Raw genomic sequence first — 255,903 nt, forward strand, 5'->3', positions numbered from 1 at the left:
AAATCTTTACATTTGTGTCCATTGAGTTTTTGACAAGCATGCCAAGATAAATCAGCAGTAAAAGAATGGTCTTTCAACAAATCGTATTGGGACAACTGGATACCTACACACAGAAGAATGGAGTTGGAATCTGGACACCATACACAGAAATCAATTCAAAATGAATCACAGACCTAAATCTAAGAGCTAAAATGATAACACTCTTAGAAGAAAGCAGATAAGTGATTCTCTATGACCTTGGTTAAGACAATAGTCTCTTAGATATGATATTAAAAGCAAAAGCAACAAAAGAAAATACAGATAAATTGGACTTCATCAAAAAACTTTGTGCTTCAAAGGACAGCATCAAGAATGTGACAAGACAATCCACAGAATGGGAGAAAATATTTTCAAATCATATATCTGATACAGGAATTTATCCATCATCCATAAAGAACTCTTGAAACTCACTAGTAAAATTATCAATAATCTAATTTTCAAAATCAGTTAAAGATCTGAAAGGACATTTCCCCAAATAAGATACACAAATGGCCAATAATCACTTAGAAAACTGCTCAATATCACTAGTCATTAGAGAAACAAATAAAAAATCCTGATCAGATACCACTTCATACCCACTAATGGCTATAATAAAAAAGATCGACAAGAACAAGTGTTGATGAGGCTGTGGAGAAATTAGAACCCTTATACACTGCTGGTAGGAATGTATAATCGCATAGTCACTTTGGGAAAAAGTCTGACAGCCTCTCAAAATGTCAAACATATAGTTACCAAATGATCCACTCCTAAGTAGAGAAATGAAAACATAAATCCACACAAAAATTTGTGTGTGACTGTTGATGGAAACATTATTCACAATAGCCAAGAAGTAGAAGCAGCTCTGGGTCCATTAGTTGTTGAATGGATAAATAAAATATTGTATATCCACACAAGGGACTATTATTTGGAATATAAAAAGGAATGAAGTTCTGGTATGTACTGGGACATACATAAATCTGAAAAACATTATGCTAGGGGAATGACATCACTCAAAAAAAACCACATATCATATTATTTCATTAGTATAAAATGGCCAGAAAAAGCAAATATGTAAAAGACAGAAAGTAGACTAGTTCTTGCTGAAGGTTGAGAGTAAGGGTAACTGGAAATGACTGCTAATAGGCACAGGGTTTCTTCTGACAAAAATTTTGTAAAATCAGATCGCAGTGATAGATGCACAACTCCATGAATTGAATTGTGTACCTTAAATGGGCAACCCCATTTAAGATTTTATTTTTTTATTAGTTAGATAGAGAGAGAGCACGAGCAGGGGGAGTGGCAGGCAGAGGGAGAAGCAGGCTCCCTGCTGAGCAGGGAGCCTGCTGCAGAACTCGATCCCAGGACCCTGGGATCATGACCTGAGCCGAAGGCAAGTGCTTAACAAACTGGGCCACCCAGGTGCCCCAAAGGCAAGTACATTTAAAAATGATTGCAATGTATACTTAAATGGGCAAATTTTATAATATGTGAATTGTATCTCAATAAAGCTGGTTTATGAGGTGCCTCGCTGGCTCAGCTGGAAGAGCATAGTCTCTGGATCTTGGGGTTGTGAGTTCAGGTCCCACATCGGGTGTAGAGAATACTAAAATAATAATAACAATAATTAAAATAAAATAAAGCTATTTAAAAAAATAACAGGGGCTCCTGGGTGGTGCACTGGGTTAAGGATCCAACTCTTGGTTTTGGCTCAGGTTCGTGATCTCGGGGTCATGAGATTGAGCCCCACAATGGGCTCCACTCTTGGCACAGAGTCTGCTTAAGACTCACTCTCCCTCTCCTGGCTCTCTCACTTTCTCTCTTTCTCTAAAATAAGTAAATAATTTTTGGGGGGGGGGGGAAAGCAGTTGGAGCAGTTCATTCTACTTCTCCATGAGCTCTTAATTTCCAATCCTACACAATCAGAAGCTTGCTGCTACCAACAAGGCACTGTCTGCCTCTTGTCATACGCATGAAGACGTTCTCGAGGCAGCTTGTGCAGCCATGTGGTAATGCACAAAGTACTTGGAGATCCCACAGAACTGAGTGCATAAGAGCTTTTCAAATGTTCCCAGGTGTTCATTTTGATGATAAAATAGAAGGCTTCTGAAAGGTAAGACAAAACCCACTCCAGGAGCACTCCACGCAGAAGATATTCTGAATTTAGCTGTCATATAAAGCTAATTTGTTGAACAAAAGCTACTGGGCTGGTGTCTTTGGCTTTTACTGCAATTCTCTTTAAACAGACAGGTTTGGTCTCCTAACTACGAATTTCCTTTTGCTCGTACATTATTCATAAGTTTTAAATGGCACCTTCTGTCACAGTTTTCCCCCAGACACTGAAAACTTCCTTCAAGCTCTATTATAATTTGAATCTACAATTGCCTCCTCATAAGCAAACCACTAAAATAACTGAAGTTGCCATGAGATCGTTCCTCTTCCTCCCTGTCCTGCCAATGCAGGCACGTCTGGCTACTCAGCAGCCCAGGTAATGGGGAAGTAGAAGGACCCAAGGCTGGCACAAGAACAACTTCTGGCACTGCGGTCACGAGGGACGATCTTGACTCCATTAGGCTATGGTCCCCTGAATTTCTCTTGGGGGCTGGGAAGGGAGGCAGTGGAGAAGATTCTGGTTATTATTGGATTGTGACGTGGAAGCACAGTAGGGATAAAGGAAGGAAATGAGAATTTACAGAGCAATGTGCATTCACATGGGATACAGAAGTTAATCCAGAGAGGTATTGGTAAACTCAGATTTCTAGAAGAACCAAATCCCAGCAAAGCTGGGAAGTACATGTCTGAGACTTTAATGACTAAATAAAAAAGACACAGCCTGATGATTTTAAGTACACTAGACACTTATCAGCAGGTAAAGTCTTTGGGGAATAATTTTAAATATTTATTCATTCTGATTATTCAAATAGTCGTCCTTCTCTTCAAATGCATGTTGGGAATTTTCAGTGCCTATAAGGACAGTATTATAGGCAGATGCAAGTGAGCAAAACTTCCCATTATGAAAAAGAGACAAAGAAGAAACTTGGATATAATCCAAAAGGAGAATGGCGAACTTTTTGCCCAAACTAGAACAGCAATACATACTTTTAAAGTAGCAGTAAATTAACTCCCCATGTTGGAATACCAAAAACAGCCCCTGGTCATTGGTCAACACTGAGGATCCGCAGGAGGTGGGTACAAGGCTGGGGCCTAGGGCTGGGTTTTTTGCTCTCCATTCTCATTGAACGGTGGGGAAAATGATCAAAGGATGCGGAGAAACTGAGTCAGGGCCTGGCCTTTTCTATCAGCTGCCTGGTCCTGTACAAAAGCAGTTTGATGTATTTTATACAAGAGGCCCTATTTCCGCTTCTCACCACAAGATCTGGAAATTCAGAACATGCTAACATATTCAACAATTTGACTTGCAGATCAAGGTTTACCCATTCCAGATCATCTTTAATTGGGGGTGGCAGGCCATCTTCCTGGAGAAGCATCAACAGTGGGACCTGTTCACCCTATGCCAGCATTTCCTACACTGAATGCTGCAGCCCTCTTACAAAGCAGCAATATTCTCAGGACCGTGGTCAGAAAATACTGAAAAAAGTTTGGGGGTAAATGCGATGGCAGGCCTGAATGAATAGATCCTGGGAAAAGCCAGCCCAGTGACTGGCAGATTTCATGAGCAAGTGAAAGAAATGTTAACCAAAAACCAGTTTTCAGGAAACAGGCCTGGCCTGTAGTAGGGGCTCAATAAAAACCAGCTGAACGTCAAAGAGCAGTTCTGAGAGATGAGTCTGGGCCCGGAAGAAGTGCTTTCTGGGACACAAGTCTGAAATAACAATGCATTCAGTTTTTCTGCAAGGGGAAAACCAGTTGGGGGCTGAAACACAGCATGCAGAAGGATCTTGGGGGAAAGTTCAGGCTGGTGGGGGAAGAGCCCTGTGATACACAGTAATGGCCATACCTGCTCAATACTGCCAATCAATTGTTAAAAATACTAAACTAGAGTTTAATATTAAAGTATTATATGCACAGGGTTTAAAATTTGGTATAAAAAAGGCCTCCTCCTTCTCCATCCCTCCTCAAACCCTATAAATAACTACTGGTGACAATCTCTGATATATCTGATTAGATTGTGTGTGTGTGTGTGTGTGTGTGTGTGTGTGTCTCCATCCTTTTCTTTTCACAAACAGGATCACATAGTACCTCCCATTCTGTAACTTGCTTTCTTCACTTCATAAAGTATCTTTTTTTTTTTTTTAATATTTTATTTATTTGTCAGAGAGAGAGAGAGGGAGAGAGAGCGAGCGAGCACAGGCAGACAGAGTGGCAGGCAGAGGCAGAGGGAGAAGCAGGCTCCCCGCTGAGCAAGGAGCCCGATGTGGGACTCGATCCCAGGACGCTGGGATCATGACCTGAGCCGAAGGCAGCCGCTTAACCAACTGAGCCACCCAGGCGTCCCTTCATAATGTATCTTTGAGTTCTTTTCATATCAGTGCATATTACCATGCCACCTCATTCTTCATTCTTTGTAACAATCACACAGTATTTCATTACATGGATTAGCACTTTTTGTTTATCAATGTCCCTGGATAGATATTTAGGTGTTTTCAGTACGTTTCTATGACAAACAATGTTATTCCTTGATATACATTTTTGCTCTTCTACAAAGGATACGGAATCTTCATGTACATTTTGGAGGAGAAATTTCTGCTACAGAAATTAACGTTCTTTCAACTCCCTAAGAGAGTCCTAGTGCATATTTAACACCACCTTATGCTCTGAGAATGGCTCTGAGAAGTACTGCAGTAAGGAAACCTGCTTAACCAAGAGTTTTCTTAAGTTACTTGAGCATCTAAACCAATTTTGCAGAGCATATTTGTAGCATCCTGGGACATACCTTTTGGAAATGCCAGGTTGGATGATGCCTAAGATGACTTTTCTCCCAATCCTATATGTACAGCCAGTGGAACTCAAAGGGGCTGCCTTGAACAAGGCCTTGCATTTTTGGCAGGTGCAAGCAGAGATTGTGAACCTGCTTAAAAGTGGTTCCAGACTTTGAGGGATCTACCTCATTCCCTCAGAAGAACCAAAGTTGGGCAATTCTCCTACCCTTTCTTGAACACAGAGGGGGACACCAGAGAAGACTTCAGTCGGCTGAGGTAGCCTCTGAGAGTCTGAATGCTAACTGAATATTACTGAAATTGAAAGTTTTTATAGCAAGAAGTTCATGGGAATCTTGACCTGTTCAAGACCACACCAGAGTGCTGCTAAGGATAAAGCAGGCCAGAGTTGGTGTGTGACCTCCTTCCTCTGTTTGAGAGAACACCACCAAAGCTCCAGCTACAGAAAGTGGGGAGGGGGGAGGGGTCCTGCAGAGGTGGGAAGTGTTCTTTCCAAAGAAATAAAAAGACAGAGGTCCATTAGCAGGGAAACTTTTTGACGGAATTGAGACATAAAACTTTTATGCATATCTCTCCATCTTTTGCCTCATTTGGAGAAAAGAAGTAGCTTTACCATTTCATCATTACATCATTTACTCCACCAGTAAGTTTTTATCAAGAAGCTTCTATCTGCCTGGTACTTCTTTTGCTGAGGATACAGCAGTAAGCAAATCATCTCTGCCCTCAAGAAGCTTGCAGTCTGTGGGAGGGAGCAAGAATATGCATGGAACAGGGACGCCTGGGTGGCTCAGTTGGTTAAGCAGCTGCCTTCGGCTCGGGTCATGATCCCGGAGTCCTGGGATCGAGTCCCACATCGGGCTCCTTGCTCAGCAGGAAGCCTGCTTCTCCCTCTGCTTCTGCCTGCCTCTCTGTCTGCCTGTGCTCACTCTCTCTGACAAATAAATAAAATCTTTAAAAAAAAAAAAAAAAGAATATGCATGGAACAAACAAAGAATAAATAATGGGGGTATTCTTCTGGCTTGAATGGTTGCTAAGAAGGCTCTTTTCAATCCATTTGAGGGTCCATCACCCCTCCAGCAGCCTGTTCTCCAGCTCAGTACAGTAGGATTGGATGCAGATTTCTTTTTATTTATTCTCTTTGGGTTTGGGACTTCTGACTCAGAATTTGTGTCTTTCATCAATTCTGGCACATTCTTAACCAATGTTTCTTTTAATATTTCCTCCCCCACTTCTCTGTATTTACTGTTTCCAGAATATCAACGAAATATGTGTGAAAACTTCTCACTCTTTCCTACACATGTCCTAACCCCTCTTGTATATTTTCCATTTCTTTGTCTCCTTGTAATGTATGATGCATAATTTCTTCAGATAAAACTTCTCATATACTAATTTTCTCTTTGGTTGTATTTAATTTATTTAACCAATCTTTGCAATTTCCATTTCTGATTATTATCTTTTTCATTTCTAAAAGTTCTACTTGTTTATTCTTAATATTCTTGGTCATTTCTGATAGCTTCTTATTCCTTGATTATTGTTTTGATAACTTTTGTTCATTTACATATATTAAACATACTTCATTTTCTATATCTGGTAATATCTGCAGCCTCCACAGACCTGATACTATTATTTATTATTTCCGCTGATCCACTAGAAGTGTGAAATGACCAGAGCTCATTGCCTCATGTGCTATGTGAGTTTAGATGGTGAGCCCATGTGCTTTTGAACATTATCTCCTGAAATCTGGGTTTGATGTGTTTTCTCCACAAAGGATCTTAGATTGGTTTCCAGGCCCTGGGGGTATTCTCAAACCAGGGTGATCTTAAACTAAATCAAGAGGACAGATATCTATCCCCAGACTCCATTTGGGTTTTCTGGCTCCTCCATCAGATCCAAGGTCAAGACAGGAAATATCCCTATCAGTCCCATTTTTTATTCTAGTTCTGCTTTTCATTGACAACATCATTCTGCCAGGTCTCAGCTTTATGCACAATGTTCAGCCTGCCTCCCAATCTTGTGTTGGCCCTTGGTTTTGTATCCCATTCCACAAGCACAGGTCCTGGTAAAACTGGGATTAGTAGATAAGCCCAGGGCACCATTAGCTTCAGTTTATAGTTCCTTTCCTGGAGTGATGTTTCCTTACCAATACACTTCACTTTATCTGGCACCTTAGTAAAGCATTAAAAAATGCTTTTTACATTTTATCCAGCATTTTTAGGTGTCCCCTACTTTCTGGGAGGGCTGTTTGAAGTCACCTTGTTTGCTATTCAGCCAAATGGAATTTGTTTTCAAAGGACAACACACAACCAAGAAAGAGAGTATTTAGCTCTGGGCACATATAGGTCCTGATATTAGTTCTCCTTTGGCCATCAACTAGGGTAAAATTGGCAAGTCAGTTACCTGTTTATATAAATATTGTTTTATTGAAGTCAGCCATGTTCATTTATTGCTGTATTATCTCTGGCTAATGTTGAGCAATAACAGCAGGTGTAAGTAGTTATGACAGAGACCACAAACCTTCAAAATCTACAATACATTACAGAAAATGTATTTTTCTGGCCCATTACAGAAAAAGTTTACCAACCTCTAGACTAGAAAATGCCTGGAAAGAAAACACTTCCTCTGTTGCGTATTTATTTTCCCAATCTGTGAAGTGGGTATGTTGATCCTTTCTGCTGCTCTTTTCTCTCTTAGCCATGAAGGATAATTATGAAGAAGGCATTGGTAAAGGTTTTCTTTTTTTAAATACAAGCTGAAACTATGTAAAAACTAGGTTTTTAAACTTTTGTTTGAAGCAGAAACTCAGGGAAAAAATCTCAATTTTCAGAAAGCAAGACGACTGTTTTAAATTTTGACATAAGAGATTGATGACCTATGTGAAATGAGTTTTTGTTTAACACTTTGTCTGAGAAATAATCCAAATAATCCAAAAAGTTATCCTGCCTGGCTAGCTTCCTGGTTTTGCCACACCCAACATTTTAGTACCTGGGGGAGAACTTGGAACGTGTGCCCCTCAGATCAAGAGCATGGAGCACATGCTTTAAAAGAAGCATCACTTCACAGCTGTGGGAGATAGGGTTCTCCCCAGAAGGGCATCACCAGGCCGAGAAGCAAAGTGTTCACCACCGGTGGGTAAAACACCTGCTAGCACCCCTCCCATCCTGTCTTCACCATCTCAGTGGCCAATCTTGTGCCAGGGGGACTTTCTGGCCTCCAGTGTTTTATCAAAGGAATGTGTAGTATCAATGTCAGTAGAGGGCCCGACCTTTGAAAAGACAAGATAACCTGGTAACATTTACTCTCTGTGGTGACCCAAGTGGTGTGGGAGTGTATAGGAAAAGGAAATCCTGTGTGCTTGTGAGCTGTATCTACTTAGTGGTTATGTTCAAAGGGTTAAGTTCTGTTTTCAGCTAGAGGTGCAGTGTTTGAAAAAACAACAATCAAACAACAACCCATTTGTGCAGCTCCACTAGAAGTGTGATTTCTTATTAGATCAACATAAAAATGGACAGAAGTTACAGATCTTTCTACAAATATCTAGAAAGCCAGCATGTGGACCCCAGCAGAAGCCTGAGCTGACAGCAGTGATCTCAGAGTTACTGAAGAGTCAAGGGCAGCCTGCATTAGATGATACCACTACTGGGTATTTACCCAAAGAATACAAGAACATTAATTCAAAGGGATACGTATACACCCCAATGTTTATGGCAGCATGATCTACAATAGCCAAATTACAGAAACAGTCCAAGTGTCCATCTATAGATAAAGAAGGTATGGTGTATATACAATGGAATGATGTGAGATAGATATATCTATGTATCTAGATCTATATCTAGATCTAGATATAGATACATAGATATCTAGATCTAGATATAGATCTAGATACATAGATATATCTATCTCACATCATTCCATTGTATATACACCATACCTTCTTTATCTATAGATATTATATTTTATATAATTTATATATATTATATATATATTCCTATATATATACATATATATATAGGAATATTATTCAGCCATTAAAAAAGAATGAAATCTTGCCATTTGCAATGACATGGGTGGAACTAGAGAGTATAATGTTAAGCACAATAAGTCAGTCAGAGAAAAACAAATACCATTTGGCCTCATTCATATGTGGAATTTAAGAAACGAAACAAAGAAGCAAAGGAAAAAATAAGAGACAGACAAACCAAGAAACAGACTCGTAACTATAGAGAATAAACTTATGGTTACCAGGTGGGAGGAGGGTGGGGGGATGGGTTCAATAGGTGATGGGGATGAAGGAGGGCACTTGTGATGAGCCCTGGGGAGTGTATGGAAGTCTGAATCACTCTATTGCACACCTGAAATTATGTTAACTAACTGGAATTAAAATAATATCTTTAAAATTTCTTTAATTAAAAAAAAAAGGGGGGCACCTGGGTGGCTCAGTGGGTTAATGCCTCTGCCTTCGGCTCAGGTCATGATCTCAGGGTCCTGGGATCGAGCCCCGCATCGGGCTCTCTGCTCAGCAGGGAGTCTGCTTCCTCCTCTCTCTCTCTGCCTGCCTCTCTGCCTACTTGTGATCTCTCTCTCTGTGTCAAATAAATAAATAAAATCTTAAAAAAAAAAAAAAAAGATGTAGAGATGCCCTGCCCCCCCTCAAGCAGAGCACAGGCAAAAGCCAGGCCCGGACTGAGGAGGCCATGAGGAGGAGGCCTGGAAGAAGTTCCTACACAGCCGGCTTTGTCCTCTGTGTGCTTGGCCACTGTATCACCTTGTAGAGGCAGGACCAGCGAGGCAGACATGGCTGTGGCTGCTGCCCCCCCCACCCCCGCCCCGGGAAGGCAGGAGGGTCCTTCTGCAGCGAACAACTGAACTCTCCTGATCATTCTTTCCTTCACTCACTTAACTGGCCCCTAAAGAGCACACCTCGAGGCCCTGTGATGTGGGAGACCACAGAAGCACTGGCAGGCACAGCCTGAGGTGGTCACTCCCCTCAGGGGAAAGCGAGCCGGGTGTCATAGTCCCACCAAGAAGGGAGCCGTGGAGAGAACGAAGCTGAGAGCCTCCAGATGACTCCTGCCTCCCACTGGCAGTTTAAATGCCACTATATACAATTCATAAGTTACTTATCTCATTTTTGGTTTGCTGTGTTAGAGTCCCAGCTCCAGAAGGCAGGCGTTTCCCTCTGAGCTTGTTCACCACTGAGTCCCCGGGTGCCTAGAATAAGGCCTGGCGCCCAGTAGGCCCTCAACACAGATTGCTGAGAGAATAGATGAATGGACTGAAAAATACTTCCAGAGCCTTGTCCTTCACTCTACCTTGTGGTGCCACTGTGTTAAATGTGTCAGCATGCTGTCACACAAATCACCCCACATCCAGCCACCAGGGCTGAGGGCCCCGTCAGGCTCAGCCCAAACACCGAGGTGCAGAGGCTCCCACGGTCTGCTGGAAAGCCCCCAGCAGCCCACAAACGACAGAGGGCAGGGGATCCACACAGTGCAACTCCCCTGAACCTGAAAGAGGCAGGCTCCCAGCCCGAGCCTGCCCGCCACTGCCCAGCAGGCTCTCTCCCTCCCAGAGGATCCTCTCCCTTGGTAGGAAGCAGCTCAGTCCTTTCTGCCCCAATCTGCAGGCCCACTACCTCAGCTTCCCACAAATACTCCCTTCACAGGTAGCCTCTCTCCACCCCAGAGGATGGGTCCAGCCCTTAGGACTGTGTGAGGGACATTTTTTAAAGCACCCTGAAATCCAAAGCAAGAAGCATGGATACTACGAAGAGGCCCGTCTCCCTGAAAGCAGAGGCAGTTGGGGTGCACCTACTTTTTCTTCAAGGATGTAAGCTGACTCCTCACGAAATGTAGCCGAGTGGGTTCATGCAGGCTCTGGGGTTGGAAGGCCTAGAAAGAGTTCTGCCATTTCTTCCCTGTGAGTCCTCAAGCCAGCAACTTTCCTGCTCTGTGCCCTAATCTAGTCAACTTTTGTAGAGAATAAGAATGCCTTTTATAGGCCTTTTTTAGGTACGAATGAGGTGGAGTTTACTATCCACATTTCACAAAGGAGGAACCTGAGGCTCAGAGAGGCTAGACAACCTGCCCTAAATCACACAGCACTAGGGTCATAGGGAACCTGGCCCACTCCAAACCCTGACTGAGGGGGGCCATGAGGGCTGACAGAGGTGGGCCCATGCAGGATGCAATTCTCCCTGGGCTGCTAGAAAAAGCAGTTTACCGCTTGGAAGGATAAGGATGAGGTGGGAGAGAAGGGGGTCCTCCCAGAGGAGAGAAGCTAGAAAATGCAGCCAGAAACCACACTTGTACACCCATGCACTGGGACCACACACACACACACACACACACACTCTCACACACACACATGTTCCCCACATCCACACCACCTGCAGCTCAGGGACTCCAAGCCCCAAGCCCCTCCCCTCTCCTGCGTCTGTAAGTGTCTTGCGTGTCAGAGGTGTAAAGAGGAGGATTGTCATAATCTTGTGGCTTGTGGTGACCCGGTTTTCAAAGTTACATTCTTCTCTCCCCAAAACTATATGTAATTTTAAAAAGTAGAAGTGTGTCCTCACTCACAGAGACCTGAAATCATGCTCACTGTGGGCCTCCCCACGTAGAGAGTCAAGGAAAATTCTCTAAAGGGTGACACTGTCACCTCGTTCACTTCCTCATGGGTAGCCATCCTCTGTCCCTATATGAAGCCAAGCTTACACTCCAGCCTAAGTGCCCATGAAGGAAGCAGACCCAGCTTTCAAACTCCCGAGCCTCGTCAGCCTGGGGGCTGACATGATCCAACTCGGGCCATTTGGCAGGCCGGTAGCTGAACTTGAGTTTAGAGCCATGATTACATCGTGTATGAAATAATGAGGAGTGTGTTCCTCCTGGGAAAATGTGAGCAGCAGGAGGGGAGCCGGTGAGAGAACACAGAAGAGACCTCAGCCATCTCCCAGCTCAGGCTGTGGGACTGGAAGCACCTGTTTCATAAAAGGCAGATTCCCAGGTCCCACCCCCAGAGAGGCTGATTAGGGTGGGGGGGTCCCCTAATGCAAATTACAAAACCTATAATTCTATAATAACAGCACCTTTGGCCTTCACCATGCACTGAGCCCTGCTGACAACATCCCTGGAATGCGGGAATTATAATTTATTAGCACGTGCCTTCTCATTATTTTCACGACCCCTCCCCTCCCTGCCCTGCGTGGCCCCAGGTGATCCACAGAGGTTCTTTCAGAAAGGCCATCAAGTCCACTCCTTCACTTTGTAACAAGGACTATGATGGATCTGCGAAAGGTCACTGTCTCTGAGTGGCAGAGATGGGCCCTTGAGGTCTCCCCACTCCCAATTTCTTTGTTCACTCAGCCTCTCAGAGACATCCTCATCTCAGTCTTGCTGCCTGGTTGCGCCCTCCAGCGTCTCAGCCCAGCCCTGCCTGTGAGCAGCAGGGGTGGGAGAGATGGGTTTTGCAGCAAGCATGAAACCAACCACAGAACGAAACGATCTCGTCTTGCGGATGCCTACCAACGTGCAGCAGGCAAATGTCATGCCCATGTCCCCTGCCCCCTCACCGCCCCCCCCCTGAACTTTCTGCTGCTTCCACTGCCTCCTGCTGGCCTTCAGTCTGGCAGGTGGTCCTGGGGGGAGCCTCCCCCTGGCAATCCTCTCTCCCAAGGCAAGCAGCGTCCATCTGCTCACATAGGTACCCCTTAACCCTCCTACTCTGGGGTGGGTTTTGTTTTTTTTCCTCCCAGCCTCAGAGCCTCTCTCCCACCCAGAAGCACAGTACTTTGGGCATCAGGCTGCCCACCCAGTGCAATGAGGGCATGGAAAGGGCCCTGGGGATGACTGGTGCCCACATGGTGGATGCCAAGACCACAGAACTATCTTGTGCCCTGTCCTCAGCCTCAAACACTGGTTTCCAGAAACTGGGGGGAAGGGTCTGTTTCCTGTATATAAATCTGACCTCTTGGACTGAAGCAGACAATGCTATGCTCCTCCCCTCCTACCCCACCCCAGCAGAGGCCCCCCTTACCTCCTCCCACTGCAGGAGCTAGGCCTGAGCAGAGGAGCTCAGAGCCTCCTCTGGCCCCAATGGCCTGCTCTGGAGAGAGGCAGTGGGATCCGTGTTTGAGCGGCACCTTGGTCAAATCTTGTCCTCCCCATCACCAATCATGTGCCTTAAACAGAGATGGGGATAATTCCAGAACTTCTGCATAGGGTTGCTAAGAGGCGTAAATAAGATAATACTTGGTGAAGCTTGTAGGAACAGTCTCAGTAAATGCCCTGCTACATGGGGCTCGAGGCATCCTGAAGACCCCAACCTATGACACTGCTCCCCCCAGAGCCAGGTTTGAGCCCATGCTCAGGGTCCCAGCCATGGCCAGACCAGGTACCCACTGCCTCGGGGCCAGCCCCAGGCCTGCCCCCAGACTCCCTGGCAACAAACCTGGGTCCTCACAGCCCCTCGCCAATTGAGGGGTGTCCTACAAGCCACAGACAGGGCGCTGGGAGAAGGCCACCTCCAGTGGGCCTGATGTGGACAAAAACAGTCTCACAACAAGGGCTTCCCGAGCTTTGTCACTCTCCACCGAGATGCGAGGCCGCGGTGGGGTGAGAGGGCAGTGACTGAGAAACAGTGCCTCTATCTAGAGTACCAGTCTGACTCAGTGGCAATCAACTTAAAACATTTGTTTTATGTTCTACCAAACGCAGGCAGAAAGAGCAAAACAGGGGCACCTGGGTGGCTCAGTGGGTTAAAGCCTCTGCCTTCGGCTCGGGTCATGATCCCAGGGTCCTGGGATCGAGCCCCGCATCGGGCTCTCTGCTCAGCAGGGAGCCTGCTTCTCTCTCGGCCTCTCTACCTGCTTGTGATCTCTGTCTGTCAAATAAATAAATAAAATCTTTAAAAAAAAAAAAAAAAAAAAAAAAAAAAAAGAGCAAAACAGAAATGCTTCATGAATGTTCACTACGAAAGTAAAATACAATTTTGACAGTGATTTGGGCAAACTTGTGCTTTCCCCCCAAGCTCTGTGGAGCATCCCCCTGTCCTCTCCTTGGAGACGAACAAGGAACACGGTCTCGCTGTTCAGAAGCTCACAGTTTCTCTGAGAAACTTTCCCCTCCTTCCATTCCCCTCTAGAGCATCTACATGCCAAGGGTTTCTAAAAGCCAGGATAAAAGAAATGCCACATCGCTCATTCCGAAGAACTCAGACTCAGGCCTCTGACTCGGTCTTAAGGCAGACAGAGCTAGGGCAGCCCTCAGCCTCCGGGAGCCCGGGGCAGGTGGACGAGGACACCCGGCTCTCCTAGAGGCCTGCCCATCTACAGGGCCTACCCTCCCTTCATCTGCCCATGAGAGCAGGAGCTAGGCACCTTGCCCCTGCCCGTTCGAAGCTGGGGCAGGCCCAACTGCACCTAGGTGACAAATTAAAGAGAGCCACACGCTCTTGGTTCTCCACCACCCATCAAGAGATGGCCTTGATTTCCCCTCCTCTTGATCGGAGCAGGCCTCAGGCTTGCTTTGACAGAAAGAATGCAGAGAACGCTGTGCCGTGCCCATTCCAAGTCGGGTGGTTGTTATCTGAAAAGCCATAGAGATGAGGTTCCTTTGGGGAGTTACTGGGTAGACCTGGAAGAGCTTTGGCGTCAAAGGAAACCTGATGGCTGGCTTCTTTCCCCAGAGGGAGAAGGGGCATCAATCAATCCTCAACAGGATTCAGAGGCCCCAGCTCCAGAGAAAAAAGCACCAGGCCCACAGATGGCAGGCGCTGGAGGAATTAGGGGAAATGACAAAGCCAGATAAAGCAACCATAAAAATTCATGCTTTTAAAATAAGTTTAATTTAGAAACTATCTTGATCGTGTTGTTGTCACTTTATGTTTGAAACAATTCTGCAGCTTAACTACCTTTTCTCCATTGCCTCCATGAAATTCTTTACAAACACAGTTAGTTAAGAGAAACTACATATAAGTATAAAAAAATCGCTTGCATGGCATTTATATGGGGGATAGAACTTTTAAGTTACTTTTTTATGTTGGCTTTTTGCTACATAGTAAACGGTACTTTGTATTTCTCCTCCACTTTCTAAATTGCAAAGAATCTTTTGACCCTGGAATCCAAAAGAAATCCTTGTCTGTCCTGCCCCCTACCCAAAACTGCTCACCTTCCCATTTCCTGTCTACTCCTGGTAAGGCAGTTCCTCCCCTCCTCCCTCCCTCCTGTCTCTCTTAGTCACAAATTCTGCCAGTCCTCCTCCTCCTGGTTGGCCCCATTGACTGGCCTCATGCCTCTTTTACCTGCCATAGTTTAGAGCTTCATTTCCTCTCAGACCACTGACTCATCGATCATCAAAGACAAATGGGTACCTATTTGGGGCAAGACGCTGATCAGGGACCACATCTTATTAAGTCACTGACTTCCCACAGTCTGACACAGAAGGAGTCCTCTGGAAATGCTAAGAGTGAACTGACGGACATACAGAAGGATGCACAGAGAAGCACATGCCGATCAGTCTCCCAGCCTCCACCTGTCCTCCATCCAGCGCCTCCGCTAGCATGCCCAGCACCTCTTCCTGCAGGAGCAAGTCACGTGCTGGCGCTCCCCCTTGTCACTGACATCTGCTGAAGGCAGAATCGCAGCTCTGTGTTCTTAAGGCCCTTCCTGCTTTGTCTCCTGCCCATTTCCCTTGCTTCCTCATCTGTCCTTGTCTGGGCCTCCTTGTTCGACCACACTAGTTTCCCCCATCCCAGGACATGATGGCCATGTCAGCACAGCAGTACCGTCCCTTCCTGTCTCCACTCGGCAAAGCCCCGTCCGTCCTTCCAGGCCAGACAGATGTCGAGGGGTCTTCCTCCCCCGACACCTTGGGCAGCCATTCGGGTACCAATCTGTACTCAGCTTTCTCCCGGACCAGATGGGAGGCTGTCAAGGATAGAATCTGAATTTCCAGTACCACAGCTTCCCCACTTGGGACAGTTTATGCTGAGTGAGTGAGTGAATGAAGAGACCAGCAAACAGACAATGGTCACCTCAAGTTTCTGCCTCCTCAATTCAGAGACTTTCACCTCAGTTTGAGCCACCCTGGCAAGTCCCAACTCTGCCTCCTGATGCTGAACTGATCCTCCTTGCTGCCCCTCCATGTCTGGCTCGGCCCTCCACCATGCTGACCCTGCCGCCATGGGGCCCCATGCCCTCTGACCACAACTCAGGCACCACGCCTCAGCCCTGGACCCTCTCAGACAAGGGACAAGCCTGTTGCTTCTCTCCTGGTGAATCAATTTTTCTTTAGTTTTTCCTTTCTTAAAAAAAAAAAAAAATAGTGCCTACCACTCTGGAGAGGGAAAAAGAAAGTTGATTTAATTTTGTCATTGAAACAGAACTTCACTTAGATACACTGAGAAATAGAATCATTTTCTATCTATCAAGAGGGGATGGGTTAAATAAATCTACCATAGAAATGTGTCAGCAGGTAAAAATAAGGCAGATTTTTTTTTAATGATATGGAATACTGTCTAAAATAGATTGTTCTGTGGGAAAAACAAGTTACAGAACAATGTATAGATAACACTATCAATTATATGCAAAATAACACACACATAAATAAAACTGTATTTCTCTTCACACACAAACGTATAAAGGCATACCAATCATCTAGAAAGATACACATTAAAATGTTAATATGATGACCTCAGGGAAGGGGTCCAGAATAGGGAGAGGTGTAAGGAAGAATGTGCTCCAAGAAGCACATTAAAATCAATATTTAAAAATAGATATAATCATCTTGAAATATAACAAACGCTCATTCTGTTAACGCCTCTTAGATTGGATTCTTCTCAATGGGCTCAGAATAAAAGGTGAGTCATCATTCCTCTGAAACAGCCTTTGCTTCACAGAACTGAGACACATGCTTAGTTTCAGAATGTGAAATCAGGCCATAATTCAACAATCTAGAAATGCAAAGTTAAGGTAAAGTAAAAACGAAAAGGTTTGGAGGCAGCTCTGAAAAGACAGCCCCACCCTGCACACACTGCTATCCTGCTCTGACCCCACACCAGCCACTAGCACAGGGACCTGTGGCAAAGGTGCCCCTTCCTTCATCATTTACAAATGGAAACATACAATTCCATTTTTCAACAGAGAAATTTTGTTTCGGGATCTTGATTCTCATAGTTCTACACTGTATTAATTTCCCCAGTAACCATAAATTCTCCCAAAGGCCCTGATTTTAGAAGTGCGTTCAGAAGCAAAGAGAAATCATCTGCCAGGCAGAAATAGGTAAGAAATAGAACCATTGGTCAGCAAAGCAGGGAGGCCTGCCTCGACACCTCGCGTGCACTACTGCTCCTGGGTCCCCAACTCCACGTCCACCCATTTGTTAGAAAACCTGACCAGCAGGTGCCTAATCAGAGCCAGATTTGTTGACCACGAGGTCACAGTGAGACACCAGCCCCGACAACCTGGGTATAAAGCCACTTAGGACGAAACTGGCAATTTCTACCCAACCTCGGATCTCCAGTCAGACGAGCTGGCTTGTTCTCCAGGTGCAGGGCTAAGAATGACCATGTATTATAGTCGCCGAAAGCCTGATTAACTCTAGAGGGATGTGTTGCAAGGGGAAGATATTCAGCCAGGAAAACACAGTAGGTGCTGAATCACAGAGGCAACCAGCAGCACTCTCTCTCCTTGGGGGAGACAGTCACCACTAAGGCGAGCAAACATTTGATCTTCCTAAAAAAAGACTATTCCCACGTGGGTAGGAAAGCTTCATATGCCCTTGATGGAGAGGCACTTCTGAAGATCTGGTAACTCAGCCAGACTGAAAAAGAATTTGACCTCCCACGGACATACCTACAGGGATGGAATGTTCTGGTGGGTCTGCCTTAGCTTTCTGGATCACCGGACTACTCAATTTCTTGCTAACAGGAATGAAAAGCTTTGGGTCCCTGTGAGCTTAGTTAAACAGGAGTCCACCCTCGAGAGGTGGAGATCCTCTTGTGTTCAATTCTGGGGACTCCTCCTTAGGAACCTTGAAAATCTTTACTGAGTGTCCCATCAGACATTTCTTCCACACCTTAGAGAAAGTTGTTCAACAGAAAATATTCTCCTTCCCATTTCACTTTGTTGGAGATGCTCTGAGAAAGGACAGATTTGCCCAGGCTCACCAAAGCAGTAAGTGACAGGAGTCAGGAAGGGGACTCGGGTTTTTGGATCTCAAGGTGCTTGCTGAAACTGCTACCCTTCTGGTGCACAGTCAATGGGTATACTCAGGCGTTTTTCACGGCATCACTTCCCTACCTCAGTGAAGGGTCTGAGCTGCTTTAACTTGTCCTCCCTAATGGAAAAGAATCAGACAAAGAGGGAAAAAGAAATTGGAGAAGATCTAGCCTAGGTGTGTCCCCAAGGAAATTCACCCACCGGTCACACAGTTGTGAAGATTGCTCAGTGTGGAGTTACATCTAAATGAGGTCTAGTGGGGCGCCTGGGTGGCTCAGTGGGTTAAAGCCTCTGCCTTCGGCTCAGGTCATGATCCCAGGGTCCTGGGATCGAGCCCCGCATCGGGCTCTCTGCTCAGCAGGGAGCCTGCTTCCTCCTCTCTCTCTGTCTGCCTCTCTGCCTACTTGTGATCTCTGTCTCTGTCGAATAAATAAATAAATAAAATCTTTTTTAAAAAAATGAGGTCTAGTATCTACTGAAGGGGATTCTTAAATATTGTTCATTACAGTGAAATCAAAGGCAAAACAAAGGACCTACAATTCTACATGCTCCCCCTTGAGACAAGCACACCCAAATCAAGTACATGGGTCCTGGCTCAGATCTTGGGCCCTAAATCTGAGGTGCACAGCTGTACGCAGCCTGACCCTCAGGAGTGGGGCAGGGCCCTATCCATATCAGGATAGGGAAACAGGTTCAGGTCCCGCCTTTGCACCCCCGGCTGGAGACTCAGGGAAAAATCCCCCAATCTTCTGTTTCTGCTTTTCCTTTATTTGTTAATGGTTTCTCCTGAATATAAGAGCTATGCGCATTCACCGTAGAAGATGTGGAAAGCCAAGAATAAAATCAAGATGAAATAATCATTGATAATTTCATTGCGAAGAAGCAACCCCTGTTAATATTTTGTCAAATTTCCTTCTGGTGTTAGTTTATGCGTATTGGTAATGGCTATCACATTTTGGGAGGTAGGTGGGATGTGTACTGAAAAAACAACTTGATGTTGTTGTTGTTGTTGTTTTTAACCCAACATTACATCATTAGCGCCCTTGTGTGTTGTTAAGAACTCTGAGTACATATCGCTTTCACAGCCATGTAATATTCCACTAGAGGAATGCACCATAATTCGGTTAACTGCTCCCACTGATATGTTGTTTCCTGTTTTGTATATCATGAGAAACAGAGAGAGACATCTTCGGAGCATGAAATGTTTTCTGCATCCTGGATTGTTTTATTAGAATAGATTCTAAAGGTTCTTGCTATGTATTTACATTTCAGTTTCTCTGAAAATATTGTAACGATTGAATGTTTGCAAACTCAAATGCTTCCAGGGGTTAGTTGGGGAAAAGAGTTCAGTTGGCTGGATGTAAAAAGAAAAAAAAAACGAGTGAGTGTGAGCCATTGGAGGCAGCCACGGGGCTCCGGCAGGTGGGACGGGGGCAGGGTGCTGCTGGGGTGCCCAGGGTTCCAAAGAAGCCAGAGATCCAGAATTTCTGCTCATGTGAAAATAGTGGCAACAGAGGGCTATTTGCCCCTTCAGGCTGGCCAGAAGCTAGCCACAGCCTCTCCACAGTGGGCGACTCTTTTCTGAGAGCCTGTGGGGTTTCCCTGGGCCACAAGGGGCACCTCGTCCCCATCAGGGTGCTGGTGTGAGGCTCCAACTCAGGCCTGGGGGGTGATCCGGAGGACCACACACAGGGTTTTGCACCTTGCACCAATTTTAAAACTCCATTATTCCCTCCTTTTGTACCCCTCTGGGCTTCTCCCTACACATGGAAGCTTCCTTAGTACTAACCTCTAAGTCTCAGCCAGAGCCTGGAAAGCAGGTAGTTACAGATGCCCGTTTCATAAGCAGAATCACAAAGGCCCCCTTTTCACTCTCCCTCTTGATAACTCTGGCTTTCTCATCTCCAGAAAGCAGGTGAAATTCCTGTCACACAAAACTCCTAAGGTTCCAGGGTGCTAAGCTTCCCAGGAAGAACCTGCTTTTCCAACTGGGCAAGTGGCCGAGAGCTTCAGACCTGCCGAGGCTTGCTTGTGCGGGACACGTGTGTCCGGGAGCAGGTGTGTGCAGACACGCGAGCGTTCTCGGTCTCCGGGGCCCGGTGATTCTAAACGGGCCCCATCGCAGCTCTGACAGCCATCCCAGTGGTGCCTCCAGAACTGAGAGAGGAAAAAAAGATTCTGAGAACCCAAATCCCCTTTCACAAAGCCCGTGGAGGTGCCTTTTATGCCTCTGCCATCTGTCATCACAAAATTCACAACAGCTCCCAAGTCTCACGACACGGACATTTCTGTGGGGGTCACCCGGGGCAGCGTGGACGTCCTGACAGCGAAACAATGTGCAGCAAGGTGAAGACCGGTGAGAAAATCCTGCTAAACAAACAAGAGGGGTCAACGGCTCAGAGAGCAAGATCCACTTAAACCCACTAATTGGAAATAAGTCCAAGTTTTTCAGACATTACGTAGTGACAATAAGGTGCAAACACCGGATTAGTGACCTCCGCAAGACAGAGAGCTTTTGTTCCATCTTTGTAAGAGCAGAATTTCACCCTGTGTTTTGAAATTCCCATCAACTACCCTGGGTGAATTTGAAAGTTTACAATTTAACAACGTGGCCAGGGTTACATTTTGAGTTTCCCGTTCCAGGTCAAGAAGCAGAATGTATGCAAGGAAGGATGTGGGGGGAAGGGAATCAACGAAGCACCAAAAGTGGCCGGGAAGCCATTTTCATTCTGGTTGTCCTCAGAGGTCAGCAAACCAAATGGGCACCTTAAACTGCCATCCCAATGGGAAAGGCCATGTGCATTTTCAGGCTTTGGGTTTTGGTTGTTCTTATTTGTTAAGTCAGTCTTGTCAAGCTGTATTTGTCAAGGACGCTAGTCCTAGACCAGAGTTTTTTTGTTGTTGTTTCTTCCTTTTGTTTTATTGTTTTAATAGGCTTTTAAAATCTCATTGAGCTTTATAAACAACCCAAAAGAAAAGAAAAGAAAAGGTTTCTGAAAATGCCTTATGAGCCTGGAGCCTGGTTTCGCTTGGGAATTATGAACATTTTGCAAAAATCAATATTGAAACGAAGCCATTAAAAAAGAAACATCTTGTTACTCATAGAGGCCCTTGTAGAATTTACTGTGGGCTCTGATTCAACAGAGTGACATTCACTCCCAGGGTCTCCCCCACCTCAGAGAACACGGGAGCCCCCGAGCAAAAGAGGGACATTCTCATCATCTAGTTCCGTGTGCGGCCCCCAAGATGGAGAGGGGGCCAGCGGCCACTTCCTTGGTGTTCTTTGCCTCGGTCTCTGTGAAGCCCCGGGCTTACACAGAATCACCCAGCTACAGAGTGGAAGATCTACTGTCTGTCTGTGTCTCTCTAAAGCTCCTGGTCTCTGCGGTGCAGACCTGTGTGGGGTTCTGGTCCAGGAGGAAGGCTCTTAGGTACCCCCAGCATTCTATCTTCACACCAAGATCCATGACCATGAGTTAAGGATCTGGTGATGCACTCCAAAGACGTGTGAGCAAGCTGGGGACACCGAGCCATGTCTCAGCCTGGGCCAGACTCAGAGTGGCCCTCCTGAAAAGGCCTGGGTAACTAAGGTGATACATAGACATGTCGGCTGCCGCAGAGGCGGTGAGGGAACTTCCCCTAGGAAAGCCTTTAGACAAAAATACAAAGTGGCTGTTCTGGTGACCACAGAAAGGAAAGCTGGTGGCAATGGACAAAAGAGCAAAGTGTGAAACCAATGCTGCAGAATCACAAATAGGATGTCGGAAGGGGAAGATGGGGTTGGGGGACAGGCAGGTTGTATGAACTGGGATTGAGGTCATTGGAACATCCCGTGGCCAAAGCAAGATTTCCCCAGGATTCCAGAAGCTGCTTCTTCTCCTCCTTCCTTGGGGAGACAGACGGGTGCCTGGGGAGACCTAGCATGTACTGACAGGTCAGGAACCTTGGATGCCACCCTCAGATGCAAGGTGAGCTTCACAAATGCCCTTGCCTGGGGTGCCGCTGAGCACCAAGACCGGGTAAGCATATACCTATTGACGAATAAGACCTAGTCCAGCCATGCAAGCCTCCTGTTTGCAGAGCACCCTAAAATCAGATTCCACAGGTTGGAAATGGAATCAGGTTTCACCTTCGGCCAAGCCCCTGCCATGTGCAGCATCAGAGGTCAACGGCAGCTGGGTTTCCTCCTCCCTGCTCCCTGGGCGCCCAGTTGGTTTTCCTCCTTCTCCTTCCTCCAGGTGCGTTCCTGCCACAGCCTGCCCAGAAAGTCTTCCTTTCACAGCGTTCTGATGAATAGATTGTCTGTGTTTTCTTTTGCATTCTTTTTAATGGCCTGGACTGTGCTCCAGCGACCCAGCTGTGCATGTCAAATAAAATGTATTGGGGTCGGATAGATTCTCACATAGCCCTGAAATGCACAGCGCATGAAACAAAGGGCACCCGACCACAACATGCACATTCTAGAAAGCTCCGCTAAGAACTGTAACTGCTACAAAAGCCACCGAACTACACAAGTACCAACTCAAATGGCATCATTTCATATCATTACTCCATTCTCTTTTTTTTTTCTTTTTAAGATTTTTTTCAGATCTAGTTATGCAAAAGACTTCTGCTTTTAATCACTGTGCAAAAACTAACATTTTACAAAGCCCGGGCAGATAAAATCAGCTCAGGTTGGCTATCTACTGCACACGGCGCTATAACTGATTCAGCTTTGCAATCTGACCTTTAGCTGTCGGGTAGAAATGGAGAAGCGTATTTAGAGAAATGGTGAATTTATTTTTATGTTATATACAAAGGTACCGCCCCTCGTGAAGCATGTGAACTCTCGTCAAAGGAGTAAAGGTTTAAAAACTGAAGGAAAATAAGAAGGCAGGCTTCCTGTTTCATACACATGGAGGAAGGGGGTCTTTCAAACCTGTCATAAAACAGGTGGGCTCGAGAAATGCAGAAAAGGGTGCGTGGAAATATACTTACTGCCACTGTGATATTTTAAGGAAATAACATTTGTATTTTGTTCCATAACTAAATGAAATCAGCTGAAGCCGTAGGGAAAGTACATGTGTTTACACCCCAGCCCAGTGTCAGCTTGTTGCATCTGACTTTCTGTTCTGGTTAAAAACATCTCTTTCTTCAGCCTGCTGTTGAATATACCCTCACAGCTGAGGACAGATGTGGCTAGCAATGCTTGTGAAACAAATGCCAAGCAGCAGACCGCTACCACAGGCTCACGCACCTGCAGGTGACATCACCAGGCTCTATCTTACCCCAGAAATCTATTAACATGCAGAAACAGGTGTCATCAAACCAAAACCCACTCTTAGAAAGCATTCACCTCCTCCGCCTGAGAGTGGAAATGACAAACGAGATGCCAAACTTCCATTCACCTTCCATGTGTGACTAAGAGGGCAGGGAGCAGCTCCCCCCCAAACCCCCACCCGAACCTCGCAGAACACCTGTTCTCAGACATCCCAAGGATTCCAGATGCAGCCAGAACAAAAGCGCTGGAGGAAACCCTGCTCCCTGAATGGTGCATTTTCCTTTGTTTCAGGGAGTTTAGTCTTTTTCTTTAGCAAAAAGTAGTTGACACCAGGTTGGGTCTTTGCTGATATCTTATCCCTGAAATGGAGTTTCTCTTTGGACCTGCAACCAGGCATAGAGAAGGTACTAAATATATGTATGGAGACATTAAAAAAATGATATACCTGGGATATTTTTAAATTACTTCGACAGGAGGTGAACAGCAATATAAAAATAAACTAAAATTGTCAAACTGTTGATAATTGTAGAAACCAGGAGATGAGTAACTGGGAATCCACTATGCTATTTCTCCTTGTGCTTGAAATTTTCCATAATCAATACAATTTTTAAACATGTAGTAGCATTTCCAGTTGCTGGGCCAACTCCTCCTCCCTTCTCCTTAGTAACAGAATCCCAATTTTGTTCATGTAATTCACCCTCTCCTCTGGAGCCACTGTGCTTCACTGAGCCAGTCACAGTCACCCCATCCTCCTCGCCACAGAAGGATGAACACGTGGCCAATAAAAGAAGAGGGGAAGTCTCTTGAAAGGTTTCTGGAAAAAAAGTTCCCATGCTGCTACAAAGTGGCATATAGAAAGAGATGAGTCTTCTTCTTTTGCTAAAATTTGTTGCATCTGCATGTGACAGCAAGAACTTCAGCAGCCATTTTGTGACCATGAGGGATTCAGCCAAAGACAAAACCAATTTGCTGATGGTTGCAGAGAAGAAAGATCAAAGCAACCCTGGTTTTTGAGGATGTCACTAAGTTACTGAAATAACCACCCTGAAACTGCCTCACTTCAGGAATCATTAAGTGAGAAAACAACCCACTTACTGTTTAAAACAGTTGAGCCAGGGTTTCCTGTTACTCATAGCTAAAGGCATCCAACCTGATACAAAATAACAATTCAATGAATGAAGGAAAGAATGGATGAAGACAGATGTACGGGGAGAATTACAAGCCTTAGTGGCATCATTTGAGTCTAAGTAAAGTCAGTGTTGTAATCCCAAATAAGAGTTGAGATTTACATTCCATTTCCCCTTAGTATACAGGATCTTCTCTCTTATTTCACAGCACACATTGTGTATTTCATTTCTCTGGCAACTAATCAGATAATTCTTGGTATCTTCTCCTGTAAAGTTGCTCTTTGATTTGTTTGGAGCGTTTCCTTAAATGTCACCTGATACTCATAACTGTGCCTAGGTCAGTGGAGGCTCCCAGTATACTGGAAAGAACATGGTCTTCATTAAGTGGCTCTGGGGTCTTGGACAAATCCCTCAACCTCCTGAGCATTAATGTCCTTATCTATGAGACACAATTAGCAATGCCCGAAGCATGCAGTGAATCATCTAAAGCATGGCACAATGCCATTTCACCCACATCAAGACTGGTTTTAAGGTCAAGGGTAACTGTCGGTAACTGGCAGAATCCCTGTTTTATTCTTCTACCCTTGTTTTCACATATAAAAAAAAATTTCCCTCTTTATGAGCAGTTTCACTTCCAACATCTAACATGTTTTTCATCACAGAGGACAGGTGATTAAAAAGAAGATTGAGAGACACCTGGGTAGCTCAGTTGGTTGAGTGTCCAACTCTCGACTTCGGCTCAGGTCGTGATCTCAGGGTCCTGGGATCGAGCTCTGAGTCAGGCTCTACACTCAGTGGGGAGTCTGCTTGAGATTCTCTCTCTCCTTCTGCCCCCCTCCACCATTAAAAATGAATAAATAAATCTTAAAAATAATAAACAAATAAATAAAAGATTGAATCACTATGATATACATCTGAAATTCATAAATTATTGTGTGTCAATTAACTTCAACAAAAAAATGTTCTGGAAATAAATAGTGGTGATGGTGGCATGACATTGTGAATGTACTAAACAACACTGAATTTTACACTTTAACGTAGTTAAAATAGTAAATTTCATGTGCTTCTTACCATTATAAAATATAATTTAAAATTTTTATTTTAAAAAGAAAAGATCCCTCGTGGTTTCCTTTTAAACAGTAAGGGCTCCTTGGGGTCAGTCAACTATCTCAAATGGGAGAGAATTTCTTGGAACACATTGGTAGCTCTCCCCCCTACCTCACCGAGGTGTGGCCATCAGGTGTGAAGGACTAGGGGTGGGGGCAGGCTGAACAGAGAGCAGTGGGACAAGGACCACTGCCTCCTTCCCCTTTCTCAAGCAAAGGTATGAAAACTCAGAAAATTCTGGTCCCTCCTGGATTACCACTTGAGATGGGCCCCCTCTCCCCTGGGGTTGAGTGGGCACTTTCCGGGGTTGTGTTTCTGGGCTCATGACTGAGCCACCCAGGCATCCCTTAAGTAAATGTATTTTAAACAGAAGTTTTCCATCAGTATTAATTGTCCCTTCCAGCCCAAATATCATTTAATTGCTCTCCCACCAGGCCCTAGCCCCTGTGAGCGACCAGAAAACAAGCACTCCTCCCTGGGGCTGAGTCTGTATCAGAGCTGTAAGCCATGTGAAATCATCCCTGGGACTCCCAGTGGGGTTGGTGATGAGTTTTAGGAAACATGTCTTCTGTTGGGTGTCAGAGGTGTGACTTTAAACCCCCACACCTACTAGGTGTAAAACCATCACCTCCTGCCTCCTTCATGAAGATACAATTAGTCTCTGCCTAGACAATCACAAACAGCCACAGACGGGAAGGGGTCTGGAATCTGTACTGGCAATGCTAAGCCTATCCTCCACCTGCCCTCTGCCTGCCAGTCTCCTCTTCCTCCTCCAGGAGTTGCCTCTAGCCTATTCCATGGAGCCTGGCACGGCCGACGACACACACCCCCAAACACACACACACATTCATACGTTCATGCCTCACTACATCAAACACTTCCTTTATCACCCTTATCAACCAAGATTCCCACCAGAGTCACCAGAGGCAGACATGGTGGGCTTTCACCTTTATCTACTCATGGTAGATACTCAATAAATGCTAGTTAGATGAACAAATGAATTTACATTCAACTGGAATTTTTTTTAATGTCCTGGATCGTCTTTCTTTTTCATTTTAAGATTGTATAAAGAAGAAGAGGTGAGAAGACTGGAAATAGGACAGTCAAGATAAAATAATCAATTGCCTTCCAATTAGCTGTCACACCTTGTGGCTTATCAACAGGGCAGAGCCCTCCCATGTGTCTTCAATGACAGCCAAACTAGAGGTGGAAGAGGGCTGGCTCCAGAGAGTGACAAATGAGTCTAATTGTTGATTTGTACTTCTCTACCGTTGCATGGACAACGGTAAGTGCATTCTGGGTGATAGACCATTTAAGAGAGGCTACCGTTCTCTCCCGCCCATTAGCATGATTAATTGAAAGCTGATTTGATTTCTATGCTTAAGCAAAGAGACAAACGAAAGAGGACAAAGAGGTTTTCAGGGGAGTATTTTGTCAACACAAAAGCTAACATAGCATGTGAGCCTCTTAATAACGGATTTGATTCAATCTCTGCTGACTGAACACATGGTACCTGCCAGGCCCTGAAGATCGAAAGAGGAATAAACACCATGCTGACCTTGAGAAGCTCAGTTAAGGGCATGGTTTCTCTGCCCTGGGATGAGTAACATTTGGGGCAGGATCATTCTTGTGGCGGTGAGGGGCTCTGCTATATGCATTACACAGCATCCCTGGCTTCCCCCACGCTGGGTGCCAGGAGTACCCCCCCTCCAAGTTGGGACAACCAAATACATCATCAAATGTTCCCAAGGGGACAAAATTCCCCACTTGAGAGCTCCTGGTCTAGGAGGAGTGTAAATCAATAACCCCACGATATACCACCACGTAAGAGGCCAACGCGGTTGGGAGTGTGGACAGAGGAGCAATTCGCTCTGAGGAGGACTGCTGTGGCCATCCGTGGAAGCCTACACGTGAGGATATAAACAGGGCTCCTTCTGGGCCGCTGACAGCCCCACCACCTCCACCCACCACAAACTCTGAGGAGGAAGCTATCTTGTAGAACCAAATGGGCCACTGCGATAAGCAGTCACATGTATGTTCAAAAAGACTCAGGAGTGTAAATTTACATATTTCCTTCTCTACTTGGCACTTGAGGCTCTACCAACCTCAGCAGGAAACCAAATCTAAGTGATAAGGTACCTCAGGAAAAAGAAAAAAGAGCTACCTTGCTCGATTCCTTTCCCATTGGGCCCACAGTGGAGGGCATACACGCCACCCCCTTCCGGAGACCCCTCAGGTCCTCCACAGGCCCAGTCCTCTGTGTACAGAATGTTCCCGACACATAGATAGTTTGAGCCACATTAGAGGCCAAAATGCCTTTTGTACAGGAAAAAATGACCTATAAATGAGGCACCCTGGTGACTGGAAGGAAGCAGATCTAGAATTTTCTGTGGCTAGTTTAACAGAGCCTCAGGAATACATCTTGCCAACATAACTGTACATTAAAATTTGAGAAACATTCTTCAGGAAGAGGGGTTGTAGAACCTTAAGCCAAGCTTGCAGGTAAAGCCATAGAAAATCAGCCCGTGAACCAGTCCCCCCAACACATCAGGCTGATCAAAGGACCCCTCTGTCATCTCCCGCTTAACAGATACATGACCAGGGCCTGAGTAAACTCTCTTCCAAAATGGGTGATGACCGACTGCTTGGTCACTATAGGTGATCTGCTGGACCAGGGCATTATAGTACCAGTCAAGGGAATACAGCAAAGGAGCCTGCGCTTCCCCCCACCCAGCCTGGCTGTCATAAACACCAGCCTAGACAGCAGTCTGCGAACTGCCTCCCCTGGGCCCTGGGAGAATGGCAGCTCCTTTCAGCACAGTGAGGAGTGTGCTGCTGGAAGAATCTTCCTCCAGGCTGCTTTCCCTGTCTGTCCTTAGCCCCGGGGCTCTGGACTACAGCCCATTCACTGGGTGCCTGGGGCCCTGCCCCCCTGTCCAGTGCTCAGCAGCAATCAACCAAGTGGGAGTTGGGGTGACACCTGCCGCATTCGCCTCAGCAGCCAGGGCGGAGGGGCAGGCGGCAGTGGGGTGGAAGGCAGAGCTGCTTTCTCACTACTTTCTCACTGGTGAGATCTGGAAACAGCTGCACCCCATTCCCTGGGTCTCCAGGGAGAGACCAGCCAGTCGATGTGTTTTCCAGATGGATGAGATGAGCAGTGCCTCCTGGAACGTGACCTCCAGCACCAGCACTGGGGACCTCGGCTCCACGGAGGGGGGCAGGCCAAGCCCAACATGTCATCCCAGTGCCCCCTGCGGGTTCAGTGAAACACAGAACGGGGGGCTGGCTCTGGCAACCCCCTGAAGCCCCTCCAATGCCCCCCAGCAGCAACACAGTGAGTAAAGAATAAGGTCAAACCCAACACCTCAGGCTGAACTACCCCCACCAAAGCCCCTCGCCTGAGCGCCGTTCAATCTGACAAGTCCACGGCTGACCAAAGTCCTGACTGCACCTGTGAACTCGTTCACGTGGAAAGCCTTAGAAAGACCAGCGAATTAACCTGCACGCCGTTACACACCTAACAGCTCACGGTCACTGAAAACAATCAAGTGAGCAAAACTATGAAACCTTCGCCTCACCCTGAGCATACCAAACACAAGGTAATTCCATACTCAGAAGCACTTGGACATGGGACCATTAACGTCGCCTCAGACAGGGTGGTCTCGCACAAGAGTGGCCCAGGCTGTCTCCAACCTTAGCTCTCTTTCATTCAAGTTCACTGAGATTTAATTCACTTACAGTAAAATTCACCTGCTTCAGGTGTTACAGTTCTACAAGTCTGGAAAAAATATAGTCATGGAACCCTCACAATCAAGATTCAGAATATGTCTGTCACTGCCCCCTCCCCTCGAATTCCTCATGCCACTTTCTAGTTAGTCCCTCCCCTCCCCACCTTTCTTCCCATAGTTTTCCCTTTCCCAGAATGCCACGTAAATGGAATCTTAGAGCGTATGCACGTTGGAGTCTGGCTTCCTCCACTCAACATGATGCATTTTTATTGCCGAATAATATTTCACTGTGCAAACGGGCCACGGTTTGTTTATCCACTTCCCAGGCGAAGGGCACTGGAGATCGTTTTCACTTTTGGGCTGTTGTGGACAGAGCCGCTATGTACATTTACATAAAGACTTTGCATGGGCACATGTTTCCATTTGTGTCAGTGCTACCGGGGAGTGGAGTCACTGGGTCCCATAGTAAGATGATGTTTAACATTGTAAGAAATTATCAAAGTGGCCACACCATTTTACTTTTCCACCAACAGTGCAGGAGAGCTGGAATTACTCTGTATCTTCATCAATACCTCATACTGTATTGTCAGGATTTTGTGGTTTTGTGTTTTGTTGTTTGGGGGGATTTTTTTTACTTTTTTTTTTTTTGGTGTGTGTGTGTTTAAGCCATTCTGATTCATGTGTTATAGAATCTCATTGTGGTCTTAATTTGCATTTCCTTAATGACTAATGATGCTGAGTATCTCTTCATGTGCTTATTTGCCGTCTCTCCTACCTCTTCTGCCATCTCATTTGTGTCTCTTCTTTGGTAAAGTGTCAGTTCAAGAGGTTTTTGTTTTTTTTTTTGCCCAGGTATTAAATTGCTTTCTTGTTAAACGTCTGTAAGAGTTCTACAAATATTCTGGATACAAGTCCTTTATCAGATATGTGTTTTGGAAATATTTTCTCCTGGTTTGTGGCTTGTAGTTTCTAGGCAGTGGTTTTCACAGAGCAGATGTTTTTAATTTTGAAAAAATCCATTTTACCAACTTTTTCTTTCATAGTTTATGCTCTTTGTGTTCAAAGCTATCTTTGTCTTGCCCAAGGTCATGAAGATCTGCAGCTATGTTTTCTTCTATAAAGTTTTCAGTTTTAGATTTTATTGTGGGCACCTGATCCATTTCTGTTCATAGCTATACCTGCTGTAAAGGTAAGGGTTGAGGGTTTGGGGTATTTTTCTTTAAAGGGTGTTCAGTTGTTCCAGTACCATTTATATCCTGTCTCCCTTGAATTACCTTGGTGCTTCTGTTGAAAATCAACTGATCATGAATGTGTGGGTCTGCTTCTAGACTCTTTATTCTGTTCAACCGGCCTATCTGTCCTTTCACCAGCACCAGAATGTCTTGATTCCTATAACTCTATAGTAAGTCTTGAAGTCGGGTAGTATAAGGCTTTCAACTCTCCCAATTGCTTTGGCTAATCCGGGTCTTTTGCCTTTACATATACATTTTTTCATTAGCTTGTCATTCTTTGAATTAGCTTATCATTAGGCAAAATATTTACATGTATGTTTCTTCGTTTGAAATGGGGTTTTGTCAAATCTCTGGAACAATTTTAAGTTGGGTGCCTTATCCTTTTGAAAGTAAGGGAGTGGTTATTCTTCAAAGATACCATAAAAGAAAGACTAACCAGTTCCTTCTAAACTCACTCACACAGAATGGCTTTGCCAAATGGCCTTAGTTCTAAGTGCTGGGTTGTGGGATCCACGTGTTCTGATGTACGAGGGGAATAAGAATGCAGTCTGCCTTTCCAACCTGCTCCCTTTCCCTGATATAGAAAGGAAAAGACAGGGGCACCTGGGTGGCTCAGTGGGTTAAAACCTCTGCCTTCAGCTCAGGTTGTGATCCCAGGCTCCTGGGATCAAGCCCCACATCAGGCTCTCTGCTCAGCGGGGAGCCTGCTTCCCCCCCACCCCTCTCTGCCTGCCTCTCTGCCTACTTGTGATCTCTGTCTGTCAAATAAATAAATAAATCTTTAAAAAAAAAAAAGAAAGAAAGGAAAAGACACAAAGTTGAGGTCAGCTCTGAGCCCTAACAACAGAAAGGAGCATGGTTCCTTGACCAATTTTTGAAAATGAGGCGACCTCTTTTCCACCCAAGGGGCCACTGGAGGAGTAGGAGTTCATTAATGCAGAAGAGAAGGGGGAAGTTAATTCTTCAGAGGAAATAGCAAGAGCAAGGGGTAGAGCAGGCAAGAAGCTCAGGGCTGCAAAATTGGAGGAGACAGGGTTGGAGATAAAGTCTAGGATCAGAATTCGGCTCCCTGAGCACGGAAGCCATGGAAGCTTTTGAGTGGGAGGGACATGATCAGATCTGTATTTGAGAAAGGTCTTCTTACTGGCAGGCAAAATATCCTCCCAGAAGTCATCCTGTGGGCGTGGCATCAGACATGTGATAAGCAGGTTTGACTGGGGAAATGGCAGAAAGCCTGGACTGCAATGTCTTTGGAGAATAAGGCCACCGAATTAAAATCAGACAAGGGATTAAAGGGGATGGGAGAGGCACAGGAAGGCGCATTCACATACGCCTTACTCCCCTGGACGCTGAACAGCACCCACCACTCTCCAGGCATATCCACAGCCCCAGGCAGAGCCATGCTGTAAGAGGCCAACAAGATATATTCAGGGTTGGAGGACCTCACCAAGTCTGGTCATATAATTCAGACACCCTGTGACTATTCATATTCTGTTCCTCAGGGGTAATATTTTGTGTTAAGGTTATCTTAAAAATGCAACCTTCCAAAAGATGGCTTTGCTTTTAAGATTATGCCACTGGGGTTGAATAAATTTCTTGGCAACCTGTGTATAAATCTGGTCAGGGCCTCATTGTGAAGTCTGAAACAGAGACAGATGGAACAATCGGCCAGAAAGCCCCAGTGACAGAAATAACTATTCCCTGGAAGGGGCTGTGGGGTGGGGGTGGGGGGGCAGAAAGGCATCTTTGTTTATTTTTACAAAACTTGGAGAACAACAGTGTCCCCCAGCTGTCTCCACAAGATCAAACCTGCTCCAAATGGGAGTTGCTAGGTATTTGCCAACACTTGAAATCAAAGTCTAATAGGCCTGATGGCCCTGTTTCTTGTCTTTCCCTCCCTTTGTATTTCAAGATGACAATTTCATTTGTTCATTGATGCAACCTGTCCATTCAATAAGCATTCTGATTCATCTATGAACTTCAAACTCCACTTCTAATCTAAATCAGAACACAAAAGTACATGAACCCTTCATTTCTTGCTAGGCCCTGTGGCTCATTCAAAGCAAACACCCGAAGGCAGTCTCAGAATGACATTTAATCATGGGGTCTGCATTTTCTGTGTAAGGCCATGCCCTCCGAAGTCCAACTTAGGGATCGTCAAACTGTCAACTCGCCCACTTCTCTGGGACCGATCACACACAAGCTCCCCAATCCTCCCTTCCCCTCATCAGCCCTCAGGGAATACCAAAGCCTGTTAGGGGGTTGGTACCTATAACTCCAAAATTAGGGTTAGGGCACAGGCCTGGGGCAGGGTACCAAATTTGACCTTTGTTAGGGCTTATACGAAATAGAAAACGTCAGTTGTGGAAAAGACATATCTTTAGTCTTCATCTAAAAGTCAAACCTCTGTGAACTTCCATTTTTAACTGTAACAGAGCCAAGTGGAAAATTTGCTTCCCTCCTTATTTATTAAAGAAGGACGAGGAACAGAAACAAAAAAGAAAAGAATTCTGTTGGGGGCTAGTTCGCCACTCTCCCACCCGGTTTCCATGGGCTGTTCTTTAGAAACATGGACACAGGGGCCGTGTGCAAAACTGCCACGCTCTTGGCTCACGTGGCCTCTCCGCTGTGCCAGAGACGCAAGGGCCAAAGGTAAGATGACCACTTCTGAGCCACTTCGTCTCTGCCTGGGAGCTCCCACCAGGAGGGAGCAGGCTTCTCCAGGCTGCTGCACAGTGACAGACAGGAAGAACGTCTAAACACTCTTTCAGACTTATAGAAAAAGAAAAAAACAAAACACCCACACAGTGGGGAACAATTTCCCCACTGTGTGGGTGGTGGGGCCCCGAGAGCTGTTATCTGCAAAGGGCACTTCTGGGGGTTACCCAGCTGTCACCACTGTGTGGATTCCACTCAAAAACCTCAAGCCAACCCAGGGGGGAATGAACATCAAGAGACGATTTTTCCACTCTGTGAAAATGACTTGACTGTACAGACATAAATTAAGACTCCATGATAATAAATGAAGTGTGTGCAGGACCTGTCATAAGATGCACGGTCGGTCACAGCTGATGCTCCTGCTTGCCTGGCACAACTACAGCATCAGAGTATGACTTTGTCATTCTCCACTTCCTGACCCTTGAGCACCTGACCCCACATGACGTCTTTCTCTCCCTCCATCTCTCTCTCTCTCTCTCTCTCTCTCTCACACACACACACACACACACACACACACTCCTATACCACACAACCAGGTCTGGCATTACTGGTCTAGCAGGAGTAGAAGCTGAACCAGCAAGTCTGAGGGCAGAGGTGGGAGTCATTGGGGTGAACCTGTGTTAGTACAGGAATGGAGAGGAGGGATGTTCTAGCTCTGTTCATCGTAACGAGGGAGATTTGATGGCTGGAGCAAAAATGCAGGTGTATAAAAACAAAACCAGGCATCCTTTGGGCCTCAAGTCCCTCTTTTGCCACATAAAGTTTCCCCTGTTCCAAGCTGCTCTGCCCCATATGTCTAGGGCAGCCTAAGAGGTACCGCCTACCCACCAAGTTTGTAGGATTTAGTGATTCCTCTCCTCCTCTGCATAAGTCCCTCCAACCCACCCCTAAGTGAACCCATCTTCCCAATGCTGCCATCTGGAGCCACGTTCACTTCCTCCTTTCCCTTCATCCCACTTCCATCTACTACAAGAATCTTGCACCATTGTTTTGGGCCTCGGCCCTTCTGTTACAATCTGGGAAATGGAGCTGGTGATTAGAACCTCAAGTCCCAAACCCTGCTTCCAAAAGTATCCTCACCCACATGAAGAGGACCTTGGAAACCCTCAATTCCAGCATCTGTGTTCTGGGTAGACATGACAATAGAAATGGAAACCATTTTTCAATAGCAACTGTGAGCCTTTCAAGGGAAGCCAGAACTACATACATGTAGGACACAACTCCATCTTGAAAAGTAATCAACGGAAAAACAGTATGGCGATCGCTCAAAACCCCAAAAATACAATTACCATATGATGCAGCAGTTCCACTTCTGGGTATATACCCAAAAGAACTGAAAGCAAGGTTTCAAAGAGATTTTTCTTTTTCTCTTTATTTTCAGATTATTTACTTACTTATTTATTTGAGCAAAAGAGAGAGAGAGAGCCCAGAAGGAGAGTGAGAGGCAGAAGCAGACTCCCACTGAGCAGTGAGACCAACATGGGACTCGATCCCAGGATCCTGGGATCATGACCTGAGCCGAAGGCAGATGCTTAACCAGCTGAGCCACCCAGGCACCCTTCAAAGAGATTTTTACATGTTCATGTTTATAGCAGCATTGTTAACAATAGCCAAAGGCAGGAGCAACCCAAATGTCTATTGACAGACGAAAGGATAAGCAAAAAGTGATATATATATTTATATATCTATATAGATATACACACACAAAACGCACACACAATGGGGTATTATTCAGCCTTAAAAAGGAGGGAAATCTGACAACCGCTACAATATGGATGAATCCAGAGGACATTACGCTAAGTGAAAGAAGCCAGCCACAAAAAGACAAATACTATATGATTCCACTTATCTGAGGATCCTATAGTAATCAAATTCAGAGACAGAAAGTAGAATGGGGGTTACCAAGGGCTGGAGGCAGGGGCAGGGCAGGGATGGGGAATTAGTGTTCAGTGAGTACTGAGTTTCATTTTGGGAAGATGAAATGTTCTAGAGATAGATGTGGTGATAGTTGTACAAGAATGCGAATACACTTAGTATCACTGAACTGAATACATTTTAAACCTTTTTTAAGGGTTAAAATAATAAATTTTATGTTAGGTATATTTTACTAAAAAAAAAGTAATCAACAGAAATACTGAAGTTTCAATTAATCTAAACAAACTAGCAGGATTTTTTTTTAAGGATTTTATTTATTTATTTGACAGAGATCACAAGTAGGCAGAGAGGCAGGCAGAGAGAGAGGGGGGTAAGCAGGCTCCCTGCTGAGCAGAAAGCCCAATGCAGGGCTCGATCCCAGGACCCTGGGATCATGACCTGAGCCGAAGGCAGAGGCGTTAACCCTCTGAGCCACCCAGGCACCCCAGGATTTTTTTTTTAAAGAAGAGACACAACCAGGGGCAGCTGGGTGGCTCAGTCGGTTGGGCATCTACCTTTGGCTTGGGTCATGATCCCAGGGTCCTGGACTCCTTGCTCAGCAGGGAGCCTGTTTCTCCCTCTGCCCGAAGCTCCCCCTGCTTGTGTTCTCTCCCTTTCTATCTCTGTCAAATAAATAAATAAATCTAAAAAGGAAGGAGGAGGAGGAGGAGGAGGAGGAAGAGGAGGAGGAGGGAGAGGAGGAGAAGAAGGACGAGGAGGAGGAGGAAGAGGGAGAGGAGGAGGACGACGACGAGGAGGAGGAGGAGGGGGAGGTGGAGGAGGATGAGGAGGAGGAGGAGGAGGAGGACGAAAAGATACAACCAGAAACACACACCCTTCATCTTTCTTCTCTCTGAGGACAGAGATGGGTGACAGGGCAGCAGGAGGGACAGAAGGGTCTCCACCAACCCAGTGAGGTGTCAGTAACCTCACATTGTGATGCCAGGTGCCTGCCCTGGCTGAGGGAGGGGCGAGCAGGCATCTTCTCCACAACACAGGCCTGAACCCCATATAAGCACAGGGGCAAAGGCACCACCCAGCCTTCCATCAGGTCTACCTTGCTCTGCTATCTTACCTGATTCCCTGACTCGAAAAGACTAATGGTTGGCAAATGTCCCTTAGCCTCCCCAAGTATTAAAAAGAAAACTCTCTTCTCAAGCTCCATATAGACTCTGAGTTTCTGCACCAGTTAGAGCTCTCCCTGGAGTCACAGAGTAACCCTCACCATTGTGTGAATAAGCCATGATTGTTCTGAACCAGAGCAAGACCTTAGCTTTCTTAGGGAAGAGGCATCTTCAGCTCTCATGCAGAAACAGCCAGCTGCTTTTCTTGAGAAGGGGGACTCAGATATGAGGAAAGTTCCACCCAAAAGGAAAAGAATGGAAAGGGCACAATCTGCCCTCCCCTCCCCATACCCCCACCCAATATGCAGCGCACATGAGGGTCCAGGACCCGCTGTCCACATCAGGCTTCCCAAGGGCAGAGCCACTGTAGAGCCCGTCAGTCCAGGAGCCCGGCCGGGCTGACAAGGGAACAGGTGCGTCTGCAGGACACTCTGCCTGGCCGTGCCTCACACCTGGTACACTTGCAATCTTGAAACATCAAAGAAGTCTGGGCTTCTCCAGAGCAGCGTTCTCCCAAGAGTAGCCAGGAGTGTCCAGCATGAGCACTTTTCTTCCCAGACACTCATTCCCAGTTCTGAGTGCTTCTCACCCCGTCCTGCCTTCTTCCTGCTCTACCCCACACAGGGCACCGATAGCTCTTTGAGGTCTCTCTGATTGCCCACTCCATGGCTCGCATCACAGCTGAATGTAAATGAGTACATGCAACCTGTTGCAAGTATTTTTGGAAGGCAACCTCCTTTGAGTAACTATGGGTTGTTTGTGGAGAACTGGCCAGATGTCTCAAGCTGACCAGTGGGTGGCACTTTGGGGAGGCTGAACAGGTTGTGTAAGGACAGGAGGGACATAGCTTGTAGCCCATCCATGGAGATGGGATCTTTAACTAATTCAACATTTTAATCGATTTTGATGAATATTAGTACAAGAAACCAACATTTTTCATAAACATGGTGCACTTGAGAAAAAGGCAGGAGTCATGGAGCAAGACAAAAAAATAGAGCTTTCAGCCATTCTCAGATGAACGTAAGACAAGAAGGGGGCCCCCATGGGGGGGCCTGGGGCTTCACTAACAAGCCTTCCTCCAGCTTTCTGTTTGCCTGGTGTCCGCCTCTCACGCACAACACCTCTGATTCTGTTCTTATCCCTACATGGAATACATTACCCAGGAATCACTTGTGTTCCTGCCCTACAGGAGTACATTTTTCGTTTAAAAGAAATGCACTACCTACCACCACTTTTACGTAAAAACCTTCTTCCTCCAAATAGCCAGTAATGCTCACAAATCAAGCAACTAGAACAATTCTAATTCTGTGAACTGATACCATGGGTCCAATAGCCACCAAAATTAAGCTCAAAAACCCACAGACTTGAGCAAACTAAAAGCTATAAACCAGTAAGGTTGTGCCTTAAGAGAAAAAAAATTAACTTTACCTGTGGCTGTAGCGAATGGCTATCGTCAACCCAAGCTGTAATTAAAAAGAGGGGAAAAATAGATATTAAATAGATATTAAATAATATTAAGAGTATGCTGAATTCACTGAATTCACTTGAATTCACTGAATTCAAGAAAATTCACTTATTATGATCCATTATTTTTTAAACATTTTAAACATTTTTGTTAAACATTATTTTTTAAACATTTTTTAAACATTTTTTAAACATTTTTAAACATTTTAAACATTTAAACAATTCAAACATTTCCTAAAATCTCCTACTGCTTCTGCATCATAAATAACACATTTTAATGATAGATCTTTGGTTTCAGCATAGTTCTTAAAGGATAGTCATATTTTGAAAGGGTCTTAGAGACACCTAAAATATTTCATTGCATCTCTCAAATTAAATGGGTGTCTCTCATCTGGCAGATCTTCCACAACAGAGCTTTTCTTTTTTCTTTCTTTTTTTTTTTTGTTTTTGTTTTTTAACCCCTTTTTTCTTTTTTCTTTACATTTTTTAAACTTAATTTTTTAATTTTTTATTGAGATCTAATTGACAAGTAAATTGTATGTATTTAATGTATACAATGTGATGCTTTGATTTACATATGCAGGGTGAAATTATTACCATATGTTATGACATTAATTAACACATCCATCACTTCACAAAGTCACCTTTTTTTTTCTTTTTTGGTGAGACCCCTTAAGATGTACTTACTGTCTTTGCAAATTTCAAGTATACAATACAGTATTGTTAACTATAGCCACCGTGCTGGGCATTAAATCTCCAGAGTGTATTCATCTTACGACTCAAAGTTTATACCCTCTGACCAACACCTCCCCTCTTCCCTCACCCCCAGGCCCTGGCAACCACCATTCTACTCCCTGTTTGTATGAGCAAAACAGGGCTCTTTCAGCTCTGAGACAAAGCTGTGAAAGGAAGGATTCAGTGTGTGGCTGATTCTGAGCTTTGCCATACCCGGGTCCGGGGAGGAGTTCTTTCCCTCACCCCCTGCCCCAGGAGTGCTGAGTGGAGCCCAGGCCATGGGGTGGGGGGAGACTGACCACCTGAGCCAGAGTCTTGTAAGAGGGATCTGCACAGCCTTCACACTGATTCCATGAGCTCAAGGCCAACAAATTGGACTTCTGAGGACAGCAAAGATATTGAGCCTTCAGTGCATGTGTGACATCAAGAGAAAGTGTATACCATCGCTGGACACAGTGACAAGTGGAGACCATGGTGACACCTTGATTTCCTTTTTACTCTGTGGGGGTGGCATGGAGACCTCTCAAGCATAAGCTGGGATCAAATCGTATGACACGGACCTCAGCTAGTTCGTGCAAGGTCATAGCCTATTCTGGAAGAGCCAGGTCACAAGAGTTCAAGTGCTAACCATACAGGCATCAGTTATTTAAATTCTCAGAGCTTCAGTATTTACAACTATATAATGAGAAAAGATTTTCTCATGTAGGGATTAAGCAATTTTTCTGTTTTTGTGTTTATACCTGTGTGTGCACACACATGTGTGCATACTGCCTATAGAAAGGAAAAATTCTATGAATAATAACTACCACTACTACAACTATATTTGGGCAATACCTCATTTATGAAAATGTTTTCATTATCCAAAAATTTTTTAAAAGATTTTATTTATTTACTACTTTTAAGAGAGAGAGAGACAGAGCACTGGGTGTAGTGCATAAACAATGAATCTTGGAACACTGAAAAAAAATTAAATTAAATTTAAAAAAAGAGAGAGAGAGAGAGAGACAGAGAGTGAACACAAGTCAGAGGGGGAGTGGGGGAGAACAGAGGGAGAGGGAGAGAGAGAATCCCAAGCAGACTCCCTGCTGAGCACAGAGTCCAATGCAGGGCTCGATCCCACAACCCCAAGATCATGACCTGAGCTGAAATCAAGAGTTGGATGCTTAACACACTGAGCCACCCAGGCAGCCCTTCATTTTCCAAAATTTAATTTTTAAGTTAGTTCTTGGAACTGAGAAAGTATTTTGTCATGTAAAAATGATGATCAGCTTCAACCATGCCTATGTAAGTCTCATCAACCCACTTGTGGCTGATCTAAGGCCCTGATAGTTTAAGGAACTCATGGCAGTTAAAAATCCAAGCATCATCTGGTTCAAAGTCTACCTAAGTTGAACCTTCAGGTCACTAGCAGTTCCCCTGATGTTGGCCCCAATGGCAGTGGGGGTGGGGGTGAGGTTGGTCACTTCCATGGGGTTGTCCTGGACCCTGGATGACACAAGGGTCCCTGGGCAGTGGAAGGGTGGAGGGGGTAATGAAGAAGCAAGGAGAGGGAGAGTTAAGAGAAGTAAAATCATTGGGATGAATATATTATATGTCAACTATATTTTAATTATTTATTTTTTTTAAATAAAGGAAGTCCGGGGTGCCTGGGTGGCTCAGTGGGTGAAGCCTCTGCCTTCCGCTCAGGTCATGATCCCAGGGTCCTGGGATCAAGCCCCGCATCGGGCTCTCTGCTCACCAACACACCCCCCCCCCCGCCTCTCTGCCTACTTGTGATCTCTGTCTGTCAAATAAATAAATAAAATCTTGAAAAAAAAAAAAAAGAAAGAAAGTCTAACACCTCAGTCCAGCTTGACACACTGCAGAACCCCCCAGCTACTACTTGAACAGTTCAGTTCTAGAATAATTCAGCTGGGTGTTACCACCATGCACACCCCAAATGCAGAACCGACAGGACTCAGGGAGGACAGGCTTGAATTTTACCAATAGATTATCTAGAAGTGAAGGCATGAAATCTACGACATCAAGGTGATTTCATACCACACTCACCTGAGTGTATTCAATTATCTGTCAGCTGAACCAGGGGTACATTTTTTTGAGATTTAAGCAAAAGGAAAGGGAAGATGCCTCAGGGACAATCAAGAATTTAAAGAACAGGGGCACCTGGGTGGCTCAGTGGGTTAAGCCTCTGCCTTCGGCTCAGGTCGTGATCCCAGGGTCCTGGGATCGAGCCCCACATCGGGCTCTCTGCTCAGCAGGGAGCCTGCTTCTCCCTTCCTATCTGCCTGCCTCTCTGCCTACTTGTGATTTCTCTCTCTGTCAAATAAAAAATTAAATAATTTGAAAAAAAAAAAAAAAGAATTTAAAGAACAAGGAGGAAATTACTTAGGGAAGGAAATAAAAACAGAAACTGTAGCCAAAAGGTCAGGATGAGCAATTTACGATTTCACATGCCATGTAACTTTACATTTCCTGGAGTTAAAAAGTTCTGGCTTCCACTGAGGCTAATTATAAGATAATTTTACCAACCGAATATTTTGATAAGCTTTAGAGTACTGCTTAATTGGTGGCTTTTCCGCAGTTGAAAGATACGCCTTTGCTGGAGTAGGGAGAGAAAATGGGCGTGGGAGGGCCAAAACTAAGAAAAAAGCAGAGGAAGTCTTTCAGTGGTAGCTGTGCCGGTTAAAAGAGGCTGGGTGATGAATCCTTCACAGAGACGAATTTCAATGAAGCCCTTGCATTTGCCTTCTCCTGGCTTCTGAATCAAGTATGTTTTATTGTCATTTTTAAAAGGACATCTCTGTGAAGGAAGAAAGCACAAACCAGGGAATCACACAGACCTGCCGCAGCATTCCAGGGGCCTCTGCACGAACAGGCCGGGTAATGACATGCTAGGGAACTAGGTGATTCGAACCCAGGCAAAGGGCCCGGAGCTACATGGGACCTGACTCACGTGGTGGATGGGAACAGGGCACCCCACTGTCATGCTGGAAACTGGACTTAAACTCCACACAGAACGCCCCGGATCCAGTTTGGCAGCCCTGACAAGACCCCTGAACGGTGGAGAAGAGCCCTCATGGGTCTTGCCCTGAAATCCCAGGTTGGAACATGCGTAAGGAGACTATGTCTCTTCTGCCTCCTCCTGCATATTATCTGACCCCAGAGAAGGCAGGGGCGGTAGAAAATCTCTGAGGTTTCTGTAGCATAGCAGATATAAGACAAAGGCCACTGTGTAATCTGCTGAGAGATGGGCCAGAGATAACCTTCTGCCCTGGCATTAGGAACCTAGCTAGTCAGGCCCCTCTGAGCACTTGCCGCGCTAAGAAGCACCAGCAACCCGGAAATGCTTTGAACCAGTCTTGCTCCTGCCTGTGTCGGCACAGACATGCATGCAACCATGCGCCTGTACACAAATTATAACCACTTTACACGTGCGTGGGCACACAGATGCACACACGTTGTGTGCCCTGAGACCCAACTCACCCATGTGTGCACACATACATTTGCACGCATGCATACCCACACTCATGCGTACATGCACATGTACACCTCACGTGTGCACACGTCACAACAAGCATGTGTTCATATGTGCTCAGTCCATGCACATGATCACACAGTACTCAGATGCAGACATACGCAGGCACCAGCACATACGCGCACACACACTCATATAGATGTGCACACATGCACCGACCCACATGCAGAGAGAAGCTTCAGCATTCAGAGAGGCCCCCAGAGCCCCCCAAGACAAAGGGAGGCCTCAGACAATTGACCCTTTTGTTGCTGGTCTCAGCAGGAACCCAGAGGAGCGGGAGGAGGGAGGCCGAAGGGTTGGCCCCCTGACCCCAGCCCAGCCAGGGCTGAGGCCCGGGGACATGGAGGTCAGCTGGAGTTTTGTACGGCTGCCCTCCCTGGAGAACAACCCCCCGGGACATACTGTAAGTCTTGCCAGAATGCACTCCACAAACTCCCATTCAGAGTCCTTTTTTTTTTTTTTAGATTTACACAATTTGTTAATAACAAAATTAAATCACATTTTAATGGCAAGGAAAGAATAATTGAACATTTTTCAAAATCTCCACCAGCTACAAAAACCTTTTTTCCTGCTGCTTCGGCCTAAAAATGCTCCTTTTTTGGAACAGCTGACTGAGGCAGCTGTTTTGTATCAAGTCTGAGAGTTTTCTATATGACCCAGGGAGCTCAGACAACAGGCAGACCTTGCTGCATTAAAGAGTAATCCGAGAATAATTTGCCATAAAACCCCCCAAAGTGCACCAGCTGTAGCCGGATACGCCCTATAAAGCACCACGAAGACTGCACGGACCTTGTAAAATAATCATAATAATTTTAGAAAACACATTTTTAAAACACCTTTAAAAAAAAGTTTTTAAGGAAAGAAATGGGTGACACTGTCATAGGACACTTCCCTTACATGGGCTCTCTTCCCTGTCCACAGGCTGTCACTAAGCATCTCTTTCTAATGCCCACTTAACCGGGGGTGCCTGCGTTGTTGGGAACCCCCTCCTTACAGGTCCACTGTGCTGCGTGTTTATGACGTGCTGTCACACTCACAGGGCAGCTGGGGGCTGGCGAGAGGAAGAGCCCATTAAATGCTAGCCCCAAAGTGGCCCCACTGGTGAGTGGTGATGCTCCAAGTCTGGGTCCAGAACCTTCTAGACTGGGGTGATGTGCTGGCGGGGGCTACAGCCAAGAGCCATGCCCTTTCACAGGGTCAGCTACCAAACACACACAACCCGATGCTAGCACTCCCTATTCCTCAAGAAAATCTGGAAACCAAGGGCTTTATTACAAAAACTCCCACGTTTTAAATGGATTTGAGTACTTTTCAAATAATGCAAGCCAAACAAAACATATCAGTGGGATGCGGCCGGGGCGGGGGGGGGGGGGCATCAGTTTGCAACCTCACTTTTCACCCTTCCATACTGCCAAGCCTCTCCTTGCATTCTTGGATCTACAAATCTGAATTAATTAGCTCGTGACAAATCTCAAAAGAGCTTTCATGTTATTCATGAGTCTTCTTTCCTTTTCCTATAATTATGTGAAGCTTTTTCTTTAGTTTACTTCAAGTTTCATGGGTCCAAAGGGTCCATCACAAAATAAACTCAAACAGAAAAGCTTGTTGCTTATATCCCTCCTGCAGTTTTCAACTATTCCTTCCCCTTTTATGGGAAATACGGAAAAGGAGTCTGAAGGGGAGCAGAAGCATGAGTGTGGACATAATCTCACACAAACGGAGCCACGGTGTGCTGACACCAGGAAGCCGGCACAGGGAGAAAGTAATCCACCAAATGGTTCCTTAACCCCTTCCCTGGCTATCTTTCCGCACTGTTCTCTCCCAGTAATAACCAGGAACCCCTTGCTCCCCACACAAGCACCCTCCAGGACTGCTCTTTCCATAGGCATCATCCTAGATCTTTCTGGCCTCCCATGCCTGTGGGACACAGGCCACAACTCACTAGTCCTTAACCTTGTCATCTGTCTAGGGCTTTTTTAGGCACTTGCTACCTTCTCTGAAAAATTACCTGCGCTGAGCAGATGCTTATGGTCAGTGACAATGAGCTTTTGGTCAAGTTCTCTGACTTTTCCTTGAGGTAAAATGGCATTGTTTTAGACAGATTCACTTAGACCTCAGAGATGAGGACCAGCGGGGATTCTCGTCTCCCAAAAACTTGTGAGAAATGCAGATTCTTCAGCCCTAATTCTACTGAATCAGAAACTCTGGGGTGGGGTGCCTGGGTGGCTCAGTGGGTTAAAGCCTCTGCCTTCGGCTCAGGTCATGATCCCAGGGTCCTGGGATTGAGGCCCGCATCGGGCTCTCTGCTCAGCAGGGAGCCTGCTTCCTCCTCTCTCTCTGCCTGCCTCTCTGCCTACTTGTGATCTCTGTCTGTCAAATAAATAAATAAAATCTTTAAAAAAAAAAAAAAAGAAAGAAACTCTGGGGTGGTTTAGCCATTCCTCCAGGGGTAGGGGTTAGAAGCACTGAATGAGATGATGTATGGAAAGAACATAGCAATATGCTTGGCATAGATGACTCTTATTACCTGCTACGATGGTGATGATGTTCCAGCACGTAGTAAAGCTATTTTCACTTTACATTCTCTGCATGTCCTTTCAGTGGCCTGCACTCAACTTCAGGGATTGCCATCACTGTGAGTTCAGGCAGGCTCATGGGCTGGGCTGAGGTGGTATTTTGGGAAATGAGGCCTCCTGGTACTCCTGGGTGATCACCCACTCATCACGGAGAGGTGTGTGCACCCTGCTGAGACCCACTGTTTGCTGTTGACCTGCAAAGACACGGCCAGCTTCCTGGTGGCCAAGAATGAGCCTCGACAGGCTGCGGCCCTCCCCTTCCTTTGCCATTTCTCTCAAAAGAGGGAGAGAATGGCAAGAAAGGCAGGAGGAAGAAATGCAGCGACATATTTTTATTACCAAGTTTATTTTGTGAGGTTATCCTTCATGGGTGCCTTAAAATTAAAAAAAAAAAAAACCCTCAAAAAATCAAGAAGAAGACACACTAACGTTTAGGAAAAGCAAGGGATATGAATAATGCGTAGGATCTTCTCAGATTTGTCAGAAACCTAGCAATTCAGATCTGAAACTTTCAAAACCTGTTGTAAAAGATAAGTTGCTACATCAATGGAAATTAACATCGAACGAACATTGAAATGTAGGCAGTGGTTGTTTAACCAACCTAAGAAAACAGGTTGTTTTTAAGACTCTAAGCCCCAAATGACTAAAAAGGTAAGACCAATGATGTTGCTGTTCCTCACTGCTGTCCCCAAGAACCTGAGCCAGACACTAGCTTTTTGGACTAAACCTCTTGCTTAAAAAACAAGTAGACAGGTTTTCACAAGGACTTGCGTCCGCCCCCAGTTCACCCAAAATGAAAACATTTGTCAATCGTGAGTTGCTGCCCCACAGTTAGAGCACTGTGGACCCGTTCTGCTTAGCATTTTCCAGGGACTGAGCCCCGTGAGCTGTGGGGCTCTGGCAGGTGGAGGAGTCCCCTGCTCTCTGCCTCAGTGCTGTCCTCTGCAGAGGTGACAGTAACTGTAGTTCCCAGCAGACATGGGGGAGAAGGCTCTCAGGGCCTGGCAATGGTAAGGGCTTCAGGAGGCTGGCTGTTGTCTTTGTCATTGTCATCAAGTGGCCATGGTCTATGTCATAGCACCGTGAGTGCGCAGCAGGGCCTCGCTCCTCTTTGTGTGCCTCGTACCCAGAGCTGGACAAACAGGGCTGCCAAACAACCAGCTTCATGAACTACTGAATTCACCCCAGGTAGTTCCTCTGATGCTTACAGTTTGTTCACAAATGCATTTTTTAGGTTTTAGGTTTCAAACAAAATAATTGTGGATTTTGGTTTCTTTGCTTCTCTTGATAGGAACAGTTGGGTATTCGATAATATCATAAACTACACCCTCTTGTCCTAGAAAGCCTAACTTCAATGTAAAAGAAATCAGCATGACAATGAACTTGGATTCTGGGCACAGCCTACATCACAGAATACGTAACCCAGAAACCTCTGGAACTTTCAGTGGCAAATACTACTTAAGTGAAAACTTGATTACTAAGTCAAAGAGTCAGCCAGGAAAGGAGGAGGAGGCTGAAGAGAAGAAAAGGAAATGTACAAAAGGGAAAAAATAGGTGACACCCTGAAATGCAGACAATAACAAAAATATTTGAGGACACTTCTTTTTTTTTTTCAAGATTTTATTTATTTATTTGACAGACAAAGACCACAAGTAGGCAGAGAGGCAGGCAGAGAGAGGAAGGGAAGCAGGATCCCTGCTGAGCAGAGAGCCCGATGCGGGGCTCCATCCCAGGACCCTGGGATCATGACCTGAGCTGAAGGCAGAGGCTTTAACCCACTGAGCCACCCAGGCGCCCCTGAGGACACTTCTAAGGTGGATTTGGTGTTGTTAAATACAATAAAATGAAAGGCTGTCCACAGCCTGTCACAACAGCTTAGAGACCCCTTCACAACTTACGGACCCACTCTCACCCCCACTTTCCTCCTTCTAGTTTTTACCTACTTTCTCCTCTAATCTTGGCAAAAAAAAAAAAAAAATTACACAAAACACATAAACAGAAAAACAAAAATCCCTCTTCCCAGGCTTACAAGATATAGGCTAAAATAAGGCATTCCATGAAATATGTCAGCAGCTATTAAAAACAGTATGGTAGATCCATTATTGAAGAAACAATATAGTTTTTAAATTAAACTTTTTAGTATAATTATAGAGTTCCATGCAGGTATTAGAAATTATATAAAGAAATAGTATAGAGAGGTCCCATGTATCCCCAGTTTTCTCCATTGGTAACACCTCACACAACTACACTACAATATCACAATATGTATATTGTCATCAATACAGTCCAGTTACAGAACATCTCTGTCCCCATAATGATCTCTTATCTTGCCCTTATAAATGCACCCACTTCACTCCCACTATCCCTCACTGATTAGCCCCTGGCAATCATCAATCTGTTCTCCATTCCTGTAATTTGTCATTTCAAGAATGGAATCATACAGTATGTAACTCTTTGGGATTAGATATTTTCATTCAGCATAATTCTGTGAAGATTCATCCAGGTGGATACACGCACCAATAGCTCATTGCTTTTGATTGTTGAGTGAAATTCCACGGTATGGATATACCACAGTTTATGAATCTACTGAAGGACATATGGGTTATTTGCATTTGGTGGCTATTATAAATAAAGCTGCTATAGACATTTGCATGAATGTAAGTTTTCATATCTGTAAGATAAATGCCATATAGTTTCTATATATATTTTGTTAGATTTATTCCTAAGCATTTCTTTTTTTAAAAACAATTATAAATGGTATTTTTTCAATGTTCACATATTTATTGTTAATATATAGAAATGCAATAGATTTTTGCACATTTCTCTTGTATCCTGCAACACTGTTAAATTTGTTTATTAGTTCCAGGCATTCGTTGTGTGTGTGTGTGTGCGTGTGTGTGTGTGTGTGTTTAATAGGCTCCCTGGTCTTTCTATGTAGTTCCAGGCATTGTGTGTGGGGTGTGTGTGTGTGTGTGTGTGTGTGTGTGTGTGTGTGTTTAATATCCTCCCTGGTCTTTCTATGCAGACCATCATGTCATCTGCAAATAGAGTCAGTTTTACTTCTTCCATTCTTATCTATACACCTTTTTCTCCCTTTGTAGTGAAAGCAGACATCCTTGCCTTGTTCCCAAGTTTATGGGGAAAGCATTTAGTTTTGGACATTAAGTATACTGGTAGTGACAGTTTCTATTATAGATGATTTTTATCATTGAAGAAGTTCCTTTCTAGTCTTATTTTTCTGAGAGTTTTTATCATGAATGGGTGTTGAATTTTGCCAAATACTCCTTTAAAAATACTTCTCTTCCTTTAACTACTCTGTACCTTCTTCTCTGTCTTGTTTTTACAAAAAAAAAAAAAAATACACAAAATAAAGTGGAAAAAAAAATAAGTCCTCTAAGTACACAGAATACAGGTTAAGATGAGGCTTTCCATAAAACATGAGTACAGCTGTTAAAAAGAATAGAGTAGATTCACTGCAAAAAGGAATATAACATATTTTTAAGCAGAAAGACAAAACAAAAACAAATCTGCTGCAGACACAATGTAGATGTGTATAATATGTGTTGAGGTGATATTTGATATTAGGTGATTATTTATATAATTATAGGGAAAGAAGTCTGGAAGACTACCAAATTATTCGGTGGGAAAGGATGGGGTAGAAAAGGACCTTCACTCTTTTATACCCTTGTTTAGTGTGTAATTTGAATGTTTTAATATAAGCTGGTAGTGAATGGTGAGTTTCAAAAAATATCTAATAATGAAAAAACATGGGAAAAAATCACATTGCAAAATACTATGAACCACATACATTTCTGCATACCCAAATGCAATTTTAATCTTAAGATGCTGTCTTTGTCAGCCTAAAACATGAATGCCTTTTCAGAGAGATATATTCACACTGGATAAAAAGGACAAAAATTCAAAACAAAGACTCAGGAAAGGAGGTAAAAGAGGGGTGCCTGGTGGCTCATTCTGTTAAGCATCCAATTCTTGATTTCGGCTCAGGTCATGATCTCAGGGTTGTGAGATTGAGCCCTGCATCTGGGTCCACGCTGGACATGGAGTCTGCTTGAGATTCTCTCTCTGCCCCTTTGAGATTCTCTCTCTCCCCATCTCTAAAAGAAAGAGAGAGAGAGAGAAAGGAAGGAAGGAAGTAGGTAAAAGAGCAAGGCTATAATGTCTTAGAAATCAGCCTGTCACCCCCTCCCCAAACAAATTCTCGTTTGGGTTCCACGTCATGATTTCAATTTTTAGGTCAGTATAATCTAAAGATGGTAACTTCAGACTTTGATGTCAGAACAGTGAATTTGTCTAAAATGATGGATGTGAGAGAAGCAATGACTAATGTTCCTGCACACACACACACCAAGCAGAGTGGGATAAAGACATCTTTCTTCTTCTTCCCCTGCCTCAGACCAGGTTTATGGAAGGACACAACCAGACAAAGAGAGCCCTGCTGAAGTGTGATCATTTGGTCATAGAGAAGAAATGAAGCAGAAGACACAAGAGCAAAAACACCTTCAGTAGTTTATAGACAGTGCTATGACCCATCATTGCCTCACCAGGAGACAGAAGAAACATTCTCAGTATTTCTAGGACAATTCTCCAGGGTGTCTTCTCTTCCTCTGAAAAGAAGGAAAAAACTTCCCAAGGAGTAACCAGGTCCAAGTGACACCGCTAGTGGGAGACCAGCACATCCCATAGCTATCAGTGAAGTGTGAGACCAGTGCTAACTGCCACCTTGACCCAACAAAGACCCCAAAACACAAATCCATCACTTGAAGTGGGTGCTACTGTAATGCACTAGCACTCCAAATTGGGATGGAGGTGGAGTGTGAAGAGCTTAGTAAGTAAAAAACTCTGATGGACATAAAGGGAAAGTCACTAAATAATGTAACAAACACCAAACATATAGAAAAATATTCAACCTCATCAGAAACCCCCCAAATAGAAATTCAAACAGTGAGACAGTACAAGTTGGTGATTACCCATGGTAAGGTCTCCCCCCAAAGACCCTATCTGTATTCCAAGCACAGCTCCGGGCATTTCTGAACCATATGACCTTGGGCAAATGACTCAATTTCTCTGTGCCTCAGTTTCCTTGCTCTAACCTGAGGGTATCAATTGTTACTCACTCCCAGCCTTGTTGACAAGATTGTATCAGAAAATGCACTCAAAGCACTCCACAGTGTTAGCACAAAATGAGCATTCAGTATCTGCTAGTCATTATTGATAGTTACAGGAATTAGATCTAGAAAAAAAACAGTCTGGTAATAACAAAGGCCAGAATGGAAGGAGCACATTCACACCTGTTGGCAGAGCCCATTTGTAAAACAACATAAAATGTATCAAGGAGTCATGACACTTAATACCTTCAGATTGTCCCTAATGAAATACTGTAACAGAGAAAATCCAAGGATGAACACTAAAGTTCCATATACAAAGGTAAAAAAAAAAAAATTGAAATAATGTAAATGTTATCAACAACTACAAGAATAATTAAGTCAATACAACAATTTAACTCAACATTTTGCTGCCACTGAAACTTACAATTAAGAAAAACATTTAGCAACAAAGAATATAAGCCCAGGATGTAATAGAAAAAAGTCAGAACATAAGCAATAAGCATTTCAACATTGAGGTTATAACCACATAAAAAAGTAAAACATGTGACTCCCTCTCATCCTCAGTTCACCCACCCAACCACTCCTTCGCCCCAGTCAATATCTCCAGATTAAAAAACAAAACAAAACAAAACACACACACACACACACACACACAAAACCAAAAAAAAAAAAAAGCCTCTCCAGATAAGTTGCTCTAAGCCCTGCCCCTTCCCATTAGCCCCATTGCCACCTCCTTGAGGATGTCACTTTGCCTCACAGGAAGTACAGCAAGAGCTTTTTAAGGGGTTGCCTTTCTTTGGATGAAAAATCAGAGCCGATCACACCATTGAATCTTGCGGAAGACCCGGGTGGGACTCCCAGTGGCCATGTGCTAAAACCAAGACCCTAAGGTTACCTCACCTGCCTCTTTGCCCCTTTTTCAACCATTCCATCTCTTTCATACCTACCCAGGATGTCAAATCGCCCCAGACTCCCAAACACAATGTACTGTTTCAATTTTTTTCGTATCCCATCCCATCTCCCTCAAAGCTCTTCTCTCCTCATTCACCTTGGAAAACTCCCATTCATCCTAAACGCTCCTTCAGTTATCATGACGCCTGTATGGCCTCTATGCCCCACTCTGGCTTTCATCAGGTCCTCATCTGCCTCCTTCTGCATGCCATATGCGAATGCTACTGTCTATACTCAGCTCTCCCCACCATCCTGCAAGCTCCTGGAGAGTGGGTATTTATCTTCCATCCCATGCCTCGTCCAGTATCAGATGCACAGCAGGAGTTCAATAAGCATGCGCTGGAAGTACGGGTTTTATATTTGTTTTGTTTCCTTTCTTTAATGTATTTATGCAGTTGTCTGTGTTTCTAACTCACATCAAGTCTGTATGTTCCCCCCCAACCTGGACAGTCGACAGAACAGCCAACCCCGTGGCCTCCCTGTTCTGCTACAGCCACACAGCAGCCAAGAATATTCTGCATCCTCACCATGGTGAGGGAGACATGTCTGTATAAGGCACCCAACTGAATTATTTTTCCAAGAACCTAAGAAAAGATTACAGGATGAACTGTACACCAAAGATCCTAATTGCTATCTTAAAAAAGTCAAGAGGGAAAGGAACAAAACAACATCCCCAAAACTCAGAAGACTGTTTGGATGTCTTGAAACTTTAATCTGACATGTTTGTAACACCACCATGACCACTGCATTGTTTTGGTTCAATGGCCACCAATGACAAAGTTGTATTCTGTTTCTCTATGTGTGGAACTGCCCATTTAATGCATGTGAAATACAGGGTTTCAAACCCATCATCAATGTTTATAAAAAGCCTATTGTGTACAAGACACTGAAGGAGGGCATAAAGAGATACACGGCATTGCCCCTGAGCTCAGAAAGCACAACATAAGCCAAGAAAATAGCTACTCTACCCACTGCGTGAAGTGACAGACTGCAGGAGTCCATACAATGGTGATCTTGCTGTGCGAGAGCTTGATCAAGAAACCTTCACAAAGGAGCTGGGACGAGCTGGGTCTCAAGGGTTTGGCAGGATTCAGATGGCTATGGAGAACAGGGGAAGGCATCATGTGGGGACCTCAGCATCAACAATAACTTAGCAGTATGGAATTTGACATTTGAGCAAAACTACTACACCTCTGGGTGGCATTCACTGAGCACTTTCTACAAGTCAAGTATGGGGCCAAGTGCTGCAGAAACATCACTTAATCTAACCTATCAATAACTCTGAGAAGAAAGCATGACTACTCCTATCTTTGGATGGGGAGAGGAAGATCCCAGGAGTATGCTACTTTGCCTAAAGTCACACAGTTCCACGGTGAATGAATGCCTGGGGATATCTGGGACCGGAGTATGGTGGGTCTTGAGCTCAGTGCTAGACTGTGAGAATGTGATCCTGGAGACAATCAAGAGATGCTGAACGAGCTAGGGACAGACTCTGTGATGATTCTGAAAGATTCATCCTGACCTTTGCATAAGAGGAATTGGAAGAGAAAGAGGCAGAGTGAAAGCTTTGCTTTAATGTGCTATATTTTTATCCAAAGATGCCTTTTATCCTTTGTTGATGAAAGACCAATTCAGAAACGGCAAATTAAATAAAGCACCCAGTTCTGTGGGAATGGGCTAGGGCTGGCACGGTCTTTTTTCATCAGACTTCTCTAACTCTTCTCAGCTGAGTGCTGCGGAGTAATCTCTAAGACTTCTGGAATACTTGGCATTCCTCATTATCTCTCCTCTCCTCCACTGGATATGCCCAGAAACATAACCCAAGCTTCAGTCAACCGTAGGAGGAAACAGAAATCATGCTGCTACCAAGGAAATGAAGTTTTTCAAGATTCCAAGAAAAAGCTTAGCTGAGGGCCCAAGATATTTCTCCCCCAGGACCTCAGAGCAATGTAGAGGGACACAAGGACATTTGAAACTTTGGAAATAATACAAATGTCCACCAGGAGAGGTCTGGTTACAGTGGACTGTTAGGCACTATTGAAAACATTGAGGAAGCTGTCTATATGCTCATTTGGAAAGATCTCCAGGAAATAAAGTTAGGTGGAAAAAGCAGGCAGAAATTCACTTCTAATACGGCAGAGGAAACCCCCTCCAGATCAACCCTCCCACAGATCATAGCTATAAACTTTGGGCAAAATACAAAAAACAACTACTGAGAATTCTGGAGAGTAAAAATAGACAGATTATAGAGTAACAACTGGCACAGGGTGAATGTCCCAAATTTTTTTCCTGTTTTGTTTTTTTAGTTGTTCCCCCCGAAAGCAGGCCACAGGTAAGGAGTAGTACAGCACGGGTGGCTAAAACTGAGAGAAAACCTGTTGTCTTTCTGGTTAGACAACCTAGGAAAATAAGTAAAGGCAACTGTTGTTACAAAAGTATGAGAAGGAATCCTAGAGAGGCAGGAGTAGAAGAATGGGATCTCCTGATTCTGTGCATGGACTCTGGATGAATCTCAGACTGACCACTATTGAAGAGAGTGGTCAAAGCAGTGCAGCAAAGGCTTAAAGAATTAAACTGGGACAAACCCACAGAAGATAAGACAAAGCTCAAGGTTAGGCCTTGAATCTAACCAGTTAACTGTCTGCTCAAATAAACCACTAATTTTCTTCAGAAGAATCTAATGTAATTCAGAGTCCCCAGGATACACTATTCACAATGTCCAGGATATAGTCCAAACTTACTAATTTTATGAAAAATGAAGAAAATGTGACTATCAGTAAATGTCTACCCTAAAATAATACAGATGTTGAAATGATCAGATAAGGGCTTTCAAGAAAATATTACAGTTGATTCTTGAGTAATGCAACAATTAGGGGCACCAATCCCCTGCAAAGTTGAAAATCCACATATAAATTTTGACTCCCCAAAGACTTAGCTGCTAATAGATTACTGTTGACTGAAAGCTTTATCAGTAACATAGTCAATTAACACATATTTTATATATGTATTATATATCGTATTCTTACAATGAAGTAATTTAGAGGGCAAGTTGGTTAAGCGTCTGCCTTCGGCTCAGGTCAAGATCCCAGAGTCCTGGGATCAACCCCCTCATCATGCTCCCTGCTCAGCAGGGAGCCTGCTTCTCTCTCTCTCCCTCTGCCTGCCACTCCCCCTGCTTGTTCATTCTCTCTCTCTCTCTCTCTGTCAAATAAATAAAGAAAATCTTTTAAAAAATAAAGTAAGCTAGAGAAAAAAAAAGTTACAAAAATCATAAGGAAGAGAAAATACATTTACAGTTCTGTACTGCACTTTTAAAAAAATCCATGTATAAGTAGATCCCTACCATTCAAATCCATGTTGCTCAAGGTCAACTCTATAACCATACTCTAATGAGGTCAAGAAAAATATGCTCTTATTAATGAAAATATAGGAAATCCCAGCAGAGAAACAGAAGATAAAGATAAGAAACAAATGAAAACTTTAGTATGGAATAACAATATCTGAAAATAAAATAGGCTTATCATTAGGTTTAACAGCAGAAAGGAAATGCCCAAAGAGTCTGTGAACTTGAAGATAGATCAATATAAATTATCCAAAAGAAAAAGAAAAAATATTTTAAAAAATGAACATCAAAGAAGATATAAACAAATGGAGAGATATTCTATGTTCATATATTTAAGACTCACTCTTGTTAACATGTCAATTCTTAAGATCCTAACACAATCACAATCAAGTTTCCAAGAAGTTATTTTATAGATGTTGGCAAGTTAAGAGATATTGACAAATTAATTCTAAAAATTATATTAAGGGGTGCCTGGGTGGCTCAGTGGGTTAAAGCCTCTGCCTTTGGCTAGGGTCATAATCCCAGGGTCCTAGGATCAAGCCCTGCATCGGGTTCTCTGCTCAGTGGGAAGCCTGCTTCCTCCTCTCTCTCTCTCTGCCTACTTGTGATCTCTGTCTGTCAAATAAATAAACAAAATCTTTAAAAAAATAAATAAAATAAAAAATAAAAATCATATTAAAAGGCACAGGATTTATAAGAGCCAAAAAACAATGAAGAACAACAAAACTGAAGAACTCATACTATCCAATTTCAAGACTACAATAATTAAGACAGCATAGTACTGGAGAAGAAGTAGACACACAGGTCAATGAAACTGAATAGAGAGCCCATAAATAGTCCCACAGAAATATAGTCAACTGAATTTTGATAAAGCCGTAAAGGCAATTCAACTGAGAAAGGATCATCTTTTTGATAAATGGGGCTGGAACTGTTAGATAACCATATGCAAAAGTAAAACAAAATAAAGTTAAAAAAAAATCAGGACACAGACCTTACATATTAAACAAAATTAACTTAAAATGGGTCACAAACCTAAATGTAAAATGTAAAGCCATGAAATTATTGGAAGAAAACACAGGAGAAAATCTACATGACCTTGGGTTTGTAATGAGTTTTACACACATGAGCAAAAACACAATCCATAAAAGAAAAATAAATCAACTGAACTTTATTAAAATTTGAAACTTCTCCTCTGCCAAAGATACTTTCTTAAGAGAACAAAAACCTAAGTTAGGGTAAAATCTTTGCAAAACACATACCTGATAATAGACTGGTATCCAAAATATCCAAAGAACTCTGAAACTCAATAATAAAACAAACAATTCCATTTAAAAATGGGCAAAATACCTGAAGAGACACTTCACCAGATAAACTATTCAGAGAGCAACTAAGCATATGGAAAGATGCTCAACTTATGTCATCAGGGAAATACAAATTAAAACAATTAGATACAACTACACACCTGTTAGAATGGCTAAAACCCAAACACTGACAATAGCTGGCAAAAATTCATAACAACAGGAACTTTCTCATGCCCTGCTGGTGGGAATACAAATTGATAGAGCCACTTAGGAAGACAGTTTGGCAGTTTCGTACAAAGCTGAACATAGTTTCACCATGTAATTCAGCAATAGCCCTCCTAGGTATTTACCCAAATTATTTGAAAATTTATGTCCCCCAAAATCTGTATGTAAACGTTCATAGCAGCTTTATTTATAACTACCAAAAATTGGAGGCAACGAAGATGTCCTTCAGTTAGTGAATAGATAAACAAACTTGTTGGTACATTTATAGAGTAGAATGTATTCAGCCGTAAAAGCCATGCAAACACATGGATGAATCGTACATGCAAATTGCCAAGTGAGAGAAACCCGTCTGAAAAAGCTATACACTATGTGATTATATTTACATGACATTCTGGAAAAGGTAAAACTATGGCTGGTAGTCAGGTGAGTGAATGCCAGGTTAGGGGAGGGAAGGGAACTAACCAGAGAAGCACAGGGTATTATTTGGGGGTGGTGAAACTGTTCTATATCATATGGGAATGGTGGGTACATGAGACTATACATTTGTCAAAACCCACAGACATTTACAGCACAAGGAATAAAACTGAATGTATGCAATTTGTTTATTCGTGTAAAAGTAAAAGGGATTACAGGATGGAATTCAGACTGACCAAAGAATCTATCCCCCATGTATAAAACGACCTCTCTGAAGGGGGTGAGAGAGAAAGGTATTGAAATAAGTAACTTTGGAGTTGAGTATAGACTGTAAAACTAAAGGCAAAACTGGGGTGCCTGAGTGGCTCAGTCGGTTAAAGCCTCTGCCTTCAGCTCAGGTCATGATCCCAGGGTCCTGGGATTGAGCCCCACATCGGGATCTCTGCTCAGCAGGGAGCCTGCTTCCCCCCCAACCCGCCTGCCTGTCTCTCTGCCTACTTGTGATCTCTGTCTGTATAATAAATAAATAAAATCTTTTTTAAAAAAAAACTAAAGTCAAAATAAACTGAACACAAGCACCGTACTCCGGATGATGAAACTGTTTCCCACAGGGGCATGAGTTAGCAATTCGGAAACCACCACACACATATATTGGAACTGAACAATGGCAAATGGCTGGAGCAAGGTTTCTCACTATTGGAGCAGGAGGTTACAGACAAGGTAGGGAAAAAGTTTAGAATGATCTGTGTGGTAATAGATGGGAGCTGAGACATCAGCACGAACTCAGTTCTAGCTTAATATAGATATAAATGGATACATATTGAGATATCTGTATACACACAGGTTAGTATAAACATTTATATTTCCATCATGCAACTGATGAATTACTGAACTCTACATCTGAAACTAATGATACATTATATGCCAAATAATTGAATTGAAATAAAATATTTAAAAAAAAGAAGAAAACCCATGTATATTTCCTTGCTCTATCAACTGAGAAGACCTAGAAGTAACAACACTCCAGTAGCAACAAAAACACCCGGCACCCAAATCTTGGTATCTAAAACCATTCTGCAACAAAAAGAACGAGGGATCCTTGAAACAATGACTGATCCTTGGACTAGGCTACGTGACCATGACACCAGGGATTTTGAGAGCCCAGCTTTAATGGATTGCACTTGAGGTAGCAATCTGAGTAAAATCCGGCTTAGGAGGTATGGAATTCTTGCCATAACATTTTGCATACAGATGCCTCGTATTTTTTGGAAAAGGAGATCTGAAAGTGAGTCATATAGATTATTCATCAGAAGCTCCTAATCATACATTGGGTATGATTTTGTCCTATTCCCACTCCCCCTCCCCTCCTGGGCTCCTTTGATTCACACTCTCCCAGCAGCCGTCATCTCACTGTGACACTCTGTCCTTCTGCAACCCAATTTCCAAATCTCGGCCAACCCAACCATCCCATTTCCCTATCATTGCCCCAAGTATTAACTACATCGTCACACTACCTGACCACAGCTGTACATTACACCACATCAAGCCACCCAAGGCCGGGTCTTCCATGATCTCCACAAGCCCTCTTCTTTGCCTCTCTTCTCCCCACCCTATCACCATCTGTGGCTGTAAACACTGAACATCCTCTTCCAAAGTTTCTACCCCACCTCTGCTCCTTTTCCTCATACCTTGATCTCACTCTGTATTCCTGAGAGAATAGAAATCATCTGTTGGAGTGTTCCCAATTTTCTTGTCCCTGCTTGAAAATTCTTTGTTTCCTCCTCTCTTCAGACTTTCTGTCCCTCCTGCCTCTGAAGGAGAAACCTCTACTTTGTTTTCAGGGTCATCCCTCCATCTGTGTTTTAGTGGCTTGTCATATGTCTCCCTGTGACCTTCCTACCAGGCAATGCTTCTCTCTCTGGTAGCGTTAATCTCTTCCTGCCTACTACCTCCTTCCCTTCTGGGCCCAGACATGCTCAAGTGACTCCTTCCCCTAAAATACCATTACTCTATCCCATGGGCATTTAAAGTCTGGCCCTACATCACCTCTCTCGGTCAAAGGCATGGCACAGGATATGGTCCCACAAAGATCAGAGTTCAAATTCAGCTCCACCACTTACCAGCTAGGTAACTCTGGGGAATAACCAAGACCATGCTAAAGTCTATGGAAGGATCCCTGCCTGTTGGGCACATGTGAAGGATTTCACTTAAAATAAGACAATAGCTCACAGAATCCCATCAGTATCCTCAGGAGACCAAGCCATTATATTTCATTTAGAGAAGAAAAACCAAGTAATCTGTATAAGTATGCACAGCTAATAAAAGCAGAGGTGGAACTCAAACTCAGCTTGTCTCACACTAAAGTCCACATGCTGTCTTCCAAGGAGCCTAACATCCTGGTCCTCAATCCCTTACCTACAGAATGTGAACATGAGTGTCACCCTTGTCAAACTCCTCTAAGAATTAAAGGAAGTGATGTATGGAGAACACTTAGCAAAATGGCTGGCACTGGGTGAATGAGCATCGTTCAGCAAATGGTGATGATTACTGTGGGATCACTAACTATACATTCCTTCTTCAAATTCTCTCCTTTTGGCTTCCATGAAGCTTTAATCTTCTGGTTCTCCTTCCACTTCCCTGACTGATCCCTTGCATACCCAGATCATGCCCTTTAGCTTATCCTTTAAATGTAGGATAAGCTACATGTAGGATAAGCTAAATGTAGGCTTTGCCCAGAGTTCCTCAGGCACAATGTCACCTACTCCCCGCAGGTTCAGCTGATGCATCCCAGAGCTTCCAAACTCCTGCCTGAGGCTTCTGCAAACTTATGCTTTCCTCCCCAAACCTGCTCCTCTGTGTTCTCCATTCCAGATCTGGGTTTCTACTTACAGATGAAGCCCAGAAAGCAACAATACTCCAGGCACTGAGTGGAACTATCCCCTCTAGTGTTCTGAAAATTATGCTTCTTATAATACATTGTGTCCTCTTCATGCATGCCTTCAGGCTGGCTTCTAACTGCAGCATGGAAGCCACGTCAACCTGTGCTCCTTAAAGCTTCCTCATGCTCCCAGGACATCAATGTTGATGTAAGATCCTTTTAGGTCTACATTCTGCTTTTCCAACAGGACCGAAAGCCCCTTAAGTACAGGGACTTATATCTATGTTCTATGCTCCAAAACTTACAATACTCCCTGCCTTTAGTCCATGTAGTAGACTACAGTGAATAAATCAGAGGATTTGTGAGGTCATACTTAAAAGAGGGGTTATGTCAGAGGAAAGGCCATAATTAAACTAACTTCCTCACTTTTAAAATCCCACTTACTTTAAAAACAGTCTAGAGGCACAGAGCATACTGTTGTAGTAAACATCTCCTGTGATCTGATGCTCAGAGTCATGCTGCAACTATGACCAAGTGTCCTCTAATTTAGGAGATATCTCATGGCAGTAGAAGGTATTATTTGGCTGACAAGAGTAGTTCTTTTAAAAGAAATGTCTGGAGTGTGCACTGAAACAAAGCTTAGATGAGATGCCAAACACGAGAGAGGGAACGTGCAGCAGCGAACCAGCCCCTTAGCGCCTTACACCATGACAGTTATTTATTCAAGCATGAAAACTGGGACATTGTTCTTACGATGCTAATTAGACAAAGAAATGAGATATGCAAATATTTTTTAAAAGTCTACTCACTATAACATTCTCATCAGATGAAATTTAACAAAGAAAACATAGCCCAATAGGGTCACCTTCATGCTAAAACCCATCACTCGAACTACCTGGCCTATGTTGTCCCAGTGAACAAAAATCAAGTTGAGTCTAAGGTCGCCCCCACAAACCCAGAGATGGATAGGATCTACTCCTCAGAATAGCACATGGGCCAAGAGGGCTCAGAGGTCAGAATTTACCCAAGCAAGGGGCATGGAAGTTTCCAGAAATCTAAGATGTTGCACTTTGGGGCCCCATGTCCAGCACTCCTTCACCAGTGCAGCTTCAAAATGGAGAGTCTTTTAAGTAGTGACTGAATGGATAGAAAAAAAAAAAAAAGACCTATCTGTAGGCTGCTTACTCCAAACCTAAAGAAACATGCATATTGAAGGTAAAGGGATGGAAAATATATTCCATGTAAATGTAAGCAAAAAAATAAAAAGCTCGGGTAGCAATACATATTAGACACAACAGACTTTAAAACAAAGACTGGAAAAAGAGGCAAAGAAGGGAATCATAATGATAAAGGGTCACCCCTACAAAAGGATATAACAATTGTAAATATCTATGCACCCAAATAGGAGTACCTAAATATATAAAGTGAGTATTAACAGACATCAAGGGAAAAGCTGACAGCAATACAATAATAGTAAGGACTTTAACACCCCACTTAAATCAATGGATAGATCGTCCAGACAGAAAAATCAATAAGAAAACAGGAGCTTTGAACAACACATTAGATTAGAGGGACTTAACAAATATATACAGAACATTCTATCCAAAAACAGAAGAATACACATTCTTTTCAAATGCAGATGTAACTTCCTCAGCATAGATCATATGTTAGGCCACAAGACAAGTCCTAATAAATTTAAGAAAACTGAAATCATATCATCTTTTCCTGACCACAGTAGTATAGAACTAGAAAGAAATTACAAGAAATAAACTGGAAAAGACACACAAAAAATCTTTTAAAAAACAAAGTGGGCATAGAAGGAATATACTTCAACATACTAAATGCCATATATGACAAACCCACAGCTAACACCATATTCAATGGTAAAAGGCTGAAAACTTTTCCTCTAAGACCAGGAACAAGACAAGGTTGTCTATTCTCATTACTTTTATTCAACATAGTACTGGAAGTTCTAGACTCAGCAATAAGGCAAGAAAAAAGAAATTAGAAGACACCTGTACTGGTAAGGGAGAAGAAAAATTGTCACTACTTGCAGATGACATGATACCACGCACAGAAAACCCTAAAGACTTCACCAAAAACTTCACGTATTAGAACTAATACATGAACTCAGTAAAGTTAAAGGATACAAAATTAGTGTATGAAATTTCTATATGTTAATTGTGTTTCTCTACACTAATAAAAAACTAGCAGAAAGAGAAATTAAGAAAATAATCCCATTCACAACTGCATCAAAAAGAATAAAATATCTAGGAATAAACTTAATTTAAAAAATAAATTAAAGGAGGTGAATGACTTGTGCTCTGAAAACTATAAGACATTAATGAAAGAAATTGAAGATGATACAAAATAAATGGAACAATATACCAAGCTCATAGATTGAAAGAATTGACATTGTTAAATCATCCATACTACACAGAGCAATCTACAGATTCAACGTAATCTGCAATAATATTTTTTGTAAGACTAGAACCAATAATCCTAAAATTCATATGGGACCATGAAAGACCCCAAATAGCCAAAGCGATCTCAAAAAAGAAGAACAAAGCTGAGATATCATAATCCCAGATTTCAAACAATACTACAAAGCGATAGTAATCAAAATAATATGGTACTGACGAAGAAATAAAACAGATACATTGATAATAGAACAGAATAGAAAGCCCAGAAATAAACTCACAATTTGATGGCCAACTGACCTACAACAAAGGAGGCAAAAATATACAATGGGGAAAAGATAGTTCTTCAATAATAGTGTTGGGAAAACTGGACAGCTACATGCAAAAAAATGAAACTGGACCCCTTTCTTATACCATACACAAAAAGCAAACTCAAAATGGATTAGAGGCCTAAATGTGAGACCTAAACTATAAATTTCCCAAAAGGAAACACAGGCAGTAAACTGTTGGACATTGGTCTTAGCAATATTTTTTGGATCTGTCTCCTCAGACAAGGGCAACAAAAGCAAAAATAAACAATTGGGACTACATCAAACTAAAAAGCTTTTGCACAGCAAAGGAAACCATCAATGAAAGAAAAAGACAACCTAATGAATGGGGCTAGACATTTACAAAGGATGTTTCTGATAAAGGGTTAATATTCAGAATACATAAAGAACTTCTACAACTCAACACCAAAGAAAACAAACAATCTGCCTTGAAAATGGGCAGAAGACAGGAATCCATCAAAATCCTTGAGGAGAACACAGGCAGCAACCTCTTCAACCTCAGCCGCAGCAACTTCTTCCTAGAAACATCGCCAAAGGCAAGGGAAGCAAGGGCAAAAATGAACTATTAGGACTTCATCAAAATAAAAAGCTTTTGCACAACAAAGGAAACAGTCAACAAAACCAAAGATAACTGACAGAATAGGAGAAAATATTTGCAAATGACATATTAGATAAAGGGCTAGTATCCAAAATCTATAAAGAACTTAAACTCAACACCCAAAGAACAAATAATCCAATCAAGAAATGGGCGGAAGACATGAACAGACACTTCTGCAAAGAAGACATCTAAATGGCCAACAGACACATGAAAAAGTGCCCCATATCACTTGGCATCAGGGAAATACAAATCAAAACCACAGTGAGATACCGCCTCACACCAGTCAGAATGGCTAAAATTAACAAGTCAGGAAACGACAGATGTTTGTGAGGATGTGGAGAAAGGGGAACCCTCCTACACTGGTGGTTGAAATGCAAGCTGGTGCAGCGACCCTGGAAAACAGTATGGAGGTTCCTCAAAAAGTTGAAAATAGAGCTACTCCATGACCCAGCAATCACATTACTGGGTATTTACCCTAAAGATACAAATGCAGTGATCTGAAGGGGCAATGTGCACCTGGATGTTTATAGCAGCAATGTCCACAATAGCCAAACTATGGAAGAATACTATGCAGCCATAAAAAATGAAATCTTGCCATTTGCAATAATGTGGATGGAACTGTAGAGTATTATGCTAAGCAAAATAAGTCAATCAGAGAAAGACAATTATCACATGATCTCTCTGATATGAGGAATTTGAGAGGCAGGGCAGGGGGTTGTAGGGGCTAAGGAGAGAAAAAATGAAACAAGATGGGACCATGGAGGGAGACAAACCATGAGAGACTCTTAATCTCAGGAAACAAATTGAGGGTTGCTGGAGTGGAGGGGGGTGGGAGGGATGGGTGGCTGGGTTATGGACATTGGGGAGGGTATGTGCTACGGTGAGTGCTGTGAATTGTGTAAGACTGATGATTCACAGACCTGTACCCCTGAAGCAAATAATACAGTATATGTCAATTTAAAAAAAATGGGCAGAAGACCTAAATAGACATTTCTCCAAAGAAGATATCCAGATGGCCAACAGACATAAGAACAGATGCTCAACATCACTCACCACCAGGGAAATGCAAATCAAAACCACAATGAGATATCATCTCCCACCATCGCTAATGGCTAATATCAAAAAACCAAGAAATAACAAGTATTGACAAGGATGTGGAGAAAAGGGAACCCTTGTGCATTGTTGGTGGGAATGCAAATTGGTGCAGCCACTATGGAAAACAGTATGGTGATATCTCAAAAAAAATTAATTAAAATTGGGTTATGGACATTGGGGAGGGTATTGCCATGGTGAGTGCTGTGAAATGTGTAAACCTGGTGATTCGCAGACCTATACCCCTGGGGCTAATAATACATTATATGTTAATAAAAAATAAAAAAAATTAATCAAAAATAGAAATATGTACAACCCAGTAATTCCACTTCTGAGTATTTACTGAAGAAAACAAAAATACTAATTCAAAAAGATATAAGCTATTATTACAGCCTTATTTATAATACATATGGAAGCAACCTAAGTGACCATTGATAGATGAATGGATAAAGAAGATGTGTAATATATCCATACATATCACAATTAAGTATTACTCAGCCTTAAAAAAGGATGAAATCTTGCCATTCATGATGTGGGTGGACCAAGATGCTATTATGCTGAGTGAAATAAATGAGATACAGAAAGACAAACAGCATATTATTTCACTTATATGTGGAATCTAAAAAGCAAAACAAATGAACAAACAACAAACAAAAAGACTCATAAATACAGAGAACAAACTGGTGGCTGCCAGAGGGGAGGAGCACAGTGGGAAAGTGAAATAGGTGAAGGGGATTAAGGGGTACAAAATTCCAGTTATAAAATAAATAAGTCTCGGGGATGAAAAGTACAGCATGGGGAATACAGTCAGTGATATTATAATAACCATGTAAAGCGACAGATGGTAGCCACTTATCATGGTCATTGAGTAATATATATAAATACCAAATCACATTATACACCTGAAACTAATTTAGTAATGTATATCAACTACATCTTGAGTTAAAAAGGAAAAGGTGAAAAAGTGGTCTTTGACAAGAGCTCTTCAGGGGGGACCCTAAAACCATTCCGGGGTGGGGTGGGGTGGGCAAAACACTGCATTGGCCCGCGTGAGTTGTTTGCCCTTGCCAAGCTACCTTACCTCATGGAGCTCTGTCTTCTCATCTGTGAAATGAGGATCGTGTTAGAGCTGTTGTGAGCCCAGGCGAGCAAAGGCACATAGAGCATCGCACGTCTGGCCCGTCCGTGAGCGGTCAGCACATGGCCGCTGCCTTTCCCTTCTCCTGGACCTCCTTAGAGCGAAGATGCTGGTAATGGGCTGGGGAGTCCCTGGGGCTGAATCAGTTCACAGATATTTATTGCGGGCGTCCTCTGCACCTGGCGCTGCGTGACACCCCCGTCCTAGTCTAACGGTCGGACCGAGAAGCAGACCACAGTTAACAGCTGGGGCCGGACCAGCGAGGTGCCATGAGAGCTCCACGCAGGAAGGGCAGTCGCAAGAGTGGGGACGCTCTCTGAGGAAAGAACAGCTACCCTGAGACAGAATGGGTGAATGGGAAAGGAAAGAGGGAGGTCATGGGCAGAGCCCGAAGTGGCAAGGTGTGGCCTGTTTGAGGAAATGCAATCAGATCTGTACCGCTGAGTATGAGCTCATTTCTGTCGCCCAGCAAGAATCCTCCTTCACCCAGCTCCTCCACAGTCTGGGACCAGGGCTGCTCGCTGAAGCTTTAATCCTGTTACACGGCCTTCTCTAGAGAATGAGAGACCATCCCCAGACCTGTGCGTCATCCGCCCAGAATAGCACTCCAGTCACACTGACAATGTCGTCAGACCCATGAGGCTCACCCGTGAGCAATCCGCCAGCGTGAGCCAGGGAGCAAGTGAGCTCGGCAGGAAAGAAAACACAGAATCGTCTCTGCCTATATAGACCCCTGCAGGGACTGAAAACACCCTGATGTGGGCAAGCTCTGAAGTCATAAAATGAAGGTCTGAATACACACAGAAGAAATGGAGAATGCTTGCTTTTAATTGTTTAAAGATTCAGATCAGGGTTCACTGCCCTTAATTCATTGAAAATGCCACCAAATGACATACATCTGACCTCCAGGGAGCTGTGATGTGGACTGACTTATTCTCCACCAAAGAAGCCTTCCCATCATCATCCACCCATTCACTCACTCACTAAGTGCTTACTAAGTGTCAGGCCCTGTGCTGGGTCCAGAGGGGACAACAGTGACTAAGAAGACACATGGCCTGCTCCCTTGAAGCTGACGTTCCCAGTGACTGGCCTCCCAGGGCAGGCATCCCAGGCAAGACCTACTTGCTCCGTGGTCTTCTGAGCAGGAAATTAAGGTGGTTCCACAGAAGTCTTCAGGCACTCTGCCCAGGGCCACCCTTGCAGGCAGGGAGTGCCCATCCCTCAGTTTACCTCCTCCTGCTCCAGCCACAAGCTCTCCAAACTCTGCTCAAGTCTGATCCAGAGGGGATTTCCTCCAGTGTAGGCAGGATTCCTCCCACTCCCCAATCTGTGTAATAAACGTAGTAAGGCCACATATCCTCACCAGAACGGGGCACTGTGTTTTCATCAGGCACACACATTTTAAATATGAATATCCCCTCCTTTTATGGTCCCTACATTGGGGTTGACAAGGCACCCCCCCCCATTCTGGCTTTATACAAATTGAGAAACAAGCCAAGGAACAGTAGACACAGGCCAACATGTCGTCTTTCTTATTGATTCAAGCCAGGCTAGAGAAGTAGCTGAGGGAAGTAGCGGAAGGACTTGTAATACCACAGTCCAGCCTTCCGCACACTTGCCCATGCCGTCCCAGCAGGGCTGGATAGGGAGGCCTCCCATGAGGAGGAGCCTTCCCAGGAGCTAGCCCTCAACACCTGCTCCTTGAAGAAGGGGAAAGCGGGAGAGCAGGTCTCCAAAAGCCCAGGGTCTCGATCTAGAGCTTCCCCAAGAGGGAGGTCACCCCATAGGCCCTGCGGTAGTGTAAGTTAGGGGTAGAGTCGAACCAGTTGTATACTTAAAGGAAAATTTCTATTGGTGAAAGCATAAGAAGCGACCCTTTCTTAACTCCCTTAATGAGTTAAAGGTCACAGTCCCCAAGGCCAGAACTAAGGTCATCCTTGGTCTCTCACATCCAATCAGCCCCAATATCCTCTCCCTTCTGTCCTTCACATTTACACCATATTCTTTCCCGACCTCTTCCACACATCATGTCTTACTTGGACCATGATCATAGTCCCAATTGCCAACTATTCACCCCCTCTATCTTCCACCCATCTGCCATGACACTCTATCTAAAATCCATTTCCGGTCACGTCCTATCGTACATGTAATCTTTCCTTCGCAGGTTCTCCACGGCTCCTGAGTCCTCTTCCATGATGGCCATCGCTCACCTGCCAGCTTGGTCAGTGTGGTAGATAACCACCACAACTTCTCAAGCAAGCCATGGATGCTCTGGCTACAGAAAGGCTTCTGTTCATCCACCGTGGGTTTCATTGCTTTATACTCCCTCCATGACTTCATGCGTGGTCTCCCCTCTGCCTGGAATGTTCTTCCCCCTCTTTTTTTCACAAGCAATTTCTACTTATCCTTCAAGAGTCAGTGTAAAGTCTTTGGGGGAACTCTCCCCCAATGGCTTAAGCTAATCCTGGTGGCACTTGGCCTGGTCTGGCTAGTAACTCCATTATAGCACTAACCTCACATTGATCGTAATTGGTGGTTTCCCATCTCTCTGTCCCCTAACCCTCTCTTTCTCTAATTGACCCCGACAGACCCTATAGGGGGGAAGAAAAAGATAATTTAGAGACTAAAACTCTGAAAAAATCTCCAGTTGATCTATATTACAGAAGCAACTGCATCTAAAAAACAAAAACATCTCCCTATAGAAAAGGAACAGATATGAGAAAGAGCTCTTGAAAATGAGAAGTAATTATACAAATAAACATGAGGAAAATTCCAGAACATAGAGCAAATCCTATTGAGAACTCTGAGGGGAAAAAGAGAGAGGCAATCAAGATAAAAATTCCAACCTTCAGGGGCACCTGGGTGGCTCAGTGGGTTAAAGCCTCTGCCTTCAGCTCAGGTCATGATCCCAGGGTCCTGGGATCGAGCCCCGCATCGGGATCCCTGCTCAGCACGGAGCCTGCTTCCCTTCCTCTCTCTCTCTGCCTGCCTCTCTGCCTACTTGTGATCTCTGTCTGTCAAATAAGTAAATAAAAAATCTTTAAAAAAAAAAAAATTCCAACCTTCAAACAATTCGAGTTCTGAGAAAACAGAAAAATGGGGGGAAAAGAATTACCAGAGAACTATTAGAAGAAAGTTCTCCAGAACGAAAAGAATTTTCAAATTTAAAGAGCCTACCAAGTGCCATGCAGGGTAAAATGAAAGACCAGATCTAGACACATTACTGAGACATTTCCATATACCTAAGCCAAACCGCTTCCAGAGCTAATGCGGAGGTCTCCTACGCGGGAATATACAACCTTTCACCCACAAACCTGATGCGAGCAAGCAGAGGTATTCAAAAACCATCCCCTTGGACTGAGCTCAGAGTTGTACCCACTCAACAAATGTTCATTATATATGGACGTTTTCCCCATAAAAGGACATTCTATGTAAAGGCTGGACCTGACTGTTTCCCCTCGCCCCTCAGGCCCCCTGCGCACTGATGCTCAGGACCACAGTGACACACAGCGGTCACGCAAAGTCCGTGGTGTCACTAAAGAACAAATCATGTCCCAGGCCACAGTGGAGAAGGAAGCCGGGATTCTGGCCCAGCCGCTAACCAGCCAGCATCTGCCAAATCCCAGTTTGAGTGGAATTGCCACAATTTTAAACGTAGACAAAAGATTCTTTTTAATTTCTGGTTTGGTTTGGTTAACCAAAGCAAATACAACCGTGTGTCCGAGTGGTCCAGGAATGCCAGTGAGCAGGGTCTGTGATGGACTCATAGAACTCCTCGCTTGAGGATGACAAAAGCCATCCCAGTGTGGGTAAGGCAGGGCCCCAGCACCAGGCTGCCACATTTTTCTATCTCTCGGTTTTCTCATCTGGAAAATGGGGATCACGACAGCACCCACCTCACAGAGCCGCTGTGATGACTAAAGGAGTAATTATCTATAAAATGCTCAGGGAAGCACTCGGGACAAGGAGTCATTACTTGGTGACGGGCTGAACTACTGTCACCTTTCTCTGAGAAACAACCAACAGATGGATCCATGGCAGAGGAAGAAGAATGGAGTCCATGAAATGTGGAGTCAGGAAAAGGTACAGTGACCTGTACAAGCCCTTGTGCTACATGAAATATCAAGTTTCAGGTGGAAAAGCTCCTAAGGACAGCAGGCCCGCCATGAATCATCCATACTTGACCTCTCGGGTGGCACAGGTGGCGCTCCCCAGGGGCAGGCAACAGGACAGATGACGCTCCTCACAGCTGCAGCCTGGGCACCATTTCTCCATGTCCTGGGTGAGCAGGCTGCTAGAAGCCAGCCCCCTTCCAAGTGGCACCCAGGTGCAGAGCAGCTTGGAAGCAGTCTACACTGGCAGCAGCAGCGCTACTGCTCTCATAACTGCTACGGCCACACTGCAGGGTTTGAGGAGACTGGGGTTTCCTACGAGGCTTGCTCAGCCTCTGATGACTTAGTTCAAGGGAGCTCTGTTCCTTGAAACGTTATCTTAGTCACAAACATCTCACATTCCTGGGCCACATCAAAAGGGGAGGGATGCCCAAGACTTTCCTCTCCTCCAGCACAGAAAAACTCCATACGCCGCCATGTTCTCTTGGGTTGTCCATCTGCAGATGGGACCTGGAGACTTTGCCCAGGGTGGAAGGGCTGGAGGTCAACTTCTAGGTCTTTGGTGCCTGTGAGACTCAGAGCCTCGTTCAGAAATGTCTCCGTAAAACACAGGCACCAGACTCTTATCTCTGAGGTCTTTTCCAACCACAAAAATCTCTGGATGCTCTTTTTATGAAGCCCACCACCACCACCTTACAGGATCTCGGTTACCAGGATGCACTGTGAGCTTCCAGAGGGCACACACTTCTCCAGGTTCTCTCTGCTTACTGCCCACAGGTACTCATCCCACATGTGTTCACAGAATTGAAGTAAATTCAGAATGGCAATACTTTAAAATTACCATTTCAAAAACTCATGTCAGGTGCTACTTATCTACAGTTGTACCAGCTCTTTAACTTTTTGCTCTTTGAGGGAAAAGGCAGCAGATGTACCTTTTAAAAAATAAATGTTCAAATTTCAGTTGTTAAAAATGTAAACTGCCATGGAAACACCACAAAAAAATATTTTTTTGGTTTTTTTTTTAAGATTTTATTTATTTATTTGACAGACAGAGATCACAAGTAGGCAGGGAGGTAGGCAGAGAGAGAGGGGGAAGCAGGCTCCCCGCTGAGCAGAGAGCCCGATGCTGGCCTCAATCCCAGGACCCAAGATCATGACCTGAGCCAAAGGCAGAGGCTTTTTAACCCACTGAGCCACCCAGGTGCTCCACAAAAAAAAAAAAAAAAAAAAAATTTTAACCATTTGCACACCCACCCAAAATGCTGCAAACTTATTTTTTAAACCGTTTGTGAGCCAAATTATACCCTGAAGAGTCATCCAGATAACTCTGCCTCCTATGTATAGTCTTGGTCTTGGGCCAGACAATTACTCAGGTGATGCACCCACCCCCCCTTTCCTTATACTGACCATTTTGTAGTAATCAACACTCATAGCTGACAAGATGCTAAACTGATGAAAACAACAAAATTCCAGGCTTTTCTTACGTACAACCCCAAATAAATAGAAAGGAAAAAATAATCTGCAAGTCATTATTGGTATTTGCTACCCTCTGGTGGTCAACCTTGGGAAGTTTCTACCCCCAGAAAACTGGAAACAGTACCTCTTTCACAGATGGCCCCTCTGAGGGTCATCCAGACCAAACCCTTTATCCCATGGGACTTCCCCAGCATCTGAGCAAGTCCTCTGCTCCTTACACCTGTGTACACATTGTGAGGACACTAAAATAAGAATAATGTCAACCTGAGTAGAACAAGATGAGCAATGTGAAAATGCTTCCTCAAAGCATACATACACAATGTATCTAAAAAAGACAAGCATACAACTGACACAGAATGAGCCCCATTTTCAACTCTCCAACTCCCTGTGGTAAGGGATGACTGGCCACATTACAAAAGTATCAACAGAATAAACATCAATCAACTCTGCCTCATCAATTTCAATGATATACACACACTTGCAAGTACCATACATTTTCAAGACATTGTTCTAGGGACCCCATACTCTACCTTACTCTGCCCTCTGTTACACCACACCATTTGACAAGGCAGAGGTCTCACTGTGCTCACTGTCAGAGTTCTTCCATTTCTATCCAATCCCATTCAGTTCAGTCTGCACACCAAGCCCTCATGTGTACAAGGTCCTATAGAGATGCTTCTTATTCAGTCCTTAATGCTGGCTGAGGGCCAGGCTCTGGAGGATAGAATATGCCTCTGACTTCTCCTTATATACTCTTGCCTAGGGCGTTTTTCTACAATATGTTGTCCATCAGAAAAGTGACTGCCTTTCTTTAAAACATTACATAGCTCCCCATTAACTACTAAATCGTACATGAATGGATCACCCTTGTGTTCAGAGTCTTTGTAGTGGGATGGGTGGGAAGGTATGTGGGTGGATGGATGGATGGATGAATGGGAGGAGGGGGTAGGTAGGTAGATAGACGGATGAATGGGCAGGTGGGTACATGAGTGTGTAGACTGATAGGAAGATGTATGAGTAGATAGATGGCTGGATAGATAGAAGGAAGGAAGGGAGAGAGGAAGGAAGGAAAGGGAAGGGAAGGCAAGGAAGAGTAGAAAGACTGCATGACATTTAGTGTTTTACTAGGCCCTACATGGAGAACAAGTAAAAAGGCAAGATCTTTGTCCACCAAATGTTCTATTAATAATCATAAAAATGAAATCAAACTAAGTGACAAGAAGGAGAGATAAACGTAAAATGATTCCAAAAGGAAACTAAAGTAGGTGACCTCCTTAGCAAGAATTAAACAGACAAAAACTTGATAGTTTTATAGTAGGAGCTACAGGAATTGGGGTCATTCATTTAAAGGGACTGGTTCATGGTTGTCAGGGTGGGCAGGCTGTCATACTCTGATGCCAGCTGCCCAGCTCCAGTCCCAGCTGGTGACTGAAGTACCCAGGCCTGGCATTGCAGAGCTAAATGCAGGAGCCAGACACCAGGGTGAGAACACACATCTGGGACATCTCTGGGGATGTGTCAAAGCCTGTGTGAAGGAGAAGCCCCAGGGCAAGGCCGGAAAAAAGGACACGCAGCCAGCTCTGCTCTGTGTTCTTCCAACACAGCCCAGGCCCGAATGATTTTGCACCATCACACCCCTGTGGTTTGAAGAACCATCTTTGACTCAGAAGACTCAGATACCCCTCACCTCCTCTTCTTTTTATTCTAATTTTCCACGAAACCACACAGTCAGAAGGTCTCGAAAAAGTTATTCAAGGCCACAATATCCCCAAAGCCCCATCAATAGGAGAGAGAGACTCTCTTGAAAAAGTGGACTCTTCCACCTTCCTCAGGCCCTTTCTTCATGTCCAACAAGACTCACTGTCAGAAAAGGTCACGTTCCCATCACAAGCCCCAAGTGTCCCATGTGAAACCAATTTCTTCCCTTTGCTCTCCCTTCAGCCCCAGGAAATGGGAAAAGCTATCCACCATCATACATACCACAACTTTTTATGACTCAAAGATGGTCATTCACTCCCTCCACTCTTCTCTCAACACCATGTGTCTTTTAACGATCCCCAGGAAGACAGCCAGATGGCACGGACCTCACCGCTCCCCATCCCCATAGCCACAGCCAACCGTGACCACAGACATCTCCCAGCCACATCCAGGCTCAGCCTCATGCATCCCCGCTGTCAGCTCAAGCACAGCGGGCTGAGCATGTGTTATCAACCCAGTGTGGTATCCTCACAGCCTCAGATGTCATTTTCATGACTGATAGCCCTGAACCTGATTATATAAGCTCACACATCACACCTACATATAATGGTATCTAATAATAATACCAGCTTTCCTGTATGGACGGTGTAGTGTTTGTGGGCACTGTAGAAGCCCCTTCTAGGTAGTGACCTACCCAAGCCTTAGCACATCTCTGTGAGGTGCTGTCATTGTATTTAGAGGTGTGGAGAAGCTTAGTAACTTGCTGAGCTCAAATAGAGGCAGGCTGCAAATCCAAGAAGCTCATTCCAGAGCCCATGCTGTTCATAGCCTCGCTGTGGCCTACGGTAAGCACAGCACTCCAGAAGTCTCCATACATGTCAATCCCACACACCTCACCCGAACAACTTTATGTGGGCCATCTTCTCTCTGCCTGCCTCAGCACCGGCACGAGCATTAGGTGATGAGGAGAGGCATGGCTCCCACCAGATGCAGTCCGGCTTAAGGGCTGTGGTGAGGGTCTTCCTAACCCAAAGATTCACAGGCCAGCTCGTGGCCTTCTACAACCCAAAGTGGTAACTCAGCTAATTCAGCAGCTCATGAACATACCCAAGCATCCTCCATCTTCTTAGTCCTGCATTGGCCTGCCCCTGTGCTCACCGAATCCAACTTTATCTTTCCATAATATCTCCATGTCAATCTTCTCCACACAACATGCTATGACCATCCTTCCAAATATGGGGCCACCTCCCTTAACAAGGACCAGCAGAGTCAACCTGTATATACTCAGTGCTCACCTTGGACAAATTTCTTTGATCTCTTCAGGCCTCAGTTTCCCCACATACCAATGGAACCTCCTCAGAACTGTTATGAGGAGAAATAAGTTAACACGTATAAAGCACATATTATGTGCAAAGTCAGAAGGCGGAGTTAGCAACATCCTTCTTCCCTGCCAGCCTGGAATGAACTGAGGGGTTGGGGTGTGGGGCACAAGATAAACAGGTACTGAACACTTACTTCTACTAAGAACTCTGTTAGGTGCTCAATTTGTGAATTCCAATTTATTCCTTTGTTTTTTCTTTAAAGATTTTATTTATTTATTTGAGACAGAGAAGGAGAGCACAAGGAAGGACAGAGGGAGAAGGAGACTCCCCGCTGAGCAGGGAGCCCGACAAGCGGCTCAATCCCAGGACCCTGAGATCATGACCTGAGCCAAAGGCAGACACTTAACCGAATGAGCCACCCAGGCGTCCCTGATTCATTCTTCATTCATTCTGCCAACTCCCATTTGCTGTGCTCCTACTTCGTGCCATGCCACGTGGGAAGTTGAAGACCCAGCAGTGAAGGTGGCCGGCAGGGCCCTGGCTGTGGAGCCTTTAGGCTGGAAGGACACAGAAATGGCCTATCACACCATTAGCTGGTCAAAACCATAGCAAATGCCGCAAGGGGAAGTACAGGGCCTTGAAAACACGAGAGAGGGACCACACGTAGGCTGTGACCTTTCTGAAGAAGGGACACTTGTCTGACCACTAACATGTACATGAACACTAACCATGTGAAAAGTGGGGGAGGGCACGCTAGGCAGCACAGTGCACATGTACAGAGGCTAAGTGAGAGGTCATGCAAGGCACTGGAGACGGGAAGAGAACTTGGGCCATGATCTTGGAGGCACTGGGAGGCCAGGACGGGGGCAAAGTGGCTGGGATGGGGCCAGGAATCTATAACCCTATGCATCTGCTCTGTGCAGGGGTTTTCCAAATGTGGTTCCCAACCAGCAATGTCAACATCAGTGGGGGAACTTGCTAGAAATGCAGCTTCACGGGCCCCGGCCCCACCCAGAGGTGCTCAGAACTCTGGGGGAGGGCCCCCGCTACCATGTAGTACCTACTTTAAAAGACTAGAGAGACTCTTTGGAGAGTGGGGAACCAGCATGTCTTATGCTGAAATATTTACTTCCATGCAAGATCAACCCAAAATGATGGGCTAGAACTCTTTCACATTTCACACTCCCTCTATTTCTGTCTCCGAACTCACCATGACTTTCCCCAGCTTTCTTCCTCCTTCTGAAAAGGCTTCCCAGCCTCCCCACTTCAGCTGCCCAGCTCTCCCGAGGCCCCACCTCCCACCTAAGCCAAATGTCTTGGTTTCCTTTTCCTTTTGTTCCTGCTAATCATTTAATCTGGCACAGCACTTTGGACACAAATTGGAGGAAGGCTATTAAGGCAAGCCTTTAAGAGAAAACCTGAAAGTACTGAGAAACTATGGAAATGAGAGATAACCATGAAAAATAAGACATCTGGGCAAAGTTTAAAAGGCCCGGGCATGCTCAGCCTTGAGCAAATGTCACCATGGGGAGCCACGGTGACAGTTTTCTAATACATAAGGAATGCACATAGGAGAAAAGGATCCATTTTTCCACTCATCAGCGAGAACAGAACAAGCAGGACCGTCTTAGGTTTCAGCCGAGAAAACATCTGTCATGTGTTTGAGCCATAGGAGAGGAGGAGCTGCCAAGAGGACTGGTGAGATCATCCTTGCCCGAGACGCTCGCGATGAGATCACAGTGGCCAGGGTCGCTGTCCATCAGGGCTGAGCGCATCGGCGGTGCCCACACCACATCATGCCGGGGGCTCACAGGCTCCACAAGGGGATCTCCCTGTCACCGGGCAAATGTGCCTCCTGGCCAGGGCAGGTGCTGACTCACAGCCACTCTGTTTGGCTTCAGAGACACAGAAATCCAAAGAAAACTGCATGCTTCTGCAAAACCTTTCAGACCGCCTTGCCACCTGGAGGCCAGGATGGCATGTGTTCCAATAAAAGCCCACTCATTCCTGTCACACAGCTTACTCCTATCTTCCCAGTGACAGCAGAAGTGGCAACGGACATCACATCAGTGACAGCTCTGAGCTACCGAACATTTGCTCTGTGCCAGCGCCACACACACCTTTACTCGCTCCTGCCTCACCATTATCATAAAGTCCATTTTACAGATGAAGAAGCTGAGGTTTAAAGAGGCCTCCTGATTCATCCATGGCCCCACTGCCAGTCATGTACTGGCTGAGATTTGAGCCCTTGGTTCCCTATTCTATGATCAAGACAGGGCCTCTACATTGCCAATATCTGATAGAACAGAGAACGAGGACCTTTTAAAAATCAGCCACAGGGGAGCTTGGGTGGCTCAGTGGGTTAAAGCCTCTGCCTTCGGCTCAGGTCATGATCCCAGGGTCCTGGGATCGAGCCCCACATCGGGCTCTCTGCTGAGCAGGGAGACTGCTTCCCCCTCTCTCTCTGCCTGCCTCTCTACCTACTTGTGATCTCCGTCTGTCAAATAAATAAATAAAATCTTTAAAAATCAGCCACGGTCTTGTCTCTCCCACCCTCCCTGCTCCAGACCTGATGACACTGAAAATCAAGTCTCTTCCAGAAGGCCCTGCCACTTCCCTGGCTCTGCTACCCTGTGCCTGCCCCTCGGGCCTCGGCCACCAGCCCGGATGAGCTAATGGGGCTGCTGGCAGCGTGGACGTCCTTCATACACGGCCGCCCCTTCAGAAACATGAAGCACAGGCTTTCTGCACCGCCTGTACAGGCCAGGGGCCAGCAGGTGCTTTCGTGTTCCTCAAGCACTCTCCTCAGAGGGACCCAAGGCCACTGCCAGCAGAGGGACTCTGGTGCAGAGACTGCCACTGAGGGAACAGATAATCCTGGCTCTGACTTTTGACCCAGCTTCTCTACAATGTAATGCTCAGCTCACCGACTTCTCCCCTTTTGCCTCTTTCTGGAGCCCCGAAATGGCTGAAATGGTTTCTATTACAGACTTAAAGAAGAAGTGTTCTTAGCACTCTGAAGCTGTGCTTCAGCGCACAGCCTTGACTTCAGGCTTCCCTGGGGCCTCCTTCATTTGTCAGACGATTCAGCCAAGGGGACCAACTGGCTGGGCCACTCCTGATGCAGGACTTCAGAACCCAACACCCCTTCAGAACCACAGGAACACAAGCACAGGAAGCAGTGCCTACGGGCGTGAGGTCGCTGGCCGAGCACCGAGCCTGGGTATTTACAGCATCTCAGTTGTTCCTACCAGCAGGAATTCAAAACACAGGGCAGGTCCTATCAGGCCGGCTTCCTGGGAAGTAGGACCAAACCAATGGAAGAGAGTAAAGAAGAATTCTCCTGCCAGTCAGCCGACTGTGTGCTGATGTCAGGCCTCGAGTCAGGCAAATGAAATTTATTCCTTCTTGATGGAAAAGTTGGATTCAAGCCACAATGTATATTCACGGGTTTCCTAATTTTTCTTTCAGCTTCACCAAGCTCCGTGGAGCTCAGAGCAGGTTTTTCCCTCATGCAAAAGGATGGAAAGGGCCCAGAGAACAGGCAATGCTGAGCCTTGAGGAGGAGGAAGAGGAGAAAGAGAAGACCCTTCCAGAACTTGCCTCTACTGGCTGCTCTTTCCAAATTAGTATTTGGGAGGGTGGGAGAGGAGGGGAGGTAGAGATGCCTTCTAGGGGTCTGGCTTCATGGACTCCAACTGTGATGCTGAATGCCATGCCCCAAACAGCCACGTGACCATCAAATTTCCCCAGTGAACTGAGCTGAGACATGCCAGCCTCCCCTCACTTGTCAGCTCTTGGCTGCTTTTCCAGCAGATGCATTTGTTCTGAATGACCCAGGCCCCCCCAAGGGCATCTTTTGTGGCTCTTTTACCACAATGCCTATGTCGTACCCACCATAATCAGCAGCCCATCTGAGATGTAGATGGATAGGATTCCATGATAAGAAGAGTGCAGAAATGTTCTCTGTATACGACCAACTGGCCCTTCTTAGTATCTAACCATTAACCCTAGCCACATTACACCAACTGTGGCTCGGGAAGCTCAGCTCCTAAAATTGTTACCCACCCCCGGAACACGCAGAGAATAAACTGTGACGTAAATTAAAATCAGAGTCAACTACCTTCATGGCACCCAGAGCTTGGAAAGTCACAGCTAATCTCGAAGGGGTCAGCGCTGCCAGCATCGCATTGAATCTTGCACTCTTGTTCTTAATAGGGGAGTGGTACTGCCCGTCTGGAGCCACAGAACCAAACCTATGATAGGAGAGAGGTAGGTGGAAAAGAGGAACAGGGTTAACAAAGAAGAAGTACACGGCACCACTAGAAATGATGTCATATGCACACACAAGGCTTCCGGGTCCAGGAACTATGCTCATGAGACCTCAGAGTCGGAGGCAGGGGAAGAGTCTCCCCAGGAGATTCTGAACAAGACTTGACTCACAGAAAGTAAAAGCAGGTTTCGTGCCAAAAAGAAGCATGGGGACTGCCATCATTAAACCCACACTGGAGCCTGAATGTGAAGACCACCCATCAATCCACTCTTTTGTTGCTGATATATAATTCACATGCCATAAAATCCTCCCCTTTGAAGGTGTGCAATTCAGTGCTTTTTAGGACATTCAGAAACTCATACAACCATTACCACTGTCCAGTTCCAAAACATTTCATCACCCCCCCCAAAAAATCCTCATGCTGTGAGCAGTCACTCCCCATACTCATCATATTCCAGGCCCTGGCAACCATTAAACTACTATCTATCTCACGGAGTTGTCCATTCTGGATGTTTCCCATTGGTGGAATCATACAATATGTGGCTTTTATGTTGCCTTGTTTTACTCAGTTTGTTGTTCTCATGGTCCCTGCATGTTGTGGTGTGTGTCTATACTTCATTCCTGTTTACAGCCCCATGATAAGCCCCCACATGGATACACCATATCTTGTTCCTCCGCTCATCAGTTCATGGATATTTGGGTTGTCTCCCCTTTTATGGCTATTATGAATAATTATGCTATGAACAATTGAACAATTTGAATAATTGTGGACATGTTTTGGTGCAGGCATGTTTTCAATTCTCCTGTGAACGATGTCTTCACCCATACCTAGGAACAGAATGGGCTCATATGAAAAACTTAAACTTTTGGAGAAATGCCAAACTCTTTTCCAAATTGGCAACACCATTTTCATCCCCACCAACAAGGTATAAGGGTTTCAATTTCTCCACATCCTCGCCAACCATTACAGCATGTTTCTTTTTTTATACCCATCTGAGCAGGTGCAAAGTGGTATCTCATTGTGGTTTTGATTGGCATTTCCTGAATGACAATGACGTTGAGCATCTTTTCGTGTGCTCTCTAGCCATTTGCATATCTTCTTCGAAGAAATGTCTATTCAGGCTTTTGCCCATTTTTCAACTGGGTTATTTGTCTTTTAATTGTTGAGCTGTAATGGTTCCTTTTATATTCTGGATGCCATATAGATAGATAGATAGATATAGATATAGATGATATATGTGATTTCCAAATATGTTCTTCCATTCTGTGCACTGTCTTTTCACGTCCTTCATAGTGTCCTTTGAGGTGCAAATTTTTTAAATTTTGATGAAAATTAAAAATTTGTTTAATTTTAATTTCTCTTTTTCTTTGGTTGCTTATGCTTTTGGTGTTTAAATCAAGGTCACAAAGATACACATCTATCTTTTCTTCTAAGAATTTTAAGTTTGGGCCTCTACATTTATATCTGTGATCCATTTTGAGTTAATTTTTGTGTACAGGAGGAGTGAAGAGTCCAACTTCATGCTGTTGCATGTGGGTGTCCAGTTGCCCCAGCACCATTTGTTGAAAGGACTATTCTTTCCCCCCATTAAAATGTCTTATGGTCCTTGTTGAATATTAATTTACCATAAATGTAAGAATTTATTCCTAGACTCTCTGTTCTATTTCATTGCCTATCTATTTATCCTTATGCTAATACCACAGTAAATTTTTTCCTTTTTTTTTTTTTCATTTTTTACTTCCCACCTGCTTTCAGGGGATCCACTATAATATCACACCGTCTCGATTACCATAGATTTGTAATAAATTTTCAGATCAGAAGTGTCAGTCTCCTACTTCTTCAGCAAGATTGTTTTGGCTATTCTGACTCTTGTATTGACACATAAAGTTTAGGAGCAGTTTCTCAGTTTCTGCAAAAAACAAAACAAAAAAACAAAAGGGCAACTGGGATTTTGACAGGGATTGCAATGAATGTAAACATCTACTTCCTGATCCATTTTTTATCAACACCCCAAAATGGGGCTCCTCCTCCAAAATGCCTGTGTTTCCACTGCGGTTCTCTGGCATATTGAAGGCAGTTTAAAGGGCAATAGAATGGTTTAGAATCAAATCCTTCTTATCAAAAAGAAAAATCTATATATTCTCAGATCTTCTACAGACCATGTAGCTCACTGTCACTTTTCTTACTGGCTAGATCTAACTTTCTAATCTCTAGTGCATTGGATGAAGGATGAGCCAATGGATCCAGCTTCTGGCAGACTGGCCAGGCCACTGAGATCTCATGAGGGTGGATGACACATGGGAGCTCTACATCTACAGCTTTCCTTCCCTCTTGCCCATCCCCCAGAGCACAGTGCTGCTGCTTGAGCGACTGGAAAATGTGCTGGCATCTCTGGGGAAGGTTGGTGGCACTCAGACCTGCTGTCATGGGCACTGGTGGCTCCTGAGGGGGCCTCAAGGCTTCCCCACACACCAGGATAACTGCAAAGATGCTTTTGTTGTTTCCATTTTATCTCCTACCAATTCCCCGGGGGCTTGGGCAGGTGGGGGGGGGGGTTACCAGAATTTGGTTCTTTTAAACTTTGTTTCTCACACATTTTTCTTAAACTTTTGGCATCTATGACATTGACCTGCTGGCAAGAGTTTGCAGGCAAAGCAAAGGAATGAGGTGTTATAAAGGAAATTCTAGACTCAAGCTGATTATCCAGACCTTGATTGCTAGCTTTTCCACAGATTGCCATAAGCCGGTAGGTTAGGATTGTTACCGGATACTGGAAATGCTGTTGAGAAAAGTAACCGTGATTGGTGTTTCTTGGCCTCTGCAAAGTGTAATGTGAACTCCTAGAGCTCCACCCCTGAAAATGCACCAGAAGAAGCAGCCTTCACCTCATCGTTTAACCCACCCTGATGCCAGTGGGATGCTGGGAAATGACACTGAGCATCTCTGACATTACCCATCCCTCCAAGCAGCACTGGTTATAACAGCCTCCTGGGCTGAATGGTGGTACCTTACCTCCTGCCACCCCCGAAGGAGGCAATAACATTACCCAGTGTGTAATAGCAACAACAGCAACAAATTTTAAGGAAACAACCTAAATTGCCCAACAGTAAGGACAGATTACATAAACTGTAGATCACTTATTTAATGGTCTATTACAATAATATTGAAAATGATAACGTACATATGTATTTCCTGTTGCATAAAAACATTTGACATAATGTTAAGCAGAAATTACAAGTTATAAAAGATAGAATTTGTGGGGCGCCTGGGTGGCTCAGTCGGTTAAGCCTCTGCCTTCAGCTCAAGTCATGATCCCAGGTCCTGGGATAGAGCCCCACATGAGGCTCTCTGCTCAGCAGGGAGCCTGCTTCCCCCCTCCCCCTGCTTCTCTGCCCACTTGTGATCTCTCTCTCTCTCTGTCGAATAAATAAATAAAATCTTAAAAAAAAAATAGAATTTGTGAGTGGATCTCATTCAGTAAAAATCAAACATCCCTCTCTCTATGGATACACCAGCATGGAAAGAAGTCTAGAGAGTTATACATTAAGGTGTGCATAACAATCACTGTGTCTGGGGAATAGCATTTTGGATGACTTCAATTTTTTTCTGTTTTCTTATCTACATTTTCCAATGGAAGATCAATAAACTTGTAGGAGTGGCTGGCAGACAGCCTGGACGTGCAGCCCATGAGACCCAGGCGCCAGGCCCAGCTTGGGAGAGCAATGACATCATACACACAGCCAATCTGAGTTAAAGTGAAAAGTACTCACTTATCCAGCAGGTTCTCCCTTGGTATCCGAACCTTTTGAAATATTAAAATCCCATTATCCACACCATGCAGACCTAGAAAGAGCAGAAAACAGCTGCAGGGGGCAAATCCATGCCAGCCTCAGACCTACCATTCCTGCTATTTCCCAGGCCTGTCTCTGCTAAAATCCCGCACCCTTTCTTTTTCTCCCAGGATGCCTGATGCTGTTCTAGTTGGGGTGGGGGTGGGGACGCTGTCTGTTTGTTTTCTTGAAGAGCTGTGCCTTCTGTGCTTCTGGGCTCATGTGGAGGGTCTGGGTACTATGACTTGGGGAGGAGGAGCTCCAGGCATCAGAAGGAAATGTCAGTTTTGCTCTGAGTTTGCTCTGAGAAGGCAGGAAAGCAAGAAGTCTCATTTCTCCTCCCTCCCAGCACTTCCGTCCCAGAACAAGGGGTAAGTTCAGATGCCTAAAAAGACAAGAGAAAATGGCCATGAGGACAGCTGTGAGTGACTGGGGTGACCCAACTTTCAGAAGCTTCCTGAAAGCCGCCGGTCCTGTTTCCTAATGACACCTGTCAGAGTCTGGGGTCTACTTTTTGTTTATCACACACTTAGGAAGATTTCATCTGCGGGGGAAAAAAAAATCTTTAGTAAACGTCTTTATTTAGAACATCATCCCTTGACAAGGACACAGTTGCATTTAGGAGCCTACAAGGAAACCAAAGCAGACTTTTTGAAGTTGCCAGTGTTTTAAATGTCTGGCACCACTTCACAAGAGCTCAGCCCTCTGCTCTCAGCAACATTGGACTTGAGAGGTGACTTCAAGGGACAAGGCCAGTGAGGGCCTCTGTCACCCCTGAGAGGTACAGTCAGAGCACTCACAACCCTACCTGTAGCCCATTCCTGCAGCCATGGCAGTGGTCAGTAAACACTGAGGGCCAAGACAAGACTATCCCCTCCACCGAAGAATCATCTTCTTCCCCCTTTTCTCTTTTTGTTTATTTTTCCTTCTCTTCCCACCTGTTTCTTTGGCTTGGTTTGGCCTTGGTTGTGGACAACCAGTGGGGCCCACAGGCATGGCCTGCTCTCAGTAATTGCTGGTTGAATTACACCCCCTCCCAACCCCACCCCCAAAATTCACACATTCGAATTCTAACCCCCAGTACCTATGAATGTGACCTTATTTGTAGACATGGTCTTTGCAGAGATAATCAAGTTAAAAGAGGTCATTAGGGTGGCCCTAATCCAAGGGACTGGACTATAGAAAGGGGAAATTTGGACACAGACATCACACGAGGAGAGAGAACGCCAAGAGAGCAGGAAGACACCAGCTAGAAGCCAAGGAGAGAGGCGTGGCACAGATTCTCCCTCACAACCCTCAGAAGGAACCAATCCTGCCAGCGCCTTGATCTTGAACTTGTAACCTCCAGCACTATGAGCCAATACATTTCTGTTGTTTGAGCCGCTCAGCCTGGGATATGACAGCAAACTCGTCCCGTGAGTCAGTCCTCGGGATTCATCAAGGGCCTCCGAGGCACCAACACCAGGCTGAGGCTCAGAGGCAGGAAGAAGAGAGAGCCTCGACTGGCCCTCTGAGAGCCCACAAGTCCAAGAAGAGGAAAAGAGGCAAAATTACGCAGGGCAAAGCTGCCTCACGACTGGAAAATACAAGAGGCTGGGAGAAAACAAGATGAATGCATATTCATAAACGGCAATCTTCAACATTCCCCAACAGTTGTGATATTAAAGACTTTCATCAGGCTTCAAAATCGAAGAGTCTTCTCTGCCTTTTCTGTTTTGCTATTTTGGTGAGTTAGGATCGACCCTCCTTGGGTAGGGCAGGAGTGTGCAGGAAGTGCAAATGAGGGGAGAAGAGGTGTCACTTGGGGACTCACCTTCCTTGTACATCATATCAATAGCTGTCACTCCGGGGTACAAGCTTCCATTCTCATCACGGACAGGAACAATGAAACAGTGGGGCCCTGAGAAAGCAGAGAGACAGTTGCTAAACTCTCTTTTCCAAAGCTACGATTAAAGCTTTATTCATTTCCTGGAACAACCTATAAATTGTGTTGATCCTGAAATTCAGTCAGTTCTAGGACCGTGCCCTGCATATGGTAGTGTATACAGTAGACCCCCTTGTCCACAGGGGATATGTTCCAAGACCCCAGTGAAGGTCTGAAACCGTAGAAAATACCAAATCCTATGTATGCCAAGTGTTTTCCTGCCTACGTGATGAGATGAAGTGAGGGAATGACGTAGGCCCTGTGACAGAGTGTGACACTACTATGGACCCTCTGACCTCAGAAGGAAGGTCATCTGCTTCCAAACTGCAGCTAACAGCAGGTAACAGTAATCGGGGAAGGCAAAACTGCACGTAAGGGTGGGGGAGGGGAACTACTGTAATGTCAAAATGTAAGAATAAATTCAGTCACCGTGTATATTTAAGAAATAAAGTTGGTACCGAGTTTATACAAGACAAAACCAGTGCTGTGAAGTACACTTTCAAGGTAAAGTACTTGCTGGAAAGTAGTAAGGGTAAAGAGAATTATTCTAGCTTTCTTCTCCAGCACAAACCTTGCGATCTTCCATTTATGATGAGCTGAGCAAAGACAGCGGCATAATTCCCATACATCGCATTTCCAATGTACATCTTCTCAGCATTTTCACATGGCGTGTCAATCACAAACTCCTACATAGAAAAAGAGCGACAGAGTTTTCCTTTCCTAGGCTCATCTCAACTCCTTGGCTCAGTGCAATGATTACTGTGAAATAGATCCACATCCTCTAGCAGGACACCCTCAGGTGATTGATTTCACAGCAGAAGAGAAGACAAAACCCCCAAGTCCCTGGTGATATATACTCAGCTCTCCCAAACACCCCACTGGCAAGGTTCACAAGACAGGATGGCACGTCTAATGATCTGGGGCCCCTAGGTGGATGAGTCCACGTCTGCATGTTTTATCTTGTCTGCTGGGCATTGCATCTTGTGGACAAATCACTTGGTTCCTCATGTCCTCCACTCTTGCCCTGGCCTTGAAAATCTCTACCTTATTGATAGGATTTTGTTGTTTAAACAGCATCTAATTGAAGGCCAAAACCGTATGCTAGAAATGCAAGCAAGATTAGTAGGCAAACATGACCTAGACCCACCATTGCTTAGAATCTTAGCCCACACAATCCTGATTTTTATAAAAGGGGGAAAAAAACCTCATTTGAGCCTTTGGATGATTGTTTCAGATCCTGCCTCTCCAATTTCTTGATCAATGGATATAATAATTAAAAGTTCCCCCAAAATGCATAAACCCTTAAATTGAAGCATTTGTAGATAATTATCTATCTTATAAGGGAAAGAATCTTTGAATATGCCACCCAGTTTGTCTCCATCATATGACCAAAGATTCTTCCAGCTCCAAACAGTCTGAAATTAACATTGTTCAAGAAAACGATGCAGGGTTTTTATTTTCAGGCTCTGCTCAACCTGGGTCTTCTCTCTCCTCCTCTTGGGAAGCCAGGGCAATATCACAATGGAAATGCCCCCGCTTCACTTCTGATTCTGCTCGCCACCTGGGTTACCCAGGAACCTCTCATCAAGGAGGCACTGACGGTAACGGGCAGCTCTGAATACAGGGTCTCTGGGGCAGGTCAGGGAATCCAGGGGAAATGGCAAAAGAGCAGAACTGCACATCTAATTGGAGCTGACAATATCGAAAAGGTGGCTGAACTAAAGCAACAAGCGATTGATCATGTAAAGATTATCTCGGAGTCCAGATTTTAAAGTCTATAGACTACCCTCGCCTGCTGGCCAAGACATACATTCTCGAAGCCCAAGAAAACATTCTCTGACATGTGTTTGCACAAGGAAACTTCTAGCATGTGCAAGTGCTTTTCAGAAACATAAATGGACAAGCTGAATCCTTTTAAGGGAAGTCTCTGGAGACTGCCCTGGTCTTATCAGGCGAGCCAGGATTTCTCAAAGAAAGGAACTATTTGAGGCTGAGTGCAGTAACAACCACAACAACAAAAAGAAATCCGTGTGGTGAAGGGACACTTACCCCTCAAGGGTAGGAAGGGAAGTAGCAGAGTAACAGTGACCTGGCAGCAAAGATCTGACGGGGTGGGGAAGAGAAGGGAGGCCATCCATCCCCGTAAACATCTGATACACTCTGGGAAAGGAGGTTTGTCACTTCTGGCAAAAACATTGATTTGGGAAAGTCTGCACAAGCCAAAATGCTGGCATTAAAGCTAGGATCTAAATAATGCACACCATGTGTGTCGGTTCCTACCATAATTAGTTGTTGAAGGCCAACAAAATGGTCAGTACTGTAAACACTAAAAAAAAAAAAAAAAAGAAGAAGAAGAAGAAAGAAAGAAAAGAAGAAAAAAAAGGCTTTGCCCAAAAAGCTCGTAGCTGCATTTATTTTTGTTATTTAGCATAAAATATAAAACTAAATTCTCTCTTACCTCTTAATTACCCCACCACTACCCGAGCCTCTGTCCAAAAATAAAAATAAAACAGCCAACCCACAGAAATGAATAACCAGCAAATGTAAGTGATTGAAAGAGTCCTTGAGGGAGAGAGGGCTCATTGGATGTGCTCTCACGTTTTAAAAGGGAAATGAAGGGGGAAACACGGAAAGCAATGAAGGAGAAATCCATTCCCTGCTATGTCAATCCTCAGTGGCCCGAGTTTATGATGGGCTTATTCTCTCTCTCACTCCCACCGGAGTGTTCACCAGAGTCTCCTCATCATTACAATTTCAACTCTGCAACTCCCCTGCAGAAGGCGGCAGCTGCCAAAGCACACCAGGTAGCTAAATCATTTATGCTGTTTGGGGAAAATGGGACCCACCCTGGGAAATGATTTTGGTGGGAAAAAATAATGACTGTAAGAAGAAACAAATAAGTAAGAATTCTGGGTGGGGATTCTTTTTTCCTCTCTAATGACAGCAAGGTGACCTCAGGACTGTGGTTTAGGGAAAGAAAAAACTGATCAACCAAAAACTGAAAAGGTGTTTGGTTAGCACGCCACCCCTGTCTGGAAAGCTAAGCTGTGAGGGGCAGCCCCACCTGAGGCAGACTCGCTCATTAATTGCAGATTCATTCATAGTTTCCTAACCTCTGTGAGCCTCAGTTTCTCCACCTATCAAATAGGGACAATAATATCTTCCTAGAAAACTATAGGGTCTTTAATACAATGTCACATGTAGAGTGCTCAGCCTAACGTCTAGCACACATGGGCTAGATTACAAGAAGTGGCTTACCGTCATGTTGTGGGATGTTATTGCAAGGGAATACAGTGAAGTATACAGAAGGTGTTCAACACATGTAAAGCATTCAATACATGTCAGTCCTTACTCTTGCTAGGACCTTGGACATCACTGACTATCGTAGAGAACTAGCATCAGGGCAGGAGGACAGGATGAACATATTCCAATAGAACCTTGGCTTGAATCCGTCATTCTAACCCCTGATCGCCTCTAACTAGCGTTTGTGGGTTGGGAAAACCCACTAGCAAAAATGCAGATTCTAAAGGACAAACTCAGCAAAAACAAAGGACAGCTAGACTGAGTAGCCGCACCTACACCCACGCCCCATGCCTGTACACATGTATTTTTACCCCCATGTGTCTAGAAAGAACTTCAGAATTTACGTATTCCTTCGCAGTTCTTAGGAAAACCCAATATCAAGCAAGAAACTATGAAGGAGAGTGAAATAAGCAAAGAGTTTCTTATTCGGAGGGAGTAGGAGCTAAAGAAATGGAGACTTCTTTAGATAGAGCAGGGTTTTAACCCTGCAGGGTATGACGCATTTATGGAGAGGGTCAGTTTAGAGTCTTGACGAACTGGTTTTTATTTATGAGGACAGAAGGGAAACTAACGAAGTTTCCCAAGTATACTAAAGATCATAGAAGCAAGATTGTTTTGTGAAATTCTATTTGGGAGGCCATGGGAGTTTTCGTATAAGTCACAGTTAAAAACACTGCTTCGTGCCAGTAACGAGGGCTTGGTTCCTGTTAAGGAGACATCAGCACACACAGCGCCCTCCTGCCACACGGTGCAAAGGGGAGTGCAAACAAAACATCTCTTCCAGCCATTTACCTGCGGCAGTTGGGAAGGATGACAAAATGGCACCTGTACTGTTCTCATAGGGGTGTCACCAGACATCCAATTAACAAGAACACATAAAGTGTGTGAAGCAGTGCCTGCACATGGTAGGTGCTGAGAAAGTGTTGGCTTATATGAGACACATGAAGGCTGAGCATGTGTCCCCCTCCACTAAAGCACTTAGGCAATTGTTTGAAATCTGAGCTTCTCTGGCCAGAGAGCGCACATGGAAGATGTGAGGCTGACCTCAGGAAGAAGGAGAGTCTGAACAGGTTTCCCGCCACCCCAAACTGCAGGACGAGGGGCAGAATCCTCACCTGCGCCGAGAGGTCAAAGGTGGCTTCAGTCTGGATCCCTCTCACGTTGCTCCCATGGCCCCTCTCGGTCATTGCAAACATCCCAGTGTATTTCTGCTCCTGGAGTTTACCAGATATTAGAAGGGAATTAGCTAGTCTGATGCTCGCTCCAACTGCAGACCTCTGATCATCAAGGATGTGGGTGAGAGAAGGAGCGTAAGTTGGAGATATTTACAAGCATTGAGCCTGGGGGCAGCTACTGTGACAACAACATGACAGTTCTTTTAAAAAACAATCTGGAAACTCTCATTCAGAACAAGATTCTCGCTGATGTTAATTCTCTGGTTTACTTTCTTTCTCTGCAAACATGCGCTCACGCACACATCTAGTTACTATGAATTTTTAAGGCTCTCTGTGGAAGAAAACACGCCATACCTGGAGGGGCTGAAGCCACTTAGTGACATGTCCTGGGCTTCCAAGGTTCCTGACTGCACCACCAAACAGCCAATAAATTATTCCACACTGAAAGCAAGGACAACATAGACCGTTGTTAGAGAGAGTCAACAATTGAATGATGAATAAAGCCCTGGCCAAACTCCATTCAAGGAGCATGTGTTCAGCTCGTCCAGCTTTACAAAAGCCCCACAAGTGGTCCAGTTTCATTCTTTTGCATGTGACTGTCTAGTTTTCCCAACACCATTTGCTGAAGAGACTGTCTTTTTTCCACTGGATATTCATTCCTCCTTTGTCAAAGATGAACTGACCACCTAATTGTGGGTTTACTTCTGGATTTTCTGTTCTAGTCCACTGCTCCACATCTCTATTTTTATGCCAGTACCATACAGTTTTAATTCCTACTGCTTTGTAATATGACTCGAAATCTGGAATCGTGATACCTCCAGTTTTGTTTTTCTCTCAAATGACACTTCGGAACGTTCAGTCTGCCTTATCTGCTCAGGGGCTAGCTTAGTGCCTGGTGTGTAGAAGATGTGTAACGAAGTATTTATGCACTGATCCCAGATACTAGCCCAGACTGCAGAGGTGAGCCCTACCATGAGAAACTGCCAGCAAGCAGGAAAGCTGATGGAAAATGGAATGCAAATCCAATAACGAGCAAGCACTCAGCCCGCGATGAGACAGCCTGGGCTCCAAGCCCAGCTCAGCTACCCACTGGCTGGGAGACCTTGGACAAATGGCAATCCTCAGTCTCCACATCTGACAAATGCAGTGAGTGATGAGTGCTCCCACTTACTGAGCACTTACTCTTCTAAGCATTGAGCTTCATACACACAAGCCCACTGATTCTCACAACCACCCCGGGAAAAACACGTCATCACCCCCACTTGACAGACAGGGACACTGAGGTTCAGTGAGAGGAGTGACCTGCCGAAGGCTGCGCTCCGAGATGGTGAGCAGGGCTGGGGTCCAAAGCCAAGCTGCTTAATGCCTAATAGCACTTCATAAGGTTGCAGCGAGAATTCAGTGACGGTCAACTGCCAAGGACTCTGGTCTTTTATAAACCCTGGAAAAGTGTTGCTGGCAAGGAGGAAGTGGAGGAGGAGAAGGATGAGGAGGAAGATGAGAAGGAAGGGTAGCTGGAGCAGAGCCATTTGAAGGGAGTGGAGGACTGATGACAAAGACAGAAGAGTTCAAGTGTATAGACACTGGCTGTGTTTGCAGGCTAACATGCCTTCCTCTGTCCCAGCCACCCAGGGCCGGCTTTCCTCTGGGGAGTCTTCCTCTCCCACAGTCAGTCCAAGTGGTCTGTGGCTGATGTTGACCTCACTCTCAGCTTTAGGATGAGCCTAGGACCCAGGACAGGTCAATCTGCAATAACATCTATAATATCCTGGCCATAGGGGATGGATGGCATCAGCATAGACCCATGGTCTGGGTGGGTCCAACCTCAGCATCCTCTGGGACACATGGGTGAGCTAGTAGGCAAAAGATGCTCTCTTTTTCTCATTGCAGTGGAATCTGGAAGCATGCAGGCCTAGAGCTGCTGGCTGCTCTTGCCATCACGAGAGCTGGTATAGGAAACCAACACATGAGGTCAAGGTGGGGAGAAGGAGACAAAGCAGACACATGGGACAGACCAGGTCCCCACATCCACACCTGTTGTACTCTGGACTCTTCATTTATAACAGCCTATAGGTACACTTTTTCCCTGGGGTCATCACAGTTGAATGAGTTTGAGTAGACACAGTAACCCCAAGGAAGACCTTGTAGGAAGGGAAATGGCAGGAATGGAATCTTAGGATCTCCCATCCAAGACTGTCACCAGCCTCTGGCAAGAACTAGTCCCACACTCCCCGTATGTGATCGGCTTGACCCTAACCATCTGAAAGGGCACTTTACCAACTTCAACAACTCTGACATCGTGACAGACAAATTTCATTGATCACCTCTGACATATGAAGTGCTTTCATTTGGAGACTCATAAAGAATCCTCGGAATCCTCATGAACCTGCCGATCACATTGCTAATTCCAGCCCGGGAAGATGCAGTCAATCCAAATAGTGGGGATTTTTCCCCCCATAAATCATCTTGGAAATCAAGTTTTAAAAAAGCCTTTTTCTAGGGCACCTGGGTGGCTCAGTGGGTTAAAGCCTCTGCCTTCGGCTCGGGTCATGATCCCAGGGTCCTGGGATCGAGCCCCGCATCGGGCTCTCTGCTCGGCAGGGGGCCTGCTTCCCCCCTCTCTCTCTGCCTGCCTCTCTGCCTACTTGTGATCTCTCTCTGTCAGATAAATAAATAAAAAATCTTTAAAAAAAAAAAAAAAAAAAAAAAAAGCCTTTTTCTAAAACTAAAACAGGTTGAATTCTCCACCCCCAAATCTCTCTAGCTGTGACTAATGCATTCTTTACAAATACATTCCTTTCCTAGATTTTAAATCCATTCCTCCTCATTAGAGAGGGGAGTGGGGAGAATATTTTATCCACATTTTGAAAACTCCCGTTCATTAAGTGTCACCAGTAGAAGCACTGGGCGGGTGAATGAAACTTGTTGGTTTGCAGAAACCACAGCAGTTAACAGACGTGGTGTCTGTGTGACCCGCCCCCCCCCCCCCAATCCACAGAGCCACTTAAAATGTGAGGATTTTCCCCCAAGTGCTGGGCAGTGTGTTGCCAAAGGCACATTCTCTGAAAGGCAGATAATCGGACCCAATGGGGCTGATGCAGGGGGAGCAACTGAAACTTCCAAGCAGATGACTCTCTGGCCTGATACAAGCTTTCAGCACATGCGTCCTGTGAGGAGGATGGACCCCAGCCCAGCCAGCAGAAAGGAGATGCCCCCTGAGCAACCACTGAGGTAAGTCAGTGAGCAGTGGTCCGATCGGGGTGGTGAGAAGCAGGGGCGTTCAAGGTAGATTCTGGAGACAGAGCCGATGGGTTGGATTTGGAAGAAGAAAGCAAGGGAGGACTCTAGGTGCCACCTGAGTTTGGGCCTGAACCTCCAAATGGATGAAGGCCCATTAACTATTTAGTGGGGGCTAGGTGGGGGGTTGATTGCCAGAGGAGCCGGCGGGGGGTGGAATGAATTCCCTGACAGGGAGGCAGAAACTGAACGAAGAAGGGCACTAACCCATCACAAGGGAGCAGAGCAAAGTGTCCTCCTCAGAGAGCACTGTGTCCATTGCTGCCTTCGCTGCCCAGTGGGCATCCTGGCCTCTAGTCCACCTCAGCAGACAGGACCCAGAGAAGTCTATTTGTTCTGAGCAAAACCAAAGAAAGCAGTGGCAAGGAAATTAGACAAAGGGAAGGACACAACAAAATCTCTAAATCTATGTGCACCTTGCATTGTTTGTTTGGGAAAGCTCCTTCTCTCCTTTCTCACTCAGCTGGAGGACAGGAAGGACAGCTACCTCATGTACATGAGGTCATGAGCACAACATGCTCAATGACAGCTGGCAGTAGCCTCTGGAGGCCACAGTCAGAGCTACCTGGGGACTGGGAACTGCTGTCAGGACAGGCTGAAAATGTTCAAGGATGGTGCCTCTTAACTTCCAAATGGTGACTAGCAAGAAAGATGTCCCATCATGGCAGGGAAAGAAAGGGGGCTGGAGCTGGAACACAGGTCAATTTCACCTCAATCCACTGACTGAGCCACTACCTAGGAGACTGCCAGGAAAGGGTCTGGGCCACATCTTAGGGGGTACCATCCCAGCCACTTACCAAGTTCCTGCTACATGCTAGCCATAACATGCAGCTGCTCATAGGCATCATCAATTTAAATCTGACCATAGCCCATGAATGGACATTAGCAGCACCATCTTCACAGAAGAGAAAACAAAGGTCACCCATTATGAGCTTAGATGTAAAAGGAATGTGCATGAACTTTGACTGTGAAGTCCTAGAGACAGGACGTAAACCCACATCATTCGGACTGTCTCCATGACACCATGTACCAGGCAGGTCTGTCATGCATGCCAGGAAGTCTGCCATGGCTGTGATGGGCCAGGCCCTTCCTACTCCATAGTCTAACAGTGGGTCCCCTGAAGAATCTTCAAGTGCATTCAGACTCTTTTCTCTTTTCATTCCAAGAGCAAATGGAACACACTGAGGCACTGCTGGTTTCTGAGACAATGGTGGCCCCAGAAAGGATAGTGCTATGGACTGCATTGGGTTCCCCCCAAAAATGCATATGCTGAAGCCTTAACCCTCAGTGTGTTGGTGTTAGGATATGGGGTCTTTGGGAACTAATTAAATTTAAATGAGGTCAGGCGTGGAACATTCATGATGGGATTAGTGCCCTTATAAGAGATACCAGAGAGTGCCCCCCCTTTTCTGTCTGTCTCTCTCTGCCCAGTCCCAGTGTGGGGACACAGCAAGAAGGCAACCATCTACAGGAAGAGAGTCCTCACCAGGAATTCCATCAGCTGGACCTTGATCTCACCAGCCTCCAGAACTGTGAGAAAATGAATTTCTGTTATTTAAGCCATGTGAACTATAGTATTTTATCATGGCAGCAAGTAAACTAAGACAGATAATAGGGTGGTTCAGATAGAGAAAAAGGGGAACAGTCATGGGGAAGAAGAAAAGGAAGCACGTCACATTTCTTTGGGTCCTAGAGTCCTTCCAGAATGCATCAGCGTGTCTGGTAGAAGACCTCGGGTAGGCTTCCAAGCTAAAGCAGGGATTCAAAGCCCTTAGTAAAGGAAGCCTTTCCCTGGCACCTCTCACTTTCCCACCCCACCCCCCACCCCCAACCTCATCGTGAGTCATTCTCAGAGCCAGATCCTGGTCCTGACACCACTTGGCTGTGTTAGTCCAACTATGTTTGTCTAAAGCGCTCAGGGACACCCAGAGCTTTTGAAGAACACAGATGTGGAGGGAAAGAGCAAAGGAGCCCAGGACTGTGGGGCACAGATGACTTAGACAAACTGCCGATACTTCCTCACGTGCAGGTATAAAAGGAAAGCTCCTGTGCAGGTGTAAAAGGAAAGTAGGTAGAGGCGACCAGAACCCTGTGGGCTGGCAGTGAGGTCTGGGGATGCCCTGACCAACCCGGGGCTCACAGGAACTGTTCTGATCACACCACATCTCCTTCCACTGCCCACAGAAAGACAGACATGGCCCCTCTGGGCTGGACTCAGGAGGACCATCCACACATTCCTCTAACTGTCTGGGCTATTCAAGCACAAGATAAACAAGTCCTCTGCAATGAATGATGTGTGGGAAAGCAAACAGCATTCATGATAACTTGTGTTAAATTTTTTTGAAAATTTTTTTTTATTGCGGAACAATACGTTTAACATAAAGTTTGCATTTTAGCCATTATTAAGTACAATTCAATGGTATGAATGAGATTCATACTATTGTGCAACCATCACCACTATCTATCTCCAAAACCTTTCATCACCCCTAAAGAGGAACTCTGTGCCCTGCCCCCCCCCATCCTCCTGCTCCTCCAGCCTCTTGCAACCCATCATCTGCTTTCTGTCTCTTTGAATTTGCCTCTTCGGGAAATTTCATGAAAGTGGAATCATACAATATCTGTCCTGTTGTGTCTGGCTTATTTCATTTAGTGTCATGCTTTCAAAGTTCATCCATGTTGTAACATGTATCAAAACATCATTCCTGGGGCGCGTGGGTGGCTCAATGGGTTAAGCCTCTGCCTTTGGCTTGGGCCCTGGTCTCAGGGTCCTGGGATCGAGCCCCACATCGGGCTCTCTGCCCAGCGGGGAGCCTGCTTCCCCCTCTCTCTCTGCCTGCTTCTCTGCCTACTTGTGATCTCTCTCTTAAAAAAAAAAAAAATCATTCCTTTTGATGGCTGGATGATACTCCATCATATGTATACGTATTTTGTTTAACCATTCATCTGTTGACACACACTTGGTTTGTTTCCACCCTTTAGCTATTGTGAATAATGATGCAATGAACAGTGGCACACAAGTATCTGTTTGAGTCCCTGTTTTCCATTTTGGGGGGAATGTACCTAGGAATGGATTTCCTGAGTCATACGGTAATTCTACATTTAACCTTTATAGTAAGGCCTGTTTAGACTCTATGTATTCATTTAATTCTCCTGTATTGATACTATACAAGAGGTTGATAGTCTTCAAGAGGTTTGCCCTCTAGTGGTGCTAAGAGACACAGAGCAATTAGACACATGAATAAATTCAAAAGATCAAAGTAGGTACATACTTGTGACAGACAACTGAAAGGTACAAAGACAAATGACAAGTGGATAGGATTTCAACTGCAGGCTTGAGGGAGGCCTCCCTGTGGGGAGGACACTTGGGCTGGGACTTGAAGAATGAGCAGGTGTCAGGCAGGTGAAGGAGGGGGGAAATATCCATTCCAGGGTGATGGCAAGAGTGGCCCAAAGGTGGATGAGAAGAATGAAAGAAGGCCAGTATGTCAGGTCTCCTAGGGAGGAGGACAAAGTGAGACAGAAGGTATCTGGGGAAGTGAGTAGGGCCAAACCACACGAGAACACATGGGCCATATAAAAAAATAGGAGGGCTTCTCTAAAGCATAAAGAGAAGTTTTAAGCAGAAGAGTGATATGATCAGAGAAGCAATTTTAAAGACCTTACTTCTTTCCTTGTTTTTTAAAAAAGATTTATTTATTTGAGAGAGAGAACATGGAGCAGGGGGAGAGGGAAAGGGAGAGAGAGAATCTCCAGCAGACCCCTGCTGAGCACAGAGCCTGAGGCAGGGCTCGATCCCATGACCCTGAGCTTGACAATCTGAACCAAAATCAAGAGTCAGACTTGAGACTGAACCACCCAGGTGCCCCAAGACCTATTTCTTTATATCTATTCATATCTTCTTCTAGGATACTCAGGAGCAAAACTTTTTTGAGAGCTTTTATGTCAGACACAAATAATGAATCATGGAACACTACATCAAAAACTAATGATGTCCTGTATGGTGACTAATATAACATAATTTTTTAAAAAAATCCTTTTATTTTGGAAAATTTCAACCAAAATACAAGAATATAATGAACTCAACACTGACCAGCTCATGGTCCATTTTGCTTTTTCCCCCAATCCACTTTCCCATTCTAAACCCCAAGTTCATCCTAGACATCCTGTCATTTCATCCCTAAATATGTCCCATACACCCATAAAAGATAATGAGTCTTTCTAAAAATGTAACCCTAAAACCATTACCCTACCTAAAAATATAATAATTTTTAATATCACCAAATAGTCAATGTTTCCCCCACTGACACATAATTTTTCTTTAAAGTTTGTTTGAACCAGAATCTTAATAATGTCCACACACTACAAGTGGTTGAAATGTTTCTTAAGTCTGCTTTAAACCGCAAGCTGCTCCTCGCTTATTCATTCAAACATTCCCTGTGCAATTCTAGGCACTAGGGTCAGCGCAAGACCCTAAAGATGCTGAGGGGAAGGCTCCCCACCTAGAATTCTGGAACACCCTGTAGGGATTTCTGCATGGTCACAGCCCACCACAGGCTTGCTGAAAAGAAGGAGGTAGAGAGTGATATGGAAAAAACACAAACTGAGGATCATGAGTCTAGTCCAGGGACTTCTAGTACTTCTGAGAGGGGAATCTATTTGTTGCATCTCAGCTGAATTTCTTCTGTCTGGAAGCCACAACCAACCCAACTACGAGGGAAGAGACCTTGCCTGACTGAAATCACAGGGAAGCCAGTCTCCCCCAGAGGACCTACCAGTGGGTGCCTTTACCACCGATGAACTCACAGTCTTCTTTGTTTTTAATCCCTACCCATGTCTACAAGGCAAAAACTAAAATAACTGCCATTTTGGACTCACCAACGATTGACGTGGCTTTTCTGTCTGATCATTCTCTCTTCATATTCTAGTTATTTCTCTCTTTTGGGGGCATCAGGACTGAATGTTTGGGTGCAGGGCCTTATTTTGAGGCACAGCGGTGTCCAGGGAGAGAAAGGAGAGCATATGCAGCCCCACAAAAATGGCCCTCCCCTGGGGACTTAGGGTACCATGAGGAACCATGGCCATCACACCTGTTCGACTATTCTGTTCACCATTCTTGGTGAGCTGGGACACACAAAGCGAGTCCACGATGCCATGCCATTTTACACCCATATGAACAGCAAAAATGGAGAAGGCTAAGAAGTCCCAGTGCTGTCACATATTCACACAAAGGAATATGAGAAATGAATGAACTTCCATCCATGTATCATTCTCAAAATGGTGACACTATAGAGAATAGATTATTGGTGGCCAAAGAACAGGAACAGGGTGGGGACTGGGTGCAACTGCAAATGGGTAGCCCCGTAAGTTTCTTTGCGGTGATGAAACAGTTCTCCATCTTGATTGTGATGGGGGTCGCAGGGATCCATATATGGGACCAACTGCATAGAACTAAACACACACACACACACACACTGGGGTATATGTACAAGCTAGTGAAATCTGAAGAAGGCCTGTAGTCTAGTACTGTCCTGGAACAGTACGGTAGCAGTAGTGATTTCCTGCTTTTACACTGGTTTACAGCAGAGGGAAACTGGAAGAAGAGTTCATATAACTCTATGTACTATTCTTGTAACTTCCTGTGAGCATTATTATCTCAAAATTAAAAAATTTTTAAAAAGTACAGAGGCAGTGGCATGCCACAATACAGACTGATCTTTTTTTTTTTTTAAGATTTTATTTATTTACTTAGAGAGAGAGAGAGAAGGAGCGAGAGGGAGAGAGAAAGTGCACGAGCCAGGGGAGGGGCAGAAAAGCAGGCTCCCCACTGAGCAGGGTGCCCGATGTGGGACTCAATCTCGGGACTCTGGGATCATAACCTGAGCTGAAGGCAGACGCTTAACCACCTGAGTCATCCAGGCGCCCAACACAGACTGATCTTAGTGATCATATTTAAGGGAAGAAAATAAATCATGAATGATTATGAGGCTTTTTCTAAAATTAAAACAAATGAAAATAATTGTTTGACAGTGCAGTACAACTACACAAAAAGAAAAGCCAAGAACAAACAAGCACAAGGCTGAATATCATGGTTAAAAAGGAAGTCAGGGGCATGGGCTGTCAGGTGTACCATTTTACACACATCTATTCCAGTAAACAGATGGATACCTGTTGGGTTCTACTTTGTGTTCCTTGCCATTCAAAACTAAGTAGCAGCTCATGAAGGGCAGGGTGCCCAGAGCCTCTCACCTTTACTCCTGTGGCCATGTCTGCTATGGAGAGGACTTCTCCTATGACCAGGCTTCGACTGACAAAATTCTTTGTTTTCTCTGCCTGCAAACATGACAGAACCAATGTCAAGGTTTCCTTAGGGTTTTAAAATTAAATTAACATTTTAATTTAACTTAACATCTTTAGAACAAACACAAGTAACTTTTATAATAAAGATTCACCGCAATAAAAACCATTTTGAGATTATAAATTCTCCCACAACCCTACTGAAATAAACATTTTCATCCAGGCAATTTTAACGTGGTCTTCTGGTCTCTGACCACCTAGGAGGAGAATCAACTGCATCCCCACAGAGGGCAGGCTGCTGACAGACTCCCTCATGTATTTTGCTTCCTTAACCAAGTTTGTCCCTCGTGGGTCCCTGGAGCCTGACATCCTCCACGCTTTTCCCTAGCAATGACAGTTCTGCCTAGTAATGTGGGTCTGCGATGTCTCCACTTGGGGTGGCCCAAAGCTCCCACCAACAGGGGACACATGGCTCCGGTTCCCGCGACAACCTTGGTGGGAAGATAGAGGATCTGGAAGGTTTGGGATCATTGTGGATGCAGGAAAAGCAGTATTCTTCACTTTCCTTTCCAACCATAGATCATCTGGGGGCTTGGATATATTAAACACTATGAGGTCCCGGTCCCCCTTCACTGCCCTCCTCTCTGTCACCGTGCACAACGGCCACAAATCCCAAAGCAACGTGAGCATAGGCTTCACCAGCGAGAAATGAGGCTATTTTATTTGTAAAATTCAGAGGCAGGCGGCATTTCCTTAGAAGGTGGTGGGCCCTGGAGTGCACAGATTGCAATTATCCGCTGTTGGAATTAATGCTAGTCTTCCTTACTCTCCAGTCTCTTCTGAGACTCATGCAACAAAGCTGGTGCTTGTTGCCCTTTTGTACATGCGTGTATAAGTGTGTGGTGTGTGCACACGTGTGTGTGTGTGTGTGTGTGTGCACGCATGCGCAATTGTGTGGACCTGTGCCTGAAAACTGTCCCACTTGGCATCAGGACAGTAACCATCGTTCCTAAGGTGACTCTCAGTTTCCACAATGACTTAAGCTCTTTCTCCCAAACGCACTAGGTTTTCCCCTCTTGTAGGTTTTTACAATGTTTCTTTCAAGCATTATTAATTTTATCAAACAGCACACTGTCAAGATTTATGACTCTTACAGTGGCTCCAACCCAATGCATCTTGTATTGATTATTTCTTAAAATAACTTCAGCTTGAGCATGAACTATTGCATGGCTCCCGCTTCAGCTCACACTAGAGAGTTAGTTACCAGCAAATAATTAAAAAAAAAAAAACAAAAAAACCCTGTAGTGGTTATTTACAGACATTTTCAGAGAGCCCATGTATCCTTTATCCTGTCGATCCTCACAACACCCATGAAAAGCAAAGCAAGAAAGGAAGTACAGACCCCATGTAACAGAAGAGTCTAGACTCGGGAGGTCAAAAGACTTGTCCAACCAGAATCACCTAGTAAGTGGAAAGGCAAGGCCAGAAACGAGATCTTCAGATTCCTCATATGGACATCTTGCCCCCACCCCTCACTATGAAGCTTATAGAAGCCCCAGGACCCTGGGTGGCCCAGACTTTATTGCCAGTGCACCCCTATTCTGTACCACCGGCCTCATCCCCAGAGGGCACTTGACATCAACATACCCCAGCACCCAAGTGAACTTCCTGAGAGTCATCCCATCTTACATCATTACAACAAACCCTTCATTACCTTAAACCACCTGCTGTGTGGTGGCCAAACCTAAACCATCAGGAGCAAGTAAATCCCTCAAAATCCCCAGCTGGTCACAGTTTTCTTCATATTTCATTCCCTCCATTTATATGGTTGATGCAAGAGCATGCCTTTGTCATTAACGCTGTCCAACTGTGGTCATTTTTACTCACCAGTTTGAAATAAATTCAATCACATTTGCTAAAGAATCAACCACAAACTTAGCCATCTCAGTGCATTATGAATTATTTATGATGATTATTTTCCTTCCCTAGTCTCTGCACGAGTCAGCAGTCTTTGCTATTAGATCTGATGGGCAATGCCAATATGAGTTTGCCATTAATCCTCTGATGGTGATTTAAGCCTTCATTTGGAATGGTCTATTTTAAGAAGTCAAGCAAAAGTTCCAGAACTAAGATGAGGCTTAATTTGATGGACTGCTTTACTACCATATATTTTTAATATCTTCTCCACACAAATTTTCTCTTTTCTTCAATTTTTTTCATTTCTGATTCATTAATTGTTCTTAATTAAAGAATGTCTAATACTGACAAGTTTCCCCTCTCACTCAACTGGCAATATAATGAGTCGTCGGTACTGATAATGATCAATAAATAATCAACATGTGTTTCTTGACATACATTTTTACAGTATTTCTACATATCAATAGCTGCCTCATTTAGACTTGATATATTCAAACCAAACTCAATTCCCATGTCAGAATGTTAGTTTGCATTAATTCTAAATGACAGTGATTCCATAAATGTATGGAGAATACACTCAAGCTTTATTTTATCCTAAATTGCGCCCCATGCTATTTACATTCCTGCATAATAGATCATCTCAAACAGAAGGAAGGTAGTTCTCCCTAAAATACACCCCCCATTTCATTAGCGAGCACTCCATGTATCAGACCTTTGTGATGCAATATTCTGTTACAAATCAAGTTCTACAAAAATGTGTGTTTTTGGTTTTATAAGCCCAGAGAGTCTCCACAAGTCATATATTCTTCAACTAAAATCATTTTGACTCAGCACCACTTGAGCCGTCTTTTCTCTGATATTAAAAGACCCTCACCACCCCCTTTGTAACCTGTCTGCAGTCCCAGCCAAGGGTACCGGATGGAAAGAGTTTCCCGATCTTAGATTTTAATTATCAGTTCCCAAACTGGCATATTTGCTTCTTCTACCTTCTGGTTTCAATTTTCTATTTTGGATATGTTTTCTCAGTCTTATTGAATACATGTCCTTTGTTATAATGAATCCTGAATTATTTTAGAAAGAAAAGGGACAGAGTAAAATATATAAATAAAATAAGTAAATAGGCTTCAGGGACCCAGTCATCTCGGGCCAGTCTAACTAAGACTCTTGCCTACTGAGCTAACCAGTCCTTGACCCTCCCTTGAAAAGAGATCTCAAGTTGAGCCACTTCATGTATCTCCTACCACCATCTTGTGCCTATACTATTATAATAGTCTCCCTGCTGGCTTCCCTGCTTCCACTCTGTCCCAAACATCAGGCACTATGATCTTTTTTACATTATTTAAATTTTTTTTTATTTATTTGTTAGAGAGAGAGAGAGAGAGAGAGCGCACAGGCAGACAGAGTGGTAGGCAGAGGCAGAGGGAGAAGCAGGCTCCCCGCTGAGCAAGGAGCCCAATGTGGGACTCGATCCCAGGACGCTGGGATCATGACCTGAGCTGAAGGCAGCCACTTAACCAACTGAGCCACCCAGGCATCCCTTTTTTTTATTATTATTAAGCTGAAACTTACAGAGTGAAATGCACAGAGCTTGAGCACATGAGTTCTGATCAATTACCTACCTGTGTAAACATCACTCCAATTAAGATTATAGAACCTTCCATCTCCCCCTAGAAAGTGTCCTCGAGCCCCTTTTCAGAGTCCCCACCCCTATAGGCAACCACTGTTCTCATATTATCATCATCCATTAACTTTGCCTGTTCTTTAATTTACATAAACTGAATCACACAGAATGTAGGTTTTTGCGTCTGCCTTCTTTCATGTAAATAAGGCATCTGTGTGGATTTGTGTGTCAGTAGTTCTTCCTCTTGACTCAGTAGTTTTCCATCTATGAATATTCCACAGTTTGTCCAATCTCTTACTGATGAACATTTGTGTTCTTTCCAGTCCAGGGTTATTAGGAGTAAAGCTGATATATACATTCATGTAAAAGTTTTTTTGTGGACATGTGTTCCCATTTCTCTCCAGTAAATTCCCAGGGGTGCAACTGCTGGGTTAAAAGGTGGGTTTGTGTTTAATATTGTAAGGAACCACCAAACAGTTTTTCAAGTGGCTATACCATTTTACACTGCTATCGACAACATGGGAGACTTCTGGTTTCTCTGCATCCTTGTCAGCCCTGTGCACCTTTTCCATTTTTAGCTATCCTGGAGGACTGTAATGTCATCACATTATGGTTTAAATATGCACCCGTCAGATGATTAAAGATCCTGAGCACATCTGTCTATGCTTATTAGCCAGTTACATACGTCTATGAAGTGTCTGTTCAGGTCTTTTGCCCATTTTTTAGATTGGGTTGTTTGTCCTTTTATCTCTGAGCTCTAGGAATTCTTTATATATTCTGGGTACAAATCCTTCATATCTCAACAGTTTTTTTCAGATAAATGCATTGCCAATACTTTTTCCTAGTTTGTGGATTGACTTTTTATTCTTTTAATGATGTCTTTTGATGAAAAATAGTTTTTGATTTTGATAAAGACAAATTTATCAGTTTTTTTCTTTGACATGTTTAGCATTTTGGGGGGTCCTCTCTAAGAAATCTCTGCCCATCCTAGAGTCAGAAGGACATTCTCCTTTGTTTTTCTACAAACTTTGTAATTTTAGAACTTATGTTTATGTACATAATACATCTCAAATTATTTTTGCGTGTATTATAGGGATCAAGGTTAAATTTTTTTCTATATATTTATCTACTTATTCCAGAACCATTCATTGAAAAGACTTTTTTCCCCACTGAGTTGCCTTGGCAACACTGTTAAAAAATCAATTGATCATATATGTATGGGTTTATTTCAGGACTCTCCATAATGTCCCATTCATCTATTGGTCTGTCCTTATGCCAAACTTGAGTAGCTTTATAGTAAGACTTGAAATCAAGCAGTGAAAGTCCTCCAAATACATCCTTTTTCAGAACTGCTTTAACAATTCCAGGTCTTTTGCATTTCCATATTTTTTTAATCAACTTGTAAATTTCTATCAAGGCATGATAATATTTTAAAAATAAGCATCATGCTGTGCTTCCCCTCTCCTTCTCCCACAACCCCACAGCACCATAGTGAAAACTCTCCAATGACTCCAGTTAATTTTACAAGAAAATCCAAACTTCTAACCATGGCCTCCACACCATCTTTTCTTACTCTCTGGTGTTTCCTTATTCTCTGCTGATCCTCTGCTGGGGCCACATAGTAGGACACCTGAGCAGAGTGCTGGGAGAAGTCTGTAACAAAGATTAGATGTAGCTATTATACTTCTGGTCGCCCCAGGGGAACTTGACCATTCCAGGAAAGTCCAATATCAGGAACAATGAAAGGTGACATTCCCATGGCTCTATCTAAGGATATTTTTCTCCCTTCACAACATCAGTGTAGTATTCTGACAGTTTGGGATTTTCCAAATTCTTGCCTTAAATTTAATACCTCTTCTCTTGGGAGCTCATGCTTCCTACCAAATTCCTAGCTGCTTTGGAAATTTTTTTGATTACTAGTGTAATCACATAATTTGTCAATATTGACAACATGTAATGATCAATGTATCATACTGATGAGCACCTTAATGCATGAGCTTACCTTTTGGTTAATGGAAAGTGCATTATTTTACACTAATTTTAACATAAAAGGGTTTTCTACATATAAGATCATGTTATCGGTGAAGAGAGACAGTTTTACTTCTTTTCCAACTTACCATGTTTGATTTTTTAAGTGTTTTCAGACATTTTATTATTCACTATGTTTGATTTTTATTGGCAGCATCGACAACCATCTGATGTACCATAAATTTACTTGTTCATTATTTTATTGTCTGCCTCATCCAAAACTAATATATAAACTCCATAAAAACAGGTATGTTTGCCTACTTTGTTCACTGCCTCTTGACCCATGCTGGCTTATTGTAGGTGTTCGATAAATGGTTGTAAAAATGAATGAATTGTCTCACCTGGCACATAGAAGGGACTTAGCAAATTATAGTAAGTAATAATTATGGTTATTTTTAACCTAATATTTCACTGTAAGAATAATAACTAAACCTCAAAATCAGACGTTTTCATTAAGCCAAATTGTTTACAGTACAGTAAACGAAGAACACCAGGATTCCAGAGTCCATCCCTGCGTGGATCCCAACTCACTCCCTGGCATGCTCTTTCAAGTAATTCCTGCGGCCATCATAGACGATAAATCAGTTCAGTTGCCAATCTACACAGAGGAACTTCTGTAAACAAGCCACTCTGTCCTGCCATCTCTGCTCCAATCCTCCACGGCATCCCTTGTGGCCAGAGCTGGCCTGGCCAGAGTGCTGGCCAAGTGGCCAGGGTCCAAGTCTGTAGAGCTGGAGCTGGGACAGGGACTCCTGCCAAAGGCAGCATACAAGACTGAGAGCCAGGGGTAGCCTGTCACAGCCCGCTAGGAAAAGCCTGGGTTCCAGTACAAACAGAAGCCAGAGGGCCAAGGGCAAAGCCAAGGCTAGGGTGTTAGAGCCAAGAGCTCAAAGTAGGTCGGGAAGCAGTACTGGGATGGGGCAGGGGAGGTTATGGTTATGGTTATGGTCATGGTCTGCAGGACCAATCAGGGCTGGCACTGGTTTGTGTGGGCAGCAGAGCAGGCCTGGATGAGATGAGCTGGAGTAAAACGGGCCTAGTGTCAGAGGAGACATCCTCACCTTCTTGGCACATTCTCTACTGAGCTTATTCTGTGCAACACACCCATGGCTTCCATGTAATTTCCTGGGAAAGGCTGTTCCTTTATTTTAGAGTCTAATTAGGAATACAACCATTCTCCCCATTCCCAATGCCTTCTTATTTATTTATTTATCAGACAAAAAGAGAGCATAAACAGCGGGAGCAGCAGGCACAGGGAGAGGGAGAAGCAGACTCCCCACTGAGCAGGGAGCCTGATACTGACTCGATCCCAGGACCCTGGGATCATGACCTGAGCCGAAGGCAGACACTTAACTGACTGAGTCACCCAGGCGCCCGTCCCAAATACCTTCTAAGGTGAGTTGACCTCAGAGTCTTATTCCATTTTAGATAAGAGTACCCACCTGGTATGTCTTTAAATATAAAAACAAAAACCATCCCAAACTGAGACTAAAATTCTGATTGAAATAATAATTATAGTATAATAAATATAACATAAATGGAAAGCCACATAAAACCATAGTATAACAAATATAAGGCTCCTGCCAGTTCCCCTTCAAGCTGATCCGAGAATGGACTTCCTGAGAAAACAGTGGATGATTTAGATCGGTGGTTCTCAAATTTTATGGTCTCTGGACCCCTTTACATTCTTCAGAATTAACGAAGATTCCAAAGAGTTTTGTTTATGCAGGCTATGTCCATAATTTACCACACCGTAATTAAAACTGAGAATTTTTAAAGTTTCACATTAAAAATAACAATACTATATCCATTACATATAAATAACATAATTCTTATGAAATATAACCGTAATTTCCAAACCAAAAAACAATCAGTGAGAAGAATAACATTGTTTTACATTTTTACAAATTATTGTAGCATCTGGCTTAATGTAAGACAGCTAGACTCTCACATCTGCTTCTGCACTCCATCTGTTGCCATAGGCTGTTTTGGTTGAAGCTTATGGTGAAAATCTGGTGTCATGCACACAAAGTTGGACACCTACTTTTCAGGTAGTACCTGAATGGATCTTGGGTACCTCCAGGGGTCCTCAGGCCATAATTTGAGAACCACTAGTTTAGATAACAATGCTGCCATGCCCAGCACCGCTGTGGATCATGGGGATGAGGACCATCAGAGTTCAGAGTGAGAGATAAGATGATGGGGGGTGGGAGGGGTCATAGAATGGATGCTTCATTATTCAAATATCTACCCCCACTCCTTACTCCTGTTGGCCAGGAACAGCCTGATCCCAACTGTCTTCCTCCTGGGGAAAAGACATGTTGGGATGGAGCATTCCTACAAGTCAGCCCTGAACCATGATTGCCAGAGACCAAATGCTGAATGGGAACAATTTGGGGTAGACGGTACAGAGTACCGGGAAGGAAGGATAGTGGAGAGCAGTACTCAAGCCAGGACAGGACACACACTGGATCACTTGGGAAATTTAAATGCTGATTTCAATGGCCTGAGCCAAAGTTCGGACAGCAGGAGTTTGAAAAGTTCTCCAGGCAATTCCAGTGTATAGCCAGGGGCAAGAAACACCAAACGGAAGTGGACTCAGAAAGCAGGACCAGCTGGGTTTAACTCTGTGTTCCACTAGTTATATACACAACTTATTAGCTGTATAACCTCAGGCCAATTGCTGGTCTTCAATTTACTCATCTGTAAAATCGGAATACCATTCTGGATGTTGTGGATATTAAATGAGATCATGAATCTAAAGTTCTTAGCGCTGTGACTGGCATAGGGTATGTACTCCGTGAGTCTGAGCTGCTATTATTGCTTATGGTGATTTGGGTGCAGGGGGGTCAGCCTCTGTCGGCTGCAGTCTCAGCACTGCCAGAGAGGACGATCTCCCACCTGGTCCTCTATCTCCCCATCTCTGGAAATGCAGGGAGTCCGTGACTTCCACCATCCAGGATTTCCGCCAGGAAAGGAAAGGACGGTTGGCTGAAGGGCACGAATGTGATATCACTGGAAACAGGTGCAGGAAATGTCCAGGAGGTACAATGATGTTCAATGTGTGTGCATGCACACACGTGTGTGTATACTCTGTAGTCAGACTCAGATATTGTTTTTTCCTTTTGAAATTATTAGAATATCTCAAATCTATTGCAGATGGCAGAGGGGAAAATGCAGAGTGGAAATATTTTAATGGCTTATTCTTGGCCCGTGGACTGTCCATGGAGACCTGGAACGAATGAGGCTCACTCCTCATTTGTCCTCAAGAACATCATCATTACACATTACACTCGGCCTTCTGCCTTGGAGTTCATCGGATCATCCACAAAAGCTAACAGCAACACGAAATGGGGGCCAGGGAAGGATGGAAAGACCTGGAACGCTCTCTGAACAGGCAGTACGGCCATGACTCAATATTTTTATTAAGAGGCAGAATGAATCATGTAACACTTCTTCTAGAATTACTGGATGTGGACAGCTCCTCCAGCTGTTTACAGAGTGGAATTTGAGAGCCTTCGAACACAGATGTGCTGCCGAGTTTCACAACATCCACCCGAAGAGATGAGCCTGCCGCCCTGATGACCAACTCATTTAATTTCCTTCAGGTTCATTGGCTTTTGCGAGTTCACACAGAGAGAAGGGCCAAAGAGGCTGAAGTAACTCACAGAAATGAACTGGAGGGATTGTCTAGGGCCGGTCCTGCGGCTGCTTGCAGGGACTATACTTAATCATCCAGGACGGGGTCATCCGAGCTGCCTAAGACCACAAAGGGAGCCACAAAAATGGAAAGCTAATTGAATCCAGGGACCAACAGCTTCATCAGGAGCAAGATTACACAGGCTAATCCTTCAGACTCAGTGCGATAAGCAGCAATTAGTAAACTTCATTAAAGGATCAACTCTCATCTGGGTCTTGAATATTGACACTAAGTTAAATCATGGACATATTGGACTGATTAAGAGACCAGAAGACTGACCACGTGTCAAGATTTCACTTTCCAACCAGCCCCAGGACAGATGTACTGGAGGCCAGACTCATAAAGTGTCTGAAACCAAAGAGGGTTGGGGTCTTTTGTAGGTTTTCTTCTTTCTTGGTTGTATTCACAGCTCTAAATGTTCCACTGAGAGATAGTTTACTAGCTTGAAATCCAGTTTGTCAAACTGCTTGGTATGAAATGATCCTTCAGGCTTTGCAAGCACCCTTCCCTGCATGATGTGGTTGTTTTCCTTCTTCTCCAGCTAAGTGTGCCCTTTGTTACCTTGGAGGTGGCCATAGTGCTTCAACAGGAGGGGCCAGAGCTCTGCCTTTTGACAAGAAGATGCTGAGTTCTGTCCTTGCCTCCTCGGTACAGCCAACCAAAAAGTGGGGGGAGGCAGGGTGTGACAGGGTAGGGATCTATTCTCAAACATGGACCTCAGGCCCCCCACTGGCTCTGATCTACATTGCACAGAGAACTAAGCCTTTGGTGGCCCCCTGAATGGGGAAGACCCCTACCCCTTCAGTCCTCAGACTCCCCCTCCACAGACTGTGGTGGGCAGGAAGAGGGCCAGGCTCCACCTCTCAGCCATCCACAAGCTGAAGCTTCTCCCCAGTTCAAGCCCCTCTCCTAGGGCTCTCACCAGGAATTCTGTTCTGTTTCATTGTGTTGAATTTAACGTGTTCAGTTTAAGGAAGCCATGAAGCTGAATGAAATGGAAATTGATTTAAACTTGCCTAAAATAAATAGCTCCTAATGTTCATATCACGAAGGAGTTCTCTAATCACATACTCTTTCTTTCCTTCTTTCTTTTTAATGAGGCTAAATTGACTAAAATAATTTAACTGAGTTTAGAATAGCAGTGTTTAGACCAAAAAAAGACCCCTACATTTTGGACACATCTAAATGCTTTAAAAGCTTATAAAATCAGTTCATTACCTTTCTCAGATATTTGAATTTTAGGCCCCAAATTATATTTGTTTTGTGAACATATATATCATTACGGCTGCTGATTCCCCTACCCCCTAGCCTGTGATCTTGGGAGACATGAATACACCTATGGGCTAAGGGAAGAAGATCAGTTAGTTTATCAGAGAGTGGGGCAAAAAAACGGGCTGAAGAAGGCATTCCCCCATACTGATGGCAATTTTCCCTAGGACAAAATAAATGGCTTCCACAAGTCACAAAAGCAAACAAAACAGAAACAAAACCTTTTTCTTTCTCTGTCTCTCTCTCACACTCATACACACATCACAGCAAAGTAACAATGAAACTTACCTGGTCCTGAATCGCACGTTTTAACACAGGTAGACCCATGACAAACTTCACTCTCTGAAATGTCAAAGCTCTTATTTCATCCAGATTTAAATCATACCTGTGAAGAACAAATACAAAATGGATGTTAAAACATTGATTTGGGGGCGCCTGGGTGGCTCAGTGGGTTAAGCCTCTGCCTTCGGCTCAGGTCATGGTCTCAGGGTCCTGGGATCAAGCCCCGCACCAGGCTCTCTGTTCCATGGAGAGCCTGCTTTCTCCTCTCTCTCTGCCTGCCTCTCTGCCTACTTGTGATCTCTCTCTCTGTCAAATAAACAAATAAAATTGAAAAAAACAAACAAACATTGATTTGAAGACCCTGAGTAAAGCCTTTGGACCAAGGTGTCTGATGAGATAAGAAACAGCTTTGCTAGATCTCTTTACATCTCATTTGATACTGTGTGTCGAAGAAGGTCTACTGTGTAACACAGACCCTGTGTTCAATATAGCAGGGTCAAAATGGAAGGAAAGAAGAAAGGATTTCCTCACAGGGTGACCTTAAAACAAAACTCCAACATCCCCTCTGCAAGAGCAAGATTTTCATGTTTTTGAGATGAAACTGATGAGTAGCATTTGTGGGGATGGGAGAGGAGTGACCTGTGTGGTACAAGGGGTGGATTGTAGTGGCCACGAGGAATGCTGCCTAGAGTTTCCTTCCAGAGAACCCACCAATAACCTCCAGGTGCCATACCTTGGAATTAACTGTGGCACTCATCCCTGGTAACTTTGCTCTTGGGCTGCTCCCAGCTGATGATTTAGTAGGGCAAGCTTCTAGATTAGGGCCATTACTGTCTAATAGGCAACTTGTGCCAGGAGACCCCCCCCAAAAATGGCTCACTGAGGCTTTCTTATAACCTCACTGTGCCATTTCTGCTCTCTCATTTCACAGAGTCAGACCTGCCTACACACATTCGGAAGTTTCTCCCGCCTCCTCCAGCTCCCTCCCATCATCCTTCACAGATTTGCATGCTCCACCCCCACCCATAAGTCATTTGCTCATCTAGTCCCATCTTCCTGTCTGCTTCTCAGTGAACTTAAACTGACATAGAAGGGGGGTTTCCACTCTGCCGCTTAAAATGCTTAAATGCAAGCAGAGCCTGAGCCTGGAAGAAACCTCACTCAGGCTTGACTCCTGGCTCTGTCACTAATTGTGTGACCAGCATCAAATGACCTGGCCTCCCAGTACCTCCGTCCTCTCATCTGTAAGACGGGAATGATAATTGCACACAACTCAGAGGATTGTTTCCTCAAATGCTTATCCCAGTGCTTGCATATGCATAGTAAGCACTCAAGAATATTAACCTTCATTCATACGCTTCTTCACCCCTCCTCCTTCTCAAGGGCTAGTACTGTGTTAGATTCATATTTATAGTCTCAGCACCAACACAAGGGGCTGGTCACAGTACATCCCATTAAATGATGATTGAACGTACATTTCTTTGTTTCCTGTAGTTTCAAAACTAGATCCTAGAGACGGTGTTCTCAGGTATGTACCAAAAAGCATGCCAACCACACATACTATCCTTTTGTAAAGTTCATTCCCAACAAGACATAGAAACTGCATGGGTGTAGGGTCCAAGTCTTGAACTGTGTAGCCCCTCAGAACCAGCACAGTGCCTCACATTTAAACATTTTTCCTAAATAACCTGCAGGTCAATTGCCCCGGACGGAACAAGAACCAATTCAATCATCTTGGCTTTCTCTCGTCCATTCAGTTGTCAGGTAACAAAAAAATCCAAGGGGACCCACCATTCATCCAGGAATATTAAAAAAAAGAAATCCATCCCCACCCCCAAAAAAGAATGGACACAGAAGCCCCCCAACAGAAGAATCTCATTTTTTGTTTTGTTTGTTTGTTTGTCTGTTTGGAGTCATCTAGTAGACCTGATCTCAGAGCAACTAGTGCAGAATTCAGTATAAGCATTACTGCATAAAATCAGCTTTTTCCTAAGGAGAACAGAAAATAAACATTCTAGGGTGCCTGGGTGACTCAGTCATAAAGAATTTGCCTTCGACTCAGGTCATGATCCCAGGGTCCTTGAGATCAAGCTCCATGTCGGGCTCCCTGCTCAGCAGGGTATCTGCTTCTCCCTCTCTCTCAAATAAATAAATAAATAAATAAATCTTTAAAAAATAAAATAAATAAACATTCCATTGTCAATGAAACTAGGAGTCAGGAAAAGTCTCCAGATATTAACATAGAAGTAAAACTTGTCGGAGTTGATGCAGGATTTAGGCAGGAGGAAGTGGCAAGAAGAACCAGAGCAAGAGATCACACACAGCACAAGGGCCAATTGGTGGCAACTCAGAAAATGCAGGTAAAAGTTCACTTTCTACATGTAAGCTGTACACATGGAGAGGTAAAGCTTGTGGTTCTGATCTGGAACAGCAAGACAGGAAAGGCTACGAGCTAGCAGATAGATGGCTCACTGGCCCCTGAGCTAGGTTCAGGGTCAGGGCAACATGCAGAGTCACATGGACAGGCTGTGTTTGAAAGAAGCAGTCTATCTCTGTGGCAGCCGGGAAGGGAAAAGATTCTGTGTTGTGAAAAGGGACGAATCCCGGACCACTATCTCAGCTTCTCCTGCTCCCAACCCTGAAACTTCTTAGAAAAGCCAGGCCAGAAATCATTCAATTATATTCAAATCATCCAATCATAAGTAATAAAAAGATACTAGCACAGAATTGATACAACAATATTATAAGAAAAACGGAGAAAAAGAGCAAGCCACTGGCAACTGGCAATGTGGGTGTGCAGGAGGGTTCTGGACATCAATGAGGACAGGAGGCCTTCAGAGCATACAGAGTGCCAGGGAGCTTGCAAAATGTGGGCTCAGCTAGACTTAGACTGATTCAGCGGGACACTCGAGTATAAATGGCACCGTGGAGAGGTCCTATCCTGTCCTTCAGACAGGGAAGAAAGCATAGGCTTTCTGCCTTCATGGGCAGAGGGCATAACCTCAGCCATTTCCTGGGAAGGTAACTCCCATATGTCAAGGACAATTCCAAGGAAGTTCAGCATTGAGTTGATACCGGTCAACACTGAGAGCAGCTAGGAGATGAGTGTACAGGTTTGGTAGAGGGATCACAGTAGGTCATTAACAGTAACTGCTAAGCAGCTGACTAAAGAAGTTAGGAAAAAAAAAAAAAAAGGAGAAAAAATAAATTATTAAAAGAAAAGTAGAAAATTAGAAAACAGAAAAAATGCAAGTAATAAATCTAAAATCTGGCTCTGAAAAAAATCACAAGGGGTGGTTGTTCAACTTTGCTCTGGTAGTATTAGCCAATGCAATTCGACAAGGGAAAGCAATTAGGGAAACTGAAATTGGAAAGAAAGAGGGAGAACTATGTACAGATGATCCACATGTTTCATTGATTGTTGTAATGGCCCCTGTGCTAGACCTCCCCTGATCCTTGCCCTCTGACACTGCAGTTCTCATGAAGAGGCTGAGTATACTTCCACACCCCTTGAATCTGGGCTTAGCCACGTGATTTGCTTCAGTCATTAACATATTGGTAGATGTGAGGAAAGCAAAGGCTTAGAAAAGTGCTTATACAGTTCCCTTCCTCTCTTGCTCCTCTGCAATCCCATGGGCATATGTTTGAGCTAACCTAAGAACATGCCTGACTAGTTTGCCACATGGACAGAAGGTATAAAGTAAGAGACATGTGAGGAGACCCCGGTTGTCTCAGCCAAGACCATCCTAGATCAGCCTCCAGGCAAGGCCCATACTGGAAAAGCCTGATCAAGATCAAAAGAGCTGCCTATCCAACCCAGAGCTGACTTCATGAATGAGCCCAGCCAATGTCAGAAGAACCTCTTAGCCACCCACAGACTCATGATCAATAATAAATGTGTATTGCTTTGAACCACTATGTTTTGCATCATAAGTAATTGATACAATATGACTGTGTATCTGGAACCTTCAAGACAACCAACTATAATTACTGCAAACAAGAAGAGCTTGGCAGGAAACACAATCAAAGTCAGTAGCTTTCATATGGATACATGGTTATATAAACAATCATTTTAATGGTATAATTTAAAATATATAAAATAAAATTAAAAACATATTTATAGGGGCGCCTGGGTGGCTCAGTGGGTTGAGGCCTCTGCCTTCGGCTCGGGTCGCGGTCCCAGGGTCCTGGGATCGAGCCCCGCATCGGGCTGTCTGCTCAGCGGGGAGCCTGCTTCCCCCTCTCTCTCTGCCTGCCTCTCTGCCTACTTGTGATCTCTGTCTGTCAAATAAATAAATAAAATCTTTAAAAAAAATTTATAAAGTATATGTGAGGAGATATATATATACACAATATACACAAATGTATATATACATATGCAATATATATGTGTATCTATACACATATATATGCACAAGTATATGTATATACTTTATAAATATGTTTTTAATTTTATTTTATATAATATTTTTATATAATTTTATATGTTTATATATATTATAGACATAAATTTTATATGTTTATATAATGTTTTAATATAATCATATATATATATGATTTTATTTATTTATTTGAGAGAGAGAGAGAGAGTGCGCGCGCGCGCGCACACGAGCGCACACCCAAGCATGGGGGAGGGACAGCGGGAGAGGGAGAAGCAGACTCCTCACTGAGCAGGGGATCAAGAGACATTTCACACTACAAAGACGAGACAGTAAAGCCTACGGGGATGTCATGAAGTGTGTTATACAGACAAGATTTTAAAGCATCAGTTATTAGCTATTTTCTTCACATTTCCATTCCAGTAATTTTTTGATAAAATGGTTGTTACTCATCTACTTTAAAATTGTAATTCACATCTATTTAATTCACATTAAATTAAGCTTCTGCTTATACTGACACCAAGCACCTCACAGGAGTCAAGTTTGAGTAATGATTTTATGTTAATCTGTGCAAAAACAGAAGACAGACTGCAAGATCAGGGGAGGACAGAGAATACACACACCAGCCAAAGGCACTGAGAAATTATTAAAAACTATAACATAAGCGGAACTCAAGAAAATTGGGTTACTAATAAATAGTTCTCAACTATTAATACCCAAGTTAAGGAAATTCTGTATTCAAAAAAGGAAAAAATGTGGATCAAGAGACATTAGAGAACATTTTCCAATACAGACAAGTTAAAACAAGTTAAGACATTTTGATGAGAGGTCTGTCCCATTCTGCTGCCCACCCTCACTCCCAAAACGCACTACCAGACCTGAGTTTAATGTTACATGGGCAGAAATAGCACAACCCTGCAAATATCTAAAAGATAAGTGATTGAGTGAAGTACGGCCTAGCCATACAGTGAAATTATTACATAAAAAGGAAAATCTGTCTATATGCCTATATAAGGAAATTGCCAAGATATGTTTTAAATGAAAAAGCAAGGTGCAAACAGGTGAATATGTTACTTTTACTGCTGTACTGTATGTTAAAAAGTGGGGGCAGGAGGGCGGGGAAGAAGACTACATATTTGCTTGTCTATGTGTTGTTGCTATTTTTTAATTCTCTTTAGAGACACACCAGAAACTACGAACAGTGTTTACTTTCTGTGTACGTGGGGCAGAAGTGGGGAAACTTGGCAAATGGTAGTCTACCTTTTTATGTATTCCATCTTTTTGAATCGTATTAAAATACCTTTTAAAAGAAGACATTTAAAAAATATTTTTATTTTATTTTTAGATATTTTAAATTGTACCCTTAAAATGACCACTAGATGGCAATTGTTCTTCATTTGAACGGCCACCACCAAGTAGTCGAGCAACAAAGAAGTTAAAACTGCCTCAGAAGCTGCCTGAAAGCCTGAGCACCTGATTATCTTAAAAGAGAACACATAAATTCTTTTCAATAAGAAAAGGTAACAATCTCTGCAATGGGAAAGATCAGGATTTTAGGAACAATCCCCACCCCCTGGCCCTCCGTAGAGCTCTCTGAAGCCCTACACAACACGAATATCTACGTGTTTTCTGTCTTTAAATATCACTTCCACATTTAACAATTTTAATAGGTCACCTCAGATGCCGTTTGTAGAACAATGGGGTAGAAATCGTAAACAACAATGCTTTTTCAGTATTTTAACATATATAATTTCTCTGTCTTCTTGAATCTGTAAGATATGAAGATTTGGCAAATATTATTCTCTGTGCCTCAGAATGCAGACAGAGGCCCTGTGGAATTAAAAGCCTTGGCAGGATCCTGGGCGAATGTTGTTAGTGTCAAGATTAGGAGCTGGGGGACACCTTGAGGACAGCTGTGGGGGTAAAGAGAGGGCCCAGTTCTTCCCCTAACAGCTCTGCCATCATCTGACTTATCTTTTAGTGTTCCATGTAGGATTTAGCGTGAAGACAAAAACAAAAACAAAATGGTGCCATTACTAAGAACAAGCTTGAAAACCTCTGAGCTAGGATATGCCACAAGCAAGAACTGAAACAAAAGATACTAATTTCATCTTTCATGAGAGAAGAGTGGGGTGTAGACCTCCAGCATGAGTAAGACACCTGTCTTGGAAGTCTCGCATGTGGAATCAAGACCACACTACAAGGAACTAACTAAACTAAACTAAAGAAAAAAAAAAAACAAATAAAATAAAATAATGGTAAACAACTATTAGAATGGCTATAAGAAATTATACTGACAATATCTGAAAATATGAAGTGTTTAGGAGGACACCGGGCAACTGGTTCTCTCCTTTGCTGGTGGTGGGAATAAAAAATGGTAGAGCCCCTTTTTTAATGTCTTTTGAAATTAAACATACTCTTACATAACTCAGCAATACCACTCCTAGGTATTAACTCGAGAGAAATGAAATCCTTTGTTTATACAAACAGTGATACATGAATTTATAGCAATTTTATTTGTAATCGCCAAAAACTAGAAAACAATCTAAATGTCCCTCAACTGGGGACAAAAGTGTAGTACATCCACCCCATGTGCTGCTGAGCACTAAAAAGGAGTGAACCACTGCTACACATGGCAACTTGAATGGATCTAGGGACTTTGTGTTGAGTACAAAAAAGCGAATCTCAAAAAATCATATATGACTCCAATTTTATGACATTCTCAAAATGACAAATTATAGCAAGGAGGAATAGATTGGTGGCCACCAGTGCGTAGAGTGATGGGGAGAATCTGACTCTAAAGGACAAACATAGGGAGTTTCTGTGGTGACGGAACAGTTCCATGTCCTAATTGTGTTGGTGGTTACACAAAATGATGTCTGTAAATTATACACACAAACACATACACACACACAAATAGATGCCCTCCAAAAGACGTGAACAGACACCTTAAAAAGAAGATATACAAATGGCCAATAAACAAAGAAAGTGCTCAGAGACACTGGTCACCATGGAAATGGAAATTAAAACCATAATGAGATTCCACCATCCACCCACCTGAACGGCTTTAAAAAAAATTAATAGCAAAATAATATGTTAATAAGGATGTGGAACAACTGAACCTCCCACATTTTGTTGTGAAAATACATAATGATACAGTCATCTTGGGAAAAGGCCTATTAGTCAATTTCTCATAAAATTAAACATATATCTAACTCTATGACTTAACAATTAGACTCCTAGATTTTTACCCAAGACAAACAAAATGCTCACAAAATTCTCATAGAAGAAAGTTCGTATCAATTTCATTCATTAATAGCCCCAAACTTGGAAACAGCCCAAGTATCCATCACTAAAAGAACAGAGAAATAAACTGATTTAGTCATGAAATGGAAGACTGCTTAGCAATAAAAAAGAATGTACGAGTGACACATGTACATGAGGTGTATTAACCTAGAAAACACCATGCTAAGCTCTCGTGAATCTCTTGCTCTTCAGGAAGCCAGCTGCCATGGTACGAGGACACCCAAGCAGGTTTATGGAGAGGTCCACACAGGGAGAAACTCAGGCCTCCTGCCAACAGCCATGTGTGTGAGCCATCTTCAGAGAGTGGATCTTCAGGCCCCAGTCAAGCCTTTCTAAGACTTCAGACCTGGCCAACATCCTATCTGCAGCCTCACGACAGACCCAGAGCCACCCAGATAAGAAGCTCTAAAATTCCTGATCCACAGAAACTGAGTGAGATAATACACCTTCCTGTTTATGATGCTGAGTTTTCAGATAATTTGTTACGTATCAATAGATAACCAGTACACACAGTACTGTTACACACACATACACACACAACTGATGAGCATGAACTAGTACTGTTAAACACTTTAATAAGATGTAATACACCAAGAACAAGGCATGAGTCATAAAATTACAACCTAATAAATTCTCACAAAGAAAAACACACCTGTACAATCCCTACCCACGTCAAGGAGAATCGCATTACAACACCAGCACATAGAATCTCCCCTCAGTCTCTCTGTCAATCATTACTCCCTCTCTCCTGCTCACTGCTAGCTGCTCTCCTGACATGGAACTCCATAAATTATTTTTGACTGCTTTTGAATATTAAAGAACTGGGATTAGACCTTATGTATTCTTTTGTGTCTCATTTCTTTTGCTCAACACGGCTAATAAGATTCATCTTTGGTGTCTACTGTAACTGTAGATCATTCATTTTCACTGCTGCAGAGGATTAAATTGAATTAACATGCCACCAAAAATATGCTGAGTGAACATATTGTGCAATTCCACTTACAATAAATTGTAAAGCAGACAAAATTAAAACATAGTATGAAGAAAAAAACCAGAACAGTGGTTACTTCTGGGAGAATAAGGCCAGGGACTGAGTGGGAAGGGCATGAGCGAACTTTCTGGGGTGATGGTAATGTTCTATATTTTGAAAGGGGTTTGAGTTACATAGGTGTATGTATTTGTTTAAACTCTGAGAGTGTACATTTAAGATTTTCACATTGCATTGCATTTTATAGCCAAAAAAAAGCCTGAACACATATTGAAGTCTTGTTAACGATATCCACACTGAATTATTTCGGGGGAGAAAATGTACTTATTTATTTGTTTCAGCAACTTTGAAATGCATCCAAAAAATGAAATATGGTGGATAAAGGGATGGATAAATGAGCAAATATGTGATAGAGCAAATACGGTAACACATTAATGGTAGAATTAAAGTGGTGTGTATAAGGAACTCAATGTCAAAGTCTTTCAATTCCACTCTATGTTTAAAATTTTTAAATATAAAATATTGGAAGAAAGTAGATGCCCGGAAGTGGAATTGTGGTAGGGCATCATTTCCTTATGTAAAAATGAGACCTTTGAGTACAGATCTTAGTTTCTAGAAACCATTCTCAAACAAAAGGAACACGGACTCATTGGAGAAATGGCTGCTTCTAGGACAGGGCAGGGAAAATAGAAGATGAGCCTGGAGCACCTTGGGGTATCAGAAAGTAGAGAAGTCCTTAAAAAATAAATAAACAAAGTAAATCCCAAAAGGGTGGGGGCATGTCAAAGGGATACAGGAGCCAACTCTAAGAGTCCCCTATGGCCAAAGCTGGAACAATGTGAACAAAAAAATGGACCACTGGACTATAACACAAGGCATAAAATAAATATACATGAGTCCATACTGATATAAATAAATGGTTTAAATAAATAAATACATTAGGGGAAAGAGATGAACGCCCATAATAAATAATTTGTGTAAACATTCCCCCCTCTAGCAGGTGGAGCTTGCCTATCTCCACACCGCCACTACCATCCAGAGAGTCGGCTGCCCTTAGGGACCTGCTTATGGGAAGAGGCGATTTTATAAGGAAAAAATGTGATAAACACTACCCTGCCCAGGTGATCAGGGGTAACGGCGCCGCTGACAAGCCATGTTGATAGTATGTACCCCTGCTGTGATTGACAAGAAGGGCACTTGCCCTCAGGGTCTCCCCCAAAACCCATAACCTCGGTCTAGACATGAGAAAAACACCAGACAAACCAAACTGAAGGATAGTCAACAATATACATGACCAGTACTTTTCAAAAGTGGTGAGGTGATGAAAAACACGGCAAGACCAAGGAACGGTCACAAATCAGAGGACACTAAAAAAAAAAAAAAAAAAAAAAAAGACAATAAAACACAGTGTGGAATAAAACACCTTGGAATGGAAATAGGACACTGGTGGAAAAAGAAAGAAAATTCAAATGAAGTCTAGAGTTTAGGCAATAGTCATGAACCAATGCTGCTTTCTTGGTTTTGATAAACGTGCCATGGTTATGTAAGCAGTAAGCAATGGGGGAAACTGGCTGAGGGGTATATGAGAGCTCTCTGTGTTATCTTCACAAATTTTCTAGAAATTGAAAATTATTCCAAAAAGTCCATTTTGAAAAGAGACAAAGCAAAAAGGCAACAGTAACAACAACAAAAAAGATCTTTTTGTGTTTTTTGGAAAACATTTTAAAAACCCAACAAAAAAAAGCAACTTTAAAAAAGGAGAGAGTGTACTTTTTTTTTCTCAAAGTCTAAATCAAAAGTCAGTTTTGGTGTCCTAGAAAGCATATCTTCAGACACCAAATTTGAATGCCCTCATGACGAGAAACATCCTTGGGGCCTTTGACCACCACGTGATTCTAGGCAGTACCCACGTTTCTGGAATGAAGACCCATGAGAACTTGAAAATCAGTTCTGGTTTCCCAGCATGGGTCTGCTTCAGTGACCTGCTCCTTCATCTTGGTCCTTTTTATAATGTTGCTTCAGGAGATGTCTCCAACTCAGCCCAGGATCAACCCCCGCCCCCCACCCCCCAGCAATCTCTTCTTGTTGAAAACGGCAAAAATAAAAATGCTCCATCTTCATTGAGAAGTGAGGCGCCACCCATGGCCAAGCATTCACACCAATAAAAGCGATGGTGAAGAACAGATTCCCAGAGGCAGCGAGCAGAGAAACCCTCAGTCTTCTAGTAAAGACCACAGCTACCTCACAACCTGACCTCCCACCTCTAAAGCCTCCGCCCACCCCCGAGAGCCCCTGCACAACCCGAATAACCTAACCCTGAATGGAAACAGAAACTGTTGAGTCATCCTGTGGTAACTGTCAAAGACAAAGGCGCTGAACCAACAAGGGTGACAGAAAATGCGAAGGGAGGGTTTTCGAAGCACTGCGGTTTACTTGTAGCTGTGAAGTTCACGCAGCCACAGAGAAGTACACTTGCTGATTGGCAAAGTCTAGGAAAGTAGTTTGAAGAAGGCATGAAGAGGGAGAGAAAGGGCGGAGGGAAAGAAAAGATACTCCCAGCCGGAGACAAAAACCTGATGGGAATCCCTGACAGGAGCCATCCACACCCCTGCATCCTGGGCTTGCCAGGCAGTGACTGTGGGCCAAGAGACCTTCCCTCCCCATCCTTCCTTTCCGCTTTCCTTCCCCAGCTTTCCTTAAGCACCTGCACCACACTAAACACGAGGAATTCAAAACAAGTCAGGCCTGTTCCTACCCTCAAGGAGCTCAGGATCTAGCCTGGAAGACACAGGGGCAGGAGGAGGTGTCCCCGTGTGACCCAAGAAAATTTTCCCCGTTATCGTTAGACCACAAGTGGCCGGAGCTGCTTGCCTCCCAAGGGATGGCACGGTTGTTTTGTAGAATAGAAAGCTTTCGGTTTAGCATTTACCTGGACTTGGTTCTGTCGGGAGGAGTTGCAGGGGCAGTGGGAAGGCAGAGGAGCAAGAACCTGGTCTCTCTGCACCATCCGCTGAGAAGTGGGGTGTCTGTGGGCAGAGAGAGGAAGTCCCCAGGAGGGAGGGAGAAGGCAGGGGATGTAAGGAGGAAAGGGTGGAAGGAAGCAGGAAGGAAGTAAAGGGAGAGATGTGGCCAAATGAGCAGAGGACAGGAACAGATACAAACTACCAAGACGAAAATGCAAACTTTCAGCAAACTCAGACAGGCTTCCTCACTAGGTGGAGGCGTGCGTGGCCGCCACTGCTGTGGGCTCTTCCTTCCCCGCCAGGATTCTGAGGGCGGGGCATCTGCACCCCCATCCCCACCCCTGAGGGGTGGTTCTTGACAGGTCCAGGCTACCATGGTGATCCCAGGCTTCAGGACAGCATCTGCCTTAGAAATGAGACTTGATACCTCACACGAAGAGGGTTATTTTTTAGGGCGCATGAGGCTGGCATAGCACAAGGGAGGTTAGCTGAGAAAACAGAAACAGGCGTGCAGTGCCACATAACTAAGTGTACTGCGGAGCCTAGAACTGTGGTCTACAGGTACATGCAGGCCTTGACTCTGCCCAAGGAACGATGGAGTCCACTAGCTTGTCTGGCTGTTGTGTTTCCTGTTGATCACCCAAAGGACGTTTTTGTTGGTACATTAGTACACGCATTCTGCAGGGATCTAGAATGGAAATCACTCATCTTCCACAATAACCCTTTCAACAACTACAGAGGAAGCACCCTCAGTGGGTCAAGCAATATGCACAGGAGCCAGGGTCCCCTGCTGGACCCTGAAAGCCCCCTGCCTACCTACCTGTCCCTTTACAAGTAAATGGGAACTAGGAAGATGGACATGGAGATTGCCTCAAGGGCTAATTACAACCTGGACATCAAGGCTTGAGATTCCTGAAGGGTCAAGAAGAGGCTGAGTCAGTACTCTCCAAGGCAGCCAGGGGTAAGTGGAGAGAGCACTCAGGGGGCCTGGGAGTCTGTAGCCCTCAGTGAGCCCACAGAGAGTGTCAACACAAACAGAGGTCTGCCCACGGTCCATAACGTCATCGTTATGAACAGGAAGACAGGTAACCAGAGTCCACCACTTGGCTCAGATGTCGTCACTTATCTAAGTCATAATCATGTAAGACCTATTCTCAGCTTCTCAGCCCCTGGAATCAACCCATGGGCCACGCGTTCTTTATGGAGGGAGAACAGAGTATAAATATTGTCAACTTTGACATCATAAGTTAGTGGATGGAGAGACATGAACTTAAAAAGGCTGGAGATACTACTGAAACTCAATGCAGTACAAGGCAAATAAAAATAAAAATATATACACACTGATAGGAGGTTGCGGGAGAATCTCTACAGCTTTGCTGACAGAGAAGGGGGCAGGGGCTGGACAGACCAAAGTGGTGGGCAGCCATGGTCCACTAACCCCTCGATCTCCGGGTCATTGGCATGATTGAGCTACTCCCCTGCCTGCAGGAAGGTATTCAGAGAGTGGCTCACAGTTCAGAGATCTTACAACATGGTAAGAATGTCTTCAGTTAGAAAACGGCTTTCAGTTAGAAGCCTGGCCCAGGCTTCCTCAGAAATTTCCACAGCACTTCCTGAAGCAGTGAGGAATGAGTGCCCATGACCCCTAATCTCTTTACACAGAAATTGGTCCCATGCATGTATAACATTCGCTTTTGCCATCAGTCAGCAAGTCCCTACCCAGAAGAGCCAAGATACTGCCCATCTTCCCACTGAAGGCAGACCGTGGCTTCTCGGGGGCTCTTCCATGACGTCCTTCAATCCCTACAACCATCCACAGACTAATGGGAAAGCCGACAATGGGGGCCTAGCACTTTTTTCTGTCTGGCATCCATTTCCCCTTTCCTGGGCCCCGTCGCCCTGTTTCTCTTTAGCAGTCTCCCATTCCCTCCGTGAGCCACATGGATCTCATGGAGGACCCCACCCCAGGGGCCCCTTCAAGGAAGGGTAAGGGCAACAACCAGCTGGCCTTTGAGGGTGGCCTGGGCCAGGCTGGAAGCCAAGAAGAGTCCCTCTCTCCCAACCTGGCTGCTGAGCCCAAAGCTCAGAAGAGCACAAGGGGGACGGGGCCTATCTGGACATGGGGACAGCATCGCCCCTGAGCCTGAGTTCTAGCTTCCACACCTGAAGCCAGAGCGAGCTGCATATTCATCTGAGTGACTACCCATATGGACCAAGCAAGTACTGGAGAGAAACTGACAGCAGACAAGGGACTGGCAGCCAGATCCTGGCAGCCAGAAAGCGAACAGGTAAGGGCACAGGTAGATGACTTGGCAGGAGAGAGAATGATAAGTCTATAGGGCTGAGGAGCCAACCAGTGTGCAACTGAACTCCAGTAAGGCTCAGAATTGGAGGCTCCAGCCTCCTCTGACAGTTCAGAGTCCCCTCCCCAAGCCCGTCAAAGCTGGGGGGTTCACTGTCAGGAGAAGAAGATGTGAAAGGGCAACAGAGAGGCTCCACGCTGAGAACAGGGGGGTCAGAGGGAGACACCCCAGCCACAGGCCCCACTTACCAACATGCAGGGCATAACCAAACATGAGGGATGGCCTGTACATCATGGGCAGCTTTGACAACTTCCCAGCAGATGGCCATAAAAGTGACTTGTTCTAGCAAAATCAGAGTTAACAAGGCGCCTGGGTAGCTCAGTGGGTTAAAGCCTCTGCCTTCAACTCAGCTCAGGTCATGATCTCAGGGTCCTGGGATCCAGCCCCACATCAGGCTATCTGCTCAGCAGGGAGCCTGCTTCCCCCTCTCTCTCTGCCTGCCTCTCTGCCTGTTTGTAATCTCTCTCTCTCTCTCTGTGTCAAATAAATAAGTGTAAAATTTTAAAAAAAAAAAAAAGCAGAGTTAAAAAGCATTTTCAAGGGGTACCTGGGTGGCTCAGTGGGTTAAGGCCTCTGCCTTCAGCTCGGGTCATGATCCCAGGGTCCTGGGATCGAGCCCCGCATCAGACTCTCTGATCAGCAGGGAGCCTGCTTCCTCCTCTCTCTCGCTCTCTCTCTCTGCCTGCCTATCTGCCTACTTGTGATCTCTATCTATCAAATAAATAAATAAAATCTTTAAAAAAAACAAAAAACAAACAAACAAACAAAAAAACAAGCATTTTCCAGCAAATGGAAGTGAAATGTCTTGGGAGAGGAGCATTTTCTAATCAGCCTAAAGTCACCTAGGGAGGAGGCCTGCTCATGGTCACTTTGGGCAGCCAGGATTATGACTTGTCTGTCCTTCTTTCTCCACCCACCTTCCCTCAGGAAACTCTGGAGAAATTAACTCAGTCCAAAAAACAAAACAATAATACTGATCTGCCAGTGGAAAGGCTACTCTATGATCAGGAATGCCTGTGGCCAACAACCCTGCCTGTTTACAATCAGCATTTTACTTAAATTATTTATTTTGCTCCTATTATGAGCAAATACCCTAGGTGGCTTAAGACATTTAAGGAAAGCCTCAAACACAAAAGACAGACGTCAAAAGTACAAACTCAAAAAAGGAAGCCAAAGGAAGCAGAGACAAAGCAGGCAACAGAAAAAAAAAATCTCAAAAAATAAGACATTTTACAACCAGAAAACTACAGGTGCTATTTAAAAACAAGCAAACAAACAAACAAACAAACAAACGAAGGTACAAAGAACATAAAGAACTTTTAAAAAAATAAAAATATGACGGTAGATATTTTTAACTCAGGAAGAGTTGGAAGATAAAGTAGAGAAAATCACCCAGGAAGCAGAACAACAACGACAGAAAAAAAATAGAGATAGGAAATATAGAAGAAAGGATAAGAATATCAGAGGACAAGGCCAGGAAGTCCAACATTTGAATAAGGGGAGTTCCAGACAATAGGGTAAATAACTGAAAAACACAAGTTTCCAGATTACAGAGCACATCATCTGAAAGAAAAAGAGACCCACATCAAGTCACAGTGCAAATAACGTAACACCAGTGCTAAACAAGAATGCTCATGATGGTGTGGCTTCCAAAAGAAAGAAAAAGCCTTTTATAAAGGATTGGGGTGCAGAAGCAGTGAGATCTGTTAATAGCAATGTTGGATACTAGAGAGCAATGGCATGATGTCTTTGAAAACGTGGCAGAAATTTTATTTTCAGCCTAGAATTCTATACCCAGAAAAGCATGCAGCCAATTGAATAGTGAACATTTTCAGACATAAAAAATCTCAAAAATCTCAAAAAGATAACACTCTTATATCCTTTCTCAGGAAGCTATTAGATGAAAGACTGTTCTGGTTATCTGTAGCTATGGAACAATGTACCCCAAAATTCAGTGGCTTAGAACAGTAATGTATTAGTATTCTGTCTATGCTTTTGATCAGGAATTTGGATACACAGGTACAAGTAGGGATGGCTTGTCTCTCCTTCACAATGTCTGGGGTCCCACCTCAGATGACGTCACAGCTGGGAGCTAGAACAGTTGGGAGTGGATTAGCAACTCTTTACCTCTCTCTCTCTGCAGCATCTCTCCATGGACCAGGTTAGGCTTCCTCACAACATGGCAGTTACATGCTAGCAGACCTTTGTACTTGGTTGCTCAGGACTTTAAGAGACAGGAAATGAAAGGTAACCAGTCTCTTCAGAGCTGAGCCCTGAAACTACCACTTCAGTCATATTCTGTTGGCTGAGCAGTGACAAAGCCACCGGATTCAAGGGGAGGGAACACAACCACACCTCTCAGTGGGAGTAACATTAATTTGTGACCATCTCTATTCCCCCACTAAGGGTAACCAAGAAAGAGAAAGCCTGGGAAACAGTGACTTGACTATAGAGGAGATGCAAAGGAAGTTTCCAACATAACGCTGAAGAGACATGTAGAAGGCCGGTCCAGACGAAGCCCCAGAAGGAGGTCTCCAGGATGGTTGTGCTCATGGGTGGGGAGGTTTAGAGGATGGACAATTATCTGACAGGTTTGGCCAAGTTGAGAGGAGTGTAACTGTTCTATCCTGAAGTGTGGGGTCAGTGAGTGATGAGTTTACAGAAAACTAAGCCAATGAATAAAGGGGGAAATTGATATCTCCAAAAAACAAAAAAAGTTGTAAAAGAAAGGAAATGAAATATGGTGTGTCATGGATCAGGGCTGGGGATAATATTTATAGTCATAACAATCTGAACACTGGATACTGATTGAAATAAACATGGTGACATGCTGATTGTCAGAGAATAGAGAAAGCGGTGTGGTAGTGAGAATCTCCATTTTCTATAACAGTGAGTCATGATACAGTCAAGAAGTGGCTGTTTGAGCATGTAATTTAGGAATATGGAGGTCAACAACATAAGCATCTGGTGAAAGAACTGGGAGTGGTTGTCAATGAGGAAGGGAAGGAGGGACAAAGGCAGAGGGTAGAGACAGCTTGTTTTCATTACAAACCTCGTTATACTATTTGCATTAAGAATGTTCATACATGGCAAGGGATGGAGTAGCCAAAGGTCTGCAGATCAGCAAACCTAAGTTTTATTGTGATTTGTGCAATACAGGCCTCACCCGTGACTCTCCATCTGTGAGCAAGACACTGCAGTGGTAGGAAACACAAAGAGAATGTGCAAGACTACTATCAGAAATGGATGGAAGAGGGGCACCCGGGTGGCTCAGTTGGTTAAGCACCTGCCTTCTGCTCAGGTCATGATCCTAGGGTCCTGGGATTCAGCCCTGCATCGGGCTCCCTGCTCCATAGAGAGTCTGCTTCTCCCTGTGCCTCTGCCACTCACCTGCTTGTGCTCACTCTCTCTCTCAAATAAATAAAATCAGAAAGAGAAAGGAAGAAAGGAAGGAAGAGAGGGAGCGCAGGCTTAGAGTGTGACCAACAAAACAACCATTGCATTTCAACAAGGAAAGTTACCTCCTATTCCATACACTGCTCTCCTCATGCAGGGACAATGACACCCCCACCCGCCTCTCCCCATCTTGGGGTCCTCCTTGCCCTGTATGATACCAAAACCCCCTCCTGGAGGCCCTGCCATGATGCCATGGATGGTTCCTCCATCTCCTGTGATGATGTCGGTGATGGGAACTGCTTCTGGAACGAGGTCGCCTACGTGAGGCCACCTGCCAATGATGCCTTGACCCCCCATGATGAGACCTCCTACCTGCTCCGTGATGGCACTCAGCCAGGAGTGACTCAACCAGACAGATAAGGAGAGACAGGAACTTCTTTATACCCATTTTATATTACTTGTTCAACTTCTCCAGGAGATCATGGTACTTTGGGTGTTTTCTAAGAGCAGGACAAGGAAGACTCCCACTTCCAGTCAAAAAGAGACTAATTTTGGCAGGGGAGTTAGTGAGACCAAAAAAAAGCAATTTTCATTTATATGGTGAAATGCGAAAATAAAATTGTCAACTGTTTTAGTTAAAAAAAAAAAAGAATGTTCATACATCCTACCAATAAAAATAAGAAGGAAATTTTAAAAGAGCAAGCTGTAGAACAAAACAAAATACATGATGCTATTTATATAAAAACGTAATGTTCCTATCTATATAAACTCATAGAAAAACAGAAAAAGAGAAAAAAATCCCTACAACATGCTAAAGTATGAAAAGTGCCTGGGGGATCGAATGTGCATGTAGGGATGAACAGAAAAACAAAACGTAGTATAGCCACACAATGGAGTATTATTTAACTGTAAAAGGAAGGAGATTCTGACAGCTACTAGGACATGGATGAACTATCCTCAGTGAAATAAGCCACATGCAAAAGGACCAGTATTGTATGATCCCACATACATGAGTTTCCTAGAACAGTCAAGAGGCAGAAAATAGAATCCGTGGTTGCCAGGGGCCGGCGGGGGCGGGGGGTGGTGGTGAGGAGGAGGGTTATTGTTTAATGGGTACAGAATTTCTATTGGGGGGGGGGAGAAATTCTGGAGATGGTGGTGCTGCTTGCACGGAGCCATGAATGTGCTTAAAGTCACAGAGCTGTACACTTAATAATCATTAAAGTGGTAAATGTGATTGTATGGGTATTTTACCACACTGAAAAAAGTAGTTAGGGGAGGGGATGATTTAGGAAACTTTGAGGTTTTCCGTATTATTTGGCTTCTTATGATAAGAAGATCTTCACCAATACTTGCATGCGTGAATAAGACTTGGGAGAAAAACCATCAAGAGTTAGGGGGAGAACTGTGCATTGCTCTAGGGGAGGAAAGGCAAGGGAGTAGAGAGAAAGAAGGGGAGAGGGGAGCCAGCACAGAGAGATCAGGGAGGGGAGCCTTGCGGAAGGGCGGGCAGGGAGGTCGTAGGAGACCAGCCTAGTAGGACTCTATAGGTTGTCTCCCTGAGGCTCTGTGCCCTACCTACACACATGCATGCACCCCCACTCTCCAGCCTGGCCCTCAGGAAAGAGCTCCAGTTTGCCTAGAAACAAACTCAAAAACATTTTCAAAGCTTAGCTCATTTCAGATGTATTTTGCTTTTAAAAATTTCTGCAAACCCGAGAGGAACCTTGAGTCTTTCCAAATCCTCCTGCTGTCACCACAAACAGCATGCTCTCCCATGGCCCTCAGTAACCAGGGTAATCCCAGAGCCTGGGGGACTCTCTAATGGAGTGGAACAGGGAGTCAGCCTGGCAAGCCAGACTTCGGGAGAGAGGGCAAACCATTCCTTAGGAGGGGAGCCTGGGCTGTGCTCATACCATGCCAGGGAGCAGAGCATGCAGGGTGAACCCCTGAGCTGAAGAGGGTAGTCATTATACACATAGGATATTACACAACCTCTGTTCTTTTGGAAGAAAACTGTTTCATGGCCTCTTATGTCCTGGGAGGGCCTGACCCTGTACAAACTTCCCGTTGTACACACACGGCACTTGCTGAACCTTGTGGCCACAAACCCCACCCCCACCCCAATACTCATTTCAACTTCAAAGGCCTGGGGTGGGGGACTAGCCATGGGAGACCAGAGAGGCAAGGTTGCCTCAGTGAATCAGTGAATGGAGAAGGTTTATTTCTGGCCTCCTATGGAGCATTCTATTCTGGCAGAATGTTAAAACATCAAGAAATCAGGATCACTGTCTTCTTACACATGATAACATCAAATCTGATGGTACAATGTGACCTTAGTCATATGACATTCTGGAAAAGGCAAAAACTACAGAATAAAAAGTTCAGTGGTTGCCAGGGGTGGATTTTGGGGAGAGTTGAATAGGCAAAGCACAGAGGATTTTATGGCAGTGAAAATGCACTGTATAATACACCATAAAGATGTATGCATGTCATTATATATTTGTCCAAACCCACAGAATGTATAACATTAAGAATGAGCCCAACAGAAACTACGGACTTGGGATGATGATGATACTCAATCTCGGTTAAAAAAAAAAAAAATGTATCATTGTGGTAGGTGATGTTGATAATGGGGGAAACTACACGTATGTGGGGGCAGGAGGAAGGTGGAAAATCTCTGTACCTCTCTTTCAATTTTGTTGTAAACCTAAAACTGCTCTAGAAAAAAAAACTCAAAAATATTATTGAAGCCCCCAAATATTGACTGATATTTACCGTATTAGAAAGTATGACCACAAAATTTGAATATATATTAAATCATTTGGGGGTAACTAATAAACTCATGAAGTTTTTAATGAAAAAGCTATATTTTCCAAACCCTCTCCCAAATTTAGTAATAAAAGTTGCATTGTTCTGCATTTTTACAAATCCCTTTAATGGTAGGGATTAATAGAAGATAGCTGGATTCTTATATCTGTTTCTACACCTAATCTATTGGGATATTAGACTTCATGTAGTCTCTGAGAGCCATCACTTTGAGAGCAAATGGGAATGAAAAGCCAGTAACATCTTAGTATTATTACAAAATTGGTTTTAACTTTGAATCTCCTTAAATGGTCTTGGGCACCCCTGGACCATACTTTGAGAACCATGACATAAAGAACTATTTATGAAAGAGAGAAAGGGATGCTGAGAAGACACTCCAGGACACAAAAACGGTCTTACTCATCTCACTTTTCACCTTCCCTAAATCCACCCCCTTCCAGTGCAGGAGCCCTGACTTTTCCTGCAAGGACAAGGCATCTCCTTCTGTCTGAGCCCACCTCATTCTTAAGAAATAAGCTAAAGGTGAGCTGGCTGGGCACAGGCTAACTAGTTAGTCCGCCTTCGAAACATACTGGCATTTTTTAAGGGCTTCCTTAAGCTAAACCTCCAGAGCTTGGTTCTAAGAGTGGGCTTTTCAGACTGCTTGCAAAGGGGTCAGCTGCCCAGCAGAACACAGGAGAAAGAACCTGCAGTGGGACACAAGTGCTGAGTTCTGGTCCTGACTGCTGGTCACTGAGTCCTTCTCTCCATGTGTAAACTTGAGAAGCACCAGCCCCTCTGCCCACTTCTCAGGGCGGTCATGGCCTCAAATGACCTCATGGACTTGACCCCCCCTCACAACCAAAGTACCTCCGCTGCTGTTCAGTTGCCCACTCTGCACACCTGTGCTCTTCGGGGGCCCCTGGGAGCCTGCCTCACCCTAGACGCCTACTACATACACCTTGTGCAGGGCCGGTCCATCCATCCCTGTGCCAGAAAATGTCCGTGGCCTACACTGTCCTGCGGGTTCCCGCGCACCTTGTCCCGCGCACCTGTTCCGGACCCCGCAGAAAGATGGTCCTGGGCGCCATCCACACCGACCGCTTCACGGTTTTGCTGCCCTTTCTCCCACCACCCAGGGTGGGACACGAGGGGCGGGCATTCAAACCACTGAGGTCTAGAAGCAGAGCCAAACCTTCCAGCCACGAGTCTCAGCAGAGCACCACGCCTGCCGCTTTGGGCCCACCCCTTCACCCCCACTCTCGCGTAGGAGGGAGTTGGGCAGGCGGCGGCCACCCTCCCTGCGGCCCCGTGAAGTCCGCGGCGGCCGTGTGCGGTGCGCACACCTCTGGCGGAGAGAGCCTGTCATCTGCACAGGGTAGGGGGATGCCTCCTGGACCTGGCCCAGAGCGCCCAGGGCAGTGTACCCAGCGGCGCACGGTGACCGTGGGGACGCGGCCAGACGGCCGGCGGCGGCGCGCGATACCTGTGGCGGAAGAGCGGGCAGCCGCCCAGAATCCTGTGGAGCTCTTTCTTAAGGCTCCAGAACTCGCCGTCCAGGTAGCGGTTCAGGGACGTGTCCCCGATTCCCGAAGGCGAAGCCGGCTCCATCGCGCCTTCCCGACTTCTGGCTTTGCCACCCGGCCCCGGGGTCCAGCTTCCCAGCTTCCCTCGGCCCCTCCTCCCAGCTGCTCGCACGTGGGGCCCGGGAGCGCACGCCCTCTTATGCTCACCGCGGGGACCTGCCTCCTCCCTCCCCCTCCCCCATCCTCACCCCACCCAGGCGGCTGTCCCCTGACATTGCTCCCTGGGCCCGGGGACAAGCTGTCCAGGAAGTCGGGACTGCTACAGTGGTCTCCTCTCGCCCTACCCAGGAAGCTCAAAGTCTACTGCCTTGCCCGGGGACTTGAGTTTCTACTACTCGTGCCCTCTACTCAGTTGTCCTTCTAGTCTGTGGGCCTGCAATGCGAGTATTAGAACTGTAAAGAGGGAGCTGGTCAGGTGCATGCGGTCATGGGAAGTCCTGGTGGCTTAGAGAGGGGACATTTTACTCTGCCAATCTTGCATGCCAGCCTCTTAGCCTGGCACCCCAGATCCAAGAGGGTCTGGTCCAGCTCTGATCCCAACTCAGCTGCAGCTGGACTCAAATCCCTGCTGCCCCCAAACAGGGCATTACGGTGAACTTTAATATGACTGTGATCCGGGGGTGGCCCCAGCCAGCAGGTGCTGCAATACAGAGAAGCTGGGAGATGTAGATGGAGCAAGAGAATGAACACGAAATCTAAACTCCTCTCCCAGGACCCTCCTTGTGTTGCTGTGGGCAGTAGGAAATGAGTTGGGGCCTCAGTGGTGATTGTACATCCCTTTCCTCTGGGGAACTCTCGTGTATTTTATTGATTCTCCTTTTAAATACAAAGGAAATGTCAGCTCTTCCCTTGCAAAGACCACGCTGCCAGGGTGGTGACCACTGGGGGTGTGGTGAAGCACTTGGGTTTGATTCTGTCCACTGTCTTTAGGTGAGTGGAGGCCACGTCTATCAGTTTCCTGGGGCTGTGTGGCAAATTACCACAAATTGAGTGGCTGAAGACAACACAAATGTGTTCTCTTACGGTTCTGGAGGTCAGAAGTCAAACATGAATCTTACAGGACTGAAATCAAGGTATTAGCAGAGCTGGACTCCTGGAGGCTCCACGGCGGGGGTGGGGGGGATGGGGACTCTTTCCTTCTCTTTTCCAGCTTCTAGAAGCTACCTGCATTTGTTGGGTCCTGGCCCCTTCCTTCTCCCATCCTCAAAGTGCATCACAACAATCTCTGTTTCTATAGCTCATTCCCTTCTTCTGATCTTGACCTTCTTGCCTGCCTCCTAGAAGGACTCTCCTGATGACTTTGGGGCCACCCAGATAATCTAGGATAATCACTATCTCAAAAAATCTGTAATTAAATCACAGCAGCAACATCCCGTTTTCCCACATGAGATAGCACACAGGTTGTGGGGATTAGGACATGAACATCTTTGGTGGGGGCCTTTATTCTGTCCATCACGCCACCTGTGCAGCCACAGGTAACAATACCCCACCAGATGTGATGAATAAAGGCATTGTTTGCTCCTATAATGGGAAGCCTGGAGGTAGGACAGTGCCAAGGTCTGGTTCAGTAGCTCTACCCAGGGACCATGTTTTCTTTCCATCCTTCTGTTCTATGCTTTCTCTGTGTGTTATCTTTACTTTTTATTTTTTTTAAACTTGTCTCCTCTCAGTCGTAAGATGGATACTGCAGCTCTAAGCAGCACATGGTGCCAAGCAGAACAAAAGTCAGGATAGGATAGCAGTAAAAGACAATGCCAAAGCTATTCCAGGCATGCTGTGGTCACAAACCACCCCTCAACCTTAGGGTTTATAAAGATATGAGTTTATTTCATACTCATGCCACATGAGGGTTCTATTCCATGTTCCCTCACTCCAGATCCCAACAGACAGAAGAGCCCCCATTGTGTGCCTGCACAGGTTCCTCAAGCTGCCAGCTGGAAAGGACACATGTACCTTCCACTCACAATCTGTTGGCCAATGCAGGTCACTTCTGACTCTACGGGAGAAGGAAAGTACCCAGAAAGCCAACACCCAAAATAATCTGTGAGCAACACCAGTGACTACTAAACCTGCCCCTTTTGCCTACTAGTGACTACTAAATCTAGCCAAATATTTGTCTCACTTTCCCTTCCACAGGCAAAAATACACTCTCCACTCCTCAAAGGAGGCAACCAAATTCCCATACTGTCACAAAATCAGGTCAAGACTAGTGGGGGTTGTACAGTGTTCTCTCCATCAAGTCAGGCATGGTTCCTCTGGATTAAAAGACATATGAGCTAAAAACATGTTACTAAGTGTATGCAGCTTGAGTGAGAGAAAAAAAAGTCTTCGTTGTTAGAAGCCACCAGGATTTTTTAGAGTGTTGTTTGTTACCCAAGTATAACCTAGTCTATCCTAGAAGCTACTGGAAGAATGTTGTTGCTGAAATGAAAAAAAGGAAAAAAAAAAAAAAGTGCACTGGCTTAGGAATTGGGAGGGACCGTGAGGATGCTGTTTACCAAAACCAAACAGAAGGGAGTTCATGTCGGTAAGTGGCAAATGGGCACCCAGGCAGCTCAGTCAGTTAAGCAACTGCCTTTGACTCAGGTCATGATCTCAGGGTCCTGGGATCAAGCCCTGAGTCAGGCTCCTTTCTTAGTGGGGAGTCTGCTTCTCCCTCTGCCCCTCCCCTTGCTTGTGCATGTGCACTCTCTCTCTCAAATTAATAAATAAAATTAAAAAAAAAAAAAGGAAGTGGCAAACATTTGATAAAACTGTACCCAACAGATAACATAACTAATGAAATTGCTCCAGGAGAAGATGCTGGAAAGACAATGTCAGCATTGTCTGTTCTGGCTGCTGGCTGCTGGCTGCTACTGGCTGCTACTGGCTGTGTTTGACAAACTATAATAAGAAATAACCGACAAAAGTCTGACCTACTCCCCTATTAAGACCTCTGGATGGATTTCTGGGGTTCCCAGCAAATCAGCTGTCACTCTGGGGCCTGTCAGACCAAGCAACCCCCATCAGAAGCATCACAGGCACATCCTCAGAGCACAAGAGTGGGTCAAATGGCCCATGGGCTTGAAAAGGTACCCCAGAAGTGACAGGCACCACTCCATTCACATGACACACCTACATAAGGGACAGAAAAGTGTCACCTTTCCAAGGTGTCCAGAACGGGGAGAATCAATAGTACTTGTCAACTAGCTCTAAGGAATCTTTCAAGGAAATTGTTAATCTTTAAAGGAATTTTTCAGGGGAAGTTATCAAATCAATGACCCAGGAGAATTGCCCTTAGATCTCCTGGCCTTAACTAGGCCCTATGCCCACCGTGTTAAGTTTTCCAGAGTTGCCTTAAATTATGACAAACTGGGTGGCTTAAAATAGCAGATATGTATTCTTTCATGGTCCTGGAAGCCAGAAGTGCTCAGAAATCAAGGTGTCAGCAATGTGCCCTGTTCCTTCTGAAGACTCCGAGAAGAATACTTCCTTGCCTCTTGCTAGATTCTGGTGGCTCCCGACAGTCCTTGGTGTGCCTTGGCTTATTTGCTGTTCCAATTTCTTCCTCCATGGCCACATGACCCTCTTGCCTGTCTCTCTCTCTCTGTGTTTTCCAATCTCCCTCTCCCTGTGACAGTACCATTTGTTGGGGTTAGAACCCACCCTAATCCAATATGACCTCATCTTAACCTGATTATACCTGCAAAGACCCTATCTCCAAATAAGGTCACATTCTGAAGTTTCAGGTAGACATGCACTTTGGATGAACACTATTCAACCCAGCATACTAATCCAAAACCAGTCACTAAAAACATGAGAAAGGAGTGGAAGAAAAGACCACTATTGGCTTAAATAACTGGTTTTCACATTAGCTGCACATTGAGAGTAACCTTGGGTCTTTTGAAAATGCTCAGTAGTGGACACACACACTAAATAAATAAATCCAATCTTAGAGATAGAGCCTAGGCATCAGTACTTTTTAATCCCTTCCCCAAAGGTGATTCTAAGGCACAGCCATTGGCTTAGGCTGGTGGTTCACAGCCTTGCTGCACAATAGGCTGTTACATGATTAGGATAATTAGGAAAATTTAAACAAGGTGAATTCAATAATATTACTGTATTATTGTTAATTTCTTGGTTTTGCTAATTGTACTGCAGATATATAAGTGAACGTTCTTGTTTTTAGGAACACAAATTGAAGTATTTAGGGGTATTGGGGCAATTTCCTCCAAATAAGTCAGGAGAAAAACTGTGTGTGTATATAAGTATTGAAACACTTATATGTGTATATGGAGGTAGCACATGTATGTGTATATATGTATATATACACACACACACACACAGAGGGAGAGAGGAGGAAGAAGATATAAAATGTGCCCCCTAAGGTTATAATGCTAAGTGAAATAAGTCAGAGAAAGACAAATACTGTATGATTTCAGTCATATGTGGAATTTAATAAACAAAACAGAGAAACAAAGGAAGAAAGAGAGAGAGATAAACCAAGAAACAGACTCTTAACTATGCAGAGCAAACTGATGGCACCAGAGAGGAGGTGGGCGGGGGGATGGGGCGAATCGGTGATGGGGATTAAAGAATCCATCATCATGAGAGAAAAAATGGGCTCCCCCACCCTGGAATGTCCGGGTGAGCTAGGACTTTCTCAGTTATAAGTAATAAGAACCAGCTTGAACTCTCTTCAGCGAAATGGGAATGCACTGGTTCACACAATCTAAGGAAGCCTTGGGCATCCTACCTGGGGAAGGGCAAGAGCGAGGCTGGTAATGGAAACAACTGGGACCAGCTCTCCCCTCCTCCTCCCCCACCCTCCCGATCTTTCCCCCTCCCGCAGCCCTCTCCTCAGGGCAGCTCTAAGTCCTTTGTCAGGCAGAAAAAGTCTGGAGCAAGAGCCAGGGTCACCACAGCTGGACCTCAGAGGGAAATGAAGGAACCCAGCGATCACAGGCCTCTGAGACTGAGAGAGAAACACTGATCCGTCATGGACTGGGGATGGCATCTGGGTTTGTGCCCGGGGAGGGGGGAGGGGGGGCAGGGCTACTCTTTAGCCCTAGACCCTCCATACAGGAGGCTGCAGCTGGCTTTACTCTGCATTGCTGCTAGACCCTTGGCCCTTTTTTGAGAGGTGGGCCCTCAGCTAGAACATTTAAAGAACATTCCCATATGTGGTGGCTTTTGGATCTTGACACAGCCAAGTTGCCTTTAGCTCTTTCTCTAGACAAGTGACTATAGTGTTAACTGACTTGCCCAAGGGCACACCTCTCTCCATGGCAGAGGACCCAGGGCTCATATGACTTTAAGTCACAGCCTCCATTCCACTACCCAGGGAGGACTAACCCATGGGCCTCGGTGAACCTTATGGACACTTCTTTTATGGAGGCCTGGGGCAAGAACATTACAATCCAGGGCTCAGGGTTCTGAGTGAGACACAGACTGTTCTCAGGGGACTTCAGTTTGTCTTGTAGAAATCATAGAACCATAAAATGTCAATGTCAGGAGCTCCCTGGAGCTGGTCCAGACAGTCCTTTCTTTTTAGATGAGGACACTGCAGGGCATGGCCTCTAATGGAGTAGTCTGGCCACTGTGCTAAGGTTTGAGGAGGGCAATGGGATATTTGGGAGGCTGCTTTAGTGTCCCTACACTTATATAACATAGTGTCCCACATGCTGCCCAGTACTCCCCACTCTGAGTACTTCAGAAGACCCAGTAACGGCTCAGATTTACCTGACCCTTGCCTCACCTGCTGATGCAGAACCTTGACTCCCTAATAAGCCCCTCTTTCCTATCTTGCCAAGGTTTCCAGGAGCCCTGAGGAGTCTCTGCCATGGGACCATGAGCAGCTCTGTCGCCTCGCCCACTGTACACCACTGACCCTGGGTGGTGTGCGGAGAAGGGAGTCAGGAGACACAGCTACCCTTTGTGTTCTTACTTTGTGAACTGGGCCTTCAGGCATAACTTGCAGTGGGGAAACTGGCAGCTTTTACTTACTGCCCCTCTGACCTCGGGAGCTAGATGTGTGTTCAGGGGAAGGGAAGGGACAAATTCTAGAAACAGCCACCACACTGTCCTCAGAAGTGCCCTCCACTCCAAACACCCAAAGCTTCCTTATAGGGTCACCTCTGATGAACCTGCCTCCTTTTTCCCCCAGGATAAAGTCTGGGAAGAGACTCAGTGGGTTCATGGCAGCCCTCACCACCCCAGTGGTACAGGCTGGGAATGCCCACAGTCTGACATGATTCCATGATTCCTGGCTTGATTCCATGGATCCTTATTTTTGGAAGCAATCAAGCTGTGATTTGTGATGGTGACTTTCCCTGGATCCTCAGAGCAAGACCAGCCAGTTTGGAGGCCAGCTCGAGTTTCCATATCCCTCCTCCAACAGACAAATTCCTGGTCCAAGGCAGAGCTTCCCTATGTGAATTCTATGGATCCTCACACAGAGAATTTTCTCTGTGTGTTGCCATGCAGAGACAGCCAGGTGTACCATTGTGTAAAGAGCAAGTGAGGGGGGCGTCTAGGTGGCTCATTCAGTCAAGCCTCCAACTCTTGTTTTCAACTCTGATTGGGATTCTCTCTCTCTCTCTCTCTCCCTTTCTCTCTGACCCTCCCCACTGTTGCACGCAGAAGTAAGGAACAATATCTAAAATATGCCATCTTTTGTGTAATAGGAGGAATGTGTATATTGTACCTTTACTTATATTTTCAAAAAGAAATAAGGATAAACAAAGAGCTAATAAAATTGTTACCTATAGAAGGAGGGAGGGAATGGGGATGGAAAGTAAACTCTCTGAATATGCCTTGTTTTACCATTTTGACTTTGGAACTTGGTAAATGTTATGTAACTTTAAAACATTAAATCTAACAGGAAGGGACACCTGGGTGGCTCAGTTGGTTAAGTGGCTGCCTTCGGCTCAGGTCATGATATCAGAGTCCTGGGATTGAGCCCTGCATTGGGCTCCCTGTTCAGCTAGAAGCCTGCTTCTCCCTCTCCCTCTGCCCCTCCCCGCCTTCTCTCTCTCTCTCTCTCTCTCTCTCTCTCGCGCGCGCGCGCGCGCGCGCTCTTAAATAAATAAATAAATAAAATCTTTTAAAAAAATAAATAAATCTAAGGGGGGGGGGAAGCAGTCCCTAAAAATCAAAAGCAAACTGAAACAAATTTACTCAATTCCATTTCAAGTTAGTGGCATAACTGCAAGAGAAAAATTATTTTAATTGACCTTAAATTCATTACTTTGACTATATACCCACTAGGAATATAGCCCAATAAAGACAAAAGAACCACAGCTGACCCTTGAACAACACAGGGGTTAGGGGCACCGACCCCCCCCATGCACTAGAAAATCTATGTACAACTTTTAGACTCTCCAAAAACTTAACAGCTGATAACTTCCTGTTGACAGGAAGTGTTACCGATAACTATTTAAAGAGTCAATTAACACATATTTTGATGTTATATGTATTATATACTGTATTCTTACAATAAAGTAAGCACAAAATGTTTTTAAGAAAATCATAAGGAAAATATATTTAGAGTACTGTATACATATTTGTTTTATTAAATTATATTATTCTTATTCTTACTTACCGATACTGATTATTGTTACCATATATGAAATCTAAGTTCTGAAACTCTTGTTAACGTCTCTTGGTCAAAGACAAGTAAGAACAAAGTTAGGTTCCCTGGTTCACTGCCACAAGAGTGACAGGATACTATAGGGAATTGGGAGGCATCTCCCCAAGAAATGTTAGAAAGCACTTCTTGCAGGATTTGGGCTTGTGTTAGGTGATCAGGAGAGGTGCCAAGGAAGCAGACAGTTGCCCAGGATTGGGTGCTGCTAGGAAACAGGTGTGATTCCATGGGTGGCTTTGTTTGACATGAAAATTCTCTAAAGTTGTTTCTAGAACAACACAACTTGGCTGTTAGTGCCAGGCCAACTCCTGGCTATCATGAGCTGCTTTTTTCTTTCTCCCATTGAAGAAACTAAGTTCACAAGGGAAAGATGATGTGACTAGCTGATCAGCATTCTACCAAAGGCTGAATAACTTTCCTCAGGTGTCCTGACCTGTCAGACCCTTGTCTACCTACGTTGAAAAACTGGTGTCAGGAAAACAAAGAGCATTTACAAGTTAATACTTGGGGGTAAGAGAAATGTGGCCAAGCTGGAAAGTTTTTTGGAGTCTGTATTTGTTTTCTATCCTTGACATAATAAATTACCCAGCCTGGGTGGCTTAAGCAACAGGAATGTTATTTATATCACAGTTCTGGATGTGTCATCTGATTGGTTCCTTCTGAAAGCCATGAAGGACCTGTCCCAGGTTGCTCTCCTTGTATTATAGGTGGCCATGTTCCCACTGTTTCCTCTGTACATTTCTGTGTTCAAATTTCCTCTTCTAAAGTCATATTGGCCTGGGCCCACTCCAATTGCCTCATTTTAACTCAACTACTTCCTTAAAGACCTTATCTCTAGAATGGTCACACTCTAAAGTACTTGGGGTTAGGACTTCAACATTTGAATTGGCAAGGGGTAGGGCACAATTCAGCCCAGAACAGCCTATTTGACTTCTGTGGATATGGAGGCTTCTTTCTCACCAGGAGCTAACCTACCAGAAAAGTTAACACGAAGAGAATAGGTCATTATGTTTTCTGAAACTAATTTTTTTTTTCAGTTTCCAAATACCATGAAGGCACAATGACCACACAAGAGGCATGGTGGTGTCCATGACAGGAACAGCTCACAGCCATTCCAGCCCCTTTTCTATTGGACTTATGGACAGGCCTGTTCTTTTCATCGTTCCTCTAAGAATGAGTCACAAGGAAGATATCTTCAGAAGATGCTAAAGAGAATCTCCACTTAGTGACTGGGTCACAGGTTTGCAGCTGTGGGTCAGCAGTTCACAGTGTGCAGCTCGAGTGACCCCATTCACTTCCGGTGGTTTTCCAATTTCCTTTTCAAAGTGACAGAGAGCTCTGCTTGCTAGGAACTGCCTGTCCAGACATCCTTCGGTTGTGTTCCCAGGCACGCTCCCCATTTAACTTCCCAAGCCCCTGACTTTCTTTAGGTATATGTCCATGTGATTCAGAGGAGGCTTCAGGGGAAGGCATGGGACCAAACCAGTGCAGAGTGACACAGCACATTTGCTAGATTTTTTTGCCACTACGGAGTAAGCACACTGAGACCAGGAACTGCTGCCATATTTTTGCTACCACAGAGGAGCCAATCCCAAGGTGAAGTCAACAAAGAGTTGGCAGAGCTGAGAGAACAGTGGAGGAAAACTGGAAAAATCCTGATCAAATTGTACCTGAAACCTACATACCTATGGATTTTTCAGTTGCATGAGTCAATCAATTCTCACTGCTGTTAAGCAAGCCTGATTTGGGTTTTCTTAGAGACTTTATTTATTTGTTTATTTATTTATTTATTTATTTCAGGGAGAGAGAGAGAGGAGGGGGAGGGACAAAGAGAGAGGGAGAGAATCTTGAACAGACTCTGCACTGACATGGAGTCTGATATAGGGCTCGATCTCACAACCCTGAAATCATGACCTGAGCTGAAACCAAGAATCAGACACTTAACTGACTGAGCTATCCAGGTACCCCTGGGTTTCCTATTAACTGTGATTCAAGGTATCTGGATAGATTTATAAGCCCCTCTGTAAAGTCACTGATGTTTTTTGTTGTCACTGGCAAGTATGCATCAATTACTGTACTGTGACAAATTAATTAATGCCCAAGAGAAGGGATACTGTTGAAGACGTACTTTCAGAAAAATTAAAGAGGCTATCAAGAGGGAATAAGGGAAGAAACATAGATTTCTGTGGGGTTTGAATAGATCTCAAATTTTCAATGTCATTAAAGTCTTTGCCAAGCCAACTGGGTCTAAGCGGGATAAGTATATAGCATATATCCAGTGATGTAGAAGCAGCTGGAGAATGAGAAAATACCAACAAGGCTGAAACCATGAGAAAGCAAGTCTGGCTGGGAACTTTTAAGTGGCTACTATAGGAAATATTTAAGATGAAACAATTAATGATCATAAAAGTGTTCATTGTTTCCTGTTGGGGTTAATTTTACTTCAGATATCCTCCTTTTTCAACCTCCAAGTATGTCAACCAAATAAAAAGCTACTCCCAGAATGCTGGTGCAAAGCCCAGGAGAACACTGAGATCCAAAAGTCAGAGATAATCAGGAAAATGGATTGAGAAGTTAATGGTTCAAGGTGGTCAGGAAGTCAAAATGGGAAATAAGTTAAAAAAAAAAAAAAAACAGTCGGAGGGACACTTGGGTGGTTCAGTCTGTTAAGCATCCGCCTTCAGCTCAGGTTATGATCCCAGGGTCCTGGGATAGAGCCCCGCCTCTCATCGGGCTCCCTAGGAGCCTGCTTCTCCCTCTGCCTAATGCTTCCCCTGCTTGTGCACTCTCTCTCTCTCTCTTTGACAAATAAATAAAATCTTAAAAAACAACAACAACAAAACAGTGAGGTCTTCATCTGGGTGTCCCGTTAGACAACCAGAAGGCCCAAGACCTCTCCAAGACAGAAGCAGAATCAAAGCAGCATTGACCAGTAATTCAAACATCTCGTCCAGGGAAAGAGCTTAAGCAGGCTAGAATAGCACAGAAATTGCAAAGTGCAACAGATGGAAAGGCAAATTAGTTGTAGTAACTAAATGTAATCAGTGTCTCATAGTCAAAAGTGGAGTATAGTGCATCAATATGCAAAAGCAAAGAGACTGCAAAGATACAAGAGGACAACGTAAGAGTCACAGTAGGACCAGTGACTACGACAGTAACAGTCAAGGCACAGAGCCTTATAAGTTAGAAACACAACTCAGGTAAATGTTGACAGAGGCTGAGCAGTCACTTTAAGTTAATGTGTGTCTAATAACATTACTTTCCCAGGTAGACTAGGCATTATCAACTCAGGGAGATTAGATCCACAAATCCAAATCTAACATTCAAAATTTCATGTGCTTATGAGGATTCCACCTTATGCCCAGAAGCCACACCACCCAGGAGACCTACCCCTGATCACCAAGTAACGCCAATGTTTTCCTTGACCCTTTTAAAATTTTTTTCTCTTCCTTGTTCATTTTGCATAAAAACTCACCACCTCCTCTCATGCCTCGCCGTCCTCTAGACTCTGGAGAATGGAGACTACCTGTTTCCTGAAGTGTTAAGCGAAGTCTGGATCACCTAAATTGTCTTCATCATTTTAACACCACATGTGTGCATAAATTAAGCATCTGGTAAACCAGGCTACCGGTTACTCATGGTATCACTTCTGTTTCCTCGTGCCATTCCTTTGTTTCCAAAAGGATAAGCTAAAGGACCTAATTCAGACTTTGATACACAGACAAGAATTTTATCAGTGCTCAGCTATGTAAACATCTGTCAGGACTGTCTCTGAAACTGATGTTTCTAAGTTGCCAAGTCTGAGCCTTGATTTAGGTCTTTTCTCTAGCTTGAGAAGTGTCCAGCTCTTTGAAGGGATGGAAGCAAATCCAGTCTGAGCAAGGATACCAACTGGTTACCAATTTCATAAGAGGACATAAATGCTGTCCTGAAAGTACAGATGTTACAAAGTACAGAAGCTATTAATGCTAATGAAATTCTGAGCTGATGCTCAAAGATGCACATCATCCCAAGGTATAATAAAAAAATTTGTCTGGCCTTTAACCTGGTTTCCTGGCGTATCTCCAAAAACCCTTGGAATTCTCTCAAAGTCTTTGGAGTTTTTGTTATGCTAATGATGTGTCTCATGGTGGGTCACCAGATAGCTTCTGGATGGGGGCTTGTCAGCAGAAAGATGAATCAGAAAGATTAGAAAGATGAACTTTCTGGTCAGCAGAAAGATTAGAAGTTTGGGGCTTGGAGTCACAGGTTATCAGCCAGTCCTCCCAACCTCAAGAGAGAGGAGGGAGGGCTGGAGATTGAGTTCACTCTCACACACACATGCATGCACACGTACCCCAGTGATTTAATCAGTCATTCTTTCATAATGAAACTCTAGTAAAAACTCAGGATACGGAAGCTCAGTGGAGATTCCTGGCTGGTTAACACACTGATGTGCCAAGACAATAATGTACCTTGACTTGGAAAGGCCAAGACCAGGATTGTCCTAGACTTCATCCTTTGTGTATCTTTTGTAATAAAACTGTAATCATAAGTTTCCTGAGTTTTCTGTGAGTCATTCTTGTGAGTTATCAAACCTGGAGAAGGTTGTGGGAACCCCTGAATTCGTAGCCAATTGGTCAGAAATATGGGTGTGGGGCTTGTGGCTGGCATCTGAAGTAAAGAGAGAGACATACTGGGGGACTCTTAAGGTTTCTGGATCCAATTCCAACATGGCAAGAGGAGACACCCTCACTCCCACTTCCACCACAACACCAAGCAATTCCCAGACACCAGCAGGGTGTCCAGCAGGACATCTGAAAATTCAGCTTAATTCTAACACTGTCTACCCAGACAGGGCATCAGATTCCATTAAGTTATAAATTCAGTCTTACAAGACTTTTCCCCACCCCAGCTTCAGATCAGAGGTTCCAACCACCTCCTCCTTGGGTTTGATTAATTTGCTAGAGTAGCTCACATAACTCAGGGAAACACTTACTTACATTCATCAGCTTACTAAAGGCTATAAATCAACAACCAGATGGAGCTTCTGTCCTCATGAAGTTTGGTGGTATTTGGTGACACATTCTGGCTCCACAAGTGTGAAAGCTCTCTGGAAAAAGAACAAAAAAAGAACCAATAAGCTGCCCTCTTGGGTTTATATGGAGGCTTCATTGCATAGTCATGGTTGACTAAGTCTTTAGCCATTGGTTGTGTCAATCTTCAGCTCCTCTCCTCTCCTAAGGTTGGGGTTGGTAGTGGGGGGCGGGGTGGACTGAAAAGTTCCAACCTTCTAAGCACATAGTTGGTTCTCCTGGCAACCAGCCCCATCCTTAGGTGCTTTCCAAAAGTCACCTCATTAACGAAAGATAGCTTTATCATTCTCCTCATTTTCTCAAGGAAATTCCAAAAGTTTTGTGAAGTGTATGTAAGACAGAATCCACAGAGGATCTCATATACATTTCTCAAATATATATGAAAAATATACTTTGGTCATCTGGAAGATCAAATATATATATAGTTCTTATCCACAAGAATGGATCCTGGGTTTTAACCACAGAGGCATCTTCTGAAGTCACAACCCATTCTCAGAAGAAAAACATACTCTAAAATAGTGTTCTATAACTCTCTTCCTATAAATCAACTTTATTCTTAATATTCCATGGTCCCTTAAAACACTCATCAGCTTTCTGTAACCGTTCTAATTATAAATCTCCAATCTTATATGATATTTCAGCAACATATCTAATACTGTTACTCTAAATTGCTCTAAATTCCCAGGGGAAGGAAAATATATGTGAATCTGTGATTACTTGCATTTGTCAAACAGGCAGAACCTAGAGAGAAATAATCATTTTTCTTTTCTAAACAGAGCACTAACTTTGATATTATGTGACAACCCAAGAGAGTTCAGGAATTAAATGGGCCTAATAACCTTATAAGGTTATAGGATAGTGGAAGACAGAGAAACACAAAGACAAGGAAGCAGATTTCTTTTTTCATTTTGCAGATCAGGAAACTGATAGTCAGATTTAGAGTTTGAATCATGGGGCACCGGGGCAGCTCAGTTGGTTAAGCATCCAACTCTTGATTTCGGTTCAGATCGATCCCAGAGTTGTGAGATGGAGCCCCAAGTCAGGCTCCACGCCTGCTTAAGATTCTCTCTGCTCCTCTCTCTGTCTCTCACCCCACCCCCTTAAAAAAAAAAAAAAAAAAAGATCTTGAATCATTTGCCCATTTGCTGCTCCTTGGGAAAGCCGAGGTTGGAGCTCCTCCCCTGATGTGGCCTGACATCCCTCCTCTCGTAGATTTGGAGATTATGATACTGAAATAACAAGTCACTGAAAACCCCAAAACAAATAAAAATACTTCATCTATTGGCCTTCCTAAAAATGCAGAGAATCTTTTAGTCAATTTAACATAGTTAGTAATTTAATACTGAAATTAGCAGATAAATTAGAGTTTTAAAGAAAGAGAAAGTTTTAACTGCACATTCTTGCCTCTGAAGCAGGAAAGATGTACTTTACACATAACTAGACCTGCTGCTCCTAAAAGGCCCAATTGCTATCACGATCAAGTACAAACTCCTTAATTTAGCATTCAAGATTTGACATCAAGCTATCAAACTATCTCCACTACTCATTAACAGTTCTCCAGGGTGATCCTTCAGTAACCCTGTTTACACCAAGAATGACCTCCTCCAGGCTCTCCCTCCATCCTGTCTCCTTTGGCCCTTCTGCTTCTTTCCTTGGCTTTGGACTTTGTCCCCACCTCACCCTCAACCACCCCCAACTAGGCTGTGAGCCACTCCTGAGTCAAAGAAAGGACCCCAGACCATGTAGCTGGCACTCGTCAATGATACCCAGGCCCTCCTCTGCTGGGCTATGACTAATGTGGGCAATTCTTCAAAGCTCTTCTTTGTTCTTTGTAATAGAATATGCTCGGGACAGATCACCACATGGAAGAAAAAAGTATAACCCAACAAAAAACCTAAACCTTCTGTGCAGGTGTGATGAGAAACTTTCAAAGCCACTTATTTAAAAAATGCTATGATAGTAAGGGAGAGATCTGTGCCCCCTTCAAGGCCTAATTCAAGCTCCACCTTCCTCATAAAGTTTTATGTGACGGTCCCATTTCCCATCCCTCCTCTGGATCCCCTTAAGAGATAATCTGAACACTAATATGGTAAGTAATAAACATGTATACCACCTTTAAATAGTTTTCTATGACTGCATCTTCATCTCCCAGACAAAGCCACTAGCTTCTTATGGAAGGATCTGTTTGAGTTGGACAAAGCTGTAATTAGATATAAATCCAATGATAGCTGGTATACGATGGATGTTCAATCAACATTTCCTAATTGATGACTGAGCCGCTATCAGACACAAGTTGAAAACCTGAATGAATGCAACAATCTGCTAATTCCTTTGATGGTTAGCAGAACCTAACATTTGTCTAAAGACCCCAGAGTGTTTAGTCTAAAGATTTAGTCTAAAGACCCCTCTCTGTTTTAAGTGCTACAAATCGGATTCTTGTGTGATTCAAATTGTTCAACACTCGGGATGGAATTCTGGACTGTAAGAGCATCAGGATTTCCAAAAGCCGCTATTTTTTTTTTAAGGTATTTAACTTAAGGGCCCTAAGAGAGCAAACACCCACACAGCTTCTGCAAAAGGAAGATAATCACATTAATTAACTATTTGTATTTTACTTGCATTGTTATGTGACTTTTGAAACAACCTGGAGAGGTAGAATGGGAAGTCATTAAAGTCCAAGGGGCAGAGAAGCTAGGTTGATTCTTTTCCAACTCACTTTTAGCCAGGAAGCATCAGCATATCACATATTTCTTCTTAGACGTCTGGTGATCTTCACAAAGAGGTATCTTCATTTATAACTCCTGAGAATTTGGGTCTCCAGAGCTCCTCGTTCCACAGAAGATGTTGAAGGTTTCCTTGTTGGCCTTCTACTATCTATTCAAACTCTTCCACTCTTATTTTAACTGCCATTTGGGTGAAGGAACAGCTCCCAGGACCTTGAGCCCTCCTGTGCTTTAGGGCGCCCATACAGTCTTTCAGGTGAGTTAAATCAAGCCCAGAGGTCTGCAAGGGTACTAACCTATCATCTTCGCATGCCATAAATCACCTACATAACCAGCCGTGAAGTGCCTACCGACGTGCCCTCACACTGTAGTCACTAAGCCAAAATTCTAGGGCTCCCTCCCCACGCGGTACTTCAAAACCCAACCTGCACTCCGCCCGCCGGGAGTTTACAATTCAACAGAGGACAGCGGGGGAAGTGGGAGGAACTAGCGGTGCGCGGGAGGGAGGCGGGACAAATGTCTCCCGGCAACGGCCCCGGCGATTGGCCAGCCCGTCTGCAGCCGAGGCCAATGGCCAGGCGCCTTGAAAACGCCCGTTGCCCCGAGTGCGGCTGCGCGGGAGATTCAAATCGGTGGCAGCTCCTCGCCGGCGACGCGGGTGGGCGGCTGCTGGCCTGCGTCCTCTAGCCATGGATAACCCGGAAAATGTCTTTCAGTAAGTGTCGGTCGGGTGCGATGGGGGCGAGGCGAGGGCGCATCCTCCGGCTGCGGACCGAGGAAGGGGGCTGGAGTACCCAGAATTCGGGATCTGCAGGTCCCCGCCCGGGGCGGCCGCAGTCCTGCCTCCTTCTGCCCCTCCCGCCCCGTTCCGTGGCTTTGGTGTGTTTCTTCCCCGCCCTCACTCCCACCCCGCTAGGCTGTGAGCCACTCGTGGGTCGTGGAAAGGACCCCCGACCGTGTAGTTGGCTCTGTCCGCTGAGACCCCGACTCTCGTCCTCCGAGCTGCGACCACGGGGGCAGTTTAGGGGGATTTGGCCAATTCGTGAGGCCCTCGGAGTTCTCGGTTCACCTCTGTAAGGAATCTGCTCTAAGCAGATCGTCGCCGCGGGAGAAAAGTCTACCCCAGCAAAACCCCTAAGCCTTGCGTAGAGGTTTCATGAGAAACTTTCAAAGCCACTTAATTTTAAAAAAAAATTGTAGTACAGTAGGGAGAGAACTTAAAATAGCTCTTACCCATAATCCCACAATCAGTTTGAAAAGAGTCTTTGAATAACGTGAACTTTACAAAAAAGCTATGCTTATTGTCATTTAGGTTAACCTGCTAACAGTTTCTTACATTCTCACACCTTAGCTTTATGACTTTAGGTCATTTATCTAGATTGTTTCAAAAGCATTTAAAACAGTTCAGTCATATGTGACAGGAAGTAAAACTGGTTAGTTTTATCAGCACCAGGGTAATTTACTCTCTTGGGGGATCAGAAGACCGAGATCTTTAAGTACACCCAAAGCAAAAACCTGTTGCCTTTAAGACTTCTCGAACCAGCAAACTATTTCACTTTTAGAAACTTGTTTTCTCCATTTTAAAAGGGAAATCAGGTTTTTTTCTCACCTCATTTTGACTTTGTAAAGACTAATTTGCTCCAGTGAACTGGATGTTTTTGGTATTCATTTACAGTGTATTCAGGTCATTTAGGGAAATGTGGTTGGTATTGGAATATGAAGTGTTTATTTGCAGCGGTCTGTTATTAACTTATATTGGGGGAGCACACCTATGAAGCATGCGAAGGAGATTAAAATTTAGAAGTAATTACTTTTTCATTTTTAAAAATAAGTAATACATTTATTTGGCTTTTTAAAAAGATTTTAAAAAGTGTTCACTGAGATTTATTATGCCTGCCTACTCTCCCAACCCCTCATATGGAATCATTTTTCTAGTTTAATTTTCAAATGTTTCTTTTTGCAGATATATTTATATTATAATATTACATTAGTATATCTATATATGCATGCATGTATGTGTGTATATGGAGGGGTGTATATGTATATGTCTGTACAATTGCTGCCTTTATTTCGTTTAAGTGTAGCTTTTTTTGCTTAACAGTATCCTTGGAGATCTCTATCAGTATACAGAGCTCTTTCTCAACCTATTGTACAGCTGCATATTTAATATACCATAATTGATCTAAAAAGTCCCCTATTTATGGATCTTTGGGTTATTAGCAGTCTTTTTCTAAATAGAGCTGCAGTGAAAAATCTTGTATGTGTGGCATTTTGCACATACACAAATATATCTGTTTTCTAGATTCCCAGAAGTGTATTTCCTAGATCAAAAGTAGATCCGTCTGTAATTTTGGCAGATATTACCAGTTCCCTTGGCAGGGATCATGAGCACTCTTACCTTCAAGCAAGATGTGAGAGTGCCTGTTTCCCATTGCTTCATCTATACACTATTGCCACATTGTTTTAGTTTTACAGTCTGGTAGGTGAGAAATTCTATCTGAGTGAGGTGAATTTTTCTTGTAAGAGAGGGTTGAGTATTTTCCTTTGGAATGCCTTTTTTGTTTTAAATTGTTTTCCCCCCAATTTCTAAAAGCTCTGTATTTTTTATACCAGTTGATCATTTCTCTTTTGACTCTGCTTGATTTGTGTTTATTTGACATGTGGAAGCTTTTTATTTATATATCATTTACTTTATTGACCTTTTCTTTTGTGGTTTCTAGATTTTGAGTCCTAAGAAAAATTGATTGCATTGGTATACATATGATAACCAGGAGAAAGTATTGCTTTCAAATCCTTTTTTCAAAAAATCATGTAATTTCTCTGATAGAAAACCTGCAATTTTTCTTAGCTGACTCTCATATCCTGGAAGCAATCCCATAGGCAAGTCCCATTATTTCTTCAAAACACCCCAAATTCCATACATACTTGCGTTGTTCCCACCCTGGTCCAGCTCACCACCCCCTGGGACTCTAGTAACTCCCTGACTGGTTTCCCACTTCTGTTCCCATTCCCCATCCCCTTTGCTTGAAGGAGCAGAATGGATGTTTTAAATGCACATTACATGCTGTCATCCCACCCTTCTAGCTCAGCACACTTAAATAACTGCATGGCTCTTTGACATCGATCAAGTGCCAACCCTCAGAGAGAATGGCTTTCCCTGACCATTCTATCTAAAAACTGTGACTCTTGTCATACTCTTACCTCATCTTCCCTTTTGTTTTGTTTTTGTTTTTTTTCCCCTAAGTTCTTAATATCACTTGACTTTATTTCACATGTTCCGTTTGTTTGTTCATTTGCCCCCCTAGTACCCAAGTGCCCTTAGAGAACTTTTCTTCACTTAGCTGATTTTTTTTTTAAGCTGTGGATAGGTATGTGAAAGTAGCAGTAAGCAGAGGAAGCCATAGTGGCCGATTTATGAACATTGCCATTATGTGTTCTTTGTCAGGGACTCGGTGTTGCGTTGGGGCCCAGAAAGCTAAGTGTCTGGAAACCTGGTAGTATCCTACACTCCCATGCCCACTCACAAACCCCCTTCATGTCTCCTAGCCAAGTCTTAGCCAAGCTTCTGTGCAGCAGGGTGAAGGGGTCCCACCATTTGAGGAATAGCAACTTGTGGACGCTGCCCTCAGGATGGTAGTGACATTGGGCATCAGTGACAGGAGAAAAAGATCCTTTGGGATAGAGTCTGGGACCCTCTTCCAGCTGCCTCTTTATAAGGGCTAAATTTGGGGGCCTTGGATCTTGCTATCTTCTGGAAAGATAACTGTGCTTAAATTTTCTGACCACTTTTAAGTGAATAATCTTTTAATTTTTAATGTAGCTTTTGAACTGGTATTTAAGATTTCCATTTAAACTGTATAAATGAGGAACATAAAATACATCTTTTGATTTTAGAAATCATCCCTAATAAGTCATGTGCATATTTTTCTCTGTTCTAGAATGTTTGAAGCCCATATGCAGAGCTACAAGGGCGATGACCCACTTGGTGAATGGGAAAGGTTAGCATTTAGTTTATTTTTTTCCTTTAAATAAACTACATGAAAAAATAAATAAATAAATAAATAAACTATATGCTGCCTTGAAAATTAATATTATCCATATTTTTCTAGTTACATGCAGTGGGTAGAAGAGAACTTTCCTGAGAATAAGGAATACTTGACAACTTTATTAGAACATTTAATGAAGGAATTTTTGGACAAGAAGAAATACCATAATGACCCAAGATTCATAAACTATTGTTTAAAATTTGTAAGTATGCTTTCAGGTGTATAATCTAGTCTGTAATCCTACTGTACTTTTGCTTGTTTCCCCAGATTTTAAGATCATTTTAGACTGTCTTACTTTAACTACTTTGTTTCCAAAGTTGTATGGCCAGAAGTGTGTATTTTGGAAGCTTTTGGCTTCTGTATTACAGAGTCAGTAATTTAATTTTAAAACCCTCCTCCTCTATCAACCGCTGTAAGTGTTATGATGTGAGATAGAAACCATTAAATTAAAACGTTTGTTGAACGGGAGGGGGGTGAGGATGGAAAGATAAGCAGGCACTGCCAGGTACTCAGAGGATTCCTGGGAGTAAATTAAATTCATTGTGAATTTTTTTGTTGTGAATAATTAAGAAAATATTAACTCTCTGGAACTAAATTTAATACTAAAAGGAAAAGGTTGCCTCAGGTTAAGCATTAAAAGGCCGGACCTCTTCAGTTTTGAAATGAAGGCTTTGGGGGCAGGAGTTCTAGTAATCATGAATGGGTAGAGTTAAGATGGATTTGTTCACTGAATTACAGGATAGTAGGATTTGAGGCACACTATGGTACTTGAGCAGGCCCCGATTAAGACAACTATAGTACTTACTTCATGAGTCATTATGGAAATCACTATCCTAGGAATTAGTGTGGGTAATTTTGGGAACATTGAATATCAAAGGAAAGGAATAAGCTTAATTTTTAGGTTTGCTGTTGGAGATCCGTATAGCATGAAGACTGAACACAGAAGGTGGCTGGGCTCTGGGCCATACCTAGACCACCAATTCCTTTGTTCTTATATCTGTTTGCTTTGGGCTTCTGTAGGCTCAGTACAACAGTGATCTTCATCAGTTCTTTGAGTTTCTGTACAACCACGGGATTGGAACCTTGTCATCTCCTCTCTACGTAGCCTGGGCAGGGCATCTGGAAGGCCAGGGAGAGCTGCAGCATGCCAGCGCTGTTCTTCGGAGAGGACTTCAAAACCAGGCCGAACCAAGAGAGCTGCTACAACAACACTACAGGTAGTTAGAAAATAAAACTCGGGCCGCCACCTTCGGCTCAGGTCATGATCTCGGGATTCTGGGATCAAGCCCTGCTCAGCAAGGAGTCTCCTTCTCCCTCTGTGCCTCCCCTTGGTCATGCTCACCCTCTCTCTCAGATAAATAAATAAAATCTTAAAAAAAAAAAAAACAACTCTACATGGTATTCCCTACTTGGAAATGTCATGTTTGCTCTTAAAAATCTTTTCTTATGGGGCACCTGGGTGGCTCAGTTGGTTAAGTGTCTGCCTTTGGCTTAGGTCATGATCCCAGAGTTCTGGGATTGAGCCCTGCATTGGGTTCTCTGCTCAGTGGGACTCCCACTGCCCCTGTTTGTGTTCCCTCTCTTGCTGTCTAAATAAATAAATAAATAAAATCTTTTTAAAAATTTTAAAAATAATCTTATTAATCTGTATGGAAAATTCTCATTGTGAAAATGTGGATAATACAGAATAGTATAAAGAAAAGGAAATTGCCCAGAAATACTACTATCAACATTGTGGTACATTGCCTTCCAGTATCCTTTCCTACACCTGTGTGTGTGTGTCCTTGTATTTGTGTATTTAAGAGTAAATCATACTGTATGTTATGTCTGTTGAGCTTTATTCTGTCCTAGAAACTTTTATACTACCTATAAAGTAGGTGTGAAATCTGTCCCACAGTTAGGTCATAATTGAAGTGTTCTCTAAATCAACATTTAAGATGTTTTCAACATTTTGATTTTTATGAAGAACAATATAGTGAATATCTTCGTGAATAACTCTATTTTTCATAGTTTTTATTTTTTTCTGTGATTAAATAGACCTCATTTAGGACATTTTGAAAATATGGAAAAATAAAGAAGCAGAAGAAACCTGGCATTTTAATTTGGCACATTTTTCTCTGCTTGTTATAGGATTTAGAGGCATGCTTTAACACACCTGAAGCTTTGTGTTACAGTCTCTTTCTTTTATCATAGAGTTATCTCCCAATATATTTCCGATTTTTATCTCATTCCTTTAGATAGATACTCAGAATTGAAACTATCTAGTCAAAGGGTATATGAAGAGTTTTTAAGTTTTGTGGTACATAGAATCACATTACCTGCTCAAAAGGTAATACAAGTTTTTTGGTGGCCCACTCTTTAGCAGACTATGAAGTAACTTAACTCACAGTACCCCTTGCCAGCATTTAATATACTCATTGTTTTCAACTTAGCTACAGCGCTCATGTTTTTTTTAAACTTTTTTATGAGAATTTTCAAGCATATATTAAAGAAAGAAAAATTAGGGGCGCCTAGGTGGCTCAGTGGGTTGGGCCTCTGCCTTCGGCTCAGGTTATGATCCCAGGGTCCTGGGATTGAGCCCTGCATCGGGCTTTCTGCTTGGCGAGGAGCCTGCTTCCCACTCTCTCTCTGCCTCTCTGCCTACTTGTGATCTCTGTCAAATAAATGGATGAAATCTTAAAAAAAAAAAAAAAAAGGAAGAAAGAAAAATTAGTATAATGAACTTCCCATTTACCTATCACCTATTTTTAAATAATTATTAACATTTGATCATGTTTTTGTTATGCTGAAGAATTTAAGGCAAGTCCAAGACAGCAAAATATTTTACCCTAGACACATAAACATCTCTAAAAAGTGATTTTTTTTTTAACAGAACCTTAGGCCATTTTCATACCTAACAAATTTTAATTATAATTCCTTAATATCCTCTAATTTTCAGTCCTTCCTCATCATGTAAAACATTGTGGGTTTGTTTGTTTGTTTTTTTAACTGTTGGTTTGTTTGAATTAAGAGTCACAAGATTTGGCATTTGGTTATACATCTTTTAGTCTCTTTATACTATATACTCTTGCTCACATCAGCCAAAAATGTCAGGTTTGGAAGTTGCATATTACTTGACGAGTGAGATGGTGTGCAAAGGTGTCATGAAATGACATTTTTAAAAATTCTCACAGCATGAGCAGTAATATATCTGCATTTTGGAGTGGTAGCCTAAGTTTTGGACTTCTTTCTCCTAAATATTATGTTCATTATGTTCCAGGTGTGTAGAATGCCTAAGATAGGGAGCTCAAGCTCCCCATAGTGTAACATTTGCAGACTTGATATACAGAGGAAGAGGGTACATCTGTTATGTGAGTTTGAGAAATACTGACATAAAGCAGGCAGACGGGGGAGTTTTTCTAATGTAGTATATTGGGTATGAAGAAAATCCCAGAATTTTTTTTTTAAATTTTGACATCCTCTCTTGATCTCAGTCTTCACTAGCTTGTGATAAGTTGTCTTGATAGGTTGAGATCGAGCCAGATAGCTATTTTAGTTTTTGCTTTAATACAAATATGTATTAAACTAAGTTTGTAATCTATATTGATGCTTTCACTCCTGTCATTCAGGTTATTCCAGGCACGCCTCACTGAAACACAATTGCCAACTCAAGGTAAAAAAATGCTTTCTAAAATGTCTGAGTTATTAATAATGTAGTCTCTGACTTGCACTGCCTTTTTTCCCCACTTAAAAAAAAAATTCATCCAGTATTTATTAATTGTATTGTCTTAGGTAATGGGGAAGGCAGCCTGGTAATAATGCCTAGCAAAAATCCCTATAGAGCAGAGCTATGTTAAAGCAAATTAAAAGAGCAAACCCCCAAGAAAACTTTATTCATTATATTTTTAGGACTTAAAAAAATTAAAATTACCCAAAATAAAGGACAAGACTTATTCTAGAGTCCATCTATTCTGAATTGAGTCAAATGTGTTTAATGCAACTTTTGAAGAAATGTTGTCATCATTCTTTAGAGATAAAAATTACATTTCAGCAATAAGCATCAACTGTCCCATCCTTTTGTTTAAATTATCTCTATAATATTCCTCTTATCTAAAAAGAGTTTTAGTTAAATTTTCTGAGACAGTGGTCAATGAGTTGATTTATTTCTTATGCTACTTATTGAAAGACCAGGGGAATGTATTTGTAATAATTTTACTTAATATGGTTTTACCCTTTTTTCCTCTTTATTTCATCTTCTTTTCCTCTCATAGCTAGAACCTCAGACCCTCTCCATAATGCTCAGATTTTAAACCAAATGATGACTTCAAAATCAAATCCAGGAAATAACTCAGCCTGCATGTCTAAGAATCAGGTAATAATAATACTCGTGGGTTGTGTGGGAACTGGTATTGGCTTTGAACGGCCATCCAGCTGCCTTTCTCATTTGTTTGACCTTGTCTGACTACTAACCTCTCTGTCACCTACCTGTCATCATCTACCACTGCTCACCTCTGATATTCAATTTAAATAACTTACTGTCTGGCCTTCACTTCCCGTGTTTATCTGACTTAGGGGCCCCCCTATATAACCTGTCTTCACTTCCTCCCCAGCAAGTGCTCTCCTCCTTTTTCCACCAGCCTCCCTCACACAGGCCAGGCATCCCTCCTACATTGGGTAATACCCACCTGGAGGTTCCCGAGCCCTGCTTAAACACTCAGGAGGTTGGAATGATGGTACCTATTCACCTCAACCAGGGCTTTCCTCCTCCCCAGAAATTATGTTTCCGGTTTCCTGGTTCACTCTTTATGTTGTACGTATTTCCTCTGTATCCTCTTTCACTCTCTACTGCCACATGAAAGTGATTTTAAACTCCTCTTCACTTCCCTCAAACTTGGGACCCGGTGGTCTTTAACCTCTCCTTCAGGAGCTGGCAAAAATAGTATTTTCGGGGGCGCCTGGGTGGCTCAGTGGGTTAAAGCCTCTGCCTTCTGCTCGGGTCGTGGTCTCCGGGTCCTGGGATCGAGCCCCACACGGGGCTCTCTGCTCGGCGGGGAGCCTGCTTCCCCTTCTCTTCTCTGCCTGCCTCTCTGCCTACTTGTGATCTCTCTGTGTCAAAATAAATAAATAAATATTTAAAAAAAATAGTATTTTCATGAGACAGCAAAAGCCATTAGATGATATCTGTCAATTTTCTGCCACTAACCAATAAATATAGTTGCACCCTCCCTGCCATCACAGTTGGGAAAAATGGTCTTCCACTTGTACTTGTCTTTCATCCTCCTTGAGACTTTGTCCTGTTGAGATCTCTGCTGCTCAAGTCTTTGCTTCCCTCGGCCTTGTTTTCCAGCATCTGTCTTCTTCCTGGTACAATTGCTCTTTCACTTTGCTTAGGACCTCCTTCCAACTAAATCCAATGGCAGTGCTTCTTTTCTTAGTGCACATGTGCAATTTTTATTAATGTCACACATTCCTAGACATGGAATATGCATTTCTCACTCTGATAGATACTCAGACTATCTCATTTTACATTCTCCACATTTGCCAGTCTCATTGCATTCTATTGCCCCAACTATGTAAACTTTTAAACAGCAGAAATGGTCTTATTTATGGTCACATTTCCAGGACCTAGCTCAGGGTATGACATCTATGAGATATTTAATAAATGTTTGTTTAGTGAGTGAGTGCCAGCATTGGGAACTCCTGAGGATACAATAGGACCAGAAGGAAATTTTTATGTTTCTTTTATTAATGTAGAATTTTAGAACATTAATCCCATAACACATAGGTCCTCTGGCCCAGCTCCTAGTCTATCAATTAGAGGGAAATAGCGCCCTTCTCTACTACCAAGTAGGAATTTTTCCATAGGTATTGGGGGCCAGGGGCAGAGGGAGAAAGAATCTTAAGGAGGCTCCACGCCCAGTGTGGAGCCGGACATAGGGCTCTATCTCACAACCTTGAGATCATGACCTGAGCCAAAATCAAGAGTCAGATGCTTAACTGACTGAGCGACCCCTGTATCCTCGCCCCCAAGGAGAAATTTTCTTAAATCACTCTTAATGGACTTTTAGTTACAAAAGCCATAAGATTAATAATTAATAGTTAATGATATAATTAATTGATTATAATTAAATTAATCATAATTTTAAAGAACATATATGAATCTAGTTGATGATTGGGGCACCTGAGTGGCTCAGTCAGTTGAGTGACCAACTCCTGGTTCTAGTTCAAGTCTTGATCTCAGGGTCCTGAGATGTCAGGCTCCAGGCTCAGCAGAATCTACTTGGGATCCTCTCCCTTTGCCCCTCCCGCTGTGCTCCCTTGCTCGCGCTCTTTCTCTCCCTCAAATGAATAGATAAATAAAATCTTTTAAAAATAAAATAAATAAATCTGGTTGATGAAGAAGCCGCTCCAGTGCTTTCATATTATTTTGTGGAATACTTTGGTTGACAGTTTATTTTCAGTTCAGTGAATACTTACATTCCTTTTCTGTCTTTTTAGGGTTCAGAAGTTTCTGGGGTAGTATCTTCAGCTTGTGATAAAGAATCGAAAAAGCAAGTATAACCTGTGCAATAATCGCTTACTCAGTTTCCTTCAAGAGCTGTTTCCGTACACTGCGGTAAATAATACATTTTTCCACATTATAGGGAACAAAGGGTGATCGTGATTTCTAAATCAGAATATTCTGCACAAGCATCTTCAGCAGCCAGAGCTGACGTTCAGCAGGTTGTCATGTATTGCAAGGAGAAGCTTATTCGCGGAGAATCAGAATTTTCCTTTGAAGAGCTGAGAGCCCAGAAATACAATCAACGGAAAAAGCATGAACAGTGGGGTACTTGCACTCTTACGATTTGAGATACTCTTATGTCACTGAAAATAATAACCTTTGAGTAAACTACCTTTTTAAACAGGTGATTGACTAAGCTGAAAGAATCTGTAAAAACATCTCTAGAAATCTTTGTTAAATACAAGTGTGGCAGCCACATGTGTCCAGGGACACAACTGATGTCTTGACAGCGAGGCTCAGAGTTGAAAGAGCAGTGCATAGATCAAGTAGATAGACAAATGTTGCCTTTGCTTTTAGTGATGGTTTAAGCTTGTAAATATTGCCCGTATGGGTTTGAACTTCTGTACATAGTCCTTTTAAACCTGTAGGTCAGTCATTTGTGCTGTAAAAGGGTTAAGTCAGGAACTGGAGTTGAGAAAGGAGCGATTGAGATGGGATCCTTTGATCAGAGTGCCCTGTCATTTATGGCTATCTAGCGGGTCACGTTTTGCTCCTCACGGGAAAACCATGAATGTTATCACTGATATGTGCGCGTGTCTCCGAGGTAACAATGTGGACGTGAGAGAGGGAAGTGAACTTTTGATCGATCAGAACATTTACACCATCTAACCCATGTGAACAGTAGCTGCTCTGTCAGCCTTTTTTGGTTTAACATTTCTCATTTGTTTGACAACTGAGAGAATAGGCAGTTAACACTCAAGGAGGGCTGGTGTGTGTCACGCACAGACACGTTTTTCTTTCCTACACTGTGACCTAAGATCTAAGCCAGAGGATTTGATCTGCATGTGATGTGGTCACGTCAAGTAAGCACTGCAGGTGGGACTAACTGCCACGTAGGGCATTCGACTCCTGTTTCTTCTTAGAAAGCACCTACAGATTTAGATCTCTTAAAAAGTGTTCTATTTTCAAACGATTTGCAGGATCACGACTGTTTTAGAAGCGATTAATATCATACTATGCGATTGCCAAATATCTTTATTGATCAATATGTAGATTTTTATAACCTACCTGCCCTGAACCTATAAGTAATTACACTGAAGGCAGGTAAAAATTACAATTAAGAGGTGATACATCTTTCAGTTCTAATAAGCTAAAACACATGGAAAAGACTAGCAAAAAAATTGCCATCTGAAAAATAAACTTTCACTTGTTATTTTGTGTATTCCTCTGATGACCTGAATTTAAACTTTGCATGGCAACCATATTCTCTTTCCTAAAGTGAATGAAGATAGACATTATATGAAAAGAAAAGAAGCAAATGCTTTCGAAGAACAACTATTAAAACAGAAGATGGATGAACTCCATAAGAAGTTGCATCAGGTGGTGGAGACGTCCCAGGAGAACTTGCCTGTTTTCCAGGAAAGGTCTGAGGTATGTGTGTGCTTTTCTCTGAGTGCTTCCCATGCCTAGTGACACTGATTTCTGTTGATAACTTGCTCCTTCCTGGACCACGTTTTTATACTTAATTCTGATGTTAATGTAGCTACTAGCATTCCAAATTTTTACAATTGGACACAGAAAGGTATTCAAAATGTAAAATGAGAAAAAGGAATTACAGATTGTGTATGTTTTTATGTGTGTACATGTCCCTATTTTTTATGTATTCATATATGTGGTCTTTCAAAAATTTTTTGCACAGTAATTATTATATAATGAGAATTTGAAAATAATTATTAATTCATCATCTAGATATATTTTGTTTGCCATTGTTTCATGTTGGAAGAGGAGGAAAGGTGATGAAATTGTTAGATTCATGTATTAAAATTACTTAATGAATGAGGTAGATTGAGAATAAATTTAAGCCACATAATGGTGCTTAAATTTTCACATAGTGTATGTCTAACTGTGATATAAGATACAGTGACGATATAAGCACCTTAATTTCTTCTTTTTTTAGATTTTTTCTTTTTATTTAGGAGCTTTATAGAAGTATAAGTGAAATATAGTAAATTACACATATCTAAAGTATAAAATTTGCTAAGGTCTGACATGCACATACACTCATGAAACTATCTTCATAATCAAGATAGTCAACATACACATCACCCCAAAAGTTTTCTTGCTCCTTTGTTCTTAGAACGACATGCTGCTTTTGTCTCGCTTCCTGATGTATGACAGGCATATATCCTTTTTCTTTCTCTTTCATTTTTTTTTTTAATTTGAATATAGTTGACCCACATTACATTAGTTTCAGGTGCGCAACATAATGATTCAATTTCTCTGCATGTTATGCTGTGTTCACCACAAGCATAGCTACCATCTGTCACCATAGCAACCATAAGTTTGTTCTCTGTATTTATAGGTCTGAGTCTGCTTTTTATTTTGTTTATCCATTCGTTTTGGTTTTTAAATTCCACATATGAGTGAAATTATATGGTATTTGTCTTTCTCAATCTGACTTATTTTACTTAGCACAGTACCCTCTTAGTCCATCTATGTTGTTGCAAATGACATGATCTGATCCTTTTTTATGCCTGCATAACATTCCAGTCTGTGTGTGTGTATCGAATTAGTGTTTTTGTTTTCTTTAGATAAATACCCAATAGTGGGATTACTGGACCATATAGTATTTCTATTTTTAATCTTTTGAGGAACCTCCATACTGTTTTCCCTGGTGACTACACCAATTTGCATTCCCACCAACAGTGCATGAGGGTTTCCTTTTCTCCACATCCTTGCCAATACTTGCAATCTCCTCTCTTTTTGATACTAGCCATTCTGACATTATGACATTATGAAGTGATATTTGATTGTAGTTTTGATTTGCGTGTGCCTGATGATGAGTGATGTTGAGCATCTTCTCATGTGTCTGCTGGCCATCTGTATGTTTTCTCTGAAAAATTTCTATGCTGATCTTTTATCCATTTTTTAATCCAATTGTTTGGTTTTTCTGGTGTTGAGTTATACAAGTTCTTTATTTATTTTGAATATTAACCCCTTATTGGATATATTATTTGCAAATACCTTCTCCCAGTAGGTTGCCTTTTTGTTTTGTAATGGTTTCCTTTGCTGTGTAAAACTTTTTATTATGATATAGTCCCAACAGTTTATTTTTGCTTTTGTTTCCCTTGTCTCAGGAGACATATCTAGAAAAATGTTCCCAAGACCAATGTCAGAGAAATTACTGCCTATGTTCCATTCTAGGACTTTTATGGTTTTAAGTCCACATTTAGGTCTTTAATCCATTTTGAGTCTATTTTTGTGTATGGTGTTAGAAAGTGGGCTAGTTTCATTCTTGTACATGTAACTATCTAGTAATACCTTAATTTCTTAAATTTTTTGAAAATCATAAAAATTCACGAACATTTGATTTTATAAAAGCAATGGAAAGATGTCCATATATATACATGTGTGTATATAGAGGTTTTTTTTTTTTAGGCCACATACGAAAGATTAATTTTTTGAGATCTCTTTCATGTCTAAAAGCATCTTTCTTCTACCCTCACACGTGGGTGATAAATTGGCTGGGCACAATGTTCTAGAGGGAAATCCTGTTCCCCCAGAATTTTTTTGGTGTTCCTGCTTGTGGCTCCACTTTCACTTTCATTCTGAGTTGTATCTAAATGTCTGAACTTTTCCACAGATTAGCTTTCTCCACTGCTGTTTCAGGTGTCAGAATTTCTTTCCTGTCCTTTTGGCAAGGTTTTGGAGGGAGTAAATGATAAAGCACATGTTCAAGCCATTGTCTGTAACCAAAATCCTCCCTGTATGGGACTTATTTTTGTGTTGTGGTAGCACAAGGATGTATTTCCCAAATGTGCTTCCAGTTGCCCCTAAATTATTTATTGAGCAACTCAGCCTTCCCCATTGATGAAAAACTTCTTTTATTGCATCCTAACATACAACATCAGTTTCTTCTTGATCATTCCATATTGTATATATGCCATACCTTTGTCATAAGTCTTGATATCTGGTATAGGAAGTCTGATTGTTCTTTTTCAAAATATTTCTTCAGAATTGATTATGATTCTTTTTAATCTTTTAGTTTGGTAGAGAGAAAATGGTATACGTCATTTCTAATTACTTTTTTTGATGACTAGTGCAGATGAACTTTTTATATTTTGTCCATTTGTTTGTGAAAGAATTATTCTTGCCCTAGGTATTTGGTGTTCTTCTTAACAATTTGTGAGAATACTTTTTTATGCTGAAGAATTAACTCTTGTATCCTTTAACTTTTTAACATAAGAGTATGTAGTTATAGTCTGAGTACATGTGAGTAAAAGAACAAAAGTTTTAGAGGAGCTTGTTAACCTTCCCATTGTGAACTGTGCTTTTATGGCAGCTTTTATTGCAATTTATATTCATACTTCCTGTTCATTCAAGAGAAAATGGCTACCAGGTGTGTTTTAATGAAAGGAAAACCATTTTGAGCATTTGATGACCTTGATTTGTTGGTCCTCTCTCAAAATTAAGAGAAATAAGATAGTTCTTAAATACTGATAAAACTGTAGGGGTTGGTTATTTCAGTGGTTAGAAGTATGAGCTGCCAGTTCTCTCTACGGTTAAAAAGCTACAAAAGCATCCATCCGGAAAGTGGTCTTTGTTGTTGTTGGTTGGTTATTTCAAAATACCAGACAGGGGATGGGGATCCCTCAGGGGGAAAGGAAGCTACTGAAGAAGACTTGGTGCCATTCTTTGAAAAGCTGTGGTGCCTAATTAGTAATATTCTGGACTTAATTGGTTTTTTTGTTTGTTGTTTGTTTGTGGTGCTTTTGTTTGCTTAAACTGAAAGGTTAATCCAGCATGTATGGGACCAAGTGTAAGCTCCCAGCAGGACCTGAGAGCCCCGTCTCTTCCAGCCATCAATCATCAGACCTCAAAGAACATGGGAGAGAAACCAAGAGAGACAACACCTGTTGTTCCTCCTATGGCAAATGCTGTCACTGCCACTTTGGTGTCCCCGGCCATCAGTCAGAGTGTATCTCCTCCTGGTCCTTTGGCAGCCCAGCCAGGGACAGACTCCATGTTTGCAGTGACCAGAAAAGATGACAGGTAAGGCATAGGTAGTGTTAGAGAGGATAGTGACATGAAGGACACTCATCAGGTTTTTACAGGTTTTGCAGTGTCAAGAATGGTGTGTAAAAGCTGAATGATTCCTCTTTTTAAAATAATTTTTAGATGGGCATGTTGTTGAAAACCAAGTTACCAGAATAGCCCCAAATCTTTCACTTATTACTCCATTTTTCTTTTAGGGGATTTATTTCATTTCATACTTCTCCCTGGAATTAAAAATTTTCAGTACAATGAAACACAACAATTTTTTTGTAACTGGAAAATATACATCTGTTGAACCAAAATTTCAGCCTTTCTTGCGGCTTTGACTAAATATATGGAGTGATGGTTACCATCCAGATAGTTTCTTGACATGTGTTCTCATAATCCTGTCTTCACCAGCAGCAATCTGGGATCAATATCCATTCCACGATATGCCAAAGTCATATCTGTACGCTGCTGTGGAGGGTTTTTTCCCTCAAGTTTGTGGGATTTTCCTAGATTTCAGAAATTCAAATTAATGTCACAATAACTTGCTTTGTTTAAATTTTTATCTTCAGTGACTTTGGCACGCTCTAGAGCAATTCTATTGTTCCGTTAGAAAAAATGAGAGCTCCGGTGTACCTTGCACCCTCCCCTGGGGCTAAACTCCTTAGCATAGATTATGACTCATGAGTACTGGTTCTTCTCATTATCCAAGATTAACTTATAGCAATGATTTCTCTTGGAAATAAGATTGCATTTCACTCACATTAGGGTAATAATTCAGGCCCATGTCCTGTGTCATCCTGTGTGTATGTAAAAAAAGAACTCTTGCGTCATTGGGGGCTATGACTTCATTAGTTCTTCTTTGTTAATGCAATTATAAAATAATAAAAACAAGAGAGCAGTGACAGGCCCAAAGAGATGTTGAGTGTCCAACCGTCCCCAGAGATGGGAGTCATCAGGGTAGAGAAGCCAGACACAGATATCCCTATAAAACTGTGAAACTCTTTAACCCAATGAATGTTCAAATCTCAGTCCGAAGCATCTCGGATGGACCTTGACCCTAGTTCAGTCAAGGGACCAAGTGGACCCCCTTGGTACTCTGACTAGCTTACCATGGCAGAGAAAAGGTGACTTTGTCTGGAATCTCGGAGAAAAACTCATGTTTTCAAGACAGTTGGGTGGGGATTTTTAAAATTAAGTGTGTTGTACTTTTTACTTTACCTCCTAACATGGTCCCTGCTGAGGGAATGCTAACAATGTTAAATTGATAGATGAGGTCCACTATCATTCCTGGACTTAAAAACAACAACAACAACAACATCAACAAAAACTGATATAAATGTCTTATATGCCATTTTTAAAGTTTCTTGATAACCCTTAAAATCTGAAGAACCATGCTCTGTGGCTCCTGGCTCGTCAAACCAGAGGTAGCCCATGCATTTAAAACACCCCAGTGCTTCCCATAACATGACTCTGGCTAGCTGTTTTGGGCACCCAGGCCAGGACTTGGGTGTGAGTCCTTTAGCCTATGTAATAAATGGGAATCATCTGAATCAGAGGCCACTATCCTGCCCTACCACATACAGGAATGATCATCATGATGTTAAAATACAGGCTTGCTACGTCTAGCAAGCATGTAGTACCTGGCCTTTACAGCTATGAATGAAAGAAAATAATAAAACATTTTATTTGCTTACACTATAGACCTAAACACTTCCATCTGTATTTTAAGAATAGGCTTGTAATTGCTGACTGTTTTACTCTTCTTTTTGGAGAGTTAGTGTGTCTCAAGTGAGTTCTCTTTCAGATGTGTGACTAAAAGTACTCATGAATTCAAGCCACAGAGTGAAGCCAAGGTAAAAGAAGGTAATGTTTAATTATAATAAATCTGTTTCTGACCTGTTTGCCCAGACTCCTGCAGGTCACTGAGAGATCTGTTTGGTTTCTGTGGCTCATGAAGACTTGGGTGAACTTGGGTGTTCGCTTTCCTATTCTTAGAATTTAGGGGTTAGATAAGCCCCAGACGGTCTCAAGTAAAGGTAGAAATCCACTTCTAGTCACATCTTAGTAACCAGAATCCTTTGGAAACTTGATTTGTGAAACCTTTTTTATTAAATTTCTCAGCAGCTTTACCAAAATAAGAGCCATCTTTAACGTATTGTGAAGTAGGAAAGGAGATTACAAGTTTAATTAGGAGTCTTCTACTTCTCTTAGGTACTACTTTGTTAGAGGCATTTGCATTAAAAGTAAGTTCTATGAACAAAATAAGATACCTGGATTGTGCCCTCACTCCCCCCATGTGACTTTGGCTTCCTTTTCAGTGACTGTTCCGTGGTCGGCCAAGCTGCTTGGAACAGCTGGCCGCCCCTGCCTTTGACCAACACTTCCTGCACGCTTGCTGGATGCCAGGCACCGTTCTAGGCAGTGAGGAATGCAGTCAGGAGCAGAAGGCACAAAACCCCCACCCAAGCAGAGGGGAAAAGAAAGTGTCAGGGGGAAGGGGACTGAAGTTTCAGAGGTGACCAGGAAAGCTGCTCCCAAGGAAAGTGATATTTTGGATAAAGTCTCGAAGGTGGGAGCCGCCCATACAGCTAGCTTGGCCCACCTGTTTCAGGCGAAGGGACGAAAGAGTGCAGAGCCCCAATGTGGGACTCACCCCCAAGGCGTCTAAGCACAGCAGAGAGGCCCAGGCAGCTGGAGTAATTTGGAGGAGAAGGAGGAAGATGAGGTCTGAGTGGACAGGGCCCGGGTTTTGTGGGACCTTGTTTGCCTTTTTCTGGACGCCAGCTGGGTAACATGGAAAGCCAGTCTTAAGATCCATGGTGTGACTATTATTAACACGTATTTCCGGGAATATAGTGGAGTGAAGGGTACTATTTATGACAACCCGCTAATTTGATAATGATCTTAGACCAAGCCACTTAATCTCTTTGAACTTTGATTTCCTTTTCCGTAAGAGGATTCTACCTCACCTACCTCGTGGGGCTGTTGTTATAAAAATAAAAATGAATGCGATGTAACCACAGTAACAACAGAAGTCCTTAGAGTTAATTATCAGTAATAATAAAAAGTTTTCATTGTGATTAAATCTCTTAATTTGTGTGCCTTTTAAATTTCTTATTCGTCTACTAATAATGTTTTTTTTTTCCCCATAGGATCTGAAACACATAAGATTGTTAACACAGGTTCTTTTCATACAACTCCAAACACATCGCTGGGAATGGTTCAGGCAACCCCATCCAGGGTGCAGCCGTCACCCACTGTGCACACAAAGGAAGCATTAGGTAAAGCCTTTGGTTTGAATGTGTAGCATCTGGCAACAAATTAATGAAAGCGCTTTTCCAATCATGTTTACAGTGACTCTCTTTATTCTTCTAAGGTTTCATCATGAATATGTTTCAGGCTCCTACACTTCCTGATATTTCTGATGATAAAGATGAATGGCCATCTCTAGACCAAAATGAAGATGCGTTTGAGGCCCAGTTTCAAAGTAATAATTTATTTAAACGCTACTAAGTACAGGCATTGCAGGTGGTTGCCACAGGAAATATCAAGGATTATACAAGAAGTTGTCCTTCCCTTGGTTAGCTTGTCACAGAGGGGTAGTGAAATAAAAAATACGACCGTGTTTGAAAAGGTACTCAGTATGTCATAGATTCGTTTCTTAAAAATAAGTGCTAAGGGGCGCCTGGATGGCTCAGCCATTAAGCATCCCCCTTTGGCTCAGGTCATAATCCCAGGGTCCTGGAGTCGAGGCCCACATCAGGCTCCCTGCTCAGCTGGAAGCCTGCCTCCCCATCTCCTACTCCCCCCACTTGTATTCCCTTTCTTGTTGTCTCTGTCAAATAAATAAAATCTTAAAAAATAAATAAATAAATAAATGCTATAGAAGGACAAAATCCTGGTGCATAAGGGATGGCCAGGAAAACCTGAACACTTGAGGCATGACTTGTGCTTTGCCCAGTAGAGGAATGGCATGGGTGGAACCCACATTTGTTTAGAGTCCCCGGTTTTATGCTGGAAGCCAGAGAGATCATGATAAAGATAAATAGGATCATTAGACTTGGGAGGCCTTGGAATATAAAGTTAACAGGTTAATTTTTTCTTACAGGAAATGGGAAACAAGGCCAAAAGAGAGCTTTTTTCAGTGAGTCAGGTGACAAGAGCAGTGTTGTAGGAGAATGATGAACACTGGGCTTCGTGTGTGGCAGGAACTCAAGACCTAGAGGCTTGAGGGTTAAACCCTGTGACTGTGGTTGGGTCACTTCAACTCACCACAAAGGGACTTATTACCTAGTACTTGAAAAATGTATCAGTTCTTTTCTGTAAGCTGTTATTTCATTTTCTTATTTGTAGGGGAAGTTTAGCATCAAGTATAGTGGGGTTTTTTTTCCTAATACAATAATAAAATTTTGCTTTTCACTCCAATGCAGAAAATGCAAGGTCTTCTGGGGCTTGGGGAGTCAATAAGATCATCTCTTCTTTGACATCTGCTTTTCCTGTGTTCGAAGATGGAAACAAAGAAAATTATGGGTAAAGAAACATTGAGTTACTGCTTTACCCCATGTCTATCTGAAGAAATGACAAGCCAGTGTTTCCTCCAGTGTTAGAAGAGATATGGTGGGTTAGGGGAGACCCTCTTCTCACAGTGACATGAAATGCTGCCGAGCTTCCTCTGGGACTCAAGGTAGTGAGAAAATGTGGCCCACTGACCGAATGGTCTGGGTCTCCGGGCCAGCTCTGCCATTGGCGAGCCTTTTAACCACATCATGGGAAGGCTGTTGCTCAAGTCCTCCTCCAGATCTACATTATCACACAGGAGTTACAGGAAGGCAGACCTCCCACAGCAAAAGCCTGTGTTGCCAGGAAAACAGTGTGGTTACAAAGGATGAGAGAACTGAGGGATTTCATAGATTTGAAATCATATTAGGCATGAATGAATTTACCGGTACAGGTATCTGTACGTGCTCTGTTTATATTTGCAGGATTGATACAGAAAAAGGAAGTGACTTATTATGTTGGGTCATGCTGCAGAGAAATGTTTTAAGCTGAAAGACATTACCTTAGGGAGTCAGATGAGGGAGTAATGTAGGTAGCCCCGGGAATTTTCAGTTTACAGTTTAAACCATGGAAAGAAAGATGTCAGTATGAATTAAGAGTATCATGGCATAGAAGAGATTCATATTGAAGCAGGAAGGAAACAGACTGACCAGCTCTCAGAGGGAAATTCCATAGCTAAACCTAGTCCTAGATATCAGAAATAAAATGTATGGCATCCATGATATGCTATCGGCCATGGTCCTAACTCTTTTTTTATTCCTAAAATTTATAACTCAGTGTAGTAGAGGTTTTGCATTTTTCCACCCTCTGTTAAGTTGCTGTAAATCTGTTTTTATATACATAGTCAAGTTAATTCTGTTTGCACTCAGTTTTCCTACAACTACTGTAAAAGTAAGGAATGTGTATATAAATATTAACTAATAGGATAAGTGGAGAATGTTTCTAACAGTCTCACTTAAATGATAGTATTTCCTTTAGCGTATTTTATAATTTATAATTTTATAAATCTTTCCTTAGATTACCACAGCCTAAAAATAAACCTGCAGGAGCCAGGACCTTTGGAGAACGCTCTGTAAGCAGATTTCCTTCAAAACCCAATGTAGGTAAATCACTGCTTCATCCATGAAATGGGTCTTACAACTCTCTCCTCTTCATTTAACCAAGTGATATGCCAATCAAATGAGATAGTATATGTAAAATTGTGCTGAAAAATACAATGTTATGTGAAGAGTAGGTTTGGGGGAACATTATTCTATAATTATTCGAGTATCTATTATGTATCACACACTGTGATAGATGTAGAAAATGAAAAGCGATAGGATCCTGGCCTTCAAAGAACATTTCCTTGTGGCAGGAGGAACGAGTGGGGGATATATTTTCCTCAACTCAGAAGCAAGGCCTACAATGAAATATTAGAAAACCCACCAAGTCTGAATTACACTGGACTGGTCCATCATCAGCATAACTCAGCAGACGAGTGTCGGCAGTTGGCCGGCCCACAGCATTCTTCTGTCATGGCAGCCATTGTGTCCAGCCCGTGGGCAGCTTCTCCTCTAGCCCTGAGTGTTACCGTGTGGTGTGCTTTCTCTCCACTCACCCCGGCTTGGTCCTCTGACTGGGATGGGTCAGAGATTAGTGCTGAAGAGCTGTGCTAAACTCTGGCTTATAATTTTAGTTCCACAGTGGATTCTTCTGAATATATTATCACTCAGCTCACTAATCCTTCAGATGAACTTTTTGACCTTCTCAAAAACTTCCAAATAATGGACTGGATTTCAGATACAGTGCATCAATTAATAGATGCATTTCACTGAACTATTCAACCAGATACGTTTTGACCAAAAAAGCCATGGTGATTTTTTTGTCTCCTGTCCCTATGTATAAGCAGATTGCTTTATCCTGCATCCACCTGAAGAAACCAACAGCCAATTTTTCTTCCAGAGTTGGAAGAGATAGGGTGGCTATGTAAAAACTTTGCACTATATATAAAAACCATGGGTAGCATTTTATTGGCAACTGAGTTTTGCCAAGCATAATTCTGACTTAGCAGTTTCTGTCTTTGTGTATAAACTCTAAAACTTGACCATTGTGTTTCTGGAGAAATAGCTTATTCTGGGGTTAAGAAAGGAAAATACAAGATGAGCCTAGAGCATCCTGTGGTGTCAGAAAGTAAGGAAGTGTTTAAAAAAAAAAAAAAAAAGATGGCATAACAAATTCAGGAGGCAACCCTGAATAAGACCCTGGCCAAACCTGGTATAATTCCAACAAGAAAATAAGTAGAATAAGGTAGTATTGGATTATAACCCAAGAAATAAAATAAATATCCTTATTGATATAAACAAATGGGAGAGAGGACAAAATAAACCTTCCTTACAGAAGAATGTAATTTATTACCTTGCAGGTAATAAATGTGGAAGGAATGAGTGATAATAGAAAATTGCCATTAGAACACCACAGTAATCATTATTCTAGGCAAACTCCACAGGGAATACTAAAATTAGTAAGTGAAACTTTAGGAAGAAAGAGAATATTTATATGACCCTGTAGTATCTCACCCAAATTATTACTGTAGTTGTTTTAACTCTGTCCACAAATTCTTTGATAACCCTCTCTCAGGAGATGGATCTCAGTTTACCTCCTTTCGAGTATAGGCTATATTACCCCTGCTTCTGACAAATAAGGGTCGGGAATGAGAAAAATAGTTCCTTCCAGAGGAGAAACCTGACAGATACCACCTTCACCAGGTGCTTGGTTAACCTCATCAGTTATAAGTTGTGTTCATATCATGTCTCCCCTAATGTGATCTAATAAAGGGAGCTATATCCCTGATATTCTTCCCCCAAATCTATAACCCCAGTCTAAACATGAGAAAAGGCCAAAATTTAACCCTAAATGGGAAAGAGTTTCCACACAGCTCCTGACCAGTATTCAAAAATGTCTGTGTGAGAAAGACTGGGACAGACCAATCAGCTGGCACAGGTCTGAGGAGACCCAATGAGATGTGATGACTAAACAACATGGCATCCGGGACTGGAGCCTGAAACAGGAAAGGGACCTGAGTGGGAAAAGGATGAAATCCAAGCAGCGTCCAGAGTTGGCAGGATTGTTTAGTAGTTACAAATGCACCAGGATTCCGTAAAGTGTTACCGTCAGAGGGAGTTTGACAGTGTGTGTGGGTACTCTGTACAGTCTTCATGACTCTGTAAGTCTAGAATTTTCAAATTGAAAAGAGTAAAACTTGAAAAATAAAATGCGACCCTTGAATACAGTGTGACTGCACTGGGTTGTGTTAAAGATAAAGTGTCCCACTTCTGGGGAGATGAACAGAACCCTGATGTCCTTGACTTTGTGTTAGCCAGAGGTGACATCTGTTTCCTCTTTAATTGCTCATTTTTTTTCATCTTAAGCAGTATCAATGAGTTAAATGACAAAACGGGGAGATTGTTGCTTTTTTTCCAGTTCATCTTTTGTTGTAGGAAGTACCTCACACCGAAGAGTTTTTGGATGACTCAACCATCTGGGGTGTCCGCTGCAACAGAACCCTGGCGCCCAGTCCGAAGAGCCCAGGACACTTCACGGCTGCCGCACAGCTCGCATCCACACCTTTCCACAAACCACCCGCGGACGCAGGGCCTGCTCTGGAGGATAAAGGTGTGTGACGCACCGCTGGAATGTCTTGTCTTCTGCCAACTTCAGCTCTTCCAGGATTACGGCTTTCTTCTTGGAAATTCTAAATGGAAGTTTAAAGATCATCCAGAGGAAACTTAAAATCCATTCACTCTATTATTACCTGTATGATCTTTTTTTTTGACATCCTGTTTTCTGAAAGCCTGCGCATTTTAAAAACTTAGTAACTGAGATTATTGGTAGAACAGGAGAAGAACCTACAGAAGCCTTCAGAGGCAGATATGCCAAGTCCAACCCATCTGTACAGGAGATAGGTGGATGTTACGTTTACTACAAACAAAATGGCCATGACAGACAAGTTAAGTTACCCGCATGCAAAAAGTAACAAACATTTTGTATTTTAAGAGTAGCAAATAGCAAATTGTAGTCCTTGGTATGTGTCTACAGATTTTATTACTTTGGAGTTGTACTACACTCAGGAAAATCATATTTTGTTGTTTTTTTTAGTGACTGACTTCAAGAGAGTAATGATAAAACGCACGGATAGTTCTTATTTCCCCTAAACCTAACACTCACATATCCAAGATCTTTATCTGAATTAAACCTTAATAGATGACATTGTCATTGAGCACAGATAATTATTACCTATTAAGTACCAACCTACAAACTATATCGACAATAAAGGACCACCTTACCATTCTGATGAGTTTTTTACTAGCCAAATTCCATCACTGCTGACACTTTTATTAAAAATAGTAATTGTTCCTCAAAGCAATACAATGAAAGAATTGTCAAAGAATTTCACTCCCCTACATGGAAGCATATTTTAATATGAAGTCTGAGCCTATAGACCTAAAAATTTTTAACTGAGGAGTAAAAAAATTTTTTTAAAGAACTAACCCGGTATATTAACTTCCTTTTCTGTATTTTAAAGGAGAGTTCGGTTGAAATTTGCACAATCGCCAGGTGCCATCACAAGCTTGCTACTTTAACCAAAAAAATGTTAAAGTATTTTCCTTTTGGGAAAACGAGTTTAATCAGTTGAGTCTTTCAGAGTCAATATTGGCTGTTCTTGGAGTATTTGCACTTTGGTTGAATAAATAGGAGCTAGTATTCTAGTTCTAAAAAGTTTTAGCACCTGTTTGGTGATGCAATATCTGAAAAAATTTAGCCCCATGTAATACTTGGCTTTGCCATATATATATACCCACACACACACACACGATATATACATACATATATATATATACACACACACACACACGATATATATCGTATATATATATTCCACATTTCTTTTTTTTCTAAGATTTTATTTATTTATTTGACAGAGAAATAGAGAGTACAAGTTGGCAGAGCAGCAGGCAGAGGAAGAGGGATAAGCAGGCTCCCTGCTGAGCAAGGAGCCTGATGCGGGACTCAATCCCAGGACTCTGAGATCATAACCTGAGCCGAAGGCAGATGCTTAACTGAGAGACCCAGACGCCCCACACTCCACATTTCTTACTAGTTTGTCTTTCCATAGATAGTTTTTATTTGTTTATTTGTTTTTAGTTAGAGTGGTGGTTAGTATTGCCAGGTATCTTCCTGATGTAAACACTCTAAACCAGTTTCATCAACTAAACACTAACTGACTAAATAAAGCAGTTAGACAGAAAGACACCCACATCTCTGCCCTCCAGATGCATTTCAGTGTTTCACTCTCCACATCCTTGTCCTCAAGGTTCTTCTAAAGCAGGGTGTGTCCTCCACCCCTACCTGCAATCTCCATGGGGGGGCTCATCCTACCCACAACAGACCTGCCACCCTTTGGACCCTTTTCTCTTATGCAAAGTTGAAATGCTCACAAATAATTAGTAGTAAAAAAATTTTTAGTAATTTTTTCCCACTTTAAAAATATTATGGAACAATTTATCATGGAACACCATTCTGAAATTACAATGAAAGTCAATGTAAGAGAAATTCTGGACTTTATAGCCATATGAAATCATTTGCGTGCATAATGTCTGTCTCTTATTTTCCACATATTTCAGAAAATGTGGTTGCAAAAGAGTACATCCATGTGACTCTGGATTCTTGTGAAGAAAACATGGGAGAACCCTCAAAAGACAGAAAGTTCAGGTATGTGAGGGCGGCTGTGGTTCTGTCACTCCACTGTCACTCTGGCTTTGCTTTGAGGATATAACGGAGTACCTAATTCCAACCCTTCGAGGCAAATGAGATTTCACTGACTTGCAGGTATAAGCCAGAAGCTACTCTCTATAGCTACACAAACAGTGATAAACCTAAACCCTGGGTCCATCGGGGCAGTGAAAGAAGCAGATTGGATAGCAGAGAGTCTCTGTGGGAGTAGCTCCTATGACTGACTTCTACTCATTTTGAGAACAGAACTGCACTTAACTCTTACCAGCCGGAAGACCCTGACCTAGTGTAAAGACTACTGCAGAACTGAGCAAACACATACTTGTTTCTTTATACCCATTCTAATTGGGAAAAGCAATCACTTTTTTTCAAGAGGAGGACATTAGAATGTTTAAGCGTTTTAGGTATTGATACAAAATGCGGGTGTAGCTTAGATGAGGGCTTTGCAGAAGTAAAATTCCACCGTATTTGAATAGTTTGGTTAATGTAACAGACACTGAAAGTGGCTGTAATCGTTTGACTATTTGTTATATTCCATTGTAATGCTGATACTTTTTATGTACTATATCCTGTAATTAATCCTTAGAGTAAATTTAGTTGTAGGAACTATTCTTTCCCACCATTACAGACAAGGAAACCAGGTCTAGAGAGTTAAGAAATGACCTAAAGTCATACAACTTCTAATTTGTAGCACTGTAATTTCAACCCATATCTCTAATTTCGGAAGCCTTGCTCTCACAACTATGTTGTACTGCTTCTTGTTATTAAAGACCTCTTCTTAAACTAAGACCCCAGTAAATAAATTGGATGAAAGACATGAGCAGAATTTACAAAAGAAAAAAAATGAATAAGCATGTAGAAAATACTTAACTTCCTAATAATACAATCAATGCAGATGAGCAGAACTTGCCTTTTAATTTAAAATTCTGCCCGATAGGCAGTCTGTCACCTCCCACGAAGAATCTTCTACATGTGACTAAACTTTTGACTCACAAGAGTCATAAGCCATAAGCCACATTTGGCATAAGATTAACATAGAAATATATAGGACAAAAATCAGTTGTCAGGGAAATAACTATCCAAGACACTATCGTCTTTGACTCGCATGAGACAATTAAATTACAAGGAAACCCTTAGGACCAAGGTACGGAAGTTTCCCTAGTTAGCAACCTTGTTTCAGTGGGCATCAGTGGCTCTTGCAAACTACAGATTAGATGCCCGTGTCCCCACAAAGAATAGGCCCATTACTAGGGTCCTCATACCTGAAGCCTGAGCCTATGGATTCCCAGCATATATTTCTAATCCTCTGAGTCTAGCACACGGTTCCAGTCATGGTTATTGTTTACCATAAACAATGGTGACAATGATACTCTGAGCTTTCCAGTTTTCGGGCGAGAAGAGCTAGAAAGTTAACCAAAACTCAAATTCTCATGGAGAAGGGAGAGGGTTTAATTGATAACTTATACACTCACAGTAATTTGGATACTCAGCTAGGAACAATTTATATATGTTCGAAAACAATTTTTTCTGTGTGCATGAATACCCCTAATACCCGATTTGTTGTAATATCAAGCATTGAAAATATTCCCATTTGACTACCACATTTTCTCCCAATAATAGATTTTGATGGCTATGCTTGTGGGATAGATTAAAATTGCCATGATCTGAAGAGGGAGGACTTACTTGTGTCCTCCTCCTATATGAAATGGCTGAACAGAAAATTGATTAATTAAAATTCTGAAAGTAGTTTTAATATGAAAGAACCAGGGAATTATTCTATTCCAGCATACACCCACTGAATTAAATGACAGGTAGTGACTAAAATCCATGATAGAACTATGGAGAAACCTAGCAGATGCCACATTTTTTTTTTATTTTTATAAGTTTTATTTAAATTCCAGTTAGTTAACATACAGTGTAATATTGGTTTCAGGTGTACAATATAATGATTAAATACTTCCATATGACACTCAGTACTCATCACAAGTGCACTCCTTAATCCCCATCACATATTTAACCCATCCTCCCACCCACCTTCCCACTGGTAAACATCAGTTTGTCCTCTATAGTTAAAAGTCTGTTTCTTGGTTTGCCTCCCCACTTTTCCTCCTTTGCCCATTTGCTTCGTCTCTTAAATTCTACACATGAGTGAAATCATATGGTATTTGTCTTTCTCTGACTGACTTATTTTGCTTAGCAAAATACTCCTAGCTCCATCCATGCCATTGTAAATGGGAAGATTTCATTCTTTTTTAATGGCTGAATAATATTCCATTGTATGTAAATGTATATATACCACATCTTCTTTATCCATTCATGAATCCAGGGGCACTTGGGTTGTTTCCATAATTTGGCTATTGTAGATAATCCCGCTATAAACATCAGGGTGCATGTATCCTTTGAATTAGTATTTTTGTACTCTTTGGGTAAATAGTAGTGCAACTGTTGGATCATAGGGTAGTTTTATTTTTAACTTTTTGAGGAACCTCTATACTGTTTTCCAGAGTGGCTGCACAGTTAATTCCTACCAACAGTGCAAGAGGGTTCCTCTTTCTCCACATCCTTGCCAACATTCGTCGTTTCTTGTTTGTTGATTTTAGCCATTGTGTCAGGTGTAAGGTGATTTCTCATTGTAGTTTTGATTTGTATTTCTGTAATGATGAGCATCTTTTCACGTGTCTGTTGGCCATTTGTATGTCTTCCTTGGGAAAATGTCTATTTGTGTCTTCTGGCCATTTTTAAATTGGATTATTCTTCTTGGAGTGTTGCATTTTATAAGTTCTTTATATATTCTGCATATTAACCCTTTGCAGATATATCACTTGCAAATATCTTCTCCCATTCCATGGGTTGCATTTTAGTTTTGTTGATTATTTCCTTCACCGTGCAGAAGCTTTTTATTTTGATGAAGTCCCAATAGTTTATTATTTTTTTATAATGTTTTTTTTATTTTTTTATTTTTTTTTTTCCAATTTTTTATTTATTTTCAGCGTAACAGTATTCATTGTTTTTTCACCACACCCAGTGCTCCATGCAATCTGTGCCCTCCCTAATACCCACCACCTGGTTCCCCCACCCTCCCACCCCGCCCCTTCAAAACCCTCAGGTTGTTTTTCAGAGTCCATAGTCTCTCATGGTTCACCTCCCCTTCCAATTTCCCTCAACTCCCTTCTCCTCTCCATCTACCTTTGTCCTCTATATTATTTGTTATGCTCCACCAATAAGTGAAACCATATGATACTTGACTTTCTCTGTTTGACTTATTTCACTCAGCATAATCTCTTCCAGTCCTGGCCATGTTGCTACAAAAGTTGGGTATTCGTCCTTTCTGATGGAGGCATAATACTCCATAGTGTATATGGACCACATCTTCCTTATCCATTCATCCGTTGAAGGGCATCTTGGTTCTTTCCACAGTTTGGCGACCGTGGCCATTGCTGCTATAAACATTGGGGTACAGATGGCCCTTCTTTTCACTACATCTGTATCTTTGGGGTAAATACCCAGCAGTGCAATTGCAGGGTCATAGGGAAGATCTATTTTTAATTTCCTGAGGAATCTCCACACTGTTCTCCAAAGTGGCTGCACCAGTTTGCATTCCCACCAACAGTGTAAGAGGGTTCCCTTTTCTCCACATCCTCTCCAACACACGTTGTTTCCTGTCTTGCTAATTTTGGCCATTCTAACTGGTGTAAGGTGGTATCTCAATGTGGTTTTGATTTGAATCTCCCTGATGGCTAGTGATGATGAACATTTTTTCATGTGTCTGGTAGCCATTTGTATGTCTTCATTGGAGAAGTGTCTGTTCATATCTTCTGCCCATTTTTTAATATGATTATCTGTTTTGTGTGTGTTGAGTTTGAGGAGTTCTTTATAGATCCTGGATATCAACCTTTTATCTGTACTGTCATTTGCAAATATCTTCTCCCATTCCGTGGGTTGCCTCTTTGTTTTGATGACTGTTTCTTTTGCTGTGCAGAAGCTTTTGATCTTGATGAAGTCCCAGAAGTTCATCTTTGCCTTTGTTTCCTTCGCCTTTGGAGACATATCTTGAAAGAAGTTGCTGTGGCTGATATCAAAGAGGTTACTCCCTATGTTCTCCTCGAGGATTCTGATGGATTCCTGTCTCACGTTGAGGTCTTTTATCCATTTCGAGTTTATCTTTGTGTACGGTGTAAGAGAATGGTCAAGTTTCATTCTTCTACATATAGCTGTCCAGTTTTCCCAGCACCATTTATTGAAGAGACTGTCTTTTTTCCACTGGATATTTTTTCCTGTTTTGTCAAAGATTATTTGACCATAGAGTTGAGGGTCCATATCTGGGCTCTCTACTCTGTTCCACTGGTCCATGTGTCTGTTTTTATGCCAGTACCATGCTGTCTTGGTGATCACAGCTTTGTAGTAAAGCTTGAAATCAGGTAACGTGATGCCACCAGTTTTATTTTTGTTTTTCAACATTTCCTTAGCAATTCGGGGTCTCTTCTGATTCCATACAAATTTTAGTATTATTTGCTCCAGCTCTTTGAAAAATACTGGTGGAATTTTGATTGGAATGGCATTAAAAGTATAGATTGCTCTGGGCAGTATAGACATTTTAACGATGTTTATTCTTCCCATCCAAGAGCATGGAATGGTCTTCCATCTTTTTGTGTCTTCTTCAATTTCTTTTAGGAGTGTTCTGTAGTTCCTCGAGTACAGATCTTTAACCTCTTTGGTTAGGTTTATTCCGAGGTATCTTATGGTTTTTGGTGCTATAGTAAATGGAATCGATTCTCTAATTTGTCTTTCTGTATTTTCATTGTTAGTGTATAAGAAAGCCACTGATTTCTGGACATTGACTTTGTATCCTGCTACATTACTGAATTGCTGTATGAGTTCTAGTAGTTTGGAGGTGGAGTCTTTCGGGTTTTCCATATAAAGAATCATGTCATCTGCGAAGAGAGAGAGTTTGACTTCTTCCTTGCCAATTTGGATACCTTTTATTTCTCTTTGTTGTCTGATTGCTGTTGCTAGGACTTCTAATACTATGTTGAACAAGAGTGGTGAGAGTGGGCATCCTTGTCGTGTTCCTGATCTCAATGGGAAGGCTGCAAGCTTTTTCCCATTGAGGATGATATTTGCTGTGGGTTTTTCATAGATAGATTTGATGAAGTTCAGGAATGTTCCCTCTATCCCTATACTTTGAAGCGTTTTAATCAGGAACGGATGCTGGATTTTGTCAAAAGCTTTTTCTGCATCAATGGAGAGGATCATGTGGTTCTTCTCTCTTCTCTTATTGATTTGTTCTATCACATTGATTGATTTGCGAATGTTGAACCATCCTTGTAACCCAGGGATGAATCCTACCTGGTCATGGTGGATAATCTTTTTAATGTGCTGTTGGATCCTGTTTGCTAGGATCTTGTTGAGAATCTTAGCATCCATATTCATCAGTGATATCGGTCTGAAATTCTCCTTTTTGGTAGGGTCTTTGCCTGGTTTGGGGATCAGGGTAATGCTGGCTTCATAAAAAGAGTCTGGAAGTTTTCCTTCTGCTTCAATTTTTTGAAACAGCTTCAGGAGAATAGGTATTATTTCTTCTTTGAAAGTTTGATAGAATTCCCCAGGGAATCCGTCAGGTCCTGGGCTCTTGTTTTTTGGGAGGTTTTTGATCACTGCTTCAATCTCGTTACTAGATATCGGTCTATTCAGGTTGTCAATTTCTTCCTGGTTCAATTTTGGGAGTTTATAGTTTTCCAGGAATGCATCCATTTCATCTAGGTTGCTTAGCTTATTGGCATATAACTGTTGATAATAGCTTCTGATGATTGTTTCTACTTCCTTGGTGTTAGTTGTGATCTCTCCCTTTTCATTCATAATTTTATTAATTTGGGCTTTCTCTCTTTTCTTTTGGATTAGTGTGGCCAATGGTTTATCGATCTTATTGATTCTTTCAAAAAACCAGCTTCTAGTTTCGTTGATACGTTCTACTGTATCTCTGGTTTCTACCTCGTTGATCTCTGCTCTAATCTTGATTATTTCCCTTCTTACGTGTGGAGTTGGTTTGATTTGTTGTTGATTCTCCAGTTCTTTAAGGTGTAGAGACAGCTGGTGTATTCTGGATTTTTCAATTTTTTTGAGGGAGGCTTGGATGGCTATGAATTTCCCCCTTAGGACCGCCTTTGCTGTATTCCATAGGTTTTGGAGTGAAGTGTCTTCGTTCTCATTGGTTTCCATAAATTGTTTAAGTTCTTCTTTGATCTCCTGGTTGATCCAAGCATTCTTAAGCAAGGTGTTCTTTAGCTTCCAGGTATTTGAGTTCCTTCTGAACTTTTCCTTGTGATTGAGCTCCAGTTTCAAAGCATTGTGATCTGAGAATATGCAGGGAATAATCTCAGTCTTTTGGTATCGGTTGAGCCCTGATTTGTGACCCAGTATGTGGTCTATTCTGGAGAAGGTTCCATGTGCACTTGAGAAGAATGAGTATTCTGTTGTTTTAGGGTGGAATGTTCTGTATATATCTATGAGGTCCATCTGGTCCAATGTATCATTCAATGCTCTTATTTCTTTATTGATTTTCTGCTTCGATGATCTGTCTATTTCTGAGAGAGGCGTGTTAAGATCTCCTACTATTAATGTATTCATATCAATATGACTCTTTATCTTGATTAATAGTTTTCTTATGTAATTGGCTGCTCCCATATTGGGGGCATAGATATTTACAATTGTTAGATCATCTTGGTGGATAGTCCCTTTAAGAATGATGTAGTGTCCTTCTGTATCCCTGACTACCGTCTTTAGTTTAAAATCTAATTTATCTGATATGAGAATCGCTACCCCGGCCTTCTTTTGAGGCCCATTGGCGTGAAAGATGCTTCTCCATCCCTTCACTTTCAGTCTGGGTGTATCTTTAGGTTCAAAATGGGTCTCTTGTAGACAACATATGGATGGGTCCTGTCGTTTTATCCAATCTGCAACCCTGTGTCGTTTTATGGGTGCATTTAGGCCATTCACATTGAGAGTGATTATTGAGAGATACGTTTTTATTGACATTGTGTTATCTTTGAAGTCTTTCTTTCTGTCGATTGTCTCTATATTTCTGTTCAATGCTATTCTTAGGATTTTTCCTCTTTTATAGAACCCCCCTTAATATTTCCTGCAGTGTCGGCTTGGTGGTTGTATAGTCTTTCAAGCCTTGCCGGTCTTGGAAACTCTTTATCTCTCCATCCATTTTGAATGTCAGTCTTGCTGGATAAAGTATTCTTGGCTGCATGTTCTTCTCATTTAGTGCCCTGAATATATCTTGCCAGCCCTTTCTGGCTTGCCAGGTCTCTGTGGACAGGTCTGACGTTATTCTGATGGGCTTTCCTCTGTATGTAAGGAGCTTCTTTGTCCTAGCGGCTTTCAAGAGATTGTATCTACAATTATGATTCCTCAATTTTACTATGAGGTACCTGGATTTTTTTTTGAATTTATAATCTTGGGAGGGGGGGAACCTTTCTACTTCTAGTACATGAACACTTGTTCCATTCGCAAGATTGGGAAAATTTTCATGAAAAACTTGTTCCACTATATCTTCTAGACTTCTTTCTTTCTCCTCCCCTTCAGGGATTCCAATAATTCTGACGTTGGAACGTTTCATGGCATCATTTATTTCCCTGATTCTGTTTTCGTGGCTTCTAAGCTGTTTGTTCCAGGCTTCCTCCTGATCCTTTCTCTCTATTTGTTTGTCCTCCAGATCACTAATTCTATCTTCTGTCTCAGTTACCCTAGCTTTTAGAGAATTTAGATTAGATTGGAACTCATTGAGAGCATTGTGAACCTCATCCCTGGTGGCCTTCAGCTCTGCCCTAACATTATGAACCTCCTCTCTGGTCGCTTTCAATTCTGCCCTAATCAATTCTGTTTGGTCATCCATGGCTTTCTCCAACCTAGCTATTGCCTGGATAATTGTTAGCCTGAATTCTCTTTCTGACATATTGTCTATGTTGATAGCCGTTAGCTCTGTTGCAGAAGGCCCATCCTCTGTATTTTTCTTCTGTTGGGGATTCCTCCTCCTAGTCATTTTGGTGAGAGATGACTGGACAGATGTAGCTGGATGTATTGACCGTGGTGCAGTCAAGGTGCACCCTGGAACGCTTCTGAGCACTCAGGATTCCCCACCCAAATGAGAGAAAAAAGAAAAGAAAAAGAAAAAAGAGGGAGAGAGAGAGACAGGAAAAAAAGGGAAGATAAAAGTGAAGGTTCAGCCCAAATGGGCCCCAGGGTAAGGTTTATGACGTATACAAACAAAAACAGACAAACAAAAAGACTGATAAAAGTATATGATGAGAGAAAATATATATATATATAAGCAAAAAAAAGGAGGAGCCTCGTCAAGAAGAACCCCAAGTATAAGATTTATATACTATCCGGACAAACATAAATACACAGAGACACTGGCAGAAGAAAAAGATGGGAGCATGGTTATAGATTCTCGGTGTGGGCGAGGAAGGTTATTTTGATTCTTCCTGGATGTATCTTGATATCTTTGTTAAAGGACTCAACTTTCCTAAGAAAAAGGGGGATTAAAAATTGGTTCACCTATAGGGGTAGCATTGCTTGGAGAAAGGGGGTTACCTTGAAGTTTAACTCTATATGAATATTAGAAAATAAAAATAAAAAAGGAATAAACTGGACTAAACTAAATTAAAAATTTTTTTTAAAAATTAAGAAAATAGAAAAGCAAAAGAAAAACACATGTGTATGTATCAAAAAATTCAGGTTAGAAGTTTATCATGGAATTTGATGTACTGGACATCTCACTGTGATGGTAAATAGGTTAAAAAATTATCTATATAAAAAAAGAAAAAAAATGAACCAGAATAGTGGGAAAGAATTAAAAATAAAAGTTGTATCTATGAAGTAGTGGTGGTTGTTCTCTTGTAGTCTTTTTTTTTTTTTTTCCTGATTTGTTTTCTGGGGGAGGGGGCTGCCACGTGGGTTTTCAGTCAATGATGTTCCCTGAGTTAAGTCCTCCCGACCCCCTCAAGGGGGTGGGCTCTGAGAAAAACGTTTTTTTTTTCAGGTTTTTGTTCTCTGGAGGTTTTTTTGTTTGTTCACTTCTTTTCTCTCGCCTTGTCAGCTTTTGATGGTTTTTGGAGGTTTAGAGGAAAGAAAACTGCACCCCAACCTCCCTCTCAGAGAGAAGCCTCAGTCTGCTCCCCTGCAGGTGCTGCAGCCGCTGGGCCGCTGGCAGAGCAGGTTCTGAGTCGCGGTCCCTGGGGACGCAGGATCTCCTGCTTGTATGCAAAACCAAGGCAGCTGTGGCTGTCTGGGCAGCTCCAGACCGCCAGAGAGGTTCCAAGCAGCAATCGCACACTGAGATTTTCCCGCTGGCTGGGGCTAAGAGCTCAGGGCTTGCACGCACCTCTCCCAAGGGATGGTTTGGGGCGCGGCGCCTCCAGCTCTATCGGCTCTATCGCCGCGTGGGTCTATCGCCGCGTGGGTCCCAGAACACCAGGCTGGGCGTTCGTGCACCTCTCTCAGGGGAGGTTGAGGTACGCGCGCATCTCCAGTAAGGTGCGCGTTCTGCCGTCTGGTGTGGCTCCCAGCCCCTCACGGGAGCCAGACTCCACCCGTTTTGGGGCGCACTGGTGGCTCCGGGACAAAGACCAGGTTTCTCCGCCGCACTCTCTGGCTCAGCGCTAGGGGAGGCTGCCCTGGGTCTGGGGACTTAAGCCCCTATCCCTATCCGCCCCGATTCCCACAATTTCCCCGCTCGAGTCTTTGCTCTTTTGAGTGCTTTCAACAAGACTCCAAGTTAATGCTGGTCCCCAGATGCCGGGCACTCTCGTATTGGGGTATTATTTTCCAGTCGGTCGCCTCTGGTGGCTCCCTCCCCCTTTTGTTTATCTTCCGATATCAGTCCGACGTTCCCACTCCACTTTACCTGCCCACTGGCGTCTTCTGGCCCCCGTAGAGATCCAGACGTGTATAATTCTGATCTCAGGCTGATTTCATGGGTGATCGGAGTTCTTTGGTAGGTAATCAGCTCACTTTAGGGTGCAGGTTGAAAAGGCGCCTCCTCCTACTTCCCCGCCATCTTGTCTCCCCTATGCAGATGCCACATTTACCAAATGATCAAGGTTAATTTCACAAGTGACAGCTCATGATAGTCATGCATTGAGAAGGGTACTTGACCTCTGAAACATTCTTCACAGTCTAGTCATGAGGAAAACATCAAAGGAACCCAAATTAAGGGACATACTACAAAATACCTGGCTGGTACTCCTCAAAACTGACGAGGTCTTGGGAAAGTAGGAAACACTTAGAATCCGTCACCAATGAGAAGGGAGTAAGGAGACGTAACCGTTGAATACAACATGGTATCCACGATTAGATCTGGGAGCAAATAAAGGACCCTGTGGGAAAACTGGTGAAGTTTCGAGGTTAGTTAAGAGTACTATAACAAATGTTGGTTTACTGGTTTTGACAGAGGAGCTGCTGTCAGGTGAGCTGATAACATTTGAGGAAATTGGGTGAGGAGTATATGGGAATTTTCTATGATTTTTGCAACCTTTCTTTAAATCTGAAATTATTCCAAACCTACTTTGTTTTCAAAAAAATTCCTACCAGGGAAAAATGTCTGTCAAGTAGTAAGAATGCAACAGGAAGTTGCATGTACATATGTTTTTTTACGGTAATGCATACTTATATATGTGTTTGTGTACGTGTGGGCATAGAGGTGGAGGAGAGTTGTTGTGTGTGGAGATACGTACATAGTTGAGTCTTACTGTTTGCACTCATTCTTTTGTATAAAGTCACTGCAAACTCTGAATTACCCAACACTGAACCATCATTCCTAGTTTGGTTCCTGTGAGCCTCTGTTCACATTTTGTTTAAAGACACCTTAATTTAATAAATAATGGTTGATTCATTAGCGTTGAACTCAGGGCCAACAGCACAGTAACTCATACCTATATGAAGCTTATCTAACATGTATTTTCTCTGTAAGACACTTCGCGGCCTTCTCAACCTTAGGAACACTAGACACTTTAGCACTGCTCTTGGAGGAATGTCTTAAACAGTGAAATCACAAAAACACAGAAAAATATATTACTAAACATACTGCGAAAGGACACTGGTTTACAGTGTGCGAGCTGACACGAGAACGCAGAGCATTGCCTTATTCCATCTCCGGGAGTGTGTATGTTGGGTCACATGTTCTCACCATCCTACGTGTCTGCAGAAGCGCCATGAAAATTGATTTGGGGATCACGAATAAGTTTTAGCATGTAGGCAAATTCACAAATATGGGATCCCTGAGTAATACACATCAACTATGTATGTGTGTATACAGAAAGAAACTGTTAGGTTGCTGGATTATGACATTTTCTATCTGTTTCAGTGCTATACAAGAAGCTGTTTTGGAATAGAGTTCAATATTCAGTCTGGATTCCCCGCTTGATGACATCTTGGGGAAATAAACCCACCCATCCCCATGTTTCCCACCAAAGAATATCCATTGTGTTTGCTTGCCTGTTTATTGACTGCGTTACCATGTCTTTGATTTTATCTCTATTCATACTGTACTGGCTATGTATTTGCATGTATTTGTTTGTCTGAAGAAAATGCTTTGATCAACTCTTTGTAAGGCAGTGTTGAAATGTCATTTATAGAATGAAAAGGAAACTGTTTCACGGGGCTTTTTCATGTGATCAAATCCAATAGACTTGTAATCATGGGTTTTGTTTCCTCTTGTCTATCCCTTTAACACATCCAGCTCAATTCAAGAGAAAAGCCCAGAACCACTGTTCCCTGCAGACATATCTTCAGCATCCTTGCTCCGTGGAAGCCAGCCTGCAGCAGGTGGCGTGCTGGCCAGTGAGGTGGCACAGAGCCTCGAGGCTTGTAAACTCACAGACACTAACCTCACCGTCGCGGAAGACCCACCGGGCACCGATGCCGGGTGCCGAGCAGAATGGACGCAGACTAGTTCACTTGAGAATGTCAATGCTTCAAGTACGAACAGATGTTCAGTCTTAATTGTGTTCCCGAATCAGGACAATAGCCTGGTAAAAGCTGTTTCGTGGAAGAAGCTCAAAGAGCAGGGACTTGAATGTCATTGAGTAGAATACAAGTTCAGACAAAACTTGCAAATTAGATCACAGTGCAGCACAACATAGCGCAGTGGAAAGGCAAATTAATTTGTTTTAATTTGAGAAAGCATCAGAATCACTACTGTTGGAGGAGGGAGTTAGAACTGGAGGGCCTCCTATGGCAGGCATTGAATTTAAGAGAGGTACCCCCATTTTACAGCCAAGTAAGCAGCTCAGGGCTTAACTCCTTTCCCCTAGTTACACGGGAACAGCCTTAGGTAGTCTTGCATCATGGTTAAGAATACAGCCTCTGGGGGCGCCTGGGTGGCTCAGTGGGTTAAAGCTGCTGCCTTCAGCTCAGGTCATGATCCCGGCATCCTGGGATCGAACCCCGTGTCGGGCTCTCTGCTCAGCAAGGAGCCTGCTTCCTCCCTTCCCTCTCTGCCTGCCTCTCTGCCTACTTGTGATCTGTCTGTCAAATAAATAAATAAAATCTAAAAAAAAAAAAAAGAAAAGAAAAGAATACAGACTCTGAAGACTGACGAGGTTCTAATCCTAGCTCCACTTTAGGCAGTCATGTGATCTTGGCCAAAATCATTTCAGTTCTCTGTGGCTCTTGTTCCTTTTCTATAGAGGGGAGGTGATGGTCCTACTTCAGAGTCTTATAAGGACCAAGTAGATTATTAAACATAAACTACTCAGAACAGGGTTCTACATACACTTAACACTAAGTAAATGTTAATCATGCTGGATTAGTCTTTGATAACTACCACTAAAAGAATTTTTATAGCATGCTAAACTGAGCAGAAACTTTATTCTTCTTTTAGAAATGATTTCTTTTTTGTGAACCCAAAGTACCTCTCATGCATGCAAATTCCTCATAGGTAATATAAGTATTGAAAGTCCTTGTATTTTGTAGATAAAAGTGGGAGATGTTAGAACTAACTGATATCCAGGTCGGCCTTTAAGACATAATTATGCTAAAGGCAGAATCTAGCAGTTCCAGGCAAGTGGAACAGGTGCTTTTGGGGTTCATTTCCTTTATCACAACTAAATATTGATCTAAATTTGTTGATCTAAAATAACAATGAACTGTGTAGAACTAGCCATTTTGATTTTTGCAAATGGTTATTATTTGAATCAATGCTCTTTTAAAGATAAGGCTTTTGAAAGCTTATTTAGTGAATGTCTCTACTTGTTTTATCTGTAGTTTCTTTGGGAAAATTCTTGGGTACTGAGTTCATTTTCTTTTTTATGTTCCCATTTCTTTTAAGACTTGACTGTTGAGAATCCATGGGATGATACGTTGATTCTCAAACTTTTATCTGGGCTTTCTAAGCCGGTGAGATCCTATCCAAATACTTATGAATGGCAGTGTAAACTTCCAGCCATCAAGCCGAAGACTGAGTTTCAACTGGGTAAGGACTATATGGGTAAAAAATTTTTAACTCTTGCTTCTATATAGGAAGTCGACGGTAATTTATGCATATGTGATTCTCCTTCTGGTACCACCCATGTACCCCACCTCCTTCAAGTAGAGAGTTATAGATTATCTGTAGTACTAAGCTGAAAACATTTTGTTAAGCCATGACAGTCAGATTTTGATTCCTGTTGGGACTATCACTTATGAAGGGCAATTTGGTAATATCTATCAAAATAAAAAATGCATAGTTTTAGACATCCGTTTTAAAGAATTTCCTGCAGATATGCTTGCATACATTCAAAATGACATATGTGCATGTAAAAACAGTAGATCGGAAACAACATAGGTGTCTTTGGGGGACTGCTTAAATAAATGAAGGGATACCTCTACAGTAAAATATAGCTTGCTCTGTACTGATAGGGAATGATGTCCAAAACATGTTATGGGGCAGACAAGTATTATATGCTGCCTTATATTTCTTAAAAGGGGGAAGATAACATATACTCAGATTCAATGCTATTTCTAGAGAACCCTTGAAGCATACTCAAAACTGAGAAAAATGGTTAACGGGGTGGATGTGAATAACACTGGAAGCAAGACTTCTTGCGGGATAATTTACACATATGCACAGGCACACACACACACACAGCTTCTCCTATTAACAGCTTGCATTAGTGTGGTACATTTGTTAAAGTTGATGAACTAGTGTTAATCCATTATTATTAACTAAAGTCCACAGTTTACATTCGGGTTCATTCTTTGTGTTGTACGGTCTGCGGGGTTTGACAAATGTATAATGACCAGCATTCATCATTACAGAATCATAAAGAGTAGTTTACCTGCCCCCCAAATCCCCTGTGTTCCATCTACTCATCAGGCCTGCCCTCTACCTAAAACCCTGACAAGCACTAATCTTTTTACTCCTGTCTCCATAGTTTTGCCTTTTCCAGAATGTCAGATAGTTGTAATGACACAGTATGCAAGCTTTTCACATTGGCTTCTTTCACTCAGCAATACACATTTAAGATTCCTCCATGTCTTTTCATGACTTGAAAGCTCTATCTTTACCATCACTGAGAAATATTCCATTGTGCACATGTACCACAGTTCATCTATTCACCTATTGAAGGACATCTTGGTTGCTTCCAAGTTTTGTAAGACTCCTATGCAGTTTTTGTGTGGACAGAAGTTTTCAAGTCATTTGGATAAATATCAAGGATATTATGATTGCTGAAACAGGGGAGCATATGTTTACTTCTGTAAGAAACCACCAAACTGCCTCCAAGTGGAGTTTGTACCGTTTTGTATTCCCATCAGCAATGAAGGCGAGCTGTTACTCCATATCCTCACCATCATCTGGTGTTGTCAGCAATTTGGGTTTTCGTCACTGTAATAGATGCGTAATAGTATTTCATTATTGTTTTTCATTTGCAATTCCCTAATTACATATGATGATGTACATTTTTTCATCTTTATTTGCCACCTGTGTATCTTTTTTGGTGAAATATGTATTCAGATCTCTTGCCCATTTTTTAAAAATCAGGTTGATTGATTTCTTAATTCTGAATTTTTCCCCCTATTTTCCTAATTGAATTTCAAGAATTTGTTGTGTATTTTGGATAATTTTTATCCGATAAGTGTTTCGAAAAGATAGTCATTCAGTCTTTGGCTTGTCTTTTCATTCAATTAACTGTGTCTTTTGCGAACAGAAGTTTTTAAATTTTGAGCAGTTTATTTCTTCCATGGACCATGTTTTGGTGTTATGTGTAAGACATCATCTGCAAACCTAAGGTCACCTAGCTATTCTCTTACCTTTTAGAGATTTTATAGTTTCATGTTTTACATTCATGTGTATGATCCATTTCGAGTTAACTTTCCCTGAAAGGTGTAAGTTCTGTGTCTAGATCCATTTTTGCATGTTGATGTCCAGCTGTTCCATCAGCATTTATTGAAAAGGCTATCCTTTCATAACTGAATTGTCTTTGCTCCTTTGTCAATGATCAGTTGACTGTATTTGCTTGGCTCTGTTTCTGGGCTCTTCTGTCCCATTGATCTATTTACCTATATCACACTGTACTGATTACAGTAGCTTTGATAGTAAGTCTTGATATTGGGTAATGTCAGTCTTCCAACATGTGCCTTTTGGCTTTCCACATAACCTTTAAAATCAGTTTGTCAATAACCACAAGATAACTTGCAGGGATTTTGATTGGAATTCCATTGAATCTATAGACCAAGTTGGGAAAACATGACATCTTGACAATATTGTGCCTTCCTCTCCATATACATGGAATATCTCTATGTAGATAATAGATAAAATCTTTGATTTTTTAAAATCAAAGTTTTATAGTTTTCCTTTTATAGATCTTATGCGTATTTTATTAGATTTATACCCAAGTTATTTCATTTTGGAGGATGCTAACATAAGTGGTATTGTGTTTTTTAAATTTCAAATTGCACTTACTAATTTCTGGTACATGAGAAAGCATTTGACTTATATATTGACCTTGTATCCTGCAACCTTGCTACAATCATGTATTAATTCAGGAGGGTTTTGTTGTTGATTCTTTGACATTTTCTGGCTAGACCATGCTGTCTTCTGTGTACAAGGACTATTTTATTTCTTCCTTCCCAATCTGTATACCTTTTATTTCATTTTTCTTGTTTTATTGCATTAGGCAGGACTTCCAGTACAATGTTGAATAGGAGTGGTGAGAGGAGAAATTCTTGCCTTGTTCCCAATCTTAGTGAGAAGACATTTATCTAGTTTCCCCTCCCCCCATTAAGTATAATGTTAGCTGTAAGTTTTTTGTAGATGTTCTTTATCAAGTTGAGAAAGTTTTCCTCTATTCCTAGTTTGCAGAAAGTTATCATGAATGGGTGTTGAATTTTATCAAACACTTTTTCTGTTTCATAGGATAACCAGGCTTGCATACCTGGATTAAATCCCAGTTGGTCATGGTAAATAATTTTTTTATACTTTTTTTGGATTTTATTTGCTAATATTTTGTTGAGGATTTTTAGATAATAAGATAATAAGAGATACTGCTCTGTAGTTTTCTTGTAGTGTTATATGTCTGGTTTTTGGTATTAGGGTAATGCTGGCCTCATAGAAGGGGTTGGGAAGTATTCATTCTGCTTCTATCCTCTGAAAGAGATTGTGGAGAATTGGTATAATTTCTTCCTTGAATATTTGGTAAAATTCACCAGTGGACCCATCTGGTCCTGGTGCTTTCTGTTTAGGAAAGCTATTAGTGATTCGATTTCTTGTCTCATATTCCTATGTGAATTTTGGTAGGGGATGTCTTTCAAGGAATTGGTCTGTTTCATGTAGATTATCAAATTTGTGGGCACAGAGTTGTTCATAGTATTCCCTTATTATCTTTTTAATTCATGGGATCTGTAGTAATGTCCTCTCTTTCATTTCTGATATTAGTATTTTATGTCCTTTCCCTTTTTTTCTTAGGTCGCCTGGTAGGGACTTAGGGGTTTTATTGATCTTTTTCAAAGAATGAACTTTTTTGTTTCATTGATATTCTTGTTGATGTCCTGTTTTCAATTTCGCTGATATGTGCTCTAGTATTTTTGGTCTTAATTGGTCAATTTTTTCTTTTTTTTTTGTTTTGTTTTGCCTGCTCTGATTATTTTTTTCTTCTGCTTACTTTGGATTTAATTTGTTCTTTTTCTAGTTTCCTAAGGTGGAAATTAAAATTATTGATTTTAGATCTTCTTTCTAATGTATGCATTTAATCCTATAAATTTCCCCCTAAGCACTGTTTTTGAGGCACCTCACAATTTTAATAAATTGTGTTTTCATTTTCTTCTAGTTCAAAATATTTTAAAATTTCTCCTAAGATTTCTTCTTTGATTGATGTGTTATTTTAACATGTGTTGTTTAATCTCCAAGTGTTTGGGGGTTTTCCAGCTATCTTTTCTGTTATCGATTACTAGTTTAATTCCACTATGGTTGGAGTACATACTTTTTATGATTTCTTTGTTTTTGTTTTGTTTTTTTAATTCAGTAAATGTGTGTTTTATGGCCCAAAATGGTCTGTCTTGGTGAGTGTTATGGAACACTCACCAAGTGAGCTTCAAAAGAATGTATAGTCTGCTGTTGTTAAATGAATTAAATGAATTATAAATGTTAATTAGATCCAATTGATTAGTGCTGCTGTTCAAGTCAGTCAAGCCCTTACTGATTTTTTGCCTGTTGGGTCTGTCAATTACTGATAAAAGAGTGTAGCAGTCTCCAGCTAGAATGGTGCATTCATCTGTTCTCCTTGCCGTTCTATCAATTTTTGTCTCAGTACTTTGATGCTCTGTTGTGAGGTAATATACATTAAGGATTATTATGCCTTTTTGGAAAATTGATTCTTTGTCATTATCTAGTGCCCATTTTTATGCCTGATAATTTTCCCTGCTCTGATGTCTGCTCTGTCTGGAATTAGTATAGCTATTCCAGCTTTCTGTTTATTAATCTTAACATGTCATATCTTCCTCCATTTTACTTCCTCCCTTTACTTTTCATCTATGTATGTCTTTATATTTAAGGTGTTTTTCTCATAGACAACATATAGCTGGGTCTTATATTTTTATCTACCATGATAGTTTCTGTTTCATTGGTATATTTAGTCTACTGATATTTGGAAAGATTACCGAGATAGCTGGATTAGTGTCTACTATATTTGTTACTGTTTTCTGTTCATTGCCCTTGTTCTTTGTTTCCTTTATTTTCTTCTCCTCTTTCTTCTTCTTTTTTTTAAGATTTTCTTAAATTTAAGAGAGAGAGATGCCCTCCATAATACCCACCACCTGGCTCACCCAACCTTCCACCACCTCCCCTCCAAAACCCTCAGTTTGTTTCTCAGAGTCCACAGTCTCTCATGATTTGTCTCCCCCTCCGATTTCCCCCAACTCCCTTCTCCTCTCCATCTCCCCATGTCCTCCGTGTTATTCCTTATGCTCCACAAATAAGCGAAACCATATGATAATTGACTCTCTCTGCTTGACTAATTTCACTCAGCATAATCTCCTCCAGTCCCGTCCAGATTGACTCTGTCTTCTCTGGTGTTAATTGAGTGTTTCTATTATTTCATTTTCCCTGTTAGCATTTCAGTTATACCTCATTTTTTTACTGTTTTTCGTAGTTGCCCCAGAGTTCGCAGTATACATTTAGAATGAATCCAGGTCCACCTTCAAAAAACACTGTAACACTTCACAGGGGATGCCAGGTACCTTATAAGAGAATATTACCGATTCTTCCCTCCTATCCCTTATAACCATCCTGTCACTCATTTCACTTATCCTAAGCTGTACTTAAATTGTAGCAATTATTGTTTGGAATAGTTATCGGTTAGATCAATTAAGAATAAGAAAAGAAAAGATTTTATCTTAATTTATTCCTTTTTCCTGCACTCTTCTGATCTGAGTTTCTTGTCTATCTCTTCATCCATCTGTCTGAAGAACTTCTTTTCACATTTCTTGCAAGTCAGGATTACTGGTGACAGATTCCCTTAATCTTTGTCTAAGCAAGTCTTTATTTCTTTACTTTTGAAGGGATAATTTCACTGGATACATAATTTTTGCTTGGTGGTTTTTCCTTTTAACACTTACTCCATTCTCTTCTTGTTTGTGTGGTTTCCAGAGAATTCAATGTCATTCTTCTTCTTGCTTCTCTCTAGGTAAGTGGTTTTATTCTGGCGCCTTTCGATATTTTTTTTCTTGTCTGATTTTCTGCAGTTTGAATACAACTTGCCTGGGTGTAGATTTTTGGCTATTTTTCCTGCCTTGTGTTCTCTGAGGTTCTTAGATCCTTGATTTAGTGTCTGTCATTAATTTTGGTAATTTCCCAACTATTATTACTCTAAATATTTTTTCTATTCCTTGTTTTCTTCTGCCTTCTAATATTCCCATTACATATATGTCACACCTATTGTAATTGTCCCCCAACTCTTGAACATTCTTTTCTATCTTCAAAAAATTTTTTTTTCCTCTTTGCAGATCAGTTTTGGAAGTTTCTGTTGACATTCTACAAGCTGACAATTCTTTTCCCAGCCATGTACAACCTATTGCAGAGGTCACCAAAGAATATCTTCGTTTCTGTCATAGTGGGGTTTTTTCCTAGCACTTCCTTTTGATTCCTTCTCAGAGTTTCTATTTGTCTGCCTACATTTCCCATCTGTTCTTGCATTTTATCCTTTTCTCATTATAGCCCTTAGCATATTAATCATAATTTTTTTAAAAATTCCTGGTCTTATAATTCTAAAACCTTTGCTATATCTGTGTCTGGCTCTGATACTTGCCTCTGTGTCTTCAAGCTGTGTTTTTTGTCTTTTAGTATGCCTTCTCATTTTTGTTAGAAGCCAGACCTGATCCACTGGGTAAAAGGAACTAAATAAAATAGGCCTCTAGTGTAAGATTTATCTGGCTTGAGATTGGGCTTTGTTTATTATTTGTTTTCAATGTAGAGGCTAAACCTTCCATTCATGTCCTTATTTCTGTCTCCCCTGTTAGCTTTGGGTTTCCCTTCAGACTTGTCCTTAAATGAAATCTGAGGTGTTAGTTGTGTCATAATCCCCCTAGTACTGGCTCCGGTGGTAGCTTCTGCTCCTGGGCTTCTGCCTGGCAAGCTGTGATTCTCTGTATCCACAGGTCTGTCTCCCCAGTTTCAGAGGCTGCAGTTTGCCCTATGACTTCAGTTCTTTAGTGGATCTTTGAAGACTTTTTGATTTTCAGTTTGGTTTTTTTTTGTCTTTTTTACTGTGGGGTGGAGAGATGACTTCTAATCTCCTTAACGTGCCAAGCTAGAAACCAGAAGTCTACTTTTTTCAAACTTGATTTTGAACACGTGGATTTTTTTTTAAATTACTTAAAATCTGTTACAACTTGATATCAGTGGTCTTTCTCCCCAAACCAAGCACGCCACTGTTATTAAAAATAGCAGGACAAGTTGAGTTTGAAGGATATTCTACAACTGATCTAATACTCCTTGGAACTGTCATGGTCACCCAAAAGAAAAGTTTGAAACTGTTACAGTTTAGTGGAGGAGACCAAGGGGACCTGATGGATTTGTCCTGAAACATTAAGGAAAAACTAGTGAAATCCAGAGAAAGGGTGGGTTTAGGAACCTATCATTGTGTGTTCTATCTTTGGGACAAAGGCACCATGGTTATTAAATGCTAACAGTAAAGAAAACTGGGTGCAGAGCAAACAGAAACTCTACTGTCTTTGTAACTCTTCAATAGATTAAAAACTATTCTTTTTTATTATTATTATTTATTTGACAGAGAGAGACACTGCAAGAGAGGGAACACAATCAGGGGGAGTGGGAGAGGGAGAAGCAGGCTTCCTGCCAAGCAGGGAGCCTGATATGGGGCTCAAACCCAGGACCCTGGGAACATGACCTCAGTCCAAGGCAGCCACTTAATGACTGAGCCACCCAGGCGCCCCAATTGAAAACTCTTCTAAAATAAAATTTTTACATGAATAAAAAATTGTAATTATTCTACTAAAAATATTGGTGCAATTATACATTGCCCTCTTTACCCAGGTGTAAAATACTTGAGGTTTCCGAAGGCATACGGTAGAGCTTTGTACAGCACTTTACAGAGGATCTTTGTGTGTGCTTTCGAACATCACAACAGTCTTGGCAGGCAGACAGTGCAGGCATTATGCCTTTGATATGAGATTGTTGGTGAAGAGAGGATGTCTGCCCCGTTCCTGCCATTCAGTGGCAGGCCTGGCACCCAGCAGTGCTGCTCCTATTCCCCTGACCCATCATTTACCAAGGGGAGCTGTTTTGTAGCAGGTGTTTAACTCGTTTAAGAAGAAAAATATCTCCGGAGGGAGCTATGTCCATTTGTATTTATTAAAGCAAGTGAACACCAAGAAAATCCTACAAATACAAAATTTACCAGAAATAATGTTTTCAGCCCTTTTTTTTTTTTTTTTTTCATTTTGACTCATCTGTCTTCCAGGTTCCTTGCTGGTCTATGTCGATCACCTTCTTGGAGAAGGGGCCTTTGCCCAGGTCTATGAAGTTACCCATGGAGAGGTGAATGATACCAAAAATAAACAGAAATTCGTTTTAAAGGTAAATAATCTGAGGGCTTCATTGTATAGTATAGAAATGAATTTTAGAGCTCGAGTTTGTCAGCCTCTTTTTTCTTTTTCAAGACAATGGTGATTTCACTGAGGTCTATAGTCCACGATTAAGAAACAAAAGCCATATGGCAAGGATTTAGAAGGGCCTTGCCACAGAAATGATCTCACAGCAAGTCGCATACTTGAGCAACAGTCCCTAGCTTGTCATCAGTTTCTACCCCACATTCTTTATTGGGGTGGAAGTTGCTTTCTGACTATCATTTTCCAGAACGTGAGGCTAGATGTGAATGTCGCACACCTGATTTGCAGGTCCAGAAGCCCGCCAACCCCTGGGAGTTCTACATCGGGACCCAGCTGATGGAGAGACTGAAGCCAAGCATGCGACACATGTTCATCAAATTCTATTCCGCCCACTTCTTCCAGAACGGCAGTGTATTAGTAGGGGATCTCTACAGCTACGGCACGTTGCTAGTAAGTGTATTCATCGTGATGATGCGAACAGGAGCTTGAAGACCATTGTTGGCTGGTGCCTGGCATGTACCTTCTGTAGTTGGAGCTTCTATTGGAGTGGTGGGTGAGGGGTGAGAGCAGAGCTCTTGACTCGAAAGCTCCTCCATCCCGGGCGACCAGTTCAGGATTCCCCTCTGTGTTCTTTCTAGAATGCTATTAACCTCTATAAAAACACCCCAGAAAAAGTGATGCCGCAAGCTCTGGTCCTGTCCTTCGCGATCAGAATGCTCTGCATGATTCAGCAAGTGCACGACTGTGAAATTATTCATGGAGACATTAAGCCCGACAATTTCATACTGGGAAACAGGCAAGTGTTGCACTTTGTACGCAGTTCTTACTGTGTCCCTCGCAGCCTTTCCTTATTTGTGCTCATGCTGCCTGGCCCTTGTTTGTATTAATACAGATTTTTGGAACAGGACGGTGATGACGATGATGTATCCGCTGGCTTGGCGCTGATTGACCTGGGTCAGAGTATAGACATGAAACTTTTTCCGAAAGGAACAACATTTACAGCAAAGTGTGAGACCTCTGGTTTTCAGTGCATCGAGATGCTCAGCAACAAGCCGTGGAACTACCAGGTATGGAACTCAAGGGAGAGCTTTGAAAATCGTTTATTTTGCTTGCTATATATTTATTTATTTATTTATTTTTTAAAAGATTTTATTTATTTATTTGACAGACAGATCACAAGTAGGCAGAGAGGCAGGCAGAGAGAGAGGAGGGAGCAGGCCCCCCGCCGAGCAGAGAGCCCGATGCGGGGCTCGATCCCAGGATGCCGGGATCATGACCCGAGGCGAAGGCAGCGGCTCCAACCCACTGAGCCACCCAGGCGCCCCTGCTTGCTATATTTTTAAAATGAACTTAGGGATCTCATTAGTTTGAACCTATCTCATCATCATCTGTTCTTGGACTTAAGACCATGCTCAAGTGTTGTTTTCAGCGATGGACACACCCTATAACTAGAGGCTTCTGAGTGCAGGTGGAGGCCAACCACCAGAGTCCAGGGGAGGGAGGGAGAGGACTTCTAAGCTGTCCATGTGCAAGAGGGGTTGGAGTGCTGTGTTTGCCTCTGGACAGCAAAATGGAGGACTTGAGAAGGACGTGGTATCTCCAGAAGAACCACTTTAAAGGGGCTGCCTCCAGCAAAGCCCAGACAGACATTCAGCTGGGTGTACCAGCGGGGCCCTGAACAAATGGCTTCCCAAAATGACTTAAAAGTAAAATCCTGGGGCGCCTGGGTGGCTCAGTGGGTTAAAGCCTCTGCCTTCGGCTCAGGTCATGATCCCAGGGTCCTGGGATCGAGCCCCGCATTGGGTTCTCTGCTCAGCGGGGAGCCTGCTTCCTCCTCTCTCGCTCTGTCTGCCTCTCTGCCTACTTGTGATCTCTGTCTGTCAAATAAATAAATAAAACCTTTAAAAAAAAAAAAAAAAGTAAAATCCTGTGATGATTTAACTAGCTGCCAAAGTAGAGACCTCCTGATATGTAGTTACTGTTCTAGTCATGGATACCTAGATTTTCTTTATAGATTGATTACTTCGGAGTTGCTGCAACAGTGTACTGCATGCTTTTCGGCACTTACATGAAAGTGAGAAATGAAGGAGGCATCTGGAAGCCGGAAGGTCTTTTTAGGAGGTGAGAATTGGTGTTGGAGCTACAGTGGGAGGGCATACACAGTAGAATGCTGGGTTCTATCTGGTAGAAAATGGGGTCTCGGTCATGGCCTGGAAACCCCCCTGCCTTGGGGTAGACACAGCACAGCCAGCGAGTTGCACATCCAGCAAGTCACACAGCTGGGCAACTGCAGCTTCCTGGGAGTGGGGGCAGCCGACGCCCACCCAGACCCAGTGGAAGCGGGCAGAGGGGCGGGCCTCCGTACACAGGCAACAGTTTCTCCTTACCCTTCAGAGAAATCACCTATTCTCACTGAACCATCGATTTTTATTTGTTTTCTTGCCTTTATAAATGGGAATCGTGCTGAGCATACTGTCCTAAGAAGTGTCTTCTAAGAAGCGAAGGAAATCATGTATGAGAAAGAATGTGACTTGTCGATTGTAAAGTAACGTGACAGGGCAGCTGGCTGTCCCAGGGCAAGATTTTAAGGTCCATCCCTATGTGACTCTAGTTTTTGTAAGACTGTTTTCTCATCTATAAGATGGTAGTGAAAATTAACGACTAGGCTAGAACTCTTCCTGTCAGCGCAGATGGCTCTTAACTCTATGTCACGTGAGTGAGCTATTGGAGTGTGTTTGCTACATGCATGTTCATGGTATCACTTATACTTTTGTTAACTTTTTTTTAACATATGTAGAAGCATACACTCACCTTTAGTGTCCAAAAAGCCTAATGGAGTTTTACATGTTTATATCTTGAGGAAATTTAAGCTGGGACTCCCCGGACCCCTCGTGTACACACCCACCCACCACAACCAAAAAAAAAAAAAGCTGTTGGCAGTAATTTTACAAAATGTATCATCAGTATAAAAATAAGATTAGATTCAGACCCTGAAGGAAAACTTAGAACAGCTATGATTTATTCTGCCTCATGAGTCATCAAATTTAGCAAATACTTTATTCCTTCACTTGCTCCTAATCAAAGGACCAGAGAATTGTTCAGAAGGCTTCTGTCTCTGACCACCAGTGCCCTCAGCAGGCCTGAGAGTAATGGGCTGAATTTAGCTGTGTTCTGCTCTGTCCCCAGTGCCTTATCTCTATGCCGTGGGGGTCTTGCAGTTCATTCTCAAGCTCCCAGGAGCTGGAACTCTGACCCTGAGCTCTGTCCTGAGCTCTAGTCCAGCCTGTCTCCCTGGTCCTGGTACATACGCCATTGGGCTCATCTGAACCATTCAGCCAGCTTCTCAGATGCTGACGGTATGGGATGTAAATCTAGCCAAAAACTGATTTTCTAAAAAATAAATAAATAAAAGAGAAAGTTCTTCCACTGAAGATCTATCACTACACTAAGACTGCTTAAGTCCTGTTTTGGAGTAAAGTGTGTCTAAGACATTTAGTTGGATCTTTAGTTCCTCTTACTTGTAATAGATTCAGCATTCTGGTGCTTGATGCATTGGCTTGTGTGCAGGTGAAGTTCTGTTCAGCTGTCCAAGCATGTGGAAGCCGGAGGCAGGAGTGAGTTTGCCTGGCGTGTTGGACACTACAGTTTACCTTATATTTTATGCATTGTGTCTCCAGGCTACCTCATCTGGACATGTGGAGTGAGTTCTTTCACATCATGTTGAATATTCCCGATTGTCATCATCTTCCATCTTTGGATTTGTTAAGGCAAAAACTGAAGAAAATATTTCAACAACACTATACAAACAAGATTAAGACCCTACGTAATAGGCTAATCGTACTGCTCTTAGAATATAAGCGTTCTCGAAAATAAAATACGGACATTTCCTTAAAAATCACTTCATAAATGCTGGCCTGCTCACTCTGATCCTTAAGGTTTTCCATATTTCTTGTTTATGTAAATGTTTCTTAAAAATAAAGTTCACAAAATATGTCTAGGTGACTTGGTTGTTATAAATATTTCATCAAAGTGTACAACCTGGTAAGGCACCCCCACATTGCAGGTAATGGGGCGCCTCTTGGGATGCAGGCATTCAGAATAATTTGGATTCAAACATTCTCTAAAAACACTTTTAAACACTCTCCTGTTCCCCCTTAAGCCAAAAAAGGGGTAAGACAGCTTTTTTCTAAGGTGAGGGTTTTTATTTGTATATAATAAACAAAAATTCTCCAAAGATACTCACAGGATTTCAAGTTTTTGTGGATAAAATTTGCGTGTTCTTTTTGTTTTTTAAGGTTTATTTAGTTATTTGAGAGATAAGTTGGGGGAGGGGCAGAGCGAAAGAGAATCCTTATGCAGACACCCTGCTGAGTAAGGACCCCCACACACACACAGGGCTCCATCCTAGGACCCTGAATCATGAGCTGAGCCAAAATCAAGTCAGGGACTTCACCAACTGAGTCCCCCAGGCACCCCGAAATTTGTCTCTTATTGACCATTCTGCAGTGCTATCCCTGGGAAATATAACAGGTATAAACCTTAAGCTTCTTTATTTTTTAAAAGTACCACTCAAAGGAATATCTCCCATCTTGAAAATAGTTTTACAAACTGTATAAATCATTAATTACCTCTACAATTATAGCAGCCAACTTAGCATTTATTGACTTTTAAAGCTGGAAGGGTCTTCATTTCTCCACCCCTCCCTCCTTTCCTTAGCATTATGTTGAAAAGAAATCTGAGGTGACACCCAGTTCAAGAGCACAGAGCGAACTACTTCGTCCTCCCACCCTTAGCTCCCAGCCACCCAGGTACCTGTTCCAGGAGCAATCGTGGCTCACTTTGTTTTTAATCTTTCAAAAATGATTCTATGCATATTTCCGTATATTTTTCATACCACTGGCATAATTGTGTTTTTTTTTAATTTAATGTATGGGGTATATTTACATGTAGGATGGTCTCATTTTTATTAATGGCACTGTAATCTTTCATTATATGCTGTATCTGTAAATTCCTAGAAACAAATTACAAGGTCAAAGGTTGATGCATTTTAAATATTATGTTAGTGGGCACCTGGGTGCCTCAGTTGATTAAGCGTTTTCCTTCCACTCAGGTCATGATTCCAAGGTCCTGGGATTGAGCCCCACATCAGGCTCCCTGCTCAGCAGGGAGCCTGCTTCTCCCTCTCCCTCTGCCTGCTGTTCCCCTGCTTGTGCTTTCTCTCTCAAATAAATAAATAAAATCTTAAAAGAAAAACCAGAAAAAAGGTCCTCTAATTTTTTGATACTAGTACTGATTTAAATACTTAGGACTAAGCTTTTGGTTGCTTAAATCAAATTAGATCTAATTTTTTCCTATTTTTCCTAGCTGGTAGTTTGAATATATGAAGGCTGTTGGTTTCTGTAAAAAAAAAAACAAAAAACAAACAAACAAACAAAACGTTTTTCAGACAATTCTTTTGAAGTTCCCCAGTAATAGTCTTCAGTATGAAAACCCTGTGTATGTCTTTGACAGTTTTTCACTGCTGATTTTCCTCTTGCTGGCTATTGAGAAGAGGGCTGAGCTCCGGTGGCAGCGGGCCTTCCCCTACCGCCCACCTCCTGCTTTAGAGGGAGCTCTTCTCCCATTGACCCAGTAAGCTCACAACTGGCCTGAGGGAGACATGTTTCATCATGTTGGAGAAGCACCCGTCCATTGCTTCTTATAAACGTGAATTATGACACGTTTCTAGTTTTCTTGCCCATCTTCCCATATTTACCCAAAGTGTCAAAATAACCAAGTACTGATAAAGCCAAGTTTGTGGGGTTTTTTTTTTTTTTTTTCTTTTGAAAATGACTGTTTTGGGGCACCTGGGTGGCTCAGTGGTTTAAGCCTCTGCCTTCGGCTCAGGTCATGATCCCAGGGTCCTGGGATCAAAACCCGCATCAGGCTCTCTACTCAGCGAGGAGCCTGCTTCCCCCTCTCTCTCTGCCTGCCTCTCTGCCTACTTGTGATCTCTGTCTGTCAAATAAATAAATAAAATCCTTTAAAAAAAAAAAAAGAAAGAAAGAAAATGACTGTTTTCAGGGGAAAGCAAGACAAAAGAAGATAAGGCTGCTGTTTGCTAACCTAAGAGCAAAGTGTGTCCACCCCTGAAAGGCAGCTGGGGGTGCCTTCAGTCTTGGGCAGGGAGGACACTTGGTGGTCTGGCCCCTGTTGACATGCCCTTTGTTCCCACCAACCCATTCACTATTACTGGATCTCCAGCTTCGATCACACTCCCGATACCCTCCGTGTTATTCACACCAACAAACTCAGCCTGACCACGGTGTCGTCCCAGCACTGCTGTTGCCCATCTGGTGTCTGATCTATGCCAAGGGCTTTACTTAAATAAACTTCACAGTCTCATTTCCTAGCAACAGCCTTTTCTCCAGGGAGAAAGGCTCCATCTGAACAAAGTAAGTTACTATAAGCATTTCAGCCAAATAGTCTTTTTTTTTTTTTGATCCATTACCTGGTACAAATTATAGCAATCATCTTTAATTACAAACTAGTTGTCTGCATTGCACACCCACCCACCCAATGTTTATCTGCACAAGGAAAAAAGCTCTAACCAAAGGACAGCTGAAATGTATGCATGAGAAGTCAGCATTGGGAGGGAGGAAACGCAGCTCACGCCAGTAACGACCCTGAAGCTTCCCCAAGGACAGAGCTGGGTCTTATCCATCCGTGTCCCCTGAAAAGCTGAGCAGGGGTACAGGTCATGCTAAGTGCTCCGACATTGGCTAGACTCAGCGTGGGTTCAGATTTAATATCTACCTCGGGTCAAGGCATCTCCTATTCATTCTTGGTCCCAGACTCCACGTTCTAAGTTCTAGCTAAGAATCAGTCCGGTCCCGACTCCTATCAGTACCTTTTCCCTGTGGATCACATGTGTGGTCTAAGGCAATGATTCTAAAACTGACTTTTCTAAAGACTAAGGACCTGCAAGTGTAACTCCTGCTTCTCAGAAGTAAGAGCTCTTAAATAGCTGGGCATTTGGCACAGTCTCTAAGGACACCCACAAGCTATTACTACCCCACACCTTCCTCTGCCACTAATCCTAGGACTCCTCATTCTTGGTCTTCCATTTTCCTCATTCCTGGAGTCAATCCATCTGTCCATCGGTTCCATTCTGGAATGTTTCAGACGAACCCATTTCTGGACTGGCCTGGCTGTAAGCAGGCTAAGGTGCTGTAAGAGAGGACCACCCCCCCACCCCGCCCCAACACACACACAGTAGCTTAGAGAAGACAAGTGATTAAAGTCTCCTGTTACGGTCTGGGGGTAAGTGACACTGTGCTGGCACTGACTCTGCCACCCTCCACAGAAGGCTTCCAGGACGTTCTGATTGTTGCCATTCTCAGTCAAGAAGTGGAGAAGATGGAGAGACTGCTCCTGAGGGCAGGGCCTGTAAAGTGCAGACCTGGGTTGGGCTCACAGTCCAAGGGGCTGACACAATCATGTTGCCCTTCCTCCTGCCGGGGAGACAGGAATAAAGTGGCCGGCTGGGGGACCATGTGCCAAAACGTGAGGGTGACACGTTCACTGAAAGGTGGAAGAAAGACCCAGAGAAAGGTGCCAATGGCACGAACTCTTGTTAGTGCTTCCTCTGAGATTGTTTCCTTGAAGGGGTTAGGGGAGCCCCCTGGTGGCCATGGGGGCTGCTGCACGTCAGTAGTAATTGGCTCCAGTCTCTCCCACCCAAAGGCTGATCCGTTAAGAAAATTACAAGAGGGCGCCTGGATGGCTCAGTTGGTTAAGCCACTGCCTTCAGCTCAGGTCATGATCCTGGCGTCCCAGGACTGAGTCCCACATTGGGCTCCCAGCTCTGCAGGGAGTTTGCTTCGCCCTCTGACCTTCTCCCTTCTCATGCCTTCTCTCTTTCTTTCTCAAATAAAAAATTAATTAAAAAATCTTTATAAAAGAAAATTACAAGACAGGGTTCACTCTGTTACCGTTTAATGTTGAACAGGTGGAACAATATATAGGTCCACCAATACAAGTTTTCAATCAATCACGAAACATACTGATGGTATGCAACACTTGGCAGCATTTTGTGTGTGTGTATATATACAAACACATGTATATCAAGATGAAAAATACTAAGTGAAAAAAGGCTCTTGAACTATATATACAAAAATGTCATGACATCCCACTTAGGATAAAAAATGCAATTATAGTTGACCCTTGAACATGAGCTTGAACTCATAAGCAGGTCCACTTATATATGGATTTTTTTAAAATTACAGAACTGTAAATGGATTTTCTCTTCCTTATGACTTAATTAACATTTTATTTTCTCTAGCTTTATCATAAGAATATAGTATATAATATACATTACATGTAAATTACATGTTAATCAGATGTTCTGTTACTGGTAAGGCTTTTCTGGTCAACAGTAGTCTGTTAGCAAAGTTTTGGGGGGAGTCAAAAGTGATATGCAGATTTCTGACTGTGCTGGGATCAGCGCCCCTATCCCCCCACCCCGTGTTGTGCAAGGGTCCGCTGCACATTCATGACAGACATGACTATAAATGGGTAGGTGTGTTTCCAGAAGGACAAACAAGAAACTCAGCATCACCACTGGGAAGGGGGCTTCACATCGTGCGTGGAAGAATAAAGGGGAGGTGGGCGTCAGGAGAAGGAAGAATACAGAGCAACTTCTGACTTTTTACTATATTTCTGTGTTGAGTTTTTTGTTTATTTTTTTTTTTACAATGACTGCATAGTTTCTCACTTAAAAATGCCCAGCACGTGTTCAAGTTAAAAAAATTAAGTTGCCACTGGGTACACTGAGCGTATAATATTTAGTATAACAATACATGTTAGGTATACGAAGAAATAAGAGCAGTCCAGAGGGCAGCAGGACTCCATAAACCCCATAAGATGGGGGGTCATCCACATCCCACCTTCCGAGGATCATCATGGTAACAGAATTCTAAAGCAGCAATGCTGGATACCAGGTGTGGCTTTGAACCCGGAACAGCAGTCTGTGAGAGCAAGCACCAAAGGGCCAGGGTTGGCATCCTTCTGCCCAAGCTCCTCCTTCAGCCCCCCAGGCTTGGGGGGAGGTACCATCCATCCCAATTGCCGCGGGGCAAAAGGGGCACACAGGCATGACGGGGCATGGTCCGTGGGGAGCCGGGGTATGATGCCAGATGATCTGGCCCCAGAGGCCGTGCCCAAAACTTTGACTTTGCTCCTACACCAGAGGTCACCTTCAGAACCGAGGAAAAGGTGGCCCTCCCAAGCTAGCTTCCGCTGTCACCCTGATGGGACACATGACTCAGGCCTCCCTGCACTCGGAGACCTCAGGTCATGGACCCCTGCCTTACAGTGGGTCCCATTGGGGGGGTACAGAGGAATGAGGAATAAGGAGTTACACCCTGACAACTCGCTCAAAATGCAATTGCGAGGTACAGTAGCCAGATTCGTAGAGTCGGAAGGAAAGTAGAACAGTGCCTGCCGGGGCCTGGGGGAGGAGGGAACAGGCAGCGATGGTTGACGGGTTACAGTTCCATCGGGGATGACAAAAAGTTCTGGAGATCTGTCGCGCAACAACATGAATATACTTAAAACGATGGAACTATACGCTTAGAATTGGTTACGATGGTGACTTCTTTGTTACGAGTATTTTCCACAATTAAAAATTTTGTTAATAAAATGAGTTTAATTTCCCAAAAGAAGTGTGTCACTGCATTGGGAGATCTCCAGCTGGGGAAAGTGACCTCAAAGAGCAATTTACTCAAAATCTTGCTATCATTGTAATTTAACGAAAGCTTTGAGAGCCTTTCCCAGAAAGGGAGGCAATTGTGACAGAATTTTATTTTCACATTCGTGTTTTTCTTCATTTTGAATAAACACTGCATTTAAGAGCTGCTATACTAGATATAGTCTTTTACCATATTTAAATATTCAGAAGTCATTCACATAACACTGTAGCATAGGATTTAATAGGATAGCAAAATATCATATAAAAATAAATGAAAAGCTTCCATATCCCCACCGAAAGGACTTCACACACGTGTGTGCATGTGTATGATAAGTGCTCCTCATAATCTCTTCATAGGTCTTCCCCTCCTTACTGCTCTGACCAGACCCCAGAGCCACCCCAGGCGGGACACTCAGGGGCAGCCTCTCCAGCACTTTCCGCTGACCGCTCAGGCAGGCGCCGCCGAAGCGCAGGCGGGTCACGGCACAGAGACAACTTGGGCTGGGAAAACCATCTCCAGACCGGACATGATGGCCGCTGAGCTTGGCTTCCGGGTGTGGACTCTTCCAGCCCAGAATCACGCACTGTTTTCAAAATTGGGAACCTTGGGGTATATGTCACTGGGCGAGAAGTTCAGAATCTCATCCAAGGGTGGGCCTTCATCCTCCGGAGCAATTTCGGACTCGAACATCTGCTGTAGCAGGGCGTCCACGGTCCTGTACTCTAGGACAAAGGAGAAAGGCGGGCACGTGGGCTTGCACATGCTGGGGTCGGAGGGAGCAGAGCCCAGCCCGAGCAGAGCTAGGCTTTCTGGAAGGATGGCCCCTGAGCCAAAGACAATGCTCTAAGCATGGCTAGCCAAACAGTCTTCGAAAGAAAGGATGAGGAAGTCAGAAAAGAATCGCTCATCTCTGCTGGCCCAGACTCCATGGAGATCTGCAGCCATGGAAGGTTCTAAAGACCAAAGAGCAGGTCTTCCCTGAAGGACGGAGGGGGGGGTGACACCTGGCAGGGGTGTCCTGCTCCTGCCACTGTTCCTGCAATCTATGCTGTGCTCCTCCTTCTGGGTTTAGTGCAGGTGCCCCGGCCAAAGCCCAAAGTGACAGTCGGTTGCTCTGGGTTACTCAGCCAATATGGTAAATAAAGTAATTAAAGTTGGGAAGGGCTCCCATGCCCTGAACACGTAGTGAGGCCCTGGGGATACCATGGGAGGCAAAAAGACAGGGCCCAGCACACATGGAGCTGCAAGTCTACAAGGAAGACCGACGGCGACCAAACTGTCGCTCAATGACAAATGGCATGCAGCTGGCACGGCAGGTCAGATTTGCATTCTGGAAATACCTCACCGGCTGCAGTGAGGAGCATGGATTGGAAGAAGTTTTGCACTGGGTTAAAACTTACTTTTTGATGCAATTCTGAAGTACAATCCTTTTAAGGCCTTCCTTTTGTTGTCTCCATCATCCCCACTAAAGCCACCGTCCTTGGCGTCCATGTTATCAACAAGCTTCCCATCGTGCATTTCTTCTCTTCAAGGAAGAACAGACATGAAACAGGGTCAGGTCCCTCAGCTGAGTCCCTTATGCGTCCTACCAGCCATGGCCCCGTGTCCCCATCCAGTCACATCCAGGGCTCTCCTCTGGTCAGGGAGGGTCCCTGAGAACCGGCGCACAGGCCCACGCTGGACGCCACGGGGCACTGAGGGAGTGAACATGGCCGGTCCTCTTCCAAAAGTCTGTGAGCGACACCAAGGGGAACACACTACTTACTCTTGGATTCCCACTCCGAGCTCTTGAATCTTCCTCTCGATGGCAGTTTCGACTTCACTTTTTTCTAAGGAGTATGCCACAAAAAACGCCTCCAGGATGAACGCTATGAAAATACTGAGAAAGAGTGAGAGGTAGAGGGTGTGGGCCGTGGTCCAGGTGACATGAAATCCTGGTTCCAAAGAGTGTCTGAGCCTAAATAAAACGGCAGCCCATTGCTGTCAAGACAATACAACGTGGAAGGGAGAAATGACAGACACAACACTTGTCAAGGACTGGACCCAATTTTCATTCATTTGGAAAAATCATTCTTCTTTTATAACCTATTTAAACAGTGAATATTAAAAAGAAACTATAGTTTCTTTCTAGGGGAAGCTTAAGCCAAATAATTGTTGAATTATTTCTCTGTGAATATCTCAAGTTTCTGCACAGCCTGGTGGGCTGAGCAAAGGCAGAGAGGGACAACTTAGGGATGTCTGTCTACGGAGACATCCCAAGATGTACAGCTCAGCGATGCTTCCCCTGCCCCCGACTCAGGCCAGGATAACAAAGATAAAAAGCTCACCTTGCCCTCCCTGGGGATCTGCTTACATTCCAGGTGAAACTAAGGTCTCTCCCCCCCCACACACACACAGGGGAGGACGGACAGGCCCAGCAGCTCTCTCTAAGATCAGTTTCCTTCTCTTGGGGTTCCCTCCTGCACTCCCCCTCCAGCTGGTACACGCCACACTGCTCAGTGGGGATCAAGGTTCGAAGGTTCAGGAAACTGACAGGAGAGGGGCAGAAATATCCCTGTCCCTGCTGGTCCCAGGGCTCCGGCAACCTCTGTAGGTGCCACCTAGAGAGGCGCTTCTCTCTTGCTCCTTCTACGTCTCCCGTTGAGGTTGTGTAAGGACAAGCAGGCCTGTCGGAGCTACCCATGGGCTTTCTTCCTTTCCCCTCCCTCAGCCAGGATTCTTGAGTCCTTCTGGAACCAAAGTCAGTACGGTGGTGGCTGGCCACCGCGGACCTGGTGTGACAAGAAAGGCACGGGTGCTGGGCTGCCACTCCCCCCCCAAAATGGCAGGCCCAAAGCTGTGAGAGGGGTATGACAACCAGAAAACCTCTCTGGAGAGCAGTCCAGCCTTCGAGGGGACCCAGGCTCAGGTCCCACGAGGCACGAAGGAGCTAGAATCAGAGATATAGGACTATTCTATAGTCCTATTTATAATCTTTTATTTTATAGATTATCTTATAATCTTTTACGCCCTTTTATGCCCTTTCCAGTGGTGGGATGTCACGGTGGCTCTCAAACAGCAACTGAGGCCTCTCCTGGAAGAGGGGCCAGGCCAGAGCAGTTCCATCCTACCTGCAAGGACAGGGAGGGACCAGAGTGGGACAACTGGGGAACCGACTGGGAGGCTCTGAGAAGCCAGCAGATGGCTGGATTTCTGCAGAGGAGGAACGGTATGCTCGAGGGATGCGGTCTGGGTGGGGAAGGGGAGGGACACTGGCCGGGGCGCCAGGGTCCTTCTGACCCAAACAACTTAGGAGACTGGGAGACGTGTATTCTGGTACAGATGTGCACTAGCAGACAGTGATAAACACAAGTGTGAAGGAAAGTCAGACTCCTCCCTTGCAGGCCCGCCCACAGCGCACATCAGGTGGCTGGAACAAGGGAGAGGGGAGGAGACCTGGACTTGCCAACCCGGCCAGAATCAACTCACTTAACGATGAGAATGACGACCACAACGTGGAAGCTGATGAAGTACAGCTTGGCCGCCTGGTGAGTCACGAGGGCAAAGCCACCTGCGAGGAGTACGCAGCTAAGGAGACAAGCTTTCGGGGAGCTCAGCAGGGTTCCCTGGGTGCTCCTGGAAGTCCCTCCCGGCACCTCTCCCTCCCACCCCAGCCCAGCGAGCAGGCAGTCTTGGGGGGGGGTCCCATGCCTTCGTGGAAAGGATATTGTGCCACTGGTTAACCACCGTGAGCTCCATGAGCACGATGAACGAGGAGGCCAGGTCATTGAAGTTATTCTTGCAGTACCTGTCTCGGGCAAACGCTGAGTCTTTCAAGGCTGGATTCCCACATACCAGAGCATCGGGGGTGGTGAAATTCGGGTCAAAGAACCGGACTTTGCCATGGAATGCTTCCATCCCGATGATAGCGAACACATAGTAGACCACCTGCAATGGGCAGCCCTGGTCAGCAGGGGGCGCACGGAGCTGCAGCGTCTCAGCACGGGGCCAGGAGGCTGCAGGAGAGACCGGAGGACTGCGGACAGACATGGGTCCCCCCTGCAGAAAGGGGGGCTACTCTGATTCCGGGGTGACTGCTCTCCCCAACCCAGGCCCGAGCGGTGTCAGGGTGGGGCAGGGTGGACGCCAAGGAATGTAGGACAGGGCCAGCAGGACCACACCGCGACCCCTCCCATGGGCTTACAGAGTCAAAAACGAAGCTGCTGGGCATGTTAGTGGCTTAAATACTCAATAAACCTAATGGTTGGTCCTCTAGGAAAACAATAATAAAGTTGTGTCTTTACCCTGTTTTTTTAAAGGAAAATAAATTCCAAAAGAACCATAGGGTCAAATGTAAAAAAAAACAAAAAATGAAGGAACTGGAAAAAAATTTTTTTTGAGTAGGAAAAGGCCCCACTAAGCATGATTATAAAAAAATAAAAGATTATAAGATAATCTATAAAATAAAAGATTATAAATAGGACTATAGAATTTATTTAAATTTTTATAAAGCCCCCAAAATATACAACAAAAATCCTCTACATAGGGGGAAAAAAAACCTTCAAAAAACAAAAACAAACAAACAAAAAACAAGGGACAGAGAAGGAAAAGTAATTCCACTATAAACTACTTACCAACAGCCTATTTCCTTAATTGGCAAAACACTTTTGCAAATTGTATTTAAAAATGAACAGAAGAATGGACCAAGGATACGAATACGCAGTTTACCGAAAAATAAGGGAAAGTGCCCAAAAGAGCATGGAGAAGGCACTCCGCCTCGTGAAACATGACAGAAGCACACGTCAGAGCAGCACAGTGCCATTCTGTCCCCTGTCAGACTGGAGGACGGGACAGTGATTCGCAAACCCCAGCTGCGAGGAGGGCAGAGGAACAGGCTGGGACACACTGTCGTTGGGGAAACACAGGGAGCACGCCTTCGGAAGGCCACGTGCCACCATCCACCCAAGGTCTGAACACATTTCCGCTTCAACCTAGCAGTGCTGTGCCCGGGGATACACCCAGTGGGAACAGAAGCACTAAGATACAGGTCCAAGAACGGCCCTGCCCATGTCCCTTGTGATGGCGAAAAGGTGGGAGCACCCGGTGGTCTGTCCATCGAGGGGCTGGTCGGATGTGTCCTGGAATCTTCCCTCCTTGGAACACTTTTTTTTTTTTAAGATTTTATTTGTCAGAGAGAGAGAGCGAGCACAAGCAGGGGGAGCGGCAGGCAGAAGGAGAGGGGGAAGCAGGCTCCCCGCCTGAGCAAGAAGCCCGCCGCAGGACCTGAGCCGAAGGCAGACCCTTAACCGACTGAGCCAGCCAGGTGTCCCCGTGGGACACCTTTAATCACAGCAGAGCTGACATGATGCGTGTGTCCTCCAGGACATATGACAAAGATATCAGGTGGAGGAAAGTCAGGCAACATTTTGTGTGGATTCTTCCATCTGACTAAAGAATAAACCAGACACATACAGACACATCTGGGATGTACTTGTCGTACACAGAGAGATATTCAGAAAGAGTAACAAGAATCTTTTAATAATAGTTGTCTCTGGGAAAGATTCATGTGGGGAATGGAAATGGGACACCTGAAGTCAGCCTTCCATTGTTTGGTAGAATAGCATTTCTTACCGTGATAACAGAAAAGCAAAGCGAGGACCCTGTGGCGGTGTGACCAGGGGTATCTGAGCCCCCTCATTCACGGCATGGGACCCCTCTGGAGTGGGAGCCCCCAGGCCCCTCGCAGCCCTGGGTGGCCGTGTTCTCACTGCTGGGGATCTGAGGGGCAGGCAGGCTTCAGCCACAAGCCGAACAAAGGAGGATCTGAGGCCGGGGTAGGGGACGGACAGCCATGAGCCAGAAGGGGCCTACGCCCCTGAGAAGCACCTGCTGGCCAGGCAGACCCACCTGGACCGTGGGTGACAAAGAGACCACGACTGAGTGAGCCCACTGAAGTCATGGTGTCTATTGCTGTAGCCGTGAACCTTAGCTGGCATACACCCGGTGTTTCCAGACACTGGATATTTCTAAACAGGCCCACAAGACACCAGGGAGTCTCATTTACTTCATCTCCCTTTCTTTTCCTCACTTCAAAGAAGGCTTCCTGAGAGCTGCCGAAAATGAACATCTCACCACTTGTTCACGCAGAACGGCCACAAGCGCGAGCAACTTACCAAGATGAGTCCACCAAACGTCAGTATCGTGGGACCAATGTTAATTAAGGTGGTCACAATAAGCCGGAACCTAGGATGAAACAAAGTTTGTACCACAAGAAGGCAGAAGGGTAGCCATCAGGGAAAACCGACACCCTACCAGCAGGTTTGGCTTAAAATCCCCTCCCCCCGGTCCTGGATCTGTTCTTTAGACACTGTCAGGAATGTGCCCTTTGAGCTGTGCACCACTGGGAAGTTACTCAACCTCTCTGAGCTTCATTGTCATCGCCACTGAACACAGGGTCATAAAGGCCCTTATCTATATCAAGCGCGGTGGGAGGAATTGCACAAGACAATGGTGGGCACACTTGGGGGAGCCTCGGCGGCCACCAGAACCACCACTCTGCAGCCACGCACAGCAGGCACGGTGACGGAAAGGGTCAGGGGGACAAAAGCAATGGATGGAACCCCTGCCCTCGGGGAGCTGCCCTCTGAGTGCTCCTTGCCATCTTCGCAGGCTTCCCCCGCCCCGCCCCACCACCACCCCAAGAGTGCCGGGTCCTGCACACAAGGAGCACTCGGGGCTTCTCACGGGGTGTGTTGATGGATCGGAGGCAGGAGTGGTTTCTGGCAGGCTGCAGGGTGGGAACCCCGTGAGGGCACGTCACCCCGTCTTTACCTCTGAATGCTAACAATGACCCGTAGGAGCCGGAGGATCCTCAGAATCAAGACAATATCCAGGACCTGCTGACTGTTGTATTTGCTGGCTAGAAAGAAAAACCGCAGCCACATGACGTTCTGTTTTGTGAGTGCCTTAGCCCTGTCCCTTCTATTCCGGGAGGTCTGAGGTCTGGGTTCAGGGGAGCAATGCGGCTTCCCCTGCAGAGCCCGACGGGGGCTCCGAGCAGTGAGGAAGCAGGTGCCGAGTGAATGGCTCATGCAGCCCCAGGCGTCCCTCCCAGCCCCGAGCTAGAGAGTCATGTGTTGGTGTAGACTTCAGACCGGCCTTAAGAAATGACTGGATCAGGTTCTACAGAACACATTTCTATAAGCCCTTCCTTCCCCAGTATCCCTTTCCTAGAGTCTTGTTAGGAAGCCGCGCTATTGAGCCCCTATCGGGCTCCTTGCTCGGTGGAGAGCCTGCTTCTCCCTCCTCCCCTTCTCCTGTTTGTGCCTGAGCTCGCTCGCTCTCTCTCTCTCTCTTTCTCTGTGTCAGATAAATAGAAATAAAGTCTTTAAAAAAAAAAAAAAAAAAAAAGCGGCTGCCCTATGTCTAAACAACGCCCTCTGCTGTCTGCAGGAAGGAGTGCCTGCGTGGTGGTGATGGGTTGTACGGGTGTCGCCAGGGCAGGCCGACTCAAGAGGACAGCGGGCCAAGGACCATGCAGAGTTCCCGCTGCGGCTGGACCCCGGAGGGTGAGGGAGACGGGCAGGGGGTCAAAGGCATGGAGGTTAAGCCATGAGACAGAGGGCAGTTTTGGAGAGGAGCAGACCAGGTGGGTATCTGGTGTGACAGATGCATACAAATGCGCTCTCTAATACACAGTTAAACACAAAGCCACCAGCCCTCTCCAGAGCATGGAACACTCCTACTAACCCTCTTGTGTCTCCACTACCCCCTCCCAAATCCCTCACTGGTACACGGCTGAAGTTCAACAAAGACATCGCATTGAATGCATGGTCCCAAGAGGTGGCAAGGCCGAGAGTCCAGCACTGACCTGACTGAATGGTGGTGTTGGCCACAGTGGCCACCAGGGCGGCGACGATGATCAGCGTGTCAAACCTAACAGTGCAGAAGCAAAGTTGGTGAAGGCTCGAGGGAAAAGACTGTCAAGTTTGGGATACAACTGAGCCCAAGAAAACTTGGAATCCAGTATCTTATGCAAAGCATGAACCGGCCATGAAACTGATTTCTGTAATTTTAGAACAGCGGAGACAAAGAAAGAAACGCTACATCTGAATGATCCAAAGATCATTCACTGGCTGCTCCAATGAATCCCCCAAGGGGATTTGTAGCAATCACCCAATGCTTACCACTTTGTCTTCCAAAGTAACTAGATGCTTGCAAGGAGACTTTGGCACCGTTTCAGAATATACAGTATAATCTTTCTTGGTATTAATTTTACTAAGTGCTTTGTAACTTTTTAATTAAAAGGGGTAATATCCATCACAGCATTACTTTTCTTTCTGACAACAGTGCCAAAGTACTGACAAGACTGGCTAGTTCCCCTCTGGCCACACGCACATCCTAGAGAGCTTCCTGGCACCAAGAGCAATGATGACAGAGATCTAACTCTAGTAAGACAGGCGTGTATGTGCCTTGTGTCTCTGCGGCCTGCAATTCCTAACACACAGTGGCATCTGAGATGGTCTGCAGCACGGGGGCGATGGTTCCAGACCAGGAGGTCCCTAGCCTGGAGAAGAATGAGGCCCCAGGTGACACATGTGGGAAAGAGCTTGTTAACAATCTCATTGTCCAGGCAGACACACGCCACATTTTTTGTTAAAAAGACTAGGGGATGGGCCAAGGGAGCTATGGAGGGACCTCCTTGGGTATGATGCTCTAAGATCCTTCCCAAACCCAGGATGCCACGATCTGTGATTCTAATTTTAACGAGAGTTCGTTCAAACTGACCTCATAAAATAACAGCTTCGTCTGTCCCAGATGTTCCCACACCCCCAAGATTGCATGATAAGATGCCCCAAAACTAGGCAGCTGGAGCTTGGGAAAACTACGAGATTCCCCAAATGGACAAAAAAAACCCACTCTTTGCCCACAGCCTCTGCCCCCCCACCCCCTTCCCCAGAACACACATGCTCACCAGTTCCAGAACTGTTTCTTGCCAAAATAGGCTCTCGGCTCGTATGTATACAGTTTCAGAAGAATTTCAATAATATAGAGAGAAAGGAAAAGCCACTCTGCGTAGGAAATGAAGGGGTTTTTCTCATCCAGAGCGATGAAAATGGCATTTATTAGAATGATGATATCATAAACCCAGACAAAAATCCTGCCATGAGGGGAAAAAGAAGAGACTCTATCATCCCACGTTTCAGTGAAGGGAGCACATTCAGAGGCTTTTACAGGCTACTTTGTTCCCGACAATGTGATGACTAGGAGATACCCCCCAACCCCCATCCCAACACACACATGCACACTCGTGACTCAAGTTAGTAAAGGTTCCAGCATGGCCAGGGTCCTGAAATTCACCTGCCTCCCCCTGATGCTGGTGTAGTCCTTCGGCCAAGGAGAAAATGAAGACACAGTGACCAGGGGTGGGGGTGGGGAATAGAGGCCTGGTTTTCCAGGGGGTTTTCTGGGGGCATGGTACCTGGATCAGACAAAAGCTTAGGCAGAAATGGGGCTAGGAGAAGGTTTAGGACTTAGCAAGGGATCATGACACCTCTTCAACTTGTCCCCAGAAAATTAACATCCTTCACTAAGAAAGCTTCTGAAAACCTCTTCACCCCTAATGCACACAAGCCTTCCCGGGGACTGACATGTCCATCTTCCTCACCGAGTCCGCGGTGGGATGGGTGAAAAACGATCAGAGCTGGGCTCTGACCCAACTTTGCAATTACAGAGAAGGCTGCTCTGCTCACGTACCTGTCCCCTGTGCTCCAGAGAACCCCAGGCGAACCCTGCGCATGGCCCCGGGAAGACAGGAGGGGCTCCTACCCCACTGCTCTCCATGAGGCTGTAGGCTAGGAGCCTGGATGCCGCACGTGGACACACAAACATCCAGCATGTGAAACACATCACAAATTCAAGGCTGGGATCAATGGGAAAAAACCTCTACATAAAGGGCTTTGGTAACTGTCAAACACGGGCAGCCCCTACGGTGTGCCTGCACCACAGGCTGAGCCACCTTCCAGGGTTTCTGAACCATTCTCTTCCGCAAAACACTAAATTCAAGGACGGCAGGGGGATGAGCCACTAATGACAGGGGCACTCCAGGCCAAGCATACGAAACCTAAGATCTCCAACCAGAAAGAATGATTCTTCCTGGAGTCCACTTACTTGAGACTAAGACAATTAACTGGGCTTTTTCACACCATTCTGCTAACTCAAATTCATGAGTTTTTAACCACTGACTTTACAAAATCAGAGTGCCGAACGTGAAAGCAACTTCCTAAGGACTTGGGTGGGGCTGGAACCTTCTAATTTCGGAGAGTACTTAGCTTCTCGGGCTCAGAGAGCACATCCAGTCTGTGGCCCTTGAGCATCTTAGGAAACAGAGCAGAAGGAAACATAATCGAGAAGCCTGTCCTTTTGGTTAAGGTCACACAAAGCATGTCCAGAACCCTTTACAGGCCTCCCGAAGAAACCAAAAGCAGCAAGCAAGGGGCTGACTTACAGCTTCAATAATGAAATATATTCAGTCCAGACAACATTGGCAAACTCCTCTATTTTTAAAGCAACTTGAGAAAAACCGCTCCCATCTCACTTGCCTGTGCCGAACCATCCTCTGGACCAGGAGGCTTGCAGACGACTGGTAAACCCGTGGCATCCACTCTTCCAGCGGGTGTCTCTTGATGTTCATGGTGACCACCTGAATGTTGAGGAGGTCAGCCAAGCGTAGAAAGTTCATTTTGTCTACGATGTAAAAAAAAAAAAAAATTGATCCCAAGTACATGGCCACTGCGACACTAAGGTTCAAAGAGTGATGTCAAGTCAGCACAGTCTTGTTTCTGCATTTCCCAGTTGAAGATCTGAAGCTTCAAAGGGTGAACACTCAAGGTCAAGGAGCCAGCAAATGGCAGAGCCCCCCACCTGTCCTCATTCAGACCTGCAGCCGACCCAAGGCCGCCAACCGTAGCATGTGATTTTGCTAGTTCACAGACGCCGCTCCCTCACCCCTGCCTTCCACCCACCTTCCGCCTCACATGCTCCACCCCTGCATTCAGTGTCCACCTGACTTAACTTCCCAGCCTCAACTCTACCAAGCCTCCAAGGTAGGCATAATCCACACCCTTCCTCAAGCCCCTATCCTCTTCTCCGCATCCCCTCCTTCCCTGCCCCTTCTCAGAGATTCACTCAGACCCACAGCTTCCACGGCAAGTTGGCCCACCAGCTAGGCCAAAGTTCGCCGAGCACGTTCTTGACCAGCCTGGCTCCATGCGACTACCAAGCTAGTGTTCTCCCGACCCGCCCACTGCCCAGGGTCCCTACCCCATGCACCTCTCCCCAACCAGACAGGTCGGATGCTGACCACGAGTCAACTGGGCTGGTTCTCAACCCTGTTTGTGCATGGACTTCCTGCTCCGTACAACTGAAAGAATTTCACCTCAATGGATGAAATCGGAATGTTTAAAAGACGTTGCTGTTTCCCACAAAGTCCTTCTTACAACGTTTTTCCAAGTTTTCTTTGAAAACTAAGTTGAAGTTTACAAATGAAGTGGACGTTTGGAAAATTTAAAGAAATCGCCGATGCAGAGCGGGTCTAGCCGGAACAACCGGCAAAGGTTGGAGTGGGCATTTTTTACACCCTGCAGGACTTCTCATTCCGAGGGCGTGGCGGATATCCACGGCTCCGTTCCAGTTTTCAGGAGCAAACAACAATGAATGATGCCTCTACCGCAGCGTGGGCTATGCGAGAAAGATGCCATCAACAGATGCCCAGGCAAAGAACAAGCCTCAGGCCTGGCAGAAGTGTGGCCTCCTCCGAGGGAGGAGCCTGAATCAGACACAGCATTGAGTGATGTCTCACACTCATGTTGCTATCTTCCCTACTGGTGGTAACGGTCCTAAGAACATTCTGGAAAAACATGAGGCTTCTCACTTCTGGAGGAGTTACCATGTCAACAGGGCCCCACGTTCCCTTTGCCATGGCTGTTCTTGGTCAGTGTGAATACATTCTACAGCACAGCGGTTTGGGCCGTGTCTCATTCTCAGGTTCCTCTGCTCCCTTTTGTCACTGGCCAGCCTCCTTAGGTACCACTTACAGGCCTCACCCTGTGCAAGGTCACTGCCCGCATTCAGAGAAGAACCTCTGCAGATGGGCAGAGGTGGTGGTGGTATTTGGTACTCGGATCTTCATTGGCACTCTCTAGAAAGTTGTGTGGTGGCCTCAAAGAACCCCTCCTTCCTCTTGCTCATGGAATTCATGGAGGGATACATCCAAATGAGTAAGGGAGCCAGGAAACTTGGATGGGTCTTATATGCTCCGTATTTATCCTGCACAGCTGAATGGCATCGTTTAAGACCTACTCTGCTTACAGCCCAGAATATGGAAGAAGCTGACAAGACAAAGAAAAGCAATTCATCCTCCCACTTGGGAAATGACTGTCGAAAGTTAGACTGACCTCATCAACAAAGAAGTTCATATGAGTATGTCCTGGGGACCATGTGTATCTTTTCTGGATGAGGAGACACCCAAGGATACAGGCCTCCCTACACCTGACAGACAGAGACAAAGATTACTAAAAGCCCCCATCCCTAGGTTTGGAACATCTCAGCTTTTACTACCAATCCTGGAATTCACTTTACAGAAGAAACTGCAAAGAAAGCTCGTAAGACCCTAAAGATTCATCAGCATCTTCAGAGTCCCAATCATCTAGAAGCGGCAGAGGTACTAAACCGTCAAAGGAGAATTCTCAAAAACAGAAGGGATGAAATCTGGGAACGCCTGGGCTAGAGTGGCCAGCCATGCCACTGGGGTGGGACATCCAGGGGGACCCAAGTCCTGACCCTCTCCTCTAAGTACTAGAGCAGTGGTCCTCAAAGAGAGGTCCCTGGGCCACTGCTGGGCCTGTCCTTGTGTTCCCCACCTTCCATGGGATAAATGCTGAATACAGAAACTTATAGAACAATGGCCAGGATCATGTCCACTGACTCTAATAATGAAAAAATGGGACTTGGATTTTACACTTTTTCATTTCATTTCAAAATGACTGGTGGGACATTCAGCAGTTTCACAACACACAGCTTAGGAAGCACTGTGCTCAGGGGTCGCCCAGGGCACCAGCTGCCCTTCCCCATCATCCACACAATCCTAACCCTGACACGCTGAATGGCACAGGGACCCCCTGCCCATCCCTAATGGGGGACACCAAGGCAACCATTCAGGCTCTAAGAAGCCTGGCTCCTGACTCAACCTTCAGAGCCACACAGGGAGCGGGGTGGCTGAGGAGACCTGCTCGGGGCTCACAGTAAGGCACATGTCAGATCCTGCTCATTCAAGAGGAGAAAGGTCTTCTTCCATCCTGGATCCCAAACGCTCACTGGAAGACATGAGCTCTGCCCATTTATCAGTGTCTTAATGTACATCTCTCTCTGTTCTCTCTCTTTGAGTAAGTTCTAGAGACTCACTGTCATCTCCTTCTCCCATCTGCACGGAGTCTTCCTAAGGCCCACAGCTCTGCGGGACTTGTTTGAGGGTCCTTGTCTCAGGTAAATGTACATCCGGTCGGAGGTATCCCTTCCCTTTTAGTATGTTTCCATCTAGACTCTTCTGGAAACGGATGACGTGAGGGTGTTCTAGAGTTTGGGATATATTTTAGTCACCTCACATCTTGTCACCACAATTTCCCATTACGTGACCAGAATCTGGGGCGGTTTAGCCCAGTGACAAAAAGCACAGGCCTTGGAGTCAGACGGCCTTGACCACTTTGCAGCTGCGCAGCTGTGGGCAAACTCCCTAACCTGTTCCAGTCTCACTTTCCATACCAACAAACAAGGATGGCAAAGATCCCCACCTCAGTGATCACGTACACGCCACATGCAGAAAACAGTCAGGACAGCGGCTCACGCCTGACACGCATAGAACAGATGTGAGGTGTTATTCGTAGTAACGACCAGCCACGAGTGCCTGAACTTTAGGTCACTTTCAACTTTTTGCTTTTGAAGACTGAATGTGACGTAGATGCTGTCCCTAAAGCAGGGTCAGCAGTGGAATGACCGGGACAGGGTAAGGGCTTTAAGGTCTCTTTACACATTGAAACTCGCATAGGGACGGCCCTGTCAGAACACAGCGTGAGGCCCCGAATCCTACTGGACTGTTCCCAGCAGAGGTGCCCACCTATATTTTTATTTGCAAATTTTAGAAAATGAAAAAAAAAAAACCAGTAGTGCTGTTTTATGAATTGCTTTCAGGAGCCACCCACTTTGGAAAGCACGGCGAAGAGGAATGTCGGAGGCCAAGGCTTCTTACCCACGTGGCCCTTCTGTCCCTCATCGGAGATCCTCAAAAGGAGCTCCAGGTGGGGACTGCTGATGTGTGGCATCACGGTCCTGGCCAGCCGCCTCCACCGGGCCTCCATCACCACAAATTCTGTGCCCACCTTGACCTTCAGAATGTTGAAAGCCTCCATCATTTTGTGACGTTTCAGGTACGCCAGCTTGCGAATCTCGTTCTTTAAAAAACAGAATTGTGGTCTTTAAAAGAAAAAATCAAGAAAGTCTTGTTCCTTTCCCCTAAACGTGTCAGGATAATTGACGAGCCAAAGAGAAGGCACCGATGGGTCTATTATTAGGCAAGGTCTGTAATCCCTCCCCAGCCTCGGGTCCACGAAGCTAACCCGTCCTCGTAAATGAAACTCATCTTACCAAGTCTATGGGAGGGAGCGCGTGGAGGATAATCTGTGTGGTGAGAAACAGAACAGCAGGAGGCAGACTGGTCCCAACTCCACTCTGCCCGGGAGGAAGGGAGATTCCAGAAAGGAAGGAAATCGGGTGTGCTGCTGAGACACGGGGAGACCCCGAAAAGGGAGAAGATAGAGCTACCATTAAGTCAGTCAAGAAAGAGAAGGGGAGGAGGAGAAAAGTCGGGGAAGTGAAACTTGACTAGAAGTGATCCGGAAGGAAGAGGTCGAGAGCAGGAAGGACAGCTGGGCCTGCCTGGAGCTGCCATCTGGCCTCGGCGCAGGGAATCTTCCAGGGGCAGTAGGCTGGACAGGCCTCCTCGGGTTACAGTCACCTGAAGTCCACTCCTGCTGCTCCCTGTAACCCCGTTACCCAATAACATCATCACTTCAGGGGTGCCTGGGTGGCTCAGTGGGTTAAAGCCTCTGCCTTCGGCTCAGGTCATGATCTCAGGGTCCTGGGATCGAGTCCCACATAGGGCTCTCTGCTCCGCAGGGAGCCTGCTTCCCCTCCTCTCTCTCTCTACCTGCCTCTCTGCCTACTTGTGATCTCTGTCTGTCAAATAAATAAATAAAGTCTTTAAAAAAAAAAAAAACATCATCACTTCATTGATTACATAGCTAGGCTGTAAATTTTTAAGGGCTGTGGGCTGTGTCTTAATTGTCTTTGACTTCTCAACACTTGGACTGGTGCTGGGTGCTAAAGCACATTTAAGATGTTTGCTGACTGATCCCCGTTGCAGAGGATGACCCAGAGAAACACTTTGTTGGGACTGGGGAGCTACAGAAACAGTTCTGTCCAGCAGTGACAAAGGGGAGGCACGCCAGGCTCTTTAGGACAGCCTCTTTCCACCCAGAGGGAGGAAGTCAGAGTAGGAGGGTCTCTGAGGCCTGGCCTCTGGGGCAGGGCCAGCTAAGTCCCCACAGTGCAGAGACTCCGCAGGACTGGGACAGGCCAGACACCTTCCAAGTCCATTTGGGCCAAAACTCAGACTCAGCCCCACGCCCTGCTTGCTTCTCCTTAGCCACAAACCTTGAAGTTCTCCCTGACTTTCTTCTTGTTCCCTGGTGGCCCCATCCCTATGCAATGAAATATTCAGAACAGAACCAAAACAATCAAGAACTAGAAGGCAATGTCTTCCCTTAAGGAAAGCCTCTCTGTGCAGCTAGTTTTATAAGATGAGAAAACAGAGATGTGTGCGGTGGGGGTGGGCTGGGGGGAGGTGACGCAGCCGAGGCATCCCAGTGGGTTCTAGGCTGGACATAAAGCAGCCTCCACCCCGAGCACTCAGAACCCTCTGCCCACCCAACACCTCTGGGAATTCTCCAGACATAAATCAAACAGGCACGTACCCAGGCAGAAACTATTGGCTTGAAGAAGTTTCTGCTTCTGCTGGAGAGCAGAAAAGGAGTTGGGGACTTGGGGAATATCCCCAACTCTCATTCTTACACAAAACATTTCAAGAAGCCATGAACAACTTCATGCCTTAAGAGCAAGGAGCAAAGCAAGGGCTGGTGCTGCCCACAATGTCCAGACGCACTGTCAGAGCCATGGCAAAGACCGCTAAGGAACCGCCCCACCTAGCAGAATAGAGCAAGACACCACAGAAGTCTTCAGACCGGCCAGAGCAAAAAGAAAAAGGACACTTTCAAATACAAAGCAAATGCGTTCGCCCGTGGATCCAGCCCAGATGCCCAGCCCCCTGCTGCCAACCCCTCTTCCACTCATGCACAGTACCTTCAAGTGCTTCCTATAATTGTTGTAGACCACAGCCAGAAAGACGGACATGAAGATGTAGGTATTGATGATGATGTAGGTTATGAAGTACAGAGAATACCACCAATTGAAGTTATAGGCAGGCATCCTAGAAGGAAAGAATCACGTGGCATGGTTTTTCATAGCCTTGGCCCCCAGTGCACAAAAGGCCAGCCTGGGGCACAGTCCACATACACGAGGTGCAGCAAATCCCTCTCCCTCTCTCACTGTCCCCAGATGGTGTAGTGCTGTGCCATGGGACCGCAGAACCATCGCCTCCCCAAACGCTAAACAGCCAGCTCCAAGCTTGCCTTCTCGATTTCTTAGTGCCTTACGGAAGCCGCAACTAGGACTTGGGAGATCCCCCAATCCCATTCCCTCTCTTCACAATGAGAAAATCGAATCCTAAAAGGGCAACCGACTTTCCCAGAACCAAGGAAGGAATCAAAGTGTGGCTTAGGCTTATATTTAAGGCTCTTTAGGACACCAGGATGCCTTGCTGGCGAGCCAGGTAATTTTCCAGCCACTCTAGGACATGAGAAGGAAAGGGAACCATTAACAACGGCACCAGGGCGAGAGGCATAAATCAGGATGTGTGCTCATTCCACCTTTAATGGAAATTGGATTTCATACATTTCATACAGGGAGTCGGGGGGCACGGCCGGCCGCCCAGGATCTGAGGGAAAGATCCAAGAGGACGCACGGAGGGCCAGAACTGCACCTCGCCACGTGTGTCTGAGCCAGACCCAAGAGTGAGCAACAACCCAGATCAAGTCAATGTCATGAGCACACACAGAACTAGATGACAGAAAGCCTTTCCCCGCCCCGACGTGCAGTATGGCCTGAGGTGGGATTGACATTTCCAGTTAGAGCCCCGTCCATGCCCTGGCCCCCAAGAGATGTCTACTCAGTGTAGCACTGTCTAACAATTTTACTTCCACAAACAAGGTTAATCCATAATACGAAGGACACTAGGGGGGGTGGGGAAACCACCACAGGATGTTTTCTTCCTAAGAAAACTCCACATGTGTGGAGAATTGGCATTGTGAGGGGGAAGGCACCAACTACTAATCTTTATGTTTCTTTCCTGTTTCATTTAACCAGAAAAGCACATAGATGTTTAAGAGAACAAGCCATGATTCCTTTATAAACACGGCTTAGTGTTTAGATTCAAGACTCAAAAGAGTCCCAGAATAGAAAGCAGGCTCCAGTAGTTAAGACTGGTATCTCAATAGATGTCTCCTGTTGCTTTCAGTTAAAAAAAAAAAATCACCTCAATTTAGTTTTTAAATAAAGAGAGGGTAGGCTATCATCAGTGCAAACATTTTACATTCTTCAAAAATTTTTACGATGAACATGAATAAATAGACAATCACTATTTCTCCTGTCTCAGCCCTGCTGGTGTCAGGAGAGAGCCGCCTTTAACAAAGTGAATTCCATCATGGTAACAGGTGTCCATGAACGTGAGTCAAGATGAACGTACATGACATCGGGACTGTTGGCTGTAGTGACCAGCACGTAGAGTTCAAACGCTATCTCCAGGATATTTGTGAAGTAGGGCAAGCCTTCCACTGTTCGAAGACCCCTAAAAAGGAACCAAAAACACACACATAAATAAATCTGTGGTTTCTGATACACTCTACTCCTGGAGTGTCTGAACAAGGAAGAAGGCACCTGGTGACAGATTCTGCCACCAACGGGCTGAAGCCAAACAGAGGAGAATTCACAGGCAGAAGTTCCCAGAACAGTGTGCTCACCGATCCCCAAAAAGCTTCAAGGCCATAAGGGAGAATATCAGCACACTGAACATGAATAAGAGGAAGACGTAGAGAATGTCGGGCAGAGTGTTCCGGATGCTTCTGAAAGTTCTTCGGATCTGTAAGGACAAAATTTAATTTCATTTACAAGAAAATCAGCTCATTTTCTGCAAAAACAAAAACCAAGCCCTTGCGTTATCCTAAGCAATATCCTTACCTGACGACTTTCAGGGAAGTTAATTAGGAAGACTGGCCTTAAGGCCCTTGACCATCGAACACTGTGGATATTAACAGCTTCCAGGGAACCATAGATAATCAAATCGATCAAGGTCAGCTGTGGGAGACAAGGGACAAAACTGTCAGTGTCACCCTGCTTGAGGACACACATAGGAAGTGACAGTGTGGAACCCACGGACCCCTCCCGGATTTAGAAATATTTCTAAAAATAAGAAAAGTACAGAGAGAGAGTCTCCATATTCTGAGGGTTCAGCAGATGGGTGAAGGGAAATCACAACAAATGTTTCGAGCAAGGCGACAGGAGACCTGGGCATTCCAGGCAAACGAGCCATCACAGGTTGAGGAGGAGGTAGTGGTAGGTTTGTGGGGCGGCAGGCAACTCGGGCCAGCCAGAGTGAAGAGGGCCCCGTGAAACATGTTTGCAGGACTGAGGGCACTGGGCAGTCTGTGGAGCTCACAGACATCTTGGAGCAAGGGAAGGAAGTGATGGGAGATGCACTTCCAGAGAATTAATCCAGTGGCAGCATCGAAAATGCACGTATAGAGTGGGGATCTGAGGTTGAGGTGACTGTGGCAGCTCCTGAAAGAGGTGACCAGGGCCTGGACCATGTTGTGGGAACAGAATGGCATGCAACAAAGAGACAGAGCATGGCCACATTAGACACTACTGCAATAGTCCAAGCGGGGAGAACGGAAACAGGTCAAGAGGCTTCCTGAGGGGCTCTGGGGAAGCCGGATGCAAGAGAGAAGAGAGAATCTTGACTAAGAGGACTAGGAACTGGGTGTTGGGACTTAAGGCACCACCCACAAACAAACAGCTAAGGGAGTGGTGGGGCAAAGAGGGTTTCATCTCATTATGTCTGTGTTAACACACAGACATAGAAACTGCTAGCAAAACTCAGAGGGGAAGCCCGTATCAGCTACAGTATGGGGACCCCTACCTACCAGTGCTTGTGGAAGCTCTGGCTTGGAGGTATGCAGACTGAGCCGCAGGTTAATCAGAACCTCTGTTCTGCTCTTCTGCTGACTATGAAGTACTTTTATCTAATCACTGAAGGGGCCTCTCTGGGCATAACTGCTTAGCATATACCCTCCCGATCTCTCTGTGAATGTCATACACATTCTTTCCTTTTTCTTTTTAACAAAGATGAGCTCCAGCTCTATTGTAACTTGTTCTTTTGACTTAATGAATGATTAGCACCTCCTCTTGGTAATAGACACAAACACTGCTTTAACACTATTTCAAACGGCTGAGTGGAGGGGCCACATTTTATAGAACACGTACCCACCGTCAGGAAATCGAGTTGTTTCCAACTTTTCAGTATTATGAACAGTTCAGCCATGACCAATCTTAGGGCTAAAATCTTTGAACACATCCTTCTTCCCTAAAGATAAATTCCCAGGAATGGAACTCCAGGGTTTTGAAAGGAACTGCCACACAGCCTTCCAGAAAGACCGCTTATTTGTCCCTTCAGTGGGGTAGAAGTTTCTTTTCCCTCTCAGTCTTGCTAACACTGTTTCATAGGCGAACACATGATACTTTATTGTTTTAATATATATATATTTTTTAATTAGAGAAATGACATGTTTTTTCTTAGCTACCATTATTTTTCTTCTGTGAGATGCCTTCACCTATTTTTGGCACTACTGGAGTTTCTGTCTTTTTTTTCCCCTCCCTTTTAATTTGGAAGTGCTCTCACTAAGCTAAAATACAGCACTCTCACCGTCATATTTTGCCTTTTCTGCTCTTTAGTTGGGGTTCACGTTTGTCTCATGCAAACGGGGTTTGCTGTGCCAAAGTCTGTCACTGTTGCTTTAACCAGGTCTGTTCGCTTCATAGTTTCTGCCTTTGACCAGAAACTCCTCAGGGCACTATCATGAGCACTCACCGCTATGGTTATCATGATGCAGATGTTTTTCGTATCCTTCCAGAAAACCATCTGAGGGGTGACTTTCGCAAAATGTACAAGTCTCCCGAAGAACGCAGTCAGGCAGAGAACTTCTGCTATTGAGGTAGCCTGCACACAGAAAACAGAGACTAAACACAGCCCCCCGCCACTTGGAAATTCAGCATTCGCCTTCTTGTAATCGCCCCACTCCCCGAGCTCCCTTGATGCCACCCTCTGAGAATTAGCAATGTCCCTTAATTTCTTTGCCAGTCGCAACCAAATTCTTTGCTGGTGGGGATGATATCTTCTTCCTACAAGGAAATCGGTCCTTGAGCCATGAATCTCATGACCCAACAGGCAGGGCTTCCTGGGAGGGGCTGAATCAGTGGGCAGGCGACCCAGAAGGCATTTCCCCAGAAAAGGGGAGGTCAGGGATGATAGACACAGGCATCTTCTGGGCTCTCTAATTCTCACATTCATATTTAGAACGGGCACTTAGTTCAGTTTCTCTAATATTAGAGTAACTGCCCAAAGACAAGTTTTGAATGTGGGTCATTCCTTAGCCATCTCTGCCACTGCTGCCCTCTCGACCTGTGTGTGGTTGGTTGGAAGAAAGAATGGAGGCCACTGAGCCCAGTGCCACGTCCTGACGGTCTCCTCTGTAGGTACAGGACCCCAGCTCTGAAGTCCCTACCGGCAGCTAATTGGCAGCCTGGGACCACGGCCCAGGCTTCCCTGTGACTCCCCTGAGGCAGCTGGCCCTCCCTCCCATGGGCACTCAGCCTCCAGCACGGGCAGAGGAGGGTGGCTGAGCAGGAAGAGGTGGGGAAAGGGCAACCTGGCCAGGTTAGGGCAGGAAGACAGAAAGGTCTGGGGTGCGGGCTGAAGGAATGGATTCCCTGAGGGATGGGAAGGGCTGGCTCTGGGCCCTAAAAGTAGCAAGGTGACATAGTCTTCCCCAATGCCATGGGTCCTGGGCACGGACACAGACTCCAGCTCCTTGCAAACGTTCTTGCCCTCAGCCTGCTCACTCTTGAAGGGCTCTAGAGATTCACTGTCAAGACCAGGAGTGCCAAAGGGCCTGGGGCGATTCCAGGACACCCCAGCTCAAAATAAGATGTGCTCCATAATGCTGTCTCTGGGCCAAAGCCACAGCATGACACCTTGGCACACTGGGTTCTAGAGACTGGAGGTACAAATGCTGGCTGAAGGAGCGCTGTGAACCCAGGCAGCCAACCCAAAGCTCTCATGGCCACTAACACCTGCAAGGGGGAGGACTCGGGAAGAGAGGCAAGGGACTGAGAAGATGACCCCAGGGAAGGCTCATGGTGTCCAGAGTGGGCCTTGCTAGGGAGGGCCTGACTGTCTGGACCTGTGAATGCACAGCTCTGTTTCATCTAACTTTATGTTTGTTCTGATAGTCCCTGGGCCACAAGTTTTCCGTCCAGAGACTCCATTAATTGTGGCATCTCATCACATGGAAGTCTGTTACACGACCACATTGACGGCCCCCGAGGAACCGTAATTCCAGTCTTTAGCCCTTGGCGGTGTCCTCCTCTGCTGACTCAGGGCTCCAGCACCTGCTGGTCCTTGGCCAACAGGACAGCAGCAAGTGTTATACAAGTAGAAGCCTGATGGTGCCCGTACAGGAGGGCGCTCCTTCCTGGACCTCCCCTGCCCCGACTGGGAGAAGCCTAGAGCCCCATGGAGCAGCCGGGTAAAGGACAACAGGGCCCTCTGGTCCATAACTCCAGCCAGGCAAGCTCCCAGGTGATGGCCAGGAGCCCCTGCCAGCCCCCAGGGATCGACAGAGCCTCCAGATATCAATCTCCACAGCTCATGACCCCAGAATAGAAATCTACCCGGTTGGGCCCCATTACCCACAGAATCATGGGAGGCAATAGAAGCCTGTTCTTCAGGCTAGGGTCGATGACCCTTGCCTGTTAAACAACCAGACAGTACATACTCTGGGCCTTGCAAATCATCCAGTTTCTGCTACAACTACTCTAGGGGGCAGGAGCTGCACCAAGCTGAGAATTAACATGAACAGATGATCAGTTACTCACTGGCACCAATCTGGAATAGCTGGTTCATTGGTTGTATTACTCAAAATCCTATGTGACCCGCTACCAGGCACCAATAAATACGCTAGTGATCTAGGACTTAAGAAAGCTGGAAATGTGGCAAGTACAAGTCACATATTCTACCATATTATGACATTGTCTACTTGCCATTTAATAGATATGCTCTGAAAATATCATTTGTCTATCCAGTTTAGCCCTGGGTACACAGAAGACAATAAAGCTTCTACTCCACTGAAAATGCCTATGAAGGAAGCAACAGCTCAGTGAAGAAACAGAATTCTTTCAGTCCCCAGCAATAAAAATAAAACATGTTCATGTGTATTGAAATTGGCGGGAAGGAAGAGGAACGGGGCCCACCTCATCAATGACAAAGTCTGGGTAGCCATTTTGTTTTTAATCCTTACCAAGAAAGGCAGTGGAAACAGCGCAGGCTCTTCAAACAGGGCGAGGGAAAGGTCTACACAAATAAAGAAGTAGATGGCTACTTGCATTGTCCAGTGGTTATAAAAATAGTAAAGTCTGAAGACAAAAAGAATAAAGGTGTTGTAAACAAGGAGCAGAAGTCAAACAGAAATCAAACTTCCCACTAGAAGACATGGTAGGTAAAATACAGAGTATGGCTCTGGCCACATTTCCTTTCAATTCTGAGGAGCAAGGGACAGTAGTGAATAAGGCACACATTACAAAACACTAACAGAAAAAAAAATCAACACATTATCTCAACGGACAGTCTCTTAACAGTCTCCAGCTATGATTAAACCTTCCTCGTGGTGATTACGACAATAATAAGAGAATACCTTTAGAGGACTTTAAACAGTGACTAGTACAGAGTAAACCCTCAGTTAAAGTGACCTATATGATGTGGCATGGTAGCCTAACCAGTTTAAATGTGCATCGTCCCATCTTGATAACATGATAGACTCAGAGGGATCTCACAGTCACACAGTTCTCTTCCTATGGGTGGGGGACACCCCCCCCCAACCTGCTTGAAGCTTCCAGGAATGAGGCGTTCATTGCTTTGGGAGGCACTGGCACTGAGCCCTGATGATAAGAAATGTTTTTTCCTTATTTTGAGCCAAATCCTTGGTCTTAGTTCAACGTTCACAGAGTGAGAAAGAAAAGGTGGGATTCTTATGAAAAGAACAAACATATGGATTACATCACAAGGCAACAGAAAGAAAAAGAACAAGGCTTTTCATTGAATTGACTCTAAGAGGACAAATCATGCCTAAGAGGAAAAGGTGATAATATGTTTACTTTGGATGCCCTCTCTCCTGTTCTGGATGTTCTCATTTACTCGTGTATCTGTCCCTAATGTATTTATTGAATGCTTTCCTATGTGTGAGACACCATGTTCTTATAACTTAAAAAAAAAAAAGCATTGGATTATAGGATTTTATCTAAATCTATGTGTCATACCCTAGAGACTTTTCAAAATGTTTGTGGAGACAATATCTTCAGTTTGGGTTTAACTTGAAGACTATTGGGCACTAGAGGACAGTTTGTTCTCTGTGACAGCTTAACACTTTCATTACCTGATGGCCCGAGGAGATGTTTCGAAGGGAACATTTCTGTTGTACTGGGCATCAGAAACATAGGCAGCTGCCAGCAGGAGGTCCTGGTCCTCCTTGGGAGAAAGTAGGGAGAGAACACCAGTCAGAAGAGGAAGGGACACTTCTCTTTTTCATATTAAGTACAAAAAGAAACCCACACCCCCCCTTCCCACTCTTGCCAGGGGTAATCAACATTATAGGACTGGTTGTACACCTCCAGATGCGTTGCTGGGCACTGGGAATCCTGCAGTGGGGCTGAGACACAGGCATGCTGGACCTTCTTGAATTCAAATATAGGCTCTCAGAGGAGGGAATGAGAGCAAAAAGGCACTGAATCATATATATACATGTCCTTCAATGGCATATTTATACTAACATATATAGGGCTATACACACACAAATATACAGACACAAAATTATATTTAGGGTACTTGATGGGTGGTTAGAGTGTTTTTCAAGGGTAATTTTGACACATAAATCAATGCCTTTCTGGATGACTTTTGAAGCTAACTCCTTCTTAAGGTATGACCCCACTCTATACATATATATAATTTTAAAGTAACAAAATTGTTTTCATATGATACAAAGTTTCTTTTTCTCACTCAATATATTCTGGACATTTTTTCATGAATGAATGAATATATATATATATATATATATATACCTATCCCATTCTTTTTAATAAATGCCTGTTCCTTTAGGTAGTATCTCCCTTTGTTTTCTAGTTTGAACACAATTACATTGAATTTTAAAAAATATGTATATTACACATGGACACACATGCATAGCTTTGTGCTATATGAATGTTTTTATAGGATAGAGTTGAACTCGTGAATGAAAGGTATTTGCATTTTTTTTGTTTTGATAGATAATACCAAACTGTTTCCCCAAAAGTCATGCCTTTGATATGCCTCTAGATAGTACATGAGCATCATGTTTTCCTGCTTCTCACCAACACTCATATAATTTAAAATGATTGATAATATCCAATCGGCATCTTGAGATTTGACTCTACATCTCCTCATGACCAGTACAGCTAAGCCCCATTTGCAATGACTCTCACTTCTGATTCTGTATAAAAGGGACTAGCTAGCTATTTAGACCTTCCTATGTATTTGACAAGGAAAACAACCTGATTATCTGTTCAATTACCATGATTACCTCCTTAGAACATAGGACATCTTCCTGCTGGAACTGGAATGGAAATCTACATTGGTCAGGCAAGCCCATTTTGCAAGCGGATCTAGTACTCGGAGAGGTCAAAAGATTCCAAACTTTATACAAATATACAAAAGTATGTATCTGTAGACACAGCAGAACTGTGTTCCCTCAGTTTATTTCATATTGCAACACCTTAAAAAAATAAGTTATATTGCATTAAAAAAACACAAACAGTTGTTACTAAGGTAAGTCTTTTAAAAGTCTTTTAATAGGTATTTCACTACAGAAGATATATATGCATGGCAAATAAGCACATAAGAAGATACTCAGCATCATTAGTCATTAGGGAAATACATATTTTTCTTTCTTTTTTTAGGAAATACATATTTAAGCCCCAGTGAGATGCCATTTCATATTGACTACAATGGCTAAAACTGACGACTGACTATGCCAAGTGTTGACAAGGATGTAAGGCAACAGGAACTCTCACACATTGCTGGTAGGAATGGAAAACAGTGCATTTCTTTCAGAAAACAGTTTGGTAGTTTCTTGGCCATTCAGTTCTTAAGTATTTACCAAAGAGAAAGAAAGCATATGTCTACACAAAGACTTTACATCCACCCCGAGAATAAGGCTTATGTTAGAACACCATTCCAAAGTCATACTTGTATACAAATATTCATAGTAGCTCAACAATTGAACACCAGAAACAACCAACATGTCCATAATAGGTGTATGGATAAACAAAATGTGACATATCTCTACCACGAAAGATGACTCAGTAATAAAAAGGGATGAATTACTGATAAACACAACAAAATGGATGAATCTCAAAATAGTTTTGCTTAGTGAAAGAAGCTAACTCCTGTTCTGCCGAAAGAGTACCTACTATATGAGTATATAAAACTCTAGAATATGCAAGGTACTCTAGAGGGCAGAGACCAGATCAGTGCCCTGGGAACAGGGAGGAGGAGATGGGAGAGGGATGGACGGCAGACAGGCACAAGGAAACCTATAGGGGTGACAGATATTTTCACTACCTTGACTGTGGCATTAATATCACGAGTGTACTCATCTACCAAGACTCACCAAACTGCACACTTAGAATAAGTATAGTTTAGTTTTTATCAATTATAGCTCAATAAAGCTGTTAAAAATTGCCCCCAAAAGATGAATGTTTCCATTAAAAATAGATGCCGAACAGCAAAAGAAACAGTCATCAAAACAAAGAGGCAACCCACGGAATGGGAGAAGATATTTGCAAATGACAGTACAGATAAAAGGTTGATATCCAGGATCTATAAAGAACTCCTCAAACTCAACACACACAAAACAGATAATCATATTAAAAAATGGGCAGAAGATATGAACAGACACTTCTCCAATGAAGACATACAAATGGCTACCAGACACATGAAAAAATGTTCATCATCACTAGCCATCAGGGAGATTCAAATCAAAACCACATTGAGATACCACCTTACACCAGTTAGAATGGCCAAAATTAGCAAGACAGGAAACAACGTGTGTTGGAGAGGATGTGGAGAAAGGGGAACCCTCTTACACTGTTGGTGGGAATGCAAACTGGTGCAGCCACTTTGGAGAACAGTGTGGAGATTCCTCAGGAAATTAAAAATAGATCTTCCCTATGACCCTGCAATTGCACTGCTGGGTATTTACCCCAAAGATACAGATGTAGTGAAAAGAAGGGCCATCTGTACCCCAATGTTTATAGCAGCAATGGCCACGGTCGCCAAACTGTGGAAAGAACCAAGATGCCCTTCAACGGATGAATGGATAAGGAAGATGTGGTCCATATACACTATGGAGTATTATGCCTCCATCAGAAAGGACGAATACCCAACTTTTGTAGCAACATGGACAGGACTGGAAGAGATTATGCTGAGTGAAATAAGTCAAACAGAGAAAGTCAAGTATCATATGGTTTCACTTATTGGTGGAGCATAACAAATAATATAGAGGACAAGGGTAGATGGAGAGGAGAAGGGAGTTGAGGGAAATTGGAAGGGGAGGTGAACCATGAGAGACTATGGACTCTGAAAAACAACCTGAGGGTTTTGAAGGGGCGGGGTGGGAGGGTGGGGGAACCAGGTGGTGGGTATTAGGGAGGGCACAGATTGCATGGAGCACTGGGTGTGGTGAAAAAACAATGAATACTGTTACGCTGAAAATAAATAAAAAATTAAAAAAAAATAGATGCCGAACAACAATCTCAAAGATGAAATCACAGCGTTAAGAACCTGTCACCTCTCGAGTCACAGGCCTTCTCAGGGCTGGTACAGCAATTCTTAAAGGCAGGTTATTAAAAACTGAGAAGAACTGGGAGCACCTGGGCGGCTCAGCCCATTCAGCGTCTGACTCTCGATTTTGGCTTCAGGTCATGATCTCAGGATCATGGGATGCAGCCCCACATTGGGCTCCATACTCCATGCAGAGTCTGCCTGAGGTTCTCTCGCTCCCTCTGCCCCTCCCCCTGCTTGTGATCTAAATAATAAACAAGTAAATAAGTAAATAAATAAATAAAATCTTTAAAAACTAAGAAGCACCATAAAAATGTGTTAGACACTTCATCACACATTTTCCTTTTACATATTTAAAAAATATTTTAGTAGGCAATCTATTAATACCAATGATTTTTCCATTGAACATCTCAAACACCGAGGAACACTAGAGTTCCCCAGGATATACTTAGAAATCTGTTTGAGGTAGAAAATGGCAAGCATCAACAAGAGTTTATTTTTTTAAGTGAATGCAGGCTAATCTTAAGAAAGTTCCCTTAAGCCCCCTAAAGACTGTACTGGAACAGCAACAAGTTATAATATGAAGGCCCTTCATATACTCAGGTCGGGGTACCTGGGTGGCTCGGTGGATTAAGCCTCTGCCTTCAGCTCAGGTCATGATCTCGGGGTCCTGGGTCCAAGTCCCACATTGGGCTCTCTGCTCAGCGGGGAGCCTGCTTCCTTCTCTCTCTCTGCCTGCCTCTCTGCCTACCTGTGATATCTCTCTCTCTCTCTCTCTCTGTCAAATAAATAAATAAAAATCTTAAAAAAAAAATATATATATATATATATATATATATTCAGGTCAAAATCTCTTAAAGCCACTAGTGTTCCCAATTTAAAAAGATGATGCTACTAACATTCTCCCATTGCCAGTGAAAAGGTTTGTCCATAAACGAGCAGTTTGACAAGCATGGATTTGAGATGTACCATCCACATGCCCCCCAGGTAGAGAACAGAAAAAATGCTCAGCGGCAATCCTCAGCCAGCCAGGCCCTGGGAGTTACCTCCCTCGGCCACTAACCAGGCTCCCCACACTGAGTGATATAAGAACCAGGGCACCTCTTCCAAACCCCTCTTGCCACCTGAACTCATGCCTATCACGTTGACAAACGCCGACACTTTCACAACAGCCAATGTACCTTGACATTGTTTCCAAGCTTTCCCATTCCTACCTAGTCCACTTCTGACATCTGTCTCTCTCTCTTTAAAATCTCACCTGCTCAATCTTCTGTGCCTACTTGTCTTTGTTCTCTCCATCCTGTTTCTGTGCAACTTCTAAGGCTCCCGCCCATCTTTGCTTGGGAAGAAGCACTCTCCACAGGCAAACTTACTGCAATGACCATTCTCACTAGTACTAAGGCCATCTGGATCTTTCCATAAAACAAATAATTTTCATGCAACCCAAGAATGTGGCTTGTGTCAGACATGCTCTTTCAAAACTGCATACTTTCAAGTTTACATGTGAACCACTGCCCCTATCTACCATGAAAACAAGCAAAGACCAAATAGCAATGTTCTCCCAGACACAGCTTATGGATGGCTTTGCACCCTACAACAGCAGCCCCGGCCTCGGGGAGGCACCAGTGTCTGCCCAGGACATCAGTTCTGAACCCCCACAGCACCTCCCACCACCTTCCGAGCTTTGCTGGTAAAGATCCTATTGTTCAGACCAAGTGCATCAGAGTCTCAGGGAGATGAGACCCAGGACGAATCTGTAAAGCTCCCACAGGATTCCAACATGCAAGCAAGATGGAAAATCACTGGTCTAAATACGGCCACTTTACTACTGCTTCTTGTACATTTTGTATTCTCATGGCACTAGGGCAATAACTGACTTTTCTGGATTTTCTTTTTGTCCTCTTCTTCTAGCTGTGACATCCCCTTCCCTCTCCCCAAGATCTGAAATGTATTTAAGACTTTTGTGTTCTCTCCTCCAGGCCTCTCAACCCTGGAAGCCTTCCTTCTGCGGAAAGGTGGATAACTTAGAATCCCTTAGGGAGAGAGGGCAGAGAAAGTGCAGGAGAGTAGGGAATGATCATTTCCAGAAGCTTTTAGGAGAAAGCAAGGAAGTTCCTTCCCTAAGCCCCCCAGTGTAGGAATAAACGACTAGAAGTTCCAGATACCTTTAAGTCAGACAAGAACCTTGACAAAGCTGTTGATAGAAGTGCTTTTTGAAAACGCTGATATGTCTCATTTAGCTATGTAAGAAAATTAACCTAACTAACAACAACCTAAGATAAAAAGAAGTTACTGTAAATCTTAAGGAAAATTCTCTCTCATCTCGGTTTTTCCCTCTGCTACTACAAGCACTATACTTTCTGTCTCTCTCTGCCTCCCTTCTTTGCTCCCATAAGTTATGGGCACAATGAGGCCCAGAATAGAAATGGTCACTGCTTTCCCGTGCAACCCCCATTCAAAAGCTTCTAGTGACTTCTCTTTGCCTAGAGTTCCTGCAGAATCAAATGTCAAACTTGGCATTTAGGGGCTCCATGATCTCCCCTCTCTCCAACTTTGTTTCCCTCATTTCCCTACAATAGCCCTCTTCTCTGGCTGAAATTAGTGGGTGCATTGTCCACTGTCCCACTACCGGCCCCACTTCCACACCTAAAACCAGGAGTACCCTTTCTAGAACTTTCCTTCATGGGGTGCCATCTCAAATCTCATCTCCTCCACGAAGACTGACAATACCAGCAGCTTCCTTCTCCAAACAGAAAGACTGCCAAGAGAAGCTGGGGTTATAAAGCATATTGTGGGCATTTCCCATGAAGAAACAGCTAGCTGCTAAGGGTAAGCTAGGCCATGGCAGCCATGGTGAGACCATGAGAGAAGAGGTGGCAGTTAGCTGTTAGTATACACACCTCCTGTCCCTCAGTGCAGAAAGACCAACAACCTGCAGGCCAAGGGCAGCCTAAAGATGTGTTTTGTTTGGCCCAGAGATTGCTTTATGGATGCTGGCTACTAATTCAAATTTTTTAAAAACTGGAGCTTACACAAAAATTTGAACTTCTGGTTTCTCTTTGAAAGGTCATAACATCTGGCAATGTTGGTCTCTATTTCAATACGCTTTTGCTACCCACCCCGATACTCAGGTCACCTGAATAAACACTCATTATTTTTTCAAATTCTGTGGGCCGGCCAGGCAGCCTTTCTGATCTAGACCAACTCAGCTGATCCGTATGGTCATCTGGAAGAGGTGGCCCAGGACAGCCGTGCTCACGTGCCTTGGCCATGTGCATGGAGCAGCAAGCTAGACAGGGCTCTTCTACATGCTGGTGGTCAAAGGGTTCCCAGGAGCATGAGGAGAGCAACCACTAATGCTCGAGTATTTTTCCTCTCTCTCTGTCTGTGTCACCTCTGCTACTGTCCCATTGGCTGAAGTAAGCTTCACGGTCAATGGTCTTAAGGGCTGGAGAAATTGACTCCATCTCCTGCTAGAAGGAGTTGCAAAGGCTCATTGCAAACCGGGTTATACGCAGGATGGGAAGAGTCTGTGGTCATTTCTGCAGTCTGTGATAGCCCCTGGAGCCAAAGCCAACTGGAAGTGGATAACCATGGTCTTCTTCTGGCAAAAGACATTCCCTCCACGTCACCACAAGCCCCACTCTCCAGCTGAGTCATTCCCACCTAGGCCCCTGGCTTTGTGTTCCTCCCTGGCCCCTGCAGCCAGTCCAGCTTGTGGCCACCTGATGTAACTCATCCTCTCCCAGGCCTTCTTGGTTCCTCCTATTTTCCTCCTGCAAAAAAAATTCTCTGCAAATCACTATATAAGGGAAAACCGGGAGATGGAGAGCCTGAAGCCAGGGCAATCGAAGACTTGAATAAAAGTTTTAAGAATAAGAAGATTCAAAGAGAAGCACACAAAATACCAGGAGGCGATCACACAGATCACAAAGTAACAGCGTCCAGGACGTGGGCTCTCAGCCTTGGCTGTACTTTCCATACTTGGTGCCTTTAAAGTGACTGTTACCCAGGTCACACTCAGACCAATTAAATCAGAATCTCTGTGGTAGAGTCTGAACCTAGACACATTTCTAAAGATTCCCCACGTAATTCTAACCCACAGTAAGACTGAGAATCACTGACATTGGATTATTTCTATTTCAAAGCTGAAAGTGTTGGTAAAAGTACCAAAGGAGTGGATTGCCACCTTAGCATCTGCCAAAAGAAACACCAGGCAGAAAAAGGATCTTAAAAAAAAAAAGAAAGAAAGAAAAAAACACTTGAACGGAGAGGGTAGAAATGCATTTTCAATGACTAGACAGTTTTTTATTAAGTGCCCCAAAACTAACCACTTCATGGTAGCTACCAAGCATCTTAGGTCAGAGCCTTGCTTCGCTTAATGACTCAGTCATCGCTGTTATCTCAGAAAATGAGGGGTTCTGCTAGAATTACCAGCTGGTACCAGATCCCTCGCCTTTCATGCCTGCTCCCCTGGGCAGGGGCTTTGAAAGATACTGAGACACAAGTATGTGATTCCTGCAGGCGTGAATTAAGCCAAAAGCCTCACCCCAGACTCAATCAGGACTTTGGGCTGTTTCAGCTCTCCCTGCATTTCTTGAGGTCTCAAAGGATTCGTTGTGTGGGTTGTTGGTTTTTTTTTTTTACAGTCTTCTCTTATTTAGACAAAGAAATATTAAGTACACAGAGGAAGGGCATGGACAATCTCCACCTAAAAAGATGCTCTTGCCACAGAAAACTCCAGGGGTCACAGGCCCATCATGGTACAGAAAGAGGGGAATACCGCCTGGGTTGGGTCAGAGCTAGGGACCAAGAATCCTTCTCCTCTTTCTCCTTTACCTGCTTTCCTCTACCTTAGGGAGACATGGTCAAATTCACCTGTTGGAAGTGGCCAGGCCTCTCTGAGAGACCAGCGGGCCAAAGAGGGAGGCCAATGCACCAGGTAGGGATTTTCAACTCTACACGAGAGAGAGCCTGCCTGGTGGGCTGCCTTCAACAGGCCACAGGAGCCCACTGAGAAGAGGCAGGGGAGATGCCAGAACAGCCCAGAGCCGAAGAGGCCAGCTCAAGGAGGAGGGGGAGAGGGAACTAAAAGACCCTTTGCCTCCCACACACTTGCCGGACCAGAAGGAAAGGCGGCACACGTAAATGTTCCCAGAGACGCCTGAAACCTGGCTGCCATTACCGTGGGCCAAGCACTGTGCTCCGGGCCTGACTGACAAGGTCTTCCGACTCCTCTGAGGTGGGTGTGACTTAGCATCCCCACCTTACGGAGCGGGAAACGGGAGGCTGCACCGGGTATGGGGCCCTCCTCATCTTGTCACTCAGAGTTAGGATTTTCTGAGTCAGAGCAGGGACTCCAACAACTGGAGTTGTGCTTCCCTCTGCACTCTGAGTTCTCATCCAGAGAAAGGAAACAGCCCTGGAACGACTGTTTGGAAGCTCCACGTCTTCCGAAGAAGAGCAGAGCAGAGCTGAGCCCATCTGCTCCGTCCCGCGGGGATGAGAAGAGCCGGGCTGCCTCAGCACTCCCAGACCCACGTCCCGCAGACTTCTTTCCGGGCGTTTCCCTGCAGTGGGACCCTCGGAGGTTTTCCTGCCGCCATGGAGCACAGAGCGGCGAGCATGGGCCACCCTAGACCCCGCAGGGGCGCGCTAAATCGGCACCGGACCCCCCGGCCGCGGGTTCCAGCGCGGCCCCCGCCCGTGGGGAGGCGGCTCCGGCCGGGCTCAGGCGGCGCGGGCGCGGGCGCGGGCGCGGACTTAACAGCACCCGCATCGACTCCAGCATGCAGGGCTGCGGCCCGGGGCGCGGGTCCCGGGAGCTCCAGCCCCTGTGCGCTTCCCAGCGGAGCAGCCCCAGTGCCACGGCTCCCGCGGCCCAGAGGACGGAGTCAGCCCCAGGGCGGGGGGTGCTCCTCGCCCGCCTCCCTCCACGGGGCCCTTACTCCCGGCAACCAGCGCTGGCTTCGCGCGGGGTCGCGCTCGACCCGGGAGCTCCGGGGGTGGCCGCGCCGGGAGGGAAAGCTCCGGACCGGAGACTCTGCCGTCGTTGCGCGCCGCCAGCCCTCGGGACGTCCTGCGAGCGCGGTGGCCCCCTTACCTCCAGCGCCGGCGGCTCCTCCGAGGGCTGCGGGCGCAGGCGGCGCACACCAGCGGCTCGGCCGGCCCCTGGCATCTCGGCGGCGGCGGCGCGGCGGGTCAGGATGCGGGAGCGTCGGGGCCGCCGCGGCGGACTCTGTCCTCGGGCCCCCGAAGGCCCGGGCTGGGCGCGCTCCGCTCGGCCCTTCACGTGACCACTGCGGGGACGGCCCGCGGCGGCCCCGAGGGCGGAGGACCGGCGGCGGCGGGCGAGGCGGGCGCGGCAGGCTTCCAGGCTCTGGCCCCTTCCCTGCCCGGCCTCCCGGCCGCGCTCTGCAGCCAGGGGCGGAGACGCCGAGCCGGCGGGGGCGGGAGCGGGCAGCCGAGGGGCCGCGGGGGCACTAGCTCCGGCTGGGGGCGGCGTGGGTTGGAGGCCACCCTGGCATAAGGCCCCAACCTTGTGCCGTGGAAGCACCGTAAAATAGTTGTTTTGAGAATTAAATTCGTTCATATATATTCAGTGATTGCCACTGGCGAGGTCCCAGTAAATGTTGGTTCCTTCCCCGTCCTAGTAGAGACCCCGGGGTGGGGGGGAAGTGGGTGTGAACTCAGTGGGGCCTCCTAAGGCAGATACTTTTGGGGAGGGCGCGCAGCCCCTCCTCCCTTCTCCCAGGGTGCCCCCAGTTCCAGCTCGGCCGGGAACTCAGTGTTGCCAGAACTGATGCATTTTCCAGAGAAAGCAAAAATGCAGATTTTCATGAGACTGCTCCCGATTTTTAAAAAAGTTGATCATGAACCTATTATAACAATACATAGAAAATTCTTGAGGCCAATTCTTAGATGAACCTTGGCCAGCGGGGCAAGGGGCCCTGGGCCCAGTACCAACTTCACTGACCCTTTCCAGAGAAAGAGGAGGCCTGGCAGGGCTGGGACTGGCCCTGGACACCCAGCAGGAAGCATGGTATCCTCTTAAGTGTTCCATCCGGACCCTGTGCTAGGTATTGATGGTTACCAAGGTCCAACTCAGGAACTGTAGCAAGTGCAATCCTGCCCCACTCCTTCCCCCGCCCCCCACCCACCAAAAGATTGCCCATCTACTCCCTGGGACTATGGATCTGTTACTTTACTCCTCAAAAGAGATTCAGAGCATGTAATTCAGGTCACTCATTAATTTATCTTAAAACAGAAATTTCTTGGATTATCTAGGTTGGCCCAATGGAATCACAAGAGCCCTTAAAAGCATCAGAGAAAAGCAGAAGGGGAGGTGAGAGATTGGAAGCCTGGGGAGATAAGAAATTGGAAGCCCAGGGAGGGCTTGATGTGCCTGGCCGGGATGCCGCTGCCTTGAAGATAGAGTGGAAGTTGCAAGGAACTGAATTCCACCAACATTCTGAATGAAGCTGGAAGCAAATTCTGCGACCCCAGCCCCAGCCCTCGGCCTCCAGAAAGCAACACAGCCCTGCCCACACCTTTATTTCAGCCACATGAGACTCAGGGCATAGAGCCCAGCTATGCTTTGCTATAGACTATGAGATAATAAAAAGATGTTGCTCTAAACTCCTAAATTTGTGCCAATTTGTTACACAGCAATAGAAACTGAATACAGGATACCAGCCTGTCTTTCAATGCCAGAGTTGAGTTCTAGCCACGAGGCTGGCCTGCTGTGAAAACACCATGTAGCCCCAGTCCCTTCATGGGCATGCCAGGAACTGGGTTTGCCACTGCCCACCTCCTCTGATTATTCCCACACAGTTCTAATATCACATCCCCTGCAAAGCCCTTCCTCCACTTCCAGCCAATGGATCACTTCCTCTCTGTGGTCCCATGCTCTTCATGAAAACAACCACATGATGCCTCAGTTCTTCTATTTGTATATGCTGTCCCACCCCACTAGGACAAGCACCTGGTGGAGGAGAGGGCAGGAAACTTTCATCTTTGAATCCTCACTTCCTGAACAGGCAGACATATGGGAAGCAGATGAAATGGCAAAGCAGAATTCACACCAGCTTGTACCCAGTGACCCATGTCTACAGGGTCTTATGTTTATTGTGAGGGATGCTTGGGTGGCTCAGTCGGTTAAGCATCTGCCTTCGGCTTGGGTCGTGATCCCAGAGTCCTGGGATGGAGTCCTGCGTCCAGCTCCTTGCTCAGCAGGGACCCTGCTTCTCCCTCTGTCTGCCACTCCCTCAGCTTGTGCATGCGTTCTCTCTCTCCCAAATAAATAAAAATCTTCTTAAAAAAGTTTATTGTGAAGATCACCATAAAACTCTGCACGCCTTTGAAAAAAGACAATTATTCTATTTCTATCCCAAGTGGTGACTTAAAGAATGGTTGTTTTATGGCAGGTCTTTTAAAATTATTTTTATTTTGGTACAATGTAAATGTATTCATTGTAAAGAGTTGAAACAACTATTAGCCAGTTTGGATGAACAACCTTCTCTACATTTTCCTTTACCTGCACACACGTGAACATGCTTGCATGCAATTCTGTGCAAATGAGACCACTCCTACCCTGCAGACACTGCTGATCCCCAGCCTACTATCCACACCCTGACCACCCAGGAACCGGGACTCGGTCAGGCCTCCAACCTCTCTCCCACTAGAGGATGATCCTGCTTGGCTAGGCCAATCTATGCAGGGTGTTTTCCTAGCAACAGTTATCAGCCTCAGTAGTAGCTCAGCCTGCCTACAAGAAGCTATGGTCCACAAGGAGTGGCTTCTTTTGCTATCTCCCCTCCCCTTGTCCTATGAATGTAAATATAAAAACATGTATTCCCAACAGCCACTGGCAAGCATCTTGCAGCCAGTCTCAGGTGGGGATGACGCTGCAGACGGCACAGCAGCCAGGTCTCTGATGACCTCGTGGAAAGACTACTTTTGGCCCCTTCCTCCCCAGAACCATCTGACCTTTGAACTTAGAGTTATGTGAGCTATATCATACTGCCCAGGAGACAGAAGGCAGTTGATCTGTATCGCTGATAGGAAAAAATCTGTAAGATATTAAATAGGGAAGGAGAGTAGTACCCTCCAGAGGGTTTGGTATCTTTTGTAGAAGTTTTTTATTTTTATTTATTTTTTTTAAGATTTTATTTCTTCATTTGTCAGAGAGAGAGCAGAAACAGGGAAAGCTGCAGGCAGAACAGGCAGAGCAGGCAGAGGGAGAAGCAGGATCCCTGCTGAATAAGAAGCCCAATGCAGGACTCGGTCCAAGGACTCTGGGATCGTGACCTGAGCCGAAGGCAGACACTTAACCAACTGAGCCACCCAGGTGTCCCTGTAGAAATTTTTTTAAAGGATGCATTTACCTATACTTTCTAATAAATGAATAAAATATGTTCCCGGGAGGATACATAAGTAAACTGTCATCAGTGCTCACCTTCGAGCACACAGTGGGGAGCAGAAGCTTGGAGGGAGAGACTTTTTCCTTGTGTACTTTCCTACAAGGTTTCATTTTTAACTATATTTCTATTTTACTTTCATGTGTTTGCATACAGTAAAATCAACAGGGATGTAAAGATGGAGTTTAAATAATAATTTTGCCTATTGAATGAAAAAATATTTTCTGTAATGGAAAAAAGTTAAAATTCTGGTAATTGTGCCTGAGAATGTCTATTCCTGGCAGCGTCGCTGCTGGTGGGGGAATGCACGTCTGCAGGGAAAGAATGAAACAAACTTAGAAAGCACAGCCTTTACACTCCGGTTACCAAAAAGTACACCCTATAACAGTACCCTTGGGGTACCATGTAAGTTTACTGGGGCTGCCATGACAAAATACCACAGATAAGGGGGCTTAAACAATAGAAATTTGCTTTCTTGCAATTCTGGAAGCTAGAAGTCCAAGATCAAGATGTTGGAGGGATGGTTTCCTCTGAGGCCTGTGTCCTTGGTTTGCAGATGGCCACCTTCTCCCTGTGTCCCCACCTGGTCTTTCCTCTGTGCATGTCTGCTTCCCAATGTCTACTTCATATAAATACAGCAGTCTTATTGGAATAGGGCCTACACTCATGACCTCACTTTATTATTTGTAAAGCCCCTAACTCCAAAAAGGGTCCCATTCTGAGGTACTGGTGGGGGCTGTGACTTCAATATATGAATTTGGTTGGGGGGGCACAATTAAGCCCATGACAGGTACTATCATGTACCATGTACTGTACCATGACAGTACAGGTACTGTCATGGTAATTCCCATATCCCTACTTTGAAACCAAGGAAACGGGCTCAGAAAGGAGAATCAACCTGCCCCAGCTCACACAGCTTGAAAGTAGTGGCACTGGGATCACAAACCCAGACCTACTGGCACAAAGGCTGGGAATTATCACTCTGCTCCACTCTGTATAGAAGTAGCTGTTAGGTAGTTTCAGTTGAGAAAAAGTCAGTCCGTATTTAACCCAAGGATTCTGCCTAATTCTATTTGCCTATTATCTCCTCGAATCACATGGGATTTGTGCAGTATTTTAAACACTGCAATGCAGTAATCAGGATGTGTGGGTAAAGACAACATCATTGACGATAGAGGGCTAATCTTCTCAACTCATCTACGAGACAGTGCACCTGCAAGACCTTTGACCCCGTCTCGTTCTCCCCCTCATTCAACTCTGCTCTGGTCTCATTGGCTTCCTTTCCGATTCTCAGACCCTCCGCAGGGCCTTAGCACCAACCATTCCCTCAGCCTGGGTTACTCATTCCCCAGCACCAACCTGCCCAACTCTTCATCCCTTCTAGGGTTTGTTGGGATCCCACTTTCTCAGGGAGACAGGCCCTGGCTGTCTTACTTAACTCTTCAGTCCACCCCTGCCCTCCTGCTGCCCTCCTTTCCTGATCTTTTTACTTTTCTGCATTGTCCATATCCCCTCTACTGTACCATACAATGTTTAACCTCTTAGGTTTATTGTTTAGTGTCTGTTTATGCCAAATAGAATTTAATGTCCATCAGGGTGGAAATCTTTATTTTGTCCACAGATATTTCCCAAACATCTGCACCAATGCCTGAAAAATAGAAGGTTTTCAAAAAGTATTTGTTGAGTGAGAATTTTTAGAAGTGGTATGAAATGGTTTCAATCAATACTCTGCAATTAACCACAGAAAGGGGGATGTGGAAGGCTGTTCTCAAAGGACACTATTTTCTCAAGGCTCCCTCCTCCCCTTCCTTAGGGGACCCAGAGCCCCATTTTGCATCTTGCCTCTGCCCTGACAGGAAGATGGTTACTTGTTTATTCTCCTTCAAACAGAAGGGCTGTTGCCAGAGCTCCAATCTGACCTAGCTATGTATCCTCTGAACCATGAGAGAGTCCAAAAATAAAGAGTGTTGTCTAATACACTGGTCCATTTAAAAATTGAGAATTTTGTAAACAAAATTGAGGCCCAATATAAGAAAAGACAAAACTATAAGGACAGAAATCCAATTGGTGTTTTCCAGGAGCTGGGATTAAGGAAGAGATCTGGCTATACAGGGGTCATAAAGTTTGTGGGGTGTTGGAAATATTCTACATATTGGTTATGCTGGCTTACGTGACTGAATACATAGGTCATACCTCATCGAATTATAAAAAAGCTACATTTTATGGAATGTTAAGTATACTTCACTAAACTTGACTCATATAAATAAGGAGGTAGAGAAATGTGTAAGAATAAGATATAATGAGGCTGGCCACGAGTTGTGGAGGATGAGTGATGAGTACATCTGTTTTTGTATATATTTGAAATTTTCCTTATTGAAATTTTTAAAATAAGATACATCTAACAAATATATGTAAGACTTCCTCATAGAAAGCAATAAAATTTTATTGAAAAGAAGAGAGAAGATTGATTTTTGATAAGGGTATCAAGACCATTAAGTGTGGGAAAGACCATTCACTTTTTTTTTTTGAGATTTTATTTATTTATTTGACAGAGATCACAAGTGGGCAGAGAGGCAGGCAGGGGGAGGGGTGGGGGGGAAGCAGGCTCCCTACTGAGCAGAGAGCCTGATGCAGAGCTCAATCCCAGGACCCTGAGATCATGACCTGAGCCGAAGGCAGAGGCTTAACCCACTGAGCCCCCCAGGCGCCCCGAAAGACCATTCACTTTAACAAATGATGCTGGGACAACTAAATATCTATATGTAAAAGAATGAAAGTGGACACTTAATTCACTCCATATACAAATATTAAATCAAAATGAGTAAAAGACATATTTAAAAGCCAAAACTATAAAACACTTAGAAGAAAAACATAGGGGCAAATCTTTATGACCTTGGATTTGGCAATGGCTTCTCTAATATGACACCAGATGCACAAACAACCAAAAGGAAATCTATAAACAAGAAAAAAATAGATAAATTAGGCTTCATCAAAATTAAAAATTTTGTGCATGGAAGAACATTATTTAGTTTGTGAAAAGGCAACCCACAGAATGGAGGAAAACACCGTATCTGAAATCATGCACAGGTATCCTCTGCTTTTTGAAAGTTCTCATCAGGCCACTTAGCTTCTTTGAGAGACCTACATTAGAACCTGTTTTCACTAACCGAAATGAATCTGAAAAGGATTTTCATTTTTATGAAAAAGGTGAAAAGCAAAAATAGCATTCAGCACTGGTTTTGCCATGAGCTGCTGTAGAGGCAGCATGTACCCTGAGCCGTGAGAGTGGCGCCGCCAAGCACCTTCCCTAGGAACTACACTCAGCATCTCAGCCGCGATACTTAGGAGCTATGTCTTTGAGCACACCTGCTCTATGGCAACTTATTTTGTGCATCCATTAGCAAGATGTGTCCTAAGGTATATGAAAAGCCTAAGATGTTATTTTGGGGGCCTGGGAACACTCAAAAATGCTTCCATATGAGTTGATCCTTGAACAACACGGATTTGAACTGTGTGCGCCCAACTTACACGCAGATTTTTTTGAGACAAATACAATACTGAGACAAGTACAGTACTGTAATTTCTCTTATGATTTTCTTAATAGTATTTTCTTCTTTCTAGCTCACTTTATTGTAAGAATACAGTATATAACACATATAACATGCACAATGTGTGTTAACTTTGATATTGGTAAGGCTTCCAGTCGATGGCAGGCTATTAGTATTTATCTTTTTGGGAGTCAAAATTTATATATGGATTTTTGACTGCACAGGGGGTTGGCACCCCTCACCCCCCATGCTGTTCAAGGGTCAACTGTAAATTAATAGTAACTGCTTTTTGGGGCGCCTTGGTGGCTCAGTGGGTTAAGCCTCTGCCTTTGGCTCAGGTCATGATCTCAGGGTCTTGGGATCGAGCCCTGCATTGGTCTTTCTGCTCAGCAGGGAGCCTTCTTCCTCCTCCCACCCCCTGCCTGCCTCTCTGCCTACTTGTCATTTCTGTCAAATAAATAAAATCTTTTAAAAAAATTGTAACTGCCTTTTCATTTTACAGCATTGCAGATTTCATAGGAACATTCTGCTTTTGGATAGTGGGGAAAACCTGTATCTCATAAGGGTCTAGTATTCAAAACGTAGAGAACTCTTACAACTCATCATCAACAACAACAAAAAACAGGAACCCAAGTTTTCAAAGTGGGGAAAGGACTTTTCTCCAAAGAAGATAAAGAAATGGCTAATAAGCACATGAAAATATTCAACATCACTCATCATTAGGAGAATGCAAATCAAAATCACAATGATATACCCCTTTGCATTCCAGAGGATATCCACAACAAAATAAAAAATAGAACAAATTTGGAGGGCTCACATTTCCTGATTTTTTTTTTAAGTAGGCTCCATGCCCAGCATGGTCATATTTCCTGATTTTTAAAATTACAACAAACCTACAGTAACCATACATTGTAGTACTAGGGTAAGAACAGACAGATAAATCAAAGGAATAGAATACAAAGTCTACAAATAGACTCTCATATATATAATCAATTGATTTTCAGCAAGAACCAAGACCATTCAATGAGAGAGGATAAATGATGCTGGGACATCTGTCTATCCACAAGCAAAAGAATGAAGATAGACCCTTACCTCATACCATATACAAAAATGAACTCAAAATGGATGAAAAACATAGGGGAACGTCTTTATGACATTGGACTTGCAATGATTTCTTGAATATGACACCAAAAACACAGGCAACAACAAAATAGGTAAACTGGACTTGATCAAAATGTAAAACTTTTGCTCAACAAAGCATACTATTAAGATAGTAAAAACACAACCCACAGAATGGGAGAAGACATTTGCAAAGTGTATATCTGATAAGGGATCAAGATCCAAAATATGTAAAGAACTGCTAAATGCAACAATAATAAAATGCAAACAATGCAATACAAAAATGGGCAAAAAAACTTGAACAGACTTTTCTCCAAAGAAATGGCCAAATGGCCAATAGGCACGTGCAAATATGTTCAATATCATTAATCAGGGAATGAAAGTTAAAACCACAATGAGATACTAACTCACACCCATTAGGATGGCTATAACAAAAAAAAAAAAAAAAAAGGAAAATAACAAGGGTTGGCAAGGATGGAGAAATTGGAACGTTGGTACATTGTTAGTGGGAATGTAAAATGGGACAACCTCTGTGGAAAACACAGTGGGGTTTCCTCAAAAAACTAAACATAGAACTACCATATGCTCCAGCAATTCTACTTCTGGGTCTATGCCCAAAAGATCTGAAAGTAGGATGCAAACATATACCTGGATGTCCATGTCCACAACAGTAGTATTCATAATGGCCAAAAGGTGGAAGCAACCCAACCCATCTGTTGGCGAATGAACAAAGAAAATGTGGTATTTACATAAACTGTAGAATATTACTTAGTTGTGAAAAAGAGTTAAATTCTGAAACATGCTTTAATATGGATAAACCTTAAAAACATGTTAAATTAAATAAGCCAGACACAGAAAGATAGATACTGTGTGATTCCACTTACAGGAGGTACCTAGAATAGGTAAATTCATAGAGATAGAAAGTATAATAGAGTCTACTAGGAGCTGGAAAAAAGGGAGAAGGGAGAGTTATTTAATGGGGACACAGTTTCTGTTCGGGATGATGAAAAAGATCCAGAAATAGATATTGGAATGGAGTTGGAATGGCTACACAACATTGTGAATGTAATCACTGCCACTTAAAAATGATAAAAATGGGGGTGCCTAGGTGGCTCAGTTGGTTAAGCAACCAACTCCTGGTTTCAGCTTGGGTCATGATCTCAAGGTCCCGGGATTAAGTCCCGCACTGACACCCGCATCAGGCCCCCTGCTCAGCGGGGAGTCTGCTTGTCTCCCTCTCCATCCACCTCTACCCCCACTGGCATCCTTTCTCTCTCAAACAAATAAATAAATCTTTAAAAATGGTAAAAATGACAAATAAGTGTTACATACATTTACCACAGTTAAAAATTTCAAAAATATTGCATACATTACAATCCAGTCTTCGTGCTATAAAAGTCTACAGGGTTTGACAAATGCATAAGGTCATGGACCCACCATTACTGTATCATATGTAATATTTTATCACCCTAATAAATCCACTATGCTTTAACCTACTCAACCCTTCTCCCTCCCCTGAAATCCATGGTAACTACTGATCTCTTACTGTCTCTTTAGTTTTGCCTTTGCCAGAAGCTGTATGACTGGAATCCTGCCATACACAGGCTTTCAGAGCAGTGTCTTACAATTAGCAACATGCATTTAGAGTTAATCCATGTCCTCCCATGGCCTGATAGCTCACTTCTTTTCATTGCAACAATATTCCTTTGTATGGAAGGAGCACAGCTTGCTTATCCTTTCACGTATTGAAGGACATCTTGGTTGCTTTCAAGTTTTAGCAGTAATGAATAAAGTGGCTATGAACCATATTCATGTAACTGTTTCATGTGGACATGGTTTCAAATTAGTTGGGTTTGTCTTTTATTTTTTATTTTTTAAGTTAACATATCAAATTAAGTTTAAAAAGTTGGTAATTTTTTTAAAGTTTTAACACACATAGAGATTTGAGTAGCCAACACAACAGCTGGAATACAGAAAGTTCTATGACCCTCAAAAACTCCTTCGTGGTCAAGTCCTCCTTCCTGAACCCTCAGCAACCACTGACGTGTTCTCCAATCTACAGTTTGGCCTTTTCCAGAGTGTCATAGACATGGAATCCTGTGGCTTTGAGTCTGGTTTCTTTCACACAGCAAAATGCTTTAGAGACTCATCTCTGCTGTGTGCATCGAGAGTAATTCCTTTTTACTGCTGGATGTCATTGTGTTGTTTGGAAGTACCACAGTTTACTCATCCATTCACCTGTGACAGGACATGCAGGTCTTTCCAGTTTTTGACTACCGTGAATAAAGGTGCTAAAAACATTAATGTACAGATTTGGGGTAAATATAAATTTTCATTTCTCTAGGGCAAATTCCTAAGAATGGAATTACCGGTCAACCAGTCAGTGCATGTTTAACTTTTACAAAAGATTGACAAACTTCTCTTGGAGTCACTATACCATCTTGCATTCCCTGACAGTGTATGAGAGTTTTGGTTTCTCAGAACCCCTGCCAACATGTTTGGTATTGTCATCTGAAAAATGATTCAGCTGTTCTAATAGGTGTATAGTGTTACCTCATCATGGTTTTCATTTGACTAATGACTTTGCACATTATTTCATGTGCCTGTCTTCTGTGTATCTTCTCTGGTAAAGTGTCTGTTAAAATATCTCCCAGTTTTATATGGCTTTTTGTTTTCTTGTGCTGAGTTTTGAGAGTTCCTTACGTATTCTGCATATAGTTTTTGTTGGATATGGGATTTTCAAATATTTTCCCCAACCTTTGGCTTGTCTTTTTATTTTCTTAATAGTATCTTTGGCAGAACAAAATTGTGTAATTTTCATCAAGTTCAATTAATGATTGTGCTTTTGGTATCATAATAAAGATTCTTTGGGGCTCTTAAGTGGCCCAGTTGGTTAAGCATCTGCCTTCTCGGTTCAGGTCATGATCCCAGCGTCCTGGGACTGAGCCCCATGTCAAGTTCTCTGCTCAGTGGGGAGCCTGCTTCTCCCTCTGCTGGCCTCTCCGCCTGCTTGTACTCTCTCTTTCTCTCTGTCAAATAAAGAAAATCTTAAAAAAAAAAAAAAAAGGAGTCCTTGCTTAACCCAAGTTCACGAAGATTCTCTGTTATGCTTTCTTCTAAAAGTCTATAGCTTTATGTTTTATATTTAGACCAATGACATCTCTTGAATTAGTTGTATACATAGTATGAGTTGAGGTTCAAGGTCCATATTTCCTTATGGATGTCCAGTTTTCCAGCACCATTTACTGAAAACTATCCTACACCTACCAAACTGCCCTCCTTGTCAAAAATTAATTCACCACATTTAGGCTGGAATTTACTGTTCTATGTTAGTATCTTCTCAAAGTTGAAGCAAAGAAAGATCTTATGCCAACTGTACCTGTGAGCAAAAGGTTAACAAAAATCCTCTGTACAAGCAAAGTTGAGCTTGGGTTACCTTCCTAGTCCCTTTTCATTAGAAACCTCACCGAGCTGGGCTGTCTACACTCTTTATGGTAAAAAGGAGCCCTGACTGGTGAAATGCCTCCAGATTACAAGGACCAGGACTGCTGCGTAAATGCCTGGCAGAAGGCTGTTGCTCTGGGCTTCCCCAGGGTGACTTGGAACTGCGCCTTGTGGCCCTGGAAGCCCTGCCTGCAGAACTGTGTGCAGGATACTGCTTTCTAGTTGGGACACGAGCTTGGCTCTCACACCACCTTTATGACCTCATCCTCTCACATTTAAGCGTCCACTTGAACAACTCTGTGCTCAGCTTCAAGACTACTGCTGAAGAAACACGCCTGACTGCCAGGTCAGTGCACCGTATCCAGACCTTTATCCTTTTTGGTAAGCCCAATGCCAAGCATGGACTATTACAGTCATTGAGTATGACTGGCTAGTTAAACCTAAGACCAGCTGCTGGTGAGCATTACAGTAACCAACTCATTCTGCCTTGTACCAGTTCATGTCATACATCTGCTTCACTGTTAAAATAACCTAATGGTTGAGATCAGAGTTGTTTGAGATCTGTATGCAATTAGCAAAATAAGTACACTTCACTTTCTAGTAATGCCTAACCTAAACACCATCCTCTCCTCACCGTAATAGATTTATACTTGTCTTTGTTCAGTGTCCCAGTATATAAAAATTAGTCAACATTACTTGCTTTCACCTAGGAAAAGTAATAGTTCACTTGGACCCAGGAATTCACTGAAGCCTCATCTTAGTTAAACCAAGACTGCCTGGGTACTCAGTCGGTTAAGCGTCTGCCTTTGGCTCAGGTCACAATCCCAGAGTCCTGGGATAGAGCCCTGTGTTGGGCTCCCTGCTTAGCAGGGGGGACCTACTTCTTCCACTTCCTCTGCCCCCCATCCCCTCTTGTGCTCTTTCTCTCTCTCTCTCTCTAATAAATAAAATCTTGTATTAAAAAAACCAAGACCCTAGGGAGATGCTATTCCTATAGGTGATTGCTCTGATCCAACATGTAAATGACCTTGTCTAAGGTTCCCCTGATATGGATTCTAAGACTCACTGTAAGTATCTGCTCACTGACCTGGCCAAGACATGTCAGCAGAAGGAAAGACAGTATCGAAGGAGAGATTACAAACTAATCAAAATTACCCAAAACCAACCACTAGAAGATAGTAAGAAGAACTTCTGAGATTCACTGGGTATTATGCACAATGGGTACCAGACTTCTCCGAAATAGCAAGAACTTGATACCATTTGACTACATCGAACTTCTTAGAACCTCTTTCATAGAATGGAAAAAGCAGCAATGGAAAAGGCTTTCTATGGTCTCACAACATCCAGCTACAACTACCTAAACTACCTCTCCTGGATTATCATAAAACTTCCTTTTTGTATGTACACAAAAGGAAAGATTAGGTCCCAATCTAAAGCTATTAGCACACAGCACTACCAAAGATCCATGGTCTATGATTAACCTGTCTTTTGATCCAGTGGTTAAGGCATATCCAATTGGTCTTAGAGCAAATACAGTCTTAGCTAAATTAGTAGACACATCTTCAGATCTTATGCTGGACCTTTTAAATCTGATGGCACCACATGCAGAACAGTACTTAATTAATTATGAAATACTATTACTTTTGCCTTCTCATTTACTATTCTTTGTAGTAACATTCTGAAAGTAGCAATTTATTATTTTTTTCTGGAGGCATAAATAGTATTTTGTTAATAGCTTCCTGAGGACTGTGATGCTGCCTATAAAATTCGCCCAGCTTGAGGTGATCATCAACAACTAGAACCTCACTTTGACTGACACAATAAATGAGTCCAGCCCTTAGAGCTCAATAGTGGTTAGTTACAGATAGCATAATGACCTCAGAGTCTGCACTATTGCTCATACTCCATATTGCCTACATTTTGTTCCACAGGTGAGATGGAACAATCCATAACCAAACTGAAGGGAAAAGGGGACACTTAAGGGAAAAACCTGACGACTCAAGGTTGGCTGAGGAAGTTGGTGGTGTTTGTCTTCAAGCCTAGGAAATCCTGGGTCCTGATTTCTACGTGCCTTCTAGTTCCATCTTATAATAGTCTTAATTATTCATATCTGCCTTACAGTTGTCTAACTTCTGTTGCCCAGAGTCACAAAGGCACATCGATCAAAGACAAAACAAGATGAAAACATGATGGTTGATACTCAGCTGATAATCAGACTTCTAGAAATGAAACGTCATCTTCAAGAAGGATCAGTAACAGTGGTAGAACTCTGCCTAACTCCTAGAGTTATTTCCTGCAGTTCTAATGGATGGAAGATTAAAAAGAGGAATGAGGAAAAAAAATTTTCCGTCCTCCTACAAAAAATTATTATCTGACCAAAACAGTTACTACTATAACCGGTTTTAAATGCATCCTGCTCAATCCATGACAATAGCGTATCAGTAATTACACATCTTGAAAAGCAATCAATTAGCAAGAGTCTCTTTTCAATGGGCAAACTTCTGCAAGCTAGCCAGTCATCAATGAATCCTTTGCTTTCACAGCTAAGAGGTTTTTTTTTTTTAAATCCGTAACATTATCACTTTTGAAAATCCACCAATCCCTGAATTCTGTGTGTCCTGAAACCCTGTAAAAGGCTAACACTCTGCACAGCTGACAGACTGTGCTTTACAAGTATAGTTCTGACTTGCTTACAGAACAAAAAATCCAAAATACCTTCGTTTTAGTTAGTAATGAGTGCCCTCTTTCTTAATTATAATTGTAACATTTTATTATTTGCTTGATTTTGTGTTGTTGATGGTATTTGTCAACTTTTTAAACTTACATATGGCAATTTTTCATTACAAATAAATGTTTTTTATCTAAAAATAACTTTTCGGGGCACCTGGGTGGCTCAGGGGGTTAAGGCCTCTGCCTTCGGCTCAGGTCATGATCCCAGGGTCCTGGGGTCGAGCCCCGCGTCGGGCTCTCTGCTTGGCGGGGAGCCTGCTTCCTCCTCCCTCTCTCTCTGCCTGCCTCTCTGCCTAATTGTGATCTGTCAAATAAATAAATAAAATCTTTAAAAAAAAAAAATAAAAATAAAAATAACTTTTCATTCAACAAGTACTGATTGAGCACACATTATGAAGAAACAATGATAAACAGAAATAAAAATGGTCCCCACCAACAGTCTAATGTGGGAAGCCAAACATTAACCAAATAAACATACCAAAATACACAAAACATATAACCGTGTCCACTCCACCCATGAAAGATTAACAGCTATAGGAACTGCCCTCCCGCTGGAAACAATTATTAAAAAGTGGATAAAAGGCATACATCAGTTTCAGACGTGGTACAACAGAGAGAACAGGACTGAGACTCCTGAAAGAAAGAAAACACATGAGATCAGCCCTATTCTTGTCCTATTACCTCCTGGAGAGAGTTTTGAGGGTTTCTAAGGGCACAGTGCAGGGAGGGCAAAACCAGAGCTTGGCTCAGAGTCTTGCTGAGTTGAGGTGCTAGAGACTGGAGTTCTGCAAAGAAGAGGTGGCTGGAACTTGAAGGGCAAAGTACCAGAAATGAGGTTGCTGCACAAGGAGGGAAAAACGCATCCATAACCTATAGAATAATATCAAACAGTCATATACATGGAACTGCACCCCCAGGAAAAAAAAAAAAAAAGGAGGCATAAAAAGATTTGAAGAAAAAATGGTCAAAAGTCTCCTAAACTTGGTGAAAACTATTAAGCCCACAGATTCAAGAGACTTGACACGTTCCAAACAGAATGAACTTGGAAAAACCATACAAAATATATCACAATCGAATTACTAAAACCTCGTGATACAGTCTTTAAAGCAGCCAGAGGAAGAGAAGATTCATTACATACAGATAAAGACTTCTTTTCTAAAATTAAGCAAGTGAAATCAGAGAGGGAAACAAACTATCAGAGATTCTTAATCATAGAAAACAAACTGAGGGTTGCTGGAGGGAAAGGGGAGAAGGGGTAACTGGGTGGTGGACACTAAGGAGGGCATGGGATATAATGAGCACTGGGTATTATATAAGATTGATGAATCACTGACCTCTACTCTGAAACTAATAATACACTAAATGTAAGTTAATTGAATTTAAATTAAAAAAAAACAAAAAATTTTAAAAATTAAATTAAGCAAGCCAGAAGATAACTGGAACATCTTTTTCTTCTTCCTTTTTTCATTGAAGTTGACAGACAATGATACATTAGTTTCCGGTGTACAATGTAGTGATCCCACTAGTGTATTTGTTACACTGTGCTCCCCACAAGTATGGCTACCAGTGGTCTCCACTCAAAGCTATTGCAGTACTGATAATGGGACACCTTTATAGACCTGCAAGAAAAAATGGTCACCCTCAAATCTGCCCAACATCCACTACCACGGACTACACCACCACTGTCTCTTGCCTGAACCAGTGGAGTAGTTTTCTAACCGGTTTCCCTGCTTGCATCCACAGCACCTTCTGATCCATTCTCCAACAGAAACCAGATTAATTTTATTAATATGTAAAGAGAACGATGCAAGACTCTGCTCACAGAAACAGCTGCCTACTTTACTATAAGTAAAATCCAAAGCCCTGACATGGCCTGCAAGGCCTGTCTACTTCTCCTGCCTCTCTTCCACACCTGCCACTCAGATTCTCCCTGAGTCGGCTTCTTGCAGCCTCATAAGTCACCAGTGCATCGCCTGGGCCAAGAGCAGGCCTCTTCCTCCCTTCCCTGCTTGTGTGTCTCCCGTGGGGTCCTAAGGGCAAAGTCCATCAGAGGCCTTTCTTGACAGCTCCCATCCTTCCAACCACAGTGAGGCTCTGCTGGGTTCCCTCAAGCATGACACACAGTACTCTTTCATCTAAGCACTCATCTGTGTCTGAAATGCTATATTTATTTGTGCGAGGATATGATTGTTGTCATTCTCTCTCCTCGGCAGGGGATGCTCGGGATTGGCTCTGCATGGCGCATATTGCCCTAAATATCCAGCCACGGTATGCACTCAGGAAATACTTACCGGAATAAAGAGTGAATCATAGATGACCACTTACCTCCGAATTATGAGGAGACAGGTTGGGGTCTTATTCGGAAGGAGTCTCCTGTCCTTTCTGAAAGGATTATAGGAGGCCATTCTACTGTGCATGTTTCCAGAATGACAGACTAGAGAGGGGGACTTGCAGTGTGTTACAGCTCCTGACAGAGAAGGCTCGAGGTTCACCTTTCCCCACGGTATCGCTTTCATTCTTGCCTATGCACCAGGGAGGAAATGATTCTCACTTAGAAATCACACAACCAGGGTGCCTGGGTGGCTCAGTGGGTTAAAGCCTCTGCCTTTGGCTCGGGTCATGATCCCAGGGTCCTGGGATCGAGCCCTGCATCAGGCTCTCTGCTCAGCAGGGAGCCTGCTTCCCTTCCTCTCTTTCTGCCTGCCTCTCTGCCTACTTGTGATCTCTCTGTCAAATAAATAAATAAAAATCTTTAAAAAAGAAAAAAAAGAAATCACCTGCATCAAAAACTAATGATGTATTTTATGGTGACTAACATAACCCAATAAAAATTTTAAAAATTTTTTTAAAAAGAGAGAGAAAGAAAGAAATCACACAACCAGGCGCATTTATACTTTGCTTGCCCACCTTGCCCAAGTCCCAGCCTCTTGGAGTGTGCACTAGTGAAGTCAAGTGAGTGAGTTCAGCACAAGGCCCAATCACACAAGACTTTTTCCTCCTACTTCCAAAAACTCCAGGGAAGAGAATGGGAAACAAAGGGTCTGACAATTAAAACTCCTGAGACAAAGGACTGTGTGCTTGTGACTCAGGGGCACAGAGCCAGCCAGAGTTCTTCTGGGCCAGACCTCAAGGACCTAAGGGGATGAATGCTCCATGTTAATCATGGCAAAGCTTCACCTGTTTGGAGGCTTTAGGGTATAAAATGACTGCTTTGTTGCTTAGGGTCCTGGAGTTGCAGAGGAAATAAATTCCATTTATATACTTTAAAAGAATTTATAAGTAATAAAGGTCTAATACTGTAAATGGCAAAACCTCTTCCCTGGGCAAGTACTTCAAACAGCAAACTCAATAATGGCAGTTAATGTATCATTCAGAAGACATTCATGTGATCAACTAACTCATTACACTTAACTATTCAGCCTGTTAATCCAAATTTAATCATCACCTCAAAGCTGGTTGACCATTATCAAGTCTACTAACATGTCCCATGGAAATGATGCACCATGAGGAAAAAAATACAGTCTCAAGGCAGGGACACACTGACTCTTTAAAAGGGATTTAAAATCTTATACCCCTGCCTCCTTCCCAGCAGCTGTATTCTCCCCTTTGGCTAAAGTTTGCTCTTGCTTAAAAAAAAAAAAAAAAAGGACATTTCTATGGTCTCTGCCAGCTCTATTCACCTAAGGTTTCCCACATTCACGGCTTGATGCAGTACATGTGTGCACATGATCTGGTTGTTTTTAGCCCAAAGGCCACTTAGGGATGAGGCAAGAATTCCAAGTGAGGTTTAAATTTGCAATAATACCAGTGGCCCGAGCACATGACTTCAGGCTGCCAAAACTAAAAATAGTCTTAGGGGCACCTGGGTGTCTCAGTCAGTTAGGTATCTACCTCCTGCTCTCAGTTCAGGTCTTTTTTTTTTTTTCTTTTTAAAGATTTTATTTATTTATTTGACAGACATCACAAGTAGGCAGAGAGGCAGGCAGAGAGAGAGAGAGGAGGAAGCAGGCTCCCTGCCAAGCAGAGAGCCCGATGCAGGACTTGATCCCAGGACCCTGAGATCATGACCCAAGCCGAAGGCAGAGGCTTTAACGCACTGAGCCACCCAGGCGCCCCTCAGTTCAGGTCTTGATCTCGAGGTCATGAGTTTGAGCCCCACACTGGGGCTCTGTGCTGGGCATAGAACCTACTTAAAAAATATAAATAAAATAAGAAAGCCTTAGAGCTACTGAATCATACCAAACTTCATTTTACAAATAAAAAAACTGAGATCCAGGGAAATTTCATTCCTTCAAAATATCTTATTTACCTTTCATGATTCAGTTCAGACACACACATGTTAAGACTTCCCTGACCACTCTTTGCTGTCATCAACCCCAAACATTTACTGGCTGTGTTTTAGGTACCAGCCCCTATGGCAGGCACTTGGGATCCACCAGTATACAACTGAGACGAAAATCCCTGCCCTTGAGTAGCTTACATTGTAGCAGCGGACAGGCAATAAACAATAAGTGTAATAAATACCGTAAATCCTACAGTAGGTGGAAGGCTATACATACTATAGAGGAGGAGAATAGAGCAGGGAAAAGGAGATCAGGCGTGCCAGAGAGCAGGGGTTGGTTCGTTTGTGATTTTTAAATAGTCATGTAGGTCTTGTTGAGAAGGTGGCAACTGACAAGAACCTAAAAACAGTGAGGAAGTTGGTCATACAGGCACCTGGGAGAAGAGTATGCCATATGCCAGGCAGGGGGACGGCACATGCAAGTGTTCTATTTTTAAGATACTTATTTGAGAGAAAGAAAGAGAGTGTGTGCCTGTAATTGGGGGGAGGAGCATAGGGAGACAGAGAATCCTCAAGCAGACTCTGCACTGAGCATGGATCCCAAAGCAAGGCTCCATCCCAGCACCCTGAGATCATGACCTGAGCTGAAATCAGGAGCCAGATGCCCAACCTACTGAGTCACCCAGGCGCCCTAACATATGCAAATGTTCTTAGGTAGCAGCAGGCCTGGTGAGCACAAGAAACAAGGAGCACGTTGGCGAAAGAAGTAAGGATTGGAGAGGAACTGTTCATGCAGAGCTCTGTGGACCACTGCGAGGGCCTTGGTTTGAGCAGAAGAGTGAGGGATCCAACTCCTGATCTCTAAGGTTCACTCTGGCTGCTGCATTGAGAATAGAATGTGGTGGCTGTCCACCAGAAGCACAGAAACCTGAAGGGGCTATTGCAGTGACTTAGGTAGGAGATGATGGCAGTTTGGAACCAGTGGCAGCAGTCAAGTGAGAAGTGGCTTAATTCTGGCCATATTTTGAAAATATAACCAACAGATTTGGTTGACAGATTAGATGGATTATAAGAGAGAGTGTTTCTGAGGGTTTTCTTCTTTTTTTAAGTCTAAGCTACATACTTAACTAAATATTCCAGTTCATCAGGATGTGTCTAATTGTTTTTCCATCTTTCACTCTCCACCAAGCTGAGGGTAGATGTTCTGTATTCACTTCTACATTCCCAATGCCTCCTGCAGCATTCAATAATAAATGACCATAATTCAAATAAATGATCATGAAGCATGGCAGATGTGAATTCG

General features: G+C 43.7%; 3 protein-coding genes across 3 annotated transcripts; 1 reads left to right on the forward strand and 2 right to left on the reverse strand.

Moving 5' to 3' along the window:
• Positions 1-37,757: 37,757 nt before the first annotated feature.
• Positions 37,758-145,656, reverse strand: LOC308349134 (acyl-coenzyme A oxidase-like protein; the record flags this gene model as incomplete). The annotated part of the gene is made up of 11 exons (XM_080813659.1): positions 145,188-145,656; positions 142,379-142,488; positions 107,987-108,083; positions 97,116-97,199; positions 87,927-88,013; positions 87,513-87,611; positions 83,666-83,780; positions 82,984-83,070; positions 81,111-81,183; positions 77,190-77,322; positions 37,758-37,796 (listed from the first exon to the last, which is right to left on the reverse strand). Coding segments are annotated over exons 2-11 (816 nt in total). The 5' UTR covers positions 142,381-142,488; positions 145,188-145,656.
• A 142-nt stretch (positions 145,657-145,798) lies between these two features.
• Positions 145,799-196,919, forward strand: BUB1 (BUB1 mitotic checkpoint serine/threonine kinase). The gene is made up of 25 exons (XM_080813739.1): positions 145,799-145,909; positions 149,133-149,192; positions 149,304-149,442; positions 150,261-150,457; positions 152,849-152,892; positions 153,491-153,591; positions 155,718-155,770; positions 155,864-156,048; positions 157,223-157,374; positions 160,736-160,995; positions 162,791-162,849; positions 164,139-164,267; positions 164,363-164,473; positions 165,417-165,516; positions 166,561-166,642; positions 169,020-169,194; positions 171,204-171,291; positions 183,056-183,294; positions 184,646-184,789; positions 192,771-192,886; positions 193,207-193,368; positions 193,557-193,714; positions 193,811-193,985; positions 194,933-195,039; positions 196,596-196,919. Exons 1-25 carry the CDS (start codon positions 145,884-145,886, stop codon positions 196,789-196,791), a joined length of 3,258 nt encoding a protein of 1,085 aa, XP_080669865.1. The 5' UTR covers positions 145,799-145,883; the 3' UTR covers positions 196,792-196,919.
• Positions 196,920-201,650: 4,731 nt separating this feature from the next.
• On the reverse strand, positions 201,651-235,374 carry LOC308349135 (two pore channel protein 2-like; the record flags this gene model as incomplete). The annotated part of the gene is made up of 19 exons (XM_080813660.1): positions 201,651-203,371; positions 204,050-204,174; positions 204,415-204,528; positions 206,118-206,216; positions 206,365-206,576; positions 208,802-208,871; positions 209,460-209,547; positions 210,499-210,563; positions 211,603-211,788; positions 213,230-213,374; positions 216,931-217,132; positions 219,099-219,225; positions 220,600-220,701; positions 220,874-220,992; positions 221,091-221,207; positions 223,000-223,128; positions 225,488-225,602; positions 226,619-226,710; positions 235,330-235,374. 19 exons carry the CDS (start codon positions 235,372-235,374, stop codon positions 203,226-203,228), a joined length of 2,298 nt encoding a protein of 765 aa, XP_080669786.1. The 3' UTR covers positions 201,651-203,225.
• Positions 235,375-255,903: the final 20,529 nt, after the last annotated feature.

This window comes from Martes martes (assembly GCF_963455335.1).
Source record: "Martes martes genome assembly, chromosome: 9".
In the NCBI taxonomy this organism is placed as follows: Eukaryota; Metazoa; Chordata; class Mammalia; order Carnivora; family Mustelidae; genus Martes; species Martes martes.

Excerpts from the sequence above, each read along its gene's own strand:
- BUB1 (XM_080813739.1), top strand. The coding sequence starts at position 145,884 with ATGGATAACCCGGAAAATGTCTTTCA. Across the intron at positions 150,458-152,848 it reads CTGCTACAACAACACTACAG|GTTATTCCAGGCACGCCTCA; the intron begins GTAGTTAGAAAA and ends CCTGTCATTCAG. Across the intron at positions 152,893-153,490 it reads AACACAATTGCCAACTCAAG|CTAGAACCTCAGACCCTCTC; the intron begins GTAAAAAAATGC and ends TTCCTCTCATAG.